The following is a 288,358-nucleotide window of genomic DNA, read 5'->3' as shown; positions in this document are numbered from 1 at the left end:
CATCGGGATTAAGTGGCGGGGTGCTCACCATCAAAATGAAAACATTTCAGCGTGTAATAACAATGTGATTTGGAGGGTTTGGAAGTTCCGCACGCAGCACACCGGGGTTTATACCGAATTGGGCAAACATCCGCTCGATGACCCGTCGAGAGACACACGCAGCACAGCTGCTGTCGGTGTTTATAAATGCAGCAACGGTATTCTTCTCCGTAATAGTAGATGTACAGGGGAACCCGAATGCCAGAGAACGTGATGATGGCCGTGGCTGAATTTCCCATCATTCTTGCATGCTGGACCCGAGCCATCGGGGATCGGATGCCTGTCATCCGCGTTGTCGGCGTGTTGTTCTTTTCTATGCCGGAGATGACTCCTTTGTAGGGGGCATCCGGAGCAGCCACATAGGCCTGAACCTCGTACTGCTTTTTTTCCAGGCATATAGACGTGATCAGCTGCAGTCTTGCCGCTACTTCTTCGTCCGGTGTGCTGACCACTGCGATGTTCTGGTCTCGGTGTATGCGGATGGTTAGCTGATGGAGCGCGCTCTCGTTTAATTGAGCCGCTGTGCCTATATCTCTGGCTATAGAGTTCTGCGACCATTCACCGAGATTCAGTCCATCTCTCGGTCGGAAGACCACTTTCAAGTCGTCGATCGGTAATGGGGGCAGCTGCGATGTCTTATTGCGCAATGTCAGATGTAGGTGGCCCTGCTTTGTACGTGCAGTGCTGGGTGGCAAGCTCTACGTAGCTTGGACATGTTTCTTGCGCTTTCGGGCCACGAGAAACCAAGTCCCGTCTTGGTTGTCTTGACTCGGTTTTGATCCATAGCGGTGACTGGTGTGATTTCGTCCAATTCTGCGGCAGGTAGGGGTCTCGGGCAGCCATCTTCACGGTAGCAGTGCAGTGGGCAAGTGCGGCAAGCGATGCTGTCGCGCCGTAATCGCAGCGCCTAACTTAGGCCTAGCGCTGCGGCCTGCTCGCATCGAAATGTCCAAGGGCTAACGTCTCACTGGATCTGAGATATCTTGGTCTCAAAAGATTCCACCCGTTAAGATCCGTCGACTGGTGGTGGTAAGCACGTTCGGTCTGTCTGCGCCGGACATGCTCCAACAACTTAAAGAGGATCTTGTGTATTTTCCAAGAAAGGCGTCTGGCAGGTAGATGCAATTTCTCCAATGCTATTCGCAGCGTCTTTACAGGAGGTATTCAGAGACCTGGATTGGGAGGAATTGGGGATAAGAGTTAATGGAGAATACCTTAGTAACTTGCGATTCACTGATGATATTGCCTTGCTTAGTAACTCAGGGGACCAATTTCAATTGCTCACTGACCTGGAGAGGCAAAGCAGAAGGGTGGGTCTAAACATTAATCTGCAGAAAACTAAAGTAATGTTTAACAGTCTCGGAAGAGAACAGCAGTTTACGATAGGTAGCGAGGCACTGGAAGTGGTAAGAGAATACATCTACTTAGGACAGGTAGTGACTGCGGATCAGGATCATGAGACTGAATTAATGAGAAGAATAAGAAAGGGCTGGGGTGCGTTTGGCAGGCATTCTCAGATCATGAACAGCAGGTTGCCATTATCCCTCAAGAGAAAAGTTTATAACAGCTGTGTCTTACCAGTACTCACGTACGGGGCAGAAACCTGGAGGCTTACGAAGCGGGTTCTACTTAAATTGAGGACGACGCAACGAGCTATGGAAAGAAGAATGATAGGTGTAACGTTAAGGGATAAGAAAAGAGCAGATTGGGTGAAGGAACAAACGCGAGTTAATGACATCTTAGTTGAAATCAAGAAAAAGAAATGGGCATGGGCAGGACATGTAATGAGGAGGGAAGATAACCGATGGTCAATAAGGGTTACGGACTGGATTCCAAGGAAAGGGAAGCGTAGCAGGGGGCGGCAGAAAGTTAGGTGGGTGCATGAGATTAAGAAGTTTGCAGGGACAACATGGCCACAATTAGTACATGGCCGGGGCAGTTGGAGAAGTATGGGAGAGGCCTTTGCCCTGCAGTGGGCGTAACCAGGATGATGATGATGATGATGGTGATGATGATGATGATGTGTATTTTCCGAGTAAAGCTCAAACAAGAGCCATTCTGGCGTTGGACCTCAAGGGGGCCTTCGATAACGTCGCACATGACCTCATACTAAACAATCTTGCATTCTCCCGATGCGGAAAACGTATCCATGATTAGGTCCGAGCCTTTTTTTTGACCGCGCAGCCACCATCGCCTAGGTGATATTCGGTCACATATCACAAAACTTTCCGGCAGAGGGACTCCCCCGGGTATGGTTCTCTCACCCACCCTGTTCAACGTGGCGATGGCAAGGTTACCACCGCTCCTCAACAAACTTCGGAATGTCCAGCACGCCCTTTAAGCCGATGATGTTACAACCTGGGTGACCACAGGGTCAGACGGCGCCATTCAAGACGCACTACAGGAAGCAATAAATATAGTACAAGGGTATGCAACAGCCGGAGGACTCACCTGCGCAGCTGAGAAGTCGGAGCTCCCGCTTGTATTCAAAAAACGCAATAAGGCCGATATTCCAGCAACCATCATCATCATCATCATCATCAGCCTAGCTACGCCCACTGCAGGGCAAAGGCCTCTCCCATACTTCTCCAACTACCCCGGTCATGTACTAATTGTGGCCATGTTGTCCCTGCAAACGTTTTAAGTCATCCGCCCACCTAACTTTCTGCCGCCCCCTACTACGCTTCCCTTCCCTTGGAATCCAGTCCGTAACCCTTAATGACCATCGGTTATCTTCCCTCCTCATTACACGTCCGGCCCATGCCCATTTCTTTTTCTTGATTTCAACTAAGATTTCATTTACCCGCGTTTGTTCCCTCACCCAATCTGCTCTTTTCTTATCCCTTAACGTTACACCTATCATTCTTCTTTCCATAGCTCGTTGCGTCGTCCTCAATTTCAGCAGGACCCTTTTCGTAAGCCTTTTCCAGCAACCATTACATTACAACTAAATTACGTGTACTAGGCCTTCACATACAACACACCGGGAAGGCCACACATACCCTACACATGCTCCGCCAACAACTTACCCAAGTAACACACATGATAAAGTGAATTACAAACCGCCGACAAGGTCTCCACGAAAAAGATGCACTCTGAATTCTGCAAGCCCTCATAATTAGCCGATTAACCTACCACCTCCCCTATCATAATCTGACTCAGACCGTGATGCACCAGATGAACTCCTCCGTACGGCACTAAAGGCAGCGCTGGGACTACCCCAACATGCGTCTACGCAGCTCCTACTACGACTCGGGGTGCACAACACCATCCGCGAACTAATCGAAGACCATCTTAACAGCCAATTGCAACGTCTGCAACGAACAATGCAAGGGTGCCACATTCCATCCCGGCTAGGATACCAAACACCAAGAAAACCACCATAGGAAAATCGCACACTTCTTCCGCTTAGCATTCGCAGTAAATTTACGTGGCACCAATTCCCCGGAATCTGCACCCTGACCATCATAAAGGCCGAAGAAAGGCAAGAGCACAAACCCTGGCTCGACTCTTTCGCGATGACACAAAGAACTCACGGGTCCTATACACCGACGTAGCCCGCTACCCACAGAAATGTGCCCTATGTCTACTCGTACTAGATAGTACAGACATTCTGAAGGCTTCGGCCACGCTCAACACTGTGGACAGTGGCACGGCGGAAGAGGCTACTATGGCCCTAGGCATCATACACGCTTCAACCATACCGGCACCGGATGGAACCATCACAGTGGTCACTTATTCACAGACCGCCTGCAGGACTTTGGCTCAAGGGAGGGAGACACCCTACACACACCACATCCTTACATCATTAAACCCCAAAGCGTTACACAGGGTGCGTATTATCTGGACACCTGGACACGCCTCGCTCCATGGTAATGAACGCACTAATGCGGTAGCCCGAGAGCTCGCTAACCGGGCGCCATTGGAAGGGATGTCCGACCCAGACGACGCACCGACAGAAACACCGAACTAATGTGAAACTCTACAATATTAGAGATACCAGGAGACAGTTCCCTCTGCCACATAATCCCCTTAACCGAGAAGGGATGCCGTAGCGTGGCGACAGCTTCAAAGTAATTCATTTCCCTGCCTCTTTTATCTTCACCTCTTCCACCACACTCAATATCACTTATACTGTCCCTATTGTGGAGCAAAGCCCACAGTATATCATTGTACCTGGGAGTGCCCACACCCTCCGGGTTACTCCCCTATTCCTTCACCTTCACCTTCCTCCTGGGAGACTGTGCTGACCAGCTCAGACCAGCAAGAGCAGCGACGGCTGATCCAGCGGGCACGCGGAGTGGCGCGAGCCAATGGGGCCCTGAACTAAGGGCTCCACCCTACAAGAAAGTCACCCATTATCATCACCCGCGGTACACCCGCTGCAGGGCAAAGGCCTCTACCATACTTCTCCAACTACACCGGTCATGTACTAATTGTGGCCACGTTGTCTCTGCAAATTTCTTAATCTCATCCACCCACCTAACTTTCTGCCGCCCCCTGCTACGCTCCCCTTCCCTTGGAGTCCAGTCCGTAACCCTTAATGACCATCGGTTATCTTCCCTCCTCATTACATTACCTGCCCATGCCCATTTCTTTTTCTTGATTTCAACTAATCGCGTTAGTTCCCTCACCCAATCTGCTCGTTTTTTATCCCTTAACGTTACACCCCATTACACACCCATCATTCTTCTTTCCATAGCTCGTTGCGTCGTCCTCGATTTAAGTAGAACCCTTTTCGTAAGCCTCCATGTTTCTGCCCCCTACGTGTGTACTGGTAAGACACAGCTGTTATACACTTTTCTCATGAGGGATAATGGCAACCTGCTGTTCATGATCTGAGAATTCCTGCAAAACGCATCCCAGCCCATTCTTATTCTTCTGATTATTACAGCCTCATGACCCGGATCCGCGGTCACTACCTGGCCTAAGTATATGTATTCCCTTACCACTTCCAGTGCCTCGCTACATTTCGTAAACTGCTGTTCTCTTCCGAGACTCTTAAACATTACTTGAGTTTTCTGCAGATCAATTTTTAAACCCACCCTTCTGCTTTGCCTCTCCATGTCAGTGAGTCAGTCATTGGTCCTCTGACTTACTAAGCAAGGCAATATCATCAGCGAATCGCAAGTTACTGAGGTTTTCTTCATTAACTATTATCCCCAATTCTTCGCAATCCAGGTCTCTGAATACCTCCTTTAAGCACGCTGTGAATAGCATTGGAGAGATCGTATCTCCCTGCCTGACGCCTGTCTTTATTGGGATTTTGTTGCTTTCGTTATGGAGGACTATGGTCGCTATGGAGCCGCTATAGATATCTTTAAGTATTCTTACAAACGGCTCGTCTACACCTTGATTGCGCAATGCCTCCATGACTGCTGAGGTTTCGATTGAATCAAACGCTTTCTAGAAATCAATAAAAGCTATATATAAGGGTTGGTTATATTCCGCACATTTGTCTATCACCTGATTGATAGTGCGAATATGGTCTATTGTTGAATGGCCTTTACGGAATCCTGCATGGTCCTTTGGTTGACAGAAGACTAAGGTTTCCTGATTCTATTTGCGATTACCTTAATGAATACTTTGTAGGCTACGGAGAGTAAGCTGATCGGTCTATAATTTTTCAAGTCTTTGGCGTCCCGTTTCTCATGGATTAAGATTATGTTAGCGTTCTTCCAAGATTCCGGTACGCTTGAGGTCATGAAGCATTGCTTATACAGGGTGGCCACTTTTTCTAGAACAATCTGTCCACCATCCTTCAACAAATCTCCTGTTACCTGATCCTCCCCAACTGCTTTCACCCTTTTCATAGCTCCCAAGGCTTTCGTTACTTCTGCCGGCGTTACTTGTGGGATTTCAAATTCCTCAAGACTATTCTCTCTTCTATTATCGTCGTGAGTGCCACTGGTACTGTATAAATATCTATAGAACTCCTCAGTCACTTGAACTATCTCATCCATATCTAAACGACAACATCATTACTAATATGGATGAGATAGTTCTAGTGGCTGAGGAGTTGAATTATCTCATCCAATTTCGTGCATGACAGGCCGCATATACCATGCCTTCCTTCGAGAAGGAAGCGAAGTGCTTTGCCGAATGCACAAACTGGGACACGAGAAGTCGTACACGCGGTTGGGCTGCCGCTTTCAGACATGTAGAGCTCAAGTCACACGATGCCAAGCAGCAACGGCAGACTGATGCAATCTGCGACTATCGGGCTAACGCGAATCAACTCAGAACCGCAGTCCCTGAATAACAACGTTATGAAGTAATCAAACTAATGAAAGGACAAGTAAGCTGCAAGCGTGTTAGCTCTCTAACTTAGTCTAATTAGTCTTGGCGCGCGTCGACGTTGGCTGCCGTTACACAACAAAACGGTACGGCAGTGCCGTACACAAACGTGCTCATGCAGCAAATCCAAATTTCCTGGCAATGCATACCGTCGGTAAATCGATAGGTCGTGTTTCCGTAGCCATTGCGTTCACGCGAAGAATGTTTTCTCTTAGTGAACGATGCGGTCGCAATTGCTTCGTTTGTTTTTCAGTTATTTCTTTAATTACAGCGTGCAGTGTGATTAAAGATCATTAAACACCACTTCTTATCCACATTCACAGCTTTATGCTTGCTGTGACTGGCTGTCCGTACCAGGTCAGTCGCTCTTGTTTCACTTGCCCTCTCAGCAAAGCGTTCTGCAGCATTTTCTATCGCTCCATATGAACATTTCCTTAATCATCTGTGTCGCTTTACCATCAAACATTACCGTAAGTTTTGTAACATCATGTGCTTTGCAGTTCTGAAATGAAGAATACACCTACATTTTGGAGACTGTACTGCACTTTTGCTCAAGCTTCTTTTTTTCATGGTTAAGCGAAGCATGCAGCTTTCTCAAAGAGGTGATGAGACACAGCGTACTATCAGCGAACGCAGGTGCCCCTTACAGTAGGAAACACCACCCGAATAGATTATTGGGTGTAGCCTGAACACACACACGAAGCAAGCGAGACCGTTTCTACAGCGCGAAGACAGTCCCTGTGGGGAGCTGCAACTCGTGCGCTACCCAGCAAATTTCGTCGTTTGGGGACCGCACTCTCCTCACCATTCTTACCGGCACGGGTTGCCCTCGGCACGGTCGGGCCGCCCTCGGCACGGTTTGTGGGAGCAAATAGCGCCAGCTTTCCATGGCCCGTGTTACAGGTGGTGCAGCACAAAGGTTGCCTACGTTTCAAGCACTTTTTGAGTCCAAAAAAAAAAAACTTGCGTATTTATTTGAATTTGAATGGGCCTTTCTTTTCTTCAGAATATTGCCCAAAACTTGATATCGACGTGCATTCCTTACCAAAGAGTATCAACCTCTATTCTTGAGCAGACCTAGCAAAAGTACCAAGCTAGCAGAGTTCCTCCGTCGCAATCGCCTTAATCTCCGGACTGGCTATAGTCAGGAGATTATCCAGACTGCCGTTAAGAAATGCTGCACATACAACGCAACCCCCCCCCCCCCCTCGGCACCGAGGACGACGTCGGTCGTGGTGCCGCGGAAGCGCCCATCATCCGACGAGGACGATTCCTGTAGCAGTTCCGACGATGATGCAGCTTCTGGAACCGACTAGCGACATTTACAGCAGCCGATCTTACGGTAAATAAAGGTAGGTATTGACCAAAGTATTTTTTTTTTTTTTTTTGCTAGATAGATATGGGTCGACACATTTCCGAATTATATATTTTTTTTATATCTCGGTGAGTTCAATTTATAGGGGTAGAGCAATATTCGTGTTAGACTTATCTTCAGGTAAAAATTGTACGCGCAGTACCCATACTATTGGAAATTGGAACGCACTACCATTATCAATCTTAAGCAGCACTGGCTCAATTGATCTGATTAAGTCTTGATCTCTTAATTTCGCAACAACATTTTGTTTTCTTAATGCATGTATGATTATTTTTTTGTAATTTTACCGCTCCTGCTTGGGCTCGCATGGATGGATGGATGGATGGATGGATGGATGGATGGATGAAAAACTTTATTAGGGTCCTTTAGGGCGCGCCCTAGCGCGCAGCGGGCCGCTCCCACGTCGGGACAGAGAGGCCAAGCCTCTCCGCCGCGTCGCGGGCCCGTTGGACAGCCCATAACTGTTCTTCGAGGTTGGGGCTGTGTAGGACCGCATCCCAACGTGAAGAAGTGTTGTTGTCATCGCCGCGTAACGCGGGACATCGCCAGAGCATGTGAGGTAAGTTCGCTAAGTCACATGTATAGTGCACATGTATTTGTCGTCTGAATTTCGGGGTACATCTTGTGAAGAAGTTGGGGGTTTGGGTATGCCCCCGTCTGTAGAAGCCTTAGTGTCAAAGCCTGAGGTCTATTGAGTTTGCAATGTGGGAGGGGGTAGATCCTCCGAGCCAAGTAAAAGTGCTTAGCAATTTCGGTGTACGAGGAAGGAGAGTCCCTATTGTCAGTACCCCCGGCGTCACGTTGCCCGGTAGCTACGCGGTTGATGATCCCTCGCGCAGCTCCGTGTGCCGACTCATTGAGGTTGGGCGGGGCACCCTCGATCTGTCCCATGTGGGCTGGAAACCAGATCAATGTGTGTGGCTTGATCTCTTTGCTTCCTAATATCCCTGGGGCCAGCTCGGATATGGTTCCTTTGGCAAATGCCCTAACAGCTGTTATCGAGTCACTGAAGATTGATGTCCTCTTGTCGTCCAATAAGGCCATCGCTATTGCAGCCTGCTCTGCGATTTCAGAGGACGTCGTCCGAATAGAGATTGCGTTCGTTATTTGCCTTTCATGATTTATGCTAACTACAGCGAAGGCCTGTCCGTCGGCGTAGCGCGTTGCGTCTACGAAACTGTTCTCCGAAGCCCGTTCACGAGCCTTTTCCAGGAGAGCCTTCGCGCGCGCCCGACGTCTTCCCACGTTGTGTTCTGGATGGACGTTTCGTGGGATCGGAGCGACAGTGATGCGGTCCCGCTGCTCTCGAGGGATGCTGCAGAACTTTGTTTTGATTACTCTGGGGGGAACGCCCAGCTCCTGTAAGATGTGTCTTCCAGCTTGTGTGGTAGATAGCCTGACGAACTGGGCCCTCTCCTGTGCTTCCGCTATTTCCTCTAGCGTGTTATGCATGCCAAGTTGAAGTAAGCGTTCCGTGGGAGTGTATATGGGGAGGCCGAGAGCTCTCTTGATTGCCTTCCTGATTAATGCATTGAGCTTATCCCTCTCCGATCTTTGCCAGTTGTGCATGGCCGCGACGTAAGTGAAATGACACATTACGAACGCATGTACCAATCTCACGAGGTTTTCTCCGAGGCCTTGCTGCCGGTTGGCCACTCTTCTGATTAGTCTGATGGCATTGTCCGTCCTCTTATTGAGTCTCAGTACTGTCTGGTTGTTTGAACCACTCGACTCTACCATCATGCCGAGAATCCGGATAGCATCCACCCTCGGAATATAGCATCCGTCGTTTGTGCGCAGTTTTATGTCGCATTCGGCGAGTGGCTTCCATCCCTTTGGTTTCGGGCCTCTGCGCTTGGGTCGATAAAGTAGCAGTTCCGACTTGTGCGGTGAGCACCGAAGGCCCGTGGACTCAAGGTATCTCTCGGTAGCATCAATCGCCTCTTGCAGGGCCGTCTCTACCTGTCCGTCACTACCTCTGACCAGATGGTAACGTCGTCTGCGTATATGGTATGACGGATACCGTCAATAGCAGAGTGTGTCCTGGATAGACCAATCATGACGAGGTTAAAGAGGGTTGGGGATATGACTGCCCCTTGTGGCGTCCCCTTAGACCCCACCTTGATCATGTCTGAAGTCAGGTCCCCGATCTGAAGGGTGGCTTCTCTGTCTGACAGGAAAGATCTCGTGTAGGAATGAAAGTGCTTCCCCAGGTTTAGGTTCGAGATTGTGTTTAAAACGCACGAGTGAAGAATGTTATCAAATGCCTTTTCCAGATCTAGGCCTAGTATGGCTCTCGTGTCGCGCGTATTACAGTCAATAATGTGATGCTTGATGAGCTTCATCGCGTCCTGCGTCAAGAGCCCGACCCTGAAGCCGATCATGTTGTGTGGGTAAATGTCGTGGTCATCCAGGTAGCGTGAAAGCCTGTTTAGGATTGCGTGCTCAGCAACCTTCCCCACGCACGATGTGAGCGAAATTGGGCGGAGGTTATCGAGGCTGGGCGGCTTGCCTGGCTTGGGGGTGAGAATGGTGTTGGCCGATTTCCACATTTCCGGGACTTTACCACTGCTCCATGCTAGGTTAATGATGTCCGTTAGGTATTCGATGCATGGGCCTGCGGTATTTTCGCATCCCACAACCTTCGAAGGTTGTGGGATCGTTCCTTACCTGCGGCAAGTTGTTTTTTCATCCACTTTCATTTCCAATAATTTATTGTTTCGTGATTTATTCAGCACGAGCACTGGCGTAGCTAGGTCGTCTGGCACCCGGGGTCCATAGGTCTTCTGTCATCCCCCCCCTCCGGGTGTAGCCTAAGATATCAACAATTTCCGGGTGTCTTCAGGCGCATATGACACCCCTTCCCCCCTATTGCTACGCCACTGAGCACGAGTAATTTCCCCTATGTTGTCCTTGGTGTCATTGTTTGTTGGCTTCTTATGATATGACTAATAAAAATCGGGCCTTTTGGTTAACCTCCTGTCTTCTCGTTATTTTTTGTATTAGCCAAATACTGCTGGCTACCTTATGACAGCAGTGTCAAGAGGCGGACATATAAGTGAACGAAAGAAAAACGTACACTCTAGCAAAGATCACACCAACATTAAAGACCATACAGAGACAATAAGCGCGTAAATACCGTAAGCAAGAGAACACAGTGTTGACGAAATATCAATCTGACCGTGTCAATAAAGTGAACGAGAAAGTAAATGATAATTCTAAATCAATCAAGTACGTAACACAAACGTTTTCTTTTTTCTTGCAAAGCAATAAGTTAAACTTGCACGTTTCGAAACATCCGGAATGGCAAAATAACAACGATATATCACTACGAGTGTGAAGCTTTGCAACCCAGCTTGACAGAAATTAGGCTCACATATAAGCTCAGAAATAAAAAAAAATCTCGCATATATCAGGAGAGTAAAAGAATGCCGAAAACTTACACATAATGCACGGCAACACAGCCGTCTTTGAGTATCAGCGATTAGAGACAGAAGTTACTTAATAGAAAACTTGAATAAATGCGCTCACGTGCGAGAAGCCTCTCTGAATATCAGAAAAAAATATATATGCTTAAATAATTATGAAAGCTCAGCTACGTCAAGTGGAAGGGCGTTCTATTCAGCTATATTTCAAAAGAAAAAGAAAACGTTTTATTCTTACTTTGGGAATTACAATTGTTTCTTTTTTCATGCTTCTGCCTTGTCTGCCTCGGCTAGTTAAATTGCATATGACTACTCAATTTTATCTTTTCTCTGTTGCATATATACATTAAAGAGCATTTCATCGCGGTGCAGCTTTCGGCGTGATTTAAGAATTGCATCAGACGCAAAGGATAACTTTGAACGCGTAATAAAATACAAATGCTAACGGTTGTAGGACTACGAAGTCAAACTTACTAAACAACAACCAACTTCGATAAAAAATGTGAATTTATAATTATTCATTGCAATCTTGCTACCATGTGCCGATCGCTCGGGCCCATACGTGCGCTCTTAACGAGACAGGATTTTTCGCACTCCTTTTTCTTTTAACATTTTTTGTTTCAATGGCACTTTGCGTCGATGCATGTCGACTGGTTACACTCTTCTCCACTTAGCCAAATCGCATTCAAGAACAATGTGCCCTGCGTCCCAGGTGCAGCCATTGCAGCCCAGAAGTGCGACCGCCAGACGACGGGTACAGCGGCAGGTCCTCCGTACGGTGACGACGTCCCAACTACCAGGGGCCGGTACTTGCCAGCACAAATCCACAACTGGGGCACCGGTGGGTGACTTGCTGGCAGCCAGGCACGAACAGCGGCGCAAGCGGTATGCAACAGCAGCAGTAAGGAAAGCTGCGCAAGAACGAGTGCGCAGGGAACGCGTATAGGCGCACGCAGGTGTAATAACCCGCAAACCCGCAAACCGGAGTACGTTTTTTTTTTCTTTAAAACCATGATTGGGGGGGGGGGGGGGGGGTATTACTTGGCGAAACAGTAACCGTTATTTCTTATTAGTGTCGTAGTCTAACGCTACGACAATACCTTCAGGTAAAAGAAGTATCTTCGGTTTGTACAGCACTGAGGGAACGTCCACAAAAAAAAAAGAATAACTTGCAGACGACAGAAAAAGCGTGTCGTCCGGTCCTTCTTTTGTGGTTGTTCCCTCTGCGCTACATACAACCCGAAGATCATGAAACAACAAGTCCAGAGTTCCACTAACTAGAATAAACATCTTTGCTGGCTTACGGAAAAGCTAAAGCGAAAGTCGGACAGGTTGTCCGTTATTTGAGAAACGAGGCATATATGCGCGTGACACCCTACAAGCAACCTAAGTTACGCGTCAAGTATGACAGACTTTTCTACTGTTTCATTTTGCAGGATCGGCCGTAAGATATGCGAACAGCTAGAACACGTCCTCTGCCATCCCGTTTCGCCAGGGTTCATTGCCGCGTGCAGGAGTTTGGAAGGCTCGCCGCAAGCAGACAAAACGGGTCGAGGCGAAACTTCGCAAGAACCGAGCAGGCATTGTCTGCATACTTGTCAGGGTCCCAAAGGGCGTGTGTTAAAATATAACCGCCGCTTATTAATTACTGCAGTATCAAGCAATATTGGTGGAGTAGGCGCGCGTCTCTGGAGCTTGTGGAGAGGTTTCTCAAAAGCTTTCGATGGTCTTCGTGTAAACTTGTGAGGATTTAACTAATTTTTGTGAACAATTCAGCATCAGCTTAAGGTAAGGCTGAATTTGAAAATATTTGCGGTCACTTGGGATTTCACTCTCCATTTACGTTCTTGGTGTACACCTGCTAAGATGTTTGCACAAAAACTTGTTATTCCAATTATCATGTAATAAATGTTTGCTGACCAACGTCTACTGAAAGGGACACTAAATAGAAGCACATAATTACTTTAAGCAAACAAAGTATTCTTTCGAAAGTTCATTCTGCGTAATTTCGCCGTAACTGGTTGATCAGTAGAAGAAAAATTTAACCTACAAGTTCCCTTTGATGTCTTTTGCGCCGAAACCTTTGCTAGGATACGACGGTGTGACGTCACGAATTAAAAACTATTTCCTCACATTTGGGCCGCCGTGGCTTAATAAGAGTTTGTGAGACTGGCTAAGCTTCGTCTTTGGCTCTCTTAAAGTGCAATGCAGCGCATCTTCATGAATAGGTAATTGCCTGGGCCCGAGCAGACCGGGTTAAAGTTCTTGACGTCACTGTGTGCTAAATCCGTCGCTTCAAGGATGCGTCACAACGCGTATTTCGCATTTGCTTCATTCCTGGAGCATCAAGCCTGCTCTTACTGTAAGAGTGGCCTTTTCGGTATTGCATAAATAGAATTTACTATTACAGCTACAAATCTTGAGTGTCTCTTTAAAGAGCTAACGCACCCGCCGTGGTTGCTTAGTGGCTATGGTGTCGGGCTGCTAAGCACGAGATCGTGGGATCGAATCCCGGCCACGCCAGCCGCATTTCGATGGGGGCGAAAACACCCGCGTACTTCGATTTAGGTGCACTTTAAACAACCCCAGGTGGTCCAAATTTCCGGAGTCTCCCTCTACGGGATGCCTCATAATGAGATCGTGGTTTTGGCATGTAAAACCCCAAAACTTTTTTTTAAAGAGTTAGCGCAATTTTCGTCTTGCTCCTTTATTGCGGGGGTTTGTCCTTGCATCAAGGGTTAATATTTAGGAACTAGTATTATTTCGAAAGGCTAGGCTTCCTGCCACGCTAGAATTCCTGCTAAACGTCTGACGTTAAGCTTGCGCCAATTCTGGCAGCTGATTATTTGATGAGCTAAAGTGAAACTTAAGATGAACTGGATGCAATGTTCTCTCTTTGCATCCTCACTACAATCAGGTGCTGCGAAGCCCGAAGTCTCGGAGCATCTCATCTTTTGAGCAGGTGGTACGCATCAGCCGTTATCTATAAACCCATTTCATTCTTCCGGAAACTCGTTATAGGCGACGCGGAGCCATCGATTGCTAAATAAAATTCGTTCGTCCGTTCAAATAACTGCTTGAAGATAATTTTTCACGGTGAGTCGCAAGTCGTCTTATCACTTACAAAATCACTTATCACTTACAAAGCCAATAGTCACGGATATCTTCATTACCGCACTACTTGTGGTGAAATCCCACACAAAGAATCGTCTTTTTTCTTGGGAGTGCGTGCGTGCGTGCGTGCGTCATAACGTCAAGATGCATGTCATAATAAAGGTATTACTTGATTTTTATTTTGCCAGCGACACTTCGATGCCTAAAAAGGTGTGCTTGGAGCTTCGTTAGTGAAGGGCCTATAGTTCTGACTTTTTACCTTAAGAGACACTTGAAGTATAGTTCCGCATTTCGCTACTTAGATATCTGTCAACACTTTTTTTTTTGCCATCGATGATGTATTACATTCACGCAATCGTCATCATTGCTTGTAGTCGGCCATCTAGGTCTGTTTCTGGCTATCGTGTAAGTTGATTTTATTTTACTTTTTAATTTTACGGCAGCTGTAGTTGCGAGCTCGACACTACATTGGTTGTTTTCGTCTGTCCCTTTCGTTTCACCATCGCCGTCGTACCACCGTCACTCCCTCTTTGCATAACATCTTCCCACTGAGCCTTACCCTAAACATATGGTGGACAAAAAAACAAGACTTTGGGTATGAACACTATTCGGGGTCGAATACATGTCCCTCTTGCAATGAGCATTTTGGGGTCCAGGCAGTCTAACCACTGAGATACGACGCAACATTCGTACGTGGCTGTTTATGCGGGACTTGTAGAACCCGGAGGTGGTGGAGGCTGCTGCGCGTATGTGAGTGAGGCATCATTGCCGCTAAGAGGATGCACAAGAAAGCACTGACCTGGCAAAAATCAATCATGACAAACCGTGTCGTCGTGACTATTTTCTTTTTGGTCTGTTAATTGTTTTTGTGTGCGTCTTTTGAGCGGCAAATATGTGTCTCACAGGACGTACCGGCCTGCCATCGCTCAAAAGTTTCATCTGCGACCGTTGCTACGAGTGACGCTGGCTAACACTCCCAAGGTTAAATCTCGTACACGTACAATTGGTAGTGCAACGGACGCTTAATGCGGAGAGCGTGAGCTAGGATTTTACCGACGGCAAGTTGTTTTTTCGTCCAATGTCGTTTCGCTTTAGTTTATCATTTCTACAATAAAAAATTGATGGTGCATCGGTTCTTTGCAATATGATTCGCGACCATATAGGGATTAGGAATCTATCTTGTGATAGGTGTGTAATTGGTGATGATCTGTTTTATATGATGATTATTGTGAAAAGCGACACATACCATTTGCCGCACATCCAGTGGCGCTTACCCGTGTCCCAAGTTGTCTTCAAAATTTTAACTGCGGCACACACCCACCGGCACATACCCTGTCGCCCAAGATCGCGGCAAAGAGGTTTATTAAAAAGCAGCACATACCCAGTGTCACATACCCAGTGACCAAAGTTGGTTAGGCAGTTGGCCTTGAACGCGGTCCTCTTAGCACAATATCCCGATGCTCTACACAGTTGACCATTTATTACCCATAGACGTCCACACGCCAAGTTTCATCCTAGATGCCAGCGCTCGTTTCTCCCCTGGCGGAACGATTTCACCTCCAACGGGCGTATGTTTCCGCCGCTTCCTACACGGTCGCGCCCGCGTTCAGTTCGCACTGCGCGTGACACGTCTCTTGTTGGCGACGGCGCCTCTTCGGATGACCGGAAATTATTATTGTGTTGGTAACTGTCACGACAGCACTGTGAACACGAAAGGGTTGATGCCCCCAGTTAAATTCTGCCGACTCACAAGAAAATGGTACGAAAAGAGCAGACGACAGACATGGATTACTGCGGTGCGCCGAACGAAGTAAACAACTGGCAAACGAGGCGAGCTCGTTCATTGGTCACCCGTGAGTGTATGACGGTTTTTATATGTAACCCACATGAATTTCATGATTACTCTGTATATAATCCTTTTATTCATATGAAAACGTTCAGTTGTTCGACCAGCGCTTGTGCTGTCTTCTTTCTCGTGTTTCGTTTGTGTGTGAGCTGCCCAAGAATGAAAACCACTTCTGTTGCATGCGCTAGCAGTGTCCGAAGTTCGCACGTGCCGAGAAATTGAATATGTGCATGATCTATTGAACATGACCGGAGTTCATTCCTGCATAACCACTTCACCGATCGATCGAGTTACTGGACGATACACGCCCGCGTCTCGGTCGCGCCGGCATTGCTGAAGCAGAAATGATTACTAATACTGTCAACTTCCGTCTCTTGAGCACTCTTAAAAAATGGTCAAGCTATTTACATTGCTGCCACTATTCCATAATGTAGGGGACGTACTAGTTAAAGTTGTGTGCGCATGTCATACTTGTGCTATGCGGTAATATATTTTGTTTATTTCTGCACAGTGTCGATGGAAGTCCGGTGTCGCCGTCAGAGACAACACGGATTTGTAGCAAACATTTTGTGGGAAACTGCAAAAATGACTTTAGCTCACGCGTCGTATGTGCCAATGACTTTTCCGGCGGCACATACGATGTCGTTTTCAATTACCTGCTCGGCGTCACTTACATGGCTAGGCAGACGCTGCCCTTTCGCCGCATTGCAGCCATAAAAATTTTCGTCAAGCGTACCGATCTTCTTAGAGGCAAATAGAAGCGTGTACATTGTCCTGCGAATAAAACGTCCACGCACACACACGTAGGCACACACCGCGCGCGGTACGAAACGTGCCCAAACACGCGCAGTGCAAGAGGCAATCAAGGCGGCGCGAATGGGAGATGGCAGAGGCGTACCACCCGCTAGTTGAATTTTGCTCCGGGTGCTCTCACGCCGGCGCAGCAGCGCCGCTCGCGTTGTCGTTCTTGTCTATTGACCCAAGTTGGAGAGGAAGAGGTTAGGCGCATATATACATACATGTCGTAAACAGAGTGAACTTCTCAAAAAATACTCATCGCATAAAAACAAGAAATCATTTCCTCTATGCCTTCCTTAGCTTCATCATCTGTTGGCTTCACATTGTTCGGCAAGTAACAAAAGTCGGGCTCCCCTTTTCGTTCATTAAACCAGGGCAACAACAAGTTCTTTTGTGCATATATATTTCGGAGGTTACAGTAGGCAGAAAAGTTGGAGGACGCTTAAGCGCCGCCTTTAAGACAGGAAATCGATATGGTTCAAAAATCCCTGACTGCTTCCCACGCTTCCCGGCAACTGCAGCTTATGTAACCGCAACGTTTACCGGGAAACGCTGGCGGCGAACGCTATGCACGAAGGCGAGCTTTCTGGTAGAAATGCGGCCTGTTGCGTGGGCCGATCCCGGAGGTAATGCACAGCCGCGCCAAAAGAAATTACGTCATTTTCAAGTATCTGTTATTGCTTCACACTTTTAATATTTCAGTCCCAGAAGATTTAATTTAAACCGCATGCGCTGTCGATGTTTTGTTTCATGACATTGTTTATGGGCTGTCATTCTCAAAATTACGAGGAATAACTTTGTCAAGGATGTAAGACAACGTATGAGCAACTTTAGGGATATGATGGTGTGCAATATAACCCGCACATACCTCATGACATATAGCGAGGCGTGGCATACATACACACCTAAATATATATGTGAACATTCGCTCACGGGGACGCCGAACGCCGACACCAGATGTTCTGCGACATGGGAGCCTCAGTGCTCTCGCGTTAATATGTCGTTCTTGGGCAGACGGCCGGTGTCCACTGTGTGACTGCCTGCTGTTGTCGCTCTAAGTGAGTCAGGAGCCGGAAAAGTCGATGAGGTCTGTTGATATTGCGTATTGTTTTCGTTTAATGCAACTCACACATCGGTATCCTTTAGCACTGAACTTTTGCCTGGTTTTAGTGCTGGTGCGTCGTAATTTTTTCTTTTTTTAGTATACAAGGTCAGACGCGACGTGCGTAGTCACACCGCCTATCACGACATTGCATAGGCGTCAAACTTTCGGAAGGTGCGACCGAGGAGTATAAGAAACTAAGGTAAAATGTTCGAAAAGCATTTGCTCTTTAATCAAGACGAAGATGCGCTCCTGGGATGTCCTTCGCGATATCAGAGCTCGTGTTTAGCCGGAAGCACCTGACTTTTCTCGATGTTCTGAGGCCTAAATAAATCGCCTTAAATGTATTTGAGTTGGAGGAACCGAGCCAATTCCGGATAAGCACGAGCTGTGATCTCTGACACAGCGACCGCCCAGAAGCGCGTCTTCTTCATTACATATCCTACAAAAGGAAACGCCAGCGATAAGTCGCGAAATTAAATAATCAGCAGAACAAAATTAACTTCTGCCTGAACAAGATATATACCTGCTGAAGGTTTTTTTTTTTTCCGCAGCGCGAGTGATTATTCGACACGCAGGACTCGCGGCTTAAAAACTATTTACCAAAGCAGTGTGAGCAGACCGCAGGAGAGCCACGCCAGGGTGCTGGGACGGCTCTGCGTAAGCGTCTGGACAACGGCTCCGCAATGGGCGCATCGGGCCGCAGACGGCCATCGGCCGAGCTGGCAGTAGGGCACCGGTCCTTCGGTCACTGGAACGGTGGGGTGCCCAACCAATATGCAACGGAAAACACTCTACAGCATCAACGCCATCGGCAGCAGCAGCAGCAGCCAATTTTTATGTCCACTGCAGGACTACAGCCTATCCACTAAGCTGGCTGACTTTACTGAATCAATTGCTCCATAATCTGTACAGCTTAGTGTGACCGTTTGAGCTTTAGCCATGCGTGGCACAGATTCGCTGTAGGGCGTGCGCATTTGGCGTCTACTCGGGGTTGCTAATTTCTCTGAATACTTCTCCAAGCTCTCAATTCGGCATGGGAGGCCCGTAAAAACTCACGGAGATTTTAAATAACACAAAAGTTCATGATGCCTATATCGATGTTTCATCACAACATAATCGATATGTGCTACGAAAGTCATGGAAGAAAGCTTCGTAGTTTCCTTACGAAAACGAAAGGCTAAGTCGCGATCATGCATCTGGCGTCATAATCGACGCGTTCGAGGCCATTTATGTTCGCAAGTTACGCCTATAGTGCCGTCTTGCATGAACTCCGCAGCCGCGTCGGAGCAGTGTGAAACGACCAGGAGAATGCACCGTTATGGTTCACGATATATGTGTATGTTTAATCTAACTTAAATATTGCATTACATATTACTATTAGTTACTACAATATTAGTGCTACAATTACAGTTGGTCTAAATAGATTCATAGTTATTTTACTTATCATGTAGTAACAATTAGCATGATTAGGCAGGTCGCGAAATAAATATTATGCAATTTTAAACTGCAGGCCCTTAAACGCATTGACCTTGTGTCAACTGCCTTAATGGCCGCCAGCAAGGCACAATGCATTGGCCTCACGTGACCTCGTTCGATGTCTACGGCGCCTACAATACTGACAAGTAAGTTATTGTGCGAAAAATAAAAGTACTGACTCTGCCTTACATGCTACCAGACGCAGCATTTTATACATAAGGCAATTGCTTGCTACAAGAGCGCATTTCTATGTAGTGACGTATAATACACGGCATGAAGGCTCAATTATTCAGGGACTATATTGAAAAACTGGAGTACTTCGTCATTCAAACTATACTTCAATATTCCCACTTAGCGTATCTCCGTGTTTCCCAGTGCATTTAGTGGGAATAATTGGTCAGAAAAGACAGAGCGGGCGATGTCACTGTCTAAGAACCGAACCATTTTGTCAACAAGTGTGCATATTTACATGAACGGCGAACAGCCAAAGTGTTTCGTAAACGGTTGCTTGTGGCGCGTCCTTACCACAGACATGTAAACAATAACATATCGCCAGCGGTTCCTGCTGCAAGTTGCAGCTGCATAATGTGCGCTGTAAGCCACGGCTTTCGTCTTACAGTGGACATGATATAGAACTCGCTGCTTGGCTAGTAGGTGCATAACGGTGAGTAATTAGATTATTGCGCGAAACAGCTACCATCACAAAAGCAAGACGCGTGGTGTGGCTGCGTATTCTTTTTACGGTCGACTGCATTGAGCCACGGTGTGCTATTTAACCAGAAGATGTTGGCCACCGATGATTTCAACGAGAATAGGCGCTGTAGGCATGGGATCGATGGGCAACATTAGGAGGGATTACTATAAAAAGGAAGCACACGGCTCCAGAAATGTAAGAAAAATCGTACCTGACGGATGTAAAGGACAGCCTCTGAACATTGTCACTGGAGCTGAAGCTTGGCTGGGGACGCCTCCTGGAATCTATTTTATGACAGAAATAGAGGACAAAGAAAAGTCTAGTGATTGATAAGAAGAGCAGATATCTTGGCCTGAGGTAGATTTCTGAGAAGTCAGCTAGTGAGCAACGGGGGAAGGGGCAGTGGTGTAGCCAGGGTAGGAGCGACACCGGGCACGTTCCCCCGCCCGACATTTCTGGGTTAGTATGCAGCCTGCCCACCCAGAATCCCCCCCCCCCCCACCTCCACTCCCCTCCCCAAGCAGGTGCCCACACCCGCACACCTCCCAAAAAACTGGCTGCGCCACTGGAGCAGGGAGAAAAAGACTCTTAGAACGTACGGCTCATTGGTGGCAACAAAGAAGCAGGGAAGAGGCTCACTTAATGGAAGCTTTAGCTCGGGCGCAATTCCGATGCCGCCTGTCCAAATATATGTAAAACAGAAACTCTTTTCTGAGATAACAACTGGTCCGACTTTAAGGAAATTTGCTGAATTTGGCATGGAAAAGTTAAATTCTTGTGACTGTTGAGGCGAAATTTCTATTTAAGGCATAATTTTTTTTTAAGAATTTTTCACAAATAGGTAGGTTTGAAGAACAAGAAGCTAGGTTTGAAAAAAAAAAGAAGCAAGATTTTACAAATTGGCAGCCACTGCACCAAGAACAGATATCACAGTTCTGTAAACTGGATCGGTTTATATCTTAAATGAATTTGTCACATCGTTAACAAGGGTTTCGCAAAACTCTTACGCGCATACTCGTGGTATATTTCGGAGGCATGCATAATACGTCAATTCTGTCCCCTTTAGATGTACTACTAGATGCAATTTACAGAATTGTAATATTTTTTGTTGCTGGAGGTACACTTGTACACTGGATAGATTCGTTTTCTCAAAATGTGCGATTTTCGACAACATTTATTCGAAAACTGACAGCACAAATCTGAAATTTCATAGAAACAGTCACTGTATTTTAACTTGTCCTCTTAAATGCAACAAACCTCATCAAATGTAGTGGAGCCGAGAAAAACAATTTATCCTTTTTTGTGTATTTAAGTAGGAGCCCCCGAGAAGCTTTGTTTAGCGCGGAGGCTATCTAAACAGACGAAGAAATTCTTTTTCATCAGCAACTACCGCCCCGACTCTGAAGGAATTTGTTGCATTTAAAAGAAAAAGTAAATATATAGTTACTGTACGAAGCATATTTTTATATATACCATCAATTCTTTCTGAAAATGTTGGGAAAATGGCGAAATTTCAGAAAGCTAAATTTTCAAGTTTATAACTCAGAAATGACAAACAATACCACAAGTCTGTAAACTGCACGTTATATAACATATAAAGCGAATAAACTTGATGTACTATACTCTGCTCTGAATTACACCACTAGTTTGAGTGTAGGGCTTTTGCAATAGTCTCTTAAATATTCTAACAATTTTATGTAAGCTGTAAGTTCAATATCATGTTTGTCCGTTTTAGGTGCTCTGCAGTTTACAGAACTGCTATATCTGTTTTCCTTTGTATTTATAAACTTCTCGCTTGAAATATTGAAGCTTCCTACTTTTCAGTAATTTCTGCAAAAACTTTCAAGTCCTAAAACTTAATGCCGCTTAATAGAGTCACTAGAATATAACTTTGTTTCTAAATGCGAAAGATTTAAATCATATTTGTCCGGCGGTTGTCTGATAAAAGCATTCCTTCGTCTCACATATCTGAATTTGGAAGACATACTTGTCTCCTGGCTAAAGCCTTATTCTCTTAACGGGAAGGTCTGCTCATGGCCTAGAGTCTAGACCCCTACTTTAAAAAATATCGATAGCTACTTTAGTACGGACAACCTTATGTAGGGCAAATGGAACTGCATGTAATGTCACCAAACGTCTTTCACGTACATCTACGCACATCAAAACCAAGATGACCAATATTGCACACATAACACGGCCGAACCTGAAGGTGGCGTAGTATACCATAGCGACAAACCGATGGCGGTGACGATGCTGGCACCAGCCGGAGCAACCATTTCTACTTGAACGGCTGATGATTCGCCGGCAAGGCTATCTTTAAGTTGAACTAGGTGCATGGAGAAGCGCCCTTGTGGACTGCCGCAATGCCTTTTCCAGAATTGAACACGAAAAAATACATTATTGAAGTGTTAGTAAAAAAATATATATACGCTCAAGCGCTCGCGGTCCCAAATCTCTCTCTCTCGTTCAGCTTTTAGTCTCACTTGTCTGACACAATTTGTGAGCACTAATCGGAAAATTAGTTTTTTTCTTTTCAAAAAGAATTAAGGGTTTTACCACACCTAAGCTGTACTGGAGTGCTGTCTTGTGATTAACCTTGACTTTTGAGAAAATGAAAAGCACCCGACTTTTTTTTTTATCTATTAGAGCTGTCGCGGGCACTTCTGAACAGATCCTATGGCACAGTTCTCAATGTGCTGTTTTAGAGACGATGGGAAGTCATTTACTACACAGCATGACTGCGACTAGGGCACGTTCGTAGATGGCAACAGTGAAAGCGAATACAGCGTGACAAGAATGGGACACGGAAAGAAAAGGACAAAATAAAGCAAAGGTTACCGCGCTAAGCAAACAAAGTGAGACACAAACGACATATACGGGTGCCAGCCTTTCCGTATTTCAACTTTTCATATCGACTAAAAATGAGACTATCAAGCAATGTCCGACGTCTTGCATTCTTAGGATATATGGGTGCTAGGGCACGCAAAGAGGGAATCCTCAGTCAGTGCTGCCCAATCCTCTATCTTCCTCGCATTTTGAGAAAAAGTTATATTGATGAGATTTTAGCATTTTTTATTTCATTAATTTTTTTATTATTTTAATGACTCCGTATTTCTTCTGCACGAACAAACCTGTTCACAGTACTATTGTGTTTACACTGAAATCTACTTACCAGTTACACTTATAATGATTGATATCGATAAGTTTCTGTTGTATTACAATGCACTTATATATTAGTAATGTGTTGTATGCCCACTACTTACGTAATATAGCACCCGCCGAGGGGTCTTTGACAGATTAGAATGAAATGAATTGACGTTATCAAACAAAACTACCGCGTGAAAACGCAGAGGTCGTCATTTTGCGTACCCACTGAGCCAACGCAAGCCTTAGCATAAACTCGAGCTGAACCGAAAGCTCGGACGCGAGCAGTCCTGAGGGCCTGGCTGGGCCCGTGTGACTCTCCCCTCTCTAAGGCTCCGTACCGTATGTCGCACTACATGAGTCACGATCACATGCAAAGCTCCGCCCCAGTCCGACAACTCTGCTCAGGCCAATCGCACAACTTCTGCGAGCGTTTATTACAAGCACTGCTTCAAAATCTGCAAGCACTATTGCGTACGATGCGCAACTGGCTACTGCGTTGTCGGTCGGTGACGGCTTCCCGCTTATTGCGAATTTCGGAGGACAAAACGTATCAGGTCGCAAGAGAATATTTAAATGACGGCTCCCGGCATTCTAAGGGAAGCGGGCACAGGGACATGGCACTGGGGATAACTGACTATGGAATTCTCAGGCGCGAAGTTCTGTGGTACCCTCTCTAACGCTAACCTGTGGCCGGGTCCACTCCTCGGAAGATGTCACCGTCTTCAAATAACAAACTAAGCGTGAATAGTGCTAAGGACATGTACAAACGTTAAGGCACATGGAAAGCGACAATTTTTGCTGTCGTCTCCACAGCACGTGTTGTTTCCAATGTGCTTTCACTTTTCTCCGTCTCCTTAACGCTGTTTCCCACCTGAATATGAATAACTAACCAGCCGATGCTTTCAAGTGAAGCGTAAATTCGGCACGGAAGGCTTACGAATCGCAGTATTTTAAGAATATTGCTAACTTTGTCCATACCCTGAGCCCCACGGATTGAGGTATTCCTTTTTGCTGCCTGTATACTAGTATATTGAAACAACACTCTGTTTAGCAAAACTTGTTCTTGGGTTAGTCGGTTCATGCTGAAAGCAATAACCACAGTGTTATTATTTTAAACACTGTACCGTGCGATTTCATTGGCTGCGGTCACAAACTGGTCGAATGTTCAACGTTTTCTTACACGTCTTGGTCTGAGTTCTGAAACCGAATATACGTGTCATAGAAATGTATTGACTATATTTTTTGCCGTTTCAATCTGAATTCGCTTTGACGTACCTTGCGCTAGGTAATTCGCATAGTTGAGCTGGTTCCGTTGGCAGGATCTTGTGCTGGCTGATGCGTCGCTTAGGACCCTGGAAACGAGGCGCATTGTGTAATGTCGGCTTTTCAGCTCTGTAGACTAGTCAAAGCATGTAGTCTTAAAATGAGTAATATTGAGCGGTACCCACGTTAGGCCCATGAATGTCCCGTATCGCACCAGTAGTCCTCAACAACAGATCCTGAAAGAAATGTAAATATTTCCTTTCTCGCCGTCGTTTCCTCTATCTTTCATGCAATGCGATAAGGAAATTAGAAACACAAGTTATCCAATGCAGCGCAACTTTCATTCTATGATATAGGTTATTCTCTGGCTGCATATGTGCAAGGTCAAGTCCAACCAAGCTTCATACACACGAATCGCACTTATGACGTATTCTTGGCTAGACGTCTCGATCTCGGCGTCAGTGCTCCAGTTCAGGAAGAGTAGTCAACACGTCATCTCTCTCTCTCTCTCTCTCTCTCTCTCTCTCTCTATATATATATATATATATATATATATATATATATATATATATATATATATATATATATATATATATATATATATTTGTGAGCACTAATCGGAAAATTAGTTTTTTCTTTTCAGAAAGAATTAAGGGTTTTTCCACACCCAAGCTGTACTGGAGTGCTGTCTTGTGATTAACCTTGACTTTTGAGAAAATGAAAAGCACCCGACTTTTTTTTAGTCTGTTAGAGCTGTCACGGGCACTTCTGAACAGCACATATGGCATAGTTCTGAATGTGCTGTTTTAGAGACGATGAGAAGTCATTTACTATACAGCATGACTGCGAGTAGGGCACGTTCGTAGATGGCAACAGTGAAAGCGAATACAGCGTGACAAGAATGGGACACGGAAAGAAAAGGACAAAATAAAGCAAAGGTTACCGCGCTAAGCATACGAGCACAAAGTGAGACACAAACGACATATGCGGGTGCCAGCCTTTCTGTATATTTTATCCCTGCGACGGTGTTTTTTTTTTATTTAAACTTTTCATATCGACTAAAAATGAGACTATCAAGCAATGTCCGATGTCTTGTATTCTTAGGATATATGGGCGCTAAGGCACGCAAGGAGGGAATCCTCAGTCGATGCTGCCCAATCCTCTATCTTCCTCGCATTTTGAGAAAAAGTTATATTGATATATATATTTGTGTGTGCGTGTGTGTGTGTGTGTGTGTGTGTGTGTGTGTGTGTGTGTGTGTGTGTGTGTGTGTGTGTGTGTGTGTGTGTGTGTGTGTGTGTGTGTGTGTGTGTGTGTGTGTGTGTGTGTGTGTGTGTGTGTGTGTGTGTGTGTGTGTGTGTGTGTGTGTGTGTGTGTGTGTGTGTGTGTGTGTGTGTGTGTGTGTGTGTGTGTGTCAGCATCGCAAGGCAGACCGTTGCTCTAGGCTTCGCCACCGAGGCGATTGAGCCTAGCGTTGATGGTGCGTCCACTTCGCATCGTCCTTTCTGCAGCCAAGCGCGCTCCGCGTCTCTGAAGAGCCTCTAAAATAGCGCACACGAGCCAGACAGCATGACAACGAGGACAGCGCCGACGGTGTTTTTGTGCCTCGAGCATCCGTATAATGCAACTACAATAAAATTGGGCAGTTTCGCTCAAAGGGCGAAGCAGTGACAGCGATACCAAGCCTTAGCGGCGTTATGTTGGCGCTGTCAGGATTGGGGGCTCAATCCCATCGCTCGTAATCAGTTGTCAAGATTGGAGTCGGGCATGAATTAGAAGGTAGCTGGTCCATGCCATCGTCCAACTTATCCACGCTGAGGACGTTGTTGAAGGGAAGGACTGCTTCTCATCGAGAACGAGGAATATAGGTTTATTTACAGTATCTACATCAGGATGTTGCAGTTCACCAGTCTAGCATGACTGCGAGAGAAAGTGCACTGAGCAGCTCCACAATAGCGGTTTATAAACACTCGGTCCTCCCTCGATCCCAAGGTGAGGGAAACGTTCAACCCGGATACGAGTCGCCTCTTCCCGAGGGATTACACACACACGCGCGCACAGGTTCACGGTCCCGCCCCCCCCCCCCCCCCCCCGAGGGCAGAGGGCCTTCGCAGAACTCGGAGCTGACCCCCTCAGCGCGGCCGCCGTGGTGTCCATTGTCTTGCTTCTTGAACGGCGCGTGGGAAGGGGTCTCCGTAGACGGTCCCGCGGCAACTCCCCCGCTCATAACAGATCAGTTCCGCGGTGGCGGGTTCGGGCACAAAGCCTGCTTCGTCAAACTCTGCTCCAGCGACGGAGAGTCGAGGACGCGCGTATTTTTCTCCACACACAGTCTACTTAGTGAAGCCGTGGCTAGAGGTTTGCGGTGGCGTTCCAAGAAAAGTTTGCCGCCGCTGTCGCAACTGGCTGGCAAAACTTGCACGTTGCCACCTCGGCAGGCCATTCCTAACAGCTAAATCTTGCATGTCAGCGGGCCGTTCTTAACAGCGCGACGAAGCACGCGAGGAAGCTTCTCCTGCGCACTGTAAACAGCGCCCTGGCAGCTGCCAGGCGTCCCACAACGCTGGCATGATGACGAATGCCACCAGCGGCCGCTGCAGGCTAACATTACTTAATGAAGGTGGCACCATCCTTTGAAGATTGCCGCCGTCCTCCTCCCCGGCGCTTTCCGTCGACGGTCGGTCCTCCCATTGGCCGAACGCCGTCACGCGCTTCTTTTCTTGCTTGTTTTTGCTTCCATCGGAATAGCGGTGCCAGCAGTGGTGTAGCTAGGTCGTCTGGATCCCGGAGCCCCCCCCCCCCCCCCCCCCCGGGCGTAATCGAGGAAGTCGAGGATATCAATAATTTCCGGGTGTCTTCAGACGTATATGACACCCCCCCCCCCCACTGGCCCCTTGCACCCGGGGCCTACGCCCTCCCCCCCCCCCCCCCCCCCCCCGTATTGGTACGCCACTGGGTGCCAGACATTGCGAACGGCGTACGCACACGCAATGAGGGGCTTTATGCAGACGCGATGTTTCGCGCCTCCTTGGTGCTTTAGTAGCGTAGTTCCGTGTTCGCGATGCCGTCTTGCTCTGTGGTCGGGTGCACCACACGTGAAACTGACGGCGAGCGACTCTTCAGGATTATATCTGCGAAGCGAGACACGGCGCGGAAGAAGGTTTGGCTTCAAAGAATCAGGCGAGCTGATTTCAGCCCAACGCAATGGCCCCGGCTGTGTGAGGTAAACGAGCCATTCTTCGCTCATCACTAATCTCACATGCTTCGACTTGTACGCGGATGCGTTAGTTTTTCACTCTCTTAAGTGCCGCATGTTCGCAATGCGTTTATTTGCAACTTTTGTGCCCGACTTCAATCATATCGTCTTCAAACGCATGTGCTTTTTGTACACTCAGTCATACATTCCATCGCGCTGTCGTTCTTTGGCCTCAGTGTATGCGAACAGCACCTTTTGAGTGTATCGCCGTACGTAACGAAGCAGTCATGGTGCGGCGACCATAAATTGAAAGCGATCTGCGATGCCCAAAAAGAGCGCAGACTACTGATAGAGGTTCGCGCTTTGTGTTCTCATTAGCGTTACAGAGAGGCGCGAGGGCCCGTGTCTTGAAAAGCGATCTGCGAAAGTGGCTGAGTGTGGCGTTGCTGAGACGCAACTGAAGCGCTGTGTTCTCGCCGCTTCGTTGGCACTGGAATAAGAGAGGCAGCACCAATAAGTAGACCCAACTGAGCCAAGCGCAGCGACATTCAGACGGCCTCTCGTGATATTTCGGCAGCCAGTCACGATATACCGTAAAAAAAATCCGATCAGAATACCGCCTCAAAAGCGCGAGCGACACGTAGCGACAGCGTTTCATTTGGAGAGCGTCTCCTAGCTTGCCTCCACGTTGGGGGAGCAAACGTCGGCGCAGGAGGAGGAGAGAGGAGATGGCGCTACCTTTATTTTATTGAGGGGATAACATTACTACAGCCTCCTACAACGAAGGACCCTGCTACAGCGTTATTGCGGGCAGTAGGCGTTGCACCTCGGTTATTCTAGACACCGATGGGAAACCGACGGTGTTTGTAGCAGTCGCTCTACTGTCTGTACCGCTCAGACCACGGTATGCACCAAGCTGCAGAGCAGGAACAATTCTGGTTGCGAGCGCAACACTCATGCGAGCAGTGGAACGCCGCCCTGTCGCCCCTGGCTCCACTGCAGAGCCGATCGGGCGGAACGTGACAGTGCGTCCACGTGACTTCCTCGCTTTTCCAGCCAAACGCACTGCCCCCGTCTTCAGAGACACCCTCTAATCCTAACGCCCCTAAATAGCTAATCCTCCACTTCCAAGCCGCACATCTCCCGTGACATCACGGCGGCGGCGGCGACGACTAGAAAATGCCTCGAGCGTCCGTAAATTGCTAGCGCAATAAAATGAAGAAGGCGTTTTCCCTACTATCTGCTGAAAATAAAATATAATTGCGGGTGACGCCTGTCCTTTGTGTTCGTCGTCCTATTGTGCTCGTATAGAGTGCTATTTTATATGTCGGCGGTACGGACCACCTAGCGCAGCAATGAATATTATTGAGCCAGAATACCTCATACACGCAGAGGATCACTTCGACTCAATACATATAACGACGGTTCTGAGATCGGCGACAAAATTATCGCATGTGTTTGTTTCATTGCGTGGCATCATTTGGTTCTTTCGTCAATGCCATTTAACGATGCTTAGCGTATGCATTCACAGTCGGTTTCAGTTAACATGCACCGCTGCTAGGGAGCTGTATGTTAATCTTGCTCTTTTACTCTTGATGTCATGGAGGTCATCGTATAATGCACACCATCCGACAAGTCGTACCGCAGCTTCTCATATAGCAGACGCCACTTATATGGAATCACCATTCACACTTACATGAGCACCTTGCCTTCCATGTGTCGTTATTCATTCGAAGTGCCGCGAACGCATCTGGTGGATATTCGCGCTCGCAAGTTCATGACGAATATCACGTTTTGCTAGAACAATTTACGAAGAAAAAACGAACCGCACACAGGCGTGATGTAAAAACACAAACGAATTTTGCATTTCTTCTTTCACTTCTTTAGTGAAAGCACATACAAGAAGGCGTACAAATTGTAAGTCCCGCCAATAAACTCTGATTTACACGTCCCATCTACGGCAAAACTTCCGTGGCATAGCGCACTGAAAATAACTAGTTTAGGGGTGAATGATTTAAAACCTTTATTGGGAGCTATAGGGCGCGCGAGACTGTGTCCTGTTTAGCAAAAGAAATCGAGGAAAACGTGTCAGACAGGCATGAAATCCATGCAGACTTCTTGCAACGCAAATTTCTCCTTAAATTAAAATGTTTAGTCATTATATATTTTCCAAATTCCATCCGATTCTTGCCCAATCCGCGATAGTTCTGCGGCTATGTATATTATTTAGTATAAAATCCAACCAAACATCTGTTACTTTGCAGAATCGCAAACCGGTATTGAGCTTCTAACTAAACACTTCTCTTCACGAAAATCAGTAAGGTTTAGCCTTGCGCTACCGCTTTACCGTTTACAGGTGCTGGTTCCTCCACCTGCCAGCTTCACACGTACTACAGATCGAGTGTACTAGTATAGAGATAAGACACGGCTCGCTTGCGAAGTGCGGTTCGCCTGGAATTGGGTGAGCAGTAGCAGTGTGCTAAAGCGCGTATTACGTCAGCGTAGTCCGCCTTTTCATAAAACTTATGTTAGCGGTCAACCGTTGCGGTTTCCGCGCCTCGGATGGCACGCGGAATGCTGCCACCTCGCAGAAAGAGAGAGAGAGCATCAACTTTTATACACAACAGTACGTAAGCGAAGCGAGCGTGGGTAGCCGAGGACACTAAGCTCATCATCGTCAGCTCCTCCGCTCTGCAGTGGGTGGTCCCCTCGGTCCAGTACAGCCACGTTAGCTGCCCTTCGAGCTCGGCCGATCCCTTCGAGCTGGCCCGTGGAGTCCGAGCTTGACGGTGCTGCCGTGTGGTGGGATGTGTTATGGATGTGAGCTCCATTGTGGCTGCGTATGCCCATGCTATGTGGTAGGGCGTTGCGCAATCATTGCAGCAGGGGCACTCATAAAAATGTAGCGCCGTATGTATAGCTTGATACAGTCTCAAATGTTGGATGTGTATTTGTGTGCACTTGCCTCCATACTACGACTTCCTCTCGCGTGAGAGCGTTGAGCGGGGGTGATAGTGTCATTCGTGACAGGCGCTGATGTTGTAGAATGTGTGCGTGTAGTTGACTGTATCAGCTAGGGATGGAGTCTGTTCTGGTTACCTTGCACTAATTTCGTGTTTTGTGATCCCTTAATCTTGTTGATGTTCCTCAAATTCTTTCGAACATTCCAAGACACAAAAATCATTTTCAGTAGAACCCGTCACTGTGGCCCGTGCATTTTCAAATGATTTTGCATCATCTGTTATGAATCCTTTTGTTTCCTGTGCCATACAAATCTTAGCCTTGATGGTTTCAAAAAAACCAAGCCACTGTGGCTATTGATGTTCTTTTAGAAAGTAGGCAAGCACATGAAGCTACGTGACCCTCATTGCTGATCACCATGAGTGCTGTGAGTTGAAGCCAACACTTATTTGCACCGTACGTTAAACCTATGTGCACTCCAATACAGCCTCTTTCTTTTAAAGTTCCTCGTTGTGCTTTGTTCATTAAGGACATCTCAAATTGACAGGTAAATTTTCATTCAGGGTACTTTCATCTGCATAGAGAACAGGGAAATCTGAACTTTCTTTGAAATCTCGTATATATCTTGAGACTTATCGGGTCATTTTTGTCCCTCTGCTCTTTGTTTTGAATGTTAAATTTCGTCTAGATGTTTTTCATTCCTTTCGATGTCAGAAGGCACCTTCGATCCTGGGTGTTACTGAGTGATGAACGTATGTCACCAAGTATGGCTTTGGAGACACCCATTTGGAGCTTGTGCGCAGAGGCCTGCCGGTCAGCAAATGACAGTGGCTGATGGCCGACATCATTTTTGTTTCCATAGTGTCCATAGCCTGGTAGACAACTGTGTCTTCATCGCCTTTTGTGGTTACGGTCATAGTTGAAAAGCAGTGCCTATTGAATTTCACACTACGCTTTTAGCCTGGCGTTCCCCTCCATTTCTTATCTCCTATGAACCAGAGCGGTGGCATGCAAGGTACCTTCTACTCATGATGTGCTCCAGACGCTTCCGCCCACTTCGGTAAACATAGCGGGATGTCTGTGTGGCCTCCTCTTGATCCTCGCACTCTTCAAACTCTGCACACACAAGACAAGGCACCTTCAGTCATGAACACCTTACTTGCCACATGGAAAAAATGGCAGTAATAATAATAATAATAATAATAATAATAATTTCGCAGTTTCGTCCGAGAGGCAAAGCGCCGATTGCGATAGCAAATTAGCAGGTAGCTGTACGAAGGATAGTAGTTTTACCGACCGTACAAACTTGTAAACATTCGCTCATTAACTAAATTAACTATGATAGAATACGCAAGCGTGACTCAACGAGGACGTAGGAAGAAACTGACACACAGAGACAGCGCTGTCTTTGTGTGTCTGCTTCTTTCTACGTCCTTGTTCAGTCGCGCTTACACATTCTATCATTAATTCAAACAAACTAGCCTGTCAACGTGTTTTAACTAAATTAACCAGCACGGTGTGACGCGCGCACAGGTAAACATGAACGCACATCGCTCGTTGACAGTGGAAGCTGTCTGTGAAAACGCCGGAGTTAGGAATCGCAGCAGCAGCCACGAGCCAATTGACCTCCATGCATATGTCGCTTCAACGCGTACGAAACGTCGAAAGCACAGCGCATACGGAGCTACGGGCACTACGCACACTCTGCAAACATCGCAGATAGGCCCACGCGGGCGCGCACTTTAACCACGTCGCAGATTGCTTTCAACCGATTGTGCATGAAAACGCCGTGAAAATCGTTGCACAAGATCAGTATTCTATAAATAAAAATATTGAAGTGAAAGGAATTCCGCAGGAGAGGTCCGAGAGCCTCGTAAGCATACTTGGAAAAGTTGGTGACGTTCTCGGGGAGACCATAAAACAAGAGGACATTGAAGTCTGCCACCGAATTCCGGTGCGAAATTCTGACTCTGATCCCAACATAGTGGTGGTTTTCCAGAGCAGGGCTAAACGCGATGTAGTCCTTAATAAGGCCAGGAAGCACAGGCTCACTACGAATGAGATCGAATTTCCTGATAACCAGTCTGTTTACATAAATGAGCACCTCTGCCCGCAGCTCCAGAAGCTGCTAGGCATGGTCATTGCTAAGAAAAAAGAAGTAAACTGACGTTTCTCATGGGCTAGGAACGGAAAGATTTTCGCACGTCAGACAGACACATCTCCTGTCCTGCGTATTTCGTCTGAATCAGACTTGGACAAAATGCAACGTGCCACCATTGTTAGCTAAACGCGTTGTTGTTATTTGTTCGCGTTAATCTTATCTGTTGTTTATAAATGGATACACCTGCTGACATTGTAGTGCCGCACGACTGCGACTACTTGAAGTTCTTGCACTTGAATGCGCAATCTGCAAAGAACAAGTGCGATGAGTTTTCCATGTCTTTAAGCAAATTTTCTTTTCAGTTTAATGTGATAATGGTTACTGAGACTTAGTACCAGCAACAGAGTGACGTTCTTCACCTACCTGGATATCAGTCTTTTTTCTTAAACAGGCCTTCCCGTCGCGTAGGCGGCGTGCTGCAGTTAGTATCGAATGAGTTTTCTTGCACCTTGATCCCTGAGTTTTCTACTATAACGCCAGATTATGAAGTTTTAAGCTTACAGTACAAAAAATACGTTTTTGTGGTTGTGTATCGCCCACCTGATGGAAAGATCGATAACGTTATTACTTTCTTTGAAATGATTCTGAGCTTCGCGTGTCTAAACGACATGAACCTTTTCGTGGGCGGGGATTTCAATGTTAATCTTTTACAAAGTACTTCGCAATCCCAAGAACTACAACTACTCCTCCACTCTTTTAATTGCAGGAATGTTATTACAGAACCTACGCGTGTAAGTCGATCATACATCTGAAACACTACTCGATCTATTCATCACTAACTGCTCTGAAGATATTACCAAATCGGGAGTGATTGTAGCTGATATGAGCGATCATTTGCCTATATACATGTTCTGTAGGCTTCATCAGGCTTCAAAACCAGTGCGTCAGTCTCAGTCATTTGTTTTCCAGGAAATTAATTACAAAACACTAAACACTTTCCGGCAAAAAATTAATAATATTGATTGGACTTCGGTGCTTCTATGTCAGGACGCTGATGATGCATATGATAAACTCATGCGCTCCCTTAAGGAAGCGTATGACAACTCCTTTAAGTATAAAAGAATAAAGAAGTCAACTAGAAAACGGAAACCGTGGCTTAATGACGAATGCCTTAGGATGATCCTTGAGAAGGATTCACTGTGTCATAAGATTGTCAGAACAAGAAACCCTGACGATCTTGCAGGCTTTAGGAAATACCGGAACTATGTTACGAAATTTATACGAAATGCAAAAAAGCTGTATTACGAGAACCTATTTCAAGAGGTGAGTAATCGGAGCAGTCTATTATGGGGCGAAATTAAAAAGCTTTCGCATTCCGATGTCCACAATAGTGTTGACTTTGAACTTGTAGTTGAAGATAGAACGCTAAGAGGCAAAGAATTAGCAAATGTGTTTAATGATTATTTCACCAGTCTGGAAAAAAGGACTCACAACACAGCAGTAACCAAGCATTTGGGCACACGGAACGCACATACAGCTTTTCTTAAACCTACAGATTCATATAAAGTTTATGCAATTTTCATGTCACTAAAATATAGTAAATCCCGTGATGTGAACGGGCTTCAAACAACACCTATTAAGTTGTGCTTGATCTCTTGCTCGCAGTACTTACTCATATTTTTAACCTATCGCTGTCAACTGGAATTTTTCCTAGAAAAATGCAACACGCGAAAGTTACAGTCCTATTTAAATCCGGTAACAAAAATAAGCTGTCGAATTACAGGCCAGTATCAGTACTGCCTGTCCTATCCAAGGGACTAGAAAAAGTTATTTGTAAAAGACTAAAGTCATTTTGTGATAAACATTCCATCATATCAAATAAACAATTTGGGTTCCTTGCGGGAATGTCAACTGAATTGGCTCTGCTAACCCAAAAAGAGTTCATTTTAAATGGTTTTGAAAATAAGTAACTAACGCTAGGAATTTTCGTAGACTACTCTAAAGCATTTGATAGGCTAAATCACCAGACTTTGCTTACTAAACTAGAACATTATGGGTTTCGGGGCATTTCTCTCAAACTCTTACAATCGTATCTTAATCACAGAAAACCACTCGTTTCGATTTCATTAGAAGACTCACGTCTCCGGGAAATTACACAGGGCGTTCCCCAAGGAAATATACTAGGGCCAGTATTGTTTAATATATATGTTAACGACATTGTCAACATTTCTAATGACGCTAACTTCATCATTTATGCGGACGACACCAGCCTCTTCTTTCACTCTCGCAATATCGGCGATCTCTCGTTGTTGGCAAATATCACACTGGAACAATTGACCGAATGGAGCAAGATTAACGCTCTCAAGTTAAATACAACAAAAACAAAAGTTGTTATTTTTGCACCTCCACAAAAACATCTGAGTGAAGACATACTGTTGCAGGTTGGCTCTCAAGTAATTGAAGTTGTTCCTAACGTTAAAACTTTGGGTGTTATAGTTAATCAAAAACTAACGTGGAATGAACATGTGGAACTTATTGCATCCCGTTTAGCCAAAGCTTGCGGCGTGCTTTGTAGACTCCGTGAGACGATACCATTTAAAGTTAAGCTGATCCTTTATAACACACTATTCTCATCTCATTTAATGTATTGCCACCTTGTGTGGGGTACCACGTCAAAGCAAAATATCAGTAAATTATTACTACTCCAAAAAAGGCTGTTCGTCATATCGCAAGCGCGCCATTCGACGCACATACATCTGAATTATTTTCAAAGTATAATATCATTAGTCTAGCAAGTTTATATGACGTGAACCTTGCCCTAAAATACCAGAGCTACTTTATGTATAATAATGAAGTGTTCTTGCGATTGTGCAACCTAACAGAACCAACAGATATATCCTATAACATTAGGGAAAGAAAGAGATGGCAGCTACCACTCTCCCGTACAAATTATGGATCAAATCGTCTATCCAGTCGCGTCCCATCCTTACTAAATAAACTTCATGAAAACGGTATAGAGATAACTGACATTACTAGGAAAACAATACGAGACTTCCTAATTCAAACTGAGTAATTATTTTTTAACGTTACTTTGGCTAGGGGAATCACTACTTACCTCCTTTAAATTAAGTAGTTTTTCTTTTTGATGCTATTTTCGCATATAGGATGTAACCTGCAAGAAATTTATGCACATCTTTATTTGCTATCAATGTTTCCGTATGTCAAGAAAACGTTATATCATAAATTTTTCAGCAGTTGAAAATAATTATGTATTTCTGTTATATACTGTATATTCACATATGTCATTTGTACTGACTAACACACAGCTTTGTATCACTGATTGTACATTTCGCCTCCAACGTTTTCACTTATACATTTGTACATTGCACACACTGAAGTGTACAAACATTATTCTGTCCCCGATGTCATGGATATGAGCAAGAACCTTGTCAAGCTGCAAAAAAGCAGCTTTTAGTTCTTGTCCTAGTGTTAATTCTTTTGTAAATGAATGAATGCTAAATAAAGATTGATTGATTGATTGATTGATTGATTGATTGATTGATTGATTGATTGATTGATTGATTGATTGATTGATTGATTGATTGATTGATTGATTGATTGATTGAATGATCGATCAAGGCACACGAGCGCCGGCAACGCTTCCTTACTGCGTCTGCCAAAGGCGTCTACTACGGCGTCCGCGATTCGCGTGGCCAACGCCGTAGTAGACGCCGCGATTGTGTCCACTCTGTACGGAGCGGCGGGCGAAGAGGCCATCGAGACACCTCAGCCGCCGCCGGAGAGGAACGCCCCTCCTCCCTCGCCTCACCCCCCTGCCTCGCGTGCCACAGGAGAGGGCACGCATCCGGGCCGCGTTCCTCGCTCGCGCACGCGATATTCAACCGCGTTCGCTGGCTTACCCTCACAGGCTTTCACTCACATGGAACCTCACGGCGACGGCAACGGCAGAAATCCGCCTGGAGAGTCCATATAATTGCTATCGCAATAATAATAATAATAATAATAACAATACGAGAAGGAAGTCTTACGGGTCAGACAAAATGAACAAGTGTTTCAGTTATAATGCGAACACCCATTTCGAAATCCTGGAGGCTGTCCTAAAAGAGAACATATGAAGATGCATAGCGTCACAGCCTTGCGCACATGTGCACACGTCCGTACCCACGCTGAGGCGGATAGTTTCATAAGGATAAAAAGTTCCACATAAAAAATTGGAGGACGCTTAAACTTCGCCTTCAAGAGTGGAACGCGATAGCGTTATCGCACCCCGTTTGCACCGGCCACTCATTCGCTCGGCATGCCCTTGACGCACGGAGGAAGGAAACTAAGGAGAGGCCCTGACGTCACTCTTTGTGAAGCAAAAGTGAAGCCGGAATTTGGCGTTGCTCATGGCGATGCTCCGCCTTTTGGGCCACCCTCCTCTCTTGTTTACATCTTTCGCGAAACCACGCCGCACTGCGCTTGGTGTCGCGCGCTCGCGCAACATCTGGCAGAGCACAGTGCAGGTAACACAGCGCAACAAGACACGGTGACTAACGCAAACCCACCCACTCAGCGCCTTTGCCACGGCCCGAAACCTACCAGAGCAACACGTGTGAGCGCTCAAAACCATAACAACGCCGCCATTGTGGCCCAAAAGGCGTGGCCATACAACAAAAAAAATAAAAAAGCAGCAAAAAAAGAGAACCTACTACGTCATTTCCGCCACACTTTTCTTCTAGCGCGCGGAGGGGGTAGGGCCTCTCCTTAGTTTCCTTCCTCCGTGCCTTGACGAGACGAAGGGGAGAAGCGGGCGAGTGGCGCGCCACCTGTCGGGGCAGCGCCGTACATTGCGAGGAGGGGGTCTTCTGTGTTTGTCGCAAGATGGCTCTGCGTGTGCGCCAAGCGCAGAATAAATGTAGCGGAAACGTACTTCGCTACTCGTTTAACTGCGACTTCTGTAATTTACATACTCATAATTACCTATATACACCGCAGTATAACTTCCTACGGCACGTTTCTAAGGCAACGCCGCATTCACTAGAGGCGCTTTTGTCCAGCTTTGAACCATCGAACTCATGGCTGAGTTCTTTTTTCAACTACATACAGGCACTCTCCCAGTGAAACCGTGGTTGCAAAGCAGAGGCATTTTTGTACCTTGGTCTGTGAATTGCTTTATATGCAAAAAACCGGAGACGATCGAGTATATCTTTCTGGAGTGCCATGACGCAGTGTTTTTGTGGGATATTCTAAAACGCAGCTTTAAAAAGGAATTGCCGTTAAGCGCTTTCGGGATACGCTTCCTGCCATGCGCAGAACCAGAGGGGGTTCCTGTCGATCTGTTAATGCTTCTGTGCATGCATAGCGTGTGGCGAATGCGTATGGATATTAGACATGAGCGCATTGTTCAGGCCCCAGCACATGAATACTTCATTGAAAATGTGCTATATATACGCGAATTTTTCTGTGCACAGAGTGATCCTCCTGATTGGCTAAGTGCTTTGGACCAAGTGACTAGCCTACATCGTTCTTATCACAACACACTGGTCCGGCATTGACTAGTTGTTTTTTAAGGCCATGTAATATTCACATTGTACTTTCTTTTGCCAAGCCAGTAATAAAAAAACTCATGGCTGAGTGGTAGCGGCTCCGTCTCACACTTCGGAGACCCTGGTTTGATTCCCACCCAGCCCATCTTGCAAGTTCTTTTCATTTGTGAATTGCCTTCCGGGATTTTTCGCTCACGGCCAACACCGCCGACGCCGACGACACCGGCTTTTCTGTGACACGAGCTCCTTAAAGGGACACTAAAGGTTAATGTTAAGTCGACGTGGATTGTTGAAATACCATCCCAGAAACCTCGAAACGCTTGTTTCGTGCGAAGAAGAGACTTATTTTAAGAGAAAATGCGTTCTGAAGCGTCCGCGTACCTCTAGCGCAGTTCAAATCACCCGCCCTCCGATCGAGTAGTATTGACGTCATGGTCTCATATTGACGTTGCACCGTCGGTGAGTAAAGCGGCTCCAGCAGACGGCGCTACGGATTTTCTGCACAAAACGCAAACGCGCGGCCAGAAACAGAGCCAAGACAGAGCCGACAGCAGCGCGAAAGCGGAACTATGGTGGCTAGCGGAAGGGAAAGCGCACAGCAATAAGCTGGTTCTTTATTTTATGACGCCAACTTCGACGCTCGTTGCAATGGATGATCCTGACAACGACACATTAGCTCGTGATGCTGGGCTCCAGTTCAGCGATTTAAGCACTGATGAATGTGACGTGCTGTTGAGGGCTCGCGCTGCCGGCGTCGTTGCGTACTGCTACGGCGACGGCCTGCTTTGAAAGGCACTTCACGCGACTTCAGTAAGTCGGCGTTGAACTCGTAATTCTCTGGACGAAAGTGCAGCGAGCACATTACGTGATTTTTCGGCTCTTTGCCAGCGCGCTGTGGCAGAGGTACGGCACCTAACCACTTCGAACGGAGAAGTTCACTCGATGGCACACGGTGATAAGTAACGTTGGATTCGCCGCTGCAATTGCCCTTGGCCAAGTTCCGCGGACCGTTCGCGCATCCCACGACAACATATGGACGTGGCATTCTCGCTGCTTGTTCCAAATGCAAGTTTCGCGAGCCAGCAGGACCACCGCAGCACGACGCGATAAAGAAACAGCTGAAACTCCAAAGCGCGCGCGGCGCAGAGTCGAGTGCACAGAGTCGAGCGAAAACGAAACCTTTCGATCACCCATACTACTCAAGGGTAACATCAAAATGTTATTTTTTTCTTAGAATTGAATAGAAGTAGACAAGTAGCATTTTCTTCCGTCTTATAATCTAATGAAATGATCTTTTTAATACGAGTAGATGAGTATTAGTGACATAAATTATGATGAGGAGTGCTTTCGTCATCGGGCTAGTACCGGAATGTCGCTGGGGGGCCTCAAATCGTGTCGTGCATTTACCTCAATTTCTCGGTTACTAAAGCTCTGTTCGCGATTATATTGTTACGTAGGAAGACACCGACGAAAAGCTATTTACAAGTATATTTACAAGGCAATACGCCGCAGTTGGCCAAGAGGCAACAGCCCGCGCTAGCTTCCAATCGTCGTCGTCGTCTTCTTACTGTTCGGCTTGCCGGTGGAGCGGCGGTTTGATGAGGGCGGGCATCGGTTGCGCCTGCAGTGCAGGGCGCAAAACTTCGTTAAAAATAAGCCTTGGTCCTCTGAGCGAGTTCGTTAAACTGATATATTGACTGTTCCGAAATTCGTTTAAGTGAAACATTTTTGCATAGAATCTATAAGAAAACTGCCGGGGATTTTTAAAAAGTTCGTTATTCTGAAATATTCGATAAACCGCTGTTCGTACAACTGAGAGTTTACTGTATATATATATATATATATATATATATATATATATATATATATATATATATATATATATATATATATATATATATATATATATATATATAAGTGTGTGTGTGTGTGTGTGTGTGTGTGTGTGTGTGTGTGTGTGTGTGTGTGTGTGTGTGTGTTAGGTTGAAATCGCTGTACTCTCTTTATATATAGCTGGAAAAAAATACAGCGATTCCATTTATTTTCGACACGTATATCACTTTGTTGGTTGCGAAATATCGCCAATATATCGCATGAAGAAAAATATGCATTCAATTGAGTACATTTGCGTATCAGGTTCATTAATGGACATTAGTTTTCCACCTACGTGTCGAGTTCCCTACGTTTATTTATACGCTTTTTGGCTAAAACATTCGTTGTCCAGTTGTGCTTTTACTTCGCGCCGCCGCTTTCCCATGTAGCCATGGCATACGAACTAAGCAACAGACCCTTTCAATAACTAAGCGCATAGTAATACCTTCAGGATGAACACGAGCTAGAGCAGTTATAACGCATCGTAACGAACAGGGTATACGCATCGCTTGTACTTCTAAGAAAATTATTTCAACTTCTCTGGCATTTCTTCTGGCCCTTCGAAACTTTCCTACAATTAAATCCTTGACGATGCATAATTAAAACATCATGAAGCAACACAAGTTTGTATTGTTTATAAACACAAGACTGAAAAATGAAAAACACCTGAAATGTTATCATGATGCGGAATACAAGATATTGAGGCGAAAATTATCTGATTTCTTGGATACATGATAGCGGCGGATTACCTCTATCCGATATTACACTGCCAATTTGCTTCTATAGTACGTTCCACATAACTTCTTGAAAGGGCTGCAGCAATAATCAAAGGTTCGGCAGATATCTGCCTGATTGGGAACAGCTTAATTGAAGAAAAGGAAAACTCCAACCAAAACACAATACCTCCAGAAAGAAGAAGAGCACAGAGTAATCCGTGACCTTGGGATGAAAAGTTATACAAAGGCAGTTACTCCCCGCACCTTCGGCCGACGGAAAGAGAATGAAAAGAAGGCAGCGGCTGCCGAACCACCCCGGCAGCTCACAAGCCTCTCTCCACGGTCGGCATGTAGTCACCGGACGGCTGTCGTAAGGCGCCAGCGGCACGTCACCGACGTGTTAGAGTTACTGCATATGGCATATACAGTAACTCTACGACGTGTTGGCGAACAGCGCCGCGAACGGCAGACGTCAGAGCAGTGGCATGGGAAGCAGACGAAGGGACGAATTCATTGAAGTCATAGCGATGGATTGACGGGAACAAGAAAGACGACAGGACGTGCGCTGACTATCAACTGAATTTTATTTCAGAAAAACGTGGTACTTATACCGGCTCAAACGAGTGGAAATCATCGCACGCGCAACTCAGCATTTTCCAGATAGGCCGTTTCCTTTCTGCTCAGAGTAATCGACTGAGCGCTGACGCAGTTTGCACCCTCTTTCGCAATCAAGATTGCTTCATCAATCTCCTTCATATCTTTATCTGCATTTCTAAACATGACTACACAATCCTTAAACTGTGGTTTACACCCGCAATCATCATCATGTCCATCTCGATAACAGTTCAATTTTTTACAGCTTCGCTGTATACCTCTACCGTCCAAGGAAATTTTCGTGTCGTTGTTGGCGTAGTAAGCGAAAAACTCCCCATAGGTGAGCGGATCCCGGAGATTGTGCAATGCCGGGCCGACCCGCTTGCGGAGGGGCAGTTCGCCATTAAGGGCCCCACATACACAGCTTCGCTGGTCTCCCTTCTTCACAGAGTGGAATGGCACTGAGATTTTTTGCTTGTGTTCCCTTAGCCTGCCATTGAAGCATATACCTGTCTGCCCTATGTACACTTTCCCGCACGAGAAAGGGAAACAATATACGACACCTTGCGCGCAGTGCACAAACGACAGCCGATGGTTCTTCGCGCAGCCACGGCGCGTCCTTCTCAACGGATCGGAGCCCTTACATATGCTTGATAGCTTTTGTGGAGCTAAAAATACGACGTCCACTTCCGCTTTTCGGGCCACCTTCTTTAAACCATGTGATATCCCATGCATGTTGTTGTCGTTGTTGTTGTTGTTGTTGTCCTGAGTGGCTGTACCGTACAACCACTTTCTCCTTTCATGGCTGCGCTCGCGCTTACCACCCGGTTCCGCGCTAGTTTTTTCAGCGCATTTTCCGCCACTGATAAAAGTACGTGGATAGGGTAGCCTGCTTCCAGTAGCCGCTCTTTTTGTCTCAAGAAGCTCCCAAGCATCCGGTGGGGACATGATTTGTGGCGCGCATTCACAAAACACGAGTTTGCGATTGCTCGCTTCACCAACTTTGAATGTGACGAGGCAGAATGTGACAGCAATGATTGGCGGTCAAATGGTCAAATTTAGTTTGATATCTAAAAACTGGATAGCATTATTGTTAGGTAGCTCAAGTGTAGTAACCAGATTGTCAAGACATTCATTGAACACGGCAACTAAGTCATTCACTGTTTCAGTTGTATTTGAATTGAAATCATACATCACGAGATAGTCGTTCACGTAACTAAAGGTTCTTAAAATCTTTACCGTCGCGAGTTCTCCTTTTAGGCGTCTGTTAGCGCATGTTAGCGCACGTCCTGTCGTCTTTCTTGTGCGTATCAATCCAGCGCTATGACGTCAATTGATGCAACGAACCGAATAGCCTGATGATCGGCACTCCCGGTAGGGACGAAGGCGCTCACGGTGCTTTCAGTGATTTCGCACTGCGAGTTCCGGGCCCTGACGCACCAGAAAACGTATTTTCGTGTGTCTGCTTTTTGAGAAAGGTCGCCACTTGTACGAGTCAGGCCGAATTCGTGGCACCAGTAGAAGACTAGTGCAAATTGCGATGCAAATGCACCCCGCAAGCAAGGCTCACCGCGATAAGCTAAGACGTGTAGCTCCAGCGTTTATATTCCATATGTTATTTTGCTGTGCACGTTAGTTAACATTGTCACGTACTTAATTACGTAAATAGGGGAAGAGCACAAAAAATGTATAAAATAGAATGTATAAAATGCATACCATTGGGTATACACGGGGAAGGCGGGATATGGAAATTCAAGACGATGAACAAAACGAGAACCAGGTGATGATGATGACAAAATGTATTTATTAAAGGATGGCGCGAAGGCCTATAATGGGGAATAGGAAGAGGAGGGGGGAGGCGTATTCAGAGCCGTCCTAGAAGCTGCGCGTCCTTGGCGAAAGCCAAGAGCGAGTCCAGAATGGCCCTGTCGGAATCCATCGAGCCAGTTGCCGGTCTAATCCACTCCTCGTAGGACGACACTCGCACCGCCCTCAGGTGGTGGTCCCGCTGTTGAGCGTGTCGCTGGCACTCCCAAAACAGATGGGCTGCGGATGGCCGCATAGCCATGTCGCAGTCAGGGCACCTGTGTGGCGTCTGGAGCGCTTCTTGGTCCGCGGAGGCTGTGGGATGGCCGGGTTCCTGCGATGGAAGGGAGTTGGGAGACGGAGATGGAGGGCGTCTTTCCCGGCGTGGCCGGTACTGTCGCCACCGTTCCAGCACATCCGGTGTGAGGACGAAGCCGGAACGGAGCCTATGCAGCAGCACCTGCCCCGACCTGGGAAGACCCGCTGGAAGTGGGTCTGGGTCTGAGGGCACACTCGCACGGAGTTCCCTCTTGCGTCGGTTAGCTGCGGCTCTCAGAGCTCTGTCTGGGTCATACGGGGCTCCATTTGTCGTGTTGCTTGTGCTGGTTGTGAGGGCTTCTGAAGGATCCCGGGATACGACGCGGTTGGAAAGAAGGGCGCGCGCCGCCTCGTGGGCTCTCTCATTTCCCTCGATGCCCTAGTGACCAGGGATCCAATGAAGTGTTTCAGTGACCCCGTGGGCTTCCGCACGCCTGAAGGCCTGCTTGACGAGGAGTACTTCCGATGATGATGTGTGGCGCGACTTGCAGGCATGCAGCGCATACTGAGAGTCGGTGTATATATCGATGTGTTTTGCTTGCGTGGTGCTTGAAACTCTATCTAATGCCCAGACTATTGCGCGGAGTTCAAGTTCTGTTGAGTCGACAGCATCAGCAGTTGTAAAGGTAGAATGTGTCTCACAAGAACCCACTACGTGGTAGGCGACTGCTCCCTCGTTGGTGCGTGAGTCGAAAGCTGCGTCAGTGTACACTTGTTCATGGCTTGGCGGTGTGTCTGCCAATGTCTGCACATGACGCGCAGCGAATGCTGCCCGGCGGTGCGCATGTTGGGCACCCATGTTTCGGGGCGTTGGTGTAGTGTCGACGACAGCAATGTCATCCCACGGTGAGATGTCGGATGGCAGTTGTGGCAAAGTTGATATATCCTTTCCCATGTAGGCCAGTAGAGTCCTGCCTTGTCTGGTGTGCTTCAGGCGTTCCTCGTGTCCTGCCTTCGATGCTTCGATGGTTGCACGGAGGGTAGGCAACTTCGCATAGCGATGTAGCTCCTCGACACGTGTGTTTCGGGAGCCCTGTGATAACACGGAGAGCTGATCTGTGGAGTACCTCTAGCTGTGTCCAGTGCCGAGCAAGCAGGTCATAACAGCGCGCTCCGTATATCGCTCGGGATGTCAGCAAAGCACTAACAAGCTTTCGGCATACGTCGGTACCAGCACCGCCCATGCGGAAACAGATTCGTTTTATGAGGTGCAGAGTGTTGTGCCATGTCCGACGAAGGTCTGCGAGCCACGCATCCGCTGTGCCTGTGCGGTCAATAGGTATCCCGAGAACGCGCACTGATTTTTCTGCTCGCTGCAGCGTTTTGCCTGCGAGAGTGAGCGTGAGGGCTGCTTCGTCCTGCGTTGAACCTCGGATCACCACATAGGTTGTCTTCTCTGGAGATGGCCGCATGCCAGTTTGTGGCAGGTAGTCGTCAATAACGTCAAGTGCCTCTTGCAGGGTCTCCTGCTGCTCATCAATTGGTCGTGATGCAGTCCATAACGTGATGTCATCTGCGTAAATTGTGAAGCCCAGTTCGGAAATAGCCTCCAGTCGCTCAGCCAGGCCTATCATAGTCAAATTAAAGAGGAGGGGTGATAGTATGGAGCCTTGTGGGACTCCCACTATGTTTGGGTAAACCTTCCCGACGTCTCCGTCGATCCGTATGGAAAAAGTGCGATCTTGAAGGAAGGAACGCACAAAGTTGAGGGGGCGGCCCGTGATTCCGTGCCTCTCAGCTGCCTCGATGATTGCCTCATGCGTCACAGTGTCAAAAGCTTTACGGAGGTCCACCGCCACCAGGACGCTCGGGTGTCGCTTTGCGCGACCGACTGTCTTTCGATGCAGTACACTTTCCCTCACAAGTAGGAGGCTGTCATGAGTGCCAAGGTTTGGTCTAAACCCTGTCTGGGCTGGATGAAAGCGACCCTCTGTTTCTAGAAAGTGAGATATGTGTGTCAAGGCCATTCGCTCTGCCAGCTTACACGTAGTAAGTGTGAGAGATACAGGGCGCATGTTCGACAGTACATCTGGCTGTTTGTTTGGTTCCGGTATGGGTGTGACTATCGAATGCTTCCATCCTGCTGGGATTTCACCGTTGATCCACACTTCGTTAATCTCCTCGAGAAGTTGCTTTTTTGCGTATTCTTCCAGATTCCTCAGAGCCGCCCACGTCACGCCGTCATAGCCTGGCGCGCTGCGCGCGTTAATGGAAGAAAGTGCCTGTTCGAGCTCGAAGAGTGAGAATGGGGCCTGGATACCCTCATCGGTCACTGGCGGCGTTTTCCGGTAAATGTCGACGTTCGGGGGCGTCGCCGTTTGGGGAAAAAAACGTGTTCGCGGCATCATCTTGGAGTTGGCTGACTGACTGGCTAGTTTTGAGCAAGACATTTGAAATAGCACTGCGTGTTTTACGCTGACCTGTCATAGCCTTGAACGTGTGCCACACCTTGTGGAGGCCAGTTCTTTCGTTTAATGATGAGCAGTGCTGGCTCCAACGTTCCCGATACAGGCGCTTGGCGTATCTTCTAGCGATGGCAGTGCGACGTCGAAGTCGCACACGGTCGCGATGTCGTCGGCCATTGGCTTCGTATGTCAACTGTGCTCGCTTGCGCGCATCCCAAAGGTTTAGCATATGTATGTCCAGCGCCGGAGCATCAGCTCTCACCTCAGTCTCAGTAGTGGCCTTGCGCAGGGTGCGTGACGCCCGCTTCCGTACGGATGAAGTCTTGGGTTGCTCCGCAAATGCTCTTCTGTAGGCATCCCATCTGATCGTGCGCACACCCCGCAGGGGCGTCTGCGTCAGCAGGCGTTTGGTGTGTTGCGACACCACGGACCCGAGCACACGAGGGTTGGACCCTCCCGCGTGTAGCCGTGCGCGGCTTAGCCGTGTCTGGGGAAAAGGGGATCCTGGGGGTTGAGCCGATGCTGGGTGTCTGGACCTTTAAGGCCCCCCGGCGGAGGCAACACACCTCTTCGGCCTCGGCTTCACATAGACGGCACCTCCAGGCTGACCCACCTGGAGGACATCGGCAGTCGCCTTTTCCTGTCTCTCCCTCCTCGTATCTTCGTCTTTATCTCTCACTTTTTGACCTTTCCTGTCTCCTTCTCTCTTCTTTTTACTTCCTTTCTCCTGGCGGCAAGGGTTAACCCTGTGTGGCTATCCAACCTTGGGTACACCATATTAGGTTATAGTGACGGCGTACGACTGGCGTCGTGCAGACTTGTACGCAAGCTCTGCCGCGTCCCCTCGTTGGGCTCCGTGGTGGGCGGTCGGCGCTGTTGCCGAATGCATACACTTTTCATGGAAACTTCTTTCCCCTCCCTTACTGATCGCCCTCAGAAACGAGGGCGCACCGAAGATGTCTTCAAGTTTTTTGGACGCCAAACCCAGAACTTTCCCCGCTTCCATGTTATTCATTCCGAAAAGCCAAACAAGGCAGTGCGAAACATCTCACCATTCCTTGTTTCAAAGTCCCTAACAGATATTTTTGGTCCAGGTTACAAAGTGTCGAGGATGGCAAGTGGCGACCTCCTCTTGGAGCTCCGCGATGCAAAACAGTATGAGAAACTACCGCAACTAGTGTCATTTGGAGAGACCCCCATAACAGTAACCCCGCACCGTACAATGAACACCACCCGTGGCGTTGTGTCAGATGATGATTTGCTTGAGCTGACTGAAGCGGAACTACTGGAGGGCTTCAGCGAACAAAATGTGATCAATGTCAGAAGAATTAAGATGAGGCGGGATGGAAAAGAGATTCAGACGAAACACCTAATAATTACTTTTGGATCAAGTATCTTGCCCGAATCAATCGAGGCCGGGTACATCAAGCTCCGTGTCAGGCCGTACGTGCCAAACCCACTCCGATGTTTCAAATGCCAGCGCTTCGGCCACAGCTCGCAGAGCTGCCGAGGCCGCCAAACATGTGCAAAATGCAGTGCCCACGAACACACATCTGAAGCTTGTGAGAATGCTCTCCACTGTGTAAACTGTGATGGGGAGCACGCCGCGTATTCGCGGGCGTGCCCATCCTGGAAAAAAGAAAAGGAAATTGTAACAGTTAAAGTAAAGGAAAATATAAGTTTCAAGGAGGCACGCAGGCGGGTATCGTACCTGCCCAAGAAAACCTTTGCCGATGTGGCGCGTCAGGGGGCAGCGTCACAACGGCCTCCGGCGGCTGTCCGACCCACAGCCAGTGAGTCGGCAGTTACGCCATCTGCCCCCGCGGCGGTTGCAGCTAGCGCTGCTCCGTCGACGCAGAATGAGGGACCACCGACCCCGAAGGTGGCCGCCGCCGAGGCTGTCCCAACCTCCCCGGCCCCTTCCAGCGCTGGCAACAGCCGGCGCAGCCAGATCCCTCAGGGAGCCCCATCGACCTCCGGGCTGGTGGGCGCAGGGGTCTTGCCCTCCAAGGCGGGACTCTCTCGGGAAACATCTCGCTCGCAAGAGCACGTGTCCGGCGCCTCACAAGAGGCAATGGACACTACACCCATCCTCAAGGCGCACCAAGCGCCTAAGGAGCGTCGAGGTTCTCTCGAACGCTTCAAAAAGAGTAAAACCCCGGTTACAGGGCCTCGAAAGAGCTCTGGAACCTAAGCTCTGAAATCTCTGTAATTAACACTTCTGTTTCCGTATACACAGCACTTATTTACTACCAATATGGATACACCAATAATTCAATGGAACGTCAGAGGACTTCTCAGGAACCTTGATGACGTGCAAGAGCTTATCCAAAAACACAATCCAAAAGTGCTGTGTCTACAGGAAACACGCTTAAAACCACAACACACACACTTTCTCCGACCGTATGTCACGTTTCGCAAAGATCGCGATGATGCTGTCGTATCATCAGGCGGTGTTGCCATTTTGGTTCATAAAAATATTTCCTGTCAGCGTTTACAGCTACAAACGCCCCTTGAAGCAGTGGCGGTTCGAGCTGTTCTTTTAAATAAACTCGTCACCATTTGCTCGCTTTATGTACCCCCACACTTCAAATTAAACAAGCATGAATTTCAGTCATTTATAGACGAATTGCCAGAACCTTATCTTGTTCTTGGCGATTTCAATGCGCACAGCTCCCTGTGGGGCGACTCTCGTACAGACGCGCGGGGTCGTCTTGTTGAACAGCTCCTCTTTTCTTCCGGTGCGTGCTTGCTGAATAAAAAGGAACCCACATATTACTCTCTAGCAAACAGAACATTTTCTTCAATAGATCTTACTATAGTTTCCCCGTCTATACTGCTCGAACTTGAATGGGAAGTTACGAAGAATCCTTACGGGAGCGATCACTTTCCCATACTGATAAGAACATCAAAAGAAAACGAATATTCTCCGCAAGCTCCCAGGTGGAAGATAGACACAGCCGACTGGGAGAAATATCGAACTCTCACTAACATCTCATGGGCCGACATGTCTTCTCTAGAAATTGATGCTGCTGTAGAGTATCTTACATCATTCATAATAGATGCCGCATCAAAATGCATATCCGAAGCGAGTGGTCTGGCATGCAAACGACGTGTACCGTGGTGGAACAGCGAATGTAGGATCGCCCGTAAGAATCAGAACAAGGCGTGGGGGTTGCTACGCGCTTCTCCCACTGCAGAGAATCTTATCAACTTTAAAAAAATAAAGTCCCAAGGCAGGCGAACCCGCCGACAGGCCAGAAGAGAAAGCTGGCACAAGTTTTTATCGAGCATTAACTCGTTTAGGGATGAGGCCAAAGCCTGGAACAGAGTTAATAGGATTAGAGGGCGGCAAACACATTCACTCCCCCTGGTAAACACACAGGGCGATACACTACAAGACCAGGCAGACTCACTTGGGGAGCATTTTGAAAACGTGTCAAGCTCAACAAATTATTCACAATCGTTTCTCTAACACAAACAAATAGAAGAATGTAAGCCTCTAATCAGAAAATGTCGTCAGAACGAACCATACAACCGTACTTTTAGTATTGCAGAGTTGAGAGCTGCCTTGAACGCATGCAAGAGCTCTGCGCCAGGACCGGATAGAATAATGTATGAAATGATTAAAAACGTACACGGTGACACGCAAGTTACAATACTTGCACTATTTAACACTATCTGGGAAGCAGGGTACCTTCCGACTGCATGGAAAGAAGCCATTGTGGTTCCTGTTTTAAAACAAGGCAAAGATCCTTCCTCAGTGGCAAGCTACCGCCCGATAGCCCTCACAAGTTGCATGTGTAAGGTATTTGAAAAAATGATAAATCGGCGCCTCATCCATTTCCTTGAACAGAACAAAATACTTGATCCTTATCATTGTGGCTTCAGGGAAGGGCGCTCCACAACTGATCACCTTGTACGTATTGAAGCAAACATCCGTGACGCATTTGTACACAAACAGTTTTTCCTATCCATATTCCTCGATATGGAGAAGGCATACGACACAACGTGGCGATACGGGATCTTAAGAGACTTGGCAGAAATGGACATTCATGGTAACATGCTAAACCTCATAGAAAGCTATTTGTCCAATCGCACATTCCGTGTAAAAGTCGGCAATGTGCTGTCACGTCCTTTTACACAAGAAACTGGTGTACCCCAGGGAGGCGTGCTCAGTTGCACACTTTTTATTGTTAAAATGACAACGCTTCGTGCTTCCTTACCACCAGTCATTTTGTATTCCGTCTATGTGGACGACATTCAAATAGGCTTCAAATCCTGTAACCTCGCAGTATGCGAGAGACAGGTACAGCATGGTTTGAACAAGGTGTCAGGGTGGGCAGAGAAAAATGGTTTTAAAATCAATCCTCAAAAGAGTTCTTGTGTGCTGTTTACAAGAAAGAGAGGCCTAGTTCCGGATCCTTGCTTACAAATGTGTGGACAACAGATACCTGTAAACAAAGAGCACAAATTCCTAGGTGTTATACTTGACAATAGACTCACTCTCGTCCCACACATTAAACAACTCAAAGAAAAGTGTCTGAAAACAATGAACCTAATGAAACTTCTATCCCAGACTACGTGGGGTAGTGACAGAAAGTGCCTAATGAATCTGTATAAGAGCCTCATCCGGTCACGATTAGATTATGGTGCCGTGGTATATAACTCTGCCGCCCCGAGCGCGCTAAAGATGCTAGACCCTGTTCACCATCTGGGTATCCGTTTAGCCACAGGAGCTTTCAGAACGAGTCCCGTACAAAGCTTATATGCAGAATCGAATGAGTGGTCACTTCATATCCAGAGAACACACATCAGCCAAACATATTTTTTGAAAGTCCACTCTAATCCTGAACATCCCTGTTTTAACACCATTAACGACATGACAAATGCTACACTGTTTCGTAATCGTCCTTCCGTAAGACAGCCTTTCTCGCTGCGTGTGAGGGAGCTTAGTCATGAAATGCATGTTCCACTTCTCGAACTTCGCCTAATGCATCCAGCCAAGCTGCTACCTCCTTGGGAGTGGCAGTTGATACAATGCGATACATCTTTTATGGAAGTTACAAAAAACGCTCCAGAGATTGCAATCCAAATGCATTTCCGAGAACTCCAGCACAAATACTCCTGTACGGAGTTCTACACAGACGCATCGAAGTCACACGACGGGGTGTCCTATGCAGCCGTCGGTTCATCCTTCTCGGAATCCGACGTACTGCATCCGGAAACTAGTATCTTTACGGCTGAGGCCTACGCAATATTGTCGACCGTGAAGCATATAAGGAAAACAAAACTCAAAAAATCAGTTATTTTTACGGACTCCCTAAGTGTTGTGAAGGCTTTGATATCGTTCTGTAAGTGCAAAAATCCTGTTTTAATTGAACTCTATTCCGTGTTATGTAAAGCATATGTATCTAACCAGCATGTGATTATATGCTGGGTGCCTGGCCATAGGGGCATCCAGGGTAACGTTCTAGTGGACCAGATGGCTACATCAATTTCATTACATGCAGTTAGTCCTACTGCTTCGGTCCCTGTCAAAGACCTGAAGCCTTTCTTAAGAAGGAAACTACGAAACCACTGGCAACGCATGTGGGACGAAGAAATAAATAATAAACTGCATGTAATAAAGCCACAATTAGGTTTCTGGCCTCCTGTAACAAAATCCCGCCGGACAGATGTCCTCTTCTGCCGTCTAAGAATAGGACACACTTTTGGAACACATAACTTTTTACTCACGGGAAACGAGCCTCCAACCTGTGGTAGATGCGGGGAGAGGCTGACAGTCCTCCACGTTCTACTGGAGTGTCGGGAAGCCGAATCTGAAAGAAGGAAACATTTTCTCTTAGCGTACCGGCAGCACATCCCCCTTCATCCTGTTATGTTACTTGGCCCAGAACCACTCTTTGACACCAATGCAGTCTTAAGTTACCTGAAAGATGTTGTATTGCATGTTGTTAGCCCCACATGTTCGTAGCGTCTCCTCTCTTCAGAGGATGGCGCTGTGATAGTTCTCTCGTATAGCACGTGCCTCTAGGCCCTTGTGTTTCAAGGGCTCCGGCGAGGCAACAGTGCTCCAGCTATTTTTACCATCTCATATATTTTCATTTCTATGTCATTCTTTTACGATGGATTTTAATGCCCATAGTATTCGTCATTAGTCATCGCCATAATTTTATATCACGTAGATTTTATGCACTTTACAGCAACTATTTTTAGGCCACTTTACAGCCAAGTCACATCTCCACAATACATCGTCAACATCACCACTTGTCATGGCGCTCTTTGGCCACACCTGGCCCTTGCGCCATTAAACACCACATATCATCATCATCATCGTGCGCACAGTGCGCCCGGCCGCACGCTTTCGTCCCACGTTCAAAGTAATCCACAGTGGATAGTGGTCGCTGCCCCAGGCGTCCGGATCGCATCGCCAGTCTTTCACGTAGGCTGGTGTGGATAACGTCAGGTCTGGGGTCGTGTTACGTTGTCCACTATGCAGGGCGGCGCGGGTGGGGTAGTCGGTGTCATTTGCGAGCACTAAGTCAGCTGACTCCATGGCATCTGCGAGCGCCATTCCGCGGGGCGTGTGATAGTCATAGCCCCACTGCGGATGCTTGGCGTTGAAATCGCCGCCTATCAGGAAGTCGTCGTTTGGGTAACGTCTCCGCAAAGCGTGAATCCACGTGAATGAACCGCGTGTACGCGAGCTAACTTCAGGGCGCATGTATACCGATACCAGCACTGCATTTCGCTTTGCAATCTTGCAACGGACAGCCACCACCTCCTGCACGGCAGTCGAGTACTGAGAAGTGTCAATCTGCGTTTGCGGAATGTCTGTGCGGACAAAGACAGCCGCTTGTCCCCGTATTACAAATTCTTCGGCTGCACTGGCGATACCATTGTGCTGCGGGTTTCGGTGTCGTTTCCTGTTTCTATGCTCTATTGACGGTTGGTAATAACCATTGAACTGTCGTAGTGTCCGATCTGTGCCATTAGTTTCTTGAAGTAAAAGCGCAAGGGGGCGTCCGACACAGTCAAACAAGAGGTTCAGTTCTGTCGCACAAGTGCCGAGCCCTCGGCAGTTCCACTGTAAAACGTGTGGAGTGGGACTGTCGAGGGCTGTACGCGAAGCCGGGTGGCTATTGACGCGAGGCAAAGAGCTGTTGGAGCAAGCCATATTGTCGTTGGAAGTGCTTCTCCTGCGCTTGGAGGAGAGGGTGCAAAAGTTGTTGTACCAGCAGAGCCAGGTCTGTCTGCTGTGTGGTAGTAGAGGTTGTTTCTTGCGTTTTAGTGAGCTCCTGCGGATTGCATGGCTGCTGCTGTCGCTTGGCACGAACACGTTCGAGCAGTGCTGCATGCCTTTTTTCGTTCTCTTCTAGTTTCCGCCGCAGTTCGACGTTCTGTCGTGCGAGTTCCGCAATCTCAGCTTCTACACTGTCTTTCGATGTATCAACCAGCTGCGATGGTGAAGGCAGCATAGGTCTGGTATAAGGTAAAGAGTTCGCCGGTTTGTCTCCACTTGGTTGAGTTCGCTTGAGCGCTGCTGCGTAGTTGAGGTTGCAGCCGTTTCCTCCCGTTGTTGGTTGTGCGCAGTTCTTTGAAACAATCTCGTTCACTGCTTCCTTTATGGTACGTGGCTGCGTTGAGATGTTTTCACTTTCAAGTAGCTGCTGCGTCAATTTGACGTCATGGCACTGGACAGTTCTAGTGCGGCTTCTCGATCGGTGTGCGCCGTGCCTTCTACGACGAGAGCGGGGCCTTGAGTGGAGTTTCTTAGCAATTTTTGCGTCGGACTTCAGTTTAGCTGGACACTGCGGGTCAGTCGCCGTGTGACCTTCTTCTTCACAGTTGCGGCATCTGGGCGTCGTCTGTTTGCATTCATTGCCAGTAGTACTACCTTCGTGTGTCTTGCCGCATGTAGGACATACCGCTTCGTGCGGGCAGACATCCTTCTTGTGACCAAAGCATTGACAACGATTACACACGATGCTTTTAGGTTCGTAAATTGAAATTCGGGTGATGCGGCCGTAATACGCGACTCTGTTAGGGGCGTGGCGTCCTTCAAAAGTCAGTAGACATGCCCCACGCTTTCCTATTGGGCGCGCGTCAAGGATACGTCGGTGCTCACAGGTCAAGGCTGCCCGGAGTTCAGCCTTTGTTTCATTGCAGTCAACGTTGTATATAACACCTCGACACATGTCTCGTCCGGGTGCCTGATACACTTGTACTGGTATCTGTCCGTGGTTCACGTCTAGGTGTGAAAGTTTGAGAAGCCCGTCTGCTTGCCTCTTGTCGTGAACGAGCAATCGTATGGTGTTAGATGCTGGTTGCAACGTGTACGTCAAAGGCTTGGTGTTGACGGCAGCGGGTGTGGCCATCACGAAGTTGCGGTGGAGGTCCTTGCCTGGTACAGTCGTGAGCGCCACGTTTACCCGTGGTTTCACGACTAGCACAAAAGTTTCTGGCGGTGTTTCCTTCTCGGGCCGCGTTTGGTTGTGCTTACGGCGTTGCACTTTCCACACTCCTTCATCACCGTAATCTTCAAACGCGTCCTGGGAGAGGGCTCCGGCGTCTCGAATTGTCTCTAGCTTCTCAGTTGAGTTTGCGTAAGAAAACAGTTCTTGAGACGCGTGCAATGCAGTCTCTGCTTGACGTGGCGTTGTCACATCAGACTGTAGGCTTGAGGATGTCGGTGGTGCTTGTGTTTGCATGTCGTCTTCGTCACTGGAAGGGGCTGACGCGTCTGCGTAGGTCGATGACGTGATAGAGTCGTGCCGCGTTCGTTTCGATACCGCACTGGCCGTCGTTGACAGACTTGCAGAGCGGTCTCTATCACGACGGTGGCGGCTGCGGCTGCGTTCGTTCGGTTCCCTATTGTTCTTTCGTCTTTGGCGTTCGCGTCTATGTTGTTGGTCAGCGGTAGCATGCCCACAGCGTTCTTCATGCATCCCAGCAGAGCGTTCTGTGGTAGACGCTTCCGGAACGCCTTCGGGACGTGGCGTAGCCGCTTCCTGGCCCCAGTCTTGGGCAGGCGTCATCAAAGCTGATTGTCCCTGGCGTTGTTCATGGTCGTCAGATGGAGGTAGCTTCGATGACCCGCGTTCGGTCATCAACGCAGTCGTGGCCATGCATTAGGCTTAGAAAGGCCGCCCGCTCGCGCGTAAAAGCGGCCGTAAAACGGCCAGAAAGCAACGCACCTTTCCGAGGCTTGTCTCGACGTGTGGCCGAAGCGACACCGATGAAGAGGATGGGCGACAGCAGATGGTGAGACGCGAACAGCGCGCGTAACTGTCGAAAAGAAACGGAGCGCCAGGAAAAGACGTGCGCTCGCATCCGAACCGGAAGTTGATCCCGAGAACCAGGTAAAAGCGGGAGCCCACTCCCGCTTTTACCTTGTTTTTGTTTTGCTCATATCATTGGGCACGTCATAGAGTTTCCTACAATAACTACTAGAGGGAACTCTGGCGCTGCAGTCGCTGTACCACCATGAGAATGATGGGAAATACATGGATTTGTCTGATCTTCGTGCTTGTGGATTCAGACATTCTTGTGGCTTTGTACATTACGCTATATAAATTTTATTGGCGTAAGTTTCAGCGCAATCTGTACTCTTCGAAGTGCAGAAGACGCCGCGAACACGCACAATTGCTATTAATTGCAACGATTGAGCTTGTCCAGGTGGCCAACTCGAAACGCACCAAGCGTCTCAAGGCACTGGCATGCCCGCGATGAATTCATAACTGCGTTTCATTCGCTTGTCAATGCAGGCGTCCGTGGCTTAATCGTTTCAATTACAGGCTTATGTGCTAGAGTCCCTGTGTTCGAATCCTGCACGCCGCCGGACAATTTTAGTGATGTTCATTTAATAATTTATTACGCAGTACATTGTTGAAAATTACGAGTTTACAAAGCCCTTAGAAGCCAAAAGGACGAAGTTTAGGCAAATCCATGTACTTCCCATAATTTCCATGCCGGCACAACCGCTCTCATTGCAGCTCCCGTAGACACTAGCGACCGAGTTCCCTCTAGTAATTACTGTATGAAACTGATAGGGTACGTATCATGTGGCCGCTGGGTGTGCGCCATTCGGTATGGGCCCCAGGAGCCAACAGGCACCTGCTGCTCTTCAATGAACCGTCTTTGACCTCAACTGGGGTCACTGGAGGTATCAGATCACACCTACACGGTGACGTTCACGTAATGCGATTTTTCTTCAAAATGAGGGTCGATGTTTGTGGGGTTTCGCCTTTCTTTTTCTTTTTTGCTTGGCTGCCAAATATGAGCATCAATATCGCGCTTGCGCTCTTTAAAGGCTTTGAATGGGGGCTATTTAGCTAAGAGGCTTTCGCTGCTACCGAAGCGGTTCATGAGGGCAGTTCTGATTTTCTCGTATGTCATACAATGAAGAAGTATTTGCTAGAAGACTACAAAGATTGCCAGAGTGACTGTGGTAGTTATGAGCGATAACATGTAGGCTTGCGCATGCGTTATTCGGCTCAAGTTGCGGTGCTTAGCTCTACGTCGTTATGCACGGTGGTATCGAGGCCCTGACGCAACAGACACAAGCAGCGAAATGTGTGCTTCTCTCACGCGGACGCCAACTACATTCGAGCATCGCTTTAATTAACGGAATGACGTGTTCTCGTGTGACCTGTGCGCCGCACCACCTTTACAATGAAGTGACCTGTATAACGAAAGATTTCGGACGTCCTAAGCAAGTACGTCGTCATAAAGGCGTTCGACTGTGTTACACTTCTTTGACACGACTAACGAATACGTCGCATTCTCCATAGCACGAGCTAAAGCACTTGTGTGCGCTCTAGCTTCAATTCGGCCGCCATAATTACTTTCTTCCTTGCTTCACGACCGGGAGCGTGTCAGTTTGTCCCATTCTCATGTCGTGGCAGCTAACGCTTTGGGACAGTGTGTTAAACTGCACGCCCACCTTCTGGGTCGGCTCTCACATTCCCCAGTCCTTACCTCGTAGCTGAACGCTACGAAGATAATGCGAGACTATGTAGCGCCTTCGGGTTAGGTCCGGCTTTATCGTTTCTTTCTGAAGTAAAGTTCACCGACAATTACGATACTCCCTAATACGAAATCTATACACATTTTCATTTCGCGGTGCATGTATTGGCTGGCGTGGACAATTTGTCTCGTGCGGACCACTGCAAATGGAGCAAAGTTTGGCGCGACTGCCTCACTAATCGAGAGATCCCGAGAGGCAGCGCGTGGGTGAAGCGTGGGCGCAATTCACAGCAGCAGCCGCAGACAGACCCCCCGCTCATGCAGCGCTTTGTTTCCATATATGATATCGGTCGACGCGTTCTCCGCATGTCATCGGTGAACAGACGACGATGCACTACTCTGGCGCCATCTCGTAGTGGTGGTCGCAGAAGAGCCCGTCTTGCTCGGCACTACGCTTTTCTTCTCACGCTTTCGCAATATCCCCCTCCTCGGCCTTCTACCTCATGGTTCCGCTACGCTATCCTCCTCCGCTTTCCTCCTCGCGCTGTCTTCGTTATCGCCATCTTTCATCAAATGGAGGGTGTTGCTTTCACGCTCCCCTGCGCTCTGCGTTCGTTCTTTTATCCTTCGCTGTGCTCGTTCGCTCGGTTACACTGACGCCAACGGTCAACGCTGGAACGGGCGCCTAAGAGCTGCATTCTAATATTATGGACAGAAAAGAAGACGTAGGACTCCTTTTCTTTTTTCTTGAGCTCCTTCGCGGATCGCACATATGTCGGTAAGTTCTATGTCCATTGCAATTATTTTTGTCCTTCCAATGCTTCGTCATTATTATGTGAAAAACTAGCCCAATCTTCAGTCATCGTCCATTTCACACAGCTTAGTGCAACGAGAGCTGTCGGCGGCGGCGAGTGTGAACACACCGGTGTGTTTTCGCCTTCGCCAACGATGCACAGCAGACAGCCATGCACCGGATGGAACTAGAGCTGGTAAGCGCGAGGAAGGAAAATATACCCTAAAAGGAAGAGTGGTGCACAGATACGACGGCAAAATGGCGACTGCAAATCCCAGTGTTCGCCCTCGTAGATCAAGCTCTGGAGCTGTTACAGCTGCGGAGGCGAAGACAGGCAATTCCCATAGGACGCGAAGCTGTTGTGTGTGAACGGCCCCTTAATAATGTTAGAACTACTAGACAATGGCAAAGCATCGTCGGAAATGTACAGTGCTGAGCGATTGAAACGCAATATTCAAAGCGCGCGGCTGTCATCGTCTTTTTTTTTTTCCTTTTTTCTTTGTTCTGCGTCACACTTGAGCTGTAGGTGATCGCCATGAGACCAAGTGCAGTCACAATGCGCCACAGTGGTTCTGACCCTTACTGTATACTACTATGCATCAGCTCGGTTTCCCCAGTGCTTACAGACCGTGTAGAAAGCGCCGGCGACCATGCGCTTCGAGTATCGCGTCTCAATAGAGTTGGCTTTAAAGTTTCTTGACTACTAACAGCTGATTACTGGAGAGACTGACAACGGGGAATACCCTCGGGGACCAGCCTGAGCTGGTCCCCGAGGGCAGACCTGGATAGCAATGCCTCCCACTTTACTTTTGTGTTATACTCTACTTGGTCTTCGGTGTGAGCCGTGCATTCCCCATATGATGTGATAGAGTGTCGGTGTGCTCCCACACCGCAGGTATATTTATTTATTTATTTATTTATTTATTTATTTATTTATTTATTTACCTTCAGGGCCTTTGGGGCCTGAGGATAAATAAATGGCAACATCGTGTCAGGTCCTCCACGGTGTTGCCATGGGCAGCTCGGCAATTAGTGAAACCTGGAGCCGTCTCGTCTGCATAGAGGTTTCCAGTAATACCCTCGTGTCCCGGGGCCCATGTTATTGCTTTGGTATACTTGGCGTTGAGTTCTCTGCTGATTTGAGCAAGTATCCGGTCTGCCTTCCTGCCGATTTTCCCCCTTTTATAACTCCTACATGCGGCCTGAGAATGTCAGTGGTGCGTTGCGCTCTATGCCTTCTCTTATAGCTAAGGCAATGGCCATTTCTTTTGCTTCTACAATGGTTGTTCGGGAAACCGAAGCACAGGCCGTGATTTTACCTTTTCGGTTTACAACAACTGCCAACATATGCTTTGCGTTGGCCCGATATGGTGAAGCATCCGTGAATCTTGCAGTGTCCAAGTACTTTCTTGTTTTGTCTATGTATTCTGCTCTAGCCTTTCTCCTTCCTGCGTGTAATGTCGGATCCATGTTCTGTGGTATTGGTGATACCCCATGCAAATCTCTAATCTGGCAGGGTAGCCTTTTGGTGTTTTGGTGTGCTTGTTTGCATTCTCCAAGGCCGACTCTTTGAAGAAGAGCTCTGCCGGCTGTCGTTTGCGCCAGTCGACTCCTCTGCGCTGTGAGCTGGGCCTCAGCCAGCTCATCAAATGTATTGTGTAGGCCGAGGGCTAGAAGCTTCTCATTCGAAGTGTTGCGTGGCAGCCTCAGGGCTCTTTTATATGCCATCCTTATTATTTGATCAGCCTTCTCTTCTTCCTCCCTATTCATGACATGGTAAGTTGGGAGTAGATTAGAATGCTAATGACCAGGCCTTTCACCAGTCTGATGGTGTTTTGTTCCCCCATCCCTGTCCGATTATGAGCCACACGTGCTATAATCCGGTTAATATGTTGCGTTGTTTTTCTGGTCGTGTTTAAAGTGTGGAGGCATCTGACATTCGATTGCAGCCACATCCCCAACGCTCTAACTACTGTCCTCTCCGAAATAATTTTCCCTTCCAGTCCGATCTCGCAGAGGCGTTCCCAGTTGGCTGTTGCAAGTTGGTTAGCGTATTCATCGGCCTGCTGTGTTATTTCTTCGATTTTCATTTTGAGCTTGCGGTTGCGTTTACGTTGCTTCCATGTTTTGGTCAGGTTTGTTCCTGCATCCCACAAGTGCAGTAGGTGAGGGTCCACTTCAAGTGCTTTTTTCCGTCCTGGTGATGGTTTTGGTATGTTTCTGCTTTATATTTCGTATATATCTGCACCACTTATCTAAATCATTCATGTCAGTGGTTTGTTCTCTAAGCGATTATCTATATGCCCGCCACTCTGTTATTTTAACTGCACCTATTTGTTCGCGGATTAGGCATGTGCGGATTGTGGTGCTTATAATATAATGGTGACTTCCTAGACTTTCGAGGGTGTTGCACCACTAGGCATATGGATAATCTTTAGCTATGGTTAGGTACGGACTTGTGTCCACAGAGATAATATATCCTGTTCTTGTTGGGATTGCTGGGTCTGTTAGGTCTGTTGCAGGGTCTGTCATGCCGAGTGCTTCTATTTGTCCTGTGATATTTTTGCCTTCATTGTCTTCGGTTGGATACCCCCAGTTTGAGTGCCTGGCGTTAAAATTCCCAACTATCCTAGAGGGCTGCCCTTTGCCATTTTTGCTGTCTCTTGAAATAATTTGTCGAACGTTGCTCTTCTATGACTCGGGGAGCAGCAGATATTAATTACGAAAGCACTCTTTCCTTTGGTGCCTTTATATGTGATTTCTGTTGTTATATGCGGAATGTCCGTTCCCTCTATGGCTTTGTGACATATTGCTGCAACTTTTTTGTCCACCAATGTTGCGACCTTCCAGTTTTCACCTTCGGTATTTAAGGTTTCGTATCCCTGTAAATTTGGGTTTGTTCCGGCTTCTTGTAGTGCTATGATAACTGCATGGTGACCTTTATTGTGTCATCACAAGCTGCGACAGTTGTCCAATTTTACGCCGGAACCCGCAGCAGTTCCACTGCCATATTTCGCACTCTTCTGAAGCATGCTGTTGTATACTTTCCCTGTTTTTTCTCTTATGTTACAACCTGCGGCATGCTTTCGCAACGCTTTCGTGAATTCCATTTGTTATGCCTGGATTTTCTTGTCCAAAACTTCTAGTTTTCGATCTAACTGTATCATCACCTTCTCGAGGGTATAACTTCTTTTATGACTTCTTTCAACATCGACAAGGTAATTACGGTAATTACGGCGTCGCCTTCTAAAGTCGGTAGTTTTTGCCCTTTCTCTCCTGTGTGGGCTGGTTTTGGTCCTTGATGTAGTTGCTGCGCTTGTTGCTTTTTCAATTGCCTATTTTGTCTTTCTAGGTCTCCTATTCGCACTCGCATTAGCTCTAGTGCGCGTTCTAGGCGCGTGAGTTGTGTTGTCGTTTGGTGTGTGGGTTGGGAGGCGATTGCTGCCCGCAGCTTATCTTGTTTTAGGCTTCCTTGTTCTGCGTCTTGTTGCTCTTTTGTTGTTTTGTGGTTTGGCCCCTCTCTTGGCCACTGTTCCTGGAGTTGGGGCAGTCTCGGGCACTGGACCTGGATCGAGACCTGTAACGGGCCCCCGTCTGGCGATACAGAGTCCTCGCGGTCCGGCCGTGCTGAACCAGCGTCTCTTGAGGATCCCGTTGGTTTGTGGTCGGCTTAAACGTTGCGACTGTTGTGACCTTCCCCTTTGGGGGAAGGTCACAACAGTATGAGTTTCTTGGTGCATTCCGATGCCGCCGTAGAATCAGTGATTTGATTCCAGTGAAATCCAGTGATTTGGTTCCCTAGAACTTTCAGTACTATAAGCGCGCCGCCATCCCAGACGACAGGCGGTTTGTGAGCCCATGAGTACGGCCGCCCATATGTCCCTATTCTCCGCGTCCCTAATTGCAAGCGCAATCGCTGCGGCTTCTGCCGTGCTGACAGATTTTGCCCTGACCGATGCCGCTATCACGCGATTTTGGTTCGTGGCTTGTCCCTGCCCGACTGACTGACGTCCGGTTGCCCTCTAAACCTCTCGTGCAAGGCTCTCGCTCGGGCCTTTAGGCACCCCGCATGAAATCTTGAACTCATATTTTTCGGAATTGGAGACACCAGAAAGTTCTGCCCGACTTCCCGGGTGACGGCGCACATATTCTTTTTCCGTGAGCGAAAGTGCTTTTGGATTTTGTATCGCAGAAGCTGAGCACGGCTGATCTCAGAGCGGGCAACACCAACACTGGGCTGGCGCTTTCCCGCGGACTCGCGCGGAAATTACAGTGTGCTCGGTCGAGAACCGTGCGACTATTGAAACGGACACATTTCAACTGATTGTGCTCGCTAAATGTGACGGCGTAAGCACATTTGCGTTTTTTTCGTTTGAACCGTTACACATCTCATAGGTGATGCCTCGTCAGCGCAACGGTGATGGTACTACGTCGGAAAGTTCTAAGGAGCCACTGAGATTCTTCGTTCTGCCAAGTGAGGTCAACCTGTTGCGCATTTTCCGATGTTCTTGTTTCTTTTGAACCATAAGTTTGTTAACTGCCTGAAAAGATTCTGATAGGGCTTGTGCAGCCTTCATAATGGGCTGTTTTCTTGTGCGTGCGTTAAAGAGATGCTTAGACGGCTGTTGGGCTCAGATGATGTCCGCCGTATCAATGTAGCTAACGTTCACAAAAAAAAAAAAAAAGAAAAAGAAAACATGTTCACGCGATTATGCACTTCTCGCTTTCCCTGAAGCCGCAGTAGTAAACAGTTCACATGTTGTCACATGTGCTTTATGCCAGCGTCCACGCAATATTTCCACGACGTTTGGCATCGAAAGAGCTCGTATGAATGTATCCTACTGGCGTCCTCTGTGCGCATTGTATCCGTCAATACTTTGAGGGTTTCATCGGTAGCCCATCGTATGCTTATAGTACAGTGTTTCCTGATGCCACCATTTGGTAGCCTTTCTTGTCGACTTCTCTTCATTGAAACAGCTTACGAAGTGTAGGTTGAAATCAGCGCAGGTATTTCATAACTCCCGTCTTTTTTCCCCTGTAGATGCTTACGCGGCGGAAGACGAACAAACACACAATATTGTGCCACTGCCACATCCAAAAACGGGTAATTCTCGCGTCTGTGCATTTCTTATTGGTACTTTGCTGTGTCTCGCTATGACTAACATATGCAATGGGTAAATGGACCGATATACCTATTATCTTGGATTCTACAGTAATAGTGTATTGGCCTGATATGTCCTCTTTAAATAGCGTACTTCCCGTGGCAACGATTTACCAGTTCAAATGAATTATTGTTTAATGCACAGCTGATAGTTGCTGGTTTATTGCTGTTTTCTAGGGGCTATAACGGGCCACGATCAAAAGTAGAGTTTAATTTGTTTAGACCTAGTAGGTTCCTGTTTAAATAGTTTTGGCTTACTTTGTCAATCTTTCGTTTCATGTCTTTGTTTCCTTAATAAGAATTTCATTATTAATTTCTTAATAATAATGGGAAATACTAACACGCTTGTCATCCTTAAGAGCACATGTTCCTTTCCTTGTTGCCTTAGCTTGTTTAGTAGTTACTCTATGAACATTATTCTCATTGAATATAGTGGCTGAAATGGTGTAATACATTAGATTATTCACATTAAGCCCTCACTTGTTCCTTTAGAGGCGTCATCACTCTACCTAAAAGCTGACTCGGGTGAATACCTAGAGTTAGTCAAATTCAAGGAGAAGCGTGGATCTTGGATCGTGGATGACTTTGTAGAACCAGGTAATGCACGACCATGCCTTACCATAAATAACCTTTGCAAATCATTGCCGATGCAATCAAACATATTGTTTGTTCTTTAAATTTAAACCACCCCAGTATTCGCAGCTTGGTAAGAGAAATGCTGTTTTTTCACGAAGCAGCTGGCTGGCACATTGTCTCGCACTTGGAATGTCATACTTGCAGTGTGTTTTCAAAACCAGACTCAAAGTTAGCATGTGTTATTAATGTGCAATGCAGGATAGAGTTATGCACATTTTCAGTGTACAATGCTGTACGTTGGGTGTGCTAAGGTACGTTTAGTCTGCACAAGCCACTTTCATGCACTATACCTAAGACGGTCTTGTTTGAAGATTAGTACACATCACTTTCAGTCCTGCAGCCAGTTTGCCTTGCACTGTGCAAAACTACACTGTTGCCATTCCATTCCTTGCTACCCCTGGAAAAGATTAGACACCCTCCAGGATGATAGTTATTATCTCAAAAGGCTCTCACTGAACTGAGACTATATGTCATTTCCATTCCTGTGTCAAGGGTGCGTATTGTATTCTTGGCTGTTGCAGTGACAGTGTATGTATGACGTGTGCTCTCTTCTTGCATGGACAGATGGATCACTGTATGTCGCCACTCCGATGGATCCCCTCTTCTTTGCTGTGGCTCTTTTGCAAAAGGTACAGGTTTATTTTGAGCACGAGTTTTGCATCAGTTTTGTGAAAGCCTTGCGTGATTGCTTGCTAATCCATGGTATTGCTCTGTGTCAGTTCCCTCTGAGCAAAATAACTTAATTTTTGGAGCAAGCAGATTGAAACATAACACTTGGAAGAAGGAGAAAGTGGTTTATCAAGGTTTTGCACAAGGTGTGGCTATTGCACGGGTGAAAAAATATGTGGTGTATTCTTTTTCCCTTGTAAAATGGCCCCTTTGTCTGTCTCTCTCTAAATGTAATATTTTTCCTCAGTAGTTTTCAAATTATCAGAGTGCTGTATGGACTGATATATGCTGTGATGGCTAATACAAACAAGTATGAGACTCGGGAACACTGCATTAGTTGCAGCTTTTCGTGGCTAGGATATTTTCACCGCTTCCTTCACAGTAAGTTGTCTTTTTTCATGTTTTACAGTTTGGAGTACTACTCTGACGCATGGGGAAGATGTCAAGTTATTGTTATTGAAGTATTCTTTTCTCGAAGTTTGAGGTGCAGCTGTTATGTGGATACAGCCGTTACACATAAGCACACACATTAATTAGTGCTCAAGTTAATGTTACATACACTTTTCAGTGTTTGTTTCTTTGGACTAAAGCTATAGACATGATGAATCTACAGTAGCTGTCCATGCCCAGCTGCAACAAATGCCTCGTTAAAGGGACACTAAAGTGAAAAATGATTTCTTCTGCATCAGTAAATTACCGTTCTACAACACCAAAAACACCACTCTTACAATGATAAGACGTTTGGTAAGCCAGAAAAAGCACAAGAACGAAGAACGGGTGGCGACACCTACGTAAGTTCCCACACCTGGGGGCTGTGACGTTATGGATTTTTATGGCATCCTTTAGGGCCTACTAATTACATATAACGATACAGATTGACTACATCGTGTTCTAAAGGAACCAAATATTAAACATGGCAAGTTTCGGGAACCTTTATTCAGCCAACGCGGCCCAAATGCGAAAACATACATTGGAATCCCTGACGTCACGCTGACGTACTGGCACTGGGGTTTCGGCGCGAAATTCAAATACTGATACTTGGACCTTCATTTTCTCATCTAATAATCAAACTATTTTTTTTGAAATGACTGCCTGCAGGATTCTCAAACAATGCTTCATTAGTCTAAACTGATTTATTATTTCACTTTAGTGTCCCTTTAAGTACTAGGAGGTCCTGCAACCAGTCAAGAGATCAAAAACGAAGTTTGTGCTGGTGCTACTACTGTCGTTCTTGTGAACAAGCCAGTCATTGCCCTCAGCCTTGCTCATGGAAGGAAATGTGTTAGCCAGTCGCTAACATGTGTCATTGGCCCTTATTTAAGCTGCCTGTTCTTCATATGCAGATTGCATAATAAACCCAGCAGCACGTTCCACAGCCGCCGAGGCAACTGTCAGTTAGACTTGGTTTACGGTCTGCCTTGTTTAATATTCCGTTTTTCAGAAGTGAACATTATTTGACTTTTCAGTGCGTGGTGGAGGGAGAGGAGTTCGTTTCGCAGTATTTTCGCACTGTTTTTTTAAAGCTTAATGAAACAATTACTTTCGTTGTGCTTTTTTTGTGGTAATGTAAAGCACACCATTTCATAAGCTCCTATAGTTCCACGTCTGAGAGTGAAAATGTAAAACTCTTTTATGTGCTCCGCAATGTTGTGCAAGTGCTCTGACAAAGCATATCCACGATCCTCCTCACTAGACGTCCACTCTTTCTCCATAGTGCACCCACAGGGAACTATGTGGTTGCCTGAAAAAGGGTCTACTGGTCTTTGTACCTCTAGTATATGGTACTGAAGCAGGACAATGGTGACTGGCGGCCTTGTGTCCATACAGGCCCTTGAATGGTGTCACTTCTGTACTACGCTGCTACCCCTCCCCCACAAGCGTGACTTGTGCGCTCATATTGCTGGCACATTATGGGTAGAAGTTGCCTCCCATGCCCCTCAGGCCCTGTGCATCAATTAAGCCTCAAATTTGGAATAGGGGAGATGCTCTGTGGGTCAGCAGTCCTCATCTCAGGGGAGTTATTCAGCACTAAGCGAGGTCTTGTACCACCACCTCTGCACTTCATAGAGAGGTTCGTGGCTCGACCAGCTGCAGCCTAAGGCCCCCCATGTCCACAGCACACGTGTGGTCAGTTTCCTAACAGTGGGTGCAGCAGTGAATGTCTTCATGCAATGCAGCATCGCCAAGCCTCTGTTCATGCCTTCCTATGTTTTACTACACTGTAAACAGTTGTCACTGGGCATTATCCCTGTAATACACCTGTCACACGAGACATTTTAATGTTATTAGATTCGAATGACATTCAGACAGTGAATGCCATTCGACCCATGTTGGTGCTACACAGGAAAAATAATGTTATTCGGCCATGATATCAATGGCAATTATGCCCACAGAAAATAGGGATAAACGTAGAACAAGGTATGTGTAGAATAATTGAAAAGTAAATCTATTTATTTTAATATAAGTGTGGGGCATCGCTTCACTGAAATAACATGCATATAAAACTTCTAATTCCTGAATGTCTGGCCACTATAAGCCAAAACAAGGCACAGCCAGCTAGTAGCCATAGCTGGTAAATTGAAGACAAACAATATGACTGACATGACAGCTCTGAACATTGACACTCAGTTGCAATAGGTGAAGCAGTTAGTTGTGTGTTTTGCATTGCGAGCAAAGCATACTAATCAGAGGAAGAGGCTCTATCATCAAATAGATGCAAACGCCATTCGAGACATCGAAAACACATGCATACAGGCGCCCGAACAGCTTTTCTCTAGTTAAAATGACAAATGCCTTAAACCATGCCAAATTAATTGCCTCTTTACATGAATGCTTCTCAATTTATGAACAGTCAGTGTCATATTTTGCCTTGTCTCTGGGATAGAGAGTATACATTCCCTTCGAGTGCGAAGCCGAATGAGTTTCTCGAACTTATTCGATTGCGGAAGTTGTTCGATTCTCATGGCATTAAATATCGCTGTGTAGCAAGTAAATAATGTCATTCGATGCCAATGCCATTTGATTTGAATGACATTAAAGCATCCAGTGTGACAGGGGTATAGTAGAGTCGTTTCATTAAAACAGTGTTCCCTTTGTTGATGGCTTGCTCTTTTCCTTTTCTCAACACTTCTTTCATACGTGCTCTCCTTTGACAGAGTGACAAGTTCCGGCCGCTGGAGGACTTTGTAGAGGACAACTTGTATCCTCACCTGGTCAATGTCATCCGTTCCTGCAGCAGTCGTATGCGACACATTGCAGATGTCAAAGGTGTGTTTACTTTTTGTGGTGTCTTGATGCAATATTGTGTGTGCATGCTTGGGTCATCCTAGTAACCCTTCTGTTTCTATGTTATAATGCTGGCAGAGGATAGAGATGTGTCTATTCGCTTAAGTTTATTTTATTTTTATAACCTCATAGTTCAAACCAAGTACATTGTATGATAAAAGCTACTGACATCAGAGTATCTGTAAGGTGCTATATCTACAATATATGTATTCTACGATAAAAGCACAGCGTCAGGTTATCTGTAAGGTACTATATATCTCTGTGTGCATAACCCAGCTGGAAATATGTTAACGCTTACAAAAGTAAAAGATAGTGAACCATGCATATTACCTGCATGAACAGTCACCTACAGCAGCAGCCAAGTTGTTTAGAAAAAGAGGCTTGCCTAATTATTGGCACAAAGCAAAGTTGTGGGGAGAAAAAATTTCTTAACATGGTCATCACTGCTTTCACTGCTACACTCTGATGAAAAGTGGAGTTACTTCCTTGCTCAGGCCACAGGACGTTAGTGATGAAAAGCCTCACCTCATTGTACCATGATTTCCACACATCTGCACGACAAACATGGCCCAGTTTAGGCTTAAGGATACAGTGGATGAGAACATGCATGCTTAGGAAAATCTATTGCATTTGCAACTTAATACTCTGGACAGGCCAGCTGGCAGTATCAATGAATTATTTCTCTATCGCAGGGCTGCACAACATACACCCCATAGGCGGGTAGCCCATAGGTGGGTAGCATCAGCTACCCGCGCTCAAGCATCACTTCACGAGCGATTTTATCGTCGGCTAACTCCGCACAGAGGTCGAGCTCATTGTCAGCGTCAGCGAATCGCTCAACTGTTATCTCACTAGGAATCGCAATGCCACCAGTGCACAGGTTGTCGATCACTAGGTCAATGGAAGGGGACTTACCGGGAACACTGGTTAGGGAGGTTAGGGATACAACTAGCCTCATCACAGTGTCTTGTTCTTCATGTTTGCAGTCCCATTTATTTTACGTTTGGGGGTGCACACGACATAGCTCAGTGGTTATGGCACTTTGCTGCTAAGAATGGAATCCCAGGTGCAGCTCCTGGCAACCTTGTTCTAAAAAGGCTAGATCGCAAAAATGATTGTTCAGTAAAACCGTGTTAATTCGACCCTCGTTTATTTGGGGGAAAACTCATTTGGACTCGTCATCCGGTCCGGAAGGCATATACATTATTTAATTGCATCAAACTTTCATTTCTTCTGATGTATTTGGCTGCACGCTGGTTAGTTTGGACAGGCCTCGGGATGCAGCAAGCATGGAGTGCCGTAAATGTGTGATGCAAAAGAGCAAAAGTAGCACTAGCGTGCAACCAAAACAAAACAGCAGAGTCTGCATCACCGTAGTCATCAGCGGAAACTCTACAGGAACAAATGCTTCATGCATGACACTGTGTTGGCCACATGCCTTCAGAACTGTGTAACCGCCATCCATGATCACGTCTGCAGTAACCACCATTTAGTCCATAGTGGTTGTGGCAAACAGTTGCTTCATTTTTACTCAGTGCAGTGTGTATGGAATGTCAAACACAGCGAAAGCTGTCGAGGATGAAGAGTGATTCTACCACAAACCACACGACTGCATGAAACTCGTCGGCTACATCGCGATACCGTTGCCGACCAGCTCACTGGCGATAAACTACCGTATTTACTCGCATAATGATCGCAGCCCTGAATTTTGTCGTCAAAATTTGATTTTTTTTATAATTTCCCGTGTAATGATCGCACCCCAAACTTGCCAAAGCAATATGTCGTGTGCCAAGTCTAGCTAATAATGATCGCACTTACCATCTGTCGAATACTACATGAACGACTCTTCAAGACAAACCAAGCGGTCTGCACGCACCAAACATTCTTAAGCAGATGCCCCATTTCATTCCTTTCATCACTTTCCGCACTTCCATGACAGAAAACAAAAAGGTACAACCACACTTGCCTTTATTATGTGTAGGCTTTATAATGGTTGTGGTCAACAACAACAAAAAAGGTGCCTTTTGATGCTTCTTGTCTGCACTCGTGGGCACGCAACAAATCGCGAGCTGCAACAATAGCAGCCACATCTACTCTGATACGTTAGGAGTGTACCGTATTCATACGCCAACGCTTGTAACACAGCTAAGATATTCGCTCACCCTTAGCGGAAACGTGCCGTATTAGGATAGTAGTGAAGACAAATGCCGCTGTTTCCGCAACATATGGCTACGTTATTGCAGCAAACTTGCCAATATTAACGACATTATTCATTACTGATATGGAAGAAACTGGTTCAATGCACGTAATCTACTCACGAGAACAAAAAATCGTGTTCGGCGCATTCGGCTTGCCCTGCCGGCCGCCATTCTTGTTTTGGTGTCCCGCACTACATACAGCCGCAGCCGCTTATTTGTTGACCTGTTGTTGAAAAAAATATTTTTTTCTTCTTGAGGGAAATTTAACCCGCGTAACGATCGCACCCCTGAAGTTGCGTCTTTTTTTTTTTTTTTTTTTTTTGACAAGAAAATGTGATCATTGTGCGAGTAAATACAGTACGCAGGATGTTCGTGCAGTTGTGAAAATATCTCTTGGATGGGGACATGGGTCTTGCGCCCCAGCCACACTGCACCGGAAGTCACGAAGCCTTTACTACAGTGGGTGCTACTCATTCACGAGATGACGAGAATTGCAGCTTCTGCACTGCTTTCGTGCAATATAGCAGCAGGATTTGCTGATCAAAGTAAAAGTGTGTTGATGTAGTGAACATTTGTTTATTGTTCTCCCAATATATCCTCAATTCAACATTCAGTTAATTCAGACATTCTCTTTCTTGTTTTTTTTTTTTCATTCCTATGAAATATGAAATAACAAGGTTTTACTTTGTACTGATATAGTGGTGCTTGTTCAAGAACCCCAAGGAGATCAGAGTTAACCCAGAGCCTGCAACTACAGCTGCCCCCATAGCCAAAGTTGTTTTGTAATGCAAAACTCTATTAGTCACTTATATATTTACCTTATTTTCTGTTTGCTGCACTTTTTGCACACAACTGCAGAGCTGGGTGAGGATCGAGTGTACCGCTACAACGAGTCCAAGTGCCTTGCCTGGCTTACCAAGAAAGTGAAGGCCGTCGCAACCGCGTTGGAGTCGGCTGACATCCAGGTTGGCGCAGCATGCATCAGTGCGGCTCTGGTCAGGAGCAAACGTGACACCAGGCCTACAAGTGGTAGGTTTCTCATCTCCTGCCCTTCTGTTAAAGGGGCGGTGAAGGCATATAACAGTGGAATGTAGCTAAGGTGATGGGTTGCTGTCCCGAAAATGCTTCGGCAATCAAAGCCAATTGAGCTTGGGACGCATTACACACTAAGACAGGCGAAGATCCGTGGCCCATGCGTCAGTGCAATGCAGGAATCCCGTGCAGTGCTGCACTGAAAGTTCAGAGTCCATACTGATAAGTTATGCCTTTGGTGCCCCTTTAATGCCGTACATTTTTATTTCAAAGATTTCTTAAAAATCACAGTGTCCTCGGTGCTCCTGAGAGCATCAGGCACACTGTTTCTTTGACTTATGTATACAGTCAGCCATTTTCTGATAGTCATGTTTGGGGCCTGTAGCCAAAAGTCTGTTTACCAGACAGCAAAGTTTCATTGCATATTTCTTGTGGCAGAGCTTGGCCAGTGTCCATAGTTACAGGTGTTTTCTGTGGTAATGACATCAGTTGTATCTCTCTCTCTCTCTCTCTCTCTCTCTCTCTCTCTCTCTCTCTCTCTCTCTCTCTCTCATTTTTCACTCGCCTTGATGTTTAGTGCACTGGCTTGAGACAATATCTCAGCTCTTCCCTTCCAATAAACCTCTCCTTGAAGCATATGGTATATCTCGCATCACATGCTTCCTTCTGTTCATTCATTTTAGAGGACTACATGGTGACAGCACACTCCATAGTAGCCGACTATGTTCCACCCACCTTGGGCTCATTGCTGAAGACATCGCTGGGGTATGTGATATCTATGCACTTCATTTAAGATCATTACCATGCACTGTCAGCAAAAGTGTCGCAATGTCACATTTTTGTGTTACAGTGGAACCCCGTTCATACGTTTTTCACCGGACCGGGGAAAAAAGACGTAACAGCCGGGAAAACGCAACAGTGAGGAAAGCTCCGAAAATGAATGAAAAAAGTGCAGCTTCAACTATAGACAATTTATTTCCACAGAGTGCGCTTAGGACTTAAAAAAGTCTAGAATGGTGGCTTGCCGTTTCTTTCGCTCGCTAGAAATCGCCACATGTTTCTCAATAGCCTGGAAGGCCGCATTGCTATCAGCGTCGCTGTGAGGTGCGACGTACCTGCGGAGGAGGTCCAGAGCCGCGACGGCTTCTCCAAAGCTAGGATTTGGCAACTCCCCGGCATCATGCGGCTCGTGCTCCTCGTCGTCACCGCGCCACGTCAATGGCAACGGACGAACGAATATCCGCGGGAAATTTCGCCCTCTTTGGTGTAATCATGCTAACGTGCTAACGATTGTTTAGTATTGCTGCGGAGCGCGCGCGTCCGAGCCCGGTTGCGCGCAGCGCGGCGTGGGAGAAACGTAAACAAGAGAGGAGAGCAGGCCCGATAGGCGGAGCAACGCCAACTTCCGGTTCCACTTTAGCTTCACAAAGAGTGACGTCAGGGCCTCTCCCGAGTTTCCTTCCTTCGTGAGTCGACCCGTCCAACAACCTTGCGGTGACCGTAATCACAGTGATGATAGTAAGAGCATTTTTCACGAATGGCCACTTAGTGGCAACCTCTCGAACTGGCGTGCGGCTTCTTGCAGCCAGTTCCATAGCCAAGCCCAGCCAAAACTAGTCAAAAGCCAAAATAGCGGTTGGAGCACGTTGCCTACTCACTTTAGCCCAGGCGGGTTCGGGGTGCTAAGTTGCGACGCATCATGCGGGAACGTTTTCACAGCTACTACGTAACAGCGGGGTTCCTTATACATTGGATCCTATGGAAGCTATGCCGGGACCGGATGAAAACGACGTAGCAGCCGGGAAAACGCAGCAGTGAGGAACGTAACAGCGGGGTTCTACTGTACATGATTTCAGACGTCTGAGAAAGAGCTCCACAGAATGAGCATCTTGTACTTCTAAGTCACACCTACCTTACGCACACTTATGATTCTCGCCCATTCCATTAAAGTTAGTGTTGTTTATGTTCAAATAAATATTAAAACGCTTCAATATGACCGATAGCATGGAATGCCTATTAAAGTCAAAACATTTCTTTAATGAACTGTTATTAAGCATTGTTCGTGCTTCAGTTATTGCTGGCTGAGGGAATATCGAATTTAGGATACATTATTCAAATTTTCTGTCCTTCCTTAGTAATTTGGCATTCAGCTGGTTGAATTTTTATGGGTGTTCAGAAGAACTGCCAATAATATTTCAACAGCTTCTTGCTTTGTTCACATTTAGTTGCTACTTTATAATGGCTCCCTGTTAAGCTTTTCGTGCAGTAGCCAACTGATCTCTCAGAGTGCCATGTATGATGCCTTGCACAATGTTGATTATTGTGAGAAAACTAAAACTAGTCGAGCCCACTTAGAATGATCTCAGATATAATGATCTATCGGTTGTAATGACCACATTTCAGTGCATTTATGATTTTTCTGACCCTGCCTATTGAAGCTGCGTCCAGATACTGTCGACTCTCATTAAACGGACCCTGATAATCCTACAGAAAACGTTCGTTCTATCCAATGTCCATAATATCCAAAACGCCTCACTTCCAAAACTTTCGTCGCAATGTCTAGCAATTTTATTGCAAAGAGTGAGTGGCAAACGTCCAAAGTAAAAAACAAACAAAAAAGTAGCAGTTTCGCCCAAAAGGCAAAGCATCGATTGCAATAGCAATTTAAGCAAGAAAAGCGCGGCAGCAGCAGCGAGTGAATTGACCTTCATGCTGTCTCTTGCTTCAATGCGAACTAAACATCGAAAGCACAGTGCATACAAAGCTACTGGCACTGGGCGCACTTTGTCCACATCGCAGATTGCTCTCAAGATCTGGCGGCCGCGTTGTAAGCAACAGCCGTCGTAAGCAGTAGAACCCCCCTCTCTCTCGCCTCCCCCACCCATGCTTCGCGCGTGAAAGAAGGCGTGAAAGAAGATGGTGCATTTCCGCCCCGCCTTCCTCCCTCACGCGCGTGATATTGAGCTGTAGTCGTCAGCTGACGCTCACAAGTCCGTTGTCAGCCCGTGTCGACGCGGCAAAAGTACGTTTTATATGCTCGATTTTTACAAAAATTGCTGCTAATTTCGTCTGCTGTAGCCAGTAGTCTGTTGCAGCACGATCCGTTCAAAGTGAACTTCGTTGCTTTAATAAAGTAAGTAGAACAAACTAAGGCTGAAATATAGTCCGTTATATCCGAAAGTCTGTTGTACGTGGGTCTGTTGTAACGAACATAGACTGCATAATGAACATTCTTTCAATCATCGTACTGTACGAACGCTTTGAACCGACTCACGGTAAAAAAAAAACAAAGGACTCACGCAAAGTACCAAAGCAAGGGAGCGTGACCAAACTGGGCGCAGGGTAGTGCATGCCCCGCTCCAGTCCAACCGCAACAGTGATGTGGCCTTCGAGATGAGCGAACAACCACTGCATGCGGATTTCGGAAGCCACGAAAAAGGTCACGCCATGGTCACGCGCTTTCAAGGCACGCCTCCAAGGAGGAGGCATACAGTATCTACAACAGCATAAAAAGCATGGCGCGGGCGTGCACTGGCGCCCGCACTGATGCAATATCGGATACCACAATAACATAACTCTCTCTTTTGTGCAATTGTCCGTGCAGCACCGCATGCATTACGCCTATTTCAACAATTTGTAATGACCATCTATGTGTTTACATAATGGGAACAATTGCCATTCAAGCATTCTTGTCGACGCGACCCGAGCCGGCCAGTTTGCGCGTCCGGCCAGCTAGAATGATTCGCTCTTTTGTACAGAATACAGTGATGTCCCACTGGTAGTAAACTGTATCATGAACTGTCGAATTAAAAATGGCGGCTGCGCTTGCTGTTTCGAAATGTACGACGCCGCATTTTGCTCATTAGATAGACATTTCTGATGCAAATTTGCGGCTAGCTGCGGGAACGTACCGGGAATAAAAATGAACTTTCTTGCTCATTAATTTGATACTATACACTTTAGTATCAAGCATGCTCTTTGATAAGAAAAAAAGTAAAAAATTATTTTCCCGGAAACTGCTGCTTTTCCCACGAGCAGGAAAGTGTTAACTGATTTGAATGAGATTGCTTGCATTTAAGAGAGAAAGCTGAAGTCTACTGACCACGGCAGTCTTGCTTTAGAGCCTCAATCTTTTTGCAATAAATTCTGAAAAAAATGGTAAATGTAAAGGAAATTGGAGCTCTAAGTTTATAAATTCGTATCTCAGCACCGAAAACAGATATTGCAGTTCTGTAAACATCTCTTAGAACATCTACAGCAAACAAGTTTGACTATTAATAGCATTTTGAAAAAGTCCTACTCACAAATTGACCCGCCTTGGTTGTAGTGGCTTTGGCATTGTAGTGCTAAGCACGAGGTCATAGCATCAAATCCCGGCCACTGCCGCCACATTTCGATGGGGGCGAAATGCACAAATGCCTATGTACTGTGAATTAAGTGCATATTGAAGAGCCCCAGGTAGTCAGAATTAATCTAGAGTCCCCCGCTAGGGTGCGACTCATAATCATATTGTGGTTTTGGTACATAAGACCGCGGAATCTCATTTAAATTTTACTCACAAATTAAATATATTTTAGAGTGGTGTATAATACAACAATTTTGTCTGCTTTAGATGTCTCAACAGGTGCACTTTACAAAATTGTGGTAGTAGTATTTTTATTTCCGAGCTGCATTTTTCAACTTTAATTTTACGATATCCAAACATCGTTATGAAATAATTGACAGCCTAAATAAAAAATCCGCTTCTTACACTGACTAGATCGTTACCTTTTCTTTTAAAGGCAACAAACCTAATCAAATTTAGTGGAGTATATGTTGAGCAGAACAAACGATTTGTCTTTTGCTGTGTATTTAAATGGGAGCTGCCGAGGTTAAGCTTCATCGTAAACTGGCCATTGTTGAATGGAATTCTTCATGCACTTCTGCTGTGCACTCAGCTCTATCGATGCTTTTGGAGAATCTGCTGGCACTAACCTGCTAAAGCAGCACTGCTGCATGTAATATCTGTGTGTGTGTGTGTAGCGGTACAGAGACGAATAAATGTTGTCGCAATGCTCGCATAACCATTGTGATAATCATGTAAAATATACCCCGTACATATTGGTCACTTGCAGCCTGGGCAAAAAACCTGCAGCTGAGAAGAAGGCAGAAGCACCGAGCTCCCCTCCACCTAAGGTATGGTTGGGGACACTACTTTGCGTGTGTGTTCAAGTTGTGGTCTTTTACAGCTCATGATTACCAGCCCATTGTCCTCCATTCTAAAGGTTCTGCATCTGTGTATTACAGTAGTAACATTGCATTGCGAAATTCCTGCATAAGGAGTACTGGCTAGATTAAATTTTCCACACAACAAAGTCTCTTATTTTCCAAGAGTGTCCCATAAAATTTACTGCATCAAGATTACCATTGCGAAGTCCGTGATGGGGGGCATTTTTGCTTCATTAAAGTTCTTGCAGAGGAAGCCCGAACCCCACCACCCCCGAAACAGAAAAAGTGCTTGAGAGAGATACTCTTGCGAGTACTGACACTAATAATATGTTGACGACTGAAGGAAGTGGAGATATCTGCTGTCTTTGAACGCTCCCATAAATAGCTTTGGCAACAGCCATGCAACAGCCTGTCATCGGAGCTAGCATCAATGTCATTGTCACCACAAGATGGCAACAGAAATTTTCGCATAGTTTCTGATGATGAGCAACAACAACCTGCCATTTTCACTGCAAAAGCTTATTGAAAGGATGTGCTATTTTACATGCTAAGCTAGTGGCAACAGAGCAGTGTCGCATGTGTGTCTGGTTTTTCTCTGGTTGAGTCAGTTCAAGCGGAATTAACTGTTGGCATGCGATCAGTGTACCTGCACCCATGTGATCATTGAGACCAAATTCCATGCGGTTGTTCACTGAAAAACGAAATTGTCAAGAGCGTTTGCACTCATTCCAGTGGCATCTCGCGTAATGGACACTTTTGATACAATTGAAAGTATCGTTGAAGTGCTTGCCAGCAACGTCACAATGGCTCAGCTGACAGACATCAAGAACCTCGTCACATCACTGCTTATTAACCAGCACGAACATGTCAGAATTAGAGACTTTAAATTAAATGTTGTGCCACGAAGCAACATGTTTCATGGCTATTTTTAATTTTCACAGTGAATTTCCGCAGCAACAAAATTTTTCATGCATCGCGCCAATTTCAGTGTGGTAGTATTCAACTGTAGTGTGAGTTCTTCGATGGTCGACCTTTTTTAGAACAGGCATTACTCAAGTGCCAGCCTGTACACCTGTCACACCAGAGGTCTGTCATGGCACCAGTGAAGTTCCTACGATTAAGTTAGCCAATTAAAGAAACTCTGCTACTTCTCCTGTGTCCTCTCTCCCATTTTTTCACCGTGTTGCTTTCTGCGCTTTCCATCTTGCCCTTCCCCAGTGTAGGACAGCACAACAGAAGCATTCATTGTGGTCAACCTTCCAGGCTTTCTCAAATCATCTCTCTCTCTCCCCCTTTAAGCCAATGAAACAGATTTGGCCTTGAGTGGATCTGTTCTTCCATGCAGAAACAGAAGACTGAGCAAGTGGAGCCACTGGAAGACTACAGCCAAGGCACACCAAAGAACGGCCTTTTGAAATCGGCTAAGGTAAGCACAGTTAAACCTCGACATAACAAACATCAGTGTAACGAAATTCTCTGCATAACAAAGTATGTAATTTTCTATAACTTCTTGTTATATAGAGCACAATGTATTTAAAACCTCAATATAAGAAAGTGTATTTATAAATGATTTCAATATAATGAAATTTCATGGCCACTGTGAAAGAATTCCGAGATAATAAATGGAAACTTCCGCGGACACAAATAGTCAAATGGTTGAATTACAAGCAGCTGCTTGCAAACCAAACTTCTCAAGCACGCTGTGCAACCAAGAGGGATCATTGAACCGGAGCAGCGTCATGTTCCTTATGAAGTACAAGTGCAATATGATCCTGTTGCATCCCATGCATGCTGTATGCTTTGGGTGCAAGTGAAAGCTTCCGAGGGTTACATATGAAAGTACCAAATTAGTTTCACACTATTTGCTATTCTAGGTTAAAATTTGGGGGCTTGTTAGAAAAACAGGTGTTAAATTGCACAGCCTTTTACTTGGAAGCGAATTTCCATGGAATGCATGTCATCTTATAAAAACAGTTGGTGTTGTGGAGGTGGCTGCAGTTCATGCACCTGAATGAATGCAGTTGCATGACCTCCTTGGCGGGCTCAGCCCCAGTGGGAACATTGCATGTTGTGAATTTTTTTTTTGCGAAGCAATACTACTTTAGGTCGCACTTCAGCCCGTTCCGTGGCGAGGCGGTGGTAGGCACCATTGACCTTTAGCGTGACCTCGCTGCGTGACGTCACACCACGTGACCTAGAGTGACGTCACACCAGCTGTGTAAAAATGGGGCCCCATCTCACGCCGTCGCGAGGCGAGGCGGTAGCCACCAACGGCGGCCTAACTCCCGCTCCTCTCACCAGGGGCGCTACGGTCGGTGTGACGTCACACCAGCTGCGTAAAAACGGGGCCCCATCTCACGCCGTCGCGAGGCGAGGCGGTAGCCACCAACGGCGGCCTAACTCCCGCTCCTCTCACCAGGGGCGCTACGGACACTATTGCTTCGCAATCACCAGGTTTAACCAAGCTAAGCCACGGCCGTGTTTTATTTGACAGTGACATCCCAGTGACTGCAATGATACCCACTGGATGTCCTATGGATGTCCACTGTCAGGACATGTATATAGTATAGGAGTGGGTCGAATACATCCAGCAGAAGTCCCTTGCATGAACATTTGGCCACACTTTCCTTTGCATGCAAGGACATGCAACGACATCCCTTGCTTGTCCTTGAGGTACATCATGGGGACATGCTGCGTACACTTCATTGACACGTCAGGGTCTTTTTCACTATGTTTGCTTCTGCAGCGCACTCAGTGTGACAGATGCAACAGGCAGAGTGCCCTTACAGCAACATCAGATACATTAGTTGCTTGCACATTTCACACGCATGTGTGGGGAAGTGCAGTGTACTCCTCTTCATTCTTGTAGGCCGTCTGCTAGGTACAAGTGGCAAACATATTGGACTAGCTGAAGTTATCAGAGTAAATTGCATCAGAAAATTTGCAATGTACTTGTCACACATGAGCCACAAAAGTGATAGCGTGGGATTGTAATTCTGTTACTTAATTCTCTTACGTGATTCTCTTACGAGGAAACTCAAAGTTTTTTGGAGGACAATTACTCATGTGTAAGCCAAAAGAGGCCCATGTACAATAACCTTGGGATGGCCGTGGTGGGATATCCAAAAAAATGGAAGTCTAGTGGATGTCCTATTGGTCTATGAAACGGTGCACAGACATTTTGACATGAATGTCCTACGGACCAAGCGTTTGCACTGTAACGTTGGCATGCGTTTGTTGGACAATTGCGTATGACCTCATAATATAGCTTCATTTCACGGCAACACTAATCCGTTGTTGGGGATGCTCCCCCCTGAGTATGCCTACCGCCTTCGCAATGATACAGAGAGGGGGAATCGCAACACAAAGACAGGAGTTTGAAGAATGCTGTTTCTTCAGCCACTTCGGCCAACCCATGTAGAAGGGACCGAGATGGTGCCGAAAGTCGGGAACTTTTTAACCTTGGCTGGAGCAGTTCTCGCTCCTAATATTTCCCACCCAGTCAGACAGATCTCTATTGAATATGTTTACAGTTTTAACCCTTTATGGACGAGAAAAAAAATTGTTTCTTGCCAAGTTTCTGTATTGGGTAAGAAGTTTCTCGCTAACTGTCTTTGGCCAACACAGAATAATAAGCAGCAAGCATCATTTGTTGGTTTAGAGCGGGAACATAGGATGATTAAAAAAGAAGTTTGGCACACGAATCTCTTTTGAGAACACAGTCAGAGGGAACAGACTGATGCAACAACTCCAGCTACAGTGTTGTCACACGTAACGTAAAGCAAATCAAATGTGCACCTATGCTTCACATATGGTGAGAGCTTCGTGTACTAATTCCAAATAAAGCCTAAGGCTGCTTGGGGTGAAGCCCACTCCCAGATTGCTGCGTGGAGTTTCCCCCGTGTTACTGAAAAAGTTCCCGCAAAACCTTTTTTTTCTCTTTTTGTTGATTACGCTTATTCGTGATGTGTTTTGCACATTTGGATAGAAACATCTTTAAAAAGTCGTGGTATTACAGTTGACGATCGATAATTCACACTCCACAGGGAACGTACAAAGTCCAAACTATTTAACGTTAGAAAAAAACGAATGTATCCAAAAAAAAGATAATTTTATTTACATTTTAAGGCCCCTGTGCAATGAAGAAGTCATCGATTCATTGCTGCAGAAACTTCCGCTTACGTACAACTAAGTCCACCTGTATTTCTGCCAGTTTTGTGTTGTCTCTGTACGCCGATGCAAGGACTACAAAAGCTTGAGTCAAATCTGCATGTGAAGGCTCCGGAGCACAAGGCATATCATCATCATCCAAGTTAGAGTCACTGTTTGACGATGGGAGAACTTGCTTAATTGTTTCGTCGTCATTCAGTTCGGCACACAGCGGCACCATGCTGTTGACGTCTGTAAAGTCTTCAAATGCAATGGCGGCAGGAATCGGCTAACCGCAGCCTAGCAGGTCATCAATGACGTCTGAATTTTTGCTTGTGGTGGGAGGCGGCAGTTCAGGCCCTTCAATTGTGGTGTCGGGCTCATTTGAAGTCAATCTGCAAGGGCACCGTTGGTGCCATTTGACGCGGACTGTCGATAACTTCACGAGAAAGACTCCTTGGAGCCAGCAGAGCTTTGTCTGGAGCGCATAATAAACAAACAAGCGCAGAAAGGCGGAACCTGTGCAGAAGGCAAATTCAACATACAAGAGCAGGCCATGCACAGTGCTGCCGGAATGGATGTGATGATCGCGATGTTGATGCGGCCTCACAATTCAGGCAAAGCCTCGAAGATTGGCATTTGCAGTTATATTTTTGAGGCGTAGTGCTGTGACCAAGGCAAGGCCTCAGGGATTACCGTCTAGCATGTAATCTCCAAGGCCATACTTGATGTCTCGCATCTCTGAAGCCATTCTTGATGATGTCTCATCAAGGTTCCCAGAGGAGATAATGGTGGCAGAGTTGACGTACGCTACAGCCACGTTTGGAGTCCGGATAACCGTATGTAGAGCTGGCGGCTATCCGAAATATCGGTCGTCTTTACACATTAAGTCTGTGGGGCCATTGGCAGTGCCACGAAGCTGTCTGAAATACCAAGCATGTCCGGATTATCGGTGTCTGATTTATCGGTAGGTGACTGTATATGCGCTGTGCTTAACTAGTTTGCAGACAGATGGTTATAGCTTCAGATTTTTCCCAACCAGAATGAAACCAAAGTTGCTTGAACTCGAATCCAAACCAAACTGTTCCGCCCCCCCGCTCCCGATTCATCACCCTGCTTATAGATAACATTGGATATAATTAAGGTATCGTTTGTCAGATGCGACTTCGTTATGATAAGGTTTGACTGTATTAGGATAAATCGACTTAGACACAGAATAAGCATTGCTGTCCTAGCATGTAGCCTGAACCTCAATTCGCACGGGCATCTTGTTTTGCAACTTGCATTCTGTTGTTTTGTTTCAGACGCCAAAGCTGACGGCCAGCCAGAAGAAACTGCAGAAGGCAGACAAAACAGGCATGAAGAGCATTTCAAGCTTCTTTGCCAAGAAATGAATGGCAGATCTCTAGTGCTTGCTTCAGCAAAAGTCCTTCAAGGCTTGGCCGCTGTCAGCACAACTGTATAGGACCAGGGACAAGCTTCAACCTGTGCATTGGCTTTCACTTGACCTCATTCACATCACAGTCGTATGACATTAACAGAATCTTCTTAGAAATGAGCTGCTGTACTGCTAATGCTCATTATCTGTGCAGTGGACATTTTAATGTTTCATTTTGTTAATGTTGCCTGGAAAGCCCTGAGAAATTACGTAAGCTGGGCCAATGCGTTGAAATGTAAGAGCAGGCTGTAAAAAAAAATTATGTATATAAAAAGAGAAATGCATAACTGCAGAAATCGTAAACGCTAAACAATGTTTACTCAGCACAGAATGTGAGCGGCAAAGGCAAGTTTTGTGTGGGTACAATAAGGTAGCGGGATGTTTAATCGAACGATATGCAGTTTGCCAGGGTCATTGTAGGTTGACTATTTAGAGTGATTGGTTGCTGAGCTTACACAGATTAAAATAACCAAAGCTATGCGGAGTTACCTTACCATTATATATTTGTAAAATTTATTGCAGGCAGTGAAAGAAACATTCGTTACTGAACGCATTTCAAGTAATTGAATCACAGAAGGCAAAAGTGATCACAGCTCTTGCGTGGTATAAATACATGCTATTGGATAGCTACGACGTAAGAGCAGAGGCTGTGGATGCGGTTTTAGAATGTGGTGCCTTCAGTGTGAATGCTCGAAGAAGCAGTGAAACAAAGTATACAGTATGGTGCAGCAGGACTAAAGAAATCGCAGTCCAATTGTCTACTTTTGATTATCGGTCTCGTCACAGTCATGTGGGGTTAAGAAGTTTTTTGAGAAACAGGTTAATGGGCAGTTAATAACTTGCTGTTCATTGTCTGTGCAGCGATTAGTTTTGAGGTGGTGCATTTTAGGTGAAAACCAGAGCAGTGTTGACAATGACTACTAATGGCATCCTTTGGTTAAAAATTAGTCACTTAGCTCGCATTAGCTAATTGGTATTTACTATACCTATTACAGTCTAGCATGCTGCCTATCTCTGCTTTGTCTTGTAATGTTAGGTATGCCTGTGACGATTCCTTCTTTGTCGCTTCCCCGCTTTCTTTTCCCATAAAGACTGCAATCTATTCCTGCTGCATGATCTCCACTGCTGACCATTTAACACTCCCATCAGCTTTGAGCCCAAGCACTCCTAGAAGGTGGATGTTCCCTCTAATTCTGGCTGGATTAATATCATTGCTGTGATTGGAAGCTAATCTGTACAGACTGTCATCCAGTGATATGTTAAAAACTTTGTTGGCTATTTCAGCTTTCATGTAAAGCATGCCCTGTAGTAGCATGGTTGGTTGTTTCTTTTATTCCATATAAATTTTTGGCACACCTTGGAAAGCTGTCATTAACTGCAATCTCATTTCAATAAAAGCCAAGTGCACCTCTTTTTGAACAAATGAAGTAACTGAATGTGTGAAGACGAAGTTGCTTGCATCCCCTTATGCTTGTGTCCCACAGTGCAACTTCTTGTAGTAAATTGCACTTGCTGCTCTCGCGACGCTGCACAATGTAGGGTTCTCTGGCGTATGCTACCATTTGCGACAAATTATAGGCCTCGTGTGCTACGCCTTGGAGCCAAATACATAGCGCCACCTGTATACCTGCCAACTTCTGCAAGCTGTACGAATCTTGCCTCTTCTTTTTTTTTTTTTTTTTCGCGAGGAAGTTAGGCTTATCAGTCATCTACTGTTTGAGCTCTTTTGGTGAAGGTTTGCCAAAGGGGTACTTCGAGCAAGTTCATACAGTCAAGTTCCTTAAAGGGACACTAAAGTGAAAAATGATTTCTTCTGCATCAGTAAATTACCTTTCTACAACACCAAAAACACCACTCTTACAACGATAAGACGTTTGGTAAGCCAGAAAAAGCGCAAGAACGAAATACGGGTGGCGACGCCTACTTAAGTTCCCGCGCCTGGGAGCTGTGACGTCTTGGATTTTAATGGCATCTTCTAGGGCCTAGTAATTACATATAGCGGTACAAATTGATTACATTGTGTTCTAAAGGAACCAAATATTAAACATGGCAAGTTTCGGGAACCTTTATTCAGCCAACGCGGCTCAAATGCGAAAACATACTTTGGAATCCCTGACGTCGCGCTGACGTACCGGCGCTGGGGTTTTAGCGCGAAATTCAAATACTGATACTTGGACCTTCATTTTCTCATCTAATAATCAAACTATTTTTTTTAAATGACTGCCTGCAGGGTTCTCAAACAATGCTTCATTAGTCTAAACTGATTTATTGTTTTGCTTTGGTGTCCCTTTAAGCTGGGGAAATTAACTGAAAAAGTAAGCATGAGCTAAAAATGGTGTTGCTTGTCAGTCTCTTCCAAGTTTCCTACTTCTTATGTGCTGCGTCGAAACATAAATTATTATTCATAAACTGAGCACATATCCGACAAAAGATATGTGCTCAAGGTGAGCTTTAAACAAAATGTGTGCTATCCCTTCCCTTCTCCCTGAGCTTCATGTCCATGGGATTTTTAGGAATTCTAAAGCTCATTGGTTGGTAGGTATATGCACGCGTCTGGAGTAGTGGCTAAAATCGGGTGGGGCCAACACATCGTCACATGGTACTTAGTATGGCGCACCATGTTTAAAAGCCCAATTCCTCGGAAAGGAAAATGCATCGCATATGCCTACTGTTGCATATACTATGTTGCTGCAAAGGCTCTTGAAGGGCAGTTGCGAAGATTTCAAATAAGAGTAATTTTTCTATAGAAGCCACACACAGTGACAGATGGCAGCGCTTAATTAAAGCTGCTGACGCATGTCTCCATTTATACTTAAAAGCTGTTTATTGTTGAGGTGCAGTAAGTAGCAATTTCTCAAAATAAGCTCAAGTGCAGAAATTTCACAAACAAGCACTCTATGAGTAAGCCAAACAGACGCTTTACATCCACTGTGCTAATTAAAATGTTTATTTCATAGTGGTTAGTCGCAGTCAACACTTCAATTAATCTTCTTTTAATTTGCCATTAACATCAGCAGTGTCTCTTTATGATGACTCTGTGGAGGTGAACGGGCTCACATTTAAGAGCTTCATGCAATGGCCTAATCCTTCTTTGGTGGCACTTTAGTTTTGCTCACAAGGTCTAAGGCACTTCGATGTATTGTTTCCTTCGTTAATTTGACTGGTCACAGCCCAAGGGATTATTAATTATAAGTGGCCATCATGCCACAGGCTGGTATGTAAAGATTTGCTACATATGCATAGTATTAAAATGTAATGGGGATCCTCCAGAAAGCAATATGGGCACTCCCTACCCAAAAATTAATTTCTGCTTGATGGGTATCTTAATTCCTGCTCTAGGTGCTTTGAGTGTTGCTGCTAAACACGCAATAACCTTCTGCATAATGTATGTGGTGGCAGTTAGCACAAACTGGTGTCACTCCGACACATTTGCACGATTTGAAACATTCTGTGCTATGTCTGCAGATTGCACTGTGCGTAGTTTTCCGTAATGGTAATGTTAGATTAACAAAGCTTAACAAATCACGAGTTTGCAATAACAATAGAGTTAAACCTCGATATGATGAAGTGTTTAGCTATATAGTCACATTGCGTTTACTACATGCACAGCACACAACAGCACAAATGAAGTGCAAGTGAGAATATTCACCGCAACGTTGCTTCACAGTCCAACGTGAATTCACTTATTGACCCATCTGTATATATAGCCCTCATTCTATAATGGCAGGCATTACACCAGTGAGCCTTGAGAGCTTTGCATGAATTAGGAGCAGTGGGTTCACCAACATATTGAACCATGTACCACATGCATGTGTCCTCAGTACCATCACACATGTTATTTCAGTGTCAAGATAAAATCAACATTACACAGAAATAACTCACAAAAACCACACTTTCGTCTTCACTAAGACAGCTCACGTTCCACCTGTATTCTTTATCTGGTACTGAAGGCATTGCCAAAACAAATTTATTGAAAAGACAGTTAAAATATAATAGAGAGTTTTAGAATACGCTAACACCCGCAAAGCTCTTTGGGGCCCCAAAGAGCTTTGCGGGTTTAGCGTTGGGGCACGCAGGAGTGAAGAGTTTTAGAATAGGGCTTTGCGTTTGTGGATTGCGTCTTCCGCTGACAGCACCACTATGGTGTCAAAGAAAAACTATTAGAAATAATTAAATAAAATATACCATTTTACGATAGGAATAGTAATTTTGACTTCCGTGTATTCGCGTTTCATTACAATTTAGAGGTTATTCTTCAAGCAGCAAACAATTAGTTGCGCTTAGTCTTGAGCAACAAAACCAACTTTATGTGCCTTCACCAGCCAAGCTTAACAATGTTAGGCCTACGTGCCATAAAATCCACAATCGAATTCGGAATCAACGGCATCTAATGAATCAATCTTTATAACACATGCTAGTTGAGAGAAAGCGATAACCGTAGTCACTTCTCCTAGCCCGTGAACTTCACGCGTTACCGCGAATCAAACCCAGTGTGGTGCTAGGTTAGAGCCGTCGCTTCCATGGGTGCTGCCATGTTTGTTGACGCAAAGCTTTTGGGACCATTATTTGGGCTCCTGTTAAATCGGTGAAATAGCGTTCCCAACGCAAAACCCAAACGCAGTTTGCATCTCGCGTATGCGCAGTGGCTTCGACGCTATTTCTTTGGGGCCCCTATTCCAAAACTCTGTAATGTTACTGTTCAAATAAGGTTAATACTACAGAGTATATATTGCCATTACTTTTTATAGCTATGCTTGAGAAAGTTGTGACAACATTATAATCAAAACTCTCGTATGGTGTCAGGAGCAAAATTCAGAAAGCCTGCACAGTTCCGCGCTCATAATTATTTGTGTATGGAAGCAAACAACCTCTGACTTCACATTTTCCTACCCTATGACGTTGTCTGTACTTTTTGAAATGTTTCCATTGGTGATGTATTGGATACATAATTTTCATCAACTAGTGTTTTGCCCCACGACATGTAGCCATGCTTCAATAGTGCGGCCATAATTGATGTTGCTGCTCGTCGGTTTGGAACCGCATTTCAGTCTCGCCTTCGCGACCGTGTGAATTGGCCTTGGAACAACCGCTGAAACGGAGCAGCGCCTTTGCCAGTAGTGGCAAATTCAACTGTTCATGACCTCTAATATCTTGCGGTGTGCACCGCCTGATTTCGGAGGTCGTAACTGGCGAGTGCGGTGTCAGCGCAGCGTCTTGTGCGTTCGTATCGATGCAATCCACCCCGCGTGTGTTGCATCAGCGCTTGATTTGGTGTTCTTATTGTGGCCAGTTGTCCCTGCCTTGTGTGGCAATAACAGTAACAAACATGAGTAGCTGTAATTGTACAACAGTAAAACCTGGTTAAAACGTACCCGCTTAAACAGTAGTCTCGTTTTAAAAGTAGTAAAGTCAAATCCCCGACTCAGTGGCTATTGAACATAATGTGTGTTTTGTATCCGCATAAACTCTACCAGCTTATTGCGTACGTATCGGTTAACACGTAGTGTTTCCACTTTTCGTCACGCAAACAACAAGCCTCAGAGATCAGAACGGCTTCCAAGCACCCTGTGCGTTCGTGCATGAAGCCACATAACCATCAACATTTCGGCGCCGTGCGAGTGTTGTGGTGTCATGCAAACAAGGATTCGCGTTATTGCCGAAGCTCGGATAAAAAAAAGGACACCAGGTGCTCAGCATAAAAGAAAAACTAGACATTGTTCGTGCTATCGAATGTGACACGAAGAAGTCGGCGCTGGCACGCGACATGGGTCTACTATCGACTACTGTGTGTGGCATTTGGAATGCGAAGAAGTTGCTCGGCAGCTTTGCTGCGACCGCGAAGAGATGTCGGCTACGAAGTTCGACTTTTCGCCACCGTTGCCTCTGGTGTTGCCGAAGTGTCGCCTAGTGACAGTGATGAGGACTACACGGGAAGCGACAGCACGGGCGATCCAGGCCAGACAGTGACAGAAGCTGTGCATTACGTCAGCCTCGTGAATGCAATCGTTGCGACGAGAACAGCACCCCACAATGAAAAAGGCGCCCCGCGACTTCTGCAACTCTACCGTGCCCGTGCACGGAGAATATGCAATGACAACGAGGAATCTGCCATGCAAGTGTTTGCAGAGAATAGGGGGCTAGCTGAAAAGCTGGCTCACAGCTTCAGTAAGTTTGAGGCCGCTGTCGTCGCTACTAGGCCACCGCAACATCAAACGAAAATAACTTTTGTTGTGTGAAGTGAATAAATACTGCATGTCTTTCTCCCCTTCCATCGCACTCTCTCTCAGTTCCGTTTTTGACACGTAAGTGGGCGATCTCATGCTATTTCTATTAAGCAGTACTACCGTTTAGTACGTACTTTTTCCAAGCTCCGGCCAACTACGGTTTAACTACGTTTCACTGTATATACAAAAGACTCTCTCGCCGTCACATTCCATATAATATCCTATCGCATGTAAGTACGAGCCTACACTCCGTTCCATACATAGCAGTCAACACTGTGGAAGCTACGCAAGAAGTTCGGTCAAGAAAAGTTATAGGTCCGCGTGTTCTGTCTATGCTTCCCAGGGTGGTCCGTCCATGCTTAGCTGCACGCCAACACATTTGCTCACACGAGCATGCACGTGAGGCTCTTCGCGATGGGTTGCAAATAAAAAACCCAGAATGAACAGCACAAATAAGAATGATCGAAAATAACGCACATTAGCAGCCGTATACTACAATATGTTTGTTTCTAAGGGTTAAAACTTGTTTCATTCAACACTGAGGCTATATAAAAAACAGTTGTGCACAATTGCAGTCAAGACACATCGAACTATATCCAAGTGCGAACGAAGCCACTGCAAGAAGTCTCTCTAGCCTAGAAGCGTACGTTGAAGGGCTAGTTGGTATGACATTATGAGAACAAAGAAAAACTGCGCAACAAAGAACAAGCGCTTGTGTCGTGTGGTTCTTTCTATGTCTTGTTCTTTTTTGTGCAGTTTTTCTTAGAGCAACGACGCCGCTACTGGCGCAGCTAATCCAACATCACCTAGATAGCACAAGGCCTTTCCATTTCGATCCGTGACGTCATGTTACCTGGCCCGACTGCCACAGAATCTAATGGGAATGCTCCTGAGTAGGGAACAGTGATTTTGGTGTCACCGCTTTCATCGTGTGAGCCTTGTCAATGGAAATTTTGGGCCTGGTAGCATGACGTTACGGATCGGAGTAAACAGGCCTTGTGCTATCTAGGTGATGCCGGCTAATTGCGCGCCTTTTTTTCGCACATGCTCGTGGGGTAGCGCCGGAGGAGTTTTTGGAGTACATACGACCGACAGACAAAGGAATTGGTTAGCCATATACAGCTGCGCTGTAAAAAAGAATCTCGATGACAAAAAAGTATACAGTTGCGTGTAGTGTCGACGATATCTTCACGGTACAAAGCGAAACCTTCGACGCTTTTGCATCCACTCCGCCTCCGCGACTGATAAGTCGCGCGCAATGGGACGATGCCATCTCGCAGTCTCTGCACCCGCCACAGATTGTCTCCAAGATACAAGGCGCAGCTGCGTATGTGTGCTGACAGCCATGCACAGTCACGGACGGGCTAGAGGAGATGCGCTAACGGGGGGGTGTAGGTACGCGCGCGCACATGACACCCCCCCCCCCCCCCTCTCTAGCGCGCGTTAAGACGGCGTGCATAAAGCCACCGTCATCCTATACTCGGTTCCATACATAGCCGTCAATGCCATGGAGGCTAGAGAGCAACAGTCGCAGCCGAGCGCGCGCACAGCAATTTCCCCGGCTTCGAAAGTGGTAGGCCTCGCGTCATAGGTACCCCTTAGGAGCAGGCAGCTTTCGATAAGCAATGCCGTGAACAGAACCGGCAACGAGTTCATCTACTCCATGCTGATGCTGCAGCCCGGGCACAAAAACAGGCTCGTGCAGCCAAGCGCAAGCAGCAACTGCGTACTGAGGATCCGGCCAGCCTACTAAGCCGTCATTTAATGAACTGTCGGGGTTAACCCAGTGATAAACACTGGGGCCGCATGTTTCAGCTTCGTTGGTTAATCATATGTACGGAGTGCTTGGGCGGTTATTTTTTCTTTTTTTCAATTGCCCAATATTAGGAAACATTTATGGCCCACTCCTGGTAAGAAAAATTGCACCCTACAGGACACTACCTAATATCGTGGCACGTGCGCGCTTGCAAGAGGCAAATGACCAACGCTTCCCCTACCGGAAAATGGGGGTAAGCAAAGCTTGTCCTGCATGCACCTGACCTTCGTCACGGCTAAGTAACCCACAGGCAATTGCTTCGGCCTCCCGCTCACTCAGCATGGGATCTTTTTACTGTCAGATTGCCTGGGCTCGGGCGGCTCTAAAGCCGCGTTTATAGTCCGACGTTATCGGCGAGCGTCGCTTGACGCCGGGCGTGTCGAACCATCGGCCGCTGTTCTCGCCAACGTGACGTAACGTGTGCGCGCACTCACGCTACGTCGGACTATGGCCCTTAACGGCTGCATTGGCGAGCCTTTTCACGGACGAGTTCTCGCCGCCGCTCGTTGAAGGCTGCCCGTTCCTCGGGGGAATGCACAACGCGCGACCGTCCCATCCATTTTTCGAGACTGAACTGAACGGAAACGAAGCCCGCACAGCGCGCGTGACACCCTTTCCTGGCGGAAGCAAAACGGCTCTTATTGGTTGCACGCGTGGCGTGAGCGCGCATCTCTGCAGCTCGAATCCTTGATAATGACGCGCCGGCGCAGCTGTCAACTTATCAAACCGCCCTTTCCCGCAGCTGCTGTGCTCTCGGAGCAACTGGCTTTTTTTCGCATGACGACAAAGCCACTTGTGAGCCAATGCAAGCTCCACTTGAAAAAGACGTCGACGGTTGTACGTATTGCCTAAAAGGTCAATGTCAATATGATGGAAATTTGATAAACGAAGTGCCGATATTGAGTTTGAATATTGAGTTTTAACTAGTAAAAAATTGCGCTTGCTTCAGTGTTCAATTAGTCATATATGTGCCTAGTACTTTTGGGTGACGTATACAGCGGCATGGTGCATTGACGTTGTTTTTGAAGTGAAGCTTGTATTGGCTCACAAGTTTCGGTGACGTTGTGGCCACGCGAAAACCCAGATGCTCCCAGAGCACAGCAGCTGCTGGAGAGGGCGGTTTGGTGAGTTGACAGCTGCGCCGGTGCGGGAGCGTGAGTCATTAGCAAGGATTCAAGCTGTATAGGCGCGCGCTGTGCCGGCTTCCTTTCCGTTCAGTTCATTCTCGGAAAATGGATGGGACGGCCACGCGTTGTGCGTTCCCCCGAGGAACTGGAAGCCTTCGACGAACGGCGGCGAGAACTCATCCGTGAAAGGGCGCGCCGATCCAGCCGTTAGAGCCGCCCGAGCCCAGGCAATCCGACAGCAACGAGATCCTGAGTTGAGGGAGCAGGAGGCCGAAGCAATCTGGCACCGTTACCTGTGAGTTACTTAACCGTGACGAAGGACAGGTGCACGCAGGGCAAGCTTCGTTTACACCGTTTTCCGGTAGGGGAAGGGTTGGTCATTTTTTTTTGTCTAGGGTACCACCACATTGTGTGCAGTAAACCCACACGGTAAGGCGGTCCTTTTGCAGCACACGTTGCTCCCGCTCTGGTGCCATGTCGGCCTGCGCAGCTGGCTGGAAGACGCGCGTGCCAGGATGTTTAACAGCGGAGCTGTTTAAGCTTTTAGTTCCGCCGTGGAGCGTTACCAGAAAACTCAGCCCAGCTGTGCGCCGCCTAGCACCCACCTACGAGAGCAACGAGCCACGTAACCTCCTCGCACCACGCGCGCATAGGGCGGAGTCGTGACGTCACAGCGAGTGAAAGCTGTGGAACCGCCCGACTGCCGGAACATGGACGAGCGTCTGCAAAACTATACGGATATTGTCGAAAATTATCGGCTACGCAGGAGACTGGTGCCACCACCGGATAAAAGTCTAAACAATAGAGAGGCAGTCGCATGGCGGCGCCTGCAAGCTGGGAACTTCGTAAACCCGGTCTGGGCATACCATGTTATGCATGATAGAGAAAACGATGAGTGCAAACACTGTGGGGCGAGAGGGACCCTCGATCACATAATCTGGGAATGCGCTAGCTCACCAGGGGCTAAAGCAAACATAAATTGTAGAGAGGCCTGGGAAGCCCTGCTGCGGAGCGAGGACCCTACTCCACAGCAACACGCCATCCGCCTGGCGGAAGAAGCCGCGAAGAGTCAAGACCTCTTTGCTTGCTTCTAATCGCGGAGGTTCCGGCCCCCGTCCCCAAGGCCTGTGTGCCGGGGACGGGGAGTAGGGGCCTCCTTATCCGGCGGTACAATAAAGTTGCTATCATCATCATCAAGCTCGAAACAGCCGGCGCGGTGACACACCTCTCGCCTCCTCTACTCCGCGTGCACGTGCTGCTGCAATGGCAAGACCGAAGAAAGTCCGGGCGCCCGAAGAAGAAGCGGCTTAACAGGGAGAGCGCTGTACTGCCACACGAGAAGCGTGGCAGTAGCGGGGCAAAAGATGACTGCACTACACGGCACGCATATTTTTCCAGCATATATGTCTGAATCCCGGTGCCCTCGAGGTGGCGTACCACGCTTTCGAGGAGCTCGGCATGCAAATAAAAGGAGAGTTACACAAATGAGCAAAATAGGCGTTCAGTGCAATGTTACTAGGCTAACTCATTGAAACAGTTCCAATGCGCTCAAAGCAAACATTGCCAAGCGAACCATCATGAGGCAGCGGCTGTCACCGCGGTTTGTTTTTTTCAGTTGGCGCTCTTGTAGCCAAGCACCGCACACGGATGCCTTCTAGCCGTCGCAAAATACTGTCGGACTCTGTTCGCGCAGCTAATCATGCAGATCGCTAAGCACGACTGTGTTGGAACGCGAGCGACTTGGCACGTGCATTGCGGGCCGTAGTTACCGATTCGCATGGAATCAGGGAGCGCGCGTAGTACCCGCTATAGTAGACTAAGCGGAAGTTGTAGGTTCTTGTTCGACCAAATGACAACGTCTGCTCCTGGTGACATCACCAGATGCACCCTGATGACGTCACGACGAGCGCTGAGGATACCGGAAAAGCGCGAATAAGAACATTTTTTAATTTTTTTGGCTTGCCCGCGACGCGTAGCGCTGCCGCGTTTGGCATCGTTGATCATGACGGCATTCTGAACTCGATGCGTGTGTTTACTTGAAATGTTTAAAAAATATCGGAGGTGGTTTAGCGGTCCTTTAGGTTCCCCTGCTTGGTGCATAATAATACAACTATTACCTTGAGCAGGGCCTTCGTGTGCTTGAAGGCGTATATAGCATGATGTACTTGTCTGGGGCGGGTGTCCGAAGGATATGCGCCTTTGCTCATAGGCGACGTACCAGGCATAAAAGGGAGCAGGGCGCCGGTCCGAAAAATTTCGGTAGTGGGGGAGGGGGGGCGAAGACCGGCTCTGGCTATGCCACTGCTGGAACAGCACAACCGGAATGCGCCAAATACCACCGTAGCATGGTGCTAGCTGTTGTGGAGCGGTAGAGTTACTGTATAGGCTCCAGCTAAAGGGAGCTTATACAGTAATTGTACGGAGTAGTAGTCCCACCGTAATACCGTACGACACATATGATGACCTTAGTAACTTAGGTACGTATGCTCTGTTCCAGTAGTTCCGTGCAACACTGTGGAAGGTGCTGGCTTCTTCGACCTAAACATCTTAAAGGTGCCCTTCCGCGCCCTGTCGTCTAGCGCTGCAGCGCCGGCGGCGGCAGCATCTACGAAGACTGCAACTGCGCAGTGAGATTAGTTGCATAAAATTCGTTTGCTATTTTCTCTGACACCAAAAATTCGTCGGTGATCACACACTCCACAACGCGAAATTTGAGCGCATCTCTATATGTGTTTTCCTTTCGCGATGCATTGGCTGGTGCGAACAATCTGTTTTGTGCGGCACGTTTCGAACAGAGCGAATGTGGCGCGTCTGCCTCGCCAATCGGGAGATCACGAGAGGTAGCGAGTAGGCGACGCGTGGGCGCCATTCACAGCAGCTGCTGCAAACAGACCTCCGCTCATGCAGCGCTTTGTTTCCATATAGACGACGCACGCTTTTTTCGAGATACAGAGGAGAAGGAGCTAGAGTTGCAGATCGAGACGGTGGACGTGAAGATTTCAGAAGAAGCACTCGGTTCAATGAGTTTATATAAAGCTTCTGGAATGGAAGTCCAAGCCGCCGCCTACGGAAGCGAGTGAAGCCGGTGGCGGCCATCTTGTTATGGTAAATAATCGTGGCTCCAGCATATGTGCGCTCGCTGTGTTTACGGTCCCACGATGCAAAAAAAAAAAAAGGAAAACCCCTTTAGAAAGTATATCAGACCGCACATGCGTGTCGCTGTTGTCGACAAAAAAAAAAAAAAAAAATCTCCTGCGTCGCTTCATTACCGCAAGCTTTGTGAAAAGCTATCGGCGGGACGCTTCGCCAATCGCAATTCCTCGCTTGGTTAAATTATGAACGGTCTCTCCATACAAACTAAGCGTGTGTGATGTCAACGCGTAATGAATATTCACAACTGCTTACCCACTAATCCACGTGAAAGATACGATAGCGTAGGCGCTGTTGTGCGGCGCGTCAAGTAAACGGTGCATCACCGCGCAAGGCTTTGCCGTGTGTATAAACATGTGTCACGGGCGTTTGTGAATTGATTATTGTCTAATAACCTTCGTAGTTAAGGACGACGACGCCCTTCTCGCCCGCAGGGATAAATAAGTCAGCACTCGCCTTTTCACTTTATTTTGAAACGGCAGTTCGAAGTAACGATGAATAAAGTCTTGCGGGCATCCGCTTTTTTGCGTTGACTGCGGTTTTAGAGGAGCTCTTAGGCGCCCGTTCCTGCGTTGAGCTATGGCCCCTATAATATTGGCCAGTCTGCCGTCCGCGCGCCGCGCGGCATGGAGCAGGCGGGACGCTTTTTGAATGAAAGCGCAGAGAGCGCTGCGAACCGTCCAACTGGCTGTCGTCTGCTTGGCTGCCTGCATGCACCGCGGCGGGTTGGGGCGGGTGGCTTTAATTACATCTTCTGCGTCTCCGGTTTTTGACGAAGACTCTCGATAATGAAAGCGAAGCAAAGAAAGAAAAGCTAGAACATTTGGAAATGAGGAGATGAAAATAATTGCATTTTGCCAATTGCGTCACAACGGGGACGCACGCTCAGCGGCCTTGTAATTGTCTTTTTTTTTTCTTTTTCTCTAATTACTCTTTTATTCACAAACCTCTTGCCATTTGATCGGATGTTGTGTGCTATAATTTGTTTACACTGTGTTATAAAGGTTTTTTATTGTTCCCTTTGTAATTTGTTATGACTGGGTGCTTGATTACTTGCGCTGGATTATCGCGCATTGGAAAGTGCTTCCACAATTTTATCTATTGTCGAAACATATTCGGGTGCTCTACTTGACCATGCGCGATATCAACATTAAATGTCGCGTCATTTCCTTGCATCATATCAGCGGCGCATGCTTCGCAAATGATATTTCTTTTTCATTTTGTTTACTTTTGCCGTTTGCAATTTGATATAATATTATGCGTTGATATTTGTTCTCACTATTCTTGCTCACCCTTAACTGGAATTAAGTGCTTTCTTTTTGTCTTGTATATGTTTTGAACGAGCTTCGGTTTGATTTTTATTTTTACCCTCTACTATGCCAAATCGCACACCTGTACCTCATGTTGGTTATTATAATGTGGATTAAGCATCATATGGCTCATGAGGCGGAAGATCCATTGTTGTCGGCATTGGCGTGACCCCGATGGTCCAAAAAGTCAAGTGAGCCAATCGAGGCAGTTGATGACGCCAATTAATTCAAAGTTAATTAAGACAATGTTAAGACATAGTCAGCTAAGGCGGCGTGAATTAAGACAGGCTTAATTAAGCTAGAGTTCATTACGGCATTCGAACCCACACCATTGCTAGGAGTCGAACCCACGGCCTTTGGTGTTAAGCTGAAATTAATTAAACTACAGTTTATTAAGATGGAGCTATTAAGGCATTCGAACTCACGACCTTTGGTGGGAGTCGAACCCACGACCTTTGGCGCTAATTAAGGCGAAGTTAAAGGGACCCTGAAACGATTCTGACGATTTTCTACAAACGTACTGCGTCGTTAGAGTAGGTCCTTCTGATCATTAATTGACGCATCTAAGTGCTCCGCGTAAAGCGTGTAATTTATTACAAGGTTTTAAAAATGCACATTGCTGCCGATCGCAGCACACTGCTCGGCGCAATTTTAAGCCGCCCCTACCCATATGACGGAAATCACCCATATGACGTCAGTGGGGCGAGCTATCCGACTGGCTGACCAGGGCGCGTGATTGATAATTTTTCAACTTTATGGTAAACAAATGATGTTCGTAATAGTTGGAATGTTGGTTAATTTGTTTTTATAAAAAGAAAGTAACATAAAGAGAATGCACAATAACAATTTTTCAGTACACTTAAGCACTTATGGCACAAAGCAAGTGTCGTCTGCTTGTGTTACAACGTGCTCCGTCTTTGACGAGAGCTCCGCCGTCAGTGTCGGTCTGTCTTTTCGCGCGCGCTATGATTCGACTTGGTCGCGTTGTGGACTGCAAACGTAGCGGCTGGCAATACGTCAAGCTGCGGCATCGTGTCCCTCTGCAAGACAGTAGACGAGCGGACTGGCTGCAGCGCATCGGACTGCCGCTATCCGATCGGCGCCAGGATTTGCGTGATTGCGGCCGTCACTTTACACCGGAAGATTACTAATGCAGTAGCGTTTCGCTAGTCCGGTATTAGGGTAAAAGCAAGCGCAAGGGAGAGGGCCGTGTCCCCTTGCGTGTCGTTTCACGGGACGAGCAGAAGCGCAAAGGTGAATGGGCTTTAGAGTGGTCTGCACGGTGCAGCCACCTGGCGGCATAGAGCTCAACCACACACAGTAGCAGTAACAAAATGTACTCTTCTTTGCTGCTGGTGTAAATTTTTCGCAGGAGTGTAATCGTTAATACGTTGTTTTTGTAAATGTCTAAAATGTATTACACTTGGTTAGAGCAATATTAGCTCTTTCTTTGGCTGGTTAAGCTCTACGCCAACGGGTGGCTGGACCGTGGAGACCGATCAGGCAGCTCACGTACATTAGCTCACATATATTTGGCTCACGTACGTCTACGCTAATGTTCCTTCAACAGCTTGAGGTTATATATGCCTCCACCGTTGGGTAAAAACGTTCAGCTTACCGGAATACAGACACGTTCGGCGCTGTGACAGAATGCTCGCAACGCACGCTGCTTCGATAGCTCTCGCTTGGGGTCGACGGCGAAGCGACTAACGGAGAGGTTTGGCGCAGGCGGGGAAGGGCTCTAAAACAACCGGAAGTGGACGATGTGACGTCGCATCGTGACGCAGAACTAGTGAAGGCGGAGCTTGGCCGCGATCGCTCGGCGCGCGAGTTGAGGAGGAAAAGCATGGCTAGGGAGGAGGGTAACTTGTAATAGCTTGTAGCTCCATTAATACGTAACGTTTCACTTAAATTGGGATGCGAATGTTCTACTTAAGCTGTACCCTATGCGTCTACAAAATTTGTCCGAACCGTTTCAGGGGCCCTTTAAATTGACTGAAAGTGCATATGCATCGCGAAGTGGTCGCAATGCTTTCGAAGTGGTATAACTGCGGGCCCTTTCAAGTTTATTGTTTCAGCTTTAATTATTGCAGCCTTGGCTGCCAAAGAGCAGCAGTATTGCATGAATAAATAAATACAGTGCTCATAGCTATTCCAGGCTGCACAATCGCTTTGTGTTCTGAGTCGTATCCCCACTTCACAGGCTTGCTTCATACGGCTCAGCAAAAGAAGTCTTCGCGTATGAATACCACTTTACGCAGCTAAAACCTCTCATCAAACCCGTAACAAATATTGCTCTAATGCGGCGGCAGAAAAGCGGTATGCGGCGGCAGAAAATCATTTTATAAAATAAACCGCTAAACTATACGTCGAGCGCGCGTGCGCTTCGCCAACACGCAGCTGAGCGCCGAGCCGTAGCATGAGGACTGCTAGCAGCGCCACGTCCACCATCATTCGAAAACAGTCCTCGCTCCCATCGGCGGACAAGACTAGCCAATATTCGAGGGACCATAGTTGAGCGTCGGCACGTCTCGGCGTCCCTCGTAACCGAGCGAACGAGCACAGCGAAAGATGAAAGAGCGAACGCGGAGTGCAGCGAGGGATGAAAGGCGGTGATAACGAAGAGAGCACGAGGAGGAAAGCGGAGAACGAGGCTACAGCGAAGGTGGAAAGCGGAGGAGGAGACTATGGCCCAAGGGTGAGGAGAAAAGAGTAGTGCTGCGCAAGACGGGCTCTGTGGCAACGACCGTTATGAGATGGTTCCTGAGTAGCGTGCCGTCGTCTGTTCACCGACGGTATGTGGCGAGCGCGGCGACCAATACCATATATGGAAACAAAGCGCTGCATGAGCGAATGGCTGTCTAGGGCAGCAGCTGTGAATCGCACCCACGTGTCACACATGCGCTGCCTCTCGCGATCTCCCCATTAGCGAGTCAGCCGCGCCACTCTTCGCTCCGTTTGCAATGTGTGACGCACTTGACAGATTGTCCACACCAGCCAATATGTCGCAAAACGAAAACACATATAGAGCTGTGCTAAAACTTTCGCATTAGGGAGTGTCGTAATTCGTCGGTGAATATTTTATTGACCCTCTTCGCAGAGCAGTTTGTTTTAGAGAAACGAGATGGCGCTTTCGGCCCAACTAGCCCAACAACGTATTTTACTAAAGCACACTCTGTGATTTGACATGCCTGCAAGATGTTGAAACCAATGTTCTGCTCGCCGGGAAGAAAGGAGCGTCGAGCGAAGTGTTTTGAACAAACCGGTATAGTATCAGTCGTCACCTTTTCCCAATGCAAAGTTTCTTATCTAAGTTGCTCTTCAATGCGCGTCATCTACTTCTTTCGCGAAAAGATGAAATCATACATTGCTGTCTTTCCACCGCTATTACATGCATAATGGTACACAAGTCTTTTGACATTCATTTTTTTTTTAAATTTTCGGGCTTGCGCGTGGCAGCATCACGACGACTTGTGAACTACGAGGCATTCAGCACATGCCATGATAGGAGGCCCTTTTTTGCTTCAAGCTTGATCCTGGATGGGCTGTTTCTCGATGTCGCCGCTAGGGGATGAGCATTAGTTGGAGTCACCAACAGTAATTCATATAGTAAGCAATCTTTTTCTTTTTCTGAGAGACAGAAAACCCACTTGCGATATATTCGTGGTTGTGCTTTTCACATGCAAATACGGTAGTTACTCTCTATTTTAGTGCGCAACATTACCTAGCTGGTTTACACAATGCGCCACAAGCTGTGTTTTGCATCCTGGACATTGTCACTTGATCATCATATGCTGAAGCCAGAGCTCGCGTCATGAACTTCACTGTGTAGGTTCTTCTATATTTCATATGTGCTCAGAAAAATTGATGCCAATCATTCATCCTGTCTAGAACTTCTAATTGTAACACGCACAACAACTGAAACATCAGTTGGAAATGCTAAACGTACATAGGAACAGCAGAAAACATTTACAATAGACATGTGAACTCTTAAGATGCATTACGGTTCACTATACAAGCTAAGTTTGTAATTCAAGTTCTACATTCATTAATTTTAAGTATTACAATCTTGAAATTAGTGTTCTAGTGCTTTTTCTTTGCAATTTGTTTGTTTAGTATTCCTAGGGATGCAGTGTACTCAGAACCTTATACCGGTGCCACACGACTACTTTCAATCGCAGCCATGCCCTATCTGGACCAAATTCTCAACCGCGATCGGCTCCCTCGCGCAGCTTGCACAAAGGAATCAATCGCAACTGAGAAATTTGATCTGGATCGGCTTTGATCGCAATCAAAAGTGCGCCATGTGACACTTGTATTACACATAGCACTCTGTGATACTCTTGTATAAAGGCTCACACTCTTATGCTTAAGCCCAGCTTTTACAAGAAAATTTCTTGCTTTTACAACAAAATTATTTGCTGACTTGGTGGAAGAGAAAGAAGTGCCCAGAGCTCACTGGTGCCATAAACTCTATGACTGGTGCTCTGGGCCTCTTGCTGTTATGCATTTTTTTACGTTCTTGCCATTTTCGTGCGTGTCATTTCATCAAGGATGAGAAAGAAGATGTTCCCACGACCACCTGAACAAGGTCAGTCGTCTACTTCATCGCTCATTTTTGGACGACGCGCCTTTGGAAGCTCGGACCAACTCGATTCCTGGGAGAGCTCAACGCCAGAAGCCATGGACTCTGACAGCAAGTACACCGCAGTCATAGGCCGCCGTATGAAGATGATGCGCCGTATGTCGACTGAGGCGACTTCATTGCATCAGAATTAGCAAGAACCCTTCATGGTTTCGTACGTGCCGCTCTCGACGTCACACAGCATGAACTCCCTCAGCAGGCAGTTTCTAACTGAATATTTTGAAAGTGTGGCCCCTGGGCAAATTAACGAGATCAGGATCAACGGTCGCAAGAACCTCCTGACAATAGACGTGAAAAATTCCGGAATACTTGAGAAGTTAAAGACCATTTCGCAGTTAAGCACTATCCCCGTCCGCTCCTTTATTACTTACGGGAAGGAGACAACAACTGGAGTGATTTCCGACGTGGAGCTTGAAATCAAGCATGCGGACCTCAAGAGTCTTTTAAGGTCATCGGTGCGCATTCTTGAGATTCACCGCTTGGGACACTCCCGATGCATAAAGTTAATATTTGCTTCTTCGACATTACCAGCGTCTGTCAAAGTGCGCTACGTTATACACCGAGTACTACCATTCATTCCGAGGCCTATTCAGTGCCAGAAATGTCACAAGATAGGACACATGAGTGCTGTTTGTAGAAGGAGGAGGAAAAAACTTTATTCTGGTCCTGTACAAGGTGTTTCCACCTGCCTGGCTAGTCCCATGTCGGGACCGGGAGGTCAAGCCTCCTAGCCCTATCACGGGCGTACTGGACAGCCAGGATTAGAGGGATATGATCTGAAGATCTGATCATTCCTAAAAACCGATTCTGGGAAATGCCAGGGCCGAACGACCCACACTCCCAGAGCAGATGTTCAAGCATGCATATCTCCTTTTCGCGTGCTTTGCATAAAATATTCATGTCTGTAATGTCATACCATTCCTTTATAGAAGCAAAGCCACCTGCTCGCGTTGCGGCGGAGAGCATATCACCGACTGTGAGGCGTCCTCATTTACATGTCCCAACTGTACTGGCTCTCACGAAGCGACTTCGAAGGAATGCCCGAAGATGAAACAAGAGGTTCGTATTCTTCGAAAAATGGCAAGAGACCAATCTTCACGTAAAGAGGCTGCTCAATCTGTTCGCCAAAGTGACCAACGCTCGCGACAGAAGCATCATAAAACCATTTCAGGAGAACTACCTAGCGTGGCACAGGTACCACGACCACCTCTGCCTGTGCGTGCATCGAGGACGGTAACAGCGTCTACTGATAATTCAAGGTCGACGAGAGCATGTAGCAAACATTCACCTCCACCGGCTAATACAGACACGCAATGGCCTTTGCTGCCCTCTAGTCCCACGGCCATGCCAGCGGGCACTAGTGGTCCTCTGCGCCATGAAGCCAAGAATTACAGGGCCAATGAAACCGGTGACACTACGGGCAAGCAAGGAGATGAACACAATGAGAAGGAGAGTGTACAAAAAATGCTGAAGCACCTAGTAGAGTCAATGCGCGTGATACGTGGTCTCGAGACTCCGGCCGGTAAAGGTGCCCTACAAGTGCTCGCCGTGCAAGAGCCACTTATCGCTGCTCTTTATATGCTATAAATATTTTGTTTGGCGCTTGTGCTGTTCATGCAGGGGAGGCCCACACACCAGCTTCGTCCTAGCGCCTCTATTTTTAAGTTCACTTGAATTGGTGACTACAGACTTGATACGAAACCTAATAGTGGCTTCATGGATGACATTTGTGAATGTTTATCATCAGAGTGTTGAACTTGCTTTCACCTTTGCGCATCCCTCCTGCTATGTCATCATCATCCCTGATCACACCTCACACCTTTATGTCCCCGTTCCCCCTCCCCCTGTGCAGAGTAGCAGGCTAGAGCACCTTAGCTCAGGCCGACCTCTCTGCCTTCTTTCGATTAAATTATCTCTCTCTTGCTGACTTGGTGCAATTTGTTGAACAGGAAACCTACGAAACATAAATATGCGTACGCAAGAGAAGTGGTCAGAACGAGCATGGAAATTGCAACTCTTCCCTTCCGGCGCAGCTCTTCCCTTAAAACTACAGCGCTTGTCTTGTCAACGTGTTCTCGTGTGTACGCATTTGTCTCGCTGGTTTCCCCCATTAAAACAGAGTCGCTGCGCAGCATGTACAAGGTACAAACCAGACAGAGTATGTTGCTGTACAAGCACGCCACACATGTATTCGTGCAAAACCCAAGACTGCTGCAAGCCAGCGGCAAAATCCCATCCTCTCCTTTTAACATGTAGCCCATGCATGCGCTACATACATAAGAACCGTCCATAGTGACGTGCGACTGAGTATGTGCACAATGTAAACGTAAATTTAATACATATCGACATATGCGTATCTTATGAGCACCTTCCCAACAGTTGCCAGCTGAAACAAACGCATGCCGACGTACAACAGTCCTGAGCAGACGACGCGAGCTTATGTTACAAGCGAAAAGTTACACCAGGCGTCATCTTTAAGCGACTGGTGCAGCTACAGTCGATCCCGGATATATCGAACTTGAAGGGGATCACGAAATAGTTCGATATATCGATAATTCGAAACATAAGATATGCATGTCAAAAGCTTCTCAAGGCATTTTCCCGATGTCGTGACTAACGGGAACCCAACGCGCATAAAAAAACAAAACACAACGGGATGACCAGATAACTTTATTTCGGAAGAAAAAATATCTGTGACCTTTGCTTGCTTTTTCTTCTGCACCATCAAGTTCATTAAGCTGTCCTCAAGCTTGTTGACAGTGTCCAAATGAGAAAGGCCAGCTCCTTCCATTGTGCCACAACAGCGGCGAATGACGCTGAAAGCTGATGCAAGTGTAGCTGCAGTGCATGGTGGTTGGTCCTCTTCGTCGGAACCTTCGCCACTGCTTGAGTCTGCGTCCTCGTCACCCATGATGTCAGCCACAATCTCCGCATCAGTGCGATCCGCTACAGCTTGCACGCCGTCGTCAGCGCTGACGAAATCGCATGCTGTAACGCCACCTGGGATGGCGCCTGGGAATGCCGAGAGCTCGCGAAATTCGCTGTCCAGGCATCCAGCGTCATCGTCTTCACTGTCAAGACATCCGTCGTCTGCAGCTACCACAAAGCCTGCTTTGTGGAAGCAGTTCACAATTGTGCTTTTCTTCACGTCGTTCTAAGCACCAGCCAGAATTTGAATGGCACCGAGGAGGTCCACCTTGAGTTCGATTCCTAATCGAAGGTTGATTAGGAGCCTCTGCACCAGTTGTCGTCTGTACCCAACCTTAAATGCTTTCACAATGCCTTGGTCGAGAGGCTGAAGTTTTGTCGTTGTGTTTGGCGGCAGAAACTTGAGGGTGATCCGCTTTAATGGGCAGACGACATGCGGGGGTTGGATGCGATGGGAGAAGCGCACTTGCAAGGGTAGGGTATGGTGGGAGAAGCGCACTTGCCGGGGCGCAGCTCAGCACGGAGTTCGATACATCGATATGCCGGTGCACGGGAGTTCTATATATGCGAATAGCGCTACACTTTTGCATGGGATTTTTCAATTGTTCGATATAGGCAATAATTCTATATATCCGGGTTCGATATATCCGGGATCAACTGTATGACCTACTGAGGTGTTGCATCAGTTAAAGACTGTTGCAACCGCACACAACCAATAAACATGACAAACATATTCTGTGCTCATTGCCCTGCAGTGGCTACTACGGCTGTTCTGGGCAATGTTTATAGCTATAAACATTGGTTCTGGGTTCTTGCCTCTAGCAAGATGGTGGCACCCGGCTTCACTTTTGGAGAACCACCTTTACTCCAGAATTGCCCAAGGCCAGCGTGTTGCCTGGGATGGTGACCCCATTTCTTGATCCATGCTGTTACATCCACTTGTACACAGTGCGCTTGCTGACATTCGCAAGTGCAGCTGCTTCTTTAATTATAATTTGGGCACGATTGCTGCACTGTTCCAAGCATGTTCAACGTCGACTTCATCCATTTTGCGTAAGAGGGGCAGCTTGGAATGCTACAACACAAGCAAGGCTGCGGACGCCATTTCTGCGAAGCACGAAGAACCACCCAGGCGGGAGTTCTCCGCAATGTTGCAGCTGGGCCGACCACACGTATGAATTTAGCAACTGTCAATGCAATTAATTGTTTGTACTTTTTAAATTAAGATGTCTATATGGCAGCATTGCATTAATTTGTTTTTGTTCATTGCATGTTTTCATTCGAACAAGTAGAGAACTATGTTTTCAGCAAAATAGTGCAATAAACCGCAGCTGAAACCTGAAGAGAATCTGCAGTGGCCATTTCGTCATGCAATTTATTCCGAACTATGACACTACATCTCGATGTACAAGAATCTGTGCTCACAGGTCATGTAGCTCTGGCTTTGCAGCTGCAGGGAACTACTGAAACAGTGAACTCTTATTAAAGGAAACTTCAAATTAGTATAGCAGAACAGACTACAGGTAAGGTCTGAAAAATATTTTTTTAGCAATACAATGTTGAATAGAATAAAGTAATATTTTCTCTCTGAAGCTATCTTTAGTGACGTTCTGTTGTACTGAATACCCATGAGGTTCTCAGTTTAATGGTGAACCTGTGTTTTACTGCAATTTTTTATTGTCTAAAAGTTTTGCGTTCCTGTTTTCATCCAAACATACAGGGCTTTTCCATCCTTACGGCAGGTGGGTTATGGTAAGGCCTATCTGTGTGACAGATGAAATCACACAATGTGCATCACATGACTCAATCACCGCTTCGCGCACAGTCATCGTTGGTGTGTGCGGGTTGACTGTGCGGTGAAGGTAAAAATCAGAAGCTTTTTCATTGTCAGGTTTAGCGTCATTTGCCACGTGTCAAAGGTTCTGAAATCAGACAGACCACGACTAATTCACTATAGTAAGATACAACTTAAAAAAACAGCAGTTGGCAACCAAGGCACACCGACTGTGCGAGGTTGTTACTCCGCCAGCCAATCACAGAAGCAGACAAAATTGTCGTCATGTGACCATTTCAACATGGCGTCCTACTTGATACCTCCGGAGTATCTGCTGTTCTTGAAGAGTCTTTTCATCGGCAGAAGAGATGAGGTGTGCAACAGACATGGACAAAGAGTATGGAGTCTGAGCGTTTCACTCTTCAAAAGTCCACGGTACCATTCATTTCACTGCTGACCCCGTTTTACTCATGAAACTTCACTGCCAACTGAAGTGAAACTTGGCAAATATAGTTGCAGCGAAGCATGCGTTTTGTTTCAGTTCAATAAAGAATTAGGCTTTCACCGTTCCACTATAATAAACGAGTGAAAACATACAAAATTACGCACTTATAGTTTTATTTTTGTGGTTACCGCCTTATTTAGGTAACAGGGAAAGTTTGAAGTACAAACTACTTGCAGCCTCGCGGACGAACAGTGGCTGGCGGTTATGAGGGCGTGGGCACGGCTTCACTGCAGACTTGAGTTATATCCGACAATAGTTTTCATAACTTCTTGTCTATAAAACACAATGCATTCAGAACCTCAATATTTCGAAGCGTGCTTATATAAACGATTTCAATATAATTAACTTTCACTGCCGCCGCAAGGAATACCGAGACAATAAATTAAACCTTCTGTGGCTGCAGATGGTCAGGTTGAAACAAGTGACAGCTGCTAGCAAGCGCACCTCAAATTGCACGTGCTAAGGTGCGACCACCAAAATGGAGCAGTGTCATCTTGCCTATGACGTACAGGTGCGGTAATATCCTATCGCGCCCCACGCGCTGCGTGCTTTTGGTGCAAGTGAAAACTTGTGGGGGTGAGCTGAGAGGGATGGTATAGGGCACTTAAGCGCAACGTGGTATCGAGGCACCCTAAGATGGCGGTTTGATGGGCGCCATCTTCCGGTGCCAGCAAGAGGAAATAGGGAGCGGAGCGAGCTTGCGGTAATGTGAACAAGTGTGGGCGCGGGGGAGGAGGATTGGGGGCCAGGGTGGCACACATCTCCTTTTCTAGCAGGGCCATAGCAGCGCATGGGTGTTGGCACAGCTGAGTGCATACATAGTCTGCGCTCCCCGTTTTAGAGGTAATCTGCCACATGTGTAAACATGGGACTGGCATTATGTGCACTGTCTTCCCAAGTGTTTAGTACAGAAGGTTGTGCAATCTAGAGTTTTGGAGAGGCGTTAGCTAGCTAACTAGAAATGAGAGGCAGATGAAACATTTGCTCCCCACTGCTGGCGTTTTTCATGACGGGGTTGTCCCACTGCTAGTGACCATGCTATCGGCCGTGGGGGCAGATGGACGTGCAAATGTGGCTGGCTTCACTTCATGCCGCTGATGTGAACATAATGTCGACACACGGCATGAAACCGTATCTTTCATCACGGGCTCTCAAATTCAACAAAATTAAGTTTTGATGCGCAAGCATCAAATGGCCCATTGAACAAGAAAGCTTCTATAGCATTTATTATTTGGACTGCAGTTCTTGCCACTGATCAATTGAAGTCAGCTAGCAGACGCAGCAGGGCATAATACCCCAACCGCAGGGGGCACTTTCGAAAGGAATTGACTCCCTTCCGCCGCTTACCCGATGGAAACGCGATCCTGATTGGGCTCAATCGCAATCGAAACTGCACCATGTGACAGGGGTATTATGTGCCTTAGCAGTGCCTCAGTGAGAACCTGATGTGGAGATCTCTCTGTGCATGTGCATTTTAAAAAGTTGTGCACCACAAGATATCGCAGCATATAAACTATACTGGTACACTCACACTACTTTGTGAGCTTGTATATTCAAGTACAGGGGCAGTATTCTCGGTATATCACTTTTGGGGATACTTTAGAACTTCATCTGAATACATATTACCATCTATTGCCGTCAGCATTGCCTGGTACTGCGGTACGACATCATGCTCCGCATTGTGCCAGAACCACTGTTGCCTGTAATCGTTGATGCATCCAGTGCTAGTTATGGGAAATCTTGCACAAGTGAAAGCATCGCCTTGAGTGACTGAGAATACGATCCCAGATGAAGAATGCGTGCGCAGCAGCAAGGAGAACACTGACACAAAGCGGAAAAAAAAAGAAAGATGTTCTTTTTTTAATGACACACGCCTTTGGTTACACGGTTTGGACAAAACGTCTATGTACAAAAAGCTTTCTTACAGCAGCGAGCAATGAGGCCCGCCAAGGAAACCGTGACCAAGCTTTCCCGTTGATGGAGAGATGAAATGACTGTACAGTGTTGGGGTCACATATGCCTATGGTGGCAGTGTGGCCATCACATGCGAGACACCAAATTTTGAAGACGTAAATGAGATGTATTTGTTGCCCTTCCCAGTGAAACCCACTTTGCTGCATGTTTGTCACTCTTGCTGCCAGGTGTCCACCAAGATTAAGAAATGCAGACAGATAGTCACAGAAGTGAGGAAAAAAATAAAAATAAAATGCAGCCTGCTTTTGGAAAAACAAAAAAAGGAAAGTAGGCTTGCGTGAATATAAATGTTTGGGTTCAAAGTGAAGTTGAAGCAAATAGCAATAATTTTGAAGTGACCAGTTTGAACAGTTGTGCAATTTGCATAAAACCCTTATACAAGAGTCACAATTTGACAAATATATATATATACATATATTGACCCTTTTCGCAGAGCAGTTCTAGAGAAATGAGATGGCGCTTCCGGTGGCACACTGCACGTGGCCTCAACGACAGCACACAAATCTGAAACCATTACCGCTTTGACGTTGCCTCTGTGTGATCAGCTGTAAGAAATGCAAATTAGTTTTTGCTAATGCACTGTGCTCTAATCATGCTGGACTGAATCATGTGGATGAAGATGTGTGCAGTAGTTGGCTGCAAAAATAGTGACTGGCATATTAAGGAATGGAATGAATCTGTGTGGTCAAATTCGAAGACCGCTGCTGTGTCTATCCGTACGTGTAACCGGCTCTTCCAAAACATACGGCTTTTCTTGAGGTACAGAAAATTGCTCATTTGCCAGTGTCGTATCACTGACCTTCGAAGAAAGTGCTTCAGTCCCAGAATGTTGGCGACAGTGAGTACCGCTCATTAAACAATGACAAAAAAAATAATTAAATTATGTGGTTTTACGTGCCGAAACCACTTTCTGATTATGAGGCACGCCGTAGTGGAGGACTCCGGAAATTTCGACCACCTGGGGTTCTTTAACGTGCACCTAAATCTAAGTACACGGGTGTTTTCGCAGCACAATGACAAGGGGAGTACTGTCACTTCCTGTGATAGTAACTGTCATGTGCAGTATCTACACACATCTACCCCAACTGGCACGGAAACTTACGCCCACTCTATCGTCAATGTGTTGATAAGTGAGCGGGCGCACACTTGAATATATGCGCACCAGGTATTCGCAATAAATGACGGACTACACCAATAGCGCACGAATCGTCGAAGATGAATGTTTTGTGATGGTCCACAAGGATAAGTGAGCTACTAGCGATAATACATCTTTCCTACAAGGTATAACTATGTACAAAACAGCTACATTTCAAGTCTTGTGCACAGCAAGAACAAATCTATCAGATCTGAGCACACCTGTGAGTGATTAGTCAGAAAATAATAAGACAGTGAACACATCGAGGAAATCTGCTGAGTCAGAAATGTGACAAGCTGATGCTTCAAAATATTTGCCATATAAGGAACGAAGAGCAAAACACACTAATCCTTATTCAATTCATGATCAGAAAGTTTGAATAGCTTGGAATGTGTGTTTAGCCTCGCTTTTAAAACAAGCACCATATACGCTTTGCGCCGTTTGGACATAGCTTAATCAGCTTCTAAAGTGCTTTTGCATGTTCTCTGAAGCTGCGGCCAATGTTTCATGTCATCCACCCAGTCACCGTCTACGATATCTCCCAAACAAAAGGTTTGCTAAGCCGCACCGGCGTCATACACACCCATTGTAAACACGGAGGCAGTTGAGGCAAGCAATGGACGTGTCACCACGTGATCAAACATGGCAGCGCCCACAGGATTGCCGCGAGAAGGGTCAATATATATATATACATGAGGTATTTGCAAGGATGATATCTCTGGGATCAATCTTTTGTAGTGCTGTTATTCGGATATTTTTATGCAAAGATTGAGAAGTGCAATGCCAGCAGTACAGAGAATTTGTTTACGAACTTTTGCTCAGAAATTTTGCCTATTTGAAATTTGACGACCGTTAAGGCTGCAGGAGAGGTTCATGTTCGCTTGCCACTGGCAGTTTAGGCAATGTTGTGCGAATTCAGCTCGCTGCTGTCTGACTACATGTGAGCTTAGCCCGATCAACAACCAGCCACCCAACGAGCGGTAGGTAAACTTGTTGCAACAATTTGTCGCTTGCCAACAAGCAGGGCAACGGGTTATTTTTGTCACGACGGCGCTGTCTCAGCTGTTAGGCCTAACCAGTACTGCTTCGCTGGTCATCAGGAACCAAAGTTATGGCTTGGTACCAAGTCGACTCAGACCTATTTGCAGCAGCTGTGTGACTCCCAGAAAGCTGAGAAAACACCTCAATGACGAAAGCAAGAGCATAACCTTGATGGCAGCAACATTTTTCACAAACAATTTTTCTAACATCACGGCGTGTGCGAATCGTGTTCCAAAAATTTATGTGCAGCGTGTTAAACTTCAGCTATACTCACTCACTGCTGTACGTTAGTCCAACAGAGAAGGTGGCTGTGCCGCAAGCATCCTTGTAACCTAGCAGGTTAAAAAATCGGTCAGCGACTGTAAACGAATTCTTTGTCTTTGGCTTGTCTTGACCATAAGCCATGTTAATGCCAATGCAATTTGCAGAAAGGCTGATCGACCATACATTAAACTTCATATAAGTGGCGTACAAAACTCTTTAACGTGTTTCCGGCTGCCGCAATCACTTTTGCTGCATGCAACCAGCAAATGCATAGCCTTCGAGATCTGCATTTGTTATCCACAGGGCGACTGCCACTTGGGCATTAATTCGGACACCACCTATTAATTCGTTTCGAATACATAGAAAATTTTATATACTGAAATCGAAATCGAAGCCAATATTGAATAGCACAATATTCGATCAATTATTCGAAAATATCAAATATTCACACAAGCCTAAGAGAAAGCAATTACACCAAATTCAGCAGGTCAGCAAGACAAGGAGCGCAAAGAGAATTTATCACGCTTGGCAGAATTTGTTTTGCAACCTGTTGAATTGGCATACTACGCAGTATCAGCAACACACACATACATAGTCATGCCCCTGTGCACGAGTTACCCAAAGCCCTGCCACACTCAATAAACTGTTTCTCACTGCCGTGCACTCCACAGGCTGCTGTTGGTGCTGCAGTGACATGCAGAAGGGCTTGCGATGACACTGTTGTCAAAAAATTGTATGCGAGAAATCATTAACCACTGCAGCAGCACCAGCAACCTGTGACATGGACCAGACACATAAACAGCAACATATTGCATCTAATAAAAAAAGATATATGTAGGCATAACTTAAGATGGTATGTACAAAATATGCAGGCATTTCTTAAAACAGCACAGCATGCCTGGCCACAAAGCTTTTTGGAATGTGGCGGTTGCTTTTAAAAAAGCTGAACTCTTTCCCCACTTAAGCGTACACCAAGATGCAGTACCCGGGTATCTCTGCGACTTACAATACATGGAGATGACGAACACGTGTGCTGCGATTGTCGTCTGTTTCACGTTCCATTACTTTTCTCTTACTGACCGAGTAGGCAGCCCAAATTACCACTGACTTGTCTATGCAGTAACTTCTGCCGCATTATCAATGCTATAAATTAGGGGCGTGCGAATATCAAAATTGTCGAACACGAATGTAATACGAATACTTAGCATTGAATATTGAATGACAATATGCACACGGATTTATTAGCAAGTCGGTTTACCTTAACATGTTGGAACAGTGCGATCACATTGTCATTGGTAAAAAAACTTAACTAGTAAGCTGTTACACTAAAGGATTGTGTATTTGGCCCATGTTAGCTTTGCAAAATTGAATAATTTCTGCTAGCTGTCTGTTCTTGCCGACCTGTGCCTTATTATACCAGATCAACTTCCTGTAAACTCAGAGGCATTTAACCCTGTGCCAGTCGTTACTCATTGCATTTGCTGTCAAGCAATAGGCTCAGGATTGGGGATGGAACCTGCAAAATAGTGCACCCTCGCTGTTCACAAAGCCGTGGCCCTTGCTACTGAGAGGCTGGCTTTTCTACAAAGCTTAGATGGCAAGTGGCTAAGCATGCTTTACAGGCGAAATTTTGCCAGCAGATCGAAATTATCGCAAAATTCAGCACAAATCACACACACTCTCCTAGATTAGATAGAAATGCATGCTAAGGACCATGTTTGCTCTCGCACAGCCAGCAATATATTAGATTTGTTTTCGAATATTCGTACGTAATCCAATATTCGAAAATTTTCGAATACCTTGTTTTTGAATTGAATAGTAAAAATATAATATTCAATAATATTCGAATAGTCGCACACCCCTACTATAAATACAAAGTAATTCAGTTTTTTTTTTTTCAGTGTTCTGCATTCCAAAAATTTTTGTGGGAAGGCACACGCCAACAGAAGCATAAATGAGGCACACGCAAATGCAACTGCAGGCATAACACTCTGGCAGCACAATTTCACGAGTTTTTCTATTCCTTTGTTCTAGAATCCTGGGTCATCATGATAAAACAGAAAAGAGAATGAATTTTAAAAGTGTAATATTTGCTCAATATGCATCAACAACATGCACTACAACATCGCAAAAATATTTTGTGCTTTAAACAGCAGTAAAAATAAGAGTTGCCAGCTGACAATGTACGTCTTGGCTTCATACCTACACATGGCTCAACATTTTTTAAGTAGCAACATACAAGCTGTGGTGTATGCATGCTGAACCTCCCTCCCCAGACAATGTTTCCAAGAGTGAGAAGATTTATTAAACACCTGTGCTTTTATTTTTGTCCAGACTGCTTCACATCACATATTGTTGCAACATCTAACCTGCCGGAAATCGACATCATGCAGCAAGATTAAATGTTTGTGATGGTAAAGCCATGAAGTCTCTCGTTATTTTTTTAAGCTTAACCTCTAAAACAACAGATCCCTATAAAGTTACTTGAACGCATTTCGCAAAATTCATTCTCACTCCAGGTCACGTAGTTCCCCCACATGTGATTTCCCATACAACCAGTTGAGCAATCACTTCTTCCTTCAAAATATGCTACGCAGAAAAGCCATTCTCTGTATGGCATTTCTTGCAGCTAGCCTCGACCACAGTGTACCACGGAAGTTAGACCAAGAGGATAGCAGCCAGGGGTTAACATTCACCTGTGCCAAGGATGTTATCTGCACACTGCCTTACAAGGCCACGAGTCTTAGCCTTTTTTGTCAACCAGTTTTCCTTACTCGGGCAGCGCTACAGGCATCGAAGCACCACCAATGACAAAGAATCGGCAGTTCCTACGTTACCTCTTTAGAAGTGGTGTAGGGTGACAAGAGTGAGTCACTGCACCTGAACACCACTGCTACCTCGTAAAGTGTGAAACAACTTCATGAAGCAGAAAGGTCATGACCGCACGTTGCACGAGAATGCAGAAGGATCACGCCAGATCATACTGCAGTGGAATCAATGAACTTTCAGCGGTGCCTCAATAAATACCCCACAAGCTCAGCATGCAAAAGAAACTGGGTGATGTAGTGACTTGCAACGGTGGTCACTGACCACTGCACATGCTGCCGCGGACCAGAAGCAAGCTTACCCAAGTGTACCACAGAGCACCACAGACACGCTACCACAGTGTCTGGATTTGAAGCCAAGCAGGCGTTTGAAAACACAATTTTGGCTAGTCTCTTCTTCAATTGCTCCCACCAATGGCATGCACCTTCATAGAAGAACAGAAGTTAAGTGGTAGCTGTAAATGTGAACTACAAAAGAGCACTGCCCCGCAGTAGGACCATCAACAGGCGAGCTAGTACGATGTCATAATTGAAAAAAAAAAAAAAGAGCACTGCTATACATTTCTAGCTTGCTACTTGCCAGACTTAGAAACACAGCACACAAGAGGCCTACGAAAAACACGCGTGGAACAACATTATGCTCTTTAGTGGTTCTTTGGAGTCCTCCGATTGGAAACAAACACACAAAACCATTGCTGCACCAGTACATTCAGAATTGGCCAGAGTTGTCCACAACCTGCTTGTTCACTACTGAATTTGCAATGTGGGCAGTAGACATCAGATCAACCTCTTGGTAGGTGCAGCTTGATGCCTTGGAATGCAACAGTTAGCAAGGATGTGTTTTAAGCTTCACTGAAAAGTTAAAAGCAATATCTTGCACTATGCAGAAAATGCTTGTTGAGCATAATGCGCACGGGAATGGGACTAGCACTAAGAACTGTTTTTCGTTTATTCCGTGTTCTTCCATTTGCCAATACTAAAATCAAAGGAAAACAAGACTCACATGGCTCACAGTCTAACAGGAAAACAATATTAATTTTGAGAAGCACTGCAGCTGCCACGGCTTGCATGCGGCAACAGTTGAGCTCGGCACACATAACGTCATTTCTTTTACTCCCTGTAAAAAGCACACAGACTCAAGAACACGTGCCTTCGACCCCGTTTACAATACCCCCTTCGATTTCTCTGCATAACTGCAGAGTAGCCCATGTCTCAAGGGAAGACAACCGCCAGGCAACAGCGAGGCAGGCTGACGGACCGCATTTCTAGGCACTCCTCCACCTTTGTCGAAGCACTTACCACAAATGTGCCAAAATGCTCAGACAGCGAGGGAGTTCAGAGCGAGTTGGCACACAAAATGCGCATGCCAAATGCAATCCTTGACTCTCTCAATCCACACGAGTGCACGCACCACACTTCAGCTTTGCACCTGGACCACCCACCCACACATACGCACACACACTCACGCACACACACACACGAGGGAAGGGCCAGCCAGCCAACCATACGCAGAAGACACCGCTGCTCCATAATGTTCACAGTCGGTGAGAAAAATCTAAAATGAATGCACGTGCACCACATGGCGACGCAAGATAAAGGTGCACTCCTGTCACAGTGGAGAACGATGAGTTCTGTCATGCTACTCTTGGGTGATGTACGACACAATGTCTGTCACGCTCTTCAGCTCGTCTTCTTCTCCGTCACCGGTGTTCCGTTGCCGGAGAATATTGGTAATGGTGAAGCCGCCGTCCTGGCCCTGTGGAGTTGCGCCAGAGGGAGGGGGAGGTCCCGCCCCCCACTGAGGCTGGTCAGGGCCTGGGGGGCCTTCCGAGTAGGAACTGCCTTGGGGTGGTGGCGGCGGCGGGGGATGGTGAGGAGGGGGCGGCCCATAGCCGCCTTCCTCTGGAGGAGGGGGTGGTCCGTAATAGCCGGGTGGCCGATTGTAGTAACCAGGATGCGGGTGCGGGTACCCCGATGGAGGCGGATGGTGATGCGGGTATCGGTAAGGACTGTGTGGGCCCGCAGGAGGGAGTGGCGGAGGTCCTCCACCGTAGTAACCGGGTGGCGGCTGGTAAGTGTCGGGAGGCCGGTACTGGTCCCGATACTGGCCTCCCTCCAGAGGCGTCAGATGGCGACCACGACCGTGGGGCGGCGGCGGCGGCGGGTGTGGAGGAAGCGGAGTGTCGAGGCTGGTGAACTGGGGAGGACTGGGTGATCCACGTGTGTATGGGTCGACTGGAGTCGGTGCAAGTGGCCTCCCATAGGCGCCATCCATGGGCACGCAGTCGCCGTACGGGTCCTGTGGCCCATACGGTGGCCTGGGACCCATGTAAGGGTACGGTGGCCGAACCGATGGATAGTGGCCTGGTGGTGGCGCAATTCCCCTGCTACTGCCTGTGGGCGGGACTGGATGTGGCAGCGGTTCTTCTGGAAACCCTTTCTCCTCCAGATCTTCCTCTTCAGGTGGAAAGCCCTTGTTAGAGTCTTCCTCCTCTTCGTCTTCTGGGAAGCCCTTCTCGTCACCGGCTGCTCGCATTGGGGAAGAGGAAACACTGCGGGAGGCTTCTGGAACTGTTAGAAGGTGTCGGCCCAAGTTGGGGGAGCCTTGTCTCATAGCCGCCACTGGCCTGCTGTTTGTGTCAACAGGAGGGGCACTGTCCTGGGGAGGATTAGGCTGTAAAGGAACAGGACGCTCCAGAGCAGGGTGTTTCGCGGCAGCAGCCTCTGTGCAGGCTACTGCAGGCTTTTTCACATCAGCTGCCTCTGTATTGCAAGGAGTTTGTTGCAGTGGCTCTTTGCTGCCAGCGGTGGTTGCCTTTGGATCTGCCGCTTCCTTGGCCTTCTCCCCTTCATCACTTTCGTCGTCTGATCGAATAATGCGGCGGTTCTTGGCAAACTTCCTTTCTCCATCATCGGAGGGGGCGTCGCTGCTCTCGTTTTCGTCTTCTTCCTCGCTCTCGGTCTCGTCAGTCTCTTCATCCTCCGAGCTGCTCTGCAGCTGCTTCTTTGACTTCTGTAGTGGCGGCTTCTCCTTTTCAGATTTGCTGGTCTCTTTCTGCGACTTCAAGGCCTTCTTCGTCTTCTTCTTCTCGGTGCTGCTGTCATCTTCCTCGCTGGGGCCTTCTTCTTCCTCCTCGGAGGAACGTGGTTGACGCTTGGCTGCCTTGCGCCTGCGATTGTCGTCGGAGCTCTCCTCCACGGTGAACTCGGCGTCCTCCTCCTCGGATGTGGAGCTGGCTCGCCAGGTGCGCCTGCCCTTGCCTTTCCGCTTTTTGCCGCAGCGCCACTCCTTGTCGCTCTCAGAGCTGCTTCTGGCCTGGCGTCGCCTGGAACTGAAGCGATGAAAATGCATCAGGCAAGTGGTGCGTGCTCCTTGTGAACACCAACACTTTTATACTCCACAAAGACCTTTGCAAAAAATAAATAAGTAATAATAATAATAAAAAGGGCAGATGCCAGATGCTTCACATATACTCAGAAATCGTGGCAGCTTTTGAGGAAAAAGTTTAAGGGTTTTCAAGGACTTAGAAGGCCCCGAGAAAGCATTGCAAGTAGGAGTGTGCGAATACAGAATACACTAAATGCTCGTTAATCCACAAGTAGTTAATTTTAAGTAGCCGCTGTGGTCCGTCCAGCAATATTTTGAAAGCGATGTGTAACACATCTTGCTAATTCACACTGAAATCCGCACCGTCACTGATAATTCGAACTCCGTGCCATTGTGGACGGGGTGATTGCTAGAGCGCGGGAGCACATTGGTGATGCTGGTGTCACAGCGCGGGCCGCGCAGCATTTATTTTTTCATCTGTGGCCCCTTCTTCAGGCCAGACCAACGAGAGACGCGTTTGTGCCTGGCCAGGCATGGCCAACGCTGCAGGTCTCCTCTCTCCCATGAGGTTCCGTATGAAGCTCAAGGACGATAAAATCGTCGCCGTGCGCCGTATGCCGATGTGCGAGCGAAAGGGTGCGAGGGTGAGCCAGCGAACGTGGCCATATCTCGCGTGCGCGAGTGAAGAAGGCGGGGCGGATGCAAGCCCTCTTCTGTGCATGAGGCACGGGGGTGAGGCAGAGGGTGGGGGGCGGGGATGTTCTTCTCCGGTGGCTGCTGCTGCTTACAGCGCAGCCATACGGGCACCATATCATGAAAGCGATTTGCGACGTGGCCAAAGTGTGCGCCTGTGTGGGCCTCATCTTCAAAGCGATCTGCAATGTTTGGCGAGTGCACACAGTGTCGGTACCTTCGTACACGATGTGCTTTCTACGTTTCGTTCGCGCTGAAGCGAGAGCTGTACGAAGGTCAATTCGATCGCTGCTGCTGCCGCGATTCCTCACTCCAGTGTTTTTCAGCGAGTTTCCGCAATCATCGAGCGAGATGTGTTCATGCTTACCTGTTTGCGCGTGACACTCTACTTGTTAATTTAGTTCGTAAGTGAATGTTTACAAGCTTATACGGCTGGTAAAACTACTATCCTTACTTCGTATAGCTATCTACTAATTTGCTATTGCAATCGATGCTTTGCTTTCTGGGCGAAACTGCAACATTTTTTTTTGTTTCTGCGCGCCAGTCGGCGCGATGAATGCGCGGATGGAGCAAGATGCCATCTCGATGTTGGGCATGTCGGACCGCGTTGGCCGCATCCTGTTACGTTGGCTGCACCAGTGCTTTGAAGTATAGATGTTGTTCACGTCAACATGACGTAGCATGTGTGTGCGCGTGCTCACACCACTTCGGACTATATACGCACCTTAACCGAGCGATTTTTTTCTCTGACTTCCATTAGTTAGAATTTTGTATAATACGAATTTTCGTAGCGTCTCCGCTGAATTCGAATTAAGGAGCTTTTACTGTAGTACATTTCAAATCGTATCAAGAAGAAAAAAAAAAAGCCGTATATCGAATCGAATATCAAATACCAGAAAATTTAAGACAAGCTTTTATGCTTCAAAATTTTCATGACTCTGCGCTGCCCGTGCTTTCACGTTTCAGTAGTTTCGTCATCGTGTTGTGTTGTGCCGGTTTTGCTGGCTTGCAAAACACACGCAAACTACAAGCAGCAGAGAATGCCATGACCATGTGATGTTGCGGGATGGCCCACGTTGCTCGACTGAGAGCAGCTGCAGTGGCGAACTTAATGCTGCGTCCTGGCTTGGTCTGTCCGCAGCTGCGTCGTGTTAGTGTTTTGCACAAAAACCTGTAGCGCTGCCTGTAGAGCGCAGTTTAACTCCCCAAAGGGAGTAAAGAGCGGTGATGGCATGTGCAATGTCATCCATGACTGCTGCTTAGGGGCGGGCGATTTGAATGGCAGTGAAGGTACGCAGACGCTTCGTAAGTGATATTGTCTTACTAAGTTTTTTTCTTGGCACAATACAAGCGCTGCGAGCTATTTGGAATGGTATTTTAGCAGTCCACATTGGCTAAATATTTACCTCTTGTGCACCTTAAAAAGAATCTCTCTAGCTATCAGCAACTTGGGTACCCATGATCCGAAATGTATGCTCTACTCTTATTAAAGGGTACGCTAAGTTAGTCTGCCAGCACGGTTAACTCAGTTGTATACGAAGGCGTGGAAAATATTTTTTTGTCGATGTAATGTCTGTCAAAAAGAAACAATTGCTTTTTTCCCCCTGAAGCTGAAGTAAGGAAGTTGTCCTAAATACCAATGGGGTGTTCAGTTCAATAGTGGGCCATACTGTGCTTAAGGGCAATTTTCTATTGCTCAGAAAGTACTGCTTTCCAGTTTTCTTCCAGAAATCAGGACGGCTTTTCTATCTTCATGGCAGGTGGTTTCTGCGAGATATGGTCAGCTTGTTAAGGGTGCTCTGTGCGACAGACGAGAGAGGGAAATGCGTATCACGTCACTTGGCACTGCTCTGCACGGGTCGACCGCGGTCGACACCCAAGGCAAAGAGTTCTCAAATCAGGAGGCTCACGACAAGTTGGTGTGACGCCCCCTCTCCTTCCTTTCTTCCATGTCCATTTGCCGTCTGTGTAAAGGCATCTGCAGCCACGGATCAGTACACTGTCATATGATACTTTTGAACCCGGCATGTAAATTTAATGCTACAGTCGCCGACCGATTTTCCGGACTCCAAAAATTCGGACATGCCCGATTATTCGGTCAGCTTCGTGGCACCGCCATTCTCCCCATAGACCATAATGTATAACAACTGCCGAAAGTTCGGACACCTTGCAACCTCTCGTCTGATTTTTCGGACACTTTTTGAGCACCATGCACCGACTCTGACCGGTGCATGGTTCGACTTGCTGAACGCCATTTTTGTTTTGAACGGAGCTTTCTTGCTGCCCCACAAAGTGGCGCTACTGGAAATCTCCGCTCATCATCATCGTTTCTGCCTGGTTCGATAGAGTGGCTCTGCAGCAGTTCCGGTTTCAGCTTAGTAAGCCATGTCAAGACAATCCACCAGCTGATTTGTTTTTTAGCTCAAGACGCTGCGAGGGCCGCGTTTTTCGTTTGTGCGACTGGTGTCGGCACGGTGGTGTTTGCTTTGTGTGCTGTGTCAAGGTTTCGGTAATCCAACGCGGCATACGTAAACATCGCGTCAAGGGTCTAATGGCGCCGACAGTGCCCGCGCAGATTGCGCTGGGGAATGCCGGCAAGCGGGTGCCGGGAGGCCTAAGACTTGTCGCCTTCCGATGTGCTCCCGACTGACGCGGAAAATGTTCTGCCGAGACCTGCGCAGTGGTTGCATTGCGATTCCGGACACCGTCTCATTTGACAGTTTCATAGGTACTGACACTGCTGTATTGACATGCGCAGAACTCGACGACGGCAAGATCATTCGTCAGGTAGAGCTGCACCGCCGGACGATGACTCTGAGTCGGAAGATGACGCACCATGTGCTACGCTGCCGTCGCATGCGGAGCGTGTACAAGCAGTGACTGTGCTTTCAGCTAATAGTGACCGTACGACCCTCTCCGAGATTCAGGCTTATCTGATTGCGCGTAAACGGAACAGCGTGCAACGGCGCATTCACAATTTCTTCCAAGCCTACTGCCGAGCCCGAATAAGTGCGTGGAAATAAAGGATTTCATTTTTTTTTTCTTAATCTGCTTTTTCGGACACCTGTTTATTCGGACATTTTCGCAGTCCCCGTGAGGTCCGAATAAACGGTCGGCGGCTGTAGTTCTGCGATGGGTCGCTCAAAGCTACGAAAAGAGACCGTTGTGTGCGAGCCTACGAATGTTGTTCAGAACAAGGGGCCACCACGTGGTATTTTGCAATGATGGCGGCCATGAACAACAGTCATACCGTGCACCCACTTTTGTCGGCGAGGCGGTTTGCCGGCTTTCTGAGAGTCATGCGACCGCTGTGAATAGATCTGCTTTGATTCGGTATGAAACCGCAACTTCCGTTGCTGACACCTGACGATGCAGCTCTGATTAAGCCCAGCGGGTTAGACAGTGTGGCCAATGGTGCAACCTTGATGAAAATTCGCCACCGACAATGGGCCACAATGCGTCACAGAAAGCTTGCCACTAATGTGCTTCCATCAGTGGCTCTTCAGTGACTGGCCACAAAATTGTGCATACAGATTAGACTGTGCCAAGTCTAATCTACCAAGAATGTGCCAAGTTCATCTGTGTGCTCACATGAGGGTGCAAAGCTTCGAAGTGCACGAATCTGCATGTGTAAACACTGAACTTGCATATCCAATAGGATCAGTGTGCCTTTTGGTACCTAATTGGCCAGAACTTCACGAATGCTTCCATGCTTTCCACATGCACTGATTTTGTTGTTCCTTCTGCTTGTGTAGCATTAAGTCTTTTGATTGGCCCAGTTGACCTGGTCGAACTTTGTACCGATAGAGATTGTGCGCCGTGGAACACTGAATGCCAGCAGGCATCAACCATGGTCGGGTCATTCACCAACGGTGCCAAACATTAGAAAAATCTAGTACTAGATATTCGATTTGAAATCTAATATTCGAATATTTGCACACCCCTAATTTCAAGAATTTAGAGCACCATGATGCCGACATCTTGGAAACAAAACACTGCTTTAAACAAGAAGAACATCCTTTTTCACTGCACACAGAATGAAAAAAAAGAAAAAGAAGGGAGGTGCTTGCTAAGCCTTTTTTGCTAAACTTTCTCTACACTTTCATTATACCAGCCAACACAAACAAGATGGCTCCTTACTGCAGAGATGCTAATCTTATTAGATTGGCTTGACTCTTGGCTTGCATAAATGTTGCAGTCAAGACACTCAAATGAAGTCCACCAAGCTTAGCCGAAAGTACAATTCACGAATTTTTAAACACTCTGCAAAACTTAAAAGGTTTTCACGGCCTCCCCTAAAATTGAAATAATTATGAACTAAACTGAACAGAAAATGGCAGTTCCGCTTTCAAGGGTTTCCAAAAGTGTCTAGGACCACTACAATGACTGCACATTATTCTGTGTGTGGTGCATCCGGACAGTGACTGCTCTTCTTCTCGATCAACGGTTGTGCTTTTGGACCATGATTATTCTACCCCATTCCAAAACATGGCAGTCGAGCCACGTTATACGGACCATTCTGAAACTGGTTTTACCAAAAGTTTGAATTGACCAATGTGTTTGAGAATTACGAGCATCCTGTGAGACTTATTGATCACACTGAATGAACTGATGCTGACCTAACAGAGAACAGGTCTGTTGCATAGGTTGAGTGATAAAGTATCACTGAGCCTTAGAGAAATAAGACACTACCCACCATAGCAACATGAAGAACCACCACATAAATAAGCTCTTACTACTTTTACTTACGTGGGCCACTGCTCAACACCTGAAACACAACCGCAATGCATGAACACAGGGCCTCATCATTTCTGCTAAGGGGCAACGGTGAGAAAGTGTTCCATCTAGGGACATTCATAACAATGTCATACGGAAAAGCTTATCGTCATTTTACAAGTATGCGTTTAATCCAAATGCTAGCTAGCTGTTACATGACAATGTTTTGTGCCAGTAGCATACAATGACAACAATTATGGTCACAATTTTAGTATTCATAAATCTAAATCCAAACCTGCATACTTTAAGATATCCTTGTGATAGGGCCATACACTTTTTTTCATTAACTTAGGTTTGAATTTCTAAGGTGAAGCCTACGTGTGAGCTAAAGGTAACTAAATGTATATGTGCTTCGAAATGCAGATGTGCTTGCTGCCATATGCGATGATCTTGCGAAGCCTTTATTTTAATCTTGTAAAGTCCAAACACGCTTTGGGTATTAGAAACACAAGGAAAATTATAACTTGTTGACTTTTGTTTCTGGTCATAAGGAGTACATTTGTACAACAAGAATAAAATGCTATTTGAGCAATAACTTATTTAACACAGTAATTAATTAATTAGCAGTTGTTTTTCTTATACTATCCACAACCAGAAACCCGCTCCAGCGTATCAAAAACACCGCTACAGGCTATGCATTAGGATTCCTGTGCTTGAAACAGAATTTTGAGGGAGGCATCAAAGTGGTGCAGCACAGTGTGACAAGTGGGGCACGGCAGGGTTAACAGGAGACGAATGCACTGACAAGCAGTTATCCGACAGTAGTACCCACTCACCTGCTCTTCTTTATGGGGGGAGCCTCTTCGTCATCAGACGATAGCTCCCGGTAGTTGACTTGCTTGGTAGCTGCACGTCTGGCACCGTAGCCACCATCACTGTCCGACTCGTAGTCGTCGTCCATTACTGAAAACGGGAAAAAGAAGAAAAATATTTAGCAGAAACCATCGATGATCCCTGTCAATGTAGGCAAATAGCCAAGTGCTTTTACAAAGCTACTGGCTTTATTAAAATAATAATGGATTGGTAGGCGTATATTCGTTGCAGTGAGGACATTTATGTAGTGTTCCTTGTTTCATTCCGTAATTCCGCCGAGAACAGAGCCGTCAACGAGTACATTTGTAGCAGTAGTAGAGGTGGCTATACGTTAAACCAATTCCTCGTACGAGCATTGCCCCCAGCGGTGGAAGCACTGCCATAGAAGGCGACTGCCATCCTCCTTTCCCAAAGCCGCCACAGGGGGAGAGGGCACCGGGAGAGGAGGAAGGCCGTCCTGCCCTCTCCCCCTGAGCACTTTCCCACAGCATCATAAACATCCAGACGCCCCAAAGCCATCGCACGACAGCACACAGGTCTTGCAGAGCTATAATAGTTGGTGGTCGGCGACTAATGCGTCCTCCAACTCAGTTGTGTGGGGGTACGCGCCCCTCGCATCAGCGCCTTTGTATCGGCGGTGAAAGGCCAACTGCTGACCGCTGACCACGAAAACAGGCGAAGGAGTCAAAGAAAGCTCCTATTTGCATTACAAGTGCAGCTAGGTAGTGCTAGACATCTGCAATTTCTGGTGCTATCATGTGAATATGGTAATTAATAAGTGCTTTATGGCACATGCTGCAATTTACAAATTGTAACCGGTGAATTCACAAGGTGCATCCACTCAGAATGAATTTTCAGGATGGCACAAGTTTTGAGACGGCATTCATTCCATAAGTGTGTCATGAAATACGTTGGCGTTCCAGTTATTTTTGTGCTTTAATGCATGAAACAGCACTTTTCTAAAGAGTGCATTTTCACCGTGAGGTTGAGGGCGCACATCTCGAAACCAGTGCCGTCTTCAGAACTTGTTCAGAGTGAATACCCCTTGCAAGCTCACCAGCTACCATTCGTAAATGTGCCATAAAGTGATTAGTTAAAAAGTTAATCAGTGAAATTTTGTTATTGGTCATTACAGATTTTGATTTCTTGTGCAAGTAAAATGCTTGCATCTTCGAGAAACCCAGCTCAAGGATTTAGAATTGTGCGGTCGGCCCCAGGCAATTAAAAAAATTCTGCAGGGTCTAAAAAAGAGAAGCAACACCTGGTACCGGAGGGTCAATGAAAACCAAGCTTATTTGGCTTGCAGTGAAGAGCTGTGCAGTGGATGAACCTTCACTGCTCACTTATCACAGGCCTACAATTGAGACATGCAGCTTAGACGCTCGTGAAGGGCTGTCTCACGCCTATTTTGAGCAATGACAGTGAGTCCAAGGAAAGTGAGAAAATGCACGTGTTCGTGGCAAAGAGAAAACTGCGTCCATTTCTAAAGTGGACCTGGACAGCAATGCACATTACATTATGTGTCAATGTAGCTTTATTGATGTTCGCGTGGCTGCCAACTTTTGCTGTTGAGAGTACCACATTCAGGTCACATCTCACACAACTGACATTCATTTTGCAAGCAATGCATAATGCCCAGGACTGCTTAGCAAAGTGCTACCCCACACGTTTCCCACTGATCGGTAAGACTTGACACAAAAAGTTTGACTTGTGTGCGACATCATTCAAGCAAATAATGAAGGCCCTACCAGGTTAGTTATCCTGTTCACTGAAAATTCTCAGCAAGAATCACGTTTTTCTTGTTGCGCAGCTTGAATTTCATGCGCTCCCTCCTAAACCCCCCCGTGCAAAATACAGGTCAAACACCGCAAGGTCCATGCAATCGGATGCCAAAGCACAGGGGCTCACCGAAGTCGTCTCGGCGGTAGCCAGAGCGGGTAGTCTTGCCCTTCTTGCGAGCAGGTGCGCCCCCTCCACGACGTCGACGCCTTGAGCCGGCTTGCCAGTCTGAACCTGACGACGGAGGGCCGTCGCTCATCACAGTCGACGCACTCGCCTCCGACTGGCTTGCACTGAGCAAGCGAAAGATTAGCACAATGTTACCACTACCACCTATAAAGGGGCATTTGCAACTCCAGTGGCTCACGTTATTAGAAGTCTACACTTTATAAACGTAGTAAAGCTGATAGAAAATGTACGATACTTAGTGGAAATTGGCCTCTGCCATGACAAGACTCGCACATGGTTTCTTTTTATCTGCTGTCATTTTTTAGTGTGTGCAGTTTTCTCAATAAGGTTCCTTGTCTGTCTGTCTGTGCAGTTTTCTGCTGTTGCATCTAATGCTCTGCAAATGCATTACAATGAAATGCAGCAGGCTTTCATTAATGTAACTCTGCTTAATTATACTTTTCCATTGGTTTGGCTCTGATTGAAGGGCCCAGCTGGTGCCTGTACTTTTGCCAAGACTTTCGTTATTATAATTTTATTGGATTCGGGACCTCAGTTCCAGGTTGATGGGGTAGGAGGGCGAGACCTAAAGATTAGCCCTCGTCAGGTAATTTGAACTCGACTGGTTGGCATGTGTGCGTCCGACCCAAATGGTGACTCCAACGGCTGCGGCATCTGCCTTGGTGGTGCCAGGGGACAATGGATGTGCCAGAGACCCGCTTATCTCCTGCCAAAAAACCCAGATTCCAGGCCCGCCTTTGGCTGACAAGGGAGGCGCCTAACCGTAAATGACTACAATGATTACTTCATATCAGCACTTACCTTTAAAGGAAACAAAAAAATATTAAAGGATAAAAATTACTTGCCCATTACGATCAGGTACAAAACTGAAGCTGCGTTTGCAATGTTGGCAGCAGCCTTTCATCAGAGCCAGTGTCTTCTCTAAAGTTACCGCAAGGTGGTGACAGGACAAGTCTTCACATAGCATAGTGTGGCAATGATAACGCACCCCTTTCATTAGAAAAGCTCCTTCCTAAAAACAGGTATTTTGCATGTTAAGCTAACAACAGCAACACCGCATCATTTGTTTTTGAAGTGTTGGAGTCATGTGTAGCATGTCTACCATCCAAGTGGTTAGTTCACGCAATGGCTGCACACTCATTCAAGAAATGCGAAGTGTCACAGTATACTGCACAGAGGAAACACGTATTTGTGGCCCATGGTGATAAAGAGCTGCCTAAGAGAGACAATAATGGGCATTTACTGCAAATGAACTTTAATTTTGTGAGAGTAAACTCAGCAGATCTCTTAAATTTTGGATGGCCAGAATCGGAAGCATGTGCCATTTTTCCTGTTACAAAATCAGGTGCGCGACAGATGTGGGTGCAATTGTTTTGTACTTCAAAGCTATAAAGAAAGGGCATGTGTGTTTAAATCAAGTATACACTGCCAAATAAAGCAGTGGTGCGTTTTTACATTTTCCTGTGCCTTTTCTTTTAGTTCAACTCACTGGATAGTTCCATTGATTACGCCGGTCCTATGAAGGCTGAATTAGTGGAAGTTGACCGTAGTGCAAACTGGATACTAGTTACAACAACATGAGGTCCACAGACAATGAAGCCAAGGAAAGTGTAGGAGAAATTAACTATTCTTTTTAACTGAAAGGTAATAGTACTAAGGAAAAGGGAAATGATCACCTCGATGATAGCCAAACCCACATCTGCTTCCATGGCCAGTAGTGTCACTGGCTTACACTCCCAGGGACAGTCTTCCACTTATACATAAACAGCCAAGAAAGCGGACAGATGGATGGGGTAGAGCAACAAACACATAATATGGAAGATGCAAGTTTTCTCCCACCTGTGACAAGTTGCCCTTTTGTCTGCTTTCATTGCCCATATCCTTATTAATGCCACATTTCAACCAAATAGAACAGTTCACTTTTCCTTGATCATTCCTTTGCTTCATTGCCTGCTGACCGCACGTCATTTGAACTAGCAACAATCAAGCCTCACTCGTTCCCCTTAATTATTAAAGGGGTAGTGAACCTACGCTCAGGCTAGGTTAAAAATAAAAGATCAGTCAGCGGATAGCATTCGCTTCTGGAAACATCTCAACCAAATTTTGCAGTCTTGTGTGGCGCGTGGATCTCGCAAGTGGAACACCAAGTCACTTTTCTCTCAAATTCTCTTTTCTCAACAGAAGCCTGCTCCTCACTCTTTTCTGGACACTTTATTTCGTAATATAGCAGGTTCCCATACTCGGCTGCTATTGGTCAATAGCTGACAACGATCAACAAGGGCATTTGGATCAGTGCACTTCTTCTTACTGTGTATAACTTATTGACGAAGTTTAATAAACAGGCTGAAGTAAGCGAAAATCTGCTCTCGAATTTCGATAACAATTACGTACTTGCAGAGGAAGCTGACTATCATCTGCTCATGCTCGGCTGCGGCTGCTCACATAGGAATTAAACTTTGGACACCCTGGTCATCGGTGCTGTAGCAATTTTGACCAATTTTGAACACTCAGTCTCAAACCACATGAAACTTAAGGTCAAACCACACTCGTGCTTGCCAGCACACATTCACTCCTGGCCACTTCTGGCTAGACGTCTTGGCAGGCATTTCTTTGTTAATAGTGCTTGAAAATGCGGAGGTCGGATCTGGCTACTATCTGTCGGTCTAGCTGGTGAAGGAGAGAGCCAGTCCGCACCACGTAGCATGGTCAGACTGGAGCACATGAGCGCGAGCACGCACTTAAGCCCTGTCGTGCATAAAGCCAGCGCTGCGCACACGCACTGCAGTTGCACGTAGCTGAGCTCATCTATGTAGCGTAGATACTGCGGCCACTGCGGGATGCCGCGACGAGTCCGTTGGCTGAGCGCACTGCAGTTCGGTGAGGACAACTGTGTTTGGCTAACGTTTGGCACATCATAGGTGCCAAAATCAGAAGCGGTGGCATCTACGTGAACATCCAAAATCAAATTTGAACTGCGTGCTACGGTGACATTCAGTAGGCGGAGCGCTGTGGGCATGCTCCACTCAGCCGTAGCCTATGCAGTGCAAGACAATGAAGGAGCGAAAGCACCGCGAAGGGGTTCTTTGATTTCCAATGACTCTGCTTCTGTTGAATGCATTGAAGTACTTTTTGCAGCAAAGTATTTCTCAAATAGCCTATTTCAAGTTTAACTGCACTTCTCCACTTTAATAAAACGTGGTTTGGGGCCCTTTTGCAACTAAATATACACTAGGTATTTGTTTCGTGAATAAAATTGTTTGAACATTCCCTATTAGACTTGTACATTCCAGTATTTGCATGCACCGGCTAATTTACAACTCGAATCCATTCTCAATTTCCACTGCTCTCATCCGCTGAAAGAGGCACTTGTCTGCATGGCTGGTTACACTGCAGTGCACGCCCTCCTACACAAGAACCAGCCCACCGGCGCCCACCTGGAGCCCTGGTACTCGTCAGTTTCGTCGTCTCCCTCCTCTTCAGACGTGAAATCGAGGCTGGTGAGCTTGCGGCCTCGCTTCCGTTTCTTGCCTCCCGCGGCTGCATGCCGTTCCCCGTCCTCGTAGTCTTCGTCGTCTCCGTCCTCATCCTTGCCCTCTTCCTCTTCTTCCTCATCGTCCGGGCCCAGAAGGTTGGACATGTCCTTGCCCCGGCTCACCCCTGGAACCCGTGCCGCTGCGGGAACAGAAGCAAAAATGCTGCATCAGTAAAGGAGCTGTTGAGAACACTTACCGTAAAAACCGGAATATAGGTCGAACTTTTTTTCAGAAAACCATTGCGAAAAGTCGACCCTCGTCTTATATACCGCACATTGGCGGAAAAGCTACGGAAGTCTTGCAACTATGGGCGGATGAAGTAAATAGCTGCCATCGCCATTAGCAGCAGCGCGGCGTAGCGACATTGTGGCACCGGCATTTTGCGTTTCCATTGTCACAAAGTTATATTGGTTAAAGGCTGCATTTTCACATTTTGTTTCAAAATGAGCGGAAGTCGACGTCAATTCACCGTCGCCTTCAAGAAAAAGGCAATTGAGTACGCGGAAGCCCACGGAAACCTGGCGGCATAGCGCGAACTTGGAGTATCCGAAAAGAGCATTCGGTAGTGGCGGAGGCAAAAGCAATGTATTACAACTTGCAGCAACTAAAAGAAACGTCATTTCGTGGGCGGATCGCAGCGGACCGCAGAACTGGAAGGCAGGGTTGCGGAGTTCGTCCGGGAGCTGCGTGTAAGATCGCTGCGTGTGTCTGCCGAATGCATCCGTTTGAAAGCGGTAGAGATTGCGCGCACCTATGGACTGGGCAGCGAGAAGCACTCGTCATCCTGCTCTAGTTTGGACGACTCTGATCAAAGGCGTTGCTCTGATTTGGTGTAGCGCTTGCGCACTTTGTGCCCTTCTGTGTACTGCACAACCGGCCAATTTTTGACAGTATTGCGCGACCATCGACCCACGTGTTTGTTTGTCAGCACCTTATCATAACAGCACGGAGCGGCGAAATAGCGAAAGTGAATGTGTACACATGCGCATATCTCGTTTGTTTCACCGCTCAGCGCCGTTAATAAGGTGCTGACAAGTACGCGGGTCGATGGTCGCGCGATACTGTTAAAAAAACTTGGCCAGGTGCACATGCAAGCAGCGTTTAAATAAATACTGTCACCATTGTGCAACCAGCTGAGTCGCATTTGTTTGAAGGTAAGGGTGTCATGTCTTTCGGTACTTTTCCCATTGAAAAAGATTTTTTTCATTTTTAGAATTCGTTAGTTGGGGGATCAACCTATATTCCGGTCTGACCTATAGTCCGGTTTTTACGGTATATCACGATAGACACTTGTGACTGTGACCGCTGCACTCACGCACTTGAAATGGTAGTGCTACTGTGAATGGTCACTGTCGATGTGACTAACAGCTGGCCTGCCGAACTTTATTTCAATGAGTATTTTGCTGCTATAAGGAAACTGAAAATGTGTGTCAGCTATGCATTTAGATTTCAAATGCCACTTCAAAGCTGTCAGTCTAACCTGTACAGGCCTCTAGGCCCAATCGGTGACACTTCGTCGGGTGTCGGTGACTACAGTTACAATTTACTGCCGAATCGACATAGATCTATTCGCAGCAGCCGCACAATATCTGGAAAGCCAACAAACCGTCTTGCCAACGTGGGATGGCACCAACAGTGTTCACAGTCGCCATCTTTGCAACACACTGCATCATAGCCTCTCATTCCCGATGCTGTTCATAGACACACATTGGTAATCTTTTTGTAGCTTCGAGCAAGATGAACTTAAGATATACAAGTGGGCATGAAAGTGTCATGTGACTACTAGTGTGCTGACCGCATGGCTGCAGATGGACATGGAAGAGAAAGGGTTGTCTCCCTTTCCCGAAGCTGTTCGTAGACGCACATCGGTCTCTATTTGTAGCTCCGAGCAACCTGTCACAAGACTAGCTTTGCATTCAAAGCGCGAGCGCGGATGTGTCATGAGCTGGTTGCATGCATTTGCGCGGACGGCACATGAACAAGGGTGGGTAGGGGGAGGAGCGAGCGTTGTGCGAGTTTGCCTTGACCCTCTAAATTTCAGAATCTGTGACGGGTGGCAAATCACGGTGAACATGACAATGAAATGGTGCATACGGCACTTGCTCTTTACCGTCAACACTGGTCCCGTGATCAAGTCACGTGATGTGTGGTCCTTTTGTATGACGTGCATATTGGCTTTATAATAACCTACCTGCCACAAAGTTGGTATAGCCCTTGTAAATTTTTGGAGACAAACTGAAAGCAAAACATTTTCTATGCAATAAGAGATTGCTGCAAAACGCAGCTGCACTATTAAACTGAGAACCTCTAGTGTTCAGTATAGCAGAACATCACTAACGCATTAGTTTTAAGAGGAAAAAAAAAAGCACTTGATTCTATGCAACATATTTCATAGTGCTAAAATAAAATTTTGAAACTTTCATATCCCATAACTGAGCTGTAATCAGTGCAGGCATACTAATTTGGTATACTGGCATACTATTTGAATAACAAATCGAATAGTGTCATATTCGATTCGGTCGTCAAATTGAATAGTCACTATTCGTAAATGCAAATATGTTTCGAACACCTTTCAAATATTTCAAAACGTCAACTGCACCCAAATAAACATAATGTTGGAGCAATAATACGGTAAATCTTCACCAACATGGGTATAGTATAGACATAAGATGTGAGAACCTGCGTAGAGCAGGCTACGTCACTTAGGCAGCCATACTTTACAGGCTGTACAGTCATCATTTGCACTCTCTTAAAAGCCCTGTGCATGTGGAGAATCTACTTGTTTGCTCCTAATGCTCTATTTGTGCTTTCAAGAAACAAAGCTTCATAACATGCTGTGTAATGACAGCAACTTGCCAACTTAAGAATATTAGTATACGAATATCGTTTTATAATAATTATGATAACAGCTATTTCATTATTTGAAAACCATTTTAAAAATGTTCAATATTCGGTTTGATCTCAAAAATCACTATTTGCACGTCCCCATAATTTAGTGTTCCTTTTAATAATACTAGACCGTACTGTATATCTTCATTTATATGTACCTATGCTACTGACAGCTTGCTAAATTCTTGCTATGGAATGCTAGGAGGCTCCCGAGCATGTGAAGCGCCATATTTTTGTGCCCAATATTTTAAGCATTAAACTTTGTGAAAGCTTTCCCGATATTCGATTAGATATTTCACTTCTTTTTCTTCATTCGATTCAATATTCTATTCAAAATCTACTATTCAGTATTTGCACACTCCAACAAAATTTATAAGCATCAATCTTCGTAATGAATTTTCTGATGTTTGATACTCAATTTGATATTGCTCTTTTCTTTCTCGATTTGATTTGATATTCGATTTAAAATCTACTATTCAGTATTCATGCACCCTTACTTTCTTGCGATAGGCTGTACAAGCAAGGCACACACGATTAGACCAATTCTCAACAAGCACACTGCTTTTACCTAAAGGGGCTTATCAAAATGCGCAATGACTAGCTTTTAGGTGCACTCATGATAACAAATAGCACACTAATGAAATGATTTCTGTGGTGGTGGCCAGTAGATGACAGTTGCTACGCGAGAGATATTTTGCAAACGCAATTTTCTTTTTGGGAGGGAGGGGAGACAACTGTACAGTCAGTTTTGTCAACCTCACAACTAAGAAGACTTACGCTTGGCACACTCTTCCACGGCCACAAGGTCCGGCTGCACGGCCTGCAATATCATCTCGTCGTACTCCTTGAACTGATAGCTGATGGTCTTGCGCTTGCGTGATGACCGCTTGGTCAACAGCAGGTGCTTCCGGCTGTCTTCCTCCTCTTCTTCTTCCTCCTCCTCTTCCTCCTCAACTGCAGACTCCTCTTCCTCCTTCTTCTCCTGAAGAACATAAAACGATGCCCTCACTGATTTACAGCTGTTCCTGCACTCAACTGTCAATGCTTTGTGAGCAAAAGTGATGTGCTCCTTTATTACATTACCATAACGTTTCAAACTACTGAATGCCTTATCTCCATTACAATCATGTTCTTTTTATTGAAGTCTCCCAACAGTCCTTAACTTTGGGATTATTAACTATGAGCAGACTATTAACTATGAGCAGCATATGAGGGTTACACAACTGGCTCACCATGAACCCCATTTTCGATTTTATGTGGGTCAATGTCCTACACAACTTCCCACAGGAAGGCCGAAAAATGCCTCACTACACGTCCCACTTAGGCTTTCATTAGACAAATGCTCACTCGTGGCACATTTCTCAGTTTTCTCATACCACATAAACATTACACAATGAATAGCATGCACAAATTTGGTAGACTTCACAAGAGCTGCTGGAGATTTGCTGAGAACTCGCGAACCGCAGTACAAATAAGGATGACAACATGTGGCGGCATGCAAGTCGCACTGGAACCAAGTTTGGCCAGAAGTGTAATTGCCTTGCACTCACCGGTTTCAGCACGTTGTCCAAGCTGATCCCCACATAAGCCAGCCTCTGCTTTCTGCACGGAGAGAACAACAAGCCATTTGCTCCGTTGTCCATGGCAAGCATACGTAAACGATATGCAGTACGATTCTCAGAATTTCAAATTTCCAAAAAGCAACACGCTGTGCCTTCAATGACCTGGATGCACGTGCATCAAAGGTGACAGGGTAACTCTCAAACAAGTGGTATGCACTGGTGTAGGGCAGTGCATGCCACTTGTTTCAGTAATCACAATTTCTTTTCAATAAAAATACAGTCAAACCCGGCTATATCGAACTCGCAAAAAAACGCCTATCAGTTCGATATAGAGCATAATTCGATATAAGCCTGCTAAATAATTGGATGTCACAAAAGCACATCCCATTTATAAAATCTCTTTATTGACGAAACTAGCTTAGTTTCGCATAAATTAGTCCTGCATTTTCTTCTGCTTGGGCAATTTCGCTGCCTGCGACGCACGCACTTCCCCACGTTGTCTAGGAGTCCGAGCAGCTGAGGCCGCAACCTTCCGCATTCGCGCAGAAGCACCGGACTAATGCGAGTGCACCAATCACTTCGGAGGATGTGGGCAAAGGACCGTAGTTGCTTTCCTCAACGTGCCTACTTTCATTTGTGCTCGGTACGATGTCGACGATGTAGCCTTCGTTTCGGGATCTACCGTCGTCGCGACACCATCATCTGCACTCACAAACTCGTCCACCTTTGATTCGAATGTCCCGGAAATTTTGACAGCTCGCTCCAAACTTCGGCAACACCGGCAACGGCTTCGTCGCATTCATCAGAATTTACAGTCATCACCGAGCACGCGGAAACCGGCACGTATGAAGAACGCCTCGTACACGGCCGTGCGTACGCGTCGGGCGCCATGGGCACCGGGTTGCGAGTCTGGCCACTTTAACCCCAATCGTGCTGAGAGTGCTCCTCAGAATCTTGCACGCTGCGGGGATATCCAACTTCTCATCGCGTTCGACGCGATTTATGATTTCGAGCTTCACGACGAAAGGCGAATTCTGCCGCTTCATCACGGCAACACTGCGGGAGAAGGCCCACAAGGCGCAAACACGATAAACCAGAGAAGCAGCCAGACAACTCGCACTTTCGCCATCTTGCACGAAGAGCGCACAAGAGCCTCTGATTGGCTGTCTGAGCAAGCGCTGTAGGCGGGCCAGGATCATTTTTTGGGGAGTGTCGATAGATATTGATCTAAAGAAAGGAAGGACGCTTGATTCTGCAAGCCGTGAGGGAGCACGGCGAAGCGTCGTCAGGGGAGAGGGAGCGGGAAGTGAAAGATGATAGAGAAAGAGGGAGGATAATAGACTTCACTATGCGCGACAGGGGGAGTGTCGACGGCTCGCCCGAACAGCCCGAGGCAGCGCGGTCACGGTAGGGAGAGCGGTTGGATGGAGCCGCGCCGCCGGGTTTCCCCGCTACCGCCAGGGAAAGCCAACTTCTGGGGGCACTTTTCCGCCGTTTGACGTTCGATATATCGGGAGTCACTGCAATATTTGTTCGATGTAAGCGTAATTTTTGCTATATATACTCATTGTAACTATACCGTGACCAGAAATTGTTCGATATATAGAATAATTCGATGTAAACGGGTTCGATATAGTCGGGTTCGACTGTAGTGGACTAAGGACAAGACGATCATTTTTACAGACCAAGTTTTGTAGCAGTGGCAGATGCCGTGTGATAAGCAGCAACCTGACTAATGATTACAAAAATTTTAACCTTTTAATTATTGACCTCAGGGAGCACATTGTTGCTGCAGAATTGAAGTCGTCCAGCACTCAAAGCACAGCCTTTAGCTAGAAACTATAGCCGACCCCCGTTAATTCGACCTCAATCAATTAAACTTTTCACTCAATTCGAATGCCCTGGTGAAAAAGCATATGCTGCTATGAAAGGAAGTCTCATTTAGTTCAAACTCAAGAGCATGCCGCTTCGGTTAAATTGACCCGCACAGGGGCACCTTCATGCCTGCAGCAGTTACTAAAAGCTTGAAAACAAAAGAAATTCAGCAGACTGTGCTACTGGTTCACTAGGCATGGAGCTTTCTCAGAGTAAAACCTCGTTATCCATAATTACTTTGTCTAGCGCAAAACAACGAACACAAGAAAGAGGACAGGACAAGGCGGACAAAGTAATTATGGATTTGCACCAACTAGCCCGCCAACGCATTGTGCTGAAAACATTGTTAATTTGACCCTTCTTAACTCAGAAAATCAGACAATTCAGACTCGTACTTTTTGGTCACGCAACGTGTATGCATTATTTAATGCAATGCTTGTTAATTCAGACGTATGTGGCCGCATATCGGTTAATTGGGACAACTCTCGGAGCTTGGTGAGTGCCACAAACGTGCAACAAAGAATAGCAAGAATGGCGTTAGGGTCCACCGAAACGAAGCGGCGGAGTCCGCATTGCTAGTCATGAGTGGAAATCGTACGCAAATGACAGCAACACCAGAATGCACCAGGATGAAGATGCGCGCCGCGGCTGTGCAGAGAAGGAAGTCACGAGGCCTTCGCCACTGAGAGCGCTAATCAGCCACGACACGACGGGAATCGCAGCTTTCGCACTGCTTTTGTGCAAATTAAAAACGGGATGTTCATTCAGTACATAAAAGTGTGTTGACATAGTAAGCTGTTTATTGTTTTCTTGATGCCCTTGATAATTCGTCAATTTTTTTCCGGTCCCATGAAAACCGAATTAACAAGGCTTTAGTGTATTCAAATAAAATGTTTACTGTATTTAAATTTATTTAATCTTTTGGTGGTCAATGCTCCTTTGGCCGTGAAGCCACTCATTGCCACTTGTTTCATGTATCACACTGAAGCAGCTTTCAAATATGTTGGTGCCCTCCGCCTCGTGCTGATGGAGACGTCCTTCAGGAGCAAGAAACAAAAAGACGCTACAGACTATATTTCAAGCAATCAAGAAGATTTGAATTCATTTTTTTTCTGCTGCTTGTTAATTCGACGCTTCGGATAACTGAACCAAGTCATGCAGTCCTGCAAAGGTTGAATTAACGAGAGTTTACTGCACTTCATTTGCCCCAGTTTTGAGAAAGAAGCACCTAGTTAAGTTATGAAGCAAAATGCATTACTGTTCCTGTTAATATTACCCCCGTGCATTCCGAAGTGGTTACTGGCGATTGCACACATTCGAGAATCTACAACACTGCTCGTGTCATGGATGAAATTTGATTAGACAAGTCTCCGTCAGTAAAAGATTGGCAACAGCATCTAACAATTTTTGGAAACAGTAGGTGCATCTTAAGCTAAGCGCTAAGTTGATAACAATGATATTCCAGTGAAAAACGGTGACCGGAAAAAAGCAAAACAATGCACGCATGGCCATATGTTTCCATACTGTGGAAAAATGCAGTCCAGATAACTGTGAACTGAGTCAGCAATCCAGCACGTTTTGAGCCCGTTTTTTCCAAACTAGCGCTAGACACAAAGTAAGCTTTTTTTGGGAAAGGTCATGGGGTTTTGGGTAGTGGCTGACTTCGATTCACGAGTTGCAATATGCCCCCTAGAGTCAACAATTAAAAGATTGCTTGTCAATGTAGACAACTGTCATTGCAGAAACACAGGATTTTAAGATAAATTGAAAGCAGGGGCTGCGAACAGGAGCTACTCACCTCAGCTCTTCTCGGTCCCTCTTCTTGGAGAGTTGGTCATACAGTTTGAGCTCCTCCATCAGCTTCTCGCACAGCTTCTTCTGCAGTTACAAGGAGGGCATGATAAGACAACACTGGTAAGGCAACACGGGGGTTAGCAGGAGCGACTGGAAATTTGCTAAATCTGCACAGAAAGCAGGCACACTGTTAAGGTAGTTGTTGTAAGGAGTTTGATGGAATACTATGAGGTCAGGTAAAATCAGTGTGAACAAAGGTCTGCATAGATCTTGATACCTTGTTTTCTTTAGATTACATTCTGTGACCAGCTTCATTCCCAACGCCGATAAGGCTGTTACAGGCACGTACGAGCAGAAAGAGGCAAGGTGAAGCCTTTAAAGGTTGGGCCCTATTACACTTGTCTGGCCGCCGATGTACAGCCAAGGTCCAGGCCCAAAATAATTCACAAACGTGAAACATCCGTAGACCAGTTGTGCCATCAACTCACAAGTAGGTAAACTAAAATTTTATGGTAGTTCTTTTTTTATGGCAAGTGGCGCGACAAAAATTTTTAGCTGTAGCTGTTTCATCCGTCTTTTGTTTTCCTGACATGCCAGACCAGTGCAAAAAGCCAGGAATTCAAGAACTTTGAACGATGGAGAAATTGAACTTCTTATGAACTCCAATTAAGAGGTCTTTGTCGTTGATTAGAAGGTGTCCTAAAGGGACAATGACAGCAATGAAAAGGCCATGTTCCCCAAGCATAAATCCTAATTATCTGCATTTTCAGTTTAGGAATGTGTCTGCTACGTAGTGCCACTAAATAGCATTTGGATTTAAAGCCTGATAATGTATTACATAGAGAGAAATTGGATATGTTGCACATTGGAGCATTGGAGCAATCAAGGGGTAAATAGTAATTGCGTTGACACACAATAGCAATGTGGGCAAGGAAGATGTCAACAAAGACAAAAAAAAAAGCAATTTATAACTAAAATTTATAACTTTTCCTGTTAATATTATCACCTTACATTCTGAAGTGATTACTGGTGATTGTGTACAGTTGAAACGCGTGATAACGAAATCACGAAATAACGAAATTCTTGCGACAACGAAACGTTTTCGTATCCTCGGCGAACGCCCATAGGATTCAATGCATTTCGTACCTCTCGGCAACAAAATGCCACTGTACTGCAATCCCGCATCAACGAAATTTGCTGGAACGTAACTACGCATATTAACTACTCGCGTAAGGCTAGCAGGCTCCAAAATGTGCTAAAATGCGATTGTTTTGCACTGTAATTGTGTAAAATACCACCCCACTACACTTGTGTAGGCGCCGCCATTTTCGTTCACAAAACCAAGCAAATGCCGGAAGCGATCAGTGTGCTGGAAACACGTCATGGCCGCCATATTGCTTGTTAAGCACCCGTTTGAAGCGGCACGCATGCTGCTACCGACATGTGACGACCGTCCATGCACGCCTACTAGGTGAGATCGTAGATCGTTGTTAGAAATGCGCATTCAGTTTGCGTTCCCTGCGACTGACGACTCGGCGAGGCCTATGGCAATTGTGTGAGGCGAAACTAATGCAATCTGAATGCGCGATTCAAACAACAATCGCCGATCGCGGCAGAGCACTGCGTAGAGTGCGCCTGGGTGAGAAAAATGCAGCAAAAACAAGGAAATCCATGTCCCACCGACATGGAATTGTTTATGGCACTTGAGATGCCGGTCGCAGCATATGGAGTGTCATTGGAGTGCGATAGCTAGCTGGGCGAGTCGGTACATCTGCGTAATTATTGCACACAGGGCGCACTAAAAAATAAAAAGCCCGGACGAAGAATAGAGATGACGTACGAGCGCTGACTCACGACTTTTATTCGTGAGTCAGCGCTCGTGTTTCGTCTCTATTCTTCTATCGTGTTTTTTAGTGTGCGCTGTGTGTAATAATTATGGAGTGTCACGCATCGGGCCATGATTGAGCGATCACCCGGGAATATGCATCCATTGCTTCAAGAACACTGGTTTTGGTGTCACCCGACAGGCATCACTTGCGGATTCGATGCCGGACATAGATTTGCGCAAAATGGTCGTTATCTCGATTGTTTGCCTTCGGGTACAGGAGATACGATCTCTTTTGCGCTCGGCGCTTACGGGCAACAGCGTGCGCCAGAGAAATGCTGCTGCATGCGTTGTTGCTCTGCGTCCGGTGCCGAGTTACGCAAAATCTTGCAAAAGTGATCGCATCTCCTACAGCAATTTACCGAGAATGCTGCGCAACGGCAGTACTGCCACTACTGGTCAACGCATGCGGCGCACTTTGTACTGTCGGCAATGCAGTTATATATCCTCGAGCAAAGCTTGCAAAGTAGGCTAACAGATTTTTGACTGTAAAGTTTTGTTCTGCAATGCATTACCTATCTGTGCCGTCTCTTTTCACAACAACGAAGTTCTCGCGAAGGCAAATTTTTTCGTGTTCCCCACCGATTTCGTTATTGCGACGTTTACCTGTACTAGGATGCCACAAGGGATGACATAGGAGAAGGCATCTAGATCACACTTTGGCAAACTGGTTATCTTCAGCTGAGAGTCATAAAAATGCAACAATATCCAGGCTGGCAGTAGTTACCGCATTTACTCAAATCTAATGAAAAAATTTTTTTTTTGATAAAACGAGTCTGAAAATTGCGTGTACGAGTACGAACCATGGAGGGACAAAATAAAATAGGAGAGGCCCCGACATGATGTTTTTAAAGCCGGAAGTGCAGCCATGTTGATGTTCCATCTCCTTGGCGCCTCTAATCAGTTCACCAGAGCAGATAGGCGGGAGCTTCGAATTAGCATTGCTACGAGCCGCCGGAAGTGTGAGCTGCCGACATGCGTCAAAACAAAGGCTACGAAACTTCTGTAACAGTATTCGTGAAGCAGATGTGCTGGCACGTTGAAGAAGACGACGAAGACACGTGCAGCAATTACTTCGGTGTCTCCGTTGCTGGCAGACACTTACAGTCATCTTCAAACGCAACTTTCAAGCTTACACCCCACACTCCAGTCAGTTTGTCTTGTGAATAGAAAGTGCTGCGAGAAAGACGCGAGCCAGAGAAACTTATCTCGCTTTTCTGAGGCCTAGAGCAGCAGTGAGAACTTCAGGAGCGTGGTTGCTATGGGAACGTTGTTTGGGGTACCAGTCCCAGTGCTTCTTTGCAAAAAACAGCATGTGACTTCCACCACACTTCCTCAAATATGTCCGTGCCAGCTGGGGCCTCTCCTATGCTTTCCTTCCTCCACGAGTATGACCGTAAATCTGCGCTACCGTAGCTGCCGTAGCTTTTTCCATGTGCTGCAGTATGCATGCTTAGGATAGTCCACCATCTGCCTTCCCGTTTTCTGCGTTTGCTCTATCAGCATGTGGCACTGCGAGGACATGCCGAGTGCATCATCATGCCCCATTTAGAAGGAAAGTGATCACGGGTGCACAGACGGACAGAAAACGGGCTGTATCACAGGCATTCAGAGTTCCTGAAACTTGAGTGTGGGACTGGCACAAACAAAAGGAGAAGTGATCTACTCCGGTGGCTGCTGTGTATGGCGAGGCCACACCACTAGGTGCACCGTGCTGTGTTCTCATCCCTTAGTTCACGTTGAAACGAGAGGCAGCGCGAACGTCAACTCCCTCGCGCTTGCTACCACACTTCCTTGCTACAGCGCTTTGATAGCGAGTTTCCATGGACATCGAGTGAGACAGGTTCATGTTAGCTTGTGCGCACGTGACACCATGCTTGTTAAGTTAGTTAGTAAGCAAATGTTTACAAGTTTATACAGCCAACAAAGCTACTATCCTTACTTTGTCTAGCTGTTGTTGGATTTCGCAGTCGCTCATAGTCGTAGCGATGGAGCTTGGGAGGAGCTAGGGACGACAGGGCTAGGCGAGCAGGATTTATTTGCAGGATTTACATATTAAGCAAGATACATTGACAGTCTAGCGTGACTCCCAAATGGAGCCCGCAAGACGACGCATACAGCAAACAGCTTACGAGCACACAGCTCACTAGTACATTTCGAACATGACAACGAGCACACAGCTCACGACGACGAGCACGACAATGAGAACCCTCTAGCAGCCAACAATCACTGCTTATAAGCACTTGTTCCCCCCTTGATTCCCAGTGGACGGAAACGTCACCGTTCGACGTCACCGAAGATGATCCGCCCTTTTGGAGGAGGCGGGCTCACATACTCGTGTTGCACACAAACACAGGTGTAAAGGTCCGGAGCCAACGTCAGAGGGCTTCGTAGAACTCTGCTCCGTCAAGGGTGGTGCTGCCGAGTACCACATTCCTGAGCTGACCCCGCGCCACGTGGCTGCCGGTTATCCGCAGTTCTCTGAAGTGCGCCCCGTCTGGTTGGATTGGAACACGTGCAGCGGGCTGAAATAGCTGGCACGTTACCACCCCGTACGGCCATTCCTAACACTGTCTACTAATTTGCTATTGCAATCTATGCTTTGCCTTTCGGGTGAAACTGCAGTTTCCTTTTTTTTTTTTTCATCGCAACTTTAGTGCACTGGGCACAAACCCATGTTTTTCCAAATAAGAGAAAGCTGTATTTCTGTATGAAAGCATGAGGTGCATAGTACTATAAAGTACTATTTTTTTGGGTCACGGACAATGGGTGTGCGCTACAATCGAGGGTGCGTTCGAATAGAGTAAATGCGTTATTTGATTCCATCCTCAATCAGAATGTAGTTGTTGCAGGCAGTGATGAAACCTGCGATCTTGTGCTAAGCAGCAGAATGCCACAGCTGCCGAGTCAATGCTGTATGCCTAACGAACGTTAACCGATCACGCAGCACGAACGAAGCTACACCGCATGACAAGCAACAACGAGGGCAAAACGTGGGAAGCTCACATGATCACAGGGTGGGCAGTACCAGTCGCCGTCCGGGATGATCATCAGCGCAGGCTTGAGGCAGGAGGTGTGGTAGCCAGCGTCACATACGTCACACAGCAGGATCTGGAATGCACGTGCAAGAAGGTCGTTTTTCATTAAGTGCCTGATGCAACACGACAGTAGGCTCTATAACCCACAAGTTGTGTATGGGCTGCAAAGAACTTTGCATTAATTGGCTTCAACACTCAGGGTTTGCCAGATTTTTCTCACTGGCAGGTTAAGGAGGGACTTGGAGCAAAGTGGCCAAGAAGCACACTTTTGTATTATGGCAGTTTCGGGTTCCTTGACTGACTGAAACTGTATCATCACAATTTTATTCGTGTCAGTGCACTTTGAAGGAGTGCTGAGATATTATTTTGGACTCTTCAATTTTCTTGCGTCGCATAAACCTCCTGGACCTCTACGCACTAGAAAACACAATGCTCAGAGCACCGTGAATAATTTAATACAACCGCTATTCTAGAGACAGCTTTTGTTTCATTTCCCAGGATGTCAGTGTCATGACACCAAAGGAATAGAACAGAACACTGTAATGTTACGATGCTCATTTTGGCTCACTCAGTTGTCGCCTATGCCGCTACTTCAGGCCTCACAATGAGTACCAACATAGGATGCAACCAAGCGAGCCAGAGCAAGTGCCAAAACATCATGATGTCCACCTCCCATGTGACCACCTTCTTCATCATGACGTCTCGACACAGTCAGCTCCTGGGAAACGAAACTGTAAATGGCTGCAGAAAAGCTATGACAGTAAACTGTTGAGGGTGCCTTGAGGCTTGCTACTGGTACTCTTTATGGGGCTTAAAAGTCCCAGGCCTTCATTTATTGGAAAAGGTTGATGAGGAAAAAAAAGTATGATGTCAGTATCTACACACTCCTTTAAGAATTTCTGCTCTTTGGTGAGCCAACACCATCTATGCCCTCCTGGCTGAAGGAAGTGCACATCTTAAAACACACTTGTAAAGTGTGGATAAGGCCCAGTGCAGCGTGCCCCTATCACTACTCAAAGATAATTTCAGGGCCTTCCTAACCAGGGCAAATAGTCTGCCAAGCTACCGAGCTGGCTGGTTCGTCAGACCACGGAAGCCCCAGTCAGCGGTGCCACAGTCAAATGACGTAAAGCATCTTAACAAGAGTGAATGGACTGGTTATTTAAATGTGGGCACGTGCCTATCCATTGCAATAGCGAAAAACATAAATGCACCGTGGTCCGTTTACTGGCAGCAAGGCACGTCTGGATCACTTGACATTTTTTGATGCCATATAATATACACTTCAGTCGTGGAATCTAATTCACTCACATCATCCTTAAATTTTCAAAAGGACTGTGTTTACCCAATTCTAATGCGTACCCAGTTCTGTGGGTCCAAAGTAAGAGAAAATACTATTAGTACCTGAATCTACCTAATACACACCTGATATCTTGCAAAAAGAAAAAGAAAGAGTAGCTTGCCTTCGATTTTTGCAAATAGAAAATATTGAAACCTGCAGAGTTTACTGTCACAGTAGGAAAAATTATTCATGCTTAATGTGCATCGTCATCGCTGCATTTGATATTTCACGTTTCTTGAACAACTCCGTAACTATACCGTAAACAGGATGGTGGCCCATGCTTCAGCTAACCACTTCACCTTCGCTTCAGTTCTTCCTGTGATGCACGCGAATCTCTGGACCACCTAAAACACGTGCTGCGGCTCTGTTGCTGCTACCTGAGCATGTAAAATAATTACTTTTTTTTAATGAGTTTTGGCAATGAACACGGTGCATCATCAACAATCTACATGAAATCTTGTTCTGTTGCCATTCTGTGACATTGCTGCTCACGAAGTTGGCTCTGATGGTGGAGTGTTGTTCCAATTTCCTATCTGATTTTAATGCACAAGCCATCTTCATTCAAACTCATTTTCATGGAAAAAAATTTAAAAGTCACAGGCCTGCGCACAGCAGTTACAGCGTAAGCTGGAGGAGCGGCTCCATAGCAGCTCCATTTTCGACACCACACACCACAGGCTCTAAGTGGCGAAGTCTCTTGGCATTGTCTTCACGAGAACAAGCTGAACTATCAACCCTGTGTCGACGGCGACCTGCGGCTTGTGCTGCTCTCTGCACAGCGGTCTGTTGAGCTTGATGTTGCTTGATTTCAGGCGTGCATGTAGCTTTACGATTCACCTTTTCAGCAGTGGTCCGTAACTTGCAAGGGGGCGCCATAACGTGCACCAAAGAGCAAACAGAGGTATCCAGACTACATGATGCACATGTCACATCCCTTGACACGTGGCACAATGCGATACTGTTGTTGATGATGATGATTTATTGGCATCCCCTCCAAAATGGGGTGGTGACAAATACTCGCCTAGCCTCCTTGAGTTAACCAGGTCCAGCCACATGCAGCATGTAACTGCTATATGCAAATGCTATACAGTCGCTGACTGATTTTTCGGACACTCCTTGAGCCAACTTGATCGAGAGCACCATGCACCGACTCTGACCAGTGCATGGTTCGACTTGCTGAACGCCATTTTTCTTTTGAATGGAGCCTCCTTGCTGCCCCACGAAGTGGCGCTACTGCAAATCCCCGCTCATCATCATTTCTGCCTGGTTCATTGCTACAGCAGTTCTGGTGTCAGCCTAGTAAGCCATGTCAAGACAATCTAGCAGTTGATTTGTTTCTTTCTTCGTGCACGATGCTGTGAGTAGGCCACCTTTTTCGTTTGTGCGACTGGTGTCGGCTTGACAGCGTGGTGATGTTTGCTTTGTGTGCTGTGTCGAGGTTGTGGTGATACAACGCCGCATACGGAAACATCGCGTCAATTGCCTAATGGCGCCGACAGTGCCCGCGCAGACTGCGCTGGGGAATGCAGCAAGCGGGTGCCAGGAAGCCTAGGATTTGTCGCCTTCCGATGTGCTCCCTACTGACGCCGAAAATGTTCTGCTGCTGAGACCTGCGCAGTTGTTGCATTGCGATTCCGGACACCGTCTCATTTGACAGTTTCACAGGTGCTGACACTGCTGTACTGACATGCGCAGAACTCGACGACGGCGAGATCATTCGTCAGGTTTCTGCTGCGCCGCTGGACGATGACTCCGAGTCGGAAGATGACACACCATGTGCTACGCTGCCGTCGCATGTGGAGCTTGTACAAGCAGTGACTGTGCTTTCAGCCGCCTATAGTGACCATACGACCCTCTCCGAGATTCAGGCTTATCTGATTGCGCGTAAACGGAACAGCGTGCAACGGCGCACTCACGATTTCTTCAAGCCTACTGCCGAGCCCGAATAAGTGCGTGGAAATAAAGGATTTCCTTATTTTTTTTTTTCCTGAATCTGCTTTTTCGGACATTTCCGCAGTCCCCGTGAGGTCCGAATAAACGGTCGGCGATTGTATGTTGGTACACGCAACTGCAATGCAAAGTTTGCACGTATCGACGCTACGCAGCGTGCATGTCACATCGTGTGACAAACGACATAATACGATGGTAATGATGATGATCTAACGCCATTCTCTTTGGAACGGGACAATGACAAACAGCCTCGTAGCTTGATTTATATAATCAGGTACGCTATACATGTTTTTCTTTATAGCATTCTTGCATATTATCTCCTTAACCTCTTTTTTCTTCCTCAAACATTCTCTGTCTACCTTGTACAACTCTATGCAATGGCTACATGGCGTGCCACCTGGTGTAATAATATGCAACTGCAATACAAGATGTGCACATAACGACGCTATGCGGAGCGCATCTCACATCACGTGACAAGTGGTACACTGTGATGCTAATGAAGAAGAAGATGATGATTTATTGGCATCCCCTTTGAAACACAGTGATGACATAGTCACTTAGCCAGCTTGACTTGATCAGTTGCACAATATATATATTTTCTAGCATTCTTGTATACACCTCCTTAAACTTATTTTTCTTCCTCAAACCTTCTTTAAATGCCTTGTATCGTTACCTCTGCTTCTTCTACATGGCGTTCTACCTGGTGTAATAACATGCAACTGCAATGCAGACCATAGTATGTGTCCTTTAATTATGCACGCACACAGAACTCGCTGTTTTCTTGGCTGTTACATCCCTTTCTTTATCTTTTTCTCTGTGGGGTCCATATATATATGTGTCAATGGGGTTCCACTCTATACTGAGACACAACACTGAGCAGCACCTTGCAGGTTAATTTTCTATGCTGCTGGCCATACTGCTGGCACTGTAAATAAATGTTGAACTTGCGTTTTTGCATGCGAGTATCTGCGTAACAGCACTGAAATTCAACTTGCCATCTATGGAACTAAGGTGCTTCTTCCCCTGCCCGCCCTCTGTTTTCCAACTTTTGGCTCTTGCATCAAAATGTTATGCAAGGACCACAACTATTCACTCTGAGTCAAAAAATTTGTATTTGTATATTTGTATTAGCATAATTAGAGCAAATGCTGCCGCATTTTCCTTCCCCGAAATGTGTAGCATACAATGTATTAAGATTCAAACTATTTGATTTAAAGATTATTCGACCAAATGAGCATTCAATTCGAATTCGATTGGAACTTAAAATTTACTATTTGCCTATCCCTAGTTAATAGATAGCTGAATCCTGAGCAAGTACACCAACTGTGCTTTCTTGCACAAAGTTTCTAAGGACAAAAACTTCATGTTTAATCTTCTTATATTTAATATTGAATTCGATATTTGCCTTCTTTTTTTCTTGATTCGATTCGACATCCAGTTAGAAATCCACAATGCACAGCCCCCAACATTCTTATCCTGCCAGTCTCCCAGCTCACTCACCCATTCTGGGTGGTCCCCCTTGCCGCACTTGGCGCAGGGCTTCTCATCCTGCTCCTGCTCGCTCTCCTCTCCTCCACTGCTGCCGCTGGCCTCCTTCTCCTCTTCCGTGCGTGCTGCGCAAGTTGCCAGAAACACACGCAACTCAACCATCAGCAACACGGCGAGCATTGCGGAGCAAGCACACAACTGGGACTGAACAACACGAACACTGCAAAAGCAGCTAACGAAATGAAGGATGATGCACGCAGGCAATAGGCGCAAGGTGAGGTTGCACTTCCATGGGCACTGCTGGCTAAGTTTCTTGAGTTTTGATTTTGGTGACAACTGCACCAGGTCGCGTTCACAAAAGTTCGAATGTTGTTGTGTGAAGCTGTTCGTGCGAGTCATATGTGCAAACTCCTTTCTCCCGTGCCAAGGATTGTAGCAGTCAGTGCCAGTTATACGCAGAAGCAGGTGTGCGGGTGACACGTACAACAGCCACTGCCAAAAAGCTAATAAGCATTGTTCTAAAAGAACACTGGCTATGTGAGGCAGCGTTATGGCACACGCTAGCTTCAAAAGAACAAAAGGCAGGCAGCTTTCCTTTAATTAGAGTGCTTGTGTCTTTCCTCCACGTTCTTAACATCATTACACGAAATGAGTGACTTAAAACTTGGCATGTCCAGAGAACAGTGAACCTCATGGTTATGCAAGCACCTTCACGACTATTCAGTACAACATAAAAGGAAAAATGGCAGTGCGTCAGCAAATTATGACGGGCAAGAAGAATGAGAACTGCAAATGACTAGTAAAGTACAGTTACAAATCATTTAAAAAAGGCATGCCTAAGACATGTCTAGTGACATACCTTTTTTGACAGTGCGCGCTCTCTTGACTACCACCACCTCTGCGTTGGGGTCCACCTCTTCGCAGGCAAACTCGTCCTCGTTGTCGTCAAAGTGTAGTTCCTCGTCTTCCTCATAGGCCTCTTCCTCGTAGGGCTCCTCCTCATCCTCGAGCTGTGAGGACGAGTCCGAGTCCGACGACGCCTCCCAGGGGTTGTGGTGTGCCCGGCGCCGGTATGTGCCATTCACCCCGGAGCCGCCACCGCCATGCTTTCCACCGCGGCGCCGCTTCTTTTTCTTCCTTTTCTTCATCGCCTTGCGGCCCTTGGCCTCGTCTTCCTCCTCCTGCTCGTCCCCCGCACGGCCCTTGCCACCGCGCTTGGCCGAGCCCTGGGTGCCTTGGTGGGCCTCGGCCTTCTGCAAAATCATCCAATGTGCAAGTCAAACTGTTACCGTATGGTATTTTTGTGTATTTTTGCCTTTCCATACCCCATCTCTACATTTACATTTCCATCACAGCTATGTCCTTTTCAGCCACTTGTATCATGTCAACACAACTTTCTCACTGAAATTTTTTTGCTTCCATATTGCATTACAGCTACGCATATACTAACCCATTTATTGTCATATCTTATTCTTTCTCCATTGAAGTTGAAACCATGAGTTCAAAATTCTGAGTCGGCACAAAAAGAGCTTCAACGCTTGCTGCAACTGCTTTTGTCACAATCATACTGCCGCTGCCATACGGGTGAAGTTAGTGTCACCTTGAACACAGGCACCTTGCCATTAGTGCCATTCACAGGTTGTCAATGCTGAGAGTTCTAGTGACACATGGCATGGAAAAAACAGGCATGCCAATACAGACACAAGAAGAACAAGAAGGACAGCCCAAACGCCACCCTTTCCGTTCTATTTGTCCATTTTGTTCTATTTGTGTTTGTGTTTGTACGCCTGCTTATTTGTTTGCCTGTGTGTTTGTACGCCAGACAAGTGTCGCCTGGCAACAGAAGGTGCACACAGGGGTGTCCCTTTCTTCTTTTGCCTTTCTTACGGCGAATGCCTCTTTATTTCACGTCTCTTTCTGTGCGTGCGGAGAACGTCTCGCACTGGTGCCACATGGTTGCATTGTCTGGATGGTGCCATTTACATGGGCTTGAACTTTGGAATAGTTCAGGCGTCCACCTCGAGCGAGGCAGTTACGGTGTCCGAGGCAAGGAACGTGAAAAACAAACAAACAAAAAGAAACGCTGCGCTTTGGAGGCGACACGGAGCTTCCTCATTGTTGGTGGTTTTCTCGGTGTCAGTGTCTCAACTGCGCATGCCGGTGGAATCTATAGCAACAGCATGGGCCAAGAGCCAACAGCAACCTTTTTGTGGGTAGTTCATACGATGACAACTGATGGGTTGATGGGCTGAACGGTTAATTTTGGGGCTTTCACTATAACGACTTTTTAGTATAATGAACAATTTGCTGTGGTCCCCGAAGCTCGTTATATCAAGATTTCACAGTGATATAATCCTATATACACGATCAGCACTAACTTTTCAACAAAGCAACCCTGTGCCATCTACAATGGAAAACAAGCTCGTCCTTTACAAACTTGGATGCAATGCTGTCGTGTCTTGGCCTGTGATAATTGTTCATGCTAATGCAGTTGCAATGAATTACTTAAACTAAAATTCATGCCAAATACTGTTCCTTAACTATAATGCACTGCTACTTTAGGAATACTGCCAGAAATACCAAATACGTACTATATGATTTTTATGCTGATTTACCCTTCAACGCTGCAATCAGTTCCAAAGACGTTCCATTCACATGTAGCAGAATGCTGGCTAAAATAACGCTCACTGAGCCTAAGTGTTCTTGCCCCGTGGCACTAAATCTGCACTTGCAACTGCGGCACACAAGAGTACCTTAGTGCCCAGTTCCCTATCTGCTCAGATTTAGACCCAGAGACACCAATCAACAGGCTCTCACCTTCGACCTCCGTTTGTTCTTCTCTGGAGGAACATAATCCTTGTCAGCTTGACGGCTCCGCTTCTGCGAAACAAAATCCATAACACAGGAGTCATGAGAAAAGTGATGGGAATTGAGAATTAAGCATGCCACCAATGATAGGTTAGCCTCACAAGGGGCATAGTGAAAGGGGGAAATTTGCATCCACCTGTCAGCAGCACAAAATTACAAAGGAAACACCAAACGGCTTTCTCAGAAAAAAAAAAAAAAAGCTTCACAGCTGGTTGTTTTGGCTAACCTCCTAGTGACAGCAGAGCAACCACTTCGGGAAGGCGTTGGTCTCGGGTTTGACGCACCAGACCAGGACGAATTTTTCTTCAAATGCAAAGCTTCCTTTCTGAGGAATCTGTACGCGTTTCAATTGTAGCTTTGCATTACTGTCAGCTGAGTGACAATTTTTCCATTTTACAGTCTGGATTTGCCAACCTATCACTTCAAAGTCGCATGCACACTAAACATGTTCAATGTTTTTGCTACATATCTGCCTAGCTATGTCTAAACATGCTGCTCAATGCAGGCATTTGAAAGGAGAATATGCATGGCATGGCTACAAAATTTCTTTAGAACTCGGATATCACTAATGGCATTAGGTTCAGTTGCCACCACATTTAACCACGAGGCAGTACACAAACTGCATTCAGGCTGTGTAATCCGTCCACCTTGTATGCATTGTGAGGCATGCTGGTGAACAAAGACCGGCTCAAAGGCACATGCCTATTCATTCCCGCATGCCAGGGCCCCACGTTTTTGGTGTACGGGCACAAATTATGGGGTAAGTGGTGGTTTAAAAGTGACTCTGTAGTGTCTATAAATGGCTATTTCTGTCCTTTGTTCCTATATAGGCATATTTTTGCCTTTAGCATCTAAAGTGTTTTGGGGTGCTCTTTGTTGTTTGAAAAGCACAATCAGTTACTTCATCCCACAAGACCTTCCGCACTTGCACTGTCAACATTAGATGCGTACAGTGATGTTGCTTTGGAATCGTCTGCCAGTTTTACAAAACAACAATTATAATGTAAGGTTTAAGTGTGTTAGTGTATTTTGAGGAACATTGGGCCCTAAAGAGCTTGCATTATTATAGCCATCATTTACAAGAACTGTTGTAAAAAAAGTTGCAAGCAGCTGGCAAAAATGCCACAAAAGAAACCCACAAAAAGAATTTTATTTTAGCCTTTGCATCTTTGAGATAACGAAGCAAGCACTTAAAACACAATTTTGTTAGATACTATTAGGCTAATAAATAATTAATATGTTATAGCAGGATAAATAGCACTTGAGCGTGACAGCCGAAGAGGAGCAAGATTTTGAAACATGTCAGAAAAGTGTGATGCCCATGCTTTAGGACAGGGGGTTTTCAATTTGGGTTGTGCGGAACCCAGGGGTTCCTTGAGCAGAATCTTAGGGTTCCGTGAGCAGCCAGAACAAATCTGACACCATCCCATTTTTTCCCCATTTAATTTCACAATTTAGCGATCTAGAGAAGAAATCTTGCACTGCATTTTGGATTTAACTAAACCACTGCATGCCAGATCCACACTTTGGCATATTGTGAGCTGTGAAATACCCATGTAGCAGCAGTGTGCAAGACTCATTTTGCCGGCCTGCAGTGGCTGCTGCTCTGAGAGCTTTTAAGTCACGCTCACAGGCACAGCGGGAATCAACTCAGAAGTTCTGCAAGCTGAGAGTCGCTTTCTAATTAAGCACTGTCTGCTTGGTTGACTCTTGTTGCCAATGGATGACGAAATTAGCTATTTAAACGTATTGTACATGAGGGGCGCGTTCACGTATTATTTGTGGTTTAGGCACATCAGTGTCGGTACAGCGCAGTTTCGATGCAGGCTGGCTTGCTACCGCGCTGCCAGGCACCGCTGCGTGCCAGGAAATGCGGGCATTTCGGGTTAGCCTTACGATCGGTACATTAAAGACCCCTCCGCTGCGCTAAGGACTTGCGACATTTGTTTGCAAGAAATAATACCATTTGTGCACCCACGACTTTGTTCTCATGATGAAGTCGTGCTGTTTATGGCACGCAGTGCCTAGAGTGGTGGCCGTATGGCCGGTGCACTCTGATGGTGCTCGAAGTGGCATAGAAAGGAAGAAAGAAAAAAGGAAACTGCTTGTCTATGTAGTATTACCGTGAATGCCTCGTCGAGGGTGATGGCTTTCGAGATTGAAGATAACCCGCTGAACCATAACTAATGGAGGCCACACGTAGAGGTGGCAACGCTGCTATGCTTTGGTTCATTGGATCTTGAAGGAACGAGGCCCCTCCTACTCTCCTTAAGACGTGGCGGCACTCGAGTGCTCACAGTACTGAGCATGCAAGAAGACCCTCCTTGTCCCCCTTTTCATTCTCTAATGAGCCCTTATACTGAGTTCCCACCACTCCCCCACTCCCTCATACCACTGATATGTGCATAAGCACATCAGTGGTAAGAGGGAAAGGGGAGTGGCACTCCAGGAAAGCTGGTGGGATTCCCCAAGGACAGAAAGTTTAAGCCCTGCTGTAGGGCATGGGTGCGGGCTAGACCAGATGACGCTGGCTTTTCACTGCAGTCTGGCTTTTCTTGTATCTAATGATATCCAGAGAATGCACGGCGAGTCAGTACTCATGTGCTCTGTCTCATTTATTGCCACTGGCACACTACAGTCGAACTCACGTATAACAATATTCAAGTGCCAAGAAAATTCCATTGTTAGAACCGGTAATTGTTATAGCCGGGTTGCATGAAAAAAGCAGAGGGGACAAGCATCAAACATTTAAATTAGAGTTATACGAAAGAAGTACAGTCAAACTCACCTATGGCATTTCTGGTGTTAACAATAGTCGGATGTAAATATGAGCAGTTGCTACACTGTGAACCTTTGTGTGTACTCTAGCGTAAAAGAAACCGCTTGCTCCAATGTTCCCATGCTGCATTATTGGCTATAACAATTAAATCTGGCTGCTGAATGTCTGTACCGAAAAAAAAAAAAGAATGTGAAATCCAGGAAAAAGATGTATATATGAGCCGTTCTGCCAAAACTGTCTTTGTGTCACGCACCCTGCATGGCACCCCAGTAGGCAGATATAATTGTTATATAACCGATAACACGTCATGGAAGCATTGTAGTGAGCAGTTTATTTTATTACAGTACCTTCTGAAAATCAGCTGGAAGCTAGTGCATATGCTTGTCGTTTATCCCTTGGTTTGAGAACAGTGCTAAAACGGGATACAACTGAAATGTGTGACTGGCGCAGCATGGTCTTAGTCGCTTTTGCACCATTAAACTCGAATTAACTAACTAACTAACAACTGAAATGGTGTTGCCATGCTGCAGCAGTATAGAGCAGGCCAACGCACCTTGGGGCTCTTGGTGACTGCTGTCTTCCCCTTGGCGGCAGCCTCTTCCTGCAAAATGGTCTCCTCCAGCTGCTGTTCCAGAGCCATCTGCTGAGCCAGCTCTGACAGCCGCTTTTCCTGCTCCCGCTGGATACGCGAACTCCGACGGCGGCCCTGGCTGTCCTCATCTGGTGGCTCGCCTTCCGGTGCTCCCAGGAGGCAGGCCGCTGCAGCACCCAGCTCTCTGGCCAGGCCGCGACCCCTACCCCTTGAAGCGCCGCGGCCCCTGCCCCGACCTCCCCGCGACCTGCCCCTGCCACTGCCCCTAAAGGCAGAGGCAGCTGCTGGGGCGGGTTCACCTTCTGCGGGTGTCGCAGCGTCGCCGTTGATACCGGCATCTTTGTCTCCTTCCTCACGGGGTTTCTTGGGCGAGGGCCCTTCCGGCGGCCGAACGCGCCGCTTTGTGTGGCTCCAGCGGCCAGCACGACCCCTACCCCGACCTCTCCCGCGACCTCCGCGGCCTCGGAAGCCGCCCCGCTTCCTAGCTCCCGATGGAGTGTCCTGCAAAAGCTCAGCGGGTGCCTGTAAAGCATCAACTGCTTCCTCATCACGGGGTGTTGCCGTAGAGCCTTCGCATACTACTGATGTTGGCTCTGTCTTGTTCATGGTAGAAAGTGGAGGATCGTCCATGACAGCTCCATCCTTGGCTCCCTCGCTGTGCTCGGCAGCTGTGGAATGAGTGATGCTCTCGTCGCTGGGTGTCTTTGCCTTGTCCCTCTTCGCTGTGGCATCTCCTCTGAGTCTTGTTGAGGCCCTGGAGCCCTGTTCACCCTTCGATCTGCTCTTGGGTTCATTCTTTGCGTCTGCCACCACCGGTTTGTCAGTGCTGTCTGCGTCTTGGTGACCAATTTCGACACCGCAATCCCGAGCGCCTTCGGTTTCACTAGGCTGTTTGGTGCTGCTCTCAGTTTTGGGTGTGGCATCCACAATAGTGTCCATTGCCTTCTCTTTATCACCCTCCACAGCATCACTGCTTAAAGCTGGAATATCACTTTCGCTTTCTTTTGCCTTTGTACAATTACTAGACACAAGCTGCTCCTTGCTAGATTCTATGGATGTCTTCCCAGGAGGTGCCTCAGGTGAACCAGCCTTCACAGTATCACACACAGATGGTGGTGGAGCGTCACTCTTCAATTCACCTGCTGCCTTTCGGTCACTGCAACCATCGCTGTCCTGTTGCCCTCTTCTCTGCCTTTTGCCTTTCTTTAAATCTGCAACGCACGATGACAGTGTCCTGCCTCTCCTCTTTTTTACCAAAGTGGCATCACCGCTGGTCTTTCCTTCAGGCGTCACCGTGTCACCACTACCAGCGTGTTTCACCTGAGGATCTTCTTTATGTTCTGCTTGCATAGCCTTCTCCTGCACTGTGGCTTCCTTGTTGCATACTTTTTCAGACTGAGGTTCTCGTGCAACCTCATCATCAGCTGTACTTTTGGTCTCTACACTGCTTTCACCCAGTGTCCTGACTGTGGGTTGGTCTTCAGGAGTGGCTTTGGATTCAGCTTTACTGGTACCCACGTCTCCTTGCTTTCTTTTTTGTTCCTCAGAATCCTCAGTCTGGGTGCTGGGAGAAGACACCTTACTGCTCTCCACACTAGCTTTGCCTTTCGCAGCACTTCCAGAAGTACTTATCTTTGAGGTGTCCTCACAGTGCTCTTTGTTAGCACTTCTTGAGTTAGGCATATCACTGCCTGTATCTGTAGTAACACTGCTTTTCTGCTTCCCACCCTCCTCACCAGATGACGAAACACTCGTACTCGGAGGAGATTCCGAGGTCACCTTGCTTGCACCGACATCTACGTGGTCAGATTTATTGCAGTCGAAAGTTTTGCCAACTGCCTTGAGCTCTGGTGCCACGACCTTCGATGAATCCGCTGTGCTTTTGTTGTCTCCTACACTGGCTCCTTGATCGGGAGTAGGCAACTGCACGTCGACAGCTTGTTCGCTGCGTGGCGAGTCTTTGCACACGCTCTTTTCTGATTCTGTCTCTACTTTTTCACTACTGGGATCAACCACGTGCAGTTCCTCTGCTGCATTCTTTGTTTGACTTTTCTCTTCCAGTTCGCAATGGACCCTCTTAGCGTCAGGCTTTAACGTTTCCGAGGCACATCTGCTCGGTACATCTGAAGGTGATGATGCCGCTTTATTGGTAGGTGAATCTATCAGTTGAGAGTCTGGAGATTTATCTTTAACTCTTTCAATATGCCGTTGCTTTTTGCTTTTTCTTGAGCTTTTCTCAACAGCCACTGCGCGCTCCTTGCATGCATCAGGTAGGTGAGGTTTCGATGGCTTTGCAGTCGAGCTTGTTGGCGAAGATTCAGAGTTTCTTTGAGCATTTGCATCCGCCTGTGGCTCGGCTGGTTTTGAGAGAACTGTGTTTGGGGAATTAGTGACCCCTCCTGCCACTTTTTCATGGGCTGCACTAGTCTTTTCCCCCATTGTCTTGACTGATGCATCAGCGTCTTTCGATGGTGAGCTGCCAGCAGTGATTTTCTCACTAGCAACATCCTTCCCCTCACTTTTAGCTTCTGCAGCCAATGCTGTAATGACGGTACTTCCCTTCTCTCGAACATCTCCACTAGCAGATGCAGCCGAAAGCTTAGCACCTTCCTCTACATGTTGGGCAGCTGCCGATGATTTTGATTCAGGGGTAGCCACTGCATCAGTTACCTTAATGCTGGGTGTCTCCACTGAGCCATGTTCAGAGTGGTCTGCCCCCAAGTAGCCTTTGCTCCCTGGAGATGGATGTTTGCTATCAAGCTTCTTGGAATTCGCATCAGTAGACTTTGCGCCACTGGCTAGTTTTTTTACCATGCTGGCAAGGTCCTTCTTTTCCCTATGTTGTTCTGTCCTGGTTGGCTTAGCAGATTCAGGCTGATTACTTGATGGCACCGAACCCCCGCTAGAACACATTGCCGCACTTCCATGTGTCCTTGGAGTCACTGCATCAGCAATAGGCTGCAAACTCCCTTCACCAACACCGGAGGACATGGGAAGCACCACAGCTTTGGCACCAGTTGCACACGTGACATTATCGGATCCAGGCACAGAAGCTTCCACACCCCCCGTGCTCGCAGAAGGGCTGGAAGTGGTTAGCAAAGCCGATGCCTTGTCTTCAAGCGACGAAGATGGCTTTGAGGAAGCCCCGTGGGCGGTCGCAGGTTTGTCTTGTTTGCTAACTCCCGGCAGGTCGCCAGATGTGCAAAAATCCTGGGAGGCCAAGACAGCTGACGTCGTCGCATCGACTGAAGAAGCTTCTGGCGGGACCCTGGTGAGGTCGAGTGCCAGTGGCTGCTCCATGGCGCCAACCCGCCGTATGTTCGTTGTCGTTGAAGACACCACTGGCGTGTGGCGAGTTCCCTCGTGCGCATATGGAATGCTGCTTGGCGACTCCGGCTGGCCGTTCTTCTCGGATACGTGCACTTCCTCTGGTTTATCGCCGGTTCGCAAGTCCTCAGCGCCAACGTCGACGACTCGCCTGACTTCTGCGGCTTGGAGCACTTCTGAGGATGTGGGTGGGTCTCCTGTGGAAGAGTTCGACTCCTCCCGGTGGACAACTGAGAGGTCACATGGAAGGGATTCTGACACCATCGTCGTGCCATTACCGTTGGCATTTCCAAACCCGTGAGTGGCGGCTGGCTTGTAGGTCGGTGGAGGCGCAGTTCGACTCCCAGAAGTGTGTGCTTGGTTTTGTGGTGGTGGCGATGATGGCCTGGTAGGCGGCTTGGTTTCACCGTCTTCAGCTGAGGCCCGTGTACACAAGTCCTCTGCATTGTTTTGCTCGGCTACGGATAGTTTGTTGCTTTTGCCGCCACCGTCACCTCTCTTGTCTTTTGCACTGTCCTCACTAGGTGGAGTGGACTTCTTCAATTCCTGGTGGCTTTCTCCTGGAGGGCGCTTGGAGAGATCATTTTCACTTGCTTCGGCGTTCTCGCTGTTCACGTGGACAACTTCCCCCTCCGACGGCGATTCATGCTTATCCAACTTTGAAGTCTCTTCTAAGGTGATGTTTTCTAGCGGCTCTTTTTTGATGACGAACCTGGGGAAGGTTGTCTTGTCTGTGGTACCAGATGCAGAGAGGGTTATGGAAAGAGTTTCTTCGTGGTGAGGCTCTTCATTCTTTATTGATGGCGGCTGCCCCGTGTCTGTCACTGCAGGTTTTTCATCACCTGGTAGCCCGGAGCCTGGTTTTTCTGCAAGCAAATGAAACAGAGTAGAAGTTACTACTAGTTACTAATAGTTAATATCAGTTGATACACTAAGCCCGATAACAGCACTACAGCTGTGTACCATTACCATACAAGTGACTGTGTCACAATGTCATGAAAACTATACACTGTTTCCTCGGCAAGAAACCGTGCAGGTGAAAAGGAAGTCACACCTACCTAGACATCAAACATGGAATTGCTGCCTAACCAAAGCAGTCTTTTGAATGACAGAAGTAACTAAGTAGGATGCAAGAAGTGATAGGTAAAATTATAATTGGGAACATAAAGCGATCAAAACTGGTATATACTGTATAGAGTACAGCTTGTACTTGTCAATGAGCACCGATCACCAATACAATGTTGACGTTAGCTACTGTTGTATGAACTTGCTTATTTACTCCTTTCTATCAAAAACCGAGTCTGAGTGGCGTAGCCCCCCTTCCACTGCCAGCATTGCAGTTTTCAAAGTCTTAGTTGCTGATTTTTTTCTGGTCACAATCTGTTTAATCTACAGTAGAATCTTGTGAAACAGAACCTCAAGGGACCAGAGAAACATGTTCTGATAAACAGGAGTTCTGCTTATCGAGAAAGATGTGCAAGGGTTCAGCACCATATGTTATGCACCCTCTTAACACTGTCATAAGAAATTTTGACTATTAAGAAGTGAATGTAGCAGTTACCGTACAAACCAGAATATAGGTCGGTCCCGAATATAGGTTGACCCCCGACTTTGACTTGGACAGACGACAATTGACAATGTGCTAAATACCGCCATACAAGATAAGGTGGCTACTTTGGCTGTGTTTTCTTTTCGAGAAAGAAAGACATACATTCCAACTTATACGGTAGCTAAAAAGAAAAAGATAGTTCAAGGTTCTTAAGCACTCATTCTGGAATGAGTCCAGTCATCAAGTGGCAATTTAGACTCAGCAGGGACTGGCTACAAGTCCGGTGACTATTATCCAATTAAGTGGCAATAAAAATAATCTGGATAATCGGGATTGTGAGCATTGACGCAAGTACAAATGATTTCATGTGACCTAGTTAGTCTATAAACTATCATCGTGCTATTGGTATTGAAGGACCAAATAATGGTTAATCCATGCACCAAATCTGCCTCCCCTGTCAACCTGAACAGAGCTTGGCTGCATGGCTGCATGAGCGTTGGTGCACAGGCCATGTCCAGCAAGCATGACTTTCTTCAAAAGAGACAGGTGTTCTAAAAAAAATTAAGAACAGGAAAAAAAAAGAACAAATGAAAGAAAAAATAAAGAAAGAAAGCTGAGATCCCGTTTTCTTCTTTCTGATTAAAAAAAAAATTTTTAGAGCTTGATTCTGTAGTTCCATTTATAAGGAGTAGCAAACGTTCTGGTTCCAATTGATGAAAAATGTTTTACATTGTTTGAATACAAAATCAACCAACTGAGACACCCCTGTTCTGTCTAACCAGCAATTCCATTTAGGCGACTTCCCTATACTGAGATTCTACTGCAATTGCATTGCCATTTCCAGTGATGCTCTTTCTGCCTTGTTCTGCCTATAGCATATGCTCTCATGTCTTGATGCAATAGAACTTGGCCACTTTTTAACACTCTTTGCAGCAGCTCAGAGTAGAGAGAAAATAATAATGATAATACCGTAAAATTCCGAGCAAGCACCCCCTCCCCCCAGCAACTGGCAAAGTGGGGGGGGGGGGGGCGCTATCCAGGAAGGGGCCCCGAAATTCAAGATGGCGGCATCATTTTCCCGCGAGGAAAAAAAAGCGCAGTGCACATGGATTTAAAATTTTGTTTACTTCTAGGAACATGAACTTTATTGAGCGAAAGATTCATGATTGCTATGTCAATCACTTTCAAAACCACCGAAAGACTCCTCCGAGTCAGTCGCAAGAAAAAGTTCACAGCATTCCACTTGAAGCCCACGCCAGTGTTTTGGCGCCACGACTCCAACATCTGCCAGTCCGCCATGCAGGTCGCCGTCCTCCGAGCCATCAAGTGCGTTAGTAATGCCGCATCTATCGAAGGAGCGTGCCACAGTCCCCTCGGGTACAGCAGCCCACGCCTCGGCAACAAAATCGAGAGCATGCTGGCGCGACGGCTTCTTCAGGTTTCCTTTGGGCATCCTCTCTTCTTCGCGCATATATTCTTCCCACAAACGCCGTAGGGTGGACTTGAAAGGCTTGTTCCAGTAGATGTCTGCCGGCTGCAGGATGCTAATGCACCCCGCAGGCACATAGAGCACGTTGGTATCGCGCTCCTCGAAAGCATTCTTGGCAGCTTGCGTTTTATGGATGGGCGCCTGGTCCAGTACCAGTAAATGCCGCACGTCATCAACGTTTGGGCCCCAGATTCTTGACAGCCACTCCTGCATCTTTTCCGATGTCATTCAGCCATTTTTTGTGGCGGTGAGACGAACATTTGCTACGAGTCAAAGAAAAAAAAAGTCAGCGTTTTGATAGAACGAACTTAGTGACATCATGTGATTCCTCACCCCATCGAAAAAAAAAAAAAGAAGAAGAAGAAAAAAAAACATTCTCGCTTGGTATGCGAAGGCTCACGAAGACCCTGGCTGGAATTTTCCCGGTTTGTTCCTTGAAAAAAAAAAAAAAAAATGAATGCCGGGAGCTTGTGGCCGGCGGCATGTGCGGCTAGGCAAACCGTGAAGCCTCGTCAGGCACATCCAATGTTTGCGATCCGTATGGTGCTTTCGCCAACTGCGTTGTTTGTCCTGTTGCCTGGGTTGTCTATTCGGACCATCGTCTGGTTCATATTGGCGATGTTCTACAACGTGTAGTCGTAGTCGTTGTGCTGTCACTGGGAGTTTGCGGCAAACCGAAAGGCACTTGCTGCCTCCGAAAACTCTTCGGGCGTCTTCTGGCTCTCGTTCGTAGAACGGCTCATTGACGCGCCGAACCGCTGCTTCCATCGACTTATGTAATGGCTGGAAGCTACGAAGTTTCCCAACGGCATGTTGTTGGCTATTCTGACAGCCTCTTATGAGAGAAGCCGGTTACCAGCGGCACGTCCTGCCGTTCTTTCCCGCTCGAAGAACTCAAAGAGGGCATCGTCCATGCATTCACTGAAAACTGGGGCACTGTTACTCAGCTTTCTTCGAAGTTTTGCTCTCACATAGTTTTGCTGAAGCAACTTCTCGAAATTACTGTCCCATTCCCGTATCCGTTTGCGGTTGAGCTCGATATGTCAAAACGTTTGGTGCACGTTTCTTCCGTTTTCTCGGTGCCATTGTACGACCTCAACTTTCTTCACCACTGTGCACGAATGCATCGCCATCGTGAACTTCACAATGCCAAAACAAGACTACAAATGGCGCGTGCGAACGAGCATGCGAATGGCTTGAAAGGAAGGATTGGATTGGATTAGTTTCTTGGACTTGATGGGGCAGACCAGTGTTGCTCAGGCGCGGCGCGTGATAAGGGTGCGGGCGGGGGGAGGGGGCGCTTTCCCGGAACGGCGTGGAAATATGAAATTGACAGTAAAGTTAGCGGGGGGGCTTGCACGGGTGGGGGCACTTGTTTGGAATTTTACGGTAATACTAAAACTGAACAAGTCCTACAAAACTCAGCAAACCGGACCTAGCATTTCGGAACTTTGCAGCTCAGTTTTTCTTCAACTGCGAAGTTTTTTCCACAGAATATGCATGCAAACACTCAAATATATGAACGAAAATCGAATAGTAAACGTTCGAACAATTCAACCTGTGAATTGGATATCTACTACAGTATATTTGGCAAAAGACCGGGTGTCGTCGGAGCCTTTCCACAGAGCACAGCCATTCCACAGCGTGTCGTCTCTGTTGGTACTAAGTCCACTCCCGTCAACAGGACCGATTGAAAAGATAATGCAATGCGGACAGAGGAAACAGCAACAAAGACAAGCGTGAAAGCACGTGAGAAGATTGGGTCGGCTAGCCACCAGAAGGCACGCATGCTTACCGTACGATACGAGAACATGCAATTTGAATTGTGCTAAAGGTATGTGGACTCTCCAAACGCGATTTCCTCTTAGATTAAGTATTTTATTGGCACGAAACAAGCACTGCGTGGTTTCTAGAATGGCTTTCTAACAGTACACACTGACTTAAAATTGCCTTTAACGTCTCTTGAAGGATTCCTCTGTACAAATGTGCAGCACACAGCGTTCGCATGTTCGCATTAGTTTCAGCACATAGTGATACTGGCCCCTATCTCTCGGTGACATACACGAATGTGAAGGGCATCTACATCTTGCCAATTTTGCTTCATTGACGACGCTACTCAACGAGGCCTCTGCTCAGCCTCGTTGCAACGTGCCGCTGAGGGAATAGCTAGTGTTTACAGCACAGCGAATACAGTAGAACCTCGTTCACACATTTCAGGAGAAAACGCTAGAAGAAACTTACTATCACAACGAATTCTGCTTTTAACGGACATGGCTATAACGTACTATCAGCTACAATGAACGAATGTTTGGGCAAATTTTATCTATATGGTGTAAATACAATTTACTCTGTTGCAGCAATGTATGTGTGCGGTAGTGCACTGCAGGGCAACTATATTTCTGGCCGCGTGCAGAACTTGAGAAGATGGCCTTTTTTCTTAAGGAATGAACACACTAGTGGCAAACTTCTTGCAACGGCGTGGGGTGCAAAGCCCCTGCTGCAGTGATTTTTCCTGTTGACCACGTAAGCGGCCCACCGCTGTCGGCTCAGTGCCAAGCAAGTGTTGATGATGCCGCTAGTACTAACCAGTTTCAAAGCGAAGTCATGTTGAAGGAACGGACCAAACTCACTAACGCAACTAATGTTATTTATTTACTATTTAATTTATTACCTCAAGTGCTCCGCTTAAGAGGTATTGTTACATAATGCGTGGGTCTCCTAGATACAAATGTACTAGCAAGAGAGCATCTTTGGTAGTTTAGTGGGACTTCCTACTGTGCATACCTACTTAGCATAACCCACTGGCTTTTAGCAGCTCTTTTCCCAGAATCGGGCACCAATCAAAAAGCGAAAAAATGAAGTGGCTTGCACAGGAATTCAAACCGAGCACCTCGAATACATGAAACGGATGCTCCACTGCTAAATCCATGCCACCACCACTGTGTTGCTTTATGCTGTAACTTAGTTCCTTATTCTATCTCCACTTCGTTGATTGCTGCTGAACTCCTTTGATAGCCCAAGGGCACCCACTCACCCTCTGTCTTGGCACAGTCTGGCTCGGTGAGGTTGCTTTCACCCGTCTCGCTGTCCATGGAGGAGCTCTCCTCCTTCTTAACCACCGAGAAGCTGCCCTCGAGGTCGGCAATGAGCTTGGCCAATTCATCGCGCGTCCTGCACAGAGACCACCAGCATCACATCACATCACATCACATCACAACACACACACACAATCAGTTCCTCCTGCAAGGAAGGAACAGACACACAATGCAGGGCTTGCAACAAAGCCTGCAAACTACACAGACCATATTCAGGGTTCCTCACACAATGTAAACCAATGGGAAGTATGAGGACAATGGCAGAAAGAAAATGTAGGGACAGCTGCAAGCTGTGCCTTGATGTGCTCATGTAGAACAGGAACGGATGTAAAGCTTTATGCTTTTACGATGTCCCTTGTGACTTTGTGACGTGTTGTTGAAGCAGCGCATGTGCAAAATGGAATGGCTTGACCTCCAAATCTGCACTGTGCACGACATGGCCTTATCTCAGGGTCCATGGTTTCAGAATACTATGGCCGTCAATTACTTTGCCACCTGAGAACCATAACATTTCACTGACAAGCTTAAATGCACTTCCAGAACAAGAGTTAGTCGAGAGTTCGACGGAAGCCCATCTGGTCAGGATGAGACATGACAAAGAAAGACGTACACCGACCAAGTGAAACTTAATAAAAAACACGACATTTTGGCTTCCGTACGGAAGCCTTGTTCACAGTGGGGCGAAAAAGGTTGAAGTGCCCTGAATTAGGTTTTAGCACGCGACTCAAACTGCGCACAAGACGGGGGGAGGGTTCCTTTGCTTGAGTGTGTGTCCTGTTGATTGTATCTTGAGGGACTCCAGGTAGAGACGTGACTTACAGTTTCTTACCTGGCCGATTAGACTAGACTTAATCTAGTCAATATTGTGCATAGTCATTGCTGCATGCTCTGCCAAAGCATTCAAAGCCACTATTTTTTTTATCCACATCATTTTGATGTTGGTACAGCCGCTGTTTAAGATTGCCCGTCTCCCCTATGTGGACCCAATGTACAGGAAAGGCTTCCTTCGGCAGCTTGTCCTTCCCACCAACAAGTGCGTGCCTCAGTTTGCACACAGGAACGTCAGCCACCTCAACGTCATATTTACACAGCACGCGTGATAAGGTCTCGCTTATGCCAGGCATGTAAGGAATGGAAGCGCGTTTCTTCGGACGGGCACTGCAGCGCGCAGCAACGGCCATGCGCAATATTGACTGGATGAAGGCTAGTCTAATCGGCCAGGAAAGAAACTGGAAGTGACATCTGTACTTGGAGGAGAGACACAATCAACAGGACACACACACACAATCAAAGTGAAGAAACCCTCCCCCTATCTTACGCGTGGTGCTTTCGCCACATGCTAAAACCTATTTAAACACGCACTTCAACCTTTTTCACCCCATCGTGAACGAGGCTTCCGTATGGAAGCTGAAATGTCTAGCCTTTTAATAAGCTTTACTTGGTTGGCATACATCTTTCTTTGTCAAGAACATGAGTTATGTGTGCGGCCTGCTTTAGAGCCTTGGCTGGCTGGCTCAATGAGGCTACAGTTCCTATGCCACACACCAAATTTATTCGAATGTAGACTTGTCCTCCATTCTAGGCTGACCCCTCAAAATTCCGAAGGCCAGGAAGAGAGAGAGAGACTTTCCTTGGAATGTAAGTTGAACGAAAAAATGCATTTGAGTGCGAAAAGAAGACGACCTTTATAAGTTTTCAACGCTCGTTGCAAGCACGTGCAATGTTCACTCGTCGTTTTTATCGATATTGCTCTCAGCTCATTTCGACTCTCAGCTTACATTATAGTAGGTACATTCAGCAAGGAAACTTGCATGAAGGAACTTGAAATGAAGCAGCGTGCAATGAGCCATCGTCTGACTCCAGAAACGGTGGCTGCAAGGCTTCTAGCGTCACAGAGAAATCATGTTTAGCACTAGAGAAATAGATGCACATCCTGTGTTGTGTTTCTTCCATTTTGTTTTATGACGGCTGTTTTCAACAACACTTGACACCAATTTACTACTGGCGTTTAAACCCCTCCAACCACATGAGGCCTCAAATTGCTAACTGAAAGCAAGGAAAACGCACATGCACTGAAACCCCTGCCACCCACTGCGCCTAAGTGCACAAAGCAGTTTTAATCCAGCAACAATGTAAAAGAAATGTAGTTTAGCAGAATGCGTTGTTGGGCAAGTTGGTTCATTTTATTTGGAAAGATTGGATGCGCTTTGTAGAAGATCACAAGGAAGAAGACAGGACAGATACCTGTCTGCACCATCCTGCGCCTGTCCTGTCTTCTTCCTTGTGATCATCTACAAAGCGCATCCAATCTTTCCAAATGTAGAAGATGCAATGTTATACTGGCAGTTGTTCAGTTTCCATGATGTGTAGATGCTGAAAATTGTGCAGCCCTTCCAAAATTTGTGTGTTAGTCTTAAAGGGCCCCTCACCAGGCCTCATAGTAAATTTTGGTTATATGGTGAAAGTTGTTACATGTCCTCTAGGGAGCGTTCTGCCAGAAAAAAATTTTTCAAATTGGCTTATTAATAGCCGAGATAGAAATATTTCAGTGCCGCGAACCGATGATTTTAGGAAGCGAGCTCCACTGCATAGCGAGACGCTCTCTCCGTCGCCCCCCAAGTGAAATTCCTTCCTTGCGTTCTGCCATACCGGACCTCGAGAATTGCGTGATGCATACGTGACGGGCCCTGCCTTTATTTTTTTTGTCTCCTTGCTTTTTCTTTTTTTCCTCACTGCGCACGGCCTCTTCCGATTGTCTGGTTTCACGCAGCGTATGATTTTGCGTGCTGTGCACAAGGACACATGAATACTACACTTGGAAGGCTGCACGAATACTAAGGCAGAACAAGCGGATCGCAGAGCATGATCATGCTTGGAACACGGTAGAAAATGGCATAGTTTCGGTACCTGCGCACGTGACTGCACAACCGCACAAACAAGCAGACGAAGCGGGAGTACATCTCCCTTGCTTCAGTGCAAAGTAAAACAAAAAACATGCAGACATTCCATTTGTGTGTTCTATTAGTTCTCTAAACTTCAATTCGTCAATTCAAGCAACAGATCATACAAATAACAGATGCTGCCTTGAATAATTCTTGAAGTCATGAGTCACCACGAGCGACGTCACACTGCAGACCCGAGTACGTAGGTGCAAGGGCGCGAGGAGAATGAAAAATGGCCTTAAAGTTGAAATTTCAGACCTTTCCACGGCACGTGGTGATGTAATTCTTTGCAAACACGATCGTTGGCGCGCATTGTATGCTCTGCGCTTGTCAGCTCAAAATGGCCAGACCTGGTGAGGGGCTCTTTAAGAATCAATGCAATAACTCTCACCCAGCTTGCAGCTTTATCATTGGATAGATGTTCTCAACACACTGCAAGCTTCACATCACATGGCGGTTAACAAAGACTTGTTCCCAGAAAGCATTATGAAAAAATAAATTTGGCAGATTTCACGCACATGTGAAAATTAGCGTTAAGTAAGAATCCCTTTGATATTAGGTTATTTACCCAAATGCTGAAGCAATTTACGGTACTATCTGTGGAGAGCCAACTAATGGGGTCCTGGCATTGCACACAGGTAAGACAGTGGAAAACCTAATGGGTAGTGTGGCAGTTAGCCATGGGCTTGCGTCTACTTGCCGAGAATACTGCCAGCACCCATGAAGCAAGGGGGAAGAAGCAAAGAAATCTTGGCTTTAAATATCCAACACAATGGCACTGCTCATTAAAACAGAAAGTCTATGGCAGCAAAAGGTGTATTTCTTGACTTTTCACCTAATCCATTTCGTAATATAGACTTGGGATAAGGCAAACATTCCTTGTAGTCCCTCAATACTTAAATCAAAAAAGCTGAAGACTCAGGCACACACTCACCGGGAGATGAGTATCCAGGAGCGTTCATCATCGGGATGCTCACGGTAAAGACGCAGGTTCAGTTGTGGGTCGCGGTGCAGCCAGTAGAGGTGACCGCGTACGTCGCGCCCGATGGGCTGCAGCCGCAATACGTCTGCTTCCTGCTTGTTGAGCTCCGCCTTGAACTTGCTGTTGGCGTCAAACTGCAACTCGAGCAATCGCTTGAGCACGGCCAGTTTCACCGACAGCTTGGCCTTGCGGTAGCCAAAGCGCTCCAGCTCCCAGCCATCGACATTGGACCCCTGGTGGCAGAACTGGAAGGACGAGGCCGCAGCAGAGATCAGTGCTCAACTATGGGCAGCGCTGCCGGAACAGTCCGTTGGTGCATACAATCCAGAAAGCAAAACTGTCTAACTTGACATCTATGAAGACGGTGCCTTCTCTGTGTGCCAAAAGACACAACATCACTTCACATTGCTAATTCCGTAACGCCCAGTTTCTGATGCCAAGGTAAGCCGAAACGTTAAGCGAGTGATTTTCAGAGACCCATGGGAATAGAGGCCCACTTCTCTCACATTTTGTTGCTTAGTCAACTCATGAACGATTGGCTACAGATCTATGCAGCTTGACAACTCACATCGCTTAGCAGACGATACATTACCCTAGGATGGGAACTTCTTACCGAAACATAACTCCAGCTTAAGGTTCAATACCTGCCACGTCAGTGGGCCTTAAACATTACCGCAAGCCTGGTCAAATGCACTTCCTGCAGTATCACCTGTCAGTGTCGTGTGCTTGCTAGACAGCAAAGTAGCCTACATCATTGCTAATTTTGATGCTGTCTCTTCATATATGTGTTATTTACAGTTCGGTAGGTCCGGATTAAAACAGGCCTTAAGAGAGCAACTGTCTGGCAAAGATGGCAAGGCAGCTGTCTACACCTACATTTGAAACATATTTAATGCATCGTCACCAAGAAGCAAAAACATTATTAAATGCACCTAAACGGAAACACTACATTACTTGAGACAGGTAAAACATTTTCTAAGATCTCGATTAGCTTTTAGATTAGATTTTTTTTTTATGAGACAAAAGTGATTATTAGTGAGGATTATGATACCTGAACATTTTGCTTTCAATTTCGGCTCAAACCACAGTGCCAATGAAGTAAGGGATTTGATATAATTTTTTCATATCTGGGTCTTTCCTTTCTTTTGGGAAATAAAAAGAAGTCTACAAAGAGCTGCCTGATTCAATTTCTGTCAACTTCGGCTGCAATATGGTCTCTTTTCAGTGTAAACAGTAACTTGGTACTGAGCCAGACGCTGTCAAATCACCAACCTTTCCCGTCACAGTAAACTATGCTATTTGTCCAGATAACTTCTGTATACATTTCCTGAAGAAAAAGATTCACTGACCTCCAACTGGAGCTGTAAAGACATGACAGGCAAAATCCATCATTCTATAAACTACAGGGCGCACCACCTTCCATTTTTTCCCTTTCTCCATTCTGCTCTCCCAACCTCACTGATGTCTCTACTGAATAAACCACGAGTTCTTCACAAGAATCACAATTTAGACATACTTCCTCTGTTCTGAAAGTCAAGCATTTTGCATCAAAGCTGAAAAATGTGACAGAGTGTTCATGCACAGGGGAAAAAAAAGCGTCTACAAGAGCTCGCTATAGCAGCAGTCAAAATATCTTGATTGCAACAGCAGCGTGCCAGACACCCTCTGCTTTCTTTAGCACCAGCCCTAACGCTTCAGTTTGAATACGGATATTGGATTCTGCAAAATAAACTTATGTAACCCAAGGAAAAAGTCAACAACAAAAGAGCTTGAGCGGGTTGGAACTTGTACATAAGAACTAAAATGAAAGCGCTACATTTCTGTCGAAACACTGTAACAACAAATAACACTTCCCATAGTCGCCAAAACTGTCTGCATGCACTTGACAAATTCTCTAAAGGTCTGCCAGTCGGTTTCAGCTGCTCAGCCCTGTTGGGCGATACCAGTGACATTGCCAGGGGGTGGGGTTAGCCTGAACACCTTCGTTGCACAAAGCGTCTTCACTATATCAGAAGTATACTGCAATTGAACTTTCCCTCAAAACTGCCTAAAAGAAATTGAACGAGGCGCCGGAGAGATGCTTTATTACTAAAACTGATGTGCACGACACTTAATGGCAGAAAATGCTGAGTTAAGTTTATGTAGCGTAATCCAGGTAATCACACTCTTGAAGTTCGCCAAGCTGTTGAGGAGGTGAGAGATGAAGCCCCTAACAATTGGGGGGTGCAGCTGGAGGTTTGCTAGCTTTATGGTCATCCTCGCCACTAGAGGCCTCCTTCTTCGGAAGCTGTTGCACCTCTCCAGGAATTACAGTGATGATTACGCACCTCACGCTGGTGAATGCCCACGCAGCATTCTCCCCAGCACCAACTCGTCGAGATGCTGCTTCATGGTTCCTTTCGTTTATTGTAACTGAACTGAGCTGGCTAACTGGTTGTCATAAGTGAGCGGACATATCAAATATCTTTGCTGTGCCCGACATTCATTATTAATTTCATTATTTCATTCATAATTTCATTCATTATTTTCCCTTCATTAATAAGCAAACACAGTGATATCAGTGAAGAAAAAATGAAAACGTGAGTGGGTATATGCGAAATAAATGCAAGCGTGATGTCTCTCATGAGACATTAAAGGGTCTCCTGTTGAGTTTGATGGCCCATTGGAAGCTCACCAATATGTCGCACATGGACAACCCTAAATTGCAAATGTGCTTTGCACTGAATAGGCAACCGTGCAGTTCTGTGATCCGCGAGAGTGGTGCACTGACACTGAAAGTTCCTTGAATGTTGTTGCTTGGCTCTGTATCAGCCAGGCCAGCCAAGGCGTTGGCCACAATGCAGATGTGAGTCCAGAATGTGCCGCTTAGAGTCGTTCTTACTGAGTAGTAGACATTTTTGCTACCAGAATACATACTTACAACTGCAAGTGAGCAAACATTCGCTTTGCTGTAACTGATACTTGTTTTGTATATTGTACTTTTTCTTATAGCCCAAGTATACTCACTGAGAAAAAACATGGGCCACCAAACGTTATGATACCTTTGATATATCCAACAATTTGTTATGTTCAGGTTTGTTACGTTGAGGTTAAACTGTATACGTAGTTGACCAGTTCCTTTACTAGTCCTCCAGTTTGATTTTACTCTACAGCGATTTGCTTCACTCTGCTCCCCAACCACGCCTATACGCTAGTCTTATGTTACACCTTCTGCCTATGAAGTGTTAGTGCCACCAATGCAGCGCCTTAACTGGCTTCTGCCTGTGAAGGATCCGAAATCGGGCGAAATAAAAACCCGCGTCATTATACTATGGCATCACAGTATGGGCACAACATAAATTCAGCAAGAAAGGGAAAGCCCTCAGTGTTCTCTCCTTACAAGTCATTCTTTCCCTCTCAATAAACACTGAATGTGCTCAACATGAGCAACAGAACAGGCTGCTTTGTTTTAGTGTTGTGGTGTGAACAGTACTAGCATCACATGCAACACAACTGTAGCACGCTCTGTAGCACCAACTGTGCACGCAGGTTCTCCACTGCGCGCGCTAGCACCCACGAACATTTTAAGGATTAAAAACATGAGACCTGCCTCAAAGAACAGGCCTTGTCTGTTCTCTCAGGTACATTTCTAGGGCGTAAGGTCAGCTTATACACAGTGACAACTTTCTATGGCAGCACAGCCAAAGCTACGGAGCTGAAGCACATATATTTTTTACTGCGCATTTGCATGTAGTCCGCTAATGTAAGCAACTGGAAGCTAATTACTTCATATATTAGAACTACATATTTCTGCACACAAGATTACATCAAATCACATAGTATTTGTGCACGTTCCTGCTTCCGGTGTGCAACGTGGTATGTTTTGACTAGGAGTGCGAGTGGTGCGCTGTGGCTGCTAGTTGCAGGAAACATAACTCCGCTTGTTTGGTCGTGTATATAGGTTCCAATCTCCAGCGCCTTCCATGTAATAAATACACCACATTTATGTGTATAACACATAATACTTAATGCTATAATGAATTACATGATGCATAGCTACATCTTTCTTTCATCTGTGATGCACAATTTTTTTTGTTTGGTTGTGAATGCTAGCAGTGAGAGTGGGCGGCTCTCTGGTCTTCGGAGCACTGCCTGCTATGTATGAAACGGAATAAAGGCTTGTGTGGGTGAGGCCTTGTTATGATTTGATTGTGAGGCCTTGTTACAATTCCCGCTACTGACGAGCGCCACTAACTGGCTCGAACAGCAGGGCCTATTCACATGCAACAAGGGCCTGCACACCAGCAGCTTGCTGTATGACTATGCTCATTGGTGCTGTCTGTCCATACTGCCTTCATTCTGCTGACAGACGTGTGAGTGACTGCTGCATTAACAATGCAAAATGCTTTATAACTAGATAGATGATGTCAGTGGAATGAGCTCTACAAACAGCTATAATTGCAGATTCATTTTTAATTTCGTAGCTACCATGCAACAGCAACGAACCAATTTCCCAACCCTGCAATCCAATGAGACACTTGCGTAGAAGTTGCAGAAGTTTCACCTCCCCGACCACACCCTGCTAAACACTCTATGGGCAAACTGAAGATGGTGCTTCTGTCGATGACTGACAGACAGCGCATCAATGCTACAGGTCACAACAGCAGTTTCTTCCCTCCAGCTGCTTTAGAAAATCAGGTCATGCCTCCTTGAGGATTGTCTCCATAGAAATGAGATAGAAATATGCCCAATAAGTTGGAACCTCGCATCACAATGGCATCCGTTCTGTTTTCACTACATCCTGTCTCGGTCCTGCTAGCTACAGCACTTTCACACACTGAGTCTGTGTTGACATTTGTGTCTTGTAGTAGGGTTTCTCATAATCAACGGTTAATTTAGTCATGTGACTAACCATACCGCCAGTACTGGGGGCGCTGGCAAGAGAGAGGGAGAGAGAAAAAAGGGAAGGAAAGACAGGGAGGTTAGCTAGTATAAGTACTGGCTGGCTACCCTGCGCTGAAGAAAGGGGTAAAGGCGCTGGCAAGCATCGGCCAGGGAGCAAATGCAGGCTTTCATTGTGAATTGTCATTCTTTAAATAGCAGTGTGGGGCCAAAACGATTGCGCCACCACTTGCCAATAACCCATGAGGGCAAGGTTAGGGTGCTGGAGCACAGCTACTTGAGCGACTTCGCTCCACTACTTTGTTTTGTCAGTGCTCTCTCGCCGTCACTGCTAGAAGGCACGGAGGCTTAATGGTTTCACCCATGCAGCATCACAGGAGAGATGATGGGGCATCTGCTGATTACAGGCTTGAACAGTACTTGCCATCATGTACTATTATAGCATTTTCTGGCCAAGAAGGTGGAACTACAGAGAATGACTGCAAATACGAAAAGTATGAACGCATTTATGATGAATAATGCACAAAGGAATAAGAACACAATGTAAGGAAGACTGTCCTGACCGAAAAGAGATTTGTTTAAGATGCTTGTAAATGTGGGGTGAATTTCGGTGAGGTCTGCTCTATCTTTATCACCTTTTAGTATGTTGATGGCCGTGTAAGACGTTGGCACGTACCTTGTATAGTCTCCCTTGTTTTTGGAGGGGGATGTGTGACGACGCATTCTTTCTCACTTTAATGCTGCTGGTTGCCCCGGAACAAATGCTGCTTCTGCCACGAGAGTGCTACGTCCTTGACTTCCTTGCTTTGCGTCCCTGTCTTTAAAGCGAGCTTTCCTGACAAACCCTTCCAGACTTTCCTGACCGTGGCTGTCTCGCCGAACAAGTGTGTGCCTCATGTCACATATCATGTGCATGCGAGACCACATTTGCGTGAGAGCCTGTGCACAGGTGCCAGCTTCCTTTAGGCCAAGAACATAGAAATGAAAAACGAAAAATAGTAGCCAACTTTACCCCTGTCTTCCACATCGTGTTTCTCTCACCACACATCTGTCCTCATCATCCTTCCCTTGACAAACATCACATTCATCCTTGTGACATCACTGTGCTGAAGTCCCTCCATGCGCATTTGCATGAACAGCTGTGTGCATCTATGCTTGGACTGTCAACGGTTTAGCACTTAAACGTAAACGCTGTGTCACGCTGAAATTGTGATTGGTATGGTGCATAAACATAAGCATTGTATGAGATTACACATTGCATAAATGACAATAAAGCGCCACTTTAAAGAGATTTTATTGTGTGTGTTGGACCTGCAAAATTATTTTTGTGCACCTCTTATAATGAAACTACGGATGCTGAGCTTCGGCACACACAGTCCAAGTTGTACGATGGAGTGCGACACAGCTTTAAGTTTCTCTGACCTTACCCAGCTTGTTCGACCTCACGAAGACAGCCACAGTTAAATCAGCATATGCTATGCGCGCCATCTGCTTTGTCGCAAGTCTCCAGGGCAAGCTGAGTAGTGGGATAGCACATGACAAATGGCTGCAGAAAGGATGCAAGTACCATTTTACTTGTGAGCGATGCATAAACCATGCGGCAATCCCACATATCTGCCAAAGCTCAGCACATTCAAACGATGGAATAGAATAAAACAACCATGCCAACTAGCGAATATTTCACATCCTTGAAATTCTATGCTAAAGCATCACAAATTTCTTTTTTTCCATTTGTCGCATTAAGAAAATAAGAAGAAAATGAAAAAAAATATATTTCCAGCAATGATCGGTCGGTTGCGTAACTTTCCCTTCATAGTACGAAAATGTTGTCAGCGAGTACGGGAGCTTAAACAGCAAAAGCAAAAGACATATTTTCATACAGTTTCCCATTTCAAACAATGTGAAACAAACAGGGCCGACCTTGATGAGTGCTTTCTCCCAACGGTCTCGCTGCACTCTCCGGTTTGCTTTCCTCAGGAGGTGAACATGCAGGTCTATCAGGGTCTGGTCCACTGCGTCCCACATGGCAAAAAAATACCATCAAAGCTCGTAGCGATTCTGGTGGAAAATTTTTATGGGTTTTTAAAAAACCCTGTTATGCCCATACACAGTTCCACATCAATGAACATTAGAACACCTTGTTCAACTTTATGTCTGCACATGAAGAGTATGTTTGTACAAATAAAAAAAAACAATGAAATGTTATTACAGTTGGAACTTTACTAGTACAGTAATTAATTACTTATTAGTAATTAGTCTTTCGGATTCCCCACAACTGAAAGCCCGCTCCAGCATATAAAAAATGCTACAATAGGCTACGTGTTAAGTTTTCCACACTTGAATCACAATTTTGGGGCATCAAACTCAGCGTCGCACAAATGTTACACATTGGACATCACAGGGTTGAGGTCCTTCGAGGTGCGACATATCATTTTCGAGAATCAAAGCAACATTACTAGCACACCTTCAACATAGGACTGTCTTCAACGAGCAAACCTTTTTATTGCAAACAAGGGAAAATAGAAACGAAAAAAAAAAAGGCTTAGCAAGCAAACCACTGCAAAGCTGTTAACTGGATTGCACTAGCTCAATTTTCGGACAACTGCTTTGCCCTTAGAAGAGGACTAAAAGGGGACAGAGGACGAAATTGATGGCTCCCTGTAATGTTCTTCAAAAAGCTCTTTTCATGCATTGCAGTTTAAAGGGTCACTAAAGCAGAAAGCTCAGATGTACTCATAAATTTAACAATGTATCAGGAAAGCCAGCCCCTCCTGCCATGAGGTGACGCTTTGCCACAGCATCATGGATTTTGACACTATTTGTTCAGGCTTAGTTAATCTTTTACCATTAAAGATGGACTACCTCATATTCCAAAAGAGGCAATGACTCAACTAAGCAAGTTTCGAAAACACTGAACCACAATGAACACTTGTGTTTGGGTCACAATATCCCAAACATGAGAAAACACTTTGAAATCTGTGACATCACAGTGACATACAGGCACCAGGTTTCAGTATGAAATTCTGAAAAATGAAAGTTTCGCCTTAATTTTTTTTTACTGTTCAACCTCTTACTGTAAAATTGACGAAAAAATTTCTTTTAAGGAATACTTTATCAGTCAAAACTGATTCGATATTTCTTGTGTGTGCTGCTTTAATGGTGGTGGAACAAAATATACTCACACATAAAAAGGCGATTCCCAATCACGGAAAGAATAGCTGACAATAGAGATTATGTTTAAGCCTTGTAATATTGACACGTGTACTTGTTTATCTTTATCGGGCAACCACATTTCACCAGCTAACAAATGTTATCGCGCAGTGCAGGATGCGCCTGCATGTATGGGAAGTTTCTGGAATGTTATTGATGGTTCCATCTGCTGTCTGTCACCGAACCTTGTGTAATCTGATTGCATGTATGCGCGACGCGAATAGTGTAGGACATTATGGAAGACACACGGGTCCCAGCAGTTACTCTGGAACGTTTGACGACTGATGTATAAAAGCCGCCACGCTTGACCCACTGATCAGATTTTGACGATCGCCGACTGTGTTCGCCACTGTCGTTGTTCTTTAAGTGTAGCCGGCTTTTGTGGGCACAGGTTCGCCCAATAAAAACTAGTTTCCTCTTTCACAGTATTGCTACTGTGGTCCTTATACATCACTACCACGTGACAATATTAACATTGTAGTAGAGGGGACAGTCAGATGTAAGAAAGCCAAAAGAAAAAATAAATGCTTTTAAGCTTGGCTGAAAAGAAACTCCATGACCTTTTTAAGCATCTCCCGAAAATTGAAGGTTTTTCAAGGTTCTGAGCACGATGTTTTGACATCCAACGTTTTGCCAGGGTTTCACAAACTATGAACTCTTGTAATGCTGATATTCGAGTTTCCTTATTGTTCCATGAACACTGAAAGTTGACCGACCAATGACTGGTGCACTTCACATGAATTGCAGCACAAAATTAGGCTCTTTTTCTTTACTCACTTATTTATGTGTTATCAGTACTGGCATTGCTGGAAAAGGCGTACACAAGAAAAAAAAAAAAAAAAAAAGAACCGAGGCCATGTCATACAGTTAGACGTCACATACAAAGCATGAAAAAGAAATAATAAGGTGCATTACACACACCTGCAGCAAAGCATCTAAATCTGAAATAATCTTGGGCATTAAACGAGCAAATGATGTCACGGCTAAAGGCACATCAAATTGCTTTGAATCGCAAAGTATTCTTTCAAAACCACCTTCACGTTAATTTCCCAAAGAAAGGTTGATTATTACCAGCAAAAAGGAACTCTTCCTATTGCAATATCATGCCCACACTGCACTATCTGCATGTAAGCGTGAAGTCAACTGTTTCAATGCATTTTTCTTATTTCATTTTATTTATTTTTTTCAAAGAAAGTTCTCAAAAGAGGCTGCGTTGATTCTGTGATGTCATTTGTAGATAAACGCATAACTGCTTCCGAGCACATATCTGCAGCAATCGTCAAAATCTGTGACTTCATGGGGAGGTCGCACGAGAACTTGAGCAGTTTTGGAAACAGTTCTCCTTTAAAGTTTTCATTTTCTTTTTTTTTTGGCTCACCACACCAATGCTTTTGGCAAGAGTGACAACATTTTCGCTATAATTTAGAAGTTTAATTTAACAATCAAGCTTACTGTTCCTCTCTAGTGTCTCCGTACCAGCATGCATATATAATAAGAAAAGATGCTTTCTAATACATGCAGAGGTGATAATACCATGACATTAAAAAAAAAAAAAAGAATGCTACATTTATTGAAAAAATACAGGGGCTGGTAGCCATACAAAGATAAAAGATTTTTCTAGCGTTGTTCACAGCCTATGATGTAATTTTACTTTAACATATGCCGCCTCGGCATTGACGAAAGATCCTTTCGCAGCGCATGGAAAAAAATTAAGCAAATAAACTGAAACAAGTTATGAAGTTTGGTAAAAACATTTTTGCTACATTCAGTACAATATCACAAATAACCAATTAGGTTGACATACACCTGTACAAGAGTGCCAACAGACAAATTAAGAAATATAGAAGCTGAGCTTGACTGGTGTGCACAAAACGTTGTTTAACAAGCCCTCGTCCTGTAATGGACATAAAAATAGGCTGCTGCTGATGATGGTAAAGTCCCAAAATAATATTCCTTAGGGCACACAACAACAGCAACGTTCTTCATAACAAGAAAAAATCTGGAATTTCCTAAGATCATAGGCTACCGGAAAGGCCGAAGGCAATGTAGAGCTTTAGATTTAGCATTAATCTAGCTGTATTTACCATGGAGTATACACAAACGCCCAGTGTGACGCCTTGAAACGAGAAGCGGAACTAATCTGCAGCCCGATCACACGCATCAGCACGCACCACATGACACGCGCTTTCGGATGCGGCGCGCGCAATGCGGTGGAGCCGACAGACGCGCGTTCCAGTGTCGGCCCGCCCACGGCGTTTCCACACCACAGCGGCCGCGTACACTTTTTTTTTTTTCCCTGACGATCTACAAGCCGTGGTCAGTCTATGCAGAGAGCACCCTTGTAAAAGAAGAGGCGGAAATCGCTGAACACACACGACACGCAAAGCAACCAGCGCACGAGGCGACGGTGTCGAAGCGCCGGCGGCGGTGCAGACGACAAAAACTGCTGGCGTGCGCAGAAGGCGGCTCAACGCCGGCGCTAGCAATATCGTTACTCAACGCGTCTCAAGAGGCGCCCAAGTCCTTCGGCAGAGCGCAGTCCCGACACTAGCCGTTAGCGGCGATCACGTCGATGTGATAAACGTTACGTACTCTCAAAGCCGCCTTTTTTCCCCCTTTCGCTGGCAGCGGCGCCCGCGCGTCGGACTCTTGCGCTCTTGCCAGCGGGAGGCGCTTCCGCTTATTTTTCTTTTCGCCGTTTGCTGTCCCAGTGCGTTCCGGTCAGCTTCGAACAAACAGGTCTCCCCGATCGGCCGTTTCGAAGCGCGCCGGGCACGCACAGCAACGCCTTTACTGCCGCTGCGGCGAAAACGACAGGTTGCTACAATCACAAACGGGAAATTTCCGACGATGAACACGTGAACCCAGGCCCCCAACCACACTGTCAGCGCAAACTGCGCGGCTGCTAACAGCGGCGGGCGCCGATGGTCGGCGAGCCGTACTACTCCGTCGGCTTTACGGTGCACCCATCATCGCTAACCTGCAGAAGTCTGCAGCTGCTGGGTGACCTACGCGCGTCGGGCTGTCCACCGGCATTTGAATCGAGGCGCAGAAAGCGATTCTTCCGCTTGCTGCTGCAAAATGCCCAGCTCCGTAGCGCCGCGCGACCAACGCGATCGCGACGGCCAAGTCGCCGTCGAGCCATGGAGGTCGGACTCGCGATCGTTGCTACACGGAAACATGACGCTCGGCAGCACTGTTTTTGGAGGCGCGCGTTCGTGGCTCAGGTGCCTGCGATGGTGCGGTTTCGCGATTCGCGCACGCCTGTCGATGTTGCGTCGTTGAGGTACGAAACAATACGACGCTAACGGGCCACCAATTTTCAAGAGGGGAGAAGGGGGGGACGGCCGTCGGCGGCATTACGACAGTGCAGCAGATCACGTACCGTTTTTGGTATCCTCCAGCATAGACTGCAGCTCGGAGATGGAGATGTTTACGCCACATAATTCACCGAAATTCAATATAAACGAACAGATCACCGCAAAGTTTGGGTCGTCGTGACAGTTTTCTTCGGCGCAGGTCGCCATTTTAGAAACGCTCTTCGACAAAGGTTGTGTCCATCAATGTTGACAGCTTACGGGCATAAATCTACTAATAAAACAGTCGTTTTGTGCCTCACCAAGCTGCTGATTTTTATAAAATACTTCATTTAGCGCTGATATTGCAATACGCAGACAATGACCAACTTATAATTATTCGTAGACATTCATACACATCGAATGACGAAGTTCACTCTTTAAAACTTGCTAGACTTTGTAATTTATTCTATACATTTTTTTACTTTGAGAAAATATTTGCTTATTACGTATATCAATTTACTGCTGGCTATAACTTCTCTTCTGATGCTGCATGTTAAACAGCAGAATGAAAAAAATTGTAGTCATGCAACACTGTAATAAAGTTTACTGAGTTTGTAGTAGAAACACTCTTATTTTACTGTGTTACAAAGTTATCGGTTTATTGCATGATAAAAAGATAACCGTAAACATTTATTTTTACTTTGCAGCTGCAAATTATAGGCTAACTTATTATTTTATAAGAGGCGATAATTTTAAATGCCGTAATTTGCTTCATAATTTTGCAGTGAACGACTTTGTAACACCAACAGAAAGTTTCGCACTCTGCATACTGCTGTTCGCATTTCTGCCACCGTGGTTGTTTGAACGCTACGGCACGTCGTCACCGCACTTCGGTTCAGTTGTTGAGTTTCCGTGGCGGTAATCGCGCGATATGGGTACGTTAGTGAAGCAAATATTAGAAGCCTTCTTCCCTGGAAGATGCTACGACGAAATAATCGTACGGCACAACTTCGGAAATGGTGAGTCGGCGACCAAAGCTGCAGCGTCCTTGTTTACCCATCTGGAACACAGTGACACTCTCGGGGTCGTCTGCTGTGTGTCGGATGATCGCCGTGTCCGTAGAGGAAATAACGAAGGCAAAAAGTCCTCGGGGGGGAAAATAACGAGGAAAAAAAAAAAAAAAAAGACGCGTGCGCATGTTTAGATGCATATCGCCCCTGTTTTCGCTTCACCTAAATTTATCGAGTGACAGTGCGAGCCTCGACTTACGTTTATTTAATGCGAGATGAAACGCGCAAGGCGACACTTTAAATGGTCGTTTTCTTGGGAACTGAAATTACGGGGTGTTTATTTGCGAATGAACGTGCACTTGCTTCAGACATGTGCTTTATCGAACTTTTGTTTCCTAAGTACTTTGTTTGGTGGGGCAAACTTAAAACCTGTATCGTACTGCCTACGGGCCACGTCCGTCCACTTACGAAGCTGCGTCGTCGGCGGTCATGTGTTATCGCGCGATAGTGCGTCCTCGTGAAAGTTTTAAAACTTGCATTGTTCGGTCGTCCCGGTGGTTCCATTGTTGCCCCGAACCGCTTTGAAGGCACCTGCTTCCCTGTTGGCCCCATAATCACGTCTAAAAGCCCACGTACAATGTTTCGTGCCGAGTGCTGCTTAATTATCATCTCCGTTCCTTCCTTTTTTTCTGCCTTCTTTCGCAGTGGACTGTCTCAAGTTGGCGCTGAGCAAATGTCTAGGCTACGGCATCATAGTCGGATCCACGCTGGGTGAGCTGAAAGGGCGCGCCGCATGAGGCTGCTCACCGAGCCACACGTACCAGCGCAAAACATCTGGTGGCAGTTTTCTGCCAACAGATGTGAACAGATGTGTTACCTGCCGGAAGCGAATGAAATGTCGGCAGCGACGGGTGATACACCGATTTGAGGGACTCCGTGCCTCCCCTCCTCTATTATTTTTTTTAGTCATTCTTTTGTGCTGGTACCTATAGTACTTGCAGATGCATCCACGTAACAACGGTCAGTTGAATTATTATGCTTAATAAAACTGCACCAGTACTTCATCGTTTATCGAAAAAAAACTTGTCTTAAAGTTAAAAGCCCGAATGGTGAAACAAGAAATGAAATTGATTTAATACTTTCTCTCGATACCAGCATAGTGCAGGATGTAGAATTGTTAGGTAGGGTAAAGTGCAGTGATCATAGGTTAGTGAGGGCCGGGATTCACCTCAATTTGAAAAGAGAGAGAGTAACATTGATCAAGAAGAAACAGGCCAGCCTAGATGCAGCAAGGGGAAAAGCAGACCAATTCAGGTTGGCACTTGCAAACAAATATGCAGCCTTAGAACAGAGAGATGAAGATGACATAGAGGCAGTGAATGAAACCGTAACTAGGCTGGCTTCAGAAGCAGCAATTGAAGTGTGAGGTAAGGCACCCCGGCAACCAGCAGGTAAGCTCTCCCAAGTAACAAAGGACCTAATAAAGAAACAACAAAGAATGAAAGTGTCCAACTCAAGAGATCAGATAGAATTTGCGAAACTGTCAAAACTAATCAACAAGGAGAAAATAATGGATACTCGAAATTATAATTGGAGGAAGACTGAGGAAGCAGTAAAAAATGGACGCAGCCTGAAATCAGTGAGAAGGAAACTTGGCATCGGACAAACCAAGATGTGTGCACTGAAAGATAAGCAGGGTAATATCATCAGCAATCTCGAAGATATAGTCAAAGCAGCGGAAGAATTCTATACTGACCTGTACAGTACGCAGAGGAGTCAGGATACCTCAATTCGAGGTAATAATAAACAGGATACAGAGGCTCCTTCTCTAACTAGCGATGAAGTTAGAAGGGCCTTGCAAGACATGAAACTGGGAAAAGCAGCAGGAGAAGATGGGCTACCAGTTGATTTAATCAAAGATGGACGAGCCATAATGCTTGAAAAACAAGCGGCCCTTTATACAAACTGTCTATCGACTTCAAGGTCCCAGAGAACTGGAGGAATGCCAATATTATACTAATCCACAAAGAGGGAGAAGTTAAAGAATTGAAAAATTATAAGCCCATTAGCTTACTTCTAGTACTCTATAAAATATTTACCAAGATAATTTCCAAGAGAATAAGGGCGACAATTCAGTAAACCAAGAGAACAGGCTGACTTCAAGAAGGGATACTCTACAATGGATCACATCCATGTGGTCAATCAGGTAATCGAGAAATCTGCACAGTGCAATAAGCCTCTCTGTATGGCTTTCATAGATTACGAAAAGGCATTTGATTCAGTAGAGGTACCAGCAGTCATAGAGGCATTACGTAATCAAGGAGTACAGGACACTTGGGAATTATTCAAGCTATTAAGAAGTATTCAAGCTATTAAACTGGGAAGGCTTAGGAGTAAGGATCAACTGCAAATATCTCGGCAACCTTTCATTTGCAGATGACATTGTCCTGTTCAGCAACACTGGGGCCGAGTTACAACAAATGATTGAGGACCTTAACAGAAAGAGTATAAGAGTGGGGTTAAAGAATAATATGCAGAAGGCAAAGATAATGATCAATAGCTGGGCAAGGGAACAAGAGTTCAGGATGGCCAGTCAGCCTCTAGAGCTTGTGAAGGAGTATGTTTGCCTAGGTCAATTGCTGACAGGGGACCCTGATCACGAGAAGTAAATTTACAGAAGAATAAAATCCGTTGGAGCACATTAGGCAGACATTGTCAGATCCTGACAGGAAGCTTAGCATTATTATTAAAAAAAAAAGGTGTAGAGTCGATGTCTTCTACCACTGCTTACGTTCGGGGCAGAAACTTGGAGAGTGACGAAGAAGCTCGAAAACAAGTTGAGGGCTGTGGAAAAAGCAATGGAATGAAGAACGTTAGGCGTAACATTAAGAGACAGGAAGAGAGTGGTGTGGGTCAGAGAGCAAACAGGGAGAGCCGATATTCTAATTGACGTTAAGAGAAAGAAATGGAGTGGGGCAGGTCATGTAATGCATAGGTTAGATAACTGGTGGACCATTAGGGTTACAGAATGAGTGCCAAGAGAAGGGAAGCGCAGTCGAGGACGACAGAAGACTAGGTGGGGTGATGAAATTAAGAAATTCACAGGTGCTAGCTGGAATCGGTTGGTGTAGGACAGGTGTAATTGGAGATCGCAGGGAGTGGGCTTTGTCCTGCAGTGGACATAAAATAGGCTGCTGCTGATGATAATCCTGTGCAGATCCAGCTGAATTTTGCCAGCTTTCAATTGAACTCTACGTGAATATAAGGACGGCATGTCTGCACGCTAAAAGCACAGTTGGTTTTCTTGTTTGCACTAGGTACTCAGCTTTCCCGCAGGAGGGCTTTAGAAATGTCCTTTCTTCAGTTCTGTGTATTACAAAAAAAATTTAATGTCATTACAGCAAGTGTGCTGTCCCTGCATATTTGGCAAATCTAAAGGGTGGTTATTCACAACTCAGTTTTGCACCATCATGTACCATGCAGTTACTTTCGTTAAGCAGCTTTTCATAAACCATCATCAGTTGGCGTGCCTCATTATCCTGACCACGTTTTATTGCAGGTTTTGTGAATATGTCAAATATCTCGCGTGTCTTGCACTTCCCACATTTTCAACTTATCTTTTGGGTCTGCGAGTTGCATGGCTGTAGTTGCTGACTGTAGACTGGCCAGAACTTTTGCGTATACAGTAATGTATTCTGCAGTGTCCACTTTCATTATATTCTTAGAGTACAAATGAACTAGAGAAGAAAGGAAACCAAGGGGCTCGTTTTTTTGGTAACCATGACCGTTTAAAGCCACCAGACGATGAAGCGAAGGAAAGCATAGGGGAAATCAGCTGTGGTTGAAAATTGAAATGTAGAAAATAATGAAGAAAATGGAAATGAAAGTGGATGAAAAGATAACTTGCTGCCGGTGGGAGCCGAACCCACAACCTCCACATTACACATGTGTTGCACCACCAATTGAGCTGTGATGGTGGCTACCAATTTGGCCAATATCTTGGGTATTTATGTTCCCTAGACCTTGCCCTAGGAGTGTTAGCCAGCACCACTCATGGCCATGGTGGGTGGAAGTGGAACATCCTGGATGTGGAACATCCTGGAAAATTCTGGATGTGGAACATCCCCTGAAGGTGTCAGAGTAAGCTGTTCCACATCTTCCCACCATGACCCTGAGTGGCGCTGGCTGGGAACGCGCAGGAGCTGGAGCATACAGGTGCTGATTAACCATAACAGTTCATGCTAAGAATGTTAGAGGGAGGTCTTGCACTGCAGCCATTGGACCACCACGAGAACGAAAAATAGCATGCGGATATTTTTATGAAATGGCTTGACTTCATAGAGAAAGTACACTGCAGCTCATTTTATTGTTCCTTGTGGCTCAGCTCTTTTGCATGCTGGCTGCGTAAAGTTCTGTTAGAGCAGCCTAGAGTTTTATGCTCACAACTACTTCATTCTTCTCCCTTTTCATTGCATGCCTTGGCACTTGAATATCCCCATGACTAGATCTAGGTGACATTTGAGCAGGAACGCCCATTAGGGGGATTATTTTTGGCATTTTAAGTGTTATTTCTTGCTTGTAATGTGCCAGAAATGGAATGATGGTAGAAACTAGAGGCTAAATGAGGCTGATATAGTGGTAGTGCAACAAATTGGCGATGAAGGTTTAAGGTTGCTTGGAGTCGAAAGGGGTTAAGCTTAGATAAATCCATTCACAATGCTTTATTCCCAACATCAATGAAGCAGTTACAACTTTCATATACGCATACTCACAAACGACTGTCTGTGGCAAAGAAGGGAAAGCTATAGTCGCCAAGTGTTCACAAGTAACAGTGCTCTTGAGAATTGTCTCATTTGCATTGTGTAATCTGGGGAACAAAATATTTAAATGTGTTACTACAGTGCTTGCATCAAAATAAGACAAAATACAACACTCAGTGTCGAATTTGACTTATAGTTTTGCTTTTCTCTTCTGCATTTCGGCAAACTGCATGTGGAAGCTACATGCAGATTCAGTATCTGAGAAACCGTTCTTAAGCTCTCTTGGACCACTTGACACACTAACACGTGCGCACAAAGTTGTCCCTGAGTATAGCACCAGATTTCCCTTGTGCAAAATTTTATGGCACCAGCGATTACTACAGGCAGCTGTAGCTAAACGCTTATAGTCTGCTTTATTCGGGCACATGTATCCTAGCAAGTTGTGTGCAGCTTCTCAGTGGGGAACCCTTACTGCGCTTGCATGTGACATTCATGCCAATTGTAGAAGCAAGCCCTTGCTCCACTGCCAAGCAAAATGTGACGGTGTGTCTATTTGGGTTTATCGTTGTTTTTGGAGCCAAGCTGTCTGGGCACTGCACATTTTTGTTTGAAATACAGTTAGCAAAAAATTTGAATTTACCTAATAAAGTTTTCTTTTTGTCTGGGTGCTCATAATTTGGGCAGAGCAGAACATAAAGAATGCCGATCTATAAAGATTCCAACATGCCCCCTGGGAGCCCCGAGCATAAGCAGCGTGTCTGGTCATGCCGTAGTATTGCTGTGAAGCTACATAGATATCTTTTTGCACCACTGCAGCAGGACCACTGATTAGTTTTATGCTTTGCAGCTAATTGCCAAATGTCATTAAAAGTATAACATAATTAATTAACATTAGCTTCTTTACTGACTAGTAGCAGAAATTCAAATCTGCTAAAACTGTGTAATAAATTTGGATTAAAGATAGTCTAACTGCGAAACATAAAGAGTGAATTGGGAGCAGTCATCATCATCATATTTTCTGTCCACTGCAGGACGAAGGCCTCTCCCTGCAATCTCCAATTGCCCTCTGCCCTGTGCCAACCCATTCCAACTGGCGCGCGCGAGTTTCCTAATTTCATCACCCCACCTAGTCTTCCGCCGTCCTTGACTGCGCTTCCCTTCTCTTGGCACCCAATCTGTAAACCTAATCGTCCACCTGTTATCTAACCTAAGCATCACATGACCTGCCCAGCTCAGGTTATTTCTCTTAATGTCAATTAGAATATCGCCTATCCCTGTTTGCTCTCTGATCCACACCACTCTCTTCCTGTCTCTTAACGTTACGCTTAACATTTTTTGTTCCATCGTTCTTCCCACAGTTCTTAACTTGTTTTCGAGTTTGTTTGTCAGTCTCCAAGTTTCTGCCCTGTATGTCAGCACCGGTAGAAGACATTGATTGTACACCTTTCTTTTTAATGATAATGCTAAAGCTTCCATTCAGGATCTGACAATGTCTGCCGAATGTGCTCCAACGGATTTCTATTATTCTGTAATTTTCCTTCTCATGATCAGGGTCCCCTGTGAGTAATTGACCTAGGTAAACATACTCCTTCTCAGACTCTAGAGGCTGTCTGGCAATCCTGAACTCTTGTTCCCTTGCCTGGCTATTCCTGATTATCTTTGTCTTAGGCATATTAATCTTCAACCCCACTCTTACACTCTCTCTGTTAAAGTCCTCAGTCATTTGTTGTAACTCGTCTCCAGTGTTGCAGAACAGAACAATGTCATCTGCGAACCGAAGATTGCTGAGGTATTTGCCGTCGATCCTTACTTCTAAGCCTTCCCAGTTTAATAGCTTCAATACTTCTTGCAAGCACGCAGTGAATAGCATTGGAGAGATTGTGTATCCATGTCTGACCCCTTTCTTTATAGGTATCTTCCTAGTTGTGTAGAATTAAGGTAGCTGTGGAATCTCTGTAGATATTTTCCAAGATATTTGCGTAGGTGGCCTGTACTCCTTGATTACATAATGCCTTTATGTCTGCTGGTATCTCTACTGAATCAAATGCCTTTTTGTAATCTATGAAAGCCATGTAGAGGGGCTGATTGTACCCTGCGGATTTCTCGATTACCTGATTGATGACATGGATGTGATCCATTGTAGAGTATCCCTTCCTGAAGCCGGCCGATTCTCTTGGTTGACTGAAGTCAAGTGTAGCCCTTATACTATTGGAAATTATCTTGGTGCATATTTTATAGAATACTGAAAGTAACCTGATGGGCCTGTTAGTTTTCAATTCTTTAACATCTCCCTTGTGGATTAGTATAATGTTGGCATTCTTCTAGTTCTCTGAAGCACTTGAAGTCGTGAGACATTTCGTGTAATGGGCCGAAAGCTTTTCAAGCATATCTCCTCCATCTTTGATTAAATCGACTGTTATTCAATCTTCTCCTGCCGCTTTACCCTGATATATGTCTTGCAACACCCTTCTAACTTCATTGCTAGTTATAGAAGGAGCCTCTGTATCCTGTTCATTACTACTTCGAATGGAGGTAACTTGGCTGCTCTAGGTACTGTACAGGTCAGTACAGAATTCTTCTGCTACTTTTACTATATCTTAGAAATTGCTAATGATATTACCCTACTTATCTCTCAGTGCATACATCTTGGTTTGTCGAATGCCAAATTTCCTTTTTACTGATTTCAAGCTGCTTCCATTTTTCATGGCTTCCTCAGTCTTTCTCACACTATAATTTTCGAATATCCCTTATTTCCACCGTGTTGATCAGTTTTGACAGTTCCGCGAATTCTATCTGATCTCTTGAATTGGACACTGTCATACTTTGTCATCTCTTTGTTAGGTCCTTCATTACTTTGGAGAGCTTACCTATTGGTTGCTTTGGCATCTTCCCTCCCACAATTAGTGCTTCTGTAGCCAGCCTTCATTCATTTCCTCTATGTCATCTTCAGCTCTCTGTTCTAAGGCTGCATATTTGTTTGCAAGTACCAGCCTGAATTTGTCTGCTTAACCCTTACTGCATCTAGGTTGGCCTGTTTCTTCTTGACCAATTTTACTCTTTTTCTCTTCAAATTGAGATGAATCCTAGCCCTCACTAACCTATGATCACTGCACTTTACCCTACCGAACACTTCTACATACTGCACTGTGCTGGGATCGACAGAAAGTATGAAATCCATTTCAGTTCTTGTTTCACCTTTAGGGCTTTTCCAGGTCCACTTTTTGTTCCAACGCTTCCTGAAGAAGGTGTTCATTATTCGCAGCTTATTCCTTTCTGCAAGTTCTACCAGCATCTCTCCTCTAGCATTTCTAGAGTCGACGCTGTAATGGCCAATTGCTTGTTCGCTAGCCTGCTTTTCCCCCACTTTTGCATCAAAGTCACCCATTACTACAGTATACTGAACTTGCACTTTTCTCATCGCTAATTCAACATCTTCATAAAACTGATCTAATTCATCACCATCATGAATGGATGTTAGTACGTAGGCTTGTACTACCTCTAATCTATAGCTCTTACTAAGTTTGATTATGACTACTGCTACCCTCTTACTAATCCTCTAGAATTCGTCAATGTTGCCCGCTATGTTCTTATGGATTAGGAATCCTACCCCATATTGCTTCTTATCTGGAAGACCTCTACAACAGAAGACGTGGCCATCAGTCAGCACTGTATAAGCCGGTCCAGTTCTTCTAATCCCACTAAGGCCGACAATATGCCAAACAATGTCTGATAGTTCCTCAAAGAGTTCTGCTAAGAGCCTCACTCGACAGAGTTCCGGTGTTAAAGGTTGATAGGGTCAGTTTTCATTGGCGGCCTGTCTGGGTCCAGAAATTCTTAGCACCCTTTGCTGCATTACAGGTCTGACCACCGCCCTGGTCAGGCTCCACGGCTGCTGGGGACAGGGCCATGGGTTAAATGTAGGAATCATGAGGGAGGTAGTGGCCAAATACTCCACCAGGGAGGCCGATTCCTGTTCTGACCTTCCTAGTTTGGTTGTACTTGGATTAGTATAGCCCCACTCGCCCTTGGCATCTTTTGCCTGTGTCAGGCACCACTCCGAGCCTGGAATTGTGAGCAATACCAGTTTTGAAAACTTGTCAGAGAACTTCGGTCATAGCTTTCAAAATGATGTGTATGGCTTTTATGTGTTGAACAAACTTCAGTGAGAATTGAGATCAAGGTTGTTTTACACACATGGTCACATTGTGTTACCGTTTAGGCTTCTGTAGCCTTTTTTTCTGACTTTCATATTTTAAGGGTAGCGGCACTAACCAAAATAATTGTTGAAAGATTGTGGGCATCACATTTAGAATTGTTGCGTAAAATTGGGGCTAACAACTTGCATTAGACATGTTACATTGACTTTTACACTTTTGTTTCAAGATAAAATTTAAAGGGGTTGGGACACCAAATTTTGAGGCTATAAAAAGCTTGTTGTAGGCTGCTTCCGTATGCAAGGACACCCAGGATGAGGTATTGGACGCTGCAAACATTTCAAAATAATTTTAATTCATCTCCAAAAAGTAATTAAAAACTCCTTCTCGTAGTCGAGACCCATCGCTAGCGCGGCAGTTACTACGTCACAGAGGAGGAACGAAAATACTGACGTCATAGCACACTAGCACAAAAACGTGACGTATGATGAGTAGTGATGAAATGCCGATTACGGAGCCTGCTGAGCCGAGCGACCGAGCATAGCCCCCACTATGAACGAGCTACAGGCATATAGAAATCCTTTCTTAATGCAAAGAAGGGGTAAGGCGTGCAGACACGGACACAAGAGGAGAGAAGTGGACAACACGAACGCCGCACGGCGGCCCGCGAACGGCAAACTGCGTGCGGCGAGTTGCCGTGCGGACGGGCCTTTACACGTTTGAGTGTAACACTAGCCGGCCGACTCCGAAAGGGACCAGGATATGCGGCGTTCGTGTTGTCCGCTTCTCTCCTCGCATAGTTGCATAGTTCGGCAGCTCGGAGAGGTCTCTCGTTCGCTTGGCCTTTCTGAAAGTGAGGGCCCGTCCACGTTACCGGCACATAAACTCGCCGCATGCTGCTTGCCGTTCCCGGGCCCCCGTGCGACGGCGGTTTTGCTCGCGAACGGCGAGATTTCCTTGCCGTAGAGAGGACGGGCCCGGGACCCATTTGTGCGGCAGCCGTACGGCGAAGCGGCCAATCAGCGACCGAGGAGGGGTCACTCTGGCACCGACGGCAGCTTCACCGCCTCTGATCGTTCGCCGCCGCTGATATCGTTGCTAGGCCGTTTCCGGTACACTTCGAAGCTAAGGCTTACGGCGCTTCGGAATGAATCACCGACTCTCACAAGCCGCAATATTTTCTTACCGTTGTTGTCGCTCTTCGCAATAATTATAATAATCGCGACATGCACTTCGAATCGCCAGTTGTTGACCTCTGCTGGCAGAGCACGCGTATGCGCGAGCAGACGACGCAGCATAGTTTTACGTTACTATTTTTTGTGGCCCACGTGACCAAGCCATGTTGCGTCTCCCCCTCTGTGACGTCATAGCATCCCCCGGAGCCCAGAAACCGAAATCGCTCGGTATAATAATGCTATTATTAAATTATTTATCGGATATATATGATTCCCGCTGTGTGTATCGTGCTCCCTGACGCATGACGCAACGTTTGAATCAACAAACGCGTGAACGAAAATTTTGATGTCTTCACCCCGTTAAGCGCAGACAAGGCAGACACTACATTTATGAGCTTTTCAGTGTTATTTGTTAGTGGTGCACAAAACATGATGCTCTTTTAGATGGCACTTTTTGCCTGAACGTTCCCATTTCATCCCTGATAAAGGTCTCCCCTCCTCCTCTCTCCCACATTTTTACTTTTTGGTCTCTGATCAAATGGCAAGAAGTGTCTGTGAGACTCGAGGACATTATGAATTCATGCAGAAGGAGTTTTGCAATGCTGCCATGTGTACCTTTTGCTGCATTTGCATTGCTAGCCACTTGTCAAAATACTCAAGGAACCTGTATTCTATTGCAGGTGTGAACTAGGTTCGCTGATGTACTGATATTTTCTTTAATTTTTTATGGTTGACACAGCTGTTGCCCTTATTCGCAACACCAGTTAATGTAAATTCTTGAGTCATTTGGTCCTGAGTGATTTGGTGAACAAAGAGAGAGAGAGAGAGAGAGAGGATAAAGATAAATGAAAGGCAGGGAGGTTAACTAGGACTGAACCCAGCTGCATCCCTGCACTGGAGGAAGGCAAAATGGGAGGGAAAGGTTAAGAGAAGAAGAGAAAGTTCGCTTTGGATAACGCCGGTGTAGTAACAGTTCTCTGCGCTGTGTCACAGACGGCCACTCAATCCGGATCACGGGCAATCACTCAGTCTGATAGTTTTCAGAAATCACAGCAGTGCGTTTGTGGCCTTTTGGTAGCTTTGATAAGCAAGGTCACGGCCCCGAGATTTTGTTCAAGGCTAATTGTTTTCTGTCGAATTGATTTAGAGCTGTGCAGAAGTCATGCCATTCATTTTCAAGGGATGGGCAGTAGCACAGGAGGTGTTCTACAGTGTCCTCAACACAGCAGGCATTGCACTCGGCGCTATCAGCCATTCCAATCAAAAAGGTATATGCATTGGTGAATTAAACCCCCAGGAATAAATGGCACAGCATTGTTTCTTCACTTCGCGGAAGCCCAGGTAACAGCCGCAGTTGCATAGATCGGTCGAGAGAATGCAAACGATGGCGAGTGAAGTGAGGTGTGTGCCACTTCTCCAATGTCATACGATGTACTAGCTTGCTTATGTGTTGGGCTGTGGCTGTCCTCAATAAAGGTACGGAATCAAGGTTTGTTCCTTTGTGTGCTTTTCTAGCAGCTTTGTCAGCGAGGTCATTGTTAGAGATACCACAATGAACTGACAACCAGTGAAACGTGACGTCGTGTCCTTTTGCGATCACATGATGGCGTGTTTCTCGTATCTCAGACACGAGTTGTTTCCAGCACCCACAACAAAGTGCTGAAAAAAAGACATTGGTGGGCTGCCTTGGAATCGCAGAATATTGCCAGCCGGTTGGTGGTTAATTTAATCAACAGCGCCTTACAGAGCAACAAGCTCCAAACGTGTTGACATTGTGATGTGAGAAATCCTGTTTCAGATGTTTATTGGTCGTGATGGGATAACCACTGTGCCAGTGGAGCTAGTCTGAGTGGAAGAGCCTTCCCTATATATGTAGGCTTGGTGAAAGTAAAAATTATGCAAACAATCCAGAGTTGCTTGCTTCAAGGCCCAGGTAGACAAGTCACTCTTCATTCTTATTCTTGGAACAGAAAGGTGCACTTCAGGTCGTCGTAAACACCACAAACCTGACTGTGAATGTGCCGAGGGTGTGAAGCCTAATGGTAGGGAGTCACAATGAGTGCTGACTACATTGGAGAATGACGCCTGTGGTCATCGTTCTGGCAGGCGAGCAAGATAGCTTGATTGTATCCGTGAAATGTGGTGAATATGCGTTCTCTGTGTGTAGGTGCTAATGTAGGTCATGATCAGATGGTCTTGAGCCATTATAACTGTTCCTGCTGCTGAGGCACTCTGCAGAAGGCCGAGGCAAATGCATAGTGCCTGTGCTTGCATGCTCTGAAGTGCTCGAAGGTTTGACTTGCAAGTTTTAGAAAGCACAGCAGAGCTATATCATAGAAATCTCGCAAAAAGTGGTCGTTACAACTGTAGCATGTATCCCACTGATGATCTCCATGTTTTGCCCGTGATAAAATTGAAGACGTGGACAATAGATGGGAACTTCTTCATTTGACGAACAAGGTGTGACTTATGGCTAAGGCTTGATTTTATGACTGAAATGGAAAATTGCCATCTACCCGAATGTAGCTTGAAGCTAGAAAGGAAACCCATACGGGTTTCTTAGACAGAAAGCTTTGCAGTGGTGGAAAAGTTTGTCTTGCTCCGGGTTCAAGATGAATTTCCTTAACTGCAAAGCTTTCTTTCTGAAAAACTCGTTCGGACTTCTTTTGTAGCTTCATGCTACATCCGGGTGGGTGACTTCTTTCCCTTTCATGTCATTTCCTCCACCTTGAAGGATTCCGCAAAACTGATTTGCCAGATTCTATAGGTGATTATTAAACAAACTTTCTTTGCGAACACCCTTGCGCCTCTCTTGTGTCGCTGAATAGCTATAGCTCACACTCGATGATGATAAAGTGGTGCCTTTTCCTTTGAAACTGGTGGCCGTTACAATGACGGCCGTGCAAAAAAAAAAAAAAAAAACTACAAAGGTGTGTTTCAGGAAGAGTGGCCGGCTTCTTGCCTTCAACGCACACCCACATAACCACGGACACTTCTCCCTCGGACTTCCATTGACGCTGTTGGCAACGCCGTCGCCGCCGTGATGTTTCTTATAAAGTCTAAGGGCGATAACATCATTGCAGCGCGCCGTATGCTGTAAGTGCGAGTGAATGCGTGCGGGGGTGAGCCGACAGTGGCGGCTCAACTGGCGCGCGCAAGGGAGTAAGGCGGGGAGGAAGCGCGCCGTCTTCCGTCGTGCGCAAGGCACCGGGGGGAGATAGGGAAGGGGCGTTCTACTCCAGCGGCGGCTGCGTATGGCGCGGCCGCGCGGGCCCAGTCTTGAAAGTAGAGTGCATTAGAATAAGGTTGAGTGGCTGGGGCCTGATGGGGCGACTCATGTTTTGCAGTGATTCGCGCGACAACGAAAAATACTCTGGCGTGGCTGCGATCGTATTGGACTGGGCCGCATCAAGGTCGCACCGTTGGAAAATGCTGGCGATACTTCTCGCGCTCTGGTATATGCGTTCAGACCGTATGACACGTATTCATGCCTTAGGAATAGATGCCTTTCTTTCTCTTATTTCATTTTCTTTAATGCCGCTCGGTGATTGCGCGTGCCTTGCGGCCGCAGTGTCGGCTTTCATTCTACTATGTCGTTGTACGGTTCCCTTTGGAGAGCAAATAATTACCTTGTTCTTCAAGTAGCATGTATCTCGCGTGTATTTTTGCGCATATAGTTTTCCATCAGTAGGTGTTGCGTAACGCAGACGGAAAGACATGTAAACTTCCTGCTTGCCACTTCAAATAAAACATATCTGTCCCATCCGGCGCCCTGTACTCGGATTTACGGGAAATATTCATATATATATATATATATATATATATATATATTGTGGTGTTCTCCTCCCGTACTCTTGGGACAAAGGAACGACAACACAGTAGTGCAAACAATCACAAGGGCATTTATTGCACCTTTCATAGATCAATGCCTGCTAGCCGAGTTGCTATCTCCAAAACATGCTGATGGGCGCGCGACAAATCTAGAAGTCCGACTCACCGCGACCGGATAGCGAGCGAATATGTTCGCCCCATGCTGGATCCCAACGCCTGGTCGTTCGCATGTACGGTCACGCGACGGTGGCGCCTTCCAAGGCGGCCACGCGAGACGGTCTCGCAGAAGCATGGATCGGCGCACGCGCGGCATGGCACGTCCGTACTGCTTGCTGTCCCGAACCAAAGAGAGAGCGCCTTCTCTTTCAGCGCCCAAGTAACCCCGCCTGTCGGCGGCGTTAGCAGCGCAACACTCGCGCCATCTCTCGTACTGCGCCTCAACCACTCCGACCGCCGCGGGCGCCACGCCACGCGAGCCGTGCGGGAAAACAACATATCAGGGGACGCGTTATGCGGGAAAAAACATCGGGGGACGCGCGAGTCGCGCGTCCTCACAATATATATATATATATATATATATATGTATGTCTGTGTGTGTGTGTGTGTGTGTGTGTGTGTGTGTGTGTGTGTGTAAAGAAATAGTGCCATATATGTAAAGAAATCAGTACCATTCCACTCTGTGAAGGCGGATGACCAGCGACGCTGTGTATGTGGGCCCCTTTATGGCGAACTGTCCGTTACCGTACGTCAAACGCCGTATGCACACAAATGGAAGGCGAGGCGCGACTAGTGACTCCACGATGTTGAGCGTCGATCGGAAGATGATGGGCAAGGTGTCTACCAACCGGGAAAACCGGGAATTCTCAGGAATTTTGAGTAGTCTGGAAAAACTCGGAGAATTTGTGCCTCTATCAGGGAAAATTTGCTGTAATTTTCTTGAAGGTGTCGTAAGTCCCGGTAAAGCTGACTCGAGTAGCAGACAGGAATCGTAATGAATCGTCTTTGACGCTTTGTCGTCGGCTGGAGGGGTTTCCAGTGTACAGTCAACGACCGACTTTCCGTATGCCCGATAATTTGGACGGCTTCGCGGCACGACCACGTACTCAATGTATTGTAACCCCTGAAATTTTGGACACAAGAACCCTTTGCCGTCCGATTTTCCGGACTTTTTGCCGTGTTCGCAGGTCCAAAGCAGCATTAATCAAAACCACCACCGCTGCCGTTTTGATTACCTCGCCGCCTCGAACCGGCTCTCTCGCACGCGGATCCGCTGGCAGCCGCAGCCACCACTGCGACAACGCTACATCTAGCTACTTCGACGTTAGCTATTAAGCTTGTTGCCCTTGGGTGTCGTGTTTTTCATTGAAAAAATTCGCTGCTGTCAGCAATGTCACCGACTGCGCCTTTGTGGTCCTCGCGATTGGCTTAGAAGCTTGGAAAGCACGGTGCGTTGCATAATGCCGGTTTCAGAAAGTCAGCTTCGCCTCTTTACAGAAATGCTGCTTGGTGAAGCATACGAAAAGTATTGCAGTGAAGCATAACAAGATAGGGAAGGGGTTATTGCCACGAGACACAGTATGTATTCCTCAATTATACACACGCGCATCCGGTATCTCCTGTTACAGTACGAGCACCTATATGCCTAATACGCGTACCGGCAGGCCTTCAGAGCGTTTTCAGAAGTGCCTGTGGAGGTTTGAGCCCGTAAGGGCAGTAAATGACATGCATTTATTTTTTTTCCTACTGGCCGATTTTTCGGACGTTTTCGGGGCCCCTAGGGAGTTCGAAAAATCGGACTTGGACTGCGCAACTGACCAAGAAGATGCTTCAAATTGTCCGTGGGGCGAAAGAGGGGCGGAAGGAGGACAAGAACAGATAGAACCTACGCATTGAGGCATGAACAGGAAAGGAAGCGTGCTGCCGCCGTTTTGAAGGAGCTTGAGCTTGAGCTCAAAAAATAGTGTTGGCTGATGCCGAGATGCAGGTGTCCCTCATACAAACCAAAATAAACTCTTTAAAGCCGTGAAACACAACACTGAGGCGTTGTGCGCGGGCTGAGAGTATGTCAGGACAGTTGAGGTTGACACACCAGCAGTTGAGAGAGAATCTCAATTGTGACAAAGTTCGGGCCTCATGCCACTGGGCTTGCTATCAGTTGATAGAAATAGCGCATATTAGAAAATAGTCTGCATATCTTTTTTATTCGTATTTGAGGATGTCCGACTCGATTTGCAATTTCTTTCGAAAACATTTTATTTACTGTGCATTTTACTAACCCCTCCTTTCTATGCTCTTCTTGAATAACATAAACACTACTCCTTAGTATTCAAACTGAATTAATTCGTTTTTTTATGTTTTTCTTATGCTTACTAGAGAGTGACAGTACCCGCCGTGGTTGCTCAGTGGCTATGGTGTTGGGCTGCTGAGCACGAGGTCGCGGGATCGAATCCCGGCCACGGCGGCCGCATTTCGATGGGGGCGAAATGCGAAAACACCCGTGTGCTTAGATTTAGGTGCACGTTAAAGAACCCCAGGTGGTCGAAATTTCCGGAGTCCTCCACTACGGCGTGCCTCATAATCAGAAAGTGGTTTTGGCACGTAAAACCCAATAATTTTTTTTTAGAGAGTGCCAGTATCTGGCGACGTAATTTAAGCCCGTCTTGACATAAAACACAGGTCTGCGTCACTCAGGGAATTTTGCAAAGGCACTCAGGGAATGGAATGGAATGGAAAACTTTATTGACTCTTTTAAGGTTTTAGCGGGTCGAGGCCGAAGTCTTCATTCTTGAAGCTTGGGTCCTCTTCAGCCATGGATGGGCCCCTAGTCCAGGGCTCCACTGAGCCGGGCCGCCTCGCACGCGTGCGCTATTAGAGCTCTTTGAGCCTCTAGCTCGCGGCTGGTGAGCCAGCTCTCCCATTGCTCCGCACTTGGTGTTTTGTGTTTGTGGAAAGCCTGGTTTCTTGTACACTCCCATGTAATGTGGTATAATGTTGGTTTAGCTCCACACCATGGACAGGTTGCGCTATACTGCATGGGGAACATCCTACTTAGTATGTGTAGGTTTGGGAAGGAGCCCGTTTGCAGTCTCCGCCATCCTGCGGCCTCCTCCTTTGTTAATGCTTTATGTGGTGGGGGATATTGATATCTTAGCCCCTTATAGAGGTTTAATAGCTCTGAATAGCTGTTTCCGCAGTTGATCTGTGGCTCCTCTGGGGTGGTTGACGTTCCTGCTCGGCTGGTCATCCCTCGAGCTAGGCTGTCTGCCCCTTCGTTGCCCCTGATCCCTGCGTGGCTTGGTATCCAGATAACGTTATGTGTGGGTTGTCCCTCAGCGATTGGAACTCTGCTGAGGATCTTGAGCGCCGTGTTACTAATTCTGCCTCTTATATAGCTCCGGCACGCCTCTTGTGAATCTGTTAGAATATTGAGGGATCAGGGAAAACCTGGAAAACACGGAATTTGGAAATGTCATCTTGGTAGACACCCTGATGGGGCGCAGGGGGGTACACGTACCTATGTATTGTTGCAAAACGCGGTGCGTCACCTTTTACTAACGACTCCCGGCATGTACAGACACGCACGTCACCGCACTACGAGGGCACACACTGCTTCACCGCAGCCAAGGCGATCGTGCGTTGGTCGACGTCCCGCAGTGCAGTAATGGTTGTGAGGTCACTCGAAAACCAGAAGCGGCCACACGCAACGCGGGCCACAAAAAATTGGTTCTCCACAAGCTCCCTCTGAGACCTGGCCGTTGCTCCGGTGAAAAGTTCCAAGTTTGCGGGATCGGGGCCACATGGGCGGTTGGCATTTCTTTCCGCCTCGTGGTCCTGGCAGGCAGCACGCTTACGGGACCGCCACCACGGGAGAGCGGAAGGAAAGGAAGGGAGAAACGCCAGCGCATGGAACGCCGACAAAGAGAGCGGTGCGAACGTAGACATGACCGACGCAGGTCAAAGTGTAGTACCTGTTGCTATCAGCTTAATATGTTATATGGGTTGTATTTGGACCTAAGATATTAAACTTATTTTTGCAAGTTGTCGGAGTACTTAAAGCCTTTTTCACCTCCGCCGCGGGTCGGCCCAGTATTGCACTATTTTCGGGATCGGCCCATGTATGGGGAGAAATTCTCGATCTACACGGCTCGATAGACGCACTCAAATTTTTCCAGAGCCTAGCCATATGTAGCTTCGCTGTAAATACTGCTACGCAACATTCCACTCTTGTTTCTAGCTTCCTCGCGTAAGAGAATGCGGAGTTATTAGTACGGGTTCTTTTATTGCGATCGGACCTCGGGCGCCGGAAACGGTTTAGGTAGCCATTATATTTGATAATCTTTGGCCCGGAAACCGTGTGAAATTTTTTGTCCAGTCCATATTAAAAAAAAAAGAAACAAAGTGAAGCGGTAGCTTAATTAGTGGCTAATAGTGGATGTGGCGTTGCACAGCTTAAGCTCGAGCTAACAGGTTCAAATCAGGTCGCGGAATTAGATGGGAACGAAATGTACTCGTGTACTTCTGTGTAGGTTAAAGACGTTAAAGAACCCCAGGGGGTGAGAACTGGAAGGGAGGCGTATTCTGTAAGAGTCTACCTATAGTGCAAACCGTCCATTTCAGCCGCTGCTTATTGGATGCAGCTGTATGAGCGACGAGTATACGATCGGCCCTAGCCTATCAGGAACGACCGAAATGGACAGTACACGAGGTGGACTCTTACAGAATACCTCCCCTGAATAGGGTGCCTCATAATCATATCGCCAGACGTATAACGCCTTGATTTGTTTAGTTAAAGAAAAGAGAGAAGATAGCTGCGGCCTTAGGCTTTCTTATAGGGGTGTAAACAAAAGAAATTATTCTCGAGCCCGATTTCCGAGAAAGACATGGCACGTTTCTCTTATATTTCATACGTAAATGTAATGCTGTTCCCAACTGCACTTTCTGATACGATCTCGACCAGCTGAGGTGGGTCTTCACCGCAAGAATCGGGAAACGACGACGAAGCCAGGCATCGTGATGATGAAGAAAAATTAGGAAAGATTGTATTCACTTCATTGGTACATGGTTGTGGCTCTCCGAGTCTCGAGCGGTTCTGATCTACCACGGGGGCCAGGACGGCCTTGAATAACCCCTCTTTCCTTCGCTGAGGGAATCCACCGGCCAATCAAAACGCCGAATCGTTCACCACCTCCGTCGCCTCCCACTGGTCGTCAGCGTGCCGCTCGGGCGCTGTCCTCTATGAGGTACTCGTGTACGTGGTGCACCTGTCTCCAACGTGTCACAATAGGAGGCAGTCACCTGTCGTAGATGCTTTCCCCCGGGAAGGACCGCTTTCATCGATAATTGGCCACTTCTTGACGGTCAGGAGGGCGACGTTGCTGTCTTGAAGCGAAGTGAATGATGAGGCGTGAACATCAACCGTGACAGCTGCGTGTTGCTGGTGGGGCTTTCCTCTGTCGCCAGGTGTGGTAGTCGATGGCTTCTTGGAAAACTTAGGTCGATCGTAGCAGTCCGCTCAACTAAGCAGCTTCTGTATTATAAACGGCTGCTTTCTGTTATCCGGTGCACTATCATGATGATAATAATGAAGCAATTAAAGGAACGGCATGCCTCACATACACGTAGAGATATTTGTCCATCTGCTGTGCTCGTTGAAGCAAAGTGTGGTACCACATTGAGCACCCAGTTTTAATGTGTTGCAGACATGGTGAGACTAAAAAAAAAAGTTTCTTTCCTGAATCAAGTTAGCTGATTTACAGGCTGCCCCACAACAGTGCGTTTATATTGAATGACAAATAAGAACTTGATGAGCAGAACTGATTAGCCCTCGTGCGTTAATTTTATCAGGAACTGACGCATCTCTGTGCAACAGCCACGACTCTCCAGCAGAGCAATCATTTGGAATAAAAGTCCTCACTTGCATCGGCCCCTCACTTTCGAGACTTCAAAAGTGCTGTTGTGCGTTACATTCGAACGGAAACGGCTATTCGATCATTTTTAATCGTTCATTAAAAGTCGAATACGATGTGAATAGCAAATACCATTCGATTAGACTATGTTTCTACTTCATGTCGCGTGCTGGCACTTGAAATAGATCGCCAGACAAGCCGCGGAGATTACATTGGTAAAGACTTCCCGTTCTCCCCCATTCAGTCTGAGTACATATACAATATCTTTTCCCTATACGTATAACACTGTTCATATTAACGTCCAATAATTGCCTTGATTCGTTTTCTCGTATAGTCGATTGGTTCACCTGGGGCTGGTGCAGCTTTTAAAAAATGCACGTGATTTCCAAAACACGCTTATTCCGGTCGGGAGTTTTCACTTTTTCGATCAGTGCATTTAGAATATTTCATAATTTTTCTCTTGCATGTATGTCGTGGATATAGGTGTTTATGTACCCTTAGATTTACCTAGAAGCGGATTGGTCATCTGTATCTCTTCGCGCCACGCAGTTAATAAACCTGGTTTATTTCACTATAATATTGTTTTCTTTGATCATTGTCCCTAATCAATATTCCACCAAGACGCGTGCACAAAATGACACGATATCAGTAAATAATGTTTACGTACCTTGTGTTGCAGTCACTAGTGATCATGAATCACTTTGTTTAGTATGACAGGGGTCGTCATCATTTATTCTTTGTCATTTCTATGAATCAGTTTCATTAAGCTTCTCTTTTCGGGATGTATAGCAGACACGGTCGAAATGCTCGTGGTCACTAGTGGTTTGTCCAGTGCACTCGACTATTTAAATACAATAACTATGTGAATTTCAAATAAAAGGTAATTTAAATGGTGATTCATCTGTAATAATTAGGAGCAGAGAAGTCTGAGTCACTAGTAATTACAAACCACTTGTTACTATGATTGCCTTTATTTTCGGTGTCGTCGTTGGGTATAGGATGAAAGTGTCATAAACAAGTCGTTACGTGAACAATATGACAAATACCGAGAGTGACTAGTGCTAGTCGGTTTTCAAGTTTTGTGTTGTCGGGTATATACAGGCCTTTACTTCAAGGGTATCAAATATAGAGTTATTGAAAACGAAAATCACATTTCTACTGTGACAGCTAATGCCGTCATTCGCCCGCGTCGCCAGTGTCGGGTATTGAAGCGACGATAAATTAAGGATTAGTTGAAAAATATTGCGAAAGACGCCTGGTAGCTATGGATCGCTGATAATATTGAGCTGCTCAATATACTCGTATTCTTACACAGCATAGCTGTGTCATTCGAGGGCTAACTCATTTCATATAAAGGGAAATGGTGCAAGGAGCAAGGAGGCTGCAACGCGCTGGATGCTTGCCGTTGGCTGACGTGAGCAGAACGTCGCCTCGAGAACCGCGACTACGCGCGCGCGGTAGCCTCCAAGTTTTGGTTTCGCTCACTTTGGTAGCCGAATTTCGTCGAGCTGCAGTTCTGCGAGCGATCTCATTTTTCCGGACCCAAAAAGATGAAATGGCTTCTACCTATGACTTGTACTAAGATATGTCTCCGATAAGATCAACGACCACGCTGAAATGAAAAGTTTAAAAGTTTTTTGCCTATTATAATTTTGCTAAGTAGTGGCTGATTACCTCGCATCACTTGTCACCCCGCGGTCACCATGGCTGTGAAAGAACTGTCCTTTTGTTTCAAAGGAGCTATTTTAATATATTGCTAAATGTCCTCGTCGAAACACCCGGCATAGGCGCACTGGCAGACAGGCAAGGTAAACACGCTAACAGCCCATGCACGGACGTCTTCCTCGACAGGCTCCGTGACATGACCGTTGGGGTAGCGGAAGCACCGTAGCGGCGCTTGTTAGAATGTGAATGATGTAGCTAAATTATGCCTTGTAAAACGACATGCGTGGACGGCATCAGTTTGTAACTTGGAAGGCGACTTGATAGCATCGACGTGGGCCATTTTTAATTACAAAATGTTAAATATAAGTGTTGTAATGATGTATTGATAAATAATTATAATCAATGATAGATAATTAGCGCTGGTAATTATAACACCACTAAGCCTTCTTAGGACCTTGCAGGGGTCGATGTAGCATAAAAATATCGTTTCTGGGACAGTCCGATACGGTGATTTGGAGACCATAGAAGAACGAGACTCCGAGTAAAGAAGTGAACGTTCCGGTGGGGACGGTGGTATTGGGTCTTTTGCTTGCCGTATTGAGTATTTTGCAGTTTGCTGCTCTATAACACTGTTTTGGTCAGGATTAAAACACTGCTATAAAGCAGCAGTAAAGTTACTAATAAGTAAAGTAAACATTCATGTTATTAGAATTGCGTACCCTTTGGGCGTTACTAACTAAAAGCTATTGAAAGATTATTTTTAAACATGCTGCCCATTAAGTTATGCGTGTGCATTGCGGCGCAGTTCAGCAGATGGTTCAAATGGTCAAAATATTTCAAAATATTCAAAATTCATTGTTCAACACTCCTGGGTACGTCAATAAATAAATAAATAAATAAATAGTTTGTTTACCAGAACACCTTGTTGCTTATCTTCATAGCAGAGCACTTTAGTATATGTGAGCGTATTCACCATTATTCCCACTCCGCTCTTAACATTCGTAACCACTATTGACTCAAATTATTCATTTCATAGTTATCGTAATTGAATGGCCCATGTTGTGAAGTCGGGGGTCCATGTGGCCACGACTGTTCCATGGATGGTGCCGTGCCTGGTGCCGGGAGAAAGAAAGGACCTGAGTGACGTTTAAGAGAACACTAAGATGTTTATACTTGAAGGTACATGATTGAGTTTTACAAACACGGCTCTAACTCTCGGAGCACACTACATGCCTTTGCACCCACCGCAGTTGCTCAGTGGCTATGGTGTTGGGCTGCTGAGCACGAGGTCGCGGGATCGAATCCCGGCCAAGGAGGCCGCATTTCGATGGGGGCTAAATGCGAAAACACCCGCGATAGTCGGAGGGCGACGTTATCTTGAAGTGAGCCGTAATTTCGGGGCGTTCTAAAAGCTGAAGATCTGGAACATCACTGCTTGTCCGTAAGACTCAGGTGATGCTGATTTAGTCGCCTTGAGTGACAGGCTGACCAAACTGGCCTTCTGGCAGGCTGCATGGCCAAACTTGCCAGCTCCATACACACTTGGCCTAATGGGCCCTCCGTTTCTTGTGCTTTTTCTGGCCATCCAGTCGAACTTGCCGCCTCCGTGCACACTTGGCCTAACGGGCCCTCCATTTCTTGAGCTTATTCTGGTAGGCTGGCGGAACTTGCCGCCTCCGTACACACTTAACCTAACGGACCGTACATTTCTTGTGTTTTGTCGGTTGGTTGAACTTGCCGCCTCCGTGCACACTTGGCCTAACGGGCCCTCCATTTCTTGGGCTTTTTCTGGCAGGCTGGCCGAACTTGCCACCTCCGTACACACTCGGCCTAACGGGCCCTCCATTTCTTGTGCTTTTGTCGGTTGGTTGAACTTGCCACCTCCGTACACACTTGGCCAAACGGTCCCTCCATTTCTTGTGCTTTTTCTGGCAGGCTGGCCGAACTTGCATCCTCCGTACACACTTAGTTTAACGGACCCTCCATTTCTTGTACTTTTTCTGGCAGGCTGGCCGAACTTCCATCCTCCGTACACACTTAGTTTAACGGGCCTTCCAGTTCTTGTGCTTTTGTCGGTTGGTTGAGCTTGCCGCCTCCGTGCACACTTGGCCCGACGGGCCCTCCATTTCTTGTGCTTTTTCTGGCAGGCTTGCCGAACTTGCCACCTCCGTACACACACGGCCTAACGGGCCCCCCATATCTTGTGCTTTTTGTGGCAGGCTGGCTGAACTTGCCGCCTCCGTACACACTTGGCCTAACGGGTCCTCCAATTCTTGGGCTTTTTTCTGGCAGGCGGGCCGTACTTGCATTCTCCGTACACACTTAGTTTAACGGGCCTTCCAGTTCTTGTGCTTTTGTCGGTTGGTTGAACTTGCCGCCTGCGTACACTCTTGGCCCGACGGGCCCTCCATTTCTTGTGCTTTTTCTGGCAGGCTTGCTGAACTTGCATCCTCCGTACACACTTAGTTTAACGGGCCTTCCAGTTCTTGTGCTTTTGTCGGTTGATTGAACTTGCCGCCTCCGTACACACTTGGCCTAACGGGCCCTCCATTTCTTGTGCTTTTTCTGGCAGTCGGGCCGAACTTGCATCCTCCGTACACACTTAGTTTAACGGGCCTTCCAGTTCTTGTGCTTTTGTCGGTTGGTTGAACTTGCCGCCTCCGTACACACATGGCCTAACGGGCCCTCCATGTCTTGTGCTTTTTCTGGCAGGCTGGCCGAACTTGCATCCTCCGTACACACTTAGTTTAACTGGCCTTCCAGTTCTTGTGCTTTTGTCGGTTAGTTGAACTTGCCGCCTCCGTACACACTTGGCCTAACGGGCCCTCCATTTCTTGTGCTTTTTCTGGCAGGCGGGCCGAACTTGCATCCTCCGTACACACTTAGTTTAACGGGCCTTCCAGTTCTTGTGCTTTTGTCGGTTGGTTGAACTTGCCGCCTCCGTACACACATGGCCTAACGGGCCCTCCATTTCTTGTGCTTTTTCTGGCAGGCTGGCCGAACTTGCATCCTCCGTACACACTTAGTTTAACGGGCCTTCCAGTTCTTGTGCTTTTGTCGGTTGATTGAACTTTCCGCCTCCGTACACACTTGGCCTAACGGGCCCTCCATTTCTTGTGCTTTTTCTGGCAGTCGGGCCGAACTTGCATCCTCCGTACACACTTAGTTTAACGGGCCTTCCAGTTCTTGTGCTTTTGTCGGTTGGTTGAACTTGCCGCCTCCGTACACACATGGCCTAACGGGCCCTCCATTTCTTGTGCTTTTTCTGGCAGGCGGGCCGAACTTGCATCCTCCGTACACACTTAGTTTAACGGGCCTTCCAGTTCTTGTGCTTTTGTCGGTAGGTTGAACTTGCCGCCTCCGTACACACATGGCCTAACGGGCCCTCCATTTCTTGTGCTTTTTCTGGCAGGCTGGCCGAACTTGCATCCTCCGTACACACTTAGTTTAACGGGCCTTCCAGTTCTTGTGCTTTTGTCGGTTGATTGAACTTGCCGCCTCCGTACACACTTGGCCTAACGGGCCCTCCATTTCTTGTGCTTTTTCTGGCAGTCGGGCCGAACTTGCATCCTCCGTACACACTTAGTTTAACGGGCCTTCCAGTTCTTGTGCTTTTGTCGGTTGTTTGAACTTGCCGCCTGCGTACACTCTTGGCCCGACGGGCCCTCCATTTCTTGTGCTTTTTCTGGCAGGCTTGCTGAACTTGCATCCTCCGTACACACTTAGTTTAACGGGCCTTCCAGTTCTTGTGCTTTTGTCGGTTGATTGAACTTGCCGCCTCCGTACACACTTGGCCTAACGGGCCCTCCATTTCTTGTGCTTTTTCTGGCAGTCGGGCCGAACTTGCATCCTCCGTACACACTTAGTTTAACGGGCCTTCCAGTTCTTGTGCTTTTGTCGGTTGGTTGAACTTGCCGCCTCCGTACACACATGGCCTAACGGGCCCTCCATTTCTTGTGCTTTTTCTGGCAGGCTGGCCGAACTTGCATCCTCCGTACACACTTAGTTTAACGGGCCTTCCAGTTCTTGTGCTTTTGTCGGTTGATTGAACTTGCCGCCTCCGTACACACTTGGCCTAACGGGCCCTCCATTTCTTGTGCTTTTTCTGGCAGTCGGGCCGAACTTGCATCCTCCGTACACACTTAGTTTAACGGGTCTTCCAGTTCTTGTGCTTTTGTCGGTTGATTGAACTTGCCGCCTCCGTACACACTTGGCCTAACGGGCCCTCCATTTCTTGTGCTTTTTCTGGCAGTCGGGCCGAACTTGCATCCTCCGTACACACTTAGTTTAACGGGCCTTCCAGTTTTTGTGCTTTTGTCGGTTGGTTGAACTTGCCGCCTCCGTACACACATGGCCTAACGGGCCCTCCATTTCTTGTGCTTTTTCTGGCAGGCTGGCCGAACTTGCATCCTCCGTACATACTTAGTTTAACTGGCCTTCCAGTTCTTGTGCTTTTGTCGGTTGGTTGAACTTGCCGCCTCCGTACACACTTGGCCTAACGGGCCCTCCATTTCTTGTGCTTTTTCTGGCAGGCGGGCCGAACTTGCATCCTCCGTACACACTTAGTTTAACGGGCCTTCCAGTTCTTGTGCTTTTGTCGGTTGGTTGAACTTGCCGCCTCCGTACACACATGGCCTAACGGGCCCTCCATTTCTTGTGCTTTTTCTGGCAGGCTGGCCGAACTTGCATCCTCCGTACACACTTAGTTTAACGGGCCTTCCAGTTCTTGTGCTTTTGTCGGTCGATTGAACTTGCCGCCTCCGTACACACTTGGCCTAACGGGCCCTCCATTTCTTGTGCTTTTTCTGGCAGTCGGGCCGAACTTGCATCCTCCGTACACACTTAGTTTAACGGGCCTTCCAGTTCTTGTGCTTTTGTCGGTTGGTTGAACTTGCCGCCTCCGTACACACATGGCCTAACGGGCCCTCCATTTCTTGTGCTTTTTCTGGCAGGCTGGCCGAACTTGCATCCTCCGTACACACTTAGTTTAACGGGCCTTCCCGTTCTTGTGCTTTTGTCGGTTGATTGAACTTGCCGCCTCCGTACACACTTGGCCTAACGGGCCCTCCATTTCTTGTGCTTTTTCTGGCAGGCTGGCCGAACTTGCATCCTCCGTACACACTTAGTTTAACGGGCCCTCCAGTTCTTGTGCTTTTGTTGGTTGGTTGAACTTGCCGCCTCCGTGCACACTTGACCCAACGGGCCCTCAATTTCTTGGGCTTTTTCTGGCAGGCTGGCCGAACTTGCCACCTCCGTACACACTCGGCCTAACGGGCCCTCCATTTCTTGTGCTTTTTCTGGCTGGCTGGCCGGACTTGCCACCTCCGTATACACTTGGCCTAACGGGCCCTCCGTTTCTTGTGCGGGAGAACCCCCGCTCCCTACTACCTTCCTCTCTCTTCCGGCTACTAACATGTTTGATTCGTAACTGCGCGCAGCTGCCTCGAGAATTGTTCCATGGTCCTCAGACCACTGCTCATAGGAAATATGCCTATCAGCCCCAGAGTCTCCTCCCGTGCTTTTGCCCTGAAAGCTTCCATATTTGAGAAGGATTCTCCTCGTTCCGTCAGCGTTTGATCCGGCCTATTCGAACAGCCAAAGCTGACTTCCTCTGGCAGGCTGGCCAATATTGCCGCCTCCGGACGCAGCTGGCCCTTCTCCGAAAGCTGTCGCATATAGGGTTTCTACAGTTGCAAGTTTTTATCGGAGTCCTGAATTGTGGCAAACACCACCCGCTTTTCACATCTCCTGACCATGTGGCCTTCTCCTCCGCCGTTGTAAACAAAACTCTCCCGCGCCTCCAACGCGGGTGCACTGTTTGTGGGGCTCTTCTTTGCTTGCGATAATTTAGGGGCGACATCCTCATTCTGCTGATGCGTGCCGGGGGAATTTGAAGTCTATGGTTTAAAATTCCCACGGAAAGACTTGTTACCCTTTTGCTTCCCGGAACCAAATACCGCTTTGTCGCTTCTCTGATTGTTGCAGCATAGGGCGGAAACTTCGGCGCGTGCAGCAATCCTCGGCAAATTCTGCCGCTCTCTCTTTTTGGCCTTCCAAGTTGGCGTGAAATGCCGCCTTAACCTTGTCGTATTCTCGTGCTTTCTCCTCGGGCAAGCAGTTCATGAAACACTAAGCGATACTAAACGGGATCAGCGCTGGTAATTTCTCGGTCCACAAGTCCCGACTGACACCCTCTTTCTCACTTGTTCAAAATCGACGAGAAAATTAACTACATCCGCGTCTGCCCTGAAAGTGTGGAGCTGAAATCGCGCTGTCTACAATCTAAGCATCTTACTTTTCCGCTCAAGCTCTTTCATCCTAAGAGCTAGCGTGCTATTTCGCTGCCTCCTGCTCGCGCCGCTCGAGTTCCTCTGCTTCAGGCTTGCACCTTTCTGCCTCACGCTCGCGGCTCTGCACTCCTCTGCCTTTTGCACTTTTCCGGCAATGGTTTCCCAAGCCTCATCAGCTTCCTCGACTGTCAGATCTGACTTCATGACGTCCAGAAGTGCTTCTTTCGTTTTTGCGGTGCCGGCGGAAATGCCCAACTCTTCGCAAATTAGAAGGAGGTCCCGCCCTTTGAATTTATCCATAGCGACCTTGTTTACTTTCAAAGTTTACCCTTTCTTAAAAGTGAAATTCACTATTTAAAGAAGGTCAATTTCCAAAATGGTGCCCGCCAGAAAACCCAAACATACTCTCCTAGCATCTGCTTACTTGTACTAGAGATATTTCTGGCGACATGAAGAGCAAAAAAATAACAGGCACTAGCTAGCCCATCCATATCGCTACCATCAGGAGATTGCAGAATTTCTCTGTGCTCCTTCCTTACAAAAGATTTCACGGCCTCACCGGCCTCCTCCCAGCTCCCCTTCTCATTCTGCAAAAGCTCTAATTATTTCCTTCTGCCTTTCGCAGGGCTAACCGAATGCCCGTTTTCTCACGACTTTCGAGGAGTTCTTGGATATTAAGGTTATCCATGCTTACAGTGCACCCTGTGTTTCTTCCCCACTAGTAATTCAGCCCACGAGACACTATATTCTTGGTCCGCGTGACGAAATAACTGAACACCCAACACCATTACCGACTGCCTGCGCTAATGAGTCTGGCGAAAAGAGAAGAAAACACGTAGCACTCACCACAATGATGTAGCCAACGCCGACCGATCCCATAAGTTGCCAGCCACTGTTGTGAAACTCGGGGGGTCCGTGCGGCCATGGAGGTTCCATGGATGGTGCCGGGAGGAGGAAAGGTCCTGAGCGACGTTTAAGAGAACAGAAAAAGGTTTATATTCATAGGTACATGACTGAGTTTTACAAACACGCCACCAACTCTAGGAGCACACTACATGCTTAAGTCCTTGTGCGTCCGAGCCTTCCCTTTTCACAGCAGTGCAGATCCGCTTTTTATGTCATTTTTTTCCTCTTTCACTCGTCAAGGGAATTCACGGGCCAATCACAAACGCCGAACCGTTCAGAACCTTCTGTCCCGGACGTCTCACCGTTTTGCTGGTTCTCTTGTCTCCAACGTCTCACCGTTTTACCAGCTGTCCTGTCTCCAACGTCCTACCGTTTCGCCGGCTCTCTTGTCTCCAACGTCCCACCGTTTTGCCGGCTGTCTTGTGTCCAACGTTGCACAATACAAGGCAACCACGTGGCAAACTGTCAACCCTCCATTGGCGTCCTTTCCCCGGGAGTCCTTGACAATGATCCTGTCATCAGTTAGTGGCCTCTGAACGTGCCCAAATGAAGTATACCATTGGCATACTAAACAAAGCGATTTATGATCACTAGTGAGTCAATGCTACCATCTCCTAGTTATTATAAGGGAATCGTCGTGTGTATGACTTTTCATTTGATATCCGTGACGCTGAGCTATGTGAAAGTGCGAGAATTAACACTGAACTGAGCGCATTACTAGTACTCATTAATGACCAGGCATAATCAGCCAGCAGCGGTAACCAAACAAATACTCATTTAATGACCTTTTGATTGATATCAGTGGCGACTTGCGCGAATGAAAGCTACCATTGTACCACTAAAATAAATGATTCATTGTCACTCTTGGCATAATCATACCAGTTCCGAGTAATCATAGTTGCTCGTTTTATGGCACTTCGTTTGATATCCATGACTATATCATGTGTAAAACAGGAAGAACATAACATATTATTTACTAGTGATCCTACCCGCCGTGGTTGCTCAGTGGCTATGGTGTTAGGCTGCTGAGCACGAGGTCGCGGGATCGAATCCCGGCCACGGCGGCCGCATTTCGATGGGGGCGAAATGCGAAAACACCCGTGTACTTAGATTTAGGTGCACGTTAAAGAACCCCAGGTGGTCGAAATTTCCGGAGTCCTCCACTACGGCGTGCCTCATAATCGGAAAGTGGTTTTGGCACGTAAAACCCCATAATTTAATTTTTTTTTACTAGTGATCCCTAGTGACTATAGTCCTATTAACTGTCAGATGTAGTTGCTTAGTTAATTGCTCATTAATTCACAGTGTGATTATTGATTGGTTTCCATGACGACGTGTTCGATTGGAGGCTAGCGATAGCGCAGTAGAAAAGGGTACCTTTATTCACTAGTGACCAAAGCCCACCAGCGCGTAGTGGTCATTAAATCACTTTAAGATGTTTCCTCTCTTAACAATCTCATATTAATATTTTTTCGCATTTGTTTACTTCAATTGACGACATCTGTCTTTGGCGCTGTCGCAAGAAGAAGGAAAGAAAAAGGAAAAGACAAAATTAGTGAGCCCAAACATTCATATGGTGACGGATTACCAGTAAAGCCTTTTGGGCTGCATACATTGGCTTCATACACGGGCAACATTCATTATGAAATCGTACATTTTTTTTTTCACACGGCGCCACACTACGCCAACACAAGCGGCGCCGCGCTCACCGCACCTCCCATGCGTCTGCCACAACCTCTGCTGCAGCCGTGCCGGCACCTCCGACGTGCGTGACGTCATAACCACAGGCAGCATGTGTGGGTTTATCGACCAGTTGCCTTCACCCAAAAAGATCACGTACTCGTGACACCTGCGGCATAAAGAGTGTTCCACATTCGCCGCCATGATTTGTGAGTGGCTGCGCTGGCTTACACTCCCAGGATTAGTCATTGTGGTGTGATTGGCAATGAACTCGCTGACAGTGAGGCAAGATCTGCGTTCTCTTCCTCTGATGATGTACGGATTGGCTGCTCGCGACCTGACACCAACTCTATGATCAAGGCACTCATGCAGGACCTTTCAAAGGTATACAGAGCCCGCGATGACAACATCCACGGACGCGTATACATATGATCGACCCAGACGGTAACTTCTGTTTCTCCGCGAAGATTACGCGGAGCAAAACGTCATTGCTACACAGGATGCGGCTGGGCGTTGGTTTCACCCGTTGCTTCACGCACCTCATCGGCCAATCGAACAGTCCTGATTGTGAACACCGCCAGATGCCTCAATCACTGGAACACATACTGTGCGATTGCCCAGCATATATGCTGGAGCGAAAGACGTTAGAAAGTTTCCTAGCCAGCGTTCGCAGGCAACCACTGTCGGAGGAAGCTATCCTCGGCCCATTTCCTGACACTGCAACTTCAGTGCGGGCAACTAAAGCTAGAAGAGCAGCTCTAGTAGGACCACTGTCTAATATACATAGCCACTCACCACTTCTCTCAGCGTGTCTATCAACCGGGAAAACCGGGAATTCTCAGGGATTTTGAATAATCTGGAAATACTCAGGGAAAACTAAGGGAATTTGTGCTTCTGTCAGGGAAAATTAGGTGTAACTTTACTGAAAGGGAACGAAAGTCGCGGTAATGCTGGCTCGCGTAACAGAGAGGGATCGTAACGAATCATCTTTTGACGACGTGTCGTCGGCTGGAGGAGTTGTCAGTCTACTGTCAATTACCGACTTTCCGGACGCTCGAAGGCTCCGCGGCACCTTCACGTACCCCATGCAGTCGATGTATAAAGACGTCTGAAATTTTGGACGCAAGAGCCCTTCGCCGTCCGATTTACCGCACTTTTTGCCGTGACCGCCATTCCGAAACGGCGTTAATCAAAGCTACCACTGCCGCCGTGGTAAAATAAACCCTAGGCCTAGCTGCTTCAACGTTCGTTATAAAGCTTCTTGCCGTTCGGCGCCGTGTTATTGATTGAAAGAATTCGCTGCTGTAAGCCAAGGCACCGACTCCGTCTTTGTGGTCCTTGCGATTGGCTTCGAAGCTCGGAAAGCACGGCGCGTTGCATATTGCCGGTTCCCCAAAGTCAGCTTCGCCTCAATACAGAAATGTTACGCGGTGAAGCATACGCGAAAGTATTGCGGTGAAGCATAAGCGTGGGAAGGGGCAATTGTCACGGGACACAGTATCTATTCCTTAATTATACACGCGTCCATCCTTCATCTCCTGTCACAGTACGAGCACCGATATGCCTAATAAGTGTGCTGGTAGGCCTTTTCGAATGCGACTGTGGACATTTGAGCCACTAATGGCAGTAAAAGACAAGCACTCATTTTTTCGGACTGCCCGATTTTACGGACGTTTTCGCGGCCTCTAAGGAGTCGTAAAAATCGGACTTTGACTGCACAGCTGACGAAGAGGATGCTTCAAATGGTCCGTGGGGCGAATGCGTGGTGGAAGGAGGACGAGAACAGAAATGACCTACGCATTGAGAAATGACGCTCCCGCTAACTGCTGGGTCATCCCAGGAACCAAGACGCGCCAGCTTGGTCTACGTCTACGAAGTTCCCCTCCTTCCTGTGTGCTCAGTGAACAAAGGTGCAGGAGTGATGGTGTGAACCTGCGCCCTCCAATGCGTGTCCTTCGACGACTTTTGACGCTCCGATTGGACGAAGGCGGGGCGGAAGTTTTCCCTGGCCTAGGGGATCTAGGGAGGACAGAGCGAACTTTTTCGGCTTCTTGGTGTGCTTCAATTCAGCCATGCTAGACTGATGAGACGTAGCGTTTTCCACTCCTCATGTAGATATTGCAGATAAACCCAGTACTCCTTGTTCCTCGGTGAGAACATGTTCCTCTCTTCAACAACGTCCTTAGCGTGGATGAGTCGGACGACGGCATGAGCCAGCTACCTCTTTCGACATGCCCGATAACAACTCTTACAACCGTCAGGTAGCATGTGGGGATTTATTTATTGACCAGTTGCCTTCACCCAAAAACATCATGTACTCGTGATGCCTGCCGCAGAAAGGATGTTCCACATCCGCCGCCAAGGTTTGTAAGTGGTGGCGCTGGCTAACACTCCCGGGTTAGCTCTAGTAGTAAAACAAGTACCCCAGAAAGTGGATGGGAAAACCGCACCGCGGCAGCTCAATTGGTAAGAGCTTCGCGCGCGTAATGCGAAGACGTGGGATCGTTCCCCACCTGCGGCAAATTGTTTTTTCATGCACTTTCATTTGGATTAATTTATAATTTCCTTTAATCGAATTAGTGAGTACAAATAATTTATCCTGTGTTGTCCTTGGTGCCCTTGTTTGTTAGGAATGAACTCTCTCTCGCTCTATCAGCCGTATGTATTTCCTCTTAGTCACCTGTGTGTGTGATCACCATCATCGTGGGCTGCATTGTGTCTTCGCCGAGCGTTTTGGCGAAGACACAAAGCAGACTGTGCGCGCTACGGCCCCAAATGTGTATATTGCGGCAGCAATGGCTGTCGGGTTAATTAACGTGAAAACGTCGGGTAGTTGGTTATTCATGTTCAAGCGGGAACAGCGCTAAAGACATGAACGCATGTCAAGGCACATGGAAACGAGACGTTGCGCTGTACATCGACTGGTTTGTTGCTGCGTCATACAAACATTTATCTACGCTAGAGCGAGTTGTCAGAGGTATCAAATACGTGGAAAACGTAAAAATAGGCAAGGGTTGGTGATCCTTACAGTGCATGCTCACGGTAAATGCATCTGGTCATAGGTTAGAAGGTAACGATTCAAATTTCTTGCCGATAGAACAGATAATGTGCTGACACATTTATCTTTCAGTTCGAAAGTGGGACCTCGGGCATATTGAAAGCATTTAGAAGGTTGGTTGTGAATTATGAGCCAGAGGCAGTGTATAGGGTATCGAAGGCATCGACCCGGGCGATTGATGGAGACTGCCGGCTGTGTGTATAGGTCCTTCGCATCCTCGTGAAAACTTACCGGTGACTTCCTTCCTCCGCATGTGCAGTGAAAGTGCCGCAGATCATGAAGATCGTGAAGACGCAGAGCGGTGAGGGCATCAGCGTCACCTCGGTGCTTATGGAGCTGATGGGCATGACGGCCACGGCTGCCTACAGCTACGCACAGCGATACCCGTTCAGGTGAGCCGCGTTAGGCGCGCGTTTGTAATCGGGGAAGTACCGTAATCGGGCATTGTGAACTACGTCTATTTCTTGAAAATGCTTCCTAGGGCGGGCTGAAAATAGGTGTTTTTGACGAAAGATGACGTGTGCCTAACGCATACTATGTTCCCTAAACTCCGCCGAGACAGTTGCTGCTGCTAAGGGGGTCACCATAGGGGTCAGACACGTGCGTACAGACTGGTGAAAGCCAATGTTAGAATCGTAATAACGAAACTTTGGGCCGATAAAAATGCATGGGCGCCGGCCAGAATCGAATTAACCGATAAATCGAACTAACCGTTGTGCAATGAACGGACGTCTACTGTGGAAATTAGCGAGACCCGACGGCTATGGCACTGATAGGCAGTGTGGCCAAAGTTTCATACCTACGCTTTTGGGCGCGGCCGAGCGTTAGCAGGCGACAGTCGGCGATAGTACGATAGTCGTAATTCCGAAAGTACGTATTTCCTATCGAAATTCGAAACCCATATTCTCGTTTGCTTCAGCCTCTGTCTAGATTGATGTCATCTATTAGTCAGTAGCAGCTGCATATGGGAATCTGTTGTGTGACGAAATGGGGTCAGCCCGACAAGAGCGAGGCCGAGGCTGCTGTTGAGTGTGCTTGCCGATTGCGAACTTCACGTGCCGCATACGACTGCAAAATTTGGCTGAGAGGTTCACAACGGCGTTATGTTATCCGCGGTCTCTCTCTCTCTCTCTCTGTGTGTGTCTGTGTGTGTGTGTGTGTGTGAGAGAGAGAGAGAGAGAGAGAGAGAGAGAGAGAGAGAGAGAGAGAGAGGGAGTGGTTCAGGACACCTTTAACAGCCCACTATGCAGCCTGGACTAGCCTCTTTCATGGAAGTTTTTCTTGAACGTTTCTTCCTCAAACGTTCATAAGCCGTCGGGATGTCTTGATATGTTCCTTCTCTTTTCGTGAAACGGTTCTTATTTATAATCGTTCGATGGCTGCTCCTCGTGACACAAACCTTTAATTTTGTGCGGAGCTGAAGTTACACCTTTCCTGATGACTGTGTGAAATGACGGTTCACTAAACGTCGTAATTTGCGCAGCTGTTGCTGGCATCTTGTCAGTCACACTGGGTGGCGTAAAATTGCCTTTATAATACTGCCAAAATTGACGAAGTTGAACTGACGTCTGTGTTAAATCGTCGTTCTTTTTTCATTTATATTTTTCTCAAGAGAACACTAAAGGCTCGTTTGATGCTAGCACGAACAGCGTTGTTGTAATGTTGAGTAAGCATAATGACGAGGGGAGGAGGAAAGATTTGCCGAAGTCAAAGCATTCTTTTTTTGTGTTGTTGAGAGCGTTCGCCAAAACTCGTTTCAAAATTTCCCGCACTTTCGCTTTGATCGCTTGGCTGAACGACCGAGAGATGGCGCGACGTCCCTGCGTTCCAGTATAGCGGCGAATTGCGCGCGCTAAGTGTATGTTGCGGTTGAAAGTCGGCGCGCACGGCTGTTGCACCGGAGCGTTATTTCTTACTTTACTTATTGAATGACTTGAGGGGCTAATTGATTCATTGTAGTGACTGATAGTTAAATGCGAAAAATTGGGAAACAGGACACCACACAAGAAGAGACACACGCCTGATCGAGCGCTGCGGTAAGATCGAAGCGTTTTTTTTTATCAAAAGAGGTAGCGCCTGTGAAAGGGACACATCTGTATCACTGTTCAGTGCAAGAATGTCTTCTTTGATCAGTCAGATGCATATTAGAAAGTTCTGTGGGGATGAGGGGAAGGGTATCTATGTGTCCTTCGATATTTATGCAGCTGCGCGTTTGGGCTACTGCGCTCGATCTTTCTGTGTCTCTTCTTGTGCGGTGTCCCGTTTCCCACTTTTGCGCATTTAGCAATCGGTCACGGAAATAATGATTGTCGTGGATATTGGTGCAAAGGTCGGGACTGCGTATGCGTTGCAATTAAATACAACGTGCCAGCGTTGCTGGGATGTGCGCTCTACATGCATGCTATCAGAGGAGAGGTAGGCTTAGCTATACTTGAATTTTTCGAATACATTGAGCGTTGACGCACTTCTTCTTTTAATCTGCCTTGTCTCACCTGAATTGCCCGGTACTGCTCGGTAGTGCGCTGTCGGCACGTAAGCGGGCGGACTGTCGTCTTGCTTTTGATGCTCGTGTAATGCGCACACCTTTTGAAAGTACGGTGGCACCAACTTTTGCGAAAACGATGGAAGCTGGGCTAAATGTTAGCGACGTGACGATTTATCACTATAAACTGGGTCATTCCGAATGTATTCTTTATCCAGCTATATTGAACCGAATATAGCGTCCGTCAAACTCGTCGTGGCAGTGGGAGCGTCCGTATAATTGACCGTCGTTACCTGCATTTGCTAATTCACGCCGCTGTATTCAGGGGGTCAAGGAATCACTCGAAGCAGAAGCTTATGAGAAGCTATCGACGAAAACTTGCGCATTCCAAACTCGGGCCCGCGGAGGCTTTTTCGGGTGTGCTTGAGTAGCGTCGGCGCCCGCATTGGCGCACAGTCTCTCACCTTGGCAAGCCATTTACCTGGCCAAAAAAGTGGCCACAAAGCGAGAAGCCATTCGCAGACGGGGAAATCGTAAGCCAGCTTGCATTCCGAGAGTGGCTGCGGGGTTACTTCACGATAAAATAGGTACTCTAATAAATATTTGTTTGGCACCAAATGGGCATCGTCAAACGTTTCACCGGTCGGTTGGCAGGCAACGAACAGTTCGCGCAAAAAAAAAAAAAAAAAAATTATGAATCACCATAGGGTGTGCGACACAACAGAGCTTATTTAGTACGTTCACGCGTGGCATTGGCAGCGAATTCAACGTCACCCAAAGAGTTAGTTTCGCCACATAGCACGCATGAAACAGTGACCGGGGAAGACGTGTTTTTGCAACTAAATGTAACTGTTCTTCGATGCAGTTCGCAACGAAACAGACTGAAATGTATGACAATGCACAGAGGAGGAAAAATATAAAGAAGACGGAAGACTCGATCCACTTTTCAGAATCGCATCGCATTTTCCAGCGAAGTTGCTTTCGAGTAGTTGAACTAAGGACTTAATTTGCCTGCAATTAGACCTCATACTTTCGAACGCCGCCCGCACGCGACTCGTCAATTTGACACTTTGCCCCACATAACGCTTTCGAGCACTTGGTGAAATGAATTTTCTACGGAGAGTGCCATTGAGCCACGCATGTGCACGTTCAAGGTAAGTGCTCCCCTTTTCCTTCAAATTTGATCTCGGTATCACTTATAGTTCTCCCAGGGCAGCGGGCCAAATTCTGCGCCGTTCGTAACACACACTTCAGTGCACTTGCATAAGTAATTTATTGAAAATGCCGTTGTAATTAACCCGCACACTTTTAAATGTGCGTACGAATTACCTATAACATTATCCTTATTTTTAGTAAATATAAACAAACTGCCTCGATCGTTTAGTTCACTGAGGGCTCCTAGGAAACCTGAGGCGAACCTGGTATAACCCATGAAAATAGTGAGCAAAAAAAAAAAAAAGACGATGTGTTCAGTAGTTGTTTTCAAGGCTCGTAATTAAGCCAGAAACATTAATGTTTCGGCACACATTGCAGTACACGTGCCTCTCGTTGCCTCCGAATATGAACACGCTGCCACGTAGAGTTTTTTCAAAACACTGGAAAACGTAAGAGGAAGCGACCATATAATGGTTCCAAGCATTTGCTGAATAAGTTCATTGCAAAGGCCCCAATTAACCCTCACATTTTTAGCTTTCCTTGCACACCGCCTATTACCTGACCCTTACTTTAACGAAGTATGTAATCAGCGTGCATTGTTTAATTCAGCAAAGACGCCGGACAATTAACGTGAACGCAACCTCGTATAACGCATGAAATTGGGGGAAAACGATGTTTCAATAATTATTTGAAATACTGCTAATATAGCAATGAACGCTGAAGGTTTGCCACACGTTGCACTTAACATGCCCCACATTTTCACCAAATGATTAACTTGGCGTGAGCTGTACAGGTATATCGGAACAGTGGGTAACATGGATAGCAGAAAACGGCCCTATAGCGCTCTAGAATACTTGCTAAAGGAACTTTTCTCAATGGCTGCATTTGAACCATACATGTATAACTTCGCATGCTCATTTGCGATAAAGTTCTCCCCATATTCATGAAATTTGGTCTAGGTGAAATTTTTATTTCTCCCGTGTAGCGGACTAAAATTAACCCATGACTGTTCGTAAAACATACCTTTAACGCTTCGGTGCGTTTGCATACGCAATTTATTACAAGGGCCCTAATTAACCCTCACACTTTGAACTTCCCCCTACACATCACCGATAACCTGTCCCTTATTTTAACCAAGTATAAACAACGTGTCTTGTTTATTTACCCGATAACACTGGCGAAACGCAATGCGAATTTCGTATTGACCATTTTCGCGGCGATCCCTCGGGCACTGCCATGTTTGATCACGTGGTGACGCGTCTATTGCCTCAACTGCCTCCGTTGCCTCCGCGTTTACAATGGGCGTGCATGACGCCGGTGCGGCTTAGCAAACCTCTGTTTCGGAAGATATCGTAGACGGTGACTGGGCGGACGACACGAAACCTTCGTCACAGCTTCAGAGAATATGCAAGAACGCTTTGGAGGCTGATTAAGCTGTGTTCAAACGGCGCGAGCAGCATATGTGGTGCTTGCTTTAAAGCGAGGTTAAATATGTATGCTAAACTATCCAGACTTTCGCCCATGTATTGAATCAGGATCAGTGTGTTTTGCTCTTTCTTCTTTCTTTGGCAAATATATTGAAGCAACAGCTTGTCACATTTCTGACTCAGTAAATTTCCTCGGTGCGTTCAGTACCTCATTATTTCCTGGCTGATGGCTCGCGGATGTTCTCAGTTCCGATAGATTTGTTCTTGCTGCGCGCTAGGCTTGAAACGTAGCCCTTTTGTACATAGTAATACCTTGTAGCAAAGATATATTATCACTAGTAACTCACTTACCCTTGTGGACCGTCACGAAACATTCAGCTTCGACTATTCGTGCGCTATCGGTGTAATCCGTCATTTATTGTTCGTATATGGTGCGCATATATTCAAGTGTGCGTGCATTCACTTAACGACACGTAGGCGTATGATTTCGCGCCAGTTGGGGTAGATGTGTGTAGATACTGTGCGCGAAACGTACTATGACCCGAAGCGGCGCTGCTCCCTTTTTCATTGTTTAACGAGCGGTACTCACTCTTGCCGACGTTCCGGGGTGGAAGCGCTTTCTTCGAATGTTGGCGATACAACGCTGGCAGATGAGCAAATATCTGTATCCTCGAGAAAAGCCGTATATCTCGAAAGAGCCGGTTACGTGTACGAACAGACGCAGCAGCGGTCTGCGAACTTGGCCACAGATTCATTCCATTCCTTAATATGCCGGTTACTATTTTTGCAGCCAACTTCTGCACATGTCTTTAATCCACATGATTCAATCCGACATGATTGGAGCACAGTGCCTTAGTGAAAACTCATTTACATTTCCGACAGCTGATTACACAGAAGCAAGCTGGAAGCGGTAATGGTTTCGTATTCGTGCGCTGTCGCTGAGGCGACGTGCGGCGCACCGCCGAAAGCGCCATCTCGTTTCTCTAGAACCAATTGCTCGGTGAAAAGGGTCAATAACGCATGAAAATAGAGAAAAGGTAAGGGTTCAGTAAGTATTTGCAAGCTCCTAGTTAAGGTTAAGCTAGGAACATTAAGGTTTCGCTACACATTACATTTAACAGGTTTTTGTTCGCTCATTTGATGTATATTTCAGTAAGCATAAGCGAATGATGCATTACGGATGAATCGAATACATTTATCTAAGGTTTCAGTCAAAGAAAGCGTTATTTATGCAGCCACGACCATGTGTTTTTGGCCGAGTCACGCTTGAATCAAGCCTAACCACCAATGTCACGGCATTCCTACGCTGTAAAATAATTTACGCCCTTCATACTGAATAAGGGTGTAAGTCTGTTTATAACTCACACCCTTACACCCAAACATTGTGTAAGGGTGTGAGTTATAGTCCGGTTTACACCATTATTCACTTTTTTAAAGGTGTAAATTATTTTCCAGCTAATGGCGGCACAGCTCCCGAAACTCGCATGGACGGTGGCACCAGGCAATATTGTAAGAATATCTGTATTGCGTCCCGAAGCTGCGGCTGCTTGGCTATGCGAGAGACAACGGAGTGATGTTAACTCGGATTAACGTTAGCCTTTCTAGGTTCTTTCACGTCACATTTGTCGAAGCGCAGCCTTGGATTGAAATCACGGCGTGGTCCTCAATCTAACCGTTCTATATAGTAATGTTCTAGTCGGTGCGATGATGGCTGGCATTTTGAACGTGACGAGCATATATTGGAAGAATCTTGTTCTTTTCTAATCTGGCATGCGCCGAGTTGACGCAGTGTAGCAACGGCGAAAGGTTGCACTACGATATATGCGCTTCACTAATGAGCTCAGCACAGTACATAGAAGAACGAAGAGCAGCAACTAAAAAACGGGTAACTTAATTTATTGCAGTGGCACATTGAAAAACAAAAAGGTAAGAAGAGACGGAATGGAAGACACAGAAATGAAAAGAAGAAAGAAAGAAAGATGTCGCGATTTACTTATTTCACACCGTATTATATCACGGCGTCGGACGCATAACTATGATATTTTGACATTGAAGCTCAAGGAATGCTGACAAAGTTCGTCGATGTTATCTCAAAAATTGCGAGGACCTGACTCATATCGCGCTTGCGGGCGTCTTCGTGTTTCTTAGTATGGTTCCCTTATCGAACTACACAGCGCACAGTGGGTGGCAAGGCTATGTATAGTGGTCGGGAACCAAGCATTTACGGAATGCGTACACACATTGCTGCTGTAGCCAATTGTCAACACATGAAAGGGTTTGTACAGCATAGATGATTGCCCGTCGGACTAGATAAGCTCGTAGATGTTGCTTTTTGTACTGCTTCTTGATGTCAATGGCGGATCTAGAGGAGTTCCACCGAGGCACGGCCCCGCCCCCACTTGCCTCTCAAGACATCATCATCAGACGGACGAAGGCGTCTCCCTGCAATATCCAATTAGCCCCCAAGGCGCCAGTACTTTTTCTGACACTTGGCCTGTATGTATGTTGCACAGAAAAATCGTGCGATGACAAAATTTAGCGTGCAGTGAGGTACGCTTTAGACTCGTAATGAAAGCATGGCTGACCAATGTTAACCGCGGTGTCTTCTTACTGGCACTTCCTGCAAGGCACTTCTTTCAAGGCACTACTTTTTCAAAAATAAACAATCTGTAGAATGTGGGACCGTACTGTATACATGTGATTATAGAAAAAGCGTTGGGCAAATGTTTAGCAAAACCACTCAGTTCGAAGACAATTTGCTTGCTTTTTATGTTACACGTCTTGTTATCTCTGTGTGTGGAGGAGCGTTTAAATGTACTCCCGAGCAATGCCGTACGTGAGGCCAAAGCGCCATCCCGTTTAATGAAGAGAATCAGTCACTCAATGCACACTGGGTTTCCGAAGTTTTTATTACACCTACCGTGCGTTTTCTGAGATCCTGGTCGCTTCTCACCCCCCTCCCCCTGTTTTCCTTGTTTTCCTTGTTAACCTCCTATATGAACACAACTGTGCCGTGTGGTATGCTTTTAGTACTGTTACAATGACCTACGATACATAGAAGAGCACACAATGGAATAGTGCATACAAGGTTTTTATTTCCGATTTCACTAACCGAGTGCTTCCCAACACTGCGGGTTGGGAGAGGTGTCTTGATAGTCTAGGCCCAAAAGTCTCCTGGTAAAATTGTCGTAAGCGGTACTTCCTGAGTTCTGCATAGCGAGCATTGGACAAGTCTATGTATAGTAACTCTTTTTTTTTCTTCAGTCTATAACATGGAAGGTCTTGCACTCTTGCCCTCGTAAGGATGTGTTTTAATGATGAAGCTCAGTTGTAGTCGTTAGAAAGATCCATCCCAGCAGGCACAGGTTCACGGACGCTTGAGACTCAGCGGATGTGTATAACGAGGTTTTATTAGCTTTAGTCAGACGTTGCTTTGTTTGTAAACTTCTGACAGCGGGCGCGCGTTAATCTCTTTTCGCTGACCTGTCTGTTCCGCTAGACGCGAACCTGCTCGCGAACTGAGCCCCGGCCGCAGCTCCGTCGCTGTTATACGTGGCAATCGTACGCACTTTATGTATATATACATAAAGCACAGGCCGCGGCGTGGGCGCCGCCTCAGCTCCGCGACTGGCAAGCTTTCGCCTCTTTCGCTATCGCGGCTCCCGATCGCCGACAAATCGCGCGCTCGGGGCGCCCTTTCGTCCCCATCGTTCTCGGGCACCGCTGGCACGCGTCGCCGCTCTTACGCAAACAGTGGGGACGCCGCCTCCCCGTTCCCTTAACCCCCATAACAAATTGTCGCTCTTCCCGCGCTCCCGTTGCCAGCAGGGTTACGAGATGGCGTGCGTGATGCCTCTGCGGATGCCAGTGGTCGGAGTATCTATCAAACGGGGTCTGTCTGCATATATCTTCACGCGAAGGAAGGTAGGGGGGAAGGAGGGCAAAGAGTGAAGTACACACGACCGTAATGTGTGCGTAGATATATACATATATATATAGGGTTGAACTGCGATGCAGGGGTCATTGCTGCGTTCCCGATTCGGGAGTTTTTAAAAGAAGGGAGAGAGACCGCAAGAACAATGACCGTGTGGCCAACGACGCGAGAGCGCGGGTGTGTGTGTGTGTGTGTACATGTGGGGCGGCGGGAGTGGTGGGGTTGCGGTTTCGCGCTGTTGGTGTTTCTTTACTCAGTTTTTTTTTCGAAAACCGGCGGAGCGTGAGTGCGGCGTTTCCGCCGGCGGCAACGCGAAGGCGAAACGCCGCGCCGCACGGTCCCCATTACGCGGTGAGGGCAGCGAGGCCTTCCTTCTTTTGGGTGTTCGCGTTATGTAAGGGAATCCATTAACGGGGGGGGGGGGGGAAGGGTAAAGAGAAACCCTTTTGGGGAGCGGTTCGCCACTCTTTTCCTCCCGTCGCCGGCCTTCTCGCTCGCTCGCTCCCGCGTGGAGCCAGGCGAGCGCGTTGCGGCGACGGCCGTTTCTGTATACCCTCGGCGTCTTACAGCCGGAGAGTGGGATGTGCGGGAGAAAGCAAAGGCGAGCGCTTTTCCCCGGATCCCTAATTGCATTTCCAGAGCCACGGCTCATTTGCTGCGAGCGCCGCGCAGGGACGGCTTTTTTTCTTTCTCCCTTTGGTAACCTTCCTTCCCTTTCTGCCTTCTGCACCGCCAGGCACACACACACACGCGCGCTTGCTGTCGCCGAGAGTGTACTAATTACGCTCCGATAGCGGGAAGAAGGGAGAGCCGCGGGTGTGCTAAGTGCAGTCGCCTGTAATGGGGATGGATCCCACCGTCTCTGTGTGCGCGCGCGTCGTTGTGGTGGCGGCAGGACCCACGTGACGGAGACGGCCGAGCCGGGGGTCCGCCCCGGCGGCGCGTCTCCCTTTGATGTGCGCCGGGGCCTCTTCGATCCCGCTCTCTCCTCCAATCACGGCGGCTCGGCCCCGTTGCAACGCTCGAGGTGGGCCGTCGTTGGGGAGCGCGTGATCCCCGGCAGCGGATGCGAACGCAATAGTCTTGAAATGATTATACTGGAGGGAACTCTGGCGCTAGCGTCCTGCGGTAGCTGCAAGTGCATGCGGTGGTTCAGGCAACGTGGTAATTACTGGGCAGCGCGTGGTCCGTATGCCCAAGATTTGTCCTTCTGGCTTCGGACGGCTTTGCGACTTTGAAAATTGATGATTGATTACTTTCAAACGAAGTATTGCGCTATAAATGCCACAACTCGCATTGACTGCGCATGCGCGTACAGCCTAGTTGCCGGGCTATGTTTAGAAAACTGTGAATAACTGGAAATATTAGAAAGCTTAAACGTGCTGAGTAACATCACCACAACGTTCGAAGCTACACGTAGGAGGAATATAGATAAATCCATGCACTAACCATCATTCCCGTTTTGGCTGAACAATCGCAGCGCCATCCTGTGTAACTTTTTTAGTGAATTCTGCGGGTACGAACATCCGGGGCGGCCCGCGCACTCTGTCGCTGTTTGTTTCACGGCTGCTTGTGTCTGCAGCAGGATTTATCTCCATCTGCTTGACAGCCAAGGGTGCCAGTGTATGTTGCACTCGTAGCGGGCTTTGTAGTACTCAGCCTGGATGTTTGAGCCGTGGTGGCAGTGCGAGCCGACTTTCACCCACGTTAATCTTGTCTGTATTGTGTCACGCGTAATCCAGACCGCCGCAATTTTTGTCTACAGCGTTCAACGCAACCAGAGATTGTGTTCGCTTCTGCACCCTCAGTGTGGAGCATGTCGAGTGACGTGAGCCCGCTGAGCTGTTTCTGTAGCCCCCCCCCCTCTGTTAATGTCATCGTGGCCGCTGTACTCTTGACTAATTTTTTGGAGTCTGTAGGGTGGGCCTGTGCTAAAAGAACGGCACATGACGACGGCCAGCGTTCGCAGACAGAGTTCGTGCGCGCTGAGTTAAGAGCGTAGAATGGCGCGCCTCGAATCTGTAATGTGTGCATTTCTAATATCCTGCGGTGCGCTCAGAAGGGTAGCGTCCTTGTCAGGCACTCGGGCCGAGCAGTCGTGAATTTTGGGCGCAGATCGTGTACACGAACGGCCTACTTCTACGTCTGAACCCATCCTGCTCCAAACTCTTAGGGAACGGGATAGAGATGAGACATTTGATGGAGACATTCGCTTGTCGTGGGCGCGCCTAGCACGATACTGCGGATGAAAACTGTGAATGAAACGCAACGCGCAGGGCACGGTACGGCAGGAGCCCAGGCACGCGGGATGCGCAAAACACACCACAACAGAGAACAACATGCACGGTGTGCAAGTTGCTTGGATAACGTGCAGCACTGGGTACGCTAAGACGGGGTATGGGCACAACATACGCATAACACTGCAGCTTTCTCGCTTCTGTGCCAAACATTTCTTTCTCTTTCTTTTTTTGTTCGTTTCCCTTTCTTCTATAACTTTGTGAGTGCTCTAGGAGGCAGCGATTTTCTATGTTCGTCTTTAACAAAAACTGAGGATTCTTTTGATTTCGCATCGCACCGACTTTCTACTTCATGGAGCATAGTTTAGTTATCTGCTGGCCGCTTTGGTCCAAAAGCTAAGAAAGCAAGCAGTTACAAGAATCCGTCTGTTTCTTTTTGTTTTTTCTGAAGTTGGTATTACCCGCCTGGCTAGATTGTAATGCGGCGAAGTAATCTTGCTGCAGCCTATTTCTTTTTTTTTTCTGCAACTACTGCACGACGCCACACGCACGCACGCACAGACGACATCTGATGGAACTTGTTGCCGCAGTAGCTCAATTCGCTCCTGTTTCGGTCGTACGAGTGTAACAAATTTAATTATCTGTAATGAATCGCCATCCGACGCGAATTTCCGCAGATGTGGTTAAATCCTCCTGCTCTGCATGACCACTTATTTACATTTTAAGTGTCCCCCGGTGGTGCCTTCGGCAGTACAGTAATGAAGCTCTATGCTCGTAATAACGTGAAGTTCAAAGCGCGAGGTGACGTCGTCTGCTAAAACAAAAAGAAAAGAAAACAAAAAAGCCCGGATGATTATACGCGGAGCCGTCGACAATAAGCGTAATACAGAGATCAACGGCGTGCGGAACAGCGACAGCGACCATACAGTCTCTCGTGCCGGCGTGCTGATGCCCGCCTGCCTGCTTTGCAGCTCGTGGGGCGAGGGCCTGTTCCTGATGCTGGAGACGGCGCTGATCGCGGCGCTCGTGATGCGCTACCGGGGCCAGACGAGCCGCGTGATGGGCTTCACGGCCTCCTACGCCTGCCTGCTGGCCGTGCTGATGATGAAGGTGGTGCCCGTGCCCGTGCTCTGGTCGGCGCAGCTGCTCAGCCTGCCCGTCATCATCTGCGGAAAGGTGAGCCGGACGGGGCCGCGGCTGCTGTGGTGGTTGTTTCGCGGAACGGGTGCGGTGGGCGGAGAGCGAGGGCCAGTCGGCACGCAGTGTTAACCTTGGTTACGCGGTATTAAACCTTGGGACCACCTCCTGTATATGAGAATCGGTTTTTATTGAGATGATTAGAAAGATTACAAGATGTTAATATGCAGAAGGAGGACCCGAAGTCACAGACTGCAATGGGACCTCCTTTACAAAGTAAACGCAATAAAACAAAAATTACAGCAGTTTCGACAAATCGTTAACGTGGAAGAATTGCAGGTTTTAGTATGAGTAGCATGCTTGAAGAATTACATGTGCATAAATGTGGTGAAAAAAAGCACATGTAACATAATCTCGTTGACAACTAATAAAGTAACAGCGTAGGTGACGCGACGAACACGACACCTGCGCTGCACAGGTACATGTAAAAGGTATACAGGTAAAATGCACAGGTACGTACCATTATAATGTATGTAATGAGCTTGAATTGAAAAGGACTTGACTGCGCGAATCAAGTAAGGTTCTCCTCACAACTAGCGTTTGGCGCGTTTTCTTAGTGAAGTTGCTACGCTGACGTCTGCGTTGTCTAATCTGAGGGCAGCCCCTGGATGCCGCGCATTGGTCTACCAAACGCTCTCTGCACTCGCTCTCAAATCAAGAGTATACGATACAATCGCGCCCAGCGTGCTGTGCGGGGAAATATTCGCTCACAGCCTTCTGACTTCGCGTCCGTTCAACGAAGAAGTATACGCGCAGACGACCTTGTCCAGCAATGTAGTGAACGGGACGCGTTGCACGAGCCGAGCCACAGCACGAGCTCGGCGGACTTTGCGGTGCTCGGTCTTCGATCTGTGGTCGTATACGCTCACGCGGCGATGCCGAAGCTTGCAACTTCCGCGGCGGTCGCATCTCGCGTATAACGCCGCTGACACGGTGGTGGCGGTTAATCGACGAAATGCCGAGCGGCTCGTTACGCGTCGAAAGTGTTTCGGTCTGCCTGACATCGCGAGCGTGTTCGAAGTTTCCACCGTGCAGCGAAAGTTCAAAAAAAAAAAAAAAAAAGAACTCTAAGAGTCATTGCGTGTATAAGTCAGTCTCGTCCGTACGGCATTCGACTGGGAGGTATGCTTCGTTGACTTTGGTTCAGTTGCCCGGGCTGTTGCTGCCGCTGCGCCTTTCCCAATCGGCTCGCGGGTGGCCAGGCCTGTTAGCGCGCGGGCGAGCGTGCGTAGGGCTAATTGCGAACGCGGTTGCACGCGCTCTGCGACCCGCGGATTCCTGGCGCCATCATGCCTTGCTTGGCCGAACTCCTTGCTCGGCTGTCGGAAGGAGAGGGGGGGAGGGGGGAGAGAGATCTCGACGTGGAGAAATGAACCGGACTCGGCCGCAGAAGTACGCGCCGTGTCTGCAGAAACACGCGCGCTCGCGCGTTCTCGAAAGGCAAGCGCTGTATTTTCGCTGGTGGCGCTTGCGCTTCTCGTGCTCTCTTCCGCCACGAAAGGTGAATCGTTACGGCGCGTGGTCGAGTCCTTATATATCTGGGCGTGCAGTCGACCCCGTTTATAAAAAGGAAGCGTGCGCAAGAAAATAGTTCAATAACGGGTACACCTAATTGCCTAGTATATTGAACTATTTTTTTGCGTATGCTTGTTATAAACTATGTGTCGAATTAATTCGTATATTGACCTTTTTTTTTGCGCATGTTAAGAACGCACGGTACCCCCAAAACGAGGGCGCGATCATGGGCCGTAGCACGTTTCACTTTCGCGGCAGAACTCGCCTCTGACGAATTAAATTGAATTTTTGTTGCGGCTTTAATTGTTCTGTTCGAATTTGTTGTCCGCAGCAAAGAAAAGGAGCAAGAAATGAATCCATTGTTGAAGACAAAAGTATATATGCGTGTAGTGGGCTGGAGCTTACCGGAATCTTGGAAGAACGCCAACATAGTCTTAATCCATAAGAAAAGGGAGGCCAAAGTCTTCAAAACATTCGCACACTCCTAGTTATATGGGAACACGCAATGTGGAGGAGATTTCTTGAAAGGGAAAGTGTTTTGAGCCAAAGACCCGTTATTAAGTACGTAAGTAAGTGGTTCTGGTCCCTTTTGACTCAGGGCAGGCGTTTGCCAATACCACAGGAGATGTTGAAAGGACGAGAGAAAAGAAGGTAAGGAGAGAAAGAATATAAAACGCAATTTCGTCAGAGTCTGTGAGGCGGTCTGGTTGGCCCGGTTCGCTGTACTCGAGGCGCTCCATCGCCGCGGCGACAGGTGGCAGCACCGTCCCGTTGCACCAAACTCGACATCTTGAATGCTGGTTGGTGACGCCGCAGACAACGCGCATTTAGACCTTACTGTGGATAGAACAGGCTCGTAACGCTCGCAAATACGGTAACGGAACGAACCCACTGTGAAAGCCGGCCTCTGTGCGAAATTTGAGTGGAAGTCAACCAGCGGTCTTTGGCTTTAAGATTAGAGTACACTTGATGGCGCTGTTATTGATGCAGAAACTCAGCAGAATGCAATGTCCTCCTTCTCTCTTGTTATTGAAAAAAAAAAAGACAAATGAACGGTCACTTTCATTTTTGTTGATCAGTAAAGGGCCAGCTACAGTTCCGAGTAGACGTTGCTAACATCTCTGATGTCACGGGGAGCTATTGTACACATAGTACGGCAAATTGAAGGTGCGATCGGCCACCAGTGCTTCGTTCTTTTGCGCCTTTCCTCACTCAAGCGAGACTCCGCGCACGGTAAGGCTAACGTTTCGGGTGTCTCAGAAGTATATAGCGGGAAAACAGTTTAACTTGGTGTTTCTTTAAGTGTTAATCGATGGTACATTGCGGAACTGCACACTGCGGGTATACGCACTCGGCTTCAGTTTAATTCACTGTGAGCTAATCAGACAGACGAATCTTCGTGCTTTGGTGTCGGGGAACCGGCATTCTTCCTCTTCGTTTCTTGCTTGAGTGGTATCGCTGTGACATTGCTTTCTAAAAAAAAAAAAAAAAAAAAATGTCTTCTTGCTCTTGTTTTGTTTTTTTTTTTGTATACGCCACCGCACGCCTATGTGACCTCTTGAGAAGGTGGCGCATCCAAGGTCGGAAACGTGCCGTCCTTCCGGTGCGCCTGTTGTTGGCGCTTTCCCTTGTGCCAAGGAAGGGAGGCGTCCCTCTTCGTATTAGGCTCGCATCGGGGTCTATTAACCGCATTAACGGCGTCTTTGTCCTCCTCGGTAGGCGGTGCGCCCGTCGCGACAACAGCTATACGCATGCGTCGAACCGGTTGATAACTCCGCGCGGTAATTTCTGTTGACACCACGAGTTCGAGGCTTTCAGCGGAGAGCTATGCTCAGCTTATATATATATATATATATATATATATATATATATATATATATATATATATATATATATATATATATATATATATATATCGGCCTACACGACGAAGCGTTTCCGCATGCCCGAATCTCTCCTGCGAGACGGCGCATGCGCGTATATACAGCCCCATCATGAGCGTGGGGGCGCTGATTTCGAGAGCCGGTCCCCCCCTCCCTGAGGAGGCAATTAAGCGCCGATCCATTAATTATTACTCGGTCGGTAGTGGCGCTGGTCGGCCAGGCGTGTCCAGTTCTCCGGCGGGCCGCCTGTCTGCGCGGCCGCGGAATTGGCCCGCCGCCGCCGCCGGCGATGGTGATCTATGGCCGAATCGCTGCCGCGACCGCACGCGGCATTGCATGTGCGCCGCCGTATACCATGCTTCGCCTCGCCCGTAAGAGATATAGCATAGCGCGGCCGTGTGCGGCTTCGTGAACGTGCAACGCGGGTGCGTGTGCTCGCCTATGTACGCGTAGCAACGGCATACCTGTCTTTTTTTGAAGGGACGCCAAAGACTAAACCCGACATCACTTTTACACTTGTACGGTGCAGTGTCTCAAACGTACGAGAGTGCGTTCGTGTGGTTTGGCTGGTACGTGGCTTATTAGTTGTCCCGTTTGAGTATGTCTATATATCGCAAAATTTCCGAATAGAATCGAGTACGAACGTTCGATTTAAAAAAAAAAAGAGCGACCTTCGAATATGGAGTGGAATGCCGTCGTTTCTTACCGAAGTGTACTAAAACGTTGGCGAGGAGTCCGCCTAAATAAAGAAACTTCATTACTCGTAATATTTGATCAGCGTAATGCCGTTCGCAGCTGGAACTCCACTCAGCTGAGGAGTTTGTAAATGAGAAACTGGCGAAAAGTGATCGTATTTGTATTTGACGTGGAAGAGCACGTCACCGGACCATTGTGTTCCGTCGAACGAGCAAAGTGTAATGCTGCAACGCGGCGCCTGCTTTGAAGCGTGGGGAGATTGGCCAGATAAATAAATTTCCGCGCCTGAGATGAGAAAACAAATTTGTAGGCTGCTTTAAAGCAAACGACCCTTCCTTGTATGAATGGAAAGTATTGAGCGCAGGTTACCTGCTCCATGCGTTCTCTCCGGAACTGCTGTAGATCTGCGCAACAACCTCGGATTTCCTGCCGCAGAATCACTCGCAACAGTCGCCACCGACTCCCGTAGGTGGCGATCATCTGATCGTGATTAAGATCATCTGATCTTAATCTGATCTTAATCATGTTCGAACAGAAACAAATATTCGATGATTTCTAGCAGGTAATTCTCAAACTTAATCGAATAACAGAGGCTGTTCGATTCGTATTCGAAATCTCTACTATTCCTACACCGCCTGCGCTTATTTTAGGCAAGAAGCGGGGCGAACACTGGACACACGGATCATAGCACCACACCAAATGCAGTGCTTCGTTGTGCCTTGCCCCGTGTGTCCCGTCCGTGCGCTTTTCTTTTCCGAATGAGCTCTCGAACGTCTGTTTCGAAGTCTTTGGTAACGACCAGCAAAATACCTGCTTCTTAAAACAGAATAAGGAAGGGTGACAAGGAGAGACAAATATGAAGCCTTGTTTACTTAGGAATTAAAATTAGGTGTGCACGAATTTTCGAGACTTTCGAATAGAGTATTACCCTATGCGACTCAGTCTTCTTATCGAATGGTCACTATTCACCAATACGAATATTTAGCGCATATTTCGCAATCGTCAACTGTGCTCAATCGAGCGTGAAATCGGAGCAGAAGTACGATGAATTTCATACCCGCAGCCATAGCATGGGCGTAACACATGAGAAGTTAGGTAGTGCAGCAGGCTACGTCGCTCAGTGAACCCAGACTGTACCGGATGAACCGCGATTACTAGCAATCTCCGAAGAGGCCTGGGTGTGCGAACAAGGCAGGTTTGATCTTAATTCTCCATTTATGCTTTCAATAAGCAACCCTTCACGACGTGCCATGTGATGAGGAAAACTTGCTAACTAGAATGCGAAAATTGTTTTATGGTAATGGTGAAAACAGCTGCCTATTATTCGAAAAGTGCTCGATATTTGATTCCATTCGCTTCTCTTATACTGTTCGATTCGCATTCGATTGGGTCTCAACAAAGACTATTTACACACCCCTACTTATTGTTTGGCTATACCTTCTGATGCCATCCGACTCTTGGCTGATTCCCCACAGTGGCGTGCCATTAGTAAGGGAAAATCGAATCAAACCTCCTGTTACCGGTGCACTGAACGGAAAGTTGTATTTTGTCGGGCAGCCGCCCTGTTTTGGACAAATGTGGGTGTTCAGTACGACCCGAGGCCAAGCTGCGTCTATTAGCCCAGAAGTGCCGGGAAAACGAAGCCGTTACCATCAACTTTCCTTGGAAGAAAAAAAAAAATCGGCACACGCACTTCTTGGCGTTACTATAGCTGACGAGGCCAACATCACCCGCGAAGAAGCGGACTCCAAGGATTTAGTCATAGTTAGTGACCAGGCGGCCGATCTCAAACAGTGGGTCCGCAGAAGAAGTGGCCACGACGCAGAGTCAGTCAAGGACCTCCCTCCCCCCCCCACCCCAGCCCCCAAAAGAAAAAAAGAAAACACAGCGTAATAGGGACAGGAACATTGCTTTGTGCATACAGGAGCAGCAAATGCAATGGAATCGACAATTTTTAAAAGCATTTAGCGACAGCGCTCAACTCTCCAATGCGTGTAGCGCGAGAGGTCGTTGTGTCTGGCTCTGTCGACGGTAGAAAGGAAAGAGAAAAAAAAAGTTAGCAGGTTGATCTTCGTTTTAAAACGAAACGTTATTGATTATATGTCAACAAATCGTTGACCTCAGCGGATAGTCTATGCTTGCCATATCTGTGACGTCGCAAGGAACTGCGCCGCGATCGTTATGCAACGGCCGTAATCTTTAAACAAAACGAGTCGCTTCACTCTTTATAGTGCGAATGACACGCAAACAGCACCGACCGCCGCGGGCTTTGTTCTGGCGTTGCGGAGCATGACCGCGGATGGCGTGCGGCTGTCCGAACGGCGGCCAGTAAAACATAACATCGGCGCAACTGCTGACTGAAACATACATGCACGTGCAACGGAGGCAGCGCCCACGGGCATCCAAACGGCTCCGCAACCATTTTCGGACGCTCTGCAAACTTCTGCAATAGCCCTGTCTTTTCTTGAGGGCTTATTCGCGCTGTCCACATACGCGGACGCTTCTTTATATCAGGCGGGACGGTCTTTGGACACTGCGCCTCATTCGGTGAAACAGGTGACGATTGGGTGTGCCCGCATTTGGACGTCTGAAGAAGGACGCCGCTTGGCGGCCCATGGAGGAGGGGTCTTCGTGACGTGAGCACCCAAGCCGTAGTGATCCCCGAAAGAGCCGGAGTGCATGGTGAGAAATTTAGTTCTTCGCCCGTTGATTGACTTCTTTGGAAACGCCGAGTTGGTCAGCGTTCGGCGAAACAATCGGGTTTTACCAGCGGAAAGAAGCACCGTGGTGAAACAACTGCTGGGCGAACAAACACAAGGCAAGTGAACGCGCCAGAAGAAAGGAAGAAGGTTGAGAACAGGCCAGCAGTGACATTTAGTGGGCTATTCTATACAAAAATGCTAAATTTTTGCCCACGGACTCCGCCACACGTGCAGCACCGACCCCCTTCGTAAATGTGCTCCGTCACATTTATTTGTCAGTTGTCCTTCGCCGCAATCGTGCGTGCTTACTATACAAGCCGATTCCGTATCAAGCTGCCGCGTTATGTTCTACCTGCTATGTTTCGAGGTATTGTTGGGCGTTCTTCAAGGCGACTGTATAGGGGACGCTTGAAAAGCTCGTGCCCGCGCAGCTTGTCAGTCACACTATAGATGCTAAGGCTTTTAATTCTGTTCCTCCGCGACCTCGTCAGTGGCCTCGAAGAAAGCTCTGGTTTGGTGATTTTGGACGGGAAAAGCGCGATTTTCTTCTGGGCCCGCGCCTTTGCATATACTTACCGCGATCACTGTGACCCCCGTCGCCCCGCCGGACGGGGCACTTGAAAGTGTCACCGCCGCGAGATATGTCCCGGCGGTATAATCGCCCAACGAGAAAGTTGCCGCGGCACCGACGAACTCGCCTGTCTGTCGCGCGACCGCGCCCCGCAATTTTCTCTTCTGTTTTCTTCTTTCTTTTTCTTTTCTTTAATCTCCTTGCCGCGCACCACCGACCGCGGAATCTGCGACAGGGGGCGACGCCGTGACGAATCCCGGAAAACCTGTCGCGGCGGCCTCGTTAGGCCTAGCGAGCGGGACCCTGCGCGGCGGCGGTACAGCGGTTGACGACGATGATGCTGTAGCGGTGGGCGGGTGACGAGCCGCCACGCGGCTCGGAAACACCGCCGCCGAGAGTGAGCAAAAAGCTTCGAGGCAAGCGCGAGGGGTCTCGCAGACGTCGGGAGGATCGGTTTGGCTCGCGCGACCTTGACGCGTGACACCGGGCCCTGCGCGTGTGACGGCAACCGCGGTGGCATTTGTGGAGAAGACTCCAAAAGAAACACCGCGCAGCGAAGGGGGGTCAAAGTTCGCGGGGCCGCGCGCGCTGCTTGTCTTCTTGGGTTCGCTTGCCTGCGATGGAGCCGCTCGCGAGGCGCGGTCTCGGAAGGGAGCCGACCGAACCCTTGCCCCGGCCTGCGACGTCCGTCCACCCGGTCGCCGCCGAGCTCGGACGTGGGATTAAGCGCGACGACCGCGCGCCGCTCTCCGCGCCTTGTCAATCAAGCAGCGAGCCCCCCCGCGTTTGTGTCTTTTGTTTTTCGTTCGCCGGCACCATGTCGTTGTCGCGCTGTTTCCCTGACTCATCGTGGCACGTGCTCACCGCTGCCGTGCCTTCTCTCTGTGGTCAAGTCCTTTGCGTTCTCGGAGCGACGCCTTCTTCCAGCAGCGCGCGCGCCCTTCGCCCGGTGCTTGACTGTGTCCCCGCGGTCTCGGATTAACCGGCTGATCTGACGCGTTGGGTCGCTCCCCTGCGGTAGGAACAGAGTCGGGGAGGCCAGCGGTGCCTGTTGAACCGATTAACGGCGTCGTCCCCCCTCCCTGCACTCGTGGTGGGAGGCGATCGTGGCCATCGGCTTTGGCTCGTTTACGCCTCGTTTCTCGTCCCCGAGTGGACTTCTCGTGCGCCGCTGGTCAGGCTTGGCGCGCGATCTCCCCCACCCCGTCCTCTGACGTGGGCTCGCGGTCCATTCCTCGTGGCGTGCGTGTCGGCGACCGTTGGAGCGGGCGCGGAATAGACGCCCCCTATAAGTGCGCCCTCCGAAAGGTGGCGCAACTTTGCCGCGTTTATTTGCAGAAAATAAATGTGATTGGGAAACGACACGCTCCTCCGAAGTTGCCACTCACGTTTATAATAAAACTTCAATAAGACTTCGGTTGGGGCTAGTTTGTACATGGTATTTTGAAGGAGAAAAAAATTCAGCGCAGAACCCAGGACAACGCACTCACGACTGCCTGATTATATTTTGCAGTTTTTGGACCTTACGCTCGAGGTACGCGATATACATGTGTGTTGGGCTTACCAACCAAGTGCACAAAAGGAGCTCTTGGCGTTTAAGTCGGCTCATTTAAAGTTGTAAAAGGAGGAATTGCGTCCTCTTGTATGGAATCGGCTGTCGAAAAATTGTGTGTGCATAAAATGCAGCCTAGTTTTGATGATCAGGTGCGCCGACTTTGGCTCCAGGTTTCCCTATGTCGCTCCTAACAGCAGTTGCCGAGGCCTTGATTCAGGAAAGAAAGCGAACGGAAGGCGACCGTTGAACGTGAAACATTCAACGGTCGCCCGTTGGAAGGGGCTTGAAGGGGCTTGCAGAGCCGCATCGATCGTTTTTACGTCTCATCGTCACTGTGTTCCAGTTTGCATTCTTCATGGTTGGTTCCTTCTGCTCTTAGCGACCACTGCTTCCTAATTCTGCGGTTTGCCGATTCGAACATAGTCTCGCAAGGCAAGAGATCGTGGCGTCTAAATCCACGGCTCCTATAGGACAGGCAGGCAACCGCAGAGGTATCAGTCTCTTTCGATCGCTGCAAAACAGAGAGAATCTAGATGGCATAGAATGAGATAAAGTGAAGGCCTGTGTCCGCGAGTGCTTCAGGTCTTGGGGCAAGCGTCGAGCTCGCGAGGAGCGCGAGGAAATTAAAATCGTTTCGGACGCGATCTTCCTGCTCTCGAGGCCACTGTCCTGCGGGCCTGGTCTTGCTCCGGCGCTGGCCTCACTCCGAAAGGAACTTCGGATCCCCCTGCATCCACGCTGGGATGGCTTGAGAGCCACAACACGAGCAGAGCCAGTGGGAAATGGAAGCGTGGTGCAGCAGAAATGTCCTACGTAGACATATTTCGAGGAAGAGCACAACTGTCTCTTCCCTAGTAGATCCAAGTGTTGAAAGCATAGTCAATTCACCAGACAGAGTTCTTGCACTGGCGAGGCAGTTTTACGCGAACTTGTAAGCTGAACCAGCTGCCACTCCAGCTGACTTTCCATTCATTTCACCAGCTGAGCCGCTGGTAGTCTGTGACTCAGCCATAGTCGAGGACGAGCTATTTTCGGCTTTGAAGTCTGTGAAGCATAATCGCAGTCCAAGATCCGACTGTCTGACAGTTGAATTTTATGTCAACTTTAGACGCTGTTAGGGAAGCCGTTCACATCATTGGTGAACAGGCTACTCAGTGAAGGGACTCTGTCAGCGTCTTAAAGAGAGGGGCTAATCACTACTCTTTGTAAGAAAGAGTTGAGAAGCACCTATTTAAGAACACGGCGTCTAATCACACTTCTGAACTGCGATTACAAGTTCATAGCAAAGTGTATGTGTATGCAACTCACTCCAGTACTCAACGCTGTTTTCGGTCCATACCAGGCATGTTGTGTCCAGGGACGCTCCACTTAGCTTCACGGTTTAGCAGTCAGGGACTTTCTCCTGTGGGCAAATGCCAGGAAACTTCCGGGTATTCTGTGCTCCTTCGATCAGAGGAAGGCTTTCGACATCATTAGCCATAGGTACCTGTTCCGGGTTTTGGAAGAGGCTGGCTTTAGCGTGGGTTTTCGGCAGATGGTTCAAGCTTTGTATTCTCGACCGACTTCTGCTGTTCTCATACAGGATCGCGTCTCGGAGGCATTCATTGTGGGACGTGGTGTGCGGCAGGGGGATCCTCTCTCGCGTGCCCTCTATGTGCTCGCTTTTGAACCGCTTCTGCAGAGGTTTTCCTTTGACAGTATAATTGGAAGGTTCCTACTTCCATCAGGTTCTCCTCCGGTTGTACTCCATGCCTATGCGGATGACTTGTTTATTGTCGTCCCGGACGAGGCATCAGCTTGCACCGTCTTGGATGTCATGGACAGTTACTGCGTGGCGAGTGATGCAAGGTTGAGCAGGTCGAAAAGTGCAACTATGTACTTGAACTCCACTCCGTCCAGTCCGCAGCCCGTTCATGGTCTTCCCGTGAAAACGCGGTTGCGCATTCTAGGTTTCCAATTCGATCCAGACGGTCTGTCTCCTGAAAACAGGCAGCACGCTAAGGAGAAGCATGAAACCAGGATTCAGAAATTCAGCGCGTTGTCATGTCCATTGGCAGTTCGAGCGACAATTCTTCGCTCACTTCTGTTTTCCTTCCTCACGTACGTGGCGTGTGCCTCCTGTTCCAACCTGAACCATGCTTATCTTGAAGAGGGTCCTCTTTCGTTTCCTCTGGAAAGGGACAACTGGTTGTGCAGCTCGGCAGGTGCTTAAGTTGCCCAAGTATAATGGAGGACTCAGAATTCCCGACCAGGGCATCGTGTTTACTGCACTACACGTCAGGTGGACCGAGGTCGCTCTTAACTCGGATATTCTCCCGACTCGAAGCTTTGTTTCCTTTTTTCTTAGTACCCCACTCGGTTTGTTTTCGCAAAGCACATTTTCCCACCGTGTGCCTCGCTCAGGTTCCCTGTCCACCACTTATGCGGTGGCTGCCAACTCTGGTATGCCTCCGCAAGGTTCACCCCGGCATCGATGTAGTTTCAACTCCATTGCAAGAACTAGCCGATATCCTCACCCCAGGTTCCCCCCCCCCCCCCCCACATTGCCAAAGGTATGATCTGTCCATCCACAGGCCAAGCTGGAAGCTCATTACGGCCAGTTTCCTCGATGCCAGGCGAGCTACGTTCATGTACCGCCTGGCGCGAGGGTGCCTGCCGTTGAGTTGCAGGCCCTTCACAGCCATCCTAGCTCGTGGAGCGTGCCCTTCTTGTGGCGGTCGTGAGGATCCAGCTCATATCTTTATGCAATGTCTGCTTCTCGCAGCTCTTCTCCAACGGATTGCTGATCTTTTTAGTCTCCCAGGTGTTCCATATAAGACTGTTCGATTTCTGCACCCTTTGCCTAAGCAGGCCATCAACCAGTTCGTGCTTCTTTTTGTCGAGTGCTCATACCAAGTTTGGTTGGCACGCTGTGATGCGGTTTTCGGGGGGCGGGCGCAGGGCCTTCACGAAGTGCTTGCGAAAGCACGGAAGGATGTGTGGTTCCATCTCACCCGGGAGCGGCATCACTTGGGTGACAAGAAGTTTCTCGAGGTGTGGGCTCGTCCTGCCGTGAATTTTGATGAGTCAGGTGGAAAGCTCTCCATGAAGTTATGATGCATGCTCCTAAAGTCGCTCGGCTTGGCCGTGTCCACGGGGCTTTGTTTGACTCAGTGGAACCCAGAGCCGGAACCGGTCGTGGCACACCCTCGTGTGGTCGCGCTGCTCCGCGGATGGCTCTGGGGCCTCCATGGTTGTACGCCTTGACCTCTTTTGTGTTAAGGTAGTCCGAGGGTCTTTCAGGCTGGTGTCCTGTAAGACCGACACGGCTGTTTGTGTGTTGAGTGCAGTAGCTCAGTCGCGCTTCACCACAGCAGCCCCCTTGTCCGGGAAGAACCGTTGGCCCGAACCAAAGACCCCTTTGCAAATCTTTCGCCCAGTCAACCCTGGTAGAGGAGGAGTGCCGGGGTCAATGCACCGAATGATGTTGGGTTGATGAGTACATGTAAGCTCTGGGACGCGGCACCACCGGGTGCCAAGTCCTCTTCCCATCGGACAACGGCACCTTTTTCGGTTTTTCCTACTCAACGATGTAAATAAGTTTTGTTCAACTGCGAGTAAACCTGTTGGTTATCGTTTTCCCAACTTCCGAGCTTCTGACTTCTTCAACCCGAAGCCTCCGCCACGCTACTATATGGAGCCGCGCTCGAGACACAATCTAGCTCCGCAACACCATGCGCTCCGGGTATCGCGTCTGAATCGCTGAGCACTGTATACATGGCAAAGAGGTCGTTTCGAGGAGATGGCGTGGTGGCCGCCGTGAGAGCTTGCTGGTGTTGCAGTAAACGATTTCACATTATGAGTAATCGCAGTATAGTTTGCTGATCGTTCTCATTTGTTGTTAGCCGACAAATTGCTTCGCTTCTTTGTTCACACTCCTTTTCACGGGGCGGCCAGACGCGCGAGAATGGTGGCGAGATTTGCCGCTGCGGCATCCGGAGACACCACGACTTTCTATACCTAAGAAAGAGGAAAGCGTTTTTCAACTTTGAGAAATCAGTGGGCGTATTTTGTAGATCCATTTTGTTTCCTACTCCTGTTTCTTATTCGTCGCGGCGAGTGGCCGACCTCGGCGACAATTCAGCATCGTGGCATGCAAGCTCCGAGCCAATCCCGGTGGACGAAAAAAGAATAGAAGATGAAGTGCATCGTTTAAAATGCGGCTCCTGATTTCCGGTGTGTTTGATTTGAATAGACTCGAGTCGCGTCTCCGCAGCTGACATCTCCGCCATTTATTCCGTGTATTGCGGTGAAGAAGCTTTCGCATCGCGCAGCGCTGGTGACCGCGCACGTGGGGATCTTGTTTGGATGGCACGCAACCGTCGACGATGGCCGATCTGCGGCCAAGAATCCGGAGTATCTTGCCTTATCTTATTTAGCAGCCCGCGCTGTTAAAACAGTGACCCCCGTATCGTAATGTAACTGCTACAGGACTCGCATCGAATTTTCACCGTAGTTCGTTCCTCTACATCGTTTCCACATCTTTACGTCTCGACGTGTCGTGAAACGAGCAAGCTCGAGCGTGCGAGATACGGGCACCGATCGGTTGCGTGTGCAAATCTTTCGAACCAGAGTTGCCTAGTCGTCGCCACAATCTCTCCTCTGGTTCGTTGCATTAACCTTCGTGGGCACTTGTTCAAAAGGGGAACAGAGGTTGCATGCGTGCGCGCTTTGTACCCGTGTGCGGGAGTTCAGAGATGACGTTTTCTCGCCCCCACATCTGTACGGGATGACGTAACAGAGGCCGCTGTGTATACGCCGCGCGTCTTGGACTGCGCTGTCTTGGGTTCGAACCCAGGGAACGAACGATTTAAGCGAAATGTTCGCCGAGCGACTATTTTGATACAACCGCCGTAAACGAAAAATTGGCGGTCGGCGTCGAGTTTCTCTAGTGAGTGAGCACGGCCCGTTGGGCCCACCCGTTCGCTTTCCCCTCCTCGGCGTCGCAGACTTTGCTTTGGCCGCCGCCTCTTTGTGCTTGAGGCCGCGCGATTGACGCATCGGTCGCGCCAGAGCGCCCGTCGGGAGAGAAAGGGTCTCTCGACGGGTTGTGCATGGCCCGCTTGACGGCGGCTTTGGCGGCCTTGTCGTGCTTCCTCTGCCTCCGCCTGCCTAATGAGGCCCGACGACGACATGGCGCCCACCCCCACCCCTTCTTCTTCGACTGCTCAGCTGATCCGATTGTGCGGGGGGGGGCCGATGCCGCCGCCGCGGGGCCATCCATCAGGGCTCGTTTTGAATACGCGGGACCCCTTTCGCTCGCCGCGCGCGCGTGCCGCTCTCTTCGGCGCGTGCCGACGTCTCTCTGCGCGCGAGGAGCGCGCGCGCGCGCGTGTGTGTGTGTGTGTGTGTGTGTGTGTGTGTGTGTGTGTGTGTGTGTGTGTGTGTGTGTGTGTGTGTGTGTGTGTGTGTGTGTGTGTGTGTGTGTGTGTGTGTGTGTGTGTGTGTGTGTGTGTGTGTGTGTGTTGGCGCCACAGGCGCTGCTGCCGCTGATGATGCGAGGCTCTCATGCGCACGTGTATGTGTTCTCCCCGAGACTCGTACCGTGTTTCGCGAGAGCATCCGCACTTTTTTTCTTCTGTATCTGTGCTTGCGCGTTTATGTGCGTCTCTGTGTGTGTTTATGAGTGCATGCGTGTGCGTGCGTTGTCATGTGACTTGCCAGGCCGCCGCCCGGAAAGAGTTGTCCGTATTTTTCGTCAATATATGTGGCGCTCGGCCGCTAGGCTGCGCGGGAATTCCTCCCATCGCCCTTACTTCTTTTAGCCATACGCGTCGTCTGTCTATCGTCTCGCTCGTCAGCGGTCACACGAAGGCGCTGTTCTAGCTCTGTATATGAACATATTAAGCTTTTTCTCTCTCTGTTCTAGTACTTATACATGCCGACTTGGAACCTGCAAGCATTCATTATTTTCCAAAGCTTTGCGAGGCTTTCCGACTTGACGCAGTTTCTCGGGTTCTTTTAGATTCGGTATTTAGTTGTTCCACCTCCTTGCGATTTCTCACTTCTGCTGCTGTTGTTTGAACGACGGCTTTATCGTGTATAGCGCCCCTCTCCTTTACGGTGTCGCCGTACCGCGTCCGCGTAGGCTCTCGCGGTCGTCAGAAGTCGCCGGAAGGTCGCTCGCGCTGGGCTGTCCGCGCGACCCTCGCTTCCGGGCCGCCCAGACGTTCTAGTCGTTCGTCGGCGAGCAGTCAAATCGCTTTTTCCTACGCCGCTGCCCGCTACAGCTGACCATACTGTCTCGCTTTTGTTGCGTGGGTGGCCCCGTGAACGTCTGCCCGAGGAGGTCGGCCCTCCGCGAAGACACGATCACCGCAACGAGCGCCGGAAGAGAGACGTCATCCGGTCGCGGCCGCGCTTTTTTTACGTGTGTGTTGCATTATGGGCTGCTCCTGCTCCTCGCTCGCCTATGTGGGCCTCGTAGAGCCGTGAGACGCCCCGTGATGGCATTTGTTATACTTGCGCGATAGCAAGTTATCGTAGGAAAATAACTGCGACAGCAAAATATGCGGGCAAAGCGAACGACGGGGCGAGCGCTGTTGTTTTCTTCTGTCCTCTTCATTTGCTCGCGCTGTTAATCAGCTATACCGTTAGTTAGCAACTATCCCAAGCTCACAGTTTAATTAATAGCAAGTTATACGTTGCGTTCGTACTGGTTCGTGAACGCGTGATGTCTGAAGCCTCTTGTGCATCATATGTACCTGCGAGATGCTCAGCCCCGGAAAACTCTAGTTGTGAGTTATACCTAACGTTTACACTAACAAGAAAAATCACAATGTGTTTACCCTGTTGCACTCAATGTCGATCAGCTTCCGTTCCGTCTGTTAGGCTCGCGAGCTCCCTTCGCTGCTGGAGAGAAGAGTGCAGGCAATTTCGGAGGTGGGAGTTATTGTCCGAGTACAGTTTCGAACCTGACTGATTCGGGCAAATTATTGCATTTACCTTTTTTTTTTGTGTGTGTAGGTGTGTAATAACCGGGAAGCGCCGATATACTGAACGCTGTCGAAACGCCATCCTCCATCGCTGCGGAATGTGGCCGGTAGCGCTCGCTCACCGACGCGTCTTGACTTACATCGCTGACGGAAACTGCCGCTGTAGGAACATAGATTAGTCCTGCTCAATAGGTGTATAGCTTCATTGCGTCTATAGGCTTAAAGCTTCTTTAACTGAGACGTGTGACCTAAAGCGAATGATGAGATAATTAGGGAAAAGTTGCTATCATCATCTGTCGTGCAGGTAACCTTTGCCTCTTCGAGCCATCCAAACTGATGTGCACGGAAGACACGCTGTGATGGCTGAGTGGCCGCGGCGTCTTGCTGCTGAGCGCGAGGTCGCGCGTTCGATTCGCTGCCCGCGGCAGGTCGCATACCGATGGGGGCGAGATGAAAAAAAAGAACAAAACACTCGCGTATACCGTGCTTTGTGTGCGCTTTAAAGAACATTCCCGGTGGTTAATACTATTAACCGAAATTCTCCACTACGGCGTCCTTCGTAACGCACTGTGAAACTTCGAGACGTTAAAGCCTACAGTTTATATCACGATCGCTATCGCTAATTATTATTATTATTATTATTGTTGTTGTTGTTGTTGTTGTTGTTGTTATTATTGCGTAGAATTGTGCCATCTGCCACAAGCTATCTCGGATAAGCCTGGTTCCAGCAAACCACGATCGGAGCTCGTAGCGCACACGCTGCGCCAGTGATGATGATACACGCCGCGGCGTCCTGCGGGTGGAAGCGAGGAGGTAGTTTCGCGTATCCGTGAAGGGGGGGGGGGGGGGGGGGGGGGAGGGTGTGGCCTAATGGAGCGAGCCGCGAAGGGCCTGCTTTAGCCGCGGCCCGAAAAAGAAAGAAAAAAAGAGCGCTGCCCGGAGGCGGGGCTGTACAGTATACCTGTTGCTCGAAGAATGTGTTTACGTGAGCAGGCCGGTTTGAAAGACGCGCGTTTATCTATTGTGGTGTTGATATTATTTACTTATTTATTTTTAATGGTGCGCTGCCGGTCCTTTGGCCTCATCGCTGACGTCTGCGGCGCTGCATCCCGGAGGCGCGTTGCGGGCTGACGACTCTCGGTTTTCCTTAAATTCGTTACAACCACGCTGATGGCTTTTCACGAAGGGGTTAATCGTTGCTGCGGCCCACCGCGATGGCTTTGTGGCTGTAGTTCATCTGCCGGACGCGAAGCTGCCGGTTCGACTCCCTGCAACCGCATTTTCGATCGGGGCTCAACGCGGCAACGATTGTGCCTTGGGCGATCTATGAAAAGGCGGTCGAAATTAATCCCTACTTTCGACGCACCTACGCTCTCTTAACGTGCGTCTGCTTTATTTATCCGCTTTCTTTCTCTTGCCCCTGCTTAGCAGCCATATATTTCTTGGAAAGCTTGTTTGCAACGAGGCTCAATATATTGTGAGACTATTCGAGCAGTTCTTTTAATGACATTTAGTTATATTGTTTGTAAAACTGATCCTGATTGTCCCTGATCGATGGCTGTTTTCTTTCCCCTAGTTAGGGCAAGCGTGGTACATAACTACACCGAAATGAATATTCCCGCTGAAAATATATTCACCTGCGTTTGACTGTTTGATATTCGATTCGATATTCAATACTCACTATTCGTCTTCCATTCGCATTAAAAAAAAAGTTTTTGACTGACCTACCTCCAATTAATACTCAACTTCCCTGACTTCCCCCATCTCATTTTCTTATCTTTATACGCTGACCTATTACGTGTTCTATGCTATCCGTACGCTGTGTGAATTCGTGAATCTTGTGTGGTGACGGTCGTTTCGAGGGTTTGTAAGGGGACCACTGTGCATACCCTGTGCCTCCCTCCTCATCAGCTGATGCAGGTGTGGAGCAACTACCGGCAAGGCCACACGGGCCAGCTGTCCCTGATCACGACTGCGCTGCTCTTCCTGGGTGGCGTCGCGCGCATCTTCACCTCGCTCACCGAGACCGGCGACCCGCTCATCGTTGTCACCTTCTGCCTCGCCACCATCTCCAACTCGCTCATCTTCGGACAGGTGCGGGTTCCGTCAGCGGCGTCGGGGATCACTTGCCTTTCTGTTTATGCACCTGTGTGCAGTGTGTGCATAAGCAGCACTTTCTTTAAAGTATATTTTCTCACTCCGAAATAACGTTGGCAGGAGTGGGAACCAAGCTTTAGAAGACAAGTTCTAACCATGTTTCAACATACAGAACATGTGCTACAAAATTGCCCCAAGCGAGGTTTATGATATGCTTCAATTGCTCCTGAAATCCTTGACGCATTGGCACAGTGCTTACTTTGTTTGTCTTCATTGAAAAGTAAAGGGGGAAGACAAAGAAGTTACACTAAATCAATTTATACTGGCATTCTTTCAAAACTGTTTTCATTTGTTTCGCAGAAAAAAGTGAGCATTAAGAAATAATGAAGGCCGAACTTCGCTTTCCTGAATTTCGCGGCAAAACCTCACCACTGATAAGCCGCACTGTGACGTCATGAATTTCATATAGTTTTCTGATATTTGAGCCATTTGGAGAAGGAAGGATTCTCGCCGTATTTTGATATGGTCGAATTAATCCGCAGTTTCCCACTACAGCGCACCTCATAATCAGATTGTGGTTTTGGCACGTAATACCCCAGAATTTTTTTTTCGGTTTTCAAAAATCGGACTAGTTCGGTTTCTGGTTTCATTAAGATGCAAGGCAGTCCTTCATTACTGGTAAACACTTAGCAAGACTCAAGTAGATGCTGTTGCAATGTCACGGCAACTTGGTTTGCTAACATCAGGGCTGTGGCGCCACCTGTCTTCCGTTTCTTTCCCCAGCCTTACCAAGCATTTTGTCATGGTAAGAGTGAAAAGCTGTTGCAAAAGTGCAAATGGAAAACTGCAATTTACTGATACAGCTTAGTTTGACACTCTTCTATAGTGCCTCCTTAAAGTTCTTCCTTGTTCAATTACAGCACTTCTATCTTTGCTCGGTCCTTTTGTACAGGTTCTCTATTATTGGGAGGCCACCAACAAGCTGGTCAAAAAGAAGACCAAGTAGCCTCCCCAGAGTGAAGCCAGGCGCATTGCGTGGGACAATTCAAGAACCTGGTCTGTGAAACGAGGATATTGGTGAAGGAAAAGCCACTGCAAGAGAAAAAGGGAGGATGGTCGTCCTCCTTTCTCTTCATTGTCTCATCGCTGCTGTCCGAGTAGGTACAGCTGACAGCTGCCGTTCTCGGCTACCAGGCGGTGTACTTCGTCCGCATACGCTGCAGCATGAGACAAATCGCCCATTAGCTTAGTGTGGCATGGGCACTGGCAGCTGTGTGTGGGAATGGAGTGACCTGTCTCGTGATCTGCTTGGGGACTACACCTCGTTTCACTGCTCTCTTAACTGCTAAGGTTCTTTCACTTTATTATTGCCTAGTTTTTGTTAGACTTTATTTTTCTGACTTTTTTGCCAGCCTATTGCCTACTAGAGGAGCTATCTTCAGTGAAGCAGTTGCAAGCTCCCCTGTTTCTTTTTTATCATACCTGCTTATTTTCTCCTTTCACTATTTGTACCATTTTTGCTTGCTTCGTGCCAAAGCCACACTAGGTCAAGCACGAGCTGGTCGACAATATGCAAAAGTTGTTTCGCTGCGTCCTCTCATGGCGCAGAATGTATAAAATGTAAGAGAGGCACCTACTCGTGATGGAAGCAAAATACATGTGTGATAACATAAGTAACAGTTTAAAAGGCTAACAAGATGTAACAATGACAGTTATGTGGTCTCGATTGTTAAGGAGCACGATTTAGGTGCCCATGCTAACATTCCATTGTATGGTGCTGATCACAATTTGTGCCGTCATCTTTCTGCGCCCTGACGCTACTGTATTTGCTCCACTGTATCTCGGATGGATTTGAGGTGCCACACATTTCTTTGTTTATGCTTCATTTTGTGCTGACCTTTGGCATGAGAAAAGTCCGCAATAACATGCTGCTTTCCTTGATATTCATTATGTTCTAGCCCCTATCCTGTACGAAGTCAGCAGTCTTTATTAAAATTTTATAGTTTTGTATTCTACTTTTGCTGTCTTCTTATGTCTGGTTGGCACCCATGGATTACTTGAATGTGTGAATACACTGTGGAATTACTGTTTCTCGTAGACATAATAGGACAGGCAACTGCTGGGGGTTATTATTTCAACACTAGCATTTACCGAGACCTTTCAATAGTGGTAATGGGAGATCTCAAATGCTTACCTGGCAGGTTGTATGCTGGTCGCATAGAGGTTGGAGACTACTGATTGATGCAGCTGCAATGACCACCATTATCAATTTAAGTGCTCCCTTTTCATGCCTTCTTATCACTCATGAAAAAGGACAGGAGTTGACAAAACCTAAATTACAATAGAGAAGATCAATTGGTGCTAGAGAAAGTAAGACATCGTTACTGTGGGTAAAAGAAGTGAGCAGAAACAGGAATAATGTACATACAATTGTTAGCATGCTCAATATGGAAGTCAGAATAGTGTACGAGAATTTATCACTACTGACCTTTTCAAACTGCATCATTGAACATGTCACTGGAACCAAGTGGTGCAGCTTGCTGCAGCTGACAAGAACGGTATAATAGATTCTGCAGTGAAGCATACTGACTTTTTGTAGCATTGTAATAAAGTACAAATGAAATATACGTCCAGAATGTTTACCCAAACAGTGTTGCACTTCTCGAGGTTATTATTCTGTCTGGGTAACTGCGATCGCTGTTAAGTGCACTTTCAGCAACATATATCACAAGGTGTTGATTTTTGTGTAACACCACATGTACATGTTCTGACAGGAATACAAAAGGCGAGTGATGTTAAAGGGACCGACAACTGACCATAATGTGTTTTGAGGTCCTGGTGCTAACAGTGTGACAATGATGTTGCACAAAATGATGCGCAATGATTGCACTTAAACATTGTCATTAAATATGTGTATGGTTCCCTAAATGTAGATGCCCCAGCTGTTTTCAGATGGATTTCTTGTAGATAAAAAAAGAAAAACCTTTGATGTTCTTATGGCATTTGGACGCTCAGTTGTGTTATTGTAAACAGCCGATTGCTTCAGTTAAAAATGGCACTGTCTCTGCACATGAGAACAGAATGCATAAACGTGTCCCAATAACATGGTAACATGTATGAATAATTGCTGTACTTGTTTGAGGCACTGTGTGAGCAATATGAATATATTAGAATGCCAAGAATATGCTGTGCTGTGAAGGCATATGAGCGTTGATGCATCGTTTGATAAATATCTGCACCTTTTCTGCCAAAACGGCACATGTTTCCTGGCACTATGTCTTTGCAGTGTGCTATTACCTTCACCATTAGCCATTTGTGTTGCTGACATCCATACACAATTATTCAGAATATCGAGATCGAGAAATCTTATCTGCCAAATTTACTGAAAGTTTTCTGATTAACTGTCATGGTTATAGATGCTTTAGACAGTGAACTTTCCAGTGCACTGAAAGTGAGGACATCTTTGCAAATTGGTTGTCGGTCACTTTAAAGATCAAAGGCGCATGCAAGAACAGTTATTTGAGGGTAAGAGTATATCACAGCGTGTGTATATAAAAGCTTCGGTTCTGCAGGTATGTAGCTAGTATCGCCATTGATTCTAGTTTATCTTTGTGCAGATTGCTTACATGTTTTGCACGACCATGACCTCTTTCACATTGTATAGAGTAACAAAAGACTGGAGTTAAGAACCGTATGATTCAGGGAAAGCAAACGAAGGAATGAAATGAGCCTAGAACGCTTCTGCTTCAGTACTACAACACTGCAGTTGCCAGGCTCCTCAAGGAAAATGCACTGTCAGAAAATAATATATATGGAGAGTAATACAGCAAACAATAAATTGCAGCCAGTATGAATGAGGGTATGGCATAGTACTGAATCCATCTATTGTTATCTTTGTCATTGTACCACTTTTCTGCCTCCTTCTTTGTGTGTTCTCTGACAGTGTTTTCGATAATAACATTCTAAAACTGTTGAACTGTTTTTTGTCGTCCCGTGAGTTTCTTTGAGCTTGCTTGGCTCGGTTATTGCCCATATGTGTGCCGTGGTACTTTCTGTATGCAAATGTTACTGCAGCTGTAGCACATTTTTCACTGCCCAATTTATGTGGTGCTACTTTTTTTGATACCACCAATGGAGGAATTTGTGTCATGCAAACTTCTGTAAGAAGTGCAAAATTTAGTACACACAATGCCTGGCAATATATTTATGCTGATGACTTAAATTAATTATTACCTTTAGACAGGTTCTTAGGCCTCCTTGTAGGCAGGTAATTAACACCCGCCCGCCAAGTCCCTTGTTTCCTCCAGCCTTGCAAATTGTAGCAGTGCTGAACAGGCTCTTGGGGACATGGGACATCTGTCCATGCTAGCACATTTTATGAACACAGTTCTAGCATCCATTAGTCTCATTAATGCTCTGAGGCAAAAATCTTCTCGTCTTAAAATTTCTGGAACTAGGTAAATCAACTAGTTCACTTTCCAACTTAATCCACCAGAGACAAACAAGATCTAGATGAATTGTCAGTGTGTTATTAAATGGAAAATCCGACATCCACCCATTCATAGTAATTGCTACAAAGAAAACCCATACGGGTTCCTCGAAAGAAAAGCCTCGCATTTGAAGAAAAATAATTGAAGAAAAAATGCAGATACCACAAACCTTTCTTCTTTTCTTTCGAGGAATTAACCCGTGTGGATTTACTATGTAGCAATTGCTACGAACGGATGGATGTCTGATTTTCTTTTTAATAATTCTCACCACCTTGCGGGTTTTCGGAAAACTATTACGTCAATTGTCAATGTGTTTGCCGAAACTTCTGGTTCATTAACAATAGCATGTACAAAGTAGGTAAGTTCAGAGAGTAATGCATATGAAATCATTACCTGTATGTCGCTTTGCATCAAGATAGGATCGAGGCTTTAGTGAAAACTCGGCGAGCATGATATTCCTTGCTAGGGTCACTTCCTGTCCAGGCATGCGCATGGCATCCCGACTTTGTTCCATCAAGAAGAAAATAGTGGGAAATTCAATAATTTCCTCAACGTTCAGGTATTCTGTAATGCAGGGTGCATATTATTACAAAAGCAGCATAATAAATAAAGCATGCTCTCAAGACACCCTAGCATGATCACTCTATTATTCCTGTCAAAACAGTTTCTTGCACCACTTCTGGCATGTGCATATAAAAGATAACTAAACACGATTAAAAATATTAACACGCAAACGCATTAGTGCAGCCTCAAGAACTTTTGTAAAGAAAAGAAAATTGGCCCTTCTATTTTTTGGAGATGATTAGCGACGTTAATGCCTTTATCGATCTTATGACAGGCGTGTAATTGGCGAGGATACGTTTGATATGTTACGCTGATTATTCTGGTGGTTATTGCATCTTCATGCCGTATCCCCATGCCATCTGTGAATGGCAAAACCTTGTGGGCACTTCAGCAGACACGAATTGGCAAGCTCACTGCCAGCCACAATGCCGAACGGTACCGTGACGCAGTACATCTTGCTGTTGTGGCGGTCTCACGGTCGCACAGCAGCAGCCTACACCCTTTCCCCTTTTTTGACTCGGTAAGATTTTATCGCGTTGTGTGCGGGAAAGGGAAGTGGTGCGAGGGTGCTCAACCGAGCCGTAGAGGCTGGACGATATTAAAGTAGTCAGTTTTTGCTTGTTCTTCAGGGACGCACTACTCGCTTCTTATCTGATTTCCAGCTGCTCTCGCGTCCCACACAACATTGGTGACCCGGACGAGCAGCAAGTGCTATGGACACACCTCAAGGCACCGAAATTCCGACGCACCGGCGTCGACGTCTAACTGCCTCCGTTTTGGACTGCGGATCCTGCATATTTGTTTATTCAGGTAGAATGACAATTCGCTGCGTGGAGCACCACAGCAGATTCTACGAAATACCAATATGTGGTGAGCAGTCTGCCCCCATCAACTGCTAGCCGAATTCGAGACCTGTTGCTTTCCCCACCAGCAGACAACGTTTACGAGGCGTTGAAGGTAACACTCATTCGCAGGCTTACGCCCCCCGAAAGCCAACGGCTATAACAGCTTCTCCATGAAGCCAACCTCGGCGACAGAACGCCAAGCCAGCTGCTGCGTCATATGCAGCAATTATTGGGCAGCAAAGTGGATGGTCTTGACAGCCTGCTGCTCGGAGAAATATTTCTACAGAAAATCCCCCCGAACTTCAGAATGGTCATGACTGCCTCAAATGAGAACGATCTATCCAAGCTGGCTGAGTTAGCCGACAAGCTCACGGCGGTAGCTCCCACATCTGTTGCGGCCGTCACAAACGAACCGTCTCCACATGAGCAGCTTCGAGAGATGAACGAAATCTCGCGTCTCGTGGATTCCGTGGCCGCCCTTCATACCGCGTCACGGTCAACCAGTCGGAGTGCTCCGCAGTCACCTATATGGAACGCCAAAAACTATGTTGGTACCATCACAAGTTCGGCAATGCTACACGCAAAGGCGTACCACCCTGCGAGCTCTTGGGAAACGCCCCGGGCAGGCGCGTCGCTCATCACTCATCATCATCGCAGGAACGTCGCTCATCAGTCTTTTTCCTAACCGACCGCAACAGCGGTTTTCGCTTCCTCGTGGACACAGGCGCCGAAGTGAGCGTACTTCCAGCATCGCCCGCGGACCGCAAGCGCCCGAACACATCGCCTCTGCAAGCAGTCAACAACACGGCCATCGCGCCCCGCACAACACTGTAATCGCTGCACCCTAGTTGAAAGTGTAGCGGCCCCCACTATCCCTAATAACGCAACTTCATTGCAATGGCTATACATCAAGCGGCCACACTCTTTAGTAAAGCAATGAAGGGGGCTAGTTGGTGAACGTTCATGGTTATATTGCGCTCAGTTTTACACAGACGATATTAAGAAAAAACTGCCGTGGCTTAGCTTGGTTAAGCCTAGTGATTGCGAAGCAATAGTGTCCGTAGCGCCCCTGGTGAGAGGAGCGGGAGTTAGGCCGCCGTTGGTGGCTACCGCCTCGCCTCGCGACGGCGTGAGATGGGGCCCCGTTTTTACACAGCTGGTGTGACGTCACACCGACCGTAGCGCCCCTGGTGACAGGAGCGGGAGTTAGGCCGCCGTTGGCACGGCCGGTCTCTAGGGGAGCGCGCGCTTTTCTTCTGAAGCGCGCGCACCCCTCGAGACCGGCCGTGCCGTTGGTGGCTACCGCCTCGCGACGGCGTGAGATGGGGCCCCGTTTTTACACAGCTGGTGTGACGTCACTCTAGGTCACGTGGTGTGACGTCACGCTAAAGGTCAATGGTGCCTACCACCGCCTCGCCACGGAACGGGCTGAAGTGCGACCTAAAGTAGTATTGCTTCGCAATAAAAGGACAGGACGTGGACGGACGTAGCGCAAACTACCGATTGTTTAATGCTGTTAAAGAACGCGCTTATATACAAGGAGATATGGCGCGGGGGGGAGGGTATAAAAGATATGACAAGTTGACGAAATGTGATCATAGTTCGGGTCAGGCATACATCGTTCACTTGCACCCGTTCGCCCTGGCAAACTCGACCTCAGCTTTGATAAGCGCGATGGACGGAGTGCTTACGCACATTTCCTTTTCTTTAGCTATCGCAAGCGCCTCCCATATTTCTCGCTCCGTTTTTGTTTTTGATGTGCCAATGACTGTGGTGCTTTCTAGTAGCGGAGAGCATTTGCAATGTGCAGCCAAGTTGCTAGGTGCTGTCAGAAGCTGGCACGTGTATTTGTGCTCCCGTAACCTATCATTTAGACAACGTCCAGTTTGCCCGATGTATACTTTCGCGCAATCTAGTGGGATTTGGTAAACAACTGAAGTAGCACATTCCACGTACTTTTTCACGTGCTTAGTCTGACAGACCGTAGCACTAGGGTTTGCCTCTTTGGATCCTGCGTTCACCCTCTTGCACATGCCTTTTAGTTTTTGTGGGGTGGAGAACAGAACTTGAACATCATGGCGTTGGGCTGTCTTTTTTATCCTATGTGACAAGCCATGAATGTAAGGCAACACCACGCGTTTTTTCAATTTTTTTTTCCTGTGTTTTCGGCCTTTTCCTGTTGGTTCTGATTTCGGGCAACAAGCTTTCACAGATTTGCGCCACCATGCTATTCGGGTACCCACTGTTTCTTAAGCGGCTTACTTGGAAATCGATACTCTCCCTCACAGCATGGCGGCATGATTCTTCAATTGCTTGACTGATGTAAGCCTTGGTGATGCCTCTTTTTATGATTTTAGAATGGCATGAGTCATACCTCAGGATTTCTTTTTCTCCTCTAGTTTTGTAGCACCAGCAGATGTGGGAGCCTCTGAGCCTAATGTTTATGTCAATGTACTGCAATCGACCTTCGGTAGGAGTCTCGTACGTGAACTCTAAACCTTCATGCGCTTTTTTGAACATGCTGATGACAGTTTCTACACTAAATGGATAGGTTTGGTCTTCTTTCATGCACACCAAATAATCGTCAACATATCTGAAACAGGTAGTTATGCTAGTTTCTTGAAACAAGGCGGCAAGTTTCCTGTCTCCCACACTCAAAAATAAGCCGGAAAGCACGGGAGCTATACAAGAACCAATAGCGATGCCATCCTTCTGCTCATACACACTGTCACCATATTCGATAAACGCACCATGTAGATACAGTTTGTATGTAGATACAGTGCAGATACCACACACTGTGGGGGTCGGTCCAAGCGAAACTGTGGTGATCCGGCAAGATAAAATGGCGCCTGTCGACAAGAGACGCGTATAGCGGACTGCGGCGACGATTCGCACGCAGCATTTACTTGCGCTACGTCCGTCCACGTCCTGTTCTTTCTTAATATCGTCTGTGTAAAACTGAGCGCAATATAACCGTAAACGGCCACACTCGACGAGGAGGTTTCCGTTGCGGATGGAGAACTATTACTTCCATACACTTAATGCGACATACCGCTTGTGTCACCGCAGCAGAATCATTTCGGGTATGGACCCAAGAATGGACGCATATCAATACATGTGCAATGCCGTCTGTTTGGGCACATGCTCAGTGAACCTATGCTGTCTGCTCGGGAAGACGGCAGCCTGCACACACTTATGGCCCAAGATAATGGACAATTTGGGTCACAAGGTATGTGAAAGAGATTAGATACGGTAAACAAACGTACCGCAAACTAGGTGAAGTTTCTGAAGAGTATTATCGAATTAAAAAAGCTACATTGTCTCTCGAAGGATGTATACACTTGAGTATATTTACGAGCATCATGTATACGGCAACAGTCTGATGGGGGTTCCGCGACGGCACCTCGAACGATGTCACAGGCGCACGGCCAGTGCCAGTCCTCAAGGCCGTAAACATTATAAAGTGGCCGAAACCACGCCCGTATAATGCCGTCAGGACCTTCCTTCCACTACGCTCGCGGCGCCTAGTGTTCGGTTGCTCAACGAGGACACATCATGCAGGAAGACGAGTCTGTCTCACGTGGTGCACAGCGATAGAGCCAACAAAAGAAAATGCAGTTGATTACGCGAAGTTTACGATAAAATATCGTGCTTTCATTGATGACTCATGCCATCCGTCTTCGTTTCGTCTTTCGCCATTCCACTGCTTATAGCAGATGTGGGACACAACGAGCTTGATGTTATACATTTGTTTACACCCTCTTGCTCGCAGCACCAAAAGAAGAAAATATATGATGACACCTTTGAAGATCATTGTCCATGTAAGCGAATAGCTCATGCTGACCGCATATATCAAAATGACACATTAGCAATATTTCCGAAGTATACTGCTGCCGTCAATAAAGGTGTTTGATGATGGCGACAGAAATTATTGTCAGTGTGTTCTGGTATACGACGGCGTGACAATGTGACGACGACAGAGATGGCGTGGCGCGTCGCCAGCGTGACCAAGACTGCTTGACGATAACGCAATTTCGATACGCAACGCGTCGCGGTGGCAGGACGATAACGGGATGGCGACATCGTGACAACGATGACATGACAACGGCAGCGCACCTAGTTCCTTCTCTGTTCGTTTCCTTCAGGTTGGGCCAGACACTCGTCCGAACTATTCGCGTTAGAATAAATCGTGCAGATACCACACGCTGTGGGCGTCGGTCCAAGCGAAACTGCGGTGATCCGCCAAGACGAAATCGCGCCTGTCGACAAAAGAAGCGGCGTTGAATGCGACGAGTGGCGCATTGCATCGCTTTTCTGGTGAATCGCAATCCTGTAAATAGTGGTGATGCGCTAGGAAGACGCATTGCATCAGTGCGACAAGAGAGGGTAGTTCCAGACGGGGCTAGTCGTTTCGTGCGGTGCACATAAAACGCTGGCGTGTCGCATTGAGGGATAGAGAGAGAGACGGCTGCCGCCATGTGCTGTCCTCCAGTCGCCGGTGGAATGCAAATCTCCTGAAACAGGTTTTGGACGAGGGCGGATTCGCCCGCATGTAAACATTGTCGCATAGCAATTACCGTGACGCGCTAAGAGATGCGACACGCTACTGTCGCATTCATGTAAACGTATATCGCGAAAGAGCTAGCTGGCGTTCGACGAACGGGGCGTAGAGAGGCGGAGCTCGACAGCACGTTTGTTTGTCCACCCAGAGCAGGAATGGTCGCGTTTGAGAGAGCTCGCTGTGCCATGGTGGGTATGATTGATCAAACTGGTGTTCATCATGAGTTGTAAAGCTTACAGGTCTGCAATACGTTGCAAAAATTGCACGCTTGCACCACTATGACCCCCCCCCCCCCCCCCCCTCCCTTCTGCGTTCGACACGTACGGTTCAAAAATGGCATGGAGAGACTCGGCCAGGAAGACAGAGGGACAGCCAGTTACTTTGACCATGACGGAACGTGTCCGTCTCAATAGCAAGTGCAAAGGAGATTGAGGCAAGCACAGAAGCCCCAACCATATATGAGTGTGGTGAGCTCGAGCGCCGCAGGGCAGTCTCGGAAGCCACGAAGGGTCATTTCATTACCGTAGTGTCCAAGCACCCTCGGCAACAACAACAGCAAAAGTGAACCCACTACGAATAGGGAGCGAGCACGATTGCGAAATTAGACCGTAAGACCCTCACTAGCTGCAGCATCAGTTAGGCAAGTAGAACCTTTCTAACGCATGAATAAATATAACTTACGTAAATATTATTCGTAATTGGTAAAAAAGATTGGTGAGCTCGTAGGCGAGCCAATCTCTGATACTGATATCGACATCTGCCACAGGGTATCCACGGCAAGAAAGAATGAAGGAAACGTTGTCCGCGATTCATTTCACGCACAAAACGTAATACGCTGCTAGCGCATTACGCGAGCTGCATAGTCAGTCGAAGATGGCTTCGACAGGCTTCGGCCACACGGGCGCGGAAACTGCCATCTACGCTAACGAGCACCTGACACGACAAAATAAGCAACTCCTTGGAGCAACCGTAGCAAAAAAAAAAAAAAAAAAAAAAAAAAAAAAGAAGAAAAAAGAAACCGCAAATGGAAGTATGTGTGGACGAGTGGAGGAAAAATTCTCGCACGCGAAGATGGAACTTCTGATGTAATCCGGATAACGAGCGTTGCTGACTTAGATTTCATTAGGTGAAAAAGGAAGAAAAAAAGAGAGGAAAAATTTTTGTCCTTTTCTTGTCAGTGGAAAAAACAACACCGATGAGTATTGATGTTTGTTTTAGATCTGGTTTCAGCATACTACATCAAACTATCAGGAGTATTAAGAATAAGAAGGAAGTGTTTGATTTACTTTTGAGTTCTCTTCACGCAGACCTTGATGCGATGCTGTTTACAGAGACATGGCTGTGTAATACTGACATGTCTGCCGAGTTAACCAATTATCCTGCAGTACGAATGAATCGCGCCGGAAGAGGAGGAGGGTTTATTGTATACCTGAAGCACCAACATTCCTTTCAAATACTTGATGCTTTTGCTATTAGTAATGGTGACATAGAATGCCTACCAATAGAAACGAATTCGTTTCTGCTTACTGTAGTATACAAACCCCCAAGTGGATATAAGCGCCGTTTTCTAAGTCATTTGGAACAACTTCTGCATTCTTTTACTCACATAAAGAAACACATATTTTATCGTGGGCGATGTGAACATTGATATGCGCTTGACCTGAAAAACCTCACGGCACCCTCTGGGTGTGAAAATGCTATCTTAGAGCCTACCCGTGTTACTCACCATAGTTCCACATCTATTGAAGTTCGAATAACAAGCCTAAAGAAATACGACTACAATGGAAGCATATGGGGCTCAGGCCTTAGTGACCACCTACCTATTTATATTTGTACGCAAAACTTGTTCCTTAAAGATAAACGTCCAACCCACTCGCGATATAGATGTATCAATGACAAATCACTGCTTAAGTATAGTGAATAAATAAACGAGCTGACTGGTCACGTGTGTACCTGCAAAAAATCTAGATAAAAGCATATGAAACTTTTCTAGAGATCTTCGTTGAATGCTACAACACTGCTTTTCCGCTACAACAGTTCAAAATCAGAAAGGGTAAAAATAGAAAGCCATGGATAAATAGCGACCTCTTGAAAAGAATCAAGCAAAAGAAAACATACTTTTTCACAGATTTCTCGCTAGCAGAGATATTACATTACTGCGAGAGTTCAAGCAGTTCCGAAACAGATTAAACAGCGATGCTAAACAAGCAAAAAATAGCCTATCATGAAGACGTCTTTTTCGCGCATTAAGTCGGATCCTGCAAAAATATGGAAGAAAGTTAGTTCTTTAACTGGAAGAACAGTACCATGCAGTGAACCTAAACGAGTAAAAGTTACCGATATTACTCTAAAGGGTAGGGAGCCTGCGAATGCACTTAACCAGTACTTTGTGAATGTGGCTGTCGATGATGAGGATACAATTCAATATGAAATAGATAACCAGCTGAATTCTCTCATGTTACACGAAGTATCACCAGAAGAGGTCTACAGATACATAAAGGAACTACGAACGAACGTTCCAAGCCGGTATGATGATGTAAAGGTGGCGCCAGTTAAGACTGTCGCATCTATACTTAGCCCATTAATAGCATATTTTTTTATAAATGTCTCATTTCTAGTGGGAACTTTCCGGACCAAACTAAAAGTGGCAAAAATTGCTCCCATTCATAAAGGCGGCAAAACTGGCGGATTGACAAATTATCGACCGATATCTGTGCTGCCTGTATTCTCAAAAATACATGACTTATGTATAAATAAGCGTCTCGCGAAATATATCGACAAACAAAATCTACTGTCGCCATATCAAAATGGTTTTCGAAAAAGAAAAAAGAAAACTACGGAAGAAGCTCTAATAAGCGTTAAAAACCGCCCCATAATCGAAAATACTGAAAATAAAAAGTTGACGTTGGGTTGACTTGCGTAAAGCTTTTTATTCCCTTGGCCATAATATCTTATTCCTGAAATTAAGCCGCTACGGAACTCGTGGTGTTGTCCTGGACTTATTTAGAAGCTACTTATCATCAAGACATCAATTTGTTGGCATAGACAATGAAGTGTCCCAGTATCTAAGCATAAAAAAAGGAGTTCCACAGGGACCCATTTAGGTCGCATGCTTTTCCTCTACATATTGTTACAAGCACGGGGAAAAGGGGTTTATTTAGGGGTGCGAGAGCTGGAACGGCAGGCTACGAGCAACAGGAATGGCCGCTGCACAGTCTTCGTTTTTCTCTTCTCCTCTCTTCTAGATCCCCGCGTCCCTTTTACGCGCTTGGGCGTAACATACCTCCCCTCGCAGACAAAGCCCACTGGGCGAGTCAACTAGCTTGTCGTGGCGTGCATGATTTCAACCGTGCTACATGCGCGACTTGTGTCCTAGCAGAACGTCTACCATTGTTCGTGAGGCGCGCGAGAGTATAGTTCACTTCGCTGACTTTGTCGATGACAATATACGGTCCATCGTAGTTTGCTAGCAGCTTTTGGCACAAACCGCGCTTCCTTGTAGGAGTCCAAAGCCAAACGAGATCACCAGGGTGATATGCAACAGGCCGATGTCGTGCGTCGTAGCGGGCTTTGGAGTTTTCTTGTGACGCCAAAGTCCGCAGACGCGCAAGTCTCCGAGCCTCTTCAGCGAGGCATAGCGTATCGGCGACCGTAGGATTGTCGTGGTGGTAAAAAGGGAGGACAGTGTCGAGCGTATACCGGGGCGGCCGAGCATATAGAAGGAAGAAGGGGCTGTAGCCGGTTGTCTCATGCTTGGCGGTGTTGTAGGCGTAAGTAATAAATGGTAGAACACCATCCCAATTCTTGTGATCGGACGCAACATACATGGAAAGCATATTTGTGATTGTCCGATTAGTGCGCTCAGTGAGGCCGTTCGTTTGCGGATGATACGGCGTCGAGTGCCTGAGATGCGAGTTACATAAACGCACAAGCTCTTCCATGATATCCGCCGTGAATTGACGTCCCCGGTCGCTTATAATAACACCAGGCGGTCCATGTCGCAGAACAACAGCGTGAAGTAAGAAGAGCGATACTTCGGTGGCGGTGGCTGATGGTATAGCCGCCGTCTCGCAATAGCGCGTGAAATAGTCGGCGCAGACAATTATCCAGCGGTTCCCCTTAGATGACTTTGGAAAAGGGCCTAACAGATCAATTACAACTTGCCGAAAGGGTGAGCTGGGAGGCGGCACAGGTTGAAGGAGACCAGATGGGACTGTGGTTGGGCGTTTCCGACGTTGGCACTGTATACAGCTGGCCACATACAACTCAACCGAATGTCGCATCCGGGGCCAGTAAAAGCGTTCTTGAATGCGATAAAGGGTGCGCACAGTGCCTAAGTGACTGGAGGTAGGGTCATCGTGCATAGCCTGAAGGATTGCTGGCCGGAGACGCTCCGGCACCACTAGAAGGAAGCGTGCACCCGTGCTTGAGTAGTTCCTTTTGTACAGGAGCCCGTCACGTACACAGTAGCTGCTTGTTGCACTTGAATGGGCAGAAGTAAAGAGTGGCTCCAATTTAGTGTCTGTCCGTTGTTCTGCTTTGAACACATCGATATCTGGAAAAGCAGATGTCACAGAAGCGACGAGATGATCAAAATCGTCTGCGTCGCAGTCCGTCGTGGTAAGTGGCATACGGGAAAGGCAGTCTGCGTCAGCATGTTTTCGACCACTCTTGTAGGCAACAGTGAAGTTATATTCCTGCAACCTCAAAGCCCAGCGCGCAAGACGACCACAAGGGTCGCGAAGATTCACGAGCCAGCACAGGGAATGGTGGTCTGTGACGACTAGGAATGGGCGTCCGTACAAGTACGAGCGAAATCGCTGAACTGCAAAGATTACAGCGAGGCATTCTTGCTCTGTCACCATGTAATTTCGTTCAGGTTTGCTTAATGAGCGGCTTGCATAAGCAATCACGTGCTGACGGTCGTCATAACGCTGGACTAAGGCGGCACCCAGACCGACGCCACTAGCATCTGTGTGGATTTCTGTCGGCGCAGTAGGATTGAAGTGGCGAAGGATAGGTCGGGAGGTTAGCAGGAACTTCAACTGACGAAATGCAGACTCGCACTCGGGTGTCCACTCAAACCGTGCGTCTTTATGTAGCAGATTTGTCAGAGGATAAGCGACGTCAGCAAAACCAGGAATAAATCGGCGAAAGTAAGAGCAAAGACCCAGAAAACTACGAAGTTGCTTAACTCACTGCGGTGCGCTGAATGCCTCAACAGCTGCCGTCTTGAGGGGGTCAGGCCGGATACCGTCTTTGTCAACAAGGTGACCCAGCACAAGGGTTTGACGGTCACCAAATTTACATTTCTTCGAGTTCAGAACCAGGCCGGCGTTTTTGATGCAGTCGAGGACAATACGCAGGCGCGTATTGTGCTCATTGAATGTGCGCCCGACTATAACAACGTCGTCAAGATAGCACATACAGATGTTCCATTTTAACCCACTTAGAATGGTGTCCATGAACCTTTCAAAGGTTGCTAGAGCATTGCACAAACCAAATGGCATCACATTGAATTCGACTAATCCACCCGGGGTTATGAAGGCTGTTTTCTCCTTGTCTGTCGGGTGTATCGGGATTTGCCAATATCCTGAGCGCAGGTCCACTGAAGAAAAATAAGAGGCCGAATGAAGGCAATCAATTGCATCATCAATCCGGGGCAGTGGGTAGACATCCTTCTTAGTCACGGCGTTTAATCTTCGATAACCGACGCAAAATCTCCAGTTACCGTCTTTCTTTCTGACGAGTATGACCGGAGCTGCCCAAGGACTCGAGGACTCTTGTATTATCCCATTTTTCATCATGTCACTCACTTGTTCCCCGATTATCTTGCGCTCGTTCGGCGACACGCTATAAGGCTTTTGCCTGATCGGGCGCGCAGATCCCGTATCGATAGTATGGCGCGTTCGTGACTCGGGAATCGAGAACGCTTTGTCCGGCTGCGCAAAGTCAAACTCTGACAGATGCTTAGAAAGCGTATCCATCAAGGTATGGCGCTCCCTTGGGCTGAGCGACTTGTTTATCATAGACAGAAGCTTTTTGTCTGAGACGTGGCGAAGGTCAGCAGGTTCATACGGCGGGTCTGTTAGTACGGCTACGGACGAAGACGTGCATTCTGTAAAGTAGGCGAGTTTCAAGCCGTCTGGAAGCAGGACGGGTTCTGCCGAGCAGTTGGCCGTCCACAAGCCAGTACGCCCGTTGCCGATGGATACCACACAATGAGGGACAACAACGTTCTTCTTCGCACAATTTAGATGCATTGGCTCTACGGAAGCATCGAAACTATCTGGCACTTCACCGCGATATACAACCGGCACGCACACAGAGGTGGACGCAGGCACAACAGTATCTGCAGACACACAAAGTTCACCTTGACTGCAAGTCTCCTCTAAGAGCCCGGACGAAACTTGGCCATCGACGCAAACTTCCCCCGTGCGACAATCAACGGTCGCACCACACTGCCGCAAAAAGTCGATGCCCAAAATCACTTCGTGCGTCGATCGGGGAATAACTACAAACTCCGTCGCGAAAACTCCACCAGCCAAGGATACTTCAGCAGTGCACACACAAACAGGGCGCAACGACTCGCCGCTCACTCCGCAAAACGTTGCAGCCTGGTCCCACGGAAATACAACTTTGCGCCCCAACCGACCTTTAAAACCGAGACTCATTACGGATACAGTTGCCCCGGTATCCACTAAAGCCTTTGTAGGAACACCATCAACAAGTACATGCACTTTGTTCTTAATCATAGCAACTGCAGGGGGCATTTCTGTCGATAGCACATGTCGAGCGACCTCACCCCCATCGGCCGCGCTAGCTAGTTTTCCGGTTGTGAAGGCGAGGCGGAGCGGCGCACTGGCGATGGAGATTGACGTAAACGCGGTGCACGAGAAGTTGGCGGTGGCGTCAAACTCCTGTCAGATGCCGGTGAGCGGCTCCGGAAGCTTCTCTGCCAGTAATCGTTGCCAGGAGGGACGCCAGCTGACCAAGAGGTGGTGTATGGCTGTTGAGTTGTCCTTGTAGGAGGTGTGGTTCTTTTTGAAGACCCTGATCGACGATTCCACGTTGTTGGGCGACGATTGCAAAATCTCGCTATGTTGCCCGTGACACCGCATTGGAAACACACCGGCAGAGGCCGCAAATTTTGATGTTCTTGCACGTAGTCACGCATGTTGCTGTCGACTGCATAGCCAGCAGGTGGGTCCCATTCATCATGGCTAGGCATCGGCCGCCGGGAGTCGTGCGTGCGGCGAGGGCGTTGGTCGTAGTCATGATCTTGATAGCTTATGGTCCCTCTCCTTTGTGGGGTAGACCTATACTCGACGGTCGCTGTGTGAACCGTGGGTTCCCATGCGGTCGAAACGGCCGTGTTTCGCATCTCGTGTGGTAAGTACGCACCAGCGATGCCGGGTGTGCAACGGTACATCTCTTCCCGATGGAGCAACTCTTCGCGAACAATCTGCCGTATTGTTGATGGAAGGTCAACACACGAACTCGGGTCTACACTCGCCACCGTTGTGACATTAGCCAGGCGACCAAACTTCGGTATTATCCGTCGCATCTTCAGTGTCTCAAAGGTCCTGCAGTGGCGAATGACGTCAGACACGGAATCCAAGCTTTCTTTGCCGATCAAAAAATTGTAGACGTCTTCGGCTATCCCTTTCAACAAATGTCCAACTTTGTCCTCTTCAGACATTTGAGAGTTCACTATTTTACACAGTTTCAACACTCCTTCGATATAAGTCGTACAGGTCTCGCCGGGAATCTGAGCTCTTTGCGAAAGCGTCTGTTCAGCGCGTTTCTTTTTTGCGCTAGAGTCTCTAAAACACGCTCTGAGCTCCTCTACGAAAAGCTCCCATGAAGTGAGCGTGTCTTCGTGATTCTCATACCAGACGAGCGCTGTGTCGGTAAGGGAAAACACCACATTTGACAACTGTGCGGTCGAGTTCCAACCATTAGATCGGCTCACCCTTCGGTAGTTTGTGAGCCACTCGTCGACATCCTCTCCGGCTTTTCCTCCGAAAGTGAGTGGCACCCGGTAGTATTGCCACGGAACGCCAGGTGCTGGCCTTGAAGCCGCGTCAGAACCTTCGGGAATCTGGCAGGCGTATTCAGTCATGTCAGGTGATGGTGGCGGAAGTCCGGCAAGTCGACGGCTTCGGCGAAGTTGTAGCAGCGTAGGCTCCGTGGTTACGAGGTGTACCCCGCACCGTCCACCAATTTGTTACAAGCACGGGGAAAAGGGGTTTATTTAGGTGTGCGAGAGCTGGAACGGCAGGCTACGAACAACAGGAATGGCCGCTGCACAGTCTTCGTTTTTCTCTTCTCCTCTCTTCTAGATCCCCGCGTCCCTTTTACGCGCTTGGACGTAACAATATAAATGACATTGTGACAATGTCATTTACATGTCAATGTCAATGTGACAATGACATACATCGGAAATTACAATGTTTGCTGACGACACTAGCCTGTTCTTCACAGGATCTATAATTCATGAAGTAGAAGCTTCAACAAATCTATACCTCTCCAAACTCCCAGGTTGCCTAACAAAAAAAACTAACTAAAGCTAAATGCACAAAAAGCTAAATTTATTATGCTCAGGCCTATTAACAAGCACATCAGCGATAATGTAATAATTTCTTATAATGACCAACGCCTCGAACAAGTAAGCGCACAGAAATTCCTAGGAGTCTGGTTCCATGAACACCTGTCATGGACACCGCACGTGAACCATTTCCTGATCGATCTAGCTCGTTCTGCAGGATGTCTGAGTAGGATCGCTTCTCTTCTCCCTTCATGGTTAACTAAATCACTGTACTGCACATTACTCTACTCGAAACTACTATACGGAATGCTGGTGTGGGGAAAAACAATTAAAACCAATTATGATAGGTTAATAATCTTGCAAAAGCGCGTGCTTCGTATCTTAGAAAAATATAAAGGTCATGCCAAGGACCTAGCCACTGAAGCACTTCTTCTTAAACATAAAATCCTATGTGTTAAAAAAGTATATAATCTAAAACTGATGGAAGACATACGTAAACACAAACTACCAGTATGCTTTCCCAAGCACTGTATCCACAAAATATGGCCTCAGAAGTTATAGCCGAAGAACTAAACAATACGCGCAAACTTTGGCAAAGCAGGCCTTTGAATTCCCATTGAATAGCGCAATTATTAAACCTCCATTAATCGAATGTTGACCTTACATTACAGACCAAGCAACTAAAACATCATTATCAATCATTCCTTCACACTACTAATCTCATAGCCGATCCATAAATGTTGTCAAATTATGTTTGTATATATGTAGTTGAACTTTTTTTCTGCTCGAATTTTCGCTGGATATCACAATAAAATACCGCAAAATTGTCTTGATTCCATTTCAATGTGTGTCTTTCGACGTATAATTTATGTAGAACGTGATAAATGCACATGTATAAGATACGCATGCCATCACGTGAAAAAAAGACATACGCTATGTTCCTGATGAAATGTATATTATATCGTGTTAACTGATGCAGACTGTATAATTGATCGGGGGCCCAAGACTTCGTCAGGCTTTTCCGCCTCTGGTCTTTGCCTCCCGCAAGAAAATTTTGTATTCTTCTTGCAAATAAACATGATGATAATTTATGTACCCAAGTGCCCATGTATACACGGTCTGCAGCATGCACAAGCCATCTCACACGCTATTCAGCTGCAGCTGTGTCCCTGATACAGCCTACACGATATTAAAAAAAATATAAGATTGGAAATTGCCCAAGGCGCCAGCGCGTACACATTAGAGCGCAGGTCCCAATTGCAGAATTTACCACAAGCAGGAATGAAGTTGTATACTCGTTCAGCATAAGCAGTGCTCATGTGCCATTGGTACCAGTTTCGAGAAATACTTCCACCAAATCTGGTGACATGTTTCGTTTAAAGCTGGTTAACATGGGGAATAAATACAATCCTGAGAAGCAAGTGTCACTTGAAACATTAGTACGCATTTAGCCACCGAATTATAGGAGGACGTTGTTCGCGAAAGTGGCGTGGAGCATGCATGAATTTCTAATAAATAATTAACACTCTAGTGCCGATCGCGCAACAGCTCGCCTTTAATTGCGCGATCGGGACATGTTCCGTCAAGTGAATACAAGAAAAATTTATTGAATCTCTGTAGCTATATCATAGCACAGCCATTTATCGTGCAACGTGCGAGTATACCATAGCCTCCTCAATTAACCCAACTTGTGTTTTTTTCCCACAGCTGCGTATTCTTGTCCCTTTCCACACACTTGTTCACACTACTGTCTGAATTGTTAACAACTGTCGTGACAAAATCTGGATTCTGGGCGTATATAGAGAAAAGCGCAGTTAGTGGGACCATCGGGCATGCAGCGACCTTCGCTTCAACATAATTTAATCCGAGCATATTGCCACGAATGATCCCCGCAGTGCTAATCACAGACCGCTAGAGGAGCGAGCACGGATTGAAAGCGGTTACTCCGTGGGCGTCGTATATATCCTGTAACAGGACCACAAGAGAAAGAATGATGTGCACTCGTTGCACGCGGTGCATATTTCACAGCAGATATAGGCACCGGGCGCAGGATGAGTTTGGACCAGTGGCGCCTTCGTGCGGCGGCGGCGCCACTGTAACGGCATTTGACGACTGAGCCCGGTCGTGTACGCGTTAAGCTGGAACCGCATGGCGCGTTTTCCGCGAGCGAAAAACTTGAGGCGCGGCGAACGCCCGCGTTGCCGCCGACGCGCGAGCACCCGCACGAAAGAAGGGAGCGGCGCTTTCGCGTCGCGTTTTCCGGGTTGCCAGACAACATAACTCCCAACGACATGAATTTTCTCTTTTATCGCATATATAATATGCCCTTAAACTTACAGAACACTACAATAAAAATAATCTTAGTGTGATTAGACAGTGACATTTCCGTCCGAAGTGTATTTATCAAGCTTAATTTCAAACAGCAAGATTGTGTGCGAAACTGCGACTATATATGTACCTTCCGCATGCTGAGAGGCCGCTGCTTGTTTACAACTCCACGTAGAAAATAGAGTGTCGGCCGCTTACTACCGAGCAGGAGAGGCGATTGCTGGGGATGCTGAGGGCATCTGCTATACCGTCTACGCCGAGGGTATCGGCTATAGCTCGCCAAGCCTGGTCACGTTTGATGTTGTTTTGTAATTGCGGTCGCGTACATCCCACAGGACGCGACGCTTCTCTACTTCAGTTATTAGGGCCTCGTTGAAGGTTGCTTTGTCCATTTTAAGCGAACACGATGCGCGAACCAACACGATGCGCGAACGAAATCACGGTAGCACGTGCTTTCTTTGACGCACGCGCCAGTTCTGCCGAGAAAAAAAATTGCGCCAGAGAGTTTCCGTCGAGATGCGCAGAGAGCAGGGCCATCTGGTGGCAAAACCAAAAACCAAAATGCCACGTCACCTCGTACATCGCGACACCCCCTCCGAGTTCAACTCGGGAACATGGCGGCGGCAGCAGCAGCCTGTGTTATTGCAGCCAGCGGCAGCAAGCGTCAGTATGACCGTCTGGACCCGTTCGCGTACATGACCGCCGTGGAGTTTCAGCGTAATTTTGGCCTGTCGAAGACATCAGTGTGGGCCGTCCAGCGGGCCAGGGCCGTGGCCGAGGATCTCGAAAGATTTTCCTCGGGCGATGGACCCCTGGCAGCCTAGCCCCGGGTACCAACATCAACAACCGTTGGACAAATAAAGTTTGTTCCTATCCTATCCTATCCTATCCACGTCACCAAATGCCACGGGACTTATCTGAACTCTGATTGGCGGACGCGACACGCGACGCGTTTTTTTCTACTCCAAGCAGCAGCACCCGGCGGCACGATTTCGTGACGGATCATGCTGGGCACGCGTCAAAATGACGCGCGCGTCCCACCATCCGCGCGTCAATCGCGCCTGAAATCGCGCCATGCGGTTCCGCCTCATGCGCGCGAACGTCGGGCGCCTCCGGAAGTGCCACGCCCCGCTGTACTTACTAGCAATTGTAAAGTCGCCACCAGGCTCAGCAGGCACTGCATTTAATATGTTCTGTCGTTGTTTTGTTTCTGTTTTGTGTTGCCGAGATAAAACACCAAGTGAAACCGAATGTGATCAAACATGCTGCGTTTTCGGGTGCACAAACTGAAGCACAAACAGTTACTGAAACATGACTGAAGCTGGCTAAGCCATTCATTTCAGTAATTTTACATTGCGGCCTCAATAGGTGGAGCCGCGGAAACACTGAATACACGCGGTCTGTACAGTACGTACGGTGCTCGCCAGTTGAAACGCATGGTCGCCGGCGCTTTTTGCACCGACTGTAAGCGCTGGGGACACCGAGCTGATGCATCGTTATATTGTTACGAACGGCCTGCAAGAGTACCGACCTACAACATTTTCCCAGCCAGCTGCAGCTGCGAAGGTGGCGAGTTTTCCAGAAGCGACCTTGGAATCCTTCCCCCCCTTCTGCGGAGACTCGTTTTGTAGGGACGACGATGTGCCGCGTCAACACTCCCTCGGCGCCGCTATGAATAAACGCAATCGGTGGACCAAGTATTGTTAGTGGATTCGCCGTGGCCGCCACGGCTTGTTAGAAGCGGTGGAGCTCCTGGGGGAAGATGTCTTGCGACCGTCTCACGGGGCTTAGAAGTCATGGACAGACGCGGCGACCATTGTCTGCAGGGTCAACACTGGGATGAAAAGGCGCCTGCTCGGGGCAGGGCCCGTGTCTGCGAGAACCCTCTCACCTCGGTGTGGTCAGTGAAACCTGTGCGGGAGTGAGTGCGTAAACCCTCCCCCTAAAATGCGGGTCCGCTACGATGCCTTTGAACGCTCCGTTTGGTCGAACGGCTGTTTTTCCGTCACCTAAGGATCTAGGGAGGACAGAGTGCATTTAAAGAGCCGTTGGTGGCTCCTCAGTGTGCATTCCTCTTTCAGTCATGCTAGACTGATGAACTGTAACGTTATCATGTAAATACTGTAATTAAACCCATATTCCTCGTTCTCGACGAGCACAAGTCCCTCCTTTCAACTTCGTCCTCAGCGTGGATAAGTTGGACGAAGGCATGGGCCAGCCACCTTCTATTTCATGCCCGTCCTCAACCATTACAGTATACAGTGAAAGCGAGAACCTTTGAAAAAAATTTTCCATAAGCCAGGGGAACTGGTACTTCAACGTGTTGTTTTCGCTGGCTTTACTCAACAATAAAATAACAAAAACATAGACGTTTCGCCACCTATGCGGGTGGCATCGTCAGTATGCAAATGGCAACAAATGAGAGGAATACATCCAATTTATGTATGATACTGCCGTAAACATCCGGTACGGGGCCACTGTTAGAATTGCATTCAGATTGATTGCGACGGATGAACCGTGATTCCACAAATTTTCTTGGGCCCCATCGCTGCTCCCGTGCTAACGTGGTTACATTATCAAAATCGAACAAGTGTCCTTTTTGTTAAGCAATGATCCACCAATTCCGTCTTGGCACGTGTGGCATGGGTGGCTTTCGTAGCATCCCTTTAGTGTTCCTTCAGTCGAGTGCGACGTCGCCGCCCCGTCTCGCCAATGTAGCTGGCACCACAGTCCGAGCAGTCAACCTTGTAGACGGCACCGCTTTGTTCGTCCGGAGGTGTGCGGTCCTTTGGCTTCGGGAACACGTTTGCCAATGTGTACGAGGGTTTGAACACAGTTCAAACACCCAAAGGCCGTAAAGCCCTGCGCACTGCGTCTGATACACCGCGGACATACGGAACATACAAAGGAAGCCGGCCTTTCGGCCTTGCTGACGCGGGGTCTCTGCATGCGGCGTCGCGTATCATTGACAAAGCGCTGAGGGTAACTTCGTTTATGCAGAAGAGTGGCAACATTCGTTAATTCTTGCTCCTTCAAAGTTTGCGTTGACGAGAGTGCATCGCAACGGGACAGGAGCGTACGCACCACGGCATGCTTGTGTTCTGTAGGGTGGTGAGAGTCAAAACTCAGCACACTCCCGCTATCGCAAGATTTGCGATATGCGGCTGTCTCCACTGAACCTCCTTCGCTCCGTCGTACCAGCACATCCAGAAAGGCTAGGCTGCCACTATTCTCCGTCTCGCATGTAAATTGAAAGGTATGATGGACGGCATTAAGCGCCTCATGCATGACGTGCAGGTTTTTCTTTTCGACGACGACAAAAGTGTCATCTACATAGCGACAGCACATTGTCACAGGGAAGGGCAACGGTCCTTCGTTATAGAGGTCGCCTCATTGTAAAGGTCGCGCAGCGCACAGCTCACACAAGGGCAGGGACAGAGTTACTCCTTTTCTAGAGGCGTTCGTTGTAGACGTGTTCGGCCGGCATGAGAGAAGCCCGCGCACGATTTGAACATAGCGCTGCTGTGCCTGCGGTGTCAGGGGTTTCGATCCGAGCATGTCACAAGTTCTGACGGTGACAGTGGAGCCGAAACAGTACACGCACAAACCTATACGTTATCGTTCATAACAACTGCAGTCGCTCTGGCAGTCTCTGTATTCTTCTGACAAATACTTCGTCACTGTATGATTAACGTGAAAATGAGAACAATCTTCATGAACCGCTTCGGTAGCAGCGAACGCCTCTTAGCTCAACATCACCCAATCAAAGCCCTTAAAGAGCACGAATGTGATTTTGAAGGTCATGTTTGGGAAGAACGCGCTTTTTGAGAGCCGAAAAAAAAAAGAAATCGACGCCGACCCTCGTTTCCAAAGGAAATCGCATTACGTGAATGTCACCGTGTAGGTGTGATGTTGTAGTGATACTTGCAGTGACCCAAGTTGACTTCAAAAAGCTTTATTGAAGAGCAGCAGATGTCCATTAGCCCTTGAGGCACATACCCAGTGACATATACGCCCAGAGGCCCCATACTACAATACATACCCAATCGTCTGTGTTGTAGTATGGGGCCCAGTGGTTATGTATTTTGTACATTTTTCATATATCGTCGATGACTTTTTTTTTTTGCTCTTCCCCTATTTACATCATTAAGTTCGCGACAATGTTAACGTGCACAGCAAGGTAATATCTGGGATATAAATGCTGGTGATCCACGTCCTAACTCACCGCTGTGAGCTCTGTTGGCGGGTTGCATTTGCATCGAAATTTACACTATAGTTTTCTGCTTTATATAGTACCTGGTGCCGTGGATGTGGCCTGACTCGTACAAGTGGCGACCTTTCTCAAAAGCAGGCACACGAAAATTCGTTTTTCGGTACGTTAGGCCCTAAAACCAGCAGTGCGAAACCACTGGAAGCACTGTGGGTGCCTTCGTGCTGTCGTCTGCTTCACATGCCAGTGCTTTGACTTCTGCCGTGGGCGGCGCTATTCGCCGGCATGTTGCTGTCGTGCCGCAGGCGCCTTATATACGTCGGCCGCCCGGTGCCTATACACCGGCCGATACCAAACTGCAGGCTTCCGACATTAGGCTTAGACCACGGTCTTCATTGGCACTGCATAAAGAATAAGTTTATTTCCATCAAACACATACATGATGCTGGAGACCAGAGCAAAAAGTTGAGGACATAGCTTCACGAAGCCACAGGCCCCCCACAAGAACATCCCCTAATCTAGGTTTATAATAATGTGGGCACAAATACACAAGAAAGCGGACGCGGTGGGGGACAGCCGCCGCCGTAGTTCAATTACATGGTACAACATTACACGCGTCATGCGTTATGTGGGTCCGGCGCCCATCGGCAGCAAATTGTTTTTTTTTTCTTCCACTTCCACTTTCTTTTTCCATTTCCTTTTACGATAGCATAAAGATTATTGCAAAGCTATTCATCAGTGACAATTAAACCCAAAAAAAGAACGGCGAATGCGCTCTAGGCTTTCCTTGGCTTCATCATATGTTCACAATCCGCTGCCGTGTCTACATAGCGGCAAATTCAGATCAAGAAGGCATGTGTGTTGGACTCCTGGTCAAACGCCCTCAAGCTATAGTACGCGACAACATCCGTCCTGCTGTTTACAACCGCCTTTAGTGGCATCTTACTACGAAGTAATGGCAGTAAGCTTAGACTAGCAGCTTTCCAAGTGCCGTTATGCCGGGAAACCACTCTGCGTATGACTGCGAAGAGGTCTAATATGCGTATATAAAAATGTGTTAAAGCAGTGGTCCTCTGAACTGGGAAATATGAGTATTAAGATGTTGGAGAACAGAAATAACAGAGAAACGCATGACATGACGAAAATCTGTCTTTTCGTGTTGGCGTTGATATCTTCGGTAAGCATAAGTTAAGCTCAGTTACAGAACCTGGGGTCAGTACCATACTCTGCGAAACTGGCACATGACTGTAAGGGAACAAAATTCCTAGTAGGCTAGCCGAGTAAGCATTGCGGTGCTAGAGATAGGGGTGTTATATTGAATAAATGAGTAGATAATAAATAATAAATTAATTAATGAATTAATGAATTGATAAATGAACGTCTCATACGAGTACGTACATGTACAAAATGATTTCGAGATACGGCATTTGTCAACAGATGTGCATGTGCGTGCGTGTTTGCGTGAGGGATAGAGCTCATTTGTAGTGGCAAATAGTTAAAGCGAAGTTTGGCAGGTTAACCAGCGTTTACCAGAATACAAACCTGCGCCCTTGGCCGTAAGACCACACGCCAGCCAAACATCATGTCCGATATGTCTTTAGAGAAGGTGGTTGGCCAAAGGCATGCAGACAACACTTACGAACGAAAATTGTTGTGAATCCGGTTCCTGTTTTTTTTTTCTACGGAAATATGAAAACTAATTGCGAGTACATGGTTTCATGCTAGGAAACTTAGGGCCATGTTCGCAATGTGTGTGTGACCTGTGTATGCTACATGTACGATTGCTGCGTGCGACACGACTATTGAGTTTGAGCAAAAACATTTAAAAAAACGGAAGCAAAGAAAGAGCAGCTGGGCACGCATTCACAAACCTTCTGTAACTGTAGTTCGCTGTTCGCACTCATCGCAGCGCTTGTCTCGTTCTCAGGCCGATCGTCATCATGAGTGGTGGACGGCCAGACGCCGGCCTATTATGTGTACACGTACGGGCCCTGATCCGTTCGAAGCACGTGAATGCTCGTGTCAACCAGGCCAGCCGGTCACCTTGAGTCCCTTTCTTTTACAGAGGCGACGAGCCGAATTGTGTGCTGAAAGAGGAAGCATCGCATTTCAGCTGTTCCTCTCAGCTCATTTGCTGCGACAGCAGGAGGCTATAACAGTGGACGCCGCAATCTCCTAAAGAGCAACTCCTTCTAGATGCACACAACGCCGTCTGCAGTACTGTCTGTGCTGGCCTCACTAGTACACCCGGGATCAAGAGTATCTGGACCATGGATTCTGGGCAAAAATAAAAATTAAATTAATTCTTTTCAACTCATATTGACAACCAGAAACAGACGCATGCACTGCGATATTTTGGAATGCCGAGTCCGACCTGCAATCTTCAGTTTTAGGTCGTATACCAGTGCAGCAAATAAATTCAGTTTTTTTCGTATAACCCCTGGTCCGTATACTCTGGGAGTCCGCATTGAAGTAAGGCCCCACAAAGATCGCCAAACGTGAATGTTGCGTTATAGCCAAGTAAAACGACGTTTCGGACAGTTGTGTCGTTGTGCTTTTTCTCATCGAAACAGCTAGCCATCGGTATAAAGTACGCGGCAACTATGTAGCAATGTACAAGATCGTAATGCATCGCTTACATTCTGGGAACACTTCCTTCTGTTACGTTTCGCCTACGACGCGCGGTATAGCCGGCGCGGATGCAACGGACGCCGGCGCTTCGTTCAAAGCGGCGGACAGTTTGGCCCGTTCAGCGCTGCCGCAACGCTTCCTCCCAAGCGCGTCCAGGCATGTTTCAATGCCACGTGTCTTCGTGTGTGCGTGTGTGTCTGTGTACATGTTGGTGCCCACGCTTGTCAAAGCGCGGCAGCTGGGAAGAGGAGCTCCCCAACTGTGAAGCGAGGAGGTCTGACCGGCGCCGGCCCGGCGGATGCGTCACCTTCTAGTCTCAACGTGTCCGCGCGGCGCTGTCACGTGCGCCTCATCGCGAGCCGTTCCTTCTTGCCCTCGACTCCGAGAGTATAAAAGCAGCAGCCCACGGACGCTGAGAGGCGCTCCGATTTCTTCCGTCGAGTAACGTGCTCTCCCGTCTCTCCACTTCGGTCGACCTGACCGGCCGCTCTTTTGCGATGTTAGAATAAACAAGTTGTTCTGTTAGCAGTCGACTCATGCTTTGCCAGGACCTTCGGATGCTTCCAGTTGTGCCCCAGGCCGCCAGGCCAACGCTACCCTTGGGGCTTGCGACCCATTTGCAACACTTCCTATTGCTTTGCACACTGTCTGCTGGCCGGTCATATCGCGCTTTGTAATTTTTAGATGCTGAGGCGCTTGACCCCACGGACATTCTCAGAGCTCGCCCACGCTAAACGAGTCACTTGCAGCTTGTTATACCTGCGTCATATGCCACGGACCTATAGCTGCAAGTGACGAGCCGTAAATGCGTTCTTATACATCCGGCAAACAGAGACATAAAAATGAAACTTCTTGAAGCAAAGGCGCGTCGTGGCAGCGTCAATGTACCTCATGACACATTTCAATCCGTTGTACGCGAAAAGTGGTGCTGTGATGCCGTGAAAGGCTGACAGATCACTAACCATGATGTGACGTTCAGGCGCGTTCAGGCTAAAGGACTGTGTGTCTACTAGCCTGATACTCATCCTGGTCTCAGGCTGCCCATCGCTGTGCTTGAGGGACAGCTGTTTGGGACATCTAGGATGGCGATTGAGGATGCCATGCTTCACCAAACGCCATCGCTATGGACATCTCCCGAAAGCATGCGTCAGGTGCTATGCAGACAAGGTAAAAAACTTGCCGTTTCAGGGGGACGTCAGTGAAGCTGTGGATGTCTCTAGTGGGACACCTGTGATTGGGAGAGAAAAGTAACCGGTACGATCTTCGCTAATTACCAAAGCAAATCAATGCTGCTCATAAAGGACGTCCACTGAAAGCCACTGCACCAAACACCGACGACGCGCTGTCTCCGAAATGGGTAGAATCACCGCGTTATCTATAGAGCGACCCCAGTCCATTGATGGGGAGATGAAAGCAGATAAATCGAAGAGATATCCGGCACCTACTGATGTCGTTGCCGCTATAACGGGATGAAGTCAAGAAACCCAGAAGCGGCAAAGGCGAAGAAAGAAGCCACTTCGGGAGACTTCGGCTGCTGGACGATGCACCATCGCTGCTCTTCGCCACGCACCACGACGTGTCTCGCTGGGAGGACGGGCATCGTGAATGCTTTCGAGAACTGCGCAACGTATGTCTCACAGTTCTGCATCCTGAACACACGCGCGTATGTCCGCGCACAGACACAAATAAGTTCTTGCAAAATTTAGTAATCGTGCGATGCGAGATCTGGCTCGACTGTTCTAGCCGACTGCAAAGCCCGCAGCGTAAGTTCCTCACGCAACTTGCCTAATTGTTACGGTGAGTTCCTCACTTTCTTTTTTTTCCACCCTAATAAGTAGATACCGACAAATATATATATATATATATATATATATATATATATATATATATATATATATATATATATATATATATATATATATATATATATATATATATATATATATATAAACATCATACCGCATATGGCGTATAACAATTATGGTTGGCGGATCAAGCGGCGGTCCTGATTGCATTTCTCGGGTCTAGTACATATGATGGCCCTTCGGTAATGGCCTCGCGGAGTGCGCGTGTTATAGGTACGCCAGTTGCGTATATATGCACCGACGAGGTCGGGGGCCATATAGATCCACAGACGAGGGGCGCGGTATTACGCCCGCCCGAACCGACGACGCCGAGCTTTCCTCGACGGATTCACTCGGCCCGCACGCTCGCACACACACACGCACACACACACGCACGCACAGCGCATGCGCACGCAATCCGCGACTCGGGGAAGATCCGCGCGCGCCGACGGGGCCATCGCGTTAGCGGTGATTAAGCGAACCCCGTTGCAATTAGAGTCGTGCGCGCAACGCGGGAAGCAGAGAAGCCACGGCTCCACCGGAGAATGTTAATGGTTGGGCGCGGCGCCCGGTTCGCCTAATGAAGCGAGCGGTCTCCGTCTGATGGGTCTATTAGGAACGGGAACACGCCGGGTTGCGTTTATGCTTTTTGTCTTTTTTCACTCGGCTGCTCGAATCACGCGTGCGCGAGTGCGCGTGTACGCGACGCTTCTGTGCGTGCACAGATTCCGGAGGCGTCGGCTGGAGTGGGCCAGTGTTGACGTCCCTGATCGTTTCCGGCTGACCAGCTCCAGCATAGTCGAAACGTGCGCTTTCCTTATTTATCGCGTTGTCGTTACGGTTGCTGAGCGCGTGTGGTGTTCGCCACACGAGGTCCTGAGTTCGATTCCCTGTCACGGCGCGGCGCCGCGTTCCAGTGGGAGCAGAAGGCGGTGAACGCCTGTATACTGGCATTTCACTGTATGCGGAATCGTCCCGATGCTTGTTCGAAGCTCTCTACTGTTTGTCATGCGTAGTTCAAGTGTAGCTTCGCGGTATACAAGATCATATCACTGAATTCTTGGTCGGGGGCAACGTAAAGGTGGAGATAAAGAGTGCAATACTCCATCTCAGAAGTCACTTGCAGCACTGTGGAAGCTGCAGAAGTCCTCGGACAATAGGAAGGCCGAGGGCCCCAAGATGTGCTCTTCTGCGCCGCGTCGTCTGCTCACCGCCACTAATTCGCGGTATGTACGACGTATGACTGTAACGTATCACGCACCAAGCAAAAATAGAACTCTCTAATACTGTCAATAATCAGACAGTTCACCCAGAACTGCATTCCGCTCTTTGCGTTGTCCTTAACTTGTTCTCAAGCTTCTTTGTCAGTCTTCAGGTCTTTGCCCCATATGTCAGCACTGGTAAAATGCACTGATTGTACACCTTCCTTTTCAATGATAATGGTAAGCTTCCAGTGAGGAGCTGACAATGTCTGCCGTATGCGATCCAACCCTTTTTTATTCTTCTACGAATTTTCTTCTCATGGCCAGAGTTCCCTGTGATTAATTGACCTAGGTAAACGTACTCCTTCACAGACTCTAGAGGCTGACTGGCGATCCTGAACTCTTGTTCCTTTGCCCAGCTATTCATCATCATCTTTGTCTTCTGCATATTAATCTTCAACCCCACCCTTACAATCTCTCTGTTAAAGTTTTCAATCATTTGTTCTAACTCGTCTGCATTGTTGCTGAATAGAACAATTTCATCGGCAAACCGAAGGTTGCTGGGATATTCGCCGTCGATCCTTACTCCTAAGCCTTCCCAGTTTAAGAGCTTGAATACTTCTTCCAAGCGCGCAATGGATAGCATTGGAGACACTGTGTCTCCCTGTCTGACCCCTTTCTTTACAGGTATCTTCCTGCTTTTCTTGTGTAGAATTATGGTAGTTGTGGAACCTCTGTAGATATTTTGCAAGGTATTTACGTGAGCGGTCTGTACTCCTTGATTACGTAATGCCTCTATGACTGCTGGTATCTCTACTGAATGAAATGCGTTTTCGTAATATATTAGTCATATCATAAGAAGACAACAAACACTGACACCAAGGACAACATAGGGGAAATTACTTGTGCTTAATAAATGAAATAAAGAAAAACGATAAATTTATGGAAATTAAAGTGGTTGAAAAAAACTGCCGTGGCTTAGCTTGGTTAAGCCTGGTGATTGCGAAGCAATAGTGTGTTATTCTCGGATCAGCTGGTAGTATGGCTGGTGGTAGTCTTGGGTTATGCTAGTGTTACGGCTTACAGTGAATCATCTAAGAGGAAGTCATCCGTCGAATCCGTGTATGCCGACAAACATTTCCCTCACCAGCGTGCCCATTACAAAATCTTCCAGTATCGATTGGCCGACGGTGCGGTAACACTCCATTTTCTCCGCGTCGTAAGATATGCCCACTCGGTGCTTGCAGTAGCGTTCGTTAAAGTACGGTAGCGTTGCGCCATAATAAATGCTGGGGTTATTGTCCCCGTCCAAAATGCGATACAGTTTGTTGTACGCGCCCCTGGTGAGAGGAGCGGGAGTTGGGCCGCCGTTGGTGGCTACCGCCTCGCCTCGCGACGGCGTGAGATGGGGCCCCGTTTTTACACAGCTGGCGTGACGTCACACCGACCGTAGCGCCCCTGGTGAGAGGAGCGGGAGTTAGGCCGCCGTTGGTGGCTACCGCCTCGCGTCGCGAAGGCGTGAGATGGGGCCCCGTTTTTACACAGCTGGTGTGACGTCACTCTAGGTCACGTGGTGTGACGTCACGCAGCGAGGTCACGCTAAAGGTCAATGGTGCCTACCACCGCCTCGTCACGGAACGGGCTGAAGTGCGACCTAAAGTAGTATTGCTTCGCAATAAAAACAACTTGCCGCAGGTGGGGAACGATCCCACAACCTTCGCATGCGAAGGTCGTGGGATTGGTTGTGGGAACACAGTGACGCCGACGGCAGAAATGCGCCTGGAGTGTCCTTATAATTGCGAACGCAATAAAGGTCCACTTCACAGGCTATTTTCAATAAAAACGGCAAATGTAAGGGTACCGAATGAAAATAGCTGGGCGCAGTACGTTGAAAACATGCCGGGCCTCGGTCGGTGTCGTCTGCTGTGTTATATATATATATATATATATATATATATATATATATATATATATATATATATGTGTGTGTGTGTGTGTGTGTGTGTGTGTGTGTGTGTGTGTGTGTGTGTGTGTGTGTGTGTAAAGCTTCGATGTTCCTTTTCCCTACATTGATAATAGGAAAGTGTCAGCATTCAAATTACTGTCCCCTTTGTGCCGATGACCCCTCCCTTATGAAAAGTATGCGTTCATCCATGCATTGAACTTGCTGCCGCTGCTGTAGTACACGAATTGGGAAAGGTTGTGAGAACGAGCGCGTCGGTAAGCCACGCAGGCGTTCGGGAACAACTAGGAGCAAGGAAGCGCCTTCAGCAGAGTAATCCTCTTTGTAAAGCAGGCCGTCACACAGCATGAGGGCGTTGTCTGACCTGACATGCGAGCAGCCTCCAATAGGTGTATGAGTGTACGATCACGACGTTATTCACATTTAAACGTGCCGAGGCGAGGTAACTCGATAATGCTGGCGATATAGTCGTCGAAGTCGCCATTGTTAGGGGTGCAGTGTGGCGACGGGAGACGAGACAAGCAGTCGGCATTGGTGTGACACCGACCGCTCTTGTACAGCCAACAGGAAAGGTATATTCTTGAAGGAGTAACGCCCAACGTGCTAGCCGTCCAGAAGGATCCCGCAGTCCAACAAGCCAGCAAAGGGATTATGATCCGTCACTATCTTGAAATGGCGACCGTACAGTTATGGCCGAAACTTCTAGATGGCGAAGGCTACTGCCTGAGATTTGAATTCGGCGACAGTGTAATTGCACTCCGCTCTCGTTAGTGTCCCACTTCCGTACGCAACGACGTGCAGGCGCCCATGATGAAGTTCATCAGAAAGTGGCTTTGGCACGTAAAACCCCATAATTATTAAAGAAGTTCAACGAGGACGGCGCCAACGCCCATGGACAGCGCTAGCATCGGCGTGTAGCTCAGTCATGGCCTCGGGAACGAAATGGCGCAAGACAGGCCCAGAAGTTAATAGATACTTCAGCGGACGGAACGCGCGTCCTCGCACCCTGTAGTCCATACGTCTTCGTGAAGGAGGCCCGTGAGTGGGTGAGCAAGCTGGGCGAAGCTCTTAATAAACCGCCGGAAGTGCGAACACAGGCCAAGGAAACTACGGAGGTCTTTCGCTGTCTTCGGTTGGCTGAAATCGCGCACTGCAGCAATCTTTTCAGGATCAGGTCGAATACAATCTGTGTCGACGAGGAAACCGAGCACGAGAATCTGGCGCTCACCGAAGTGACACTTCTTTGAGTTTAAAATCAGTCCATCGTTTTGCATGCGGTCCAGTACGACGCCAAGTCGCTGATTGTGCTCAAATGTTTTGCCAAAAATGATTACATCGTCGAGGGAACACATGCAGATCGCCCATTTCAATCAGCGCAGCACGGCGTCCCTAAACCTTTCAAAAGTTGCTGGTGCATTGCGTAATCTGGATCGGGAGGAAGCTGTATCGGGAGTGTTTCGTGTTGCTCTGTATACCATTCTCTCATTGACACTTTTCCTATAATTATAAATTTTGAGAAGCTTATTAAATAATTAAGACTAACTATGTAATTAGGCGGAATGCGAGATATAACCTGAGCATCTCCAAGCGACGGCAAACAACTTTACTTTGGTTCTGTCCAGCTGCGTGCCATTGTATATATTTAAGGCTTGCCTAAGGTTACGTGTAACACCCTGTAATGGAACTAAATATGGTCTGCTCCGGACCACCGCTCAAAGAGGTAGGACGCGTGTCCAGGGAGCTCCTGCACAACACTTTGCAATCTGGTCAATGCGGTTTAAATCATGGGTGCGTTGCCTCAAAGAGGTGCGACATAATGCTAGCGCACTTTTGCCTTTCCTGAGGACGACTGACCTGTGTGAACGCCTTTGACTTGGGGGGCCTTCCGCGCGAGAGCACAAGAACTGAACGCGTCTTTCCTCTCCCTCCCGCCCCTCCCCCGCTCCTCTCTCTGTCTCATGTTTATATTCCACCTTTACCGTCCCCCAGTGCAGGGTAGTCAACCAGACGCATTCCTGGTTAACATCCCTGCCTTCTATCTTTTTCTCCTCCTCTCGCATTTACCGCTAAATCGCAACGAATTTTTTTTCTATTTCGTTGAATTATGGCTCATAACTACGAGGCGCATTGACCACGCAGGATCTTGTCAAGAGTAATTCCAACAAAAACAAACAAACAAAGAGTCATAAAGGGAAGGAACATTGCGTTACACAAGGACAATAAAATTGCGATAGGGCATACTTTACAAAATAAAAGTCGCAGTTTCGCCCAATGGCGGAGCTGCGACTGTATTGCTTGTCTTCTTCGTTTTCAGCCCGCTGGGGCGCGTACACTATATAGCGTGTTGGATTTGGAAGGAGCCCCGTCAGGGAATGGTCACGTGGGACGCGTTCAAGGAATTCACTCCTCATGACCTCCTCAAGCCGCGAAAGAGTTGAAAAAGAAGCGTCAATACTTTCTATGTTTCTAAATCTCCCTTACGCTACTTTTTGGTTCTATATATTTTCTCCTGTCACCCGATTCCAGGCTTATACTTCGCAGTAGGCCCATGCTAGAGTTAATAATTATCATTGGCATATTAAAATTAGGACAGACCTAATTTTCTTCTCTGTTCTGAAACCTATCCAGTAAAAGCACGTAAGATGGCGATATACGAGTACTTCCGAGCGACCGATGCACTGTACATTTATGCCTGCCCTACACTGTAAACGGAAATAACTCCGAGGTGGGAGTAGAACGCTTGTCCTCTAGCGACCCCCCGGTTCGGAGTTTATTATGTTCCCTATGATCGGAGTAGAATTTTTACTCCGTGCGAGCGGAATTTTTGCGTGGAATTACGGGAGTTTATTTTTCTGCCTTTTATTTATTTTTTGCTTTGCAATGGACGGAGTTTTTTCGAGGTGCAACGGGAGTATAAAAAGAGGCATCGCGTGAGTTTGCGTGAACATCTTTACATGCAGAGGCTGCTGGTCAAATTTCGAAATACGCACACTAGACCGCGTCAAATTCGACGAAACAAGTCAATGAAAGCACATATATCATGACATATATAAACATTTCAGGAATACCCAATGCAGAAATTTGAAAGACATCCTACGTACACGCGATACTCAAGAAGCAACGGTGCCAGTATACTATATAGCCACGATACTGTGTGCCTCGAAACCGCCTAGGGAGCAGCTGTGCTGTTTGCATAATTACGACTCACATGCTCGTTCATACGAGATCTGCCTTGCTGAAATTAACAGAATACCTTAATCAACACAAAACTGTTAATTCAGAATAGTGAGAGAAAAAATGTTAATGGCGTAATTTTTCAAAATTATCATGCCATTCTGTGAGTGCTGAAGCGACTTCGCACACTGCCGGCGTTCGCGGCCAAAAAGTAGTGCGTTAGTTACAGTAAGCAAGTAAAATGTAAGTGCGTGTGCTTCATAGCAAAATTAAATTGTTGCGATATAGTGGTAGCGTAGCAAGAAATTATTACGTGTGAGCATGACCCGCAGCAGCCGACGTAACACCAAAAAATGCGCAGTCATACATTTTATACACCGCACTACTTGCTCCGCGTCCAAGCAATCTCTCTCGGTTGTGAAAAGGAGCAACATTGCTGATCTGTCGAGTGAATCCTTAAACTCGGAGCCAGCAGGCATGCGTCTAAATCAGTGTCTCGGATAGAGCGTAATGTTAATGCAATATCGGAAGCAACGACGTGACCAAAACCTATATGCGCGTTAACAATTCGATTCACATCGCTCAATACGAAGCTTTATTTACAGTACGCATACTTATGTCCTACCGTTTTTTCTTCGGGCGAGGATATCCGTTCACAGATACATAAAAACAGTTGCTTGCACTCCGGTCTTTCTCACTGGCAACACAGCACCACAACGAACTTGGGGTACGCCATTCATGCGCGACTAGCATGGATGTCGTCGCTCGAACAGTGGCTGCTGTTGCCACTGCTACGCGGTCCTTTCAAACATTACACCGGACGTTGTCACCATGTATTCACAAGGACATCCAAGTCGCATTTCACATGCTGAAGAACACAAGCCAGGGTCACGCAGCATGAAAACACAGTCAGAACCTGAGCCGACATCACGAGCCAGTGAGCAGCTTCGAGGTATTCCTAAGCCTTTTTCCGCACTTGAAAACGTTGCTCTTGCATTCATCGTTGTCAGCAAAGTGATCAGAGCTAACGTACTTGAAGCTGAGCTACAGTGAGCTTCAGGCATGCCTATAACACTTTCTGGAAGGAAATACTGATAACAAATTGACGAAACGCTGTCACGGAACGACACTTCACAGATGTAAACAAACGGTCAGCCATGAGCACTGCCGGTTCCGCCGAACGCGCCCGCTCGCTGGCAAGGCGCACAGCCTCATGGGAAGCGCCACGTGACCAACCAGTTTCGGCGGAGGGGAGTTTTTTAAAACTCCCTGTCGGAGTTTCACGGGAGAACAAGATTTTGAAGCGGAGTAAAATCGCGTCATGTCGCCTTAATACTCCCGCAGCCCGCCAGCGGAGTGAAACGAGGGAATGGCGCTGTTTTGCTCCGATACATCGAAGTAAATATTTCAGGAGGGGAGGTTTTAGGGCACACCACCTGTTAAAAACTCCCAGGTGGGTTTATTTTCGTTTACAGTGTAGCATAGCTCGGGTAGCCGTCGGAGGTAACATAATTCGTCACGTGTGTAAAAAGTGCACTGGAATGCACGCTTTACCAAGATGATGTCGCCGTTGGTTGCTGTTATCTGATAGGAATCAATAACACTTTATGGCAAGGTACGCTGTATTCGCAACAAACAATCGTTGGCGAATGCATGGAATAGTAGCACTTACGTACCTCGTCATTCCTATAGCAGGATGAGCAAATTTCATTTACAAGCACAGGCGATATAAGTGGAGATTGCCAATGCGTGTCGCGAACTGTCGCGTAAACCGGGGCAAGCGACGCACACGTATACGGCACGCCACTCATTCGTTGCTTCAGCCAACAACTCTAAGTACGACTCGACGTTTCTTTATTCCCATCAAGTCGCAGCGTCGTGTTCCTCTATGATAAAACGGTGGCGTTGAAGTAGCCGTCGACGATGTCGGTGAAATTTTCGACGCCCGATTCGCGGCCCGGAAAGCCGTCGATGACGATGCGCTTTCGTTTCCAGTCGCCGCCTCTTCCGCGGAGCTCTCGCACGGCCGCCTCTACGTCGCTCTCGGGAGGTACGGTCATCGAGCCTTCCTCTACAGCGCCGTCGCCAGGATTGCCCAAACCTGCGGCAAATGCCGGGAGCGCGACGCCAGAGTCGTCCTTCATTTCGTGCATCACCCAGAAGCAAAACATAAACGTTGCCCCGAGCAGGATGTACAGTGGTACCGATTTGACGCAGCCCGTCAGAGCTGTCTGCAGCGCGCGCTCGCCCTTGGCCGTGGTGCCGCTGTCCCTCGCCACACTCGAGGAGGTCGTCCGGTGGGCCTCGACGTCGTCGTTCGTGGAGTGTCCCTTCTCACGGGGTGTCAACTTTTCCCAGCCTTTTGACTGGATTCTGGGGACGACCGAACGCTTTGACCGGGCGACAGATCCTCCCTCGATAGATAAGACACACGCCTGCTGTGGCGTTCCTGTAATTTTGTCTCGTCGATGGCTGGAGCCTGCCGCGGGCACCACCTTCGTGGCGACGCGGCTAACAACTGAAGTATCCGGGTTCAAGCTGCGGTTCTGAGACTGCAGGCTGCCCTTGTTATGCGGAATAAGGGTGACCTGAGCGGCCATCACTTGTAGCTCTAACGGTATGGTTGCGCCCAGGTTCACGGGATTCGCCGACTTCGGCGTGTATTCGGGCCGTTCGTGGTCTTCTTTGACGCCAACGGCGTCCCTCGAAACTCGCTTGGACTTCCGCGGTCGCGCGTGCGGTTTCGTCGACGTAGCCAGCAGATCGCCCTCGGCTCCTAGCGCCTCCTCCTGCACGTAGCTCAGGTGCTGAGGAAAAGGCGCGCTTATCGGTATTCGCCTCTTGACCACCTGTAATGGCGGAGATTGCGGGCGTTGAGGCGAGACGTCATGCGACTGCGCGGGCTTCGTCGATTGTGCCGTGACGGGGTCCGATCTGGTCACCGCGGCTGTTGTACCTTCCGCGTGTTCTTGCCGTAGTGGGAACCACTCGCCCTCCCGTTCCGTCGGCTGCAGGGCGGGAAGAGAGAGAAACCCGTCGCAACGCAGCTGTCCCCTAGGTGACGGAGACGCCAGATTTGGTAGTGGTCCGGTGACGGCGAGAACGGGGTGACGGCGACCGGGCATCTTTGCTGGCAGTGTCTCACTTCGTCGTCTTCGCTTAACGGCTGCGAGCTCGCGGGCTGCCATTATTGAACTGTACAGGGAAACACCAGCAACTAGTACGTGGACGGCGTCCGCTGCTACAAAAGAAGCTTCATCGAGGTGCACGCGTTCTTGGACAACGCGGGAACGCTGCTCCTTCTTTGCACTAGTCCACATATATCATGCGCTTCTTTATCGTTCTATCCAGTCTGATATCCTTCCCGGTTACACGCCCTTCAACGTCGCATCCTCCAACGGGGTCCTTCGCAATACTGACCCGAACTGTCACTTTCGCGTGCCGAATGGCCTCGACAGAAGTTAACGTGCGTTCAGATGAATGTCGCTTTCGGCAGTCACTCTATCAAAAATTCAGCAGGGTAGTGCCAAAATGTATCATGCACCAATTTATCGTGAGAGCTTGGTGGCAGTAGCAACTTTATTGAAAATCCGCCCAATTCGTGGCCTGGGCCTAGGTCGCCCCGGAGCAGTTCCGGAGATCCTGTCACCTCGCTGCCTCACGGGCTTGCTCGTGAAAGCTTGGCACTGAAAATATATACGAGTGTATGCGTTTCGTGGCTTAAGCAAACGACTCAAATAGTTCGTTAAACCTTCTTTGAGGCGCACGCCTACAAAACTGCGAAGTGTTTTCAAATACTGGAGCACGGTGGCCCTGCTTTTCGCGCGACAAAGGTGCTTGAGACTCTTTTGTGAGACCCAGCTACATGGTCCTTGTCAATTAAGTCCTGTAGGATCTGCTCCATCCACGTATCATTTCTACGCGCAAGCGTACATGCCCCGTCTGTGAAATCCTCATCACCATCACCATCATCATCAGCCTGGCTACGCCCACTGCAGGGCAAAGGCCTCTCCCATACTTCTCCAACTACCCAGGTCATGTGCTAATTGTGGCCATGTTGTCCCTGCAGACTTCTTAATCTCGTCCGTCCACCTAACTTTCTGCCGCCCCGTGCTACGTTTCCCTTCCCTTGAAATCCAGTCCGTAACCCTCAATGACCATCGGTTATCTTCCTCCTCCTTACAGGCCTTGCCCATGCCCTTTTCTTTTTCTTGATTTCAACTAAGATGTCATTAAGTCGCTCTTGTTCATTCACCCAATGTTCTCTCTTCTTATCCCCCCTTAACGTTACACCAATCATTCTTTTTCCCATAGCTCGTTGCGTCGTCCTCAATTTAAGTAGAATCCTTTGCGTAAGTCTCCAGGTTTCTGCCCCGTAGGTGAGTACTGGTAAGACACAGCTGTTATTCACTTTTCTCTTGAAGGATAATGTCAACGTGCTGTTCATGATCTGAGAATGTCTGCCAAAGGCACCCCAGCCCATTCTTATTCTTCTGATTATTTCAGTCTCATGATTCAGGTCCGCGGTCACCTATCTGCCCTAGGTAGATGTATTCCTTTACCACTTCCAGTGCCTCGCTACCTATCGTAGACTGCTGTTCTCTTCCGAGTCTGTTAAATATTACTTTAGTTTTCTGTAGATTAATTTTTAGACCCACCCTTCTGCTTTGCCTGTCCACGTCAGTGAGCATGTATTGCAATTGGTCCCCTCAGTTAGTAAGGCAATATAATCAGCGAATCGCAAGTTACTCAGGCATTTTCCATTAACTCTTATCCCCAATTCTTCCCAATCCAGGTCTCGGAATACCTCCTGTAAACACGCTGTGAATAGCATTGGAGCGATCATATCTCCCTGCCTGACGCCTTTCTTTATTGGGATTTTGTTGCTTTCTCTATGGAGGACTATCGTGGCTGTGGAGCCGCTATAAATATATTTCAGTATTTTTACATACGGCTCGTCTACACCCTGATTCCGTAAGGCCTACAGGACTGCTGAGGTTTCGACTGAATCAAACGCTTTCTCGTAATCAATGAAAGCTATATAAAGGGCTCGGTTATATTCCGCACATCTCTCTATCACCTCATTGATAGTGTGAATATGGTCTACTGTCGAGTAGCCTTTACGAAATCCTGCCTGGTCCTTCGGCTGACAGAAGTCTAAGACGTTCCTGATTCTATCTGTGATTACCTTAGTAAATACTTTGTAGGCAATGGACAGTAAGCTGATCGGTCTATAATCTTTCAAGTCTTTGGCATCCCCTTTCTTATGGATTAAGATTATGTTGGCGTTCTTCCAAGATTCCGGTACGCTAGAGGTCATGAGGCATTGCGTACACAGGGTGTCCAGTTTTTCTAGAACAATCTGCCCACCATCCTTCAACAAATTTGCTGTTACCTGATGCTCCCCAGCTGCATAGCTTTGCACAGCTATCTAGGCTTTCTTTACTTCTTCCGGCATTACTAGTGGAATGTGAAATTCCTCTAGCCTATTCCCTCTTCCATTATTGTCGTGGATGCCGCTGGTATTGTATAAATCTCTATAGAATTCCTCAGCCACTCAGCCTCAGCCAAAGCATGTCCAACCCTGTATGAGAGAATGACTAGCCAATTAATGATTCATTAGTGATTGAATTAAGATGTATTAGGGAGGATGCGGGTGGATTAGAGTGTATTAAGGAGGATTAAGGTGCATGAATAAGGATTAGGGTGTATGAAAGAGTATTAAGGGTATGAAGGAGGATTAAGGCGGATTAGGGTGGAAAGGTGATTTAGGGTTGATGAAGGAATATTAACACCAATTAGGGTGGATTAAGATGGATTAGCGAGCACGAGACGGATTAGGAAGGATTAAGGTGGATGAAGGAGCATTAAGGTTGATTAGGATAGGCTAAGGTGAATTAGGGTTGGTAAACAAGGATTAAGACTGATTAGGATAGATATAGATTAGGGTAAATTAAGGTGGACTAGCGTTGATGCAGGTGGATTAGGTTGTACTAAGGCGAATTAGGTTGTATAAAGCAGGATTAAGCTGCATGAATAAGTATTAAGTTGTACGAGAGAGGATTAAGGTGGATGAAGGAACATTAAGGTGGATTAGGGTGGATTAAGGTGAATTAGAGTTGATTAAGCAGTATTAAGACGGTTTAGGGTGGATTAAGGTGCATTATGGTGTAATATGGAGGATTAAGGTGCATCAACAAGGATAAAGGAGGATTAAAGTGGATGAAGGATGCAACGCCCTCTCTAATAAACCTTAATCCATATTAATCCACAATCCACCTTAATAGGTCTTAGTCCTCCTTAATGTACCTTAATCCCCCATATTCCACCTTCATCCTCCATGACCTTAATCCACCCTCATCCTCCTTCATTCACTTTAATCCACCCTAATCCGCGATAATCCTCCGTAACTGACCATAATTCACCTTCACCGACATTAATCCTCCTTAATCCTGCCTACTCCCCATTCATTCACTTTATTCCACCATAATCCTCCTTAATGCACTTTAATAAACCCTAATGCACTTTAATCCACCTTCACCCACCCTAATCCACCTTCATCAACCTTATTTCACGCTAATCCCTCTTAATTCACTGTAATCCTTCTAAATCCTTCTTCCTTCACTTTAATCTACCATAATCCTCCCTAATACTGCTTAATCCATCTCATTCACCCTAATGCACCTTCATCGACATTAATCCATCTTAATCCTACTTAATCCAGCTTAATCCTACTTCACCTTAATTCACCTTAATCCAATCACTAATCAATCATTACTTTGCTAATCAGTAATCATCTCTTATACACGGCTGCGCGTGCTTTGGTTCGCTTCCAGCCTTATTTCGGTCACGTGATATTTATTATTTCGTTTTATTATTTCGGTCACGTGATATACGTAGCGAAAGCTAAGGCATAGCATGGTTAGCCTTGGTTAAACTTGATTGCAAGTCCAGGATAGTCAGATGTTTTAGCTATGGTGCGGCGTTGAGCCAGTCGTTCGGCGCGCTGTTCGTCTGTTTCCTGGGCGATTCGTTTCCTCTTCATCTCAATCCGATGTCGATTCCAGGCCTCCTCCAGCTTATCAGAATTGTCGCCGTCCATACTGCCGCCTCAACTGTGGTTGTGGCGCACGCGAGCTCTCCTTTTCAATCCTCCGACATGTTATCAGGCATGCGAGGCAGCTGGCGAAGCGAGCGGAGGCGAACGCAACGACGAGGAACGCGGTGTGAGGTCATACCAAACGGCGACGGCGGAAGGCGCGGCGCTGCGCAGCGGCGGAACACCTGTGGCTCGGTGCTACTAGTGGCGCAAGCGCAGTAGTGACTAGGGAGTGAGAGAAAGAGAAATATTCGCGGCGATGCGCGCGTTGTGATTTCACGTGCCTCCTCGGAGCACCGCCATGGCGAAATCGAAAGTTCGCGGCCAGTAAAGCTTTCCCTTTAAAAGCGTGCCATGCGCAGCCGGCGGCCGAGGAGAATCGAGGAGGAGAGTGTCGCTACTTTGAAATTATCAAGGGGCTTTGCAGGCACGGACATTGAAAAATGTATATAGGAGGGTGCCTTTCAGCTCTCTAGATTTCACTGCGCTGCCATAGATGAATCTTTTCTTTCGCACTCACGCTTAGAGCAAGCACACCACATAATCTCGACCTCAGTCACCACCTGTCGGCGTGGCCCTTGGTGTGACTTCACGTCGCACATGCGGCAAGTACGTACATCTTCAGCCGTAGCCCTCTCGCTCGTTCGCCTGTTTCCGCAGAGTGCCTAGGAAAAGATGGCTGCCATCTACAAACGATGAATAAGGTGCTGGGGCAGTGAGGAGCCTCGAAGCGCATAGGAGAAATTGGGAGCACGACCGGAAAAACCGGGCCGTCAAATAAAATACAACACACTTCGAGCATGATGTCGTGTTTGAGAGTATAAAGCAAAAGCTGAAATTGAGTGAAAAAGATTCAACTGCAGGCTGATCGTCGTTATCTCTTGTTACGCGGCAGAAACCCGCTGAAGTGTACGCCATAGCGCCTCATTTCACGAAGCTGCATCTCCCGGTGCAATCCTAAAGGGCATGGTGGAATCGCCTCAGTCATCGTCGACGACTGTTCATCTTCGCCTGTGGAAGGAGCAACGAGTGACGTTGCTTCTGCAGACGTGCTGGGTCCATGTTCCATGTCTTGCGAAGGAGGCACGGGTGGACTTTCCCTTGCAGAAGTGCTGGGCTCACCCTCGACGTCTTGTGGAGAAGGGGCAAGTAGCACTTCTATTGCAGAAGTGTTCGGTGAGGGCATCATATCTATGGTCACCCCGCCTTCGAGCATTGTAGAGTTTAAGGGCCCATATCCTGACAAACGGTGCTGTGGTGCCACGAATACCCGAGGAGGAGAGTCAGACTTGAAGGAGCTTGCCGTGGCTGCCACACCGGGTCTTCCCTCGCAGAATGACGAGCATCGCATAGTCTCTATGTCCTCTTCATCACTGGTCGAAGGATAGGGGACCCAATCATCGCTATAGTTGAAAGAAGCGACTCCAGACTCGTCGTCCCTGGACAGCGATATTGGCACCGTGTCTGACGCATCGGTAGACACCGGCGGTGAGTCCACTCGGGGGTAGCGACGACGCGCACCTGGAGTCGGCGAGGAAGCTGCCGGCGTGCGCCTTCCTCGTAGTTGCCCTGTTCCACCTCCACGGCTCCGCTTTTGCGCTTGAGATGCTGACGGACCGGGGTAAGAACGCTTCGGTGGCATGGCCATGAAATCAATCTGGTGGCCCAAATCCACAGTTGGATTGATGCGGAAGCAGCTCACGTGCACATGGTGATGATGGTCCTGGACAATGGAACGTGCCCACATCTAGGGATTTGCCATGAAACAATAAAGCGGAAGAACAATAAGAGGATTCGGAGCTTTCTCTTGTGGAGTGCCCATTTATCTTTTTTTCCCTCGTTCTACGTTCTTTTTTTCTACTTATTCCTGGTCTACCCTCCAAAGTTGTGTCTGCCATTTTGTAAGGAAATTATCATCATCGTCGTCATTCAACTTTAGAGCGGCAAGAATCTGTTCATTCGGACTTTACGTCGTGTGTTTAATATAGTGTACAAGACTATTCTATACTCTATCTCAGTAGTTGCTTGCGGCACTATGGAAGCTACACGCCATTTTAGAAATTCGTAGGTCTGAACACACCTCAGGAATTATGTTCATCCGCACTGCGTCGTCTGCTCAGCGTCTGCTCTGCCCTCCTCCACGATTGGTGGATTGACGCAACAAATGTTTTGGTGGTGTAACCATAAGCTGCGTTTACTTGAAGGCGTCAGCGGGGTTCCGCTTCATTTATACGCTTTCTCAACAGTTCTTTGCTGCATGCCTGCTTAGCCAGTAGTAATGGCGAACGCCTGTAATAATGCCGCGTCGTATGCTCGGCGTCTATTTGGCTTTTGCTCGCCTGGCATCACGTACTATAGCAGAGCGGAGTAGTAACTTAATGATGTAATGAAGAAATAGGCCTTTATAGAGTACTGCATCAATGAATCACCAGTGCTTATGCTGTGGCACCATCTCCTAAGTGCAAATGAAACCACTTTTACTGCTGGACTGTACCTGTGTAGTCCTAGTAGTACCAAAACAAACATTTGATGTCAATAATAAGGACAAAATATACCCGATGCTTTGCCCTTAGCATGCAATTACACTACGCGATGACTGATGTTACCATTTCTTGCGGTCAGGGCTCAAAGGCAGTAACAAGCGCAAATTTGTATCGTAGAGGGTGGTCAGGGCTGCATTGGCGCTGCCATGTTCCTACGTAATCGCGGTTAAGGTGGCAATTACGGTTACCGGTGGTAACGCCACAGTCTTTTCGCCCTATACGACGCGCATGCGCAAGGGGCTGTACATGTCATAGAGGCTGTGTTCCAATACTCGCCGTAGACGGAAAAGTAGACGGCTACGTGGACAGAGGCCAAGTATTGTTCCAATTAACATGATAACTTTAAAGTAGACAGCTTCATGAAGGCAGAATCGAAGTCAAAAATGATGCAAACAAGGAGGAAAGAAACGAAGGAAGGAAGGAAATCAACTTTATTCAGGTCCTGCAGGCCACGAGAGCTTTGGGCTCTCATGGAGTGGGCGTCTCCCACGACGGAACCGGGAGGTTGAGTGGACCTGCTGGACGGCCCAGAGTTGGGGAGCGAGTTCTTCGCTCCGGATTGCCTCTTCAAACTTGCGCTTGTCCTGTTCGTAGTTTACGTGAGCTTGCGAGCACGGCCAGAGTAAATGATAAACGTTAAGGGATGTATTGCAATTGGTGCAATAAGACTTGTCGTAGAGCTCAGGCATGTAATGGTGTAATCTGTTTTGAGTGGGGTATGTGTCTGTTTGTAGCATTCTGAGTGTAACCGCTTGAGCTCGAGTGAGCGTGCGGTGTGGCGTGCTATATTGTCTGCGTTGTAGGTAGTAGTGTTTAGTGACTTCGTTATAGGAGAGGCCCTGACGTCACGTTTTTGAAGCCGGAAATGCAGCCATGTTGGTGTGCCATCTATCTTTGCGCCTTCAATCAGCTCGACGGAGCAGATTGCTTTAGCTTTAGTTTAGCTTTATCCTTACTTTGTATTACCTTTTAATACATTTGGCTTTACTATTGTGTTTACTATATAGGGTGCGCGAATATTCGTAGTTTCCGATACGAATAGTTGGTGTATAATATTTTTCTCGTATTCCAAAATGAACTAGTCGGTATCTTCAAATATCGAAACCAACAAAATGCTTCGCAACAGCGAACTTTTAAAATCGGGTTAGTGTTCTCCACCTGCTTAACGAAGTATGGCAAATTATAATTATC

The 288,358-nt window shown here is 47.2% G+C and overlaps 4 protein-coding genes and 2 pseudogenes across 7 annotated transcripts; 3 read left to right on the top strand and 3 right to left on the bottom strand.

The window, feature by feature from the left end:
• Positions 1–11,694: 11,694 nt before the first annotated feature.
• Positions 11,695–55,373, bottom strand: LOC129387306 (uncharacterized). Of its 3 annotated transcripts, none has more exons than XR_008614579.2 (7): positions 29,472–29,634; positions 24,765–24,815; positions 24,592–24,668; positions 24,441–24,513; positions 20,381–20,453; positions 18,600–18,747; positions 11,695–12,047 (listed from the first exon to the last, which is right to left on the bottom strand). XR_008614579.2 is itself a non-coding variant. In XM_055076200.2 (7 exons), the coding sequence occupies exons 3-7, from the start codon at positions 24,773–24,775 to the stop codon at positions 11,757–11,759; spliced, it is 600 nt and encodes a 199-aa protein (XP_054932175.1). In that variant the 5' UTR covers positions 24,776–24,815; positions 31,756–31,852; positions 55,298–55,373; the 3' UTR covers positions 11,695–11,756. The 3 variants fall into 3 exon arrangements, 2 of the variants coding, with proteins under 2 accessions (XP_054932175.1, XP_054932174.1); XM_055076200.2 differs by lacking the exons at positions 24,441–24,513; positions 29,472–29,634 and adding exons at positions 31,756–31,852; positions 55,298–55,373; XM_055076199.2 differs by lacking the exon at positions 24,441–24,513.
• Positions 55,374–62,083: 6,710 nt separating this feature from the next.
• On the top strand, positions 62,084–83,060 carry LOC126540655 (ribonuclease H2 subunit B). 2 transcript variants are annotated; one of them, XM_055076198.2, is made up of 10 exons: positions 62,084–62,335; positions 62,903–62,965; positions 63,515–63,619; positions 64,223–64,287; positions 67,483–67,594; positions 70,669–70,839; positions 71,526–71,607; positions 75,957–76,017; positions 77,402–77,476; positions 81,504–83,060. In XM_055076198.2, exons 1-10 carry the CDS (start codon positions 62,260–62,262, stop codon positions 81,591–81,593), a joined length of 900 nt encoding a protein of 299 aa, XP_054932173.1. In that variant the 5' UTR covers positions 62,084–62,259; the 3' UTR covers positions 81,594–83,060. The 2 variants fall into 2 exon arrangements, with proteins under 2 accessions (XP_054932173.1, XP_050043449.1); XM_050187492.3 differs by having other exon boundaries at positions 62,085–62,335; positions 77,396–77,476.
• A 23,889-nt stretch (positions 83,061–106,949) lies between these two features.
• On the bottom strand, positions 106,950–176,534 carry LOC126540654 (uncharacterized). The gene is made up of 16 exons (XM_050187491.2): positions 176,389–176,534; positions 171,714–171,805; positions 164,865–165,157; positions 160,928–161,064; positions 151,490–155,721; positions 148,107–148,169; positions 146,149–146,542; positions 145,302–145,414; positions 140,478–140,582; positions 135,591–135,670; positions 131,906–131,957; positions 131,133–131,337; positions 127,368–127,605; positions 123,874–124,037; positions 121,929–122,055; positions 106,950–115,687 (listed from the first exon to the last, which is right to left on the bottom strand). Exons 1-16 carry the CDS (start codon positions 176,528–176,530, stop codon positions 113,995–113,997), a joined length of 8,130 nt encoding a protein of 2,709 aa, XP_050043448.1. The 5' UTR covers positions 176,531–176,534; the 3' UTR covers positions 106,950–113,994.
• Positions 158,180–159,020, bottom strand: LOC129387307 (uncharacterized; annotated as a pseudogene).
• A 594-nt stretch (positions 176,535–177,128) lies between the features above and the next one.
• LOC126540657 (mannose-P-dolichol utilization defect 1 protein-like) lies at positions 177,129–245,143 on the top strand. The gene is made up of 6 exons (XM_050187494.3): positions 177,129–177,321; positions 178,018–178,083; positions 210,997–211,129; positions 222,944–223,148; positions 240,977–241,159; positions 242,115–245,143. The coding sequence occupies exons 1-6, from the start codon at positions 177,234–177,236 to the stop codon at positions 242,166–242,168; spliced, it is 729 nt and encodes a 242-aa protein (XP_050043451.1). The 5' UTR covers positions 177,129–177,233; the 3' UTR covers positions 242,169–245,143.
• On the top strand, positions 195,173–195,352 carry LOC126541067 (U2 spliceosomal RNA; annotated as a pseudogene).
• Positions 245,144–288,358: the final 43,215 nt, after the last annotated feature.

This window comes from Dermacentor andersoni, chromosome 2 (assembly GCF_023375885.2).
Source record: "Dermacentor andersoni chromosome 2, qqDerAnde1_hic_scaffold, whole genome shotgun sequence".
Taxonomy (NCBI): Eukaryota; Metazoa; Arthropoda; class Arachnida; order Ixodida; family Ixodidae; genus Dermacentor; species Dermacentor andersoni.
The sequence above is the reverse complement of the archived record's forward strand: the minus strand, read 5'-3'. Positions and strand labels throughout refer to the sequence as shown.

Bases quoted from the DNA above. Each gene is read 5' to 3' on its own strand.
- LOC129387306 (XM_055076200.2), bottom strand. The intron at 20,454-24,591 runs GTACGTCAAAGC...GTCATAAAATAG, and splicing joins TGCGAATTACCTAGCGCAAG to ATTCCAGGAGGCGTCCCCAG. The intron at 12,048-18,599 runs GTAAATAGTTTT...GTTCTTGCGCAG, and splicing joins GGTCTGCTCACACTGCTTTG to CTTTCCTTACTGCTGCTGTT.
- LOC126540655 (XM_050187492.3), top strand. From the start codon at position 62,260: ATGCCTCGTCAGCGCAACGGTGATGGTACTACGTCGGAAAGTTCTAAG. The intron at 62,336-62,902 runs GTGAGGTCAACC...TTTCCCCTGTAG, and splicing joins GAGATTCTTCGTTCTGCCAA to ATGCTTACGCGGCGGAAGAC. The intron at 76,018-77,395 runs GTATGGTTGGGG...TCTTCCATGCAG, and splicing joins CGAGCTCCCCTCCACCTAAG to AAACAGAAGACTGAGCAAGT.
- LOC126540657 (XM_050187494.3), top strand. From the start codon at position 177,234: ATGGGTACGTTAGTGAAGCAAATATTAGAAGCCTTCTTCCCTGGAAGA. The intron at 178,084-210,996 runs GTGAGCTGAAAG...CCGCATGTGCAG, and splicing joins CATAGTCGGATCCACGCTGG to TGAAAGTGCCGCAGATCATG. The intron at 211,130-222,943 runs GTGAGCCGCGTT...CCTGCTTTGCAG, and splicing joins GCACAGCGATACCCGTTCAG to CTCGTGGGGCGAGGGCCTGT.
- LOC126540654 (XM_050187491.2), bottom strand. From the start codon at position 176,530: ATGGCGACCTGCGCCGAAGAAAACTGTCACGACGACCCAAACTTTGCG. The intron at 161,065-164,864 runs GTGAGTGTGTGC...GTCTCTGTGCAG, and splicing joins TCCTGGATACTCATCTCCCG to GACGCGCGATGAATTGGCCA. The intron at 131,958-135,590 runs GTGAGTAGCTCC...CTCTCCGTGCAG, and splicing joins AGGGACCGAGAAGAGCTGAG to AAAGCAGAGGCTGGCTTATG.